Below are 243,793 nucleotides of genomic sequence, written 5' to 3'. Positions count from 1 at the left end.
ACATAATCTGTGAAATTTTCAACTGTCTAGCTATAACGGTTCATACAGCCTGGTAACAGACATACGGACCGACAGACAGACGGAAAGTAGAGTCTTATCTTAGTAATAGGGTCCCGTTTTTACCTTTCGGGTACGGAACCCTAAAAAATTGGTTTTGTACTAAGTTAGACCATATTTTATGTTTTATTGTGGTTTTATTAAAATGTAAAATGGTTTTAAGAAATTATAACTTAATCCGAACCTCAGTCGGTTAGACCAGAAGGCCTACCGCGAACCACGTTCGACGTGTTGTCTCCCTGTCACCCTTATGTACGAATTTACAAGAGTGACAGAGAGGCAACAAGTCGAACGTGGTTCGCGGTAGGCCCTCAGTTAAGGAATGCAAATCGGTTATTTTTTGTATGGAAATAACCGCGGTTTCGGTTAAAAACCGATTATTTCCATACAAAAAATAACCGATTTGCATTCCCCACCCTCAGTATCCAGTATAATATCAATACAAGTTTGGGTTTGCAATTTTATGGAACTTGGATAGTTTCATACTTAGGCACTCTGGTACGAAGCCAATGTCTGATTCAGGTCAAATAGACACTAAACCAATATAAAATTTAGGTGCAAACTAAAGTTATGTATGACTTTATTTCGTATAACATGGATGTACTCACCTAACATCTTTTAAGCTTGGCGCCACTTAAAAACATATCCGTTTCGATTCAACACAAGTAAAAAAGTCCCGAGTGTATGATGTTAGAAAAACTATTGTGTTATAGTGCCGTTATTTCTACTGGTGCCTATAATGATGTCATTGGTGTCAATATGCATTGTTTACCTGTCAAATCTTAAAGCAACTGTAGAATGGAGTTAGTTTTCTTTTAATATTTAAGATATACGATATAAACACAGAATGATAATAAAACAGTACGAAATCTGTTAAAAATAATTTGAGCAAAAATAAAACGCTGTGTGACAATTGGCCATAGCAATGTTGCCAGTGTGCAAAAATAAAAGGACTATTGCCAACACTAACATCAAGCGTTATTTAATTAATATTTTTATCCAACCTATACTTAGCTTTACTGCCATTGAAAGCTTATTTATTGCAATTAAAAGCTTACTTACCGCGATAATACATACTAAAAATACTAATTAAATATTATTTACACTACTTACACCAATAACATACTATTAAAATTTCCAAAAACATTATTGCTTATTTTAGTAAATTAACAATACTTTTGTCGCTTGTCATATGCACCCGAAAAAATAAACATCACATTAATTTACTCAATATAAAAACTAAAAATATTATTATTATAAAGTAAAATATTGGCCACTAATTTTAATCTTTAGCCATAAATCTCGTGAAAATTAAATCTCTCTGATTGATAGAAATCAACTTCAGACAAAAAAATAAGGACAAAATTTAAAAATCCTCTTATTTTATTTATAATTTTTTACAACTAAAATATTTCTTATGGATGATTTTTATTAAACCACTTTTATATAGTTTGTATGGCCGGAGTGAAGTCGTGAATGTTGACATTCAATATGGCGGTATGTCGTCAGTGCTATGCTGTGTCGTGGTGAGATTTAATAATTTCGTCGTCTTGTATATATCTCCATCTTAGATTAACGTTTCCAAAAAACGCACCTAGTGTGTATTTGTAATCGACCTGCCTTAAATAAAGTTTATAGATAACCGTTTAGCATCGGCCGACGGCGATATAATTTGTGCAGATCTCGGTTTGATCGTGCGGCCGATACCTACCTAGATAGCAATAATAAAATGTAAAACTGAATTTCGACGCTCCGCTTTGTTGCCATTATGCACTAATGAGCCATTTTTGATATTGATTCAACTTATGGAGATACGTAGTAATATTTTTTACTAATACGAATGTCTATTGCAGCTTCTGAGTGTCGGTTTCGGGCAAACGGTATAGCCTATAGATAGAAACAGAATATACGATTACCTTCAACAAGCCGATGTACCACAGAGCTCCGATTCAGCAAGCATTGAAGACATCTGAGGATCTAGTATATCATAATCATAAGTAGATTTATTTTTCAATATTAGTGGTTTTGGTGAAGAAATTGTGACACTTGTGAAAGAGACATGTTGGTGTTCCAATGAACACAAAGACTAATGAAAATGTGATTTGTTTTCAATAAATTGTAACCACTTTTTAAATTACATTATTCTGTGATATATTCGTAAATACAGCGTTTTTCGAGACATATACACAGAAGATACAGCACTAAACAAGGAATAATGTCAAGTAATCCTCAGTGGAAGATGTTCCAGCCGCCAGATTCACACTCATCACCCCTGCAGGATATTCTAGATCTCCAGCATTCTAACATGCAGGCCAAACAGGCCTATCGAAATGGTAAGTTTTGTATTTTATTATCATTATCATTATCACTGTCAGATAATATATATTCTTAATTTTGGCAATTGGCACTATGAGAAAAAAAGTTTGTAAAAATAATCCTTAAATTTTACTTCTGCTGATACTGACAGTTGCTCTCTGAAGTCTGTGGCATATGGACTATATTCCTTTTTCTTTTTAACCTATTATTTTATAGATAATAATGAGGAAGTCCTTAAATATTGATGAGGATTTGATTGTTATTGAGGGTAGATTTTATTGGTACCTAGTATGCCTCTATTTGTGGGTATGTAACTTACTGGTTTTTCGTTTCAATTTATCTGTGATATGAGACAAACTTATAATTCATTAGGCTATATTTTTGGTCTAATATTTTGGAGGTTAGCCCTATGATTGTATGTATACTTCTTCCATATTCCATATCGCAGACAAGACATTCAGCAACTGTTTAAATGTTGCTAAGGGCATTAAAGTTGCGTCATTACTTTTTATGATTAAATGATTATATTTTTCCGCGACCTTTTATACTTACAATGCAAGTCTCTTTATTGCACACCTCACAAAGTTTACGATAAATGTACAGTAACACTTTTATTTTGTGTGTTAATATTTTTTCTGATTATTTGGCAAAAATGCATGTACCTATTTTTTAAGTATGTTAGAATGAGTCAATACATTAGTTATCTAGTCTGCAACCTTGAACTTTCATATGAGTTAACTTTGATGATCAAATAATTCTCAAAATATCAGTTAATCATCTGTTCCTATAAAATCTCATTTGCATTCCATACTAAACCCCTTATTCATAAATGTTTACTAAAGTTGACAAGCCGATAATAATTGTTTGTCCCTTTCCATCATACCAATATTGGAAAGGGACAAACAATTATTATCGGCTTGTCAACTTTAGTAAATGTTTATGAAAGGGGGTTAATGTTTTATAAATTTAACTTAAATTAGAAAGAGTAAACATCCCACAGACTCCATACAGATACATAATTATGTTCTATTAGCCACCATATCTCTGGTCCTTAAAAAATAATATTCAAATAACACTATAAAACTTGAGGTCCTTGGTTTGAAGCAAGAAGATATATCTGTTACATCCCTACTAATGTTATAAATGCGATAGTGACTGTCTGTGTGTCTGTTACCTCTTCACACCTAAACCATTAAACCAATTTTGATGAAATTTGGTATTTGCAGCCCAGCCCATTTATGGTAGGTTCCGAGGGCTTACCCCAATCACCAAAGTTCGCACACTCTAATGTCGCCTTAATTGGAGTAAAAGACGGTGGTAGTTTAGTAGAAAATGTATGTCTCTCTTCAGTCATTCCCTCATTCCTGAGGATTGTGATCACTAGGTTTCACATCCTTGATCAGCTGTCTCCATTGGTCTCGATCCATTGTTGCCCTCCCTGCTTGATGGAATTTGCTCGAGGAAGTGGCTTCTCTAACTTGGTCAGTCCACCTGGTTGGCAATCGACTGCGACCTCTCTTGCCTTCCACTCCACCAATCACAACCAGTTTCTCGAGACTCTCAGCTCCTCTTCGCATTACATGGCCAAAGTATGCCAGCAACCGATGTCGGCAGATGGTGGACAAACGTGTTTTGATGCCCAGTTGGGAAAGAATGAGAAAATGTATAAACTCGTACTAAACACTAATCAATATGTAAACAGGTCCTAAGGCAAGTGTTTAGGCTCGTAGGGGCCTAACACCAAATACCGGTGTCTTTGAGAAAGTTACTAAATTTAAGTTCACAAATGCACCCTTGAAATTACCGGAAATAAAACACGGTGTATAAAATGATATATAATACATAACTTCCGAAAATCTGTTGGTATAAGCCGGGGCTTAGACCTGAGAACTCCGGGTTGTACCTAAGTCTCACACTCTTACCGCTAGGCTACCAGAGTGCGTAGCCAACGTGCAATCGTTTAACGCTCTGTAGCAAACGAAACGTAACAGTCACTGTCACACTAGTGTAGAAGAGTGATAATGAGAGATGACTATGATACGCTACGGAGCGTTAACGATCTTTCATTTCCAAAACTGACAGAGTGACATCCAATAACACTGTTTCTCTTGAATTGATCAACAGGTACGTTTAGCAGCGATTATCCAAGTTCTCCAAGAGATAATTATAACAACGTGGGAAAGACTGGCGGGGGTGGCGGCAATCGCTTCACTCTCGCCAACTATAACATAGACGGGTGCCCGATGGGCGACTCGGTGGGGGTCTACTCCACCAGCTCCAACAACACATCGTCCCAGCAATACGACTCTGCCAACCACCCGCCTATCAGAGAAACTGGGATTATTGAAAAGCTACTGGTAAGTTTCTTATACTTCAAAAACTTAAAGGGCATTCCACCATTGACACTTTTTTGCTGAGATCTTTTAAGGCCTGTGCATATCGGATGTTAGTGCGTAGACGAGCACGTGCGCGTGCGCTAACTGTTGGAGACATGCACGCACACGTCACTCAAGCGGTGTGCACGTGCACGTTTATGCACGCATCGGGAATGCACACTGCACAGGCTTTTAAAGTTCTGATGTTTTTCGTGTGCTAATGAACTCTTAGAATACATTTTTCCATACATCATTCCGAATCCAATGAGGTATCACGTATTCGAACGAGCGAGCGAAGCGAACGAAGTTCTTACATTCGACTTGGGACACGCGGCTGGCTAGGGGCACGTCCCGGAATTTCGATGTTTTTAAGCTGAACTATCAGAGGATAGTTTGATACTCAAGAACTTAAGTAAATTTGTTCTAATTTAAATGAAATTGGGTAAACGTGTAGTTCAGAGCATTATATTTTAGTCATTAAATTATGAGCAGGCTCGATCAAGGGGTTATTGAGCTAGAAGAGCTTAGAAGGCTCAAAAGCTATTTGTGAGGGGTCTTGCTATTCTGGTCATCTTTTTGCAAGAAAGTATGGTCGAGTTTGGTATCAAATGAAAGTGCTCGGTTTGCACTTTTATAATATCGTTTTTAAATTTACCATTTTGAAATAATTAGCAAGATAAAAATAAACATAATATAATGATAATATAGGTATTTGACATTTGACAGGAAATATTTCGGCCTACCACAGATACAGTATCAGTTAAGGGCTCCACAGACCTTGTAATTTTTGCACGCGATTTTTGATCCATTGCCGCCTCGGAGTAATTAACAATGGAGCCGCCATTAACAGGCGTTCCCCTCTGTCGAAAATAGGCGGCCAATGGTCAACCACATGTCAACCATATGTATGGACTGACGTTTATCTGACATGACGTACATACATTTGATGTGCCCCTCCCCCGCAAAAAACGGCAGACTATTTTGTACCGAAAATTTTAGACATGGCGTCTCCGTTGGTTATATCCTCTAAGATTGCCGCCTATAGTGGGACATAAAATAGTAGAAATTAAATAAAACGGAACTCTAAAATTTCCATACTATAGTCGGTCAAACAAGTTTGTCAGTAGAAAAAGGTGCGATATTCAAATTTTCTATGGGACGATAACCCTTCGCGCATTTTTTAGCCGCTTTTTTCTACTGACGGAAATGGCTTGACAGACTATAAATTGTAAGCATTTTAAGTCAAAAAATGTGACAGCTACGTAGAAAGTGGCGCCCTCATTTATTAACCGACTTCCAAATCTCAAAAGGAGGAGATTCGATGTGATTTTTTTAAATCTTAGTTACGCCATATCTCCGTCATTGCTGGACCGATTTTGATTTTTTTTGAATGTATGTATAGGTATGCATACAGATTGGTCCCGTTTTTGTCAAAACCCAGTTCTGATGATGGGATCTATGAGGAATCGAGAGAACTCCTCAAATCTTAAAGGCATACATATAGTGATATATGTCTTTTATCAACAAATCAAGCATATACATTAAAAAAAGTGACATTTGATGAAGTGGAACTGCTGATGATGATCAGAACGGAACTCTTCAACGAAGCATAGTTCACCTTTGGCGATTTGTCCTCTTCGTTATGTTGGTTAAGCAAGTTAAGTTTTTAAGCCACATTTTTGTCAAACTCGAGTTCTGATGATGGGATCCACGAAGAATCGAGGGAACTCCTCAAATCTTAAAGGCATGCGTATAGAGATTTTTGTATTTTCTTCAGAAAATCAAGAATTTACATTAATAACTGTCGCATTTGATGAAGTGGAACTGCTGATGATGATCAGAACAGAACTCTTCAATGACTACACGTTTGGCGATTTCGAATTTCGATTTTGACGGAGCTGGCCCTGGGGCCACTCGGACCTTGACCCGGAAAACCACTGGTACCTAAGCTAAATAAACCACTATGATTACCTACCATAAAATGTAGGTATAAAGTATAATGATGCCAAACTTACTAGCCCCTCCCGCTCAAACCTCCGTACACCACACCGCACGCGCCGTTAAGTGGGTTAGGTTAGGTTTGAATTGCGATCCTCACAGAACCGAAAAGAAGTGGTTTTGGTTAGGTTCGAACTGCAATCCTCACAGAACCGAACTGCTATCAGAGAAGTGGGTTCGTGAGCCTAAAACTGCGACCCTTAGAGAAACGAAATGCTACCTACTAGAAAAATGGGTGGTTTTACCTCCTTTTGTACATAGTGCACCATCTATGTACAATAATCTTTCACCGGCCCCCATACACCGGCTCTAGGTACATAATTTTTGGCAAACCGCGAGTTCTCAGTTCGGGGCGAGCTTCTAGTTTTAGGAGTAGTATCTCTATTTTTCACCGTTTTCAGTTCGTCGAGTAGACTAATTTTCCGAGATAATAACATATGCGGTGTGTACAAATTTCCGCAAAGTATCCCAAAAATTTAGTTTCATATCGGTGATTCAGTTAAATTTTAGTTTGGATTAGATTAAGGTAATCATACAAACAGGTGCGTGTGCAGCAAAACAACGCCTGAAGAGCTACGTCGTAACCCGTAGCGTAGCAGGTTAAGGTCGCTGCGTTCGAAACGTTATAGATTTTTACACTCGCCATCAGATGTATCGGAGCGGTCAAGGTGTTCACAAATATAGGTACAAAGCCTCTATTCACATCAGCATCACATCATATCAGCATAAGGTGTGCACGGTGCGCGAAAAAAAAAGCGATGTTTATTATTAAATCTTATTATATTAAATAGGCTTGATATTAGACATGATATAGAAATAAGAATAGAATAGAAATAATTTTATTCGTATATCGAATCTCTTTAAAGTAGCAGGAGATCTAAGGTCCCGTTTTCTAAGGGGACCTTGCATTTTGGAGACAAAGCAAACCGCTTGGAACAGGTGTTCCTGGGGGTGACCTGAGCTGATTAAGCCCGGTTGCCAAGAGGTTCCCCCCAGTAGGTGGGCAGGGGAGGGGGGGTAAAAGTGCCTCCGGCGCGCCTCACTCTAAGCTTTATATCTGCATACATCTCGTAACTATATCAAGTTTGGTGTCATTTTCGTATAATTCGAGGATGAAGAATTCATTTCTGTGACTAAATTTTCACTCACCCATACAAAAAATTCGAAAAATTCAAAATTCAAAAAAAATCTTTAGATTTTTTTTTTCGAAAATCCTCTACAAAATGTATACTATGAGGATTTGCTCTAGAAAAAAAATACCTGTGAATAGCCCAGTTCTCCTACTATACAGAATAGTAAACTTGACAAACATTTTTTTTCATAACTCTGTTAAAAAAATGTTTTGTGTCGCGCGGCGTACTTGCATTGTAAGAGTGGTATGCAACGTTTAGGATTTTTAATTATGTTTAGATGATTTCTGATAAGTTGTTATTCTTCTGGTGGTAGATTACATTAATAAATTACTTCTGGACGTGATATACAGTGTGTTTTTTTTAAGTGGGACAGTATGGGGAAATCCTAAAGTATAAGAGATACAGGGAAACTGTCTTAGGAAACATTAGGTTATAGTCAAAATTTAGTCAAAATTTAGGTCAAGTGTGAGTTGTCCCTAAAAATGATTAATTTTGATGAAATTTTTTTTTGACGCACATCTACTCAGTTTCATGAGGGGATCATTTTATTGTATGGGAAGAAAAAAATCGGGACAGCAGAAGTTAGGTAAATTTAATAAAATAATTTTACATTAAAGTAAATGTTCAAAGTGGCCTCCCTCTTGTCGAATGCAGGCACGAGCGCGTTTCAGAACACCTCTGGTAGCTTTAGACAAGGCGTTGTGATGTATGTTGTTCAAATGATAATGCACTGCGTCTTTTAACTCTTGTACCGAGTTGTAAGTATCTGCATAAATTCGACCTTTAAGGTACCCCCAAATGAAAAAATCCAACGGTGTTAAATCGGGTGAACGTGGTGGCCATTTAATAGGGCCATTTGTGCCCATCCAGCGATCAAGAAAATGTTCATTTAAAAACTGTTTCGTAGCGATACTATTGTGGGCAGGGGCGCCGTCTTGTTGGTAGATGATATTATTCAAATTATTTAATGGAATTGCCATATCTACTAAATCCACAGCCATGTTTAATATTTCCTGATATTTTTGACTATTCAATGTTCCATGGTAAATTTTAATGGCAAAGATTTTATTATCTAATATTGCACACCAACAATTAAAGGAAAAGCGGACCTGGTTATGGGTTGCCGTAGTTCGGAAGGGGTTTGTACGTGCCCAAAAATGATTATTTTTTCTATTGTACATGCCATTGTTTGAAAAATTGCATTCATCTGTCCAAATAATCCGGCTTGGAAAAGACGGGTTTCTAATCGAGCATGCTACAAACCACTGGCAAAATGCTAATCTCCGGTCAGTGTCTCCTGGAAGCAATGCTTGTACAAGATGACCTTCTATGTAACACTTGTACTTGTAAGCCTTCAATACCTTTCGTACTGTAGATTTATGCACACCGATAGTGTTAGCAGCTTCCCTCAATGAGGCTTTTGGGTAGGCTTCAAAATATCCTAAGATTGCGATAGTTGTAAATTCATTTATTACTGTGGCTCGTCTCTTCCGTTTTAATTTAAAACAGCCTCCCTTTCTTAAATTTTTCACCAGTTTGTCAAAAATTTTGCGGTCCGGTTGATCGCGGTCCGGATAACGTTCCCGATACCACTGTAACGCATTCACAGAGCTACGATAATTTACAAAATACGCTTCAATTAAATCTACTTTATGCGAGTTTGGTAATTCCATGACGAAAACTTAACATAATGTTAACTTTAAACAATGAAATATCAAGTAAAATACTGTTTGTTTCAAGAAGTTCCAAATTTAAAATTTGTTTTTTTTTTAAATTAGATTTGTAAGGTAAGGCTCGCGTAAGAATATCTTAAAGTATTTTAATCCTTTTTAAACCAAATAAAGTGTTCCAAATTCAAATGTAAAACTGGAATAGGCAATATTTTTTAAATAAAGACCTTGCAGTGGGCAGTGGTTTTCAATTTACACGGGTTGTAAAAATGAAAACGATTTTCTTAAATTTGACTAACTTCTGCTGTCCCGATTTTTTTCTTCCCATACAATAAAATGATCCCTTCATGAAACTGAGTAGATGTGCGTCAAAAAAAAATTTCATCAAAATTAATCATTTTTAGGGACAACTCACACTTGACCAAAATTTTGACTATACCATTTTTTTTTCACAAAAAAGTACCTAATGTTTCCTAAGACAGTTTCCCTGTATCTCTTATACTTTGGGATTTCCCCATACTGTCCCACTTAAAAAAACACACTGTATATACAAATATAAATGAAATATATAAATAAAGATGTTGGGAAAACTTTCGCTAATAGAGTTAAGTATTATAAATGTGATAAAATTAACATAGGAGATGTTTGACAAAAAATGCGGGTTAAAATAAGATATTATATTGTTCGTAATTGCCATTACATGCCCATGGGACTGTGCATTTTAGGTTTTTTTTAACGCAGTTGCACCTCCCTGCGCATTTTGTTTTGCAGCGGCAACGAATAAGCTCTAAACAAGCAGCAGCCGCCGCAGGTAGGCTTGTCCATATGGGCTCCCAATAACCTTGTTGTTTGGACCAGCCCCAGTCAGCAGGGCATGGTGGCTGTTGCTGAGGGGCTATAATCTGTCCCCAAACATAGACCAAATCGCGCCGTGCGCCAAAAACCGCCGTGTCGCCGAAATAATTTTCAACCAGGTTGACAAGGTGCAGAAAACCCTAGAGGCAAAGCAAACCGCTCTATGTGCGTTCCTTGATGTTGAAGGTGCTTTCGACAATACGCCCACAGAGACCATACTCAATGGTATGAAATCAAAGGGAGTAGACGAAACCACCAGATGGGTACATAGCATGCTCTCAAACAGAGTAGCCACTCTGACCATCAATACTATATATAGAGCATGAATATTATACCACTAAAGGGTGCCTACAAGGAGGCGTTTTATCCCCACTATTATGGACCCTAGCAGTGGACCAACTTCTTGCAATCATGTCAGGCCAAGACTTTGATACAGAAGGATATGCCGACGCCCTTGTAGTCATCGTCAAAGGCCCTTGCCTCAACACAATATCCAATAGGGTGCTTCAAAAAACATTTTTTTTTATTTTCCTACGGGGCACCCCCTTATTTTGTTACACTTATTATGCTGATAAAATACACCAAGTTTCGTAATTTTATCTCAACTACAAGGGGGTGCTACAACACTTTGAAATTTTTCAAAGTTGTATGAAATCCAAAAAAAAAAAGTATTTATTATTCAGAATTTTATTTAAGTATCTGGTTTCACACTATTTGCACATGTGATTTATAAGTTTTTAAGTAGAAAAACATTTTTATTTCTATTTTTTATAATTTTTCACCTGAGAAACATTATACAAAAAGTGAAAATGGCCATGTGGTCATGCTGTCGAATGGCAGGAGCAAGATGGGGGGCTTAAGATCCAAATTGCTATGTGGTTATACACAGCGGCCTCCGCAACTGGTGTAACAAAACCAGCCAAAAGACAGCAATAGACACTCTAAACAGCCTGCAACGCACGGCTTGTTTAACAGTAACAGGCGCCTACTCTTCGACACCGGGAGCGGCCCTAGATGCACTGCTGGACATCATACCACTCCACTTGCAGGTGCAAAAGGAGGCCAAGCAGTGCGTCTACAGAATATGCACGCTAAACAGGCCAAAATGGCACTCTCAGGCATTAACCAATCTAAAGGCCTGGGTTTTTGCGAATAGAGCCCTTAGCATGCCCACTGATGACGCTCACACCGAATGTCATCTCACCAAACTGTACACAGTAGAAATACCTCCTAGAGACAAATGGATCAACAACCAAATGTACGTCGAAGAGGGAAGCCACATCTGGTATACAGATGCTTCCAAGAAAGGCAATGATGTAGGATGTGGGATCTATGGTGAGAGATCTAAGCTCAGAGCTAGCGTCAGCATGGGCACATTGGCCTCAATCTTCCAAGCAGAAGTCTTCGCCGTCAACAAATGTGCGGAGATCAACCTGGATAGAAACCTAAGACACCAGCTTATCTACATCAACTCAGACAGCCAGGCTGCTCCGCTGGCACTAGAATCCCTTGAGTCAAACTCAAAACTAGTCCAGAACTGTAAAACAAACCTAAATGCACTGGTTTACTCCAACAAAGTTACACTTAGATGGGTACCAGGGCACTCCGACATTAACGGAAACGAAGAAGCGGACGAACTTGCTAGAAAGGGCGCAGACACACCCCTGGTCGGCCCAGAACCCTTCTGTAGAAGCACAAAACGAGATGCATATTCTCTGCTCAGCAACTTAGAAAAAACGAGAGCAATCGATTGGTGGAAGTTCGTTAAAGGACAAGAACACTCGAAAGCTCTGATCAAAGGGTTCAACAGCAAAACTGCTAAGGAGCTTTTAAGACTCAAAAGGCACAAAACCTGCGCGGTGACCAGAATACTGACTGGACACTGCAAGTTGAACAAACATATATGTTTCAAATTGGCAAGAAACAAGATGCGACATGCAGGCTCTGTCAGGAATCAGAGGAGACTGCAATGCACATTCTCTGTTCTTGTGGACTACTAATGTCAAAAAGAAGTACCTACCTAGGGCGACACGTAGTGCAACCCTATGAGGTACAAAACATTACGGCCCAAAGAATCTGGAACTTTCTGGATGCAACGGGCATTAGTAATGAACTTAAAGGGCCGTCACAATAGATCAATGCTGGTCAATGCGACACTCAAAGGCCCACAACACCACAATAATAATAATAATGTCCCGCGGGGCAGCTTGTGGCGAGCTGACAGTGAGTGACGACACCGCGGACCTTTATTCCAGATGGCCCTGTCATCTGGCCCTCGCCTCTGTGCTTGCCTTGATTGGCCGGCCAGAATGGAGTCGCAAGAGCGGGACCTATGCTCCAGGTTCGAAGTGTAAAATGTCATAACGCCGGCGGCCTGCTGAACGGATTACCGGGATCTGGCTACCGCAGACTCACCTCTCGACAACCTCACAGCCACTCCAAAGTGTTGCCCTGTTGTCGCACTGTGCGTGCGGCCATTGCGGGGCCCACTCAATGAGTTGGCGAGTCACCACCTGTCATTTACAATTTTGAGACTGATTGTCACGGCAGGTGTCCGCTAGTCTCTCCCATAGCCCATTATCCAGTCCATCCAACTTTCAAATCTATAGCCCATGACCTTAGTTCCCATCGCAGCACAAAAGTGCTGCACTGTAATAGTCTTTGCACCTGGCGGGGACCATCTCTGGATGTATCACATTGTGCGTTCGGGGATAGTATCCACCACATGTATCCCTTGCTTTTAGATTAACGTGCCTTAAAGGGCCTCTGCGCTGTTGGCTTCGTCCCCACGTATGCCTCCCAAAGGTCCGGGACCCCATGGTCCCGAGATATGGAAAAGACATGCAAATAATAATGTTAATTTTATCACATTTATAATACTTAACTCTGTTGGCGAAAGTTTTCCCAACATCTTTATTTGTATATTTAATTTATATTTGTATATATATCACTTCCAGAAGTAATTTATTAATGTAATCTACAACCAGAAGAATAACAACTTATCAGAAATCATCTAAACATACTTAAAAATCCTAAACGCTGCATACCGCTCTTACAATGCAGGTACGCCGCGCGACACAAAACATTTTTTTTTAACAGAGTTATGAAAAAAAATGTTTGACAAGTTTACTATTCTGTATAGTAGGATAACTGGGCTATTCACAGGTATTTTTTTTCTAGAGCAAATCCTCATAGTTAAAATTTTTTAGAAAATTTACGAAAAAAAAATTAAAAGTTTTTTTTTTAATTTTGAATCTCTCGATTTTTTTGTATGGGTGAGTGAAAATTTAGTCACAGAACTGAATTCTTCATCCTCGAATTACACGAAAAAGACACCAAACTTGATATAGTTGCGAGATGTATGCAGATATAAAGCTTAGAGTGAGGCGCGCCGGAGGCCACTTTTACCCCCCCTCCCCTGCCCACCTGCTGGGGGGAACCTCTTAGCAACCGGGCTTAATCAGCTCAGATCACCCCCAGGAACACCTGTTCCAAGCGGTTTGCTTTGTCTCCAAAATGCAAGGTGGTGGACCTTAGATCTCCTGCTAAAGTAGTAGAATATGTATCGTAATAGACAATATCCATATATCCGACTTAGCACTGCACAGGTTTGATTATCAGTCTTTAAAGTGCATTTAGATATTTTTGACCACATTCGCCACGCCGATACATCTGATTGCCAGTGGCGGATTTGCAGTCTGCCGCCCTAGGCCCCAGGCCCTATAGCCGCCCCTTTCTCAGCACCCATCATAATGAGTGATAATGACTACATTTGGAGTTATTTCTTGTTATCATAACGAATTTTTTGTCACAATTTGCCACCCCTAAATATCTTGCCGCCCTAGGCTCGGGCCTACTGGGCCTTAGGGCAAATCCGCCACTACTGATTGAGTCTGAACCATCCGGGACACAAGGAATGTGTGCTTTTTATAGTACTCACAGTACTTTTGTGGTGGAGCGGGGTACAATATTCCTGGCCCTGACTGACCAGACCACACTGCACACGCCAACAATAAAAACTCATTTGGACGGCGAGAACTCGCATGCGAGTTTCGTTACATAGTGTTGTTGTACCTCAGTAGTGTGCAATATAACGAAACACACAACCGACTTCTCGCACCATCCATCCATCCCAGCTTTGATTTGATGTCTTCAACGTGCCAAGCCCTCGTTAACATCGTCAATGTCTCCAATTACCTAGATGTTATCCATTTATTTCGACAAAAGCTTCATTACACGGAAACGTCATATGTCCGATTGTACGTCGCTCCCGTGCATGTTGCATTTGGTGTAATTCCAGTAACCGTGTATACATCTATTATTCGGAGAATTCGGAGAAATTGGTGTGAGTTCACTCCGTCATAGAGAAATATTAAGCTCTTTTATCTGTGATGCGCCGTCGAATTGTTATTCGAAATTTCATTTGATAAGGTTTCCATTAGGGCGTAAAAACTTAATTGGATAGCGCGTGGAGGTAAAAAAAAGGCGTATCTTCATCAAGATACGCCTACAGTCGAGTACAGTCAGCAGCAGAAGTTGCTAAGCGGGCGAGGTGTTCAAATTTACCTTGACACGGTCTTTCTCTTAACAATAAAGTCGCGTCAAGTTTATTTTGAACATCTTGCCCGTTTAGCAACTTCTGCTGCTGACTGTACTGTTGTTCGCCTTTTTATTAAAGAAGATTTTGTGGCCATTCCCGGTTACTAGACGATAGAGATTAACCATACTGTACAGCAGCCATCAGATACGAGTATATCGGAGTGGCCAAGGTGATCACAATATCTGAACACGCTCTATCGCCTTGACAATAAAGGCGTCTTTAGATAATTATTTGTGAACACCTTTGCCACTTGATATATCTGTTGGCGACTGTACCTACGCTCACATCTAATTTACGTAATATTTTTGAAGCATCTGTAGGACTAGCTTAGATTATTTTAGATGTGTTTGTAAGCGGTCTAGAGAGGGGCGCGCATTTATTAAATTGAAAGCCTTAAAACATTACTTATTTTTGCTTCATTTATTTATTTTCACATGTTAGAAGTTGACAGTTTTGCTCATTTAAATATTAATTATTTGTTAGCAACCTAGTTAGTAGTTACCAAACAATGTTTCATTCAGTCCTTTATTAATCGATAATTATAATTAGCTACTACATTATATAATATATTACGACAATCCTGATCCAATGTACAGTCAACTGTAAAAATATGGGTGTAGACAACTTACTCAAAAATACGTCCCATGTAGTTCTTAATTCACTGACATAAGAGTTATGGGACATATTTTTGAGATGATTTGTACACCCATATTTTTACAGTTGGTCAGTTACGCCCTGATTATAAACTACTCAATATAATGAATATTGGTTTGCACAAGGGTTTACCTGCAGCTAGGGTATTAACTTAAAAGGGGCCCACTGATTACCAGTCCGCTGGACCGGACGATATCAGTCTGTCAGTTAAACGCAAAACGTGACAGTTCCAAACAACTGACAGGCTGATATCGTCCGGTCCAGCGGACTGCAAACTGGTAATCAGTGGGCCCCTTAATGTCTTGCATAATGTGTAAACTGGTCATTTTGTGGAAATTCTATACAATACTACAGCCTTTTCATTGTTCTTTATAGCGATTAGGATTGATTACTCAAATAAATTTCCATAATTTACAGAATTAAAGCATAAAAATATCAAAACTAGTCTGATTTTTAGGGGTTACTGGTCGGTTTGCATTTCAGGTCCATCAAAAAAGAAGCCATTTATTTGTCGTTGTGTATTAATGTTATCAGTCGCATTTATACATAACTGAATACGTTTCTTTTAACAATACTTGTTATTTCTTTAAGGCCTTCGCTGAGGCAATTACAGTAACTCGGAATCAAGCATACATTGCATGGGGTCTTTCGATCTCATACCCCAGTGAACACGGCTCAGAGCTCAGAGCTTTACTGTCACAGTCTACATATACTGTCGTTCGACGAGGGGTGATGGGGTCGCGCACCCGAGTTGCATACATCGCAGTCATCGCCATTGTTAGTAGCTCGGTATACTGTTACTTTTTACACTGTGTCATTGTGGTTAGTTAAAAGATTCACTGCGGGATGGGGTCGAAAGACCCCATCCAAAGTATGATAAATACATATACGAGTTGCTCCAATTTCCGCAGCAAAGGTGTTAAGCTACGGCTAACTAGATGGAACAAAAATGAGTTTTAAGTAAATAACAAATAAGATTCCTTACTTGTTCAAGTGCATGTCCATATACCTATTTACTTCGCGACCGGGGTTACCTACTAAACGCGCTATCTCTTATCTCAAACGTAGCATCGTGACCTCGCTTATCAAGTTATCACCGCACATTTAGCGATTTGTTTTCAAACATTAAACAGTAGCTCTGTATCGAACAATGCTTGTGTTTCTAAAGGGGCCCACAGATTACCAGTTCGCCGGACGATATCAGCCTGTCAGTTAACCGTAGGGTTTCTGGTTTCTCGACCTTTTTTATTTCTCGAGGCACGAGAATTCTTGACCAGAGGGGCTACCGCGAAAACCGATATTCGCAAATTGCGGGGATCTTTCTCTTTTACTCCAATGAAGGCGTAATAAGAGTGACAGAGAAAAATGCCCGCAATTTGCGAACTTCGATTTTCGCGGTTACAGCCCTGGATTTCTTGAGTTTCTCGAGTATCTCGAGAAATTTTAAAACTTTAGAAAAACACCATGTTAATTTAATTTTTTTGCTTTATCACAAATCAGACTCATAGGAGTCGTAGGTGAAATCAATAATTCAAACAAATAATAAATTTTTAGTTACCATAAATTGCACTTAATAATAAAACGTTCAACAAAAAAACTAGGTGCAGCATTCGCACGCGCCAACGGTACATTCTATAGTGTATTTCTTTAGGTATTTCACAAAATGTAAAAAGAACCACAATATGTTATTTTATTAGGCAAGAATATTAATATTGTATTATTATGATTATTCTTGTTTAACCGAATCTTGTTTAAGAATATTAAAGTCAATTAATTTAAATCGATGTGACAAACTTACAGTTTTACTACGTAATATTAATACTTACTCAATGTAACAATGAAGCTGCTAAAATTGTGCAATTTTGCATATAGGAATATATTATTATCAGGATGATTTGATTTATCAATAGTAATTTAGATATATAATATTTTTTTAATTTCAACACATGAAAATCGGTTGAAGCTAGAACGATAGGGGAGGGATCAAGGCAGTTTCTTATTTGGTTGGTTCACTAATAAATGTACCTGAAAATGTAAAATAAAACCTTCTTTACGTTATTTTGGCTACCTAAAGAAATACACTATAGATATAAACTCAAAGAAATACACTATAGATATAAACACAAAGAAATACACAGTTTTTTTCCCGTTTCGACGAAGGACAAATTTCTCGAGATTTCTCGCCTCGAGAATTCTCGAGCAGCAGAAACCCTAGTTAATCGCAAAAGGTGACAGTACCGTCCGAGTAACTGACAGGCTGATATCGTCCGGCGAACTGGTAATCTGTGGGTCGCTTAACTAAACCTTACCCTACTTACCCTTAACCAGTACCTTAGACTAAACCGCACATTTTAAAAACGGAGATATTTAAAAGCATTTTTAGGGTTTCATAGCCAAAATGGCACAAATGAAACTCTTGTAGTTTTTTTACAGATGTAACCAATCACTCGTCGTAAAGTTTACGGAACAGTCATCATTCATTTGATATCAAACTAAAACCATACCTTCTTGCAATACCAAGTACCAATCACACAGAGAAAACAAATATAGTCATCCCTTTTTGAAATGTATTGAATACACTGAAATTGGAATGTTACGGCTTTCTACGTATTTAGGAAGCGTTATAAAAACCTTGTGAATTGCAAACATCTGTTTATGTTTGTGTGAATTCGTATTGATTCTTATTTTCCTGTTTTAGCATTCCTACGGATTCATACAGTGTTGTGAGAGGCAGGCACGCCTGTTCTTTCATTTTAGCCAGTTTAGTGGAAACATTGAGCATCTCAAGATCGGGGATCCCGTGGAGTTTGAGATGACTTACGATCGACGAACGGGCAAGCCTATTGCTTCCACAGTCACCAAAATAGCACCTGAAGTGGTAAGTTCATACAAGTCTTGTTTACTATCATACTCACTGCTTTTTCTGATCAATTGATCATGTAGGAATTTCGAGTTATTTTTCAAGATTTGTTTTATTTTTGGACTCCCTTTTATTAACAAGTGCAATGTTAAGGCTTATCTAATACCTTTAAACGAGCAATTCTTGTTTATATACATATTTCGGGGATCTCGGAAACGGCTCTAACGATTTCGATGAAATTTGCCACTTAGGGGTTTTCGGGGGCGATAAATCGATCTAGCTAGGTCTTATCTCGGGAAAAACGCGCATTTTTGAGTTCTTATATGTTTTCCGAGCAAAGCTCGGTCTCCCAGATATTACTAGAGTTATGATGAATCGTTATTTACTGAACAATACCACAGTTAATAAAAATAAAAACAACAAAGCGCATCGCGTTATTGTTTTCATTTAACTTAATCGGCTTAACACATACATGCGCAAGTTAACATTTTCATTCTCGTTCATTTGATATTTTCCGTAAAATTAGTAGGTATTTAAAAACTTATATGTATATGATTTAATCTGCCCTAATTTTTCGAATTAAGCTTTTCGAATCGTACTGTAGGCCTTTTTCCTCTATCGATAAAAGTAAAACATGAAAATCCGACGTATATGTTGCCGTTGTTCGTACCGAAGCGCTAAAAAATCAACAAAACCAAACTAAAGTCAATACCGTTGTATTTGTTTGCGAAGGTATTGAGCGAAGCGCGAGTAACGGGTACCGTGACCACCGAAGTGAAGGGCGAGGGCTCCGGCGACAATACGGGCAGGATATCGTACGAGAACCGCGGCGAGTGCTTCTTCCTGCCCTATACGAAGGATGACGTCGAAGGCAACGTCACGCTGCACACCGGCGACGCTGTCAGTTTTCAAATCGCTACCAATCAGAGGCGAGTATCGATGATATCTTTTACAGCGTTTTTGAATACTCTCCCTTTTATGTAAGGTGTTTTTGTTAATCACAAAATTTACTTTATAACGGGTGAACCAAAATATGTTATTCCAGCGCTTTTTAGTTATTAGTAGATTTTATCTTCTTCTAACAGGGTTTACAATTGAACAGTTTTTTTAGGTGGAGCTACATGTCCTGCGCGTCTTGTAGCAGTAATTTCCGTCATCCCCTAAAGATCGAAGTCGTAGACGCATACGCATAACATAGTATTTCGTGCCATCACATCATGATCACTGATATAGATTTTACTGTCATGTCGAGGTGATTAAAGGCATATTTATATACTAAATAATGGCTATTCGATTTTGCAACGAGTGTTTAATTCAATTTGTCACCACGCATCTATATAAAATTTAAAATTTTACTATTTCAAATCCATTTTCCCACAATATGGCGTTTCATATTAGAGTCGGGTTACATGCAGCTCCCACTAGGCTTCGTTTGAAGAATATCGGGTGATAACCTGACTCGGAACTTGTGGTGAGGCGTTTTATACAGTTAGATTTCCTTTAGTTTACCTTTTTGAAGTCATTTGGATTTTCACTACATATTTTAATAGTCATGTGATGCCAGTTTTTAGAGTAAGCAATTCCCTTTAAGTGGAAAATAGGAAATAGGTACAAAATATTTTGTAAAGCGGTATTGTTATGTAATAAAGCAAAAAAAAAGTTAATTCCTAAAATATTATTTCTATCGTGCAAAGCAGGAAGTTAACGCGTAAAAATTACCACTTTCTGCCCTTATCCTTATAAAAGAAATACTTTTACAGTAAATATGTGTATCGTAAAACCCATATATGCAGTCTTATGGGCTACGGCGTAGCACTCATAGCACACATGTGTACATAGAGTTAAAATTCCTTATAGTCAGCAAAAGTAAATCGGGTGAAAATGATCTGCTTACGCTCTTATTTCTTTAGTAATAAAGTTCAGAGTCGAACACCGGGCTTGAGTATTCCTTGTGACTTTATTGTTTGCTGAATATACCCTCCGCCTACAGGGGCACCCTAGGCGCATGCCATGTGCGCTTCGAGAACCCCGTGCACCCGGTGAAGTACCACGGCGTGGTGTGCTCCATGAAGGACAACTTCGGGTTCATCGAGCGCGCCGACGTGGTCAAGGAGATCTTCTTCCACTACTCGGAGACTAAGACCAAAGAGGAGCTCGCGCTGGGCGACGACGTTGAGTTCATCATTCAGACTAGAAATGTAAGTGCTATTTTGTTTTTAATGTTGTTCAATTTCAGGTTTCCTACTGGAATGTTTAATAGGTATTGATCCATGGAACCAATTCACAACATGTCGTATACAAGTACCGGTCAAAAGTTTAACTTCACGCTGTGTTTTCGGTACAAATGTGTACTTTAGTGCGATATTTTTTTGCAGTTCGCGAGTTGAAATTTGTTTCCAACTGAACCGTTATTGTTTCCAGAGATGTGTTTGATTAATCAGACACAATTTACGTAAATTTCTAAACAACAATAACCCTCTCTATTATTTTACAATATTTTTACAATTGTTCCATACATTTACACCTACACATACGGAATTTGTAATAGAATGGGAAAAAGCTTCAAGATCAGCTGCCCCTCCTGGCCACCCGCTGGCGACGCCCTTGGCTGCTGCGTTGCTGGTGCAGCATTGCAGTAGCGGGTTATTGTCGATGTCCCTATTAATTTCAGCGATACGATTTGCTGTCGATGCCGCATTGCTGTCATGGTTAGAACGTGAACGACGTGTGTGACACTCGTTTTACCAAGAAGGTTGACAGAGACAGGAACCCCTTTCTCGCTGTTACAACGATGTATCAGTATCAGCAATTCTGTTTTCCGACGATTTTGACCTACGATTTAACCTTAAAAAGCGAAGGTTATTTAGAAATATAAACTTTTCTTCAATGTTCTCGGGAATGTTCTCCTCGTTGTACACAGGAAGTAGGTACAGGAAACCCTAGACAGGCAAAGGAAAGTATAAAAATAAACGTCAAACTTATCACAGCGGCAGCGGGTAAAATGTATTATTTATTTTTTTGCCTATAAAATCGTTTAGACTAAGAAATTAATTGCATGTGCTATAAATGTTTCAACGTGTACTTACACGGTTTCGGTGGTATTAAATTACAAAACTTATATTGAGATGCTGTACTAATGCTAGCTCCATTGATATAGAATAAGAACTGGATACCCAATCAGCCGCAAAAAATGGCCCCGCAAAAGTAACGTTAAAACAGATCACGCGTTACTTTTTCGTTTAGTCTTGTATGGACCGCTCAAATGTGAAGTTGTCAACAATGTCGTTAAAATATGCAAAAATAACAATGATAAAACAAGGAAAAAGCATGGAATGTATTTCTTTCGGTTAGTGCTTTGGATAGCATTACATAATTTATGTAATCTGGTGGTAATTTCATGGTTTTGAATAAATTATTTTGTTAGTACCAAAGAAGGGATGTGAAGGAACAAAAATCTAATGAGTCGATGTGAGGTTAATACTTTTTTTATTTTTATATGGAATTCGTAACATATAATATTATGTTTAAATTCAAGATTTCCAAGAAAACCTATGCGACGTGCAGAGTGGACTGCTATTATAGCAAGAGATAGGGGTGATGCAGTTTTAAACAAAGGCAAAACGGCACTTGTGTGTTCAGCCCATTTCCTTGTTTCCGACATATACACGACCAATAAGGTCATCGACTAACTGTAAATGCTAAACCTGTCTGAACACAGTGACAACCACAGGATTTTTTGATAAAGACCATAACCAATCAGTACCAGTAGCGACCTAAATGTCCCCGTGCACTATATTGCAAAGAACTAAAGACTAAAGCGCGAAGAGTATTATGTAGATCTAAAATACACAGTTATTTAATAAGTTGAATTTATTTCAAGGAAAATAGTATTTAAAGACGAATGCTTACTTATTAAAAATAAATTTGTTTTATGATAACTTACAAGGGTTGTTACCATGAATTAATTTTATTTGAACTCACGATCAAATTAAATTAGTTTCATTTATTACTTTGATTTTTCTGTACAGTAATACCTATTAAAATGTACCAAAGGGACTCTATTCGTTCATTATTCTCGTTTGACGTTGTTTGACGTAAATACAATGGTGACGTTACGTTTAGTGCCATCGGACTTAAAAGTTTTAACAGTGTTGGTACTAATGTTTACAAATTTGACACTTAATGCTTACGACAGTAAGTTCTTTTCCGTACAAAATATTTATCTTGACTCAAAATTTACGTAAGCGTTTTTATCATCAATGCAAATTTTCCGCTAATGTCATTCTGACCCACATTTTGTTGACGTTTTTGTTCCGCTCTGTGTGTCTATTTCTAATATTAGGTCAGTGGCTAGCTCTGTTAAATTTTGTGTCTATACACAAAACTCAGATTGACATTTAACGTTACAAATAATAAAAGTTTTATACCGAAGCTAAGTAACAAAACAAAAATATTCTCATTGTAGTTTCTAATAATAAACCAATTATCGCCAAGTCGGGGGAAATCATTCTTGGAATCTAGATTTACTCGTACTATACCTATAACTTATTTGCCCCGAGATTTAATAAAATTAAAAAAAGGCTTCGATACGCGATTCGATTTCTTTTACTTAGAACTAGAGCTAATATGGCTGCAAAATCTATTGACGAATAAACAAGACGACCGCAAAGTGTAATGAATGACAAGATGTTCAATAAGAACAAATGTATGATACAAACTTTTAATCTTATTATTAGAATGTTATCAGCTCGTGAGGAGTTTACAGCATGTTTTTTCTGCAGTCGAAATAGTCCCGCTGCACCTTATTATACTTTTTATAGTGTGTAGCTTTCAAATAGAGCTCGACGGCTAATCCTATTGTCTATTGTTAAGTAAAACCGCACGTGCTACTTACCTGCAAAAAAGGGTCTTCATTATTCTATTTGGCACCTGAGAGAGATCTAACTCGACCGCAAGAGACAGCAACATTCTCAACGAACCATGTCGAACAACAGGAGAGTACGTATCCATATAGTCGATTCCGAACTTTTGGGTAAACCCTTTTGCAACCAATCGTGCTCTATAACACGCTATTTTCCCATTAGCGTCGCGTTTTATCTTGAATAGCCACCGGTTCTTCACAATGTTTTTGCCCGCCGGTCTATCAACAAGCTCCCAAGCCTCATGCTTATTAAATGAATCGATCTCATCCTGCATAGCTTGACGCCGCAGCTTGCTATCACTCGACTGCAAAGCCTCTTTAACAGTTGTCGGCTCATATGCCTCTACTTCCAGTGCCGACGCAACATTGCATCTCGGTAATCTGGGCCGTAAATTATAGGCTGGTCAGTCACCATGCGGCTCCCTTGAAGCACCGCCTGCATCAGTAGATGAACTCGGTATCTGCGCGTCCGCCTCAAACCAAACTTCAGGTGCTGCGGGCCTCTCCGCCTCAACCTGAACCTCTACATTTGGTAGCAATGGCATCTCCGCCTCAAGCTCAACCACAGGCTGATCTTCCGTACTACTCTCGTCAATGGTAGCTCCGCCGTCAGGTATAGGGAAGAATATCTCCCGGGACCATTTGCTGGTGGCACCTCGCTTTTATGCTTCAGGAAATACACGAATGTACCTCTTGCCTCCAAACGATTTCACCGGCAACGGGCCGCACAAATCCGTGTGAATTAAATCCAACCGATTTGCAGCCACAGACTTCTCAGGATTGCTGACAAAAGGAAAACGCGCTTGCTGTCCTTTCAAACAAACCTCACATGCAACATCTTTACAAAGGTCGTCCTGAAAATTAATATCATTAGCAAGTCCCTGCCTCAAAAGCTTCATAATTGTTGCCACTCAAGTGGCCAAGACGCTTATGCCAAGTTGCAGAGCATTAATAGTCACGTTCGCCCTTAGACTACAGGTTTGAAGTTTGTACACACCTCCTACGTCATTTGCCTTAATTTAACTTAGAAATTGTAAAACCAGTAGTATCAAAATGTACAATACAACCATTTTTAATCATTTGAGAAACAGATATGAGATTAACAGACAGTTTAGGTACAAACAGCACGTTAGTCAACATCGTATTATCCGACAACTTAACATTACCTATACCTGTGCACTCTAGTTTATCTCCACTAGCAACAGTGATGTATCCACTCTGCGATCTAAAGTCTGTCATCAAATCGCGCCTGCTAGTCATGTTATTCGTTGCTCCCGAGTCCACATACCACGAAGATTCATAGCGCGCTTCAGTGCTATATGCCGACAAGTCACAGTATCCTAAACAAGCCGTTACGACAGTTTTTCTTGAGATGACCTTTTTGTTTGCATTTCCAGCACCATGGCTCTCTCTTACGACCAGTAACGTCCTTCGTTTTAGACTCGGTCTTGTGCTGTTGCGCTTTTTTCGTCCAGGAGTCACTCGTAGTAGCGCCTTTTCTCATCGAAGACAAGCACTCACTCGAATCTCCACGAGCAGTCCACCGTTGATCCTGTAGCAGCTTGGATTTGACAAGATCGGCCGTAATGACAACTCCCGAATGCTCAAGTGCCATGATCATGGGCTTGTAGTCCGTCGGTAAACCTTTGAGCATCAGCGCACCAAGAAACTCGTCATCGACTGGTTTGTTCATAGTCGCTAATTGCTGCGCTAGCGATAATATCTCTTTGACGTAAGCTTCCATGCTATTGAAGTTCTCAAGTTTGACAGCGCACAAATTCTGGAGAGTTCTCACTCTAGAACCGAGACCTTTATCATCATACGCACGTTCCAGTGCATCCCAGGCGTCTTTCGCCGTGTTTGCCGACATCAAATGTACGAAACAAGACTTCTCGACGCTCAAGCAAATCTTTGATTTTGCTCTTTCGTCGCGTCTATTTCTTACCTCGAGCGTTGTTGTGTCGCCCTCAGCGTAGCCGCTTACACAGGTCCATAAATTGTCGTGTATCAAAGCATTTTTTTATAACAAATTTCCATTCGACGAAATTTTCACGTCCACGTAATTTTTCGTGCGAGAAATTATTATTGTTACTTTCCGACATATTCACAACAACGGTAAACTATTTTCGCTGACCATAACCTATTGTGAATGTTAATTTAAACACATATTTTATCGAATATATATAAGCAGAGTTTATTCAGCACAAGGGAAAAAAACAAGAAGCCGAAATCAATAATCACGTCAATCATATATTTGAATGCATGTCATGTCGGCCAGGATTACAGCAAGGAGTACATACTATTTTACAAATGAATGAAACCTCCAAGAATATCCGTGCTGGGTAGGGAACTACAGGTGATATTGTATATCTACGGGTACTATATTAAATTTAATTACTCAATTGATTTAAGAGAATTTCGACAATAATTGTAAATTTTGAAGAAATTTCAAAATTATAATTTATAATTGATTTCATTATTGATAAAATTTAGTCCGATCAAAATATACCTTTGTAATAGTGTTTTTGACTGCATTTAATAATGAACATAAAAATCATAATTCCATCAACTTAAACATATATAATGTATGCTCTCAAATTTCCTATTACTGCTCTAATGCTCTGTTCATAAAGTAACAGAGTAACTTGTTTGTTAATTTGAAGCATCTATTTACGATGTGGGACTCAGAATGTGTTGAATGCAAAGGAATGCATCGTTGCCTGTATGTGAGCATCTCACTAATTGCGAAGTGGTTATTTGTCATCGGAAAATTGGGAAGCGAATCGTCCTGTTTGGTAACGTACAGATTTAACCTCTGTTCATCACAATTGTTACATGTGCATGTGCATTTTAAGTCGCATGACAATGCATTGGAAATATAAATAATAAAATGATGTGCACTCGCAGCACGAATCTAAGATTACCTATTTACGTTATATTAGATCCGAAAGTTCTCCTTTTTTTTTTTTTTTTTTTAATTTATTTAGAAAACAAACAGCCTTTTACAAATAAGTCTTACAAAAATTATTAAAAATAGGCCTAAAGTTTCATATATTACTAGGTTGACTATTACAATAAAGATAGTAGGTTACTTAATTATAAATTACCCGAAGGTATAGTTGTGAATACTACACGCAAATAAAATAAGAAAACAATGCAAAATATAACTAAAAATATTATGTAAACCTGTGTTGTGTACAATAAAGTGATTACTACTACTACTACTATAACTAAAAACAAATTTTTCAATTACTAGAAAACAAAATATGCCGAACTTTGTTCTTGAAAACGGACAAATCATTAAGCGATTCATAATACATATTACAAGTGCGCCTAAAGAAAGAATTTTTAGCATACTGTGTGCCACAGGAAGAAATAGAAAAGGTAGGTTTAGAACGTGAGTGGTACCGAGAAATTTTGAAGGAAATGTTTTCTAATAGTGGGTTGGAATCTATATTCAATTTTACGAGTGTAATAATTTACGAGTGTTAAGCAATTTCCAGGTATGCAAAAGAATAGAATAGGTTGCGAAACATCATGTTATAAATAGGTGCTTTTGAAATCTAAAGGCCTAGTCCCCGACAGCTATGAGAGATCTATAGGCCTAGCAGCGGCGCTTCTGTGCTAAGTCTACTATCGTACCTGGAAATGTTACATTATTTTGGTAATATCGGTGGTTTTTTAGGTAATATTGTCGCACATATGTTTGACAAAAGTAATGTACCTCGGAGTGAATATGGGATTGCCAGCCTCGTATCATTTACTTCGTTGGATTGGATACTATCTCTATCTAAAATAAATGAACAAAATAAATAATATCGTTGTTGTCCATCCAGGGAAAGGAAGTAGCCTGCAACATAACGAAGCTGCCAAGCGGCTCGGTCGTGTTCGAGGACGTGAGCCCCGAGATGATGAAGGGGCAGGTGCTGAAGCCGCTGGAGAAGGGCGCCGCGCGCGCGCCGCAGAACGACCCGCTCCCCGGCCGCATCCGGTACCGCGCCGCGGACCACTCAGAGGTTGAGGTCAGTAGTGTCTAACCCCCTTATTCATAATCGTTTACTAAAGTTGACAAGCTGATAATAATCGTTTGTCCCTTTCCGACGTATTGGTATGATGGAAAGGGACAAACGATTATTATCGGCTTGTCAACTTTAGTAAACGTTTATGAATAAGGGGGTAACTGTCTACTGGTGGGACTAGAGGAGCAAACTGTGTTTGGAGACGGGACTCCAGGTATTACTGCAGCTTTTATTGAAAAACACGCCAATGGCATGGCGGGCATGAAATATTATCAGTCTCATCCCACGCCATTTTAAACAGGAATAGATTACAATACTTGTTACTTACTATTACTTTACGCACGTAGGTAACGGCACGACTTGTGCAGTTCTGACAAAACTTTACCTTCTGTTACAAAACTTTGGACGTTGTTGAGTGGCTAATTAGAGGTGTTATCATACATATTATGCTTCGTATTGAAGTGTTGTTGGTAGTACTTATCATAAGCGGATTTGAATTTAGCTATTCCCGCAACTAGCGAAACTAGCGCAACGACGAAAAGCCACACTTAATAATTACGATGGCTGGCCCGAAAATTGTTATCTGCTTCGGCTCTACTCGTGCGATTTGAACAATATTAACAGCATTGTGAGGGATCATGTTAATCAGTTATTTTTTCCGGATTTATCGACATCGACCTTTGTGTAGAATAATTGCAACATAAGGCCCTCACACACTAGCTCTAGCCCAAAGCGAGCGAAGCACATATTTTTCGCTCCGTTTTCAAGCTTAAATCGGTGATCTTCCACCAATTGATCCGGCTGGAGTGATTATGTTATGATTAAATAAGATTGGTATTGCCAGGTGCCGTTCGGCGATAAGGATCAGTGCGGCGAGTTCACGCTGAAGCATGGCGACTGGGTGCAGTTCCAAGTGGCCACGGACCGCAGGGATCAACTCAAGCGCGCCACCAATATCTCCTTGCTGGATGAGTCCTTCAACGTTTCTGGAGAGAGGTAAGCTGGGGCTTTGTAGCGCCAGGAAACTCGGATTTTACGTTTAGCAGTTATAAAACCAGTAGATGCCAGATTATATACGTTTAAAGCTAAAATAGAAAAATAGTAAAAAGTCACACGAGGAATGCGGTATCGTATGGAGGTTGTTCGTCTTGAATATTGAGAAGTCCCTGCAACAAGTGTTTATTTAACATCCTGCCACAGCTCGCTGCATATCGTACTTGCCATCTGACGATATTATTCAGTTTACAACTTAAAGCCTGACGTTAAAACCACCTTGTATGTTATGACAACAATTCAAAACTTAAAATGTGTACCATCGCCCACACTATTAACTGTACATCGGTGGACCTTATGCCTTTTGTGTCTCTGTTTGTACAGGCGGGAGCAAGGCGTGGTGTGCTCTCTCCGGGAAGGCTTCGGTTTCCTGCGCTGCGTGGAGCGCGAGCAGACCATGTTCTTCCACTTCGCGGAGGTGCTGCGCTTCGGCCTCATGGCCGAGAACCCCAAGGACCCCAAGGACCCTAACAACGCCAACAAGTATATACTCAGCGTCGGTGACGAGGTACGTCTTGCTTTTGCGGAATGTAATTAAACGTTTTCATTAAGGTACAGTGGGTTCAGCCAGCAGTTTATGAAAAATCGTAGCGCTTTTTTTCAGATCGTAAGCAATATTAGCAATCTTGAGGCCTCACCATTAAAAAAACAATATGTAATGGTGAGTTACACATCTTTCTTTGCACAAAAGCTATAAACGTGAAAATTGCTTCTAAATTGGGTATTTTTGTGGTTCCGTACCTCAAAAGGAATCTCTTCTTCTATCTTATCTAGGAATCTTATAGGATCACTCGTGCGTTTGTCTGTCTGTTCAGTTGTAAGAAAGGGCTAAAACATTATTTAACTAAATTAGGCCCGTAAAGTTTTATGAATAAAGGGGGAAGTAGAGAAACATGGCTAACATATCTGCCCGGCTAAGCCAAATATCGGTGTCTCAAAAGAAAATTCATTGCTAACTTATACTTTAGGTTCTATCATTGAGAATTCCATTTTCAAAATCATTTGTTTTTGAGATAGCGCTATTCGGTTTAGGACGGCAGATATGGCCAATAGATGAAATAGTACTGTAAATCATCACACTGCAGTGTCAAACCAAATACTCGGCACGGTCACGCCTTCCATCCTATTTAGTCTGCATCGAAGCTAATTTAGCAATTTAGCTCCCTTGTCGCGGGTTATTTAAAGCTGATGCATACAATCGCCGGCGAAATTTGCGGAGGGTGCGTCGGGTCACGGAGCTCACGGCGCTTTATACACTCGTTTTCATAAATATATATACAGTAGGGTAATTCGTCAATCACTGGCCACTGTTTAATAACTGGCCGCCTTATAGTAAAATTGAATTCTATTCACCTATAAACATAATCCATTTTAGTATAAGATGGCTAATTAACTATTGAAGGGCGGCCAGTTATTGAAACCTTATACTAAAATGAAATCTGTTTATATAGGTGAATAGAATTAATTTTTAATATAAGGTGGCCAGTTATTAACCGGGGGCCAGTAATTGTCGATTTACCCTATATTGAACTATAGGTTTTTGTTTACTACGAGTAGGTACTCCACGATTTAATTGACCACAAAAAGTTTAAATCCAGCATAGGTTCGGTTATACACCTATTTTTTTAATTCGCTTAAATGTGGTTCACGCAAGATTATAAAATCATTTAACCTTTTCAAAGACAAAAGCTGTCACTCGGACGCCACGTCACCGAAGTGTCAAAACTGAAATTGAACTTTATGCATATGCACGTAGGTCTATGTTGCTCTGTGGTCTGTGACCGATTAATCCGTCTTTGGCGGGGTGACCTGCGGTGCGGATATATCGGTCATTGGCGTCCAAAAGGTTAATTAGAAAGTTACACAAGAGTGCAGACTCTTGTGTAACTTTCTTTGTGTCTTTCTTGATTTTTGTGTAACTGCGTTTTAATGTTATGTATTTTAGGGTGGTTCACGTTTGTATGGGAAAAATTCAAACTCTAGTTAGAAGAAGCGGCACCCCCTCATTTTGTTACACTTGTTATGTTGACAAAATACGCCAAGTTTTGTAATCTTATCTCAACTACAAGGGGGTGCTACAACACTTTGAAATTTTTCAAAGTTGTATGATATCCAAAAAAAAAAGTATTTATTATTCAGAATTTTATTTAAGTATCTGGTTTCACACTATTTGCACATGTGATTTATAAGTTTTTAAGTAGAAAAACATTTTTATTTCAATTTTTCAAAAGTAAGATTTTTATTTTTTTTTAGATTTTTATGTAAGTAGTGGTTTTCACATTATTTGAAAGTGTGATTTAAAAGTTATTAAGTAAAAAAAAAAAAATATTTCTATTTTTTATGACTTTTTTAGGCGAAATTCAAAAAATCTTACTTTTGAAAAATTATAAAAAATAGAAATAAAAATGTTTTTCTACTTAAAAACTTATAAATCACATGTGCAAATAGTGTGAAACCAGATACTTAAATAAAATTCTGAATAATAAAAACTTTTTTTTTTGGATTTCATACAACTTTGAAAAATTTCAAAGTGTTGTAGCACCCCCTTGTAGTTGAGATAAAATAACGAAACTTGGTGTATTTTATCAGCATAATAAGTGTAACAAAATAAGGGGGTGCCCCGTAGGAATATAAAAAAAAATGTTTTTTGAACCACCCTAATGTATTTACGAGTGCAGACTCGTAAATACATAACATTAAAACGCAGTTATTTAGTTGCGACTGATTCAATTATCGCATAGCTATTCATAACCACAATTATGCATCGCCGAGCATCCGGTCGGTCGATTATTCAGCTGCTTCAGTTGCAAAGGGCGTTTAAACGTATAATATTAATACGGACATACGTCTGTCACACCAGAGGGGACCGTAATCGATATTCGATCTTTTTTATCAAGTTACAGAGTATTGCATACCACGGCCCGAGCTTAGGGCATCGTCACATAAATTTTATATGAGATGTTACTAATTGAACTATAAATTGAATTTCTTTATTGCTGCACTACTACTGCGTGAACAATCATATATATAAAATTGAAAAACCAGAACGAGATAAAAAACGAGGGAAGAAGCGAGATGGCGCCTTACAAATTTCTAAAAAAGTTTTTGACACGTTTCTCGAATACGACGCACGTATGATAAGAAAAACCTGTTCAAATCAATTATCTACATATGGGAATAGAACTAGAGCATTAAAACTATCGCTTCCGATGCGTATTTAATTTACAATAAGGAAAAGAAATTTTCATAACAATCTTCATTTTACGACATCGGCCATTTCTCGACAACTCTCGGTTGCTTTCGTTTGGCGGTGCTACAGATTTATTAGACCAAATAATCCGTAAGTTAAAGTAAACTAAATTATGTTTGTCATGTTGGTATACAGGTATTTCTGAGTTTTTTTACACGAAGTAAAATAAAAAGTGCTGTCAACCTCAACCTTAGTCTATAGAGCCCATACGAGTGATTTATGTCATATATGACTTATCATTCTTATCAATCAAAGTAATTACTATATTATTATTATCAATTTGTATTTTGTTGTTTTAAATTTATTTTTGAGTTATATTATTCGGATTGACTTTCACGGCTTCGGCAAACATTGCCATTCGTCCGGGGAACGGGCTAAGAATGCTGAGATGGGCCAAAAATACAAAGTTGATAGTAAGTTATGTAGGTAGATTAAAGTGCATGTTCAGATATTATTGAGCGACCTGATAAAAATAAGCAAATGTACAGTCAGCAGTCAGCCAAATATCGTAATATAATTTTGTTGCCATAGAAATAAGGATGTGGTCCGATATAGTGGCGAAATATTGAGAGACAAAAGCGGCTAAATTCAGTGGTGGCTCGGACACTTAGAGAGAATGGGAGAGGATCGTGCCGTGAAGAGAGCGCAGGTACTTGGGACAACAAAATGGGAGACGCCCGAGTGGACGTCCTAGGTACCGCTGAAACGACGTAGTTGCTCAAGACCTGCTCAACCTCGGCCATGGCGACTGGCGAGAGCTATCGCAAGACCGAGAGGACTAGACTACCTATGTTTGTATGAAAAGGCGATTTAAGGGCGGTGGTCGTCCATATTCGTCTTAAGGCGAAGATTAATCTAATGACCGTTTTTGCAACTAGGCTTATAAGAACAAATAATAATTTTATCTTGAAACAAGACTTAACACATTCAATACCACTAAGTGCTACGGGTTACGCTCGTAGCGCGTAGCCACGGTTTCGTCGTATGTAGCGCGTAGTCGCTACGAACAGTGTACCCGACAGTCGGGTTCTTGGTGTTGAATGTGTTAAATAAATACGTGTAGATGAAAAAATACAATCTTGCCTTTTATCAAATCACATCATTTTTTGACAAATTTGCGAATTGAGTTATCCAAATAACGGCTACAAATAAGAAATCCCTATCACAGTTTTAAACCATGGCAGGGTTGAATACATAATAATGTCGGTATTTAACTAAACATAAGACGAACTCTTTATTTCATTTACGCGAGCGGAGCTGCGGGCCCGTCTAGTTTTATATAAATGTATTGGTATCGTAGAATTGGCAAGAACACGAATTTTACGAGTCTAAATTAAAAAAAAAACGAGAGTAAATTGTACAAACCTGTCCTAACCAGGTAATCGTGTGTTAGATAAATGAATAGTTTTTAATATTAAAAACTCTAAAATAATAGTCAATATTACTTTCAAGGCATAACTTGTCATTAAGTTATTTATTTACCTTGATTCATAATTATGTAAAACTGCTAAATCAATAACTGGATACTATTTAAGTTTTAAGTAAAGATAAATAAAATAATAAACAGATGTAATTGAAAATAAAACTGTTTTATTAAATTAAATAATCCAATTTATTCACCTTATCATCAACAACTAATAAATACAATCACTATTAGTTTATAATTCAGTAAGAAATGATTTAATTAATTAAAACTAAACACATACACATGTACATTTTTATGGACCATTTTGAGAACCAGCATATTGTGGGCAACAATAATATATTATACTATTTTAGATACGTGGATGATTTGATTATTTGTTGGACGGGTAGTATGGGCCTGCTGGATGCATTTATTGCTGAAATTAATAGTAAGCATCCAAAAATTAAGTTTAAAAAGGAACTAGAGCAAGACAACTCATTGAATTTTCTAGATATAACAATCACTAAAGTAAACAACAGGCATTTCAAAATTTACCGTAAGCCTACACATACCGATACAGTTATCCCGGCTTCTTCCACGCATCCGTGGCAGCATAAGTTGGCTGCTTTTCATTGTTATGTGCATAGAATGTTGACTGTGCCTCTTTCTGGTGAACACTATCAGATTGAATTAAATAATATGTATCACTTAGCAGTTTCAAATGGTTACGATAGGTCTGTTGTAGATGGTATCATCAGAAAAAAGCGGAATAGTATAGTCAACACTATGTTGTATGCGGCGCGATCCTCTGAACCGATTGAGAAATATAGAGCGAGCATAACTTATGTTGGCAAGTTGTCTGATGCAATTTACAAAATTTTAAAGTCTAACGACATTCCTGTGGCCTTTAAGACAGATAACACTTTGCACTCAAAGCTTTGCAATGGCAAAGATAGATCGAGAATGGGAAAGTCTGGAGTTTATAAGCTTACCTGTGACGATTGCAATAAAGTGTATGTGGGGCAACCGGGCCGTAGTTTCGCTACTAGGTATAAAGAGCATGTTGCGTCATACAGACATAACCATCCAGAGAAGTCCAATTTTGCAAAGCACTTATTAGATACAGGCCACACTTTATCTGAGAATAATTCTTTTGATATTTTACATGTTTGCGAAAAGGGATTGCGTTTGGGTGTTCTGGAACAAGTGGTTAATAATTAGGTACAACAATAGGGGCATGATTCTTAACGAACAATTGAATGTTGCGTCATCGCCGTTATTACGAATTTTTCCATCTCACTCACACTTGCACGGTATAAAGGGGAGTGGTCAAGGTATAAATATGGCCGACCATTCTAGATAGGTCATTCCGTTGCCGGGCGTCAGACCGTCAACAACTCCTGAGGATGGCTCGTAGAGAGGCGAAACACGTGTCGAGTATTATTCTTTTGGTGGTGGTTTGTTATATTTATTTGCGTATTTATTTTTGCGGTGGGAGGGTGGGAATATTAATTGCATGTAAAAATACGCAAGTAAGTATAACGGGTTAGCACTGATTGACTAGCACGTTATCTTTTCGCGGATTAGCAAAGTAATATTTTAGTTTTAATTAATATGGATTTCCGCAAAGTAACGCCTGATTCTATTCACTAATGATTTAATTAATTAATCCATCTAATTAATCAAGTAAGTACATAATTATTACACTAATTACCAAGATAGTGTTTACTTAACTTTCAATATTCCTTTGGCGATGATTAACTCAGTGCTGCAGCGCAAAGCAGAATGCAGAATAACCAATAATGGATCGGTCGGTCCCTTTTATACCCATTTCTACCTGGCAACTGGTTGATCATGCCACATGTACCTCGTCCAATTATCGAATTATGCAGAATAAAACTATTAGAACATATTTTCAATAAACTCCGTCATACATAATTATTAATCAGTAATATTAATACGAAATATAATCACCTCAAAGTAGTTTACAAATCTTAGTACTTAGCAGGTTAACTTACTGTGTCTCTTGTCAACCGTGGTTTCGTATCGTACCCACATAAATAACAAATTCAGTAAAATTCACGTGATGTTGTGTTAAGTGTTTAAATAGTGTAACATATTATCAACATTGGACGTCAAAGAGAAACAGGCCAGTTTCATACGTAATACAATTTGTACATAGAACAACATTATTCTAACACGTGCAACACTGAATCAGTTTTTATTCCTAGTTTTATACGCTACTTCAGTTTACTTCCTAATTGTAATTGATTTTTAGGGTTCCGTACCCAAAGGGTAACAACCGTGGTAAAAAAGGGTGAAGACCCTTTTACTAAGACTCCGCTGTCCGTCTGTCTGTCTGCCTCTCTGTCTATCCGTCTGTCTGTCACCAGGCTGTGCCTATCTCATGAGCCGTGATAGCTAGGCAGTTGAAATTTTCACAGATTATGTATTTCTGTTGCCGCTATAACAACAAATAAAATAAACACAATAAAATAAATATTTAAGTGCGGCTGCCATACAACAAACGTGATTGTTTTGCCGTTTTTTGCCTAATGGTACGGGAACACTTCCAGCGCGAGTCTGATTCGCACTTGGCCAGTTTTTAATATGTATAATTTCATTCGAATCGATTGTCCGACACACGCATTTATTTTAGTATATGATTTAAGGGGCCGGTATATGACGTTTTCGATTTAGACCTCACTTTGTAACCATAATTTGTTCAATAAATGTTTAATAATTGCATTAAATTACACGTAAATTTGTTCACGAAGAAACCGCGTACCGACTCTTCATGCCATTATATTTTTAATTTGCTGTTATTCTCTACAAATCGACTCTAAATGTATCAAAAAATCAAAATATGGAGTTCCGTTTGAGACTGAAGCAAAACAATTTTGTCTTTGACAGTAATTGAATTACTGTATGATTTTGAAAGCTAGATAATTCAGCTACCAATTTATTATCGATTTATATTTTTACTCACAAAGACAACACAGAAATTCAATCTCAAATGTAAACTTTCGAACAATTTCCATACATTGAAGACATCACTCAAAATTCTTCTTCAAGTCAGATGCCCGTTGGGGCTACACCGGAGCACACGTGTACTTCTTCAAATGAAGATGACAGCTTGATTTTCTTGCTTTTGACAATTATATTGACATTAAGTCATATACGCACACGAGAAAGCATACCAGTAGATAAATTGTATTTAAACAAATAGGGTACATAAATATCAGCTCGCGTCTCATTTAAATTTGATTTGCTCTTATTTACGGGTCATAATGGTTGAAAACCTCAGTAAACTATCTTAAAACAATACGATTCCAGTCGAATTTAAGTATTATGTTCCTTCAAAACTCGCTTAAAATGAAAAAAGTTTAAAGACTCATCTTTACTGATTGGGATCAATTTTTATTATGCTGGTATCATTTTGCGTCATTTTAAAAACGTATTTGACTTCTGTACGTCAATGAATTTTGATGACAATTGTAATCTTGTATTATTTATATTATAGAACTTTTATCTTAAGATATTGCCTATTAACAGGAAGAGTTATGTAATTCGTATAAGTAATACCTGAAAGTCTTGTACCTAGATCTGTAATACCATGGATTGCGACGAATAAATTATTATGATTATGCCGTTCGTTCCGTCTATATGTATAATGCGTGTACGTGCTGTTCTCTGAAAATCTTCAAGAAAAAATAACGGCTAAACCAGCACTAAGTACTAGCGAGTTTTTGCGGCTTTGGAGACCGAGATGAAGCTTACAGGCAAATAGCGCTGTGGCCTGGTTATTGTTATGTATACCTATGTATCGAATGTTTTATAAATTTACTATAAAAAGCAATGTTTTATTTCGATTAGGTCTACATTTTGTGCATATTGCATATCTGAAGTATTTTCGTACTAAACTTGAAACTTTCGTTGAAACTAAATAAAATAATTATTCCAAATGTACAGTCACCTGCAATTTATGTTACACAACGAAGGCCGCAAAAATATCTGACACGATCTTATTTGTAGAACCATAAGAGCATGTCACATATTTTTGCGGCGTTCGAAGACTAGGTACCGTATCACCAACTTTGCCCCCTTTTTTTTAAAACACGAATTTCTCAAAAAAAATCACATCATATGACTTTTTTTGCTCAGCACGTCCACTGTGATCAAACGCATCAGTTTATTTGAAGAAAAATTTTTTTATAGTGTTTTTACCCATTTTTTTGCGTTTTAGAGGGCGGGCAAAGATATCCGGGGTTTTCGCCAACATTGCCCACGTCAATTTGGTATTCAAATACAGCTCGTATGATGATGATGTCTAAGGATCACTTAAAGGTTTTGGGCAATCCTACCATTCCCATTTAATAACTTAGCGATAAGTGTAAAAACTTTTAAATAAATTTGCTGGGCAATGTTGCCTACCCGTTTTTGCCCATTTCCAAATAAGGCTCGCCTAAGCATTTTACAAAGGCTAGGGTTGTCACTTTTGAGAAAATCTGTTACAATAGTTTAATGGCCAAAAATATGATTTTTGTTGTGTTTTTCATTCGTTAACGGGATAAAATATCTAAATAAAGGATAATAAGTTAAATTAAATACAGTATATATTTGTAAACTTATTTTAGTGTACAAACATAACCTTCTTTTACTTGCGAAGTTGGGTAAATTAGATGAAAGTGACAACCCTAATCCGTTTTTGGTGGTGGGCAATGTTGGTATAGATGCCAAATTACCGGATTACTTTGCCCACCGCTAAAACTTTTGTGTATTTAGGCCTTTTTAGTTTAAATCTCAATAGACATAATCTATGCTTCATGTGTTATAACTCAAACCCGGAAATATTTGTCAAAGGGTTCTCAATTTTTTCTACTTGCATTCATTATTTATAAATTTTTTGCCCGCCGAAATATACCCTATATTAGACAAATCGCTCCAAAATTCCCAAGTCAAGTTATGCACAAGTTTGGTATATACTTTGTCAGAAATATAACCTATTTTCTACTAAAAACAGGGTGGCCATAACTATTATCAATTTTTCTACATTAACGAATTTGTTTAAAATTGTCGTTTTGGGCAAAGTTTCCCTGGAGGCAAAGTTGGCGCTAATGACGTAACATATTATTGCAGGTGACTGTACATAAATGTTTCGGTGATTTTGAGATTATTTTCCAGGTTAGTTTACTAACAATCAAGTTATGCAGATACCGATTTCGTGAACGTATAAGTATTAGTACCGCTATTGTTTAGCGATACCGATTATTTTTGAAGGTAAAACTATACCGGTTGAAATATAAAGATATTAAAATTACAGCAGGGACAACCATTTTTTATAGGTGTACCTAAACCATCATTGGCCGAGCGTTAGCAAAGGTCTCCGTTTCAGCTTGGGCAAAAATGCTTTTGTATGTTCTCCTTTGCAGATCACATTTCTCAACTGATTCTCGTGAAAATTTGTAAGCAGGTTCGATAGAACTATTCTGTTTCGCTTTATCCGCCAAAATGGAATTGCCACCCTGCTGAAACTTTATTTATTTAAATTCCTATTGAATGGATTTTGCACCTTATGAAAAACGTATAGAGTAGTAAATAACATTTTACATCTGACTTAATGACATCTTGTTTTATTCGCTTTAATTGTACAAAACGCGTATCTCGACAAAGCAATATTAGGTAGTAAAACAGTCAACAATCAAATGAATTAAATAGGTACGTCACGTGTGACATGAATAGACAAGGAAAGCAAGATTAAATGCATTGTTTCTCTTTCATCTTTAAATACCCTCAAAGGAGGCTAGTGGTCAATACTAAACTAAAAGTCCAATCTTAAAAAAACATGATGGGTCACTGACCTGTCCCAGTAAAGTGAGGTAGTGTGCGTGAAGTGCGCTTGTGTGTGAAATGGGGTAAATTGACAGAATCTGAAATTTTACCCACCGCTACCGTCGCCTTAATTACAGGCACCGGTGCTCAGCTGAGCAACTGAATTTAGTTTAGCCTTTTCAAGTCTATTGGTGTGAAACGTCTTTCGATTCGATCGGGGGTCACTAGCAAAAACCAAATGTAATGATAAATGTTAAGGGTCGATCACTTAAATACGAGAACTAATATTTACAATTAAACCAATCCTGCTCAATGTATTGTGATTTTACGTAATGAGGTGGTTTTTATTTCAATAAATTTTAACAAACGCTATTGGCCTTGTGGTAGTTGTGGTAAAATGGAAACTTAGAAATGACTTTTCGGGATTACAAGATAAAATTTTATATAAGATAAAATAAAAATGACCATAACATGGTATTTGTTTATTATATCTTAAATTGTAGACCCAATGTTTCTTTCTCTCTTTCAGCTGTTGTCTTACCCCCGATATGCCTTCCCCAGGTGGAATTCACCGTGGACCCTGTGACGTCGTTCTCAAACATGAACACGCGCCAGAGCGCCATCCGCATCAAGCACCTGCCGCCCGGCTCCGTGCACTTCGAGACCCTGGTCGAGCGGGGAGTGCGCGGCGTCGTCACTAAAGAGGCACAGCTCTACAGCTCCAACTCGAGCCCTACTAGGAACCCGCCTCCAGTGAGTTGGATTGCTAATCTGATATCCTCAAAATACAACAAGTTGCTGAGGTGTATAGCGATTGCAGTACGCGAGCGATTCCCAAATGGTGTGAGCATAGCGTTCACGTCATGCGCCCACATGCTTAGGACAGAAGCGCCGTGACAGTCTCTCGCCCGCGAGATAAAGTACCCAAACCTATTTAATTAATACATTAATACAATTTGAGCAACATCGTGACCTCTATTTATGTTTTGTGGACCTCGAAAAGGCCTTTGACCGTGTGCCCAGAGCGGCTTTGTGGACAGTATTAGAAAAGTGTGGTTGTTCTGTGAAGTTTATCAACTTGGTGCGCCAATTTCACGAGGGTATGACTGCTCGCGTACGTCACGAAAGCGCCTTCACAGAAGAATTTCCAGTCACAAGCGGCGTTAAACAGGGTTGTGTCATGGCTCCGTCCCTATTTGCCATCTATTTCTCGGCGGTAATGAATGATGCACTTCAAAGGTGCAACAACCAGATCTCGGTGAATTTTCGCACGGATAAAAGTATTTTTGACCTTTCACGTCTCAGGGCTAAGAGCAAATTACAGTGTGTCTCGGTCACAGAGATCCTATACGCTGACGATGTCTGTCTTATGGCTGATAGCATGGAAGACCTACAGAGTTATCTGGACAATTTAGACGAATCATGTCGCAAGTTTGGCCTAGTAATCAGTGCATCGAAAACTCAGATTGTCAAACAACCTGCAAGAGGGAAATCTGCGAACGATGCTACTGCTTATTTAAGGGGCAAAGCACTGGACGAAGTGGGTACATTTAGGTATCTAGGTAGTCTATTGCGGAGTGACAATCGTCTCGAGTCTGATATTTCATCTAGGATTGCCAAAGCTGCTGCAGCCTTTGGCGGTCTGAATCAACGAGTTTGGAAATCGCACGATCTTAGCCTCCACACAAAGCTTGCCGTCTATAGAGCAATTATTCTACCTCTGTTGCTCTATGCTTCGGAGACATGGTGTCTATACAAGGGGGACATAAAACGTCTAGACACATTCCATTTACGATGTCTCCGAGCAATACTGCGGTTGAAGTGGCAGGATCGTGTTCCGAACTCGGAGGTTCTTCGCCGGACGGGCATGCCGGGGATGGAATGTCTGCTCATAAAAGGCCAATTGCGTTGGTGTGGACACCTTGTACGTATGGCACCATCGAGACTGCCCAAAGTAGTATTTTACTCTGAGCTAGCCTCAGGTAAACGCAAGGCTGGTGAACAGTACCTGCGCTACAGGGATGTCTTAAAACGCCACCTTTTGGCCACCGGCATATCATGCGAGTCGTGGGAGGAGCTTGCATCTCGGAGATCGGACTGGCGAACTGCTGTCAATACGGGACTTGATAACTTCGAACACACCCGACTTGAAGATCTTGACGCCAAACGCCAGCTCCGAAAAACTCGGCCCAAGCCCTCCTACAATTACACATACAACGCGTCTGGGCAGCTTTACTGTGTTTTGTGTTGCCGCACTTTCAAGACCAAATTTGGATTTGCGAGTCACGCTCGCGCCCACGCACGTAATAGTTAAGAGTGTTAAGACCCTTTTTGATTTGTCAGGATGTCGCCGTCGACGGATACGTCTGGGAGGACATCATCATCAATTAATACAGTTAGAAAAAGTTGGGGAGTCTGTCTCGCGCGCGAGATACTGTCGCGGAGCTCCTGTGCTGAGTCTGCTGAGTACCTAGTACGAACCGTCAACAAATACGTCTTCGCGTTGCGCTGTTAACTGCTACTCAAGCGTTTGGGCCCGAAGCGGCGTTCCTGATATTACGAAGTTGGGAAAGCTGTCTGCAATTTATTAGTCATGCTCCGTGACATACGTTTTAAGAAACTACAAATACATACTGTATTATTTTTAGACTCTTCTAACTTAATTAGAAATAAGATACCTATTTAGAAATGACTTTTCGGGATTACAAGATAAAATAAAAATGACCATAACATGGTATTTGTTTATTATATCTTAAGTGACAAGCGGTGGTGGCCGAGTAGATATGACGTCCGACTTTCGATCCCGAGGTCGCGGGTTCAAATCCTGGCTCGTACCAATGAGTTTTTCGGAATTTATGTACTAAATATAATTTGATATTTATCACTAGCATTTCGGTGAAGGAAAACATCGTGAGGAAACCTGCATACATCTGCGAAGAAATTCAAAGGTGTATGTGAAGTCCCCAATCCGCATTAGGCTAGCGAGGGGGCTATAGCCCTCTCGCGCATGAGAGGCCTGTGCCCAGCAGTGGGACGTATATAGGCTGGAATTATTATAATTGTTATAGCCTTTAGATGTGTATGAAAATAACGGTATTCCAGTAGGTGTCTGACTTTGTGCGGTATTCCCAGCAGTCAGTTGCCTTTCATATTATATTTCGTTATTTTATTTGAAATTGCACTTGTATTTTCAAATAACTTTCATACGATGCAATGTACAAAGGAATACGTTTCTAGGAACTTACGCATGGAACGACAAAAGCAGTATGAGTCAATTTATAATCTGATAAAGAAATTAACTTTATTTAACCAAAGGAATACTGCATTAACGTAAACTGAATGAACACTAGACGTTTATATCGGTTATAATGGCGTGTGTATTTGTCCAGGAATATAATGGCGTTATCAGTTGTCAAATCAACGGAGCTAAGAAGAATCTTACCTACATGGCCAAGAAGTGCGACTCCAAGATGCTGCCTCGAGTTGGCGATAAGGTCATCTTCGATATTTATCAGGTACCTACACATTATTCTTCTCATTACCTAAATTAGGTCCTGTATTTTTCGTGAATATTGAGACTGTCCTCAGATTTCCACACGCTTTGCTATTGTTTATAGGTATCATTAGAAAGTGGTGGGTAGTTCTACTCGTACTTGACTCTACGCGTGCTTAACGTGATGTACATACAGTCGCCATCAGCTAATGTGCTTTCATAAACAATGTACACTTGTGCAACATGCCTGTATTGTCAAGGTTAAATATTTCCGAGCACGATGCCCACTCTCATACAACTTTGTGATTGTGTGAATTGACTTTGTCAATCCCGGTTAGCTTACATTCACTCTGTTGGTATGTCTACTGATGATTGTGTACTCATATGTACTTATTGCCCCAGGTGAAGAGAACCAAGGAGCTGGTAGCGATGTCAGTGACGATCCAACACAGCCTGACGAACGGCGGCGCCAGCAACGGCAGCGCCTCGTCGCGGGGCGTACTGCACGGGTTCATCGCCGCGCTCAAGGACGGCTTCGGCTTCATCGAGACCTCCGACCACAGCAAGGAGGTGTTCTTCCACTTCAGGTACCGTTTTCTTCATTATTAGCTAAACCAATAAGCATACGTGTGCTATCTCGGGGCACGAACACTAACTTGATGTTTATTATTAAAGTTTATTGACGTATATTTATGCATGAGCAATTATTGTAAATCCTGTATTAATGTAAAGAGATTCGATATCATGTCTGATATCGAGCCTCTTAAGGGAAAAATCTTTAATAATTACCATCACTTTAGTGTTCGTGCCCCGAGTTAGCACAGGTATGCCAATAAGTTAGGTCAGGGGTCGGCAAACTTGAAGTGAGTCAACCTCTATAGAAATAAGAAAGTCAAAAAAACACGAAAGTTGAGTGGTCTAATACGTTTAAGTGTTAATTGTTTGGGTGACTTGGAGAGCCGCAATATATACTCTCCCGGCCGGTTTCGACCACGGCGGCAGTTTCAACTCCGTTGTTACATACGTTCGTGACTCGCGTGGCCAATTTTATTTGCGAGCCGCAATATCAAGTCCGAAGAGTCGCATATGGCTCGCGAATCACAATTTACCGACCTCTGAGTTAGACCTACATAACGAGAAAATAAAAAAAAATTACTATTTCTGAGTCACATTGCGATGCAAGCGATTAGTATGTCTGTTCTTATCTATCGTACGCAATAATGTCGTCAGTTCGTCGACGAAGGTTCTGAACCTGTCAGTGCAGAGGATATCAACATTTGGGCCGCTATTTGTGAACGAGTTCATTGCTATTTGATAGTTGATCTATAAATAATCATGTTTTGATTCCCTTGAAACTTATATTGGCCTTACTTTAGCTTAGCTTGAGCACAGAATATTCTTGCCAATGCAACGAAAAAGCACCGACGACTCATTGGAAATGTCCTTTGAGAAACATAGTAAACTTTATTCAGTTAAAAGGTTGAAAGAAAAATGTTTTATGCAATGCGGTTTCTTTTCTTTTTATAGCTTGTGTTTATTTTTAATTGCTTTGCGCACTGAACGTTTGCTTAGCGAAATGCGAGCTTCTAAAAGAGGAAAGCCATAAAAACAAACAGTTCTCTTATTTCGTTTTTCTCGTTTGTTTGTGTATAATGTTGGCATGGTCCATGGAGCTAGGTTAATGTTAGAACTTAAATTTGAATTATTGAATACCTTGCGTTCAATTATGCTAAAAAGCTTATAATGGGAAAGTTCTGTAAGCATGGTCACAGTGATGTTTAATAGGAGCATCAAAAGATGGTGGAAATAAAAGGGTAGACAAAGATACAATTGTCTATGATGTCTGTCTGTCTGTCTGTCCCTTAATTATAAAGAAAACTTTACGTTCTTAAAATTGTTTTAAGGACGAAATGTGCAATTGTGCAAGCTTGACGACCGCCATTCATTGTACTGTATTGTACATGAACCTGAAGACACGCGTAGTATGTCCCCATATTGATCACAAGCGTCAAATCAGACGGGCCAGAGGATAATGGCGCTGCTAGTCTTTGAGACGTAAACTATTTTTACGTTTAATGCATGTAGCGAACTCTAAATGATCTCTCAGAAGTTCCATATTGATCACAAGCGTCAAATCAGACGGGCAAGAGGATAATGGCGCTGCTTGTCTTTGAGACGAAAACTATTTTTACGTTTAATGCATGTAGCGAACTCTAAATGATCTCTCAGAAGTTCCAAATCGAGACACGACAGTATGCACGGCCAAGTTTGAATTATAAACATCGATATTCTTAAAACACGAAAACGAGTGACCCAATTATATCTTTATTTCTCAAATATATATTTTTATTAAAAGCTACAAGATTAGACGATCCGTTTATTCTATTGTACTATAGTAGTGCGTTGCTTTTGTTGTCCTCCCTTTATTTTATGTGATTGATTGAGTAATTTAAGATCTAGTTTTGCACAATATTCGCATTCTGCTTGCAAGTCTTACGTGCTTTTGGCGAATATATGAATATATTTTTTCATCTCTCCTGTTCGGAAAGTTCACCTTTCATAGGCTGATAACTGGGTGGAAAATTTCATTTCCCACCATAGGGTTGAAGGTAATTTTTTTTTAAATTTTTACTTCGAGCAACGGCTAACAGCCATATATGCCATGTTATTCAGTTAAAAGCTCTCGTATTAGCTTCCGCATGACTGAAATTGGCGCCGTTTACATTGTGATCGGAAAAAAATCTAAAACCATAGACAATCCGATCTTAAATTGGGATGTGTCTGAAACGGCCTTAATGTATACGCGCCTTAAAAAAAGTGAAACTGAATGAATGAATGTAATGTAATGTAATGATCATTAATATTTTAATAAACATTCATTGTCATTTACTTATATTAATTTATTAACAAATATATATGTTTATTTTATACATTTAAATATTAAATACACGTAGTATACATTTTTATACACAATAATAAATATTTTGGCAATAGCAACATTTTTATTTTTATGAAAATAATAAAATAGAAAAAAAAACTAATTAGGAAAAGGCGGGAATAGGTATTGGTAGTACCAATTGGTACATTTGGTACTAAATAAACTGTTGAGACATTACTTGCTCTGGTTCAAAATTGATTTTTCAATTGATTCGAGTGACTTATAGTTATGTATGTGGTTTACCTATGTATCTGTTAATAATTTGTTCTAAAGAAATATACTTACCAATAATGAACCTACATTTCTCGTGTTTGACTTTCCTCATAGTCGAAATGAAAAGTAGAGTGTTTAACTCGGGTAAAAGTAACCATCTTACCTTCGAACTATTGGCGCTCGAACGAAGAGAGTTAGCAAATATCTCGGGTGAAATGGTTCACTTTCCACCCTTGGTTAACAATCTACTATTATTTTATCATTCTCGGTGCGCATCCGCTGTTTTAGTTTTGCGAAGTGAACCATTTTCTCATATCATATATTACTACTAGAATCAGCTGGTAAAGCGGTCTTCACATTAAATGCGGAACTGCACGCCGCTCTGGTGTGTGACCGGGACATCGCCTATATACGTGCATAGCGCTGTCTCGAGCACACACTAGAGTGGCGTGCGGATTTGCATTAGTGTGATTGTGATATTTGCACAAGATATATTTTCGTATATGAACATATACAATATAATATATCAACAGCAATCTGGAGGGCAACCCGGACAACCTGGAACTAGGCACGGAGGTGGAGTACGGGCTGGGTCGCGCGGGCGGCTCGGGCGGCGGGTGCGCCAGCGCCGAGTTCGTGCGCGTGCTGCCGCGCGGCACCGTGCCGCTCGCCAAGCCGCTCGAGCCCGCGCTCAACGGCACCGTCACCCGCACGCTGCGGGCGCTTAACCCGGATCAACCTAAATATTGCGGTATGTAATGTACCGATCTATGACGTTATTCAAACACATCTCTCAAAGCTAACAAGCTATTGATCATCATTTTGACATCTCATCAACTGTACAGTGTACAACCAGCTGCGTGTTTTCGCCCTAGGTAATAGATTACTCATAAACTTTTGTCTTTATCTTTAAGTAATAATTAATAAAATTAGATTAAATTGAACACATAGCGTAAATCGTCAATTACTGGGCACCGGTTAATAACTAGCCACCTTATACTAAAATGAATTCTGTTTATAGGCGAATATAATTAATTTTTAGTATGAGGTGGCCAGTTATTAAACAGTGGCCAGTAATTGACGAATTATCCTAAGTATTTTAAGTTTTTTGTGTCAGGTGATTGATACAGATTTTCCTTCAAACATTACAAAATCCAACATTAACCAATTTCAGGTCTGATTCAAATGGAGGGTGGCACGTCTTACGAGTTCGGAATCATGGGGCTGGCGTGCAAGCGCGAGATCCTGCAAGTCGGCGACCCGGTCACCTTCCAGGCGGACGCGGAGGGCCGCGCCACCAACATCGTGCCCATACGCAAGAAGCGACGCGCCACCGTTGACGCCATCAAAGGTCATTCATATTCACTTGTAGCAAAAAAGTGTACAACATCTTTTCTGTTGTTAACATTTTATGCTATGGACCACCGTGGTGGTCTAGGAGTCATTTACCAAAGACTAAAAAAGGGACCTTTGAGTAATTCTCAAAATAGTGGCATATTTACCTGTCATTGGGTTTTTTAATTGAATGTATGTTTATTTGCTCTTTTTCATATGAAACAAAAATGTATCTAGATAAACTAAAACAATGTTTATCGAGGCCAAGTCATTATTTTTATTTAAATTTAATACTTATATTTATAAAAAATAAAGAGTAGCACTTTTCTCTGTAACCTGTCTTGTCCAAAAGCATCGCTCTTCCAGTTTTAATTCTTTACATTTTATAAGCACCAATTTATGTAAATAAAATATCATGCTATATAATAATATAAACAATACATTTTAAAATGTACTTTGCACAGGCCTTACATATATTTTTTTTACAACACAAAAGTGGCAAAAAAGGTCACGAGGAAACGTGTATGATACAGGAGGTTTCGGTTTCCTGTCGCTGTCGATGGAGGCGGAGGAGCAGCGGCGGCTGTTCTTCCACATGTCGGAGGTGCGCGGCAACCCCGCGGAGCTGCAGCCCGGCGACACGGTGGAGTTCGTCATGCTCACCAACCCGCGCAACGGCAAGAGCAGCGCCTGCAACGTCGTCAAAGTCTCGTGAGTTCTCTCACTAAAGGGGCCCACTGATTAACAGTCCGCCGGACGGCATCGGCCTGTCAGTTAGAACAAAATTTTGACAGTTCCGAACAACTGACAGGCCGATACCGTCCGGCGGACTGTTAATCAGTCGGCCCCCTTAGGCCCAGTTGCACCATTCACTAACCCGGGGTAAAGCGGTTAAACCTGGAGCTACCATGGTTACCAGTACAATTTGACACTGGGTTAACGGTTAAACCCGGGTTAGTGGGATGGTGCAAGTGGCGCTTAGTCAAATACATATAAGTTTTCGGCAAAAATTTCATTTTTGGTACTAAGGTTTCATTTTAACAACTCCAAACACAATTAGTTTGTGTTGTTTTATCACAGGGTTCCCCCATCATTAGATCAGCTCCGTGTCATTATAATATAGAATTGTCATCCGATTTACAAATGTATGCAAAATTTCATCTTAATTGGACTCCATGGCATGTTAAATAAAAGCTTGTAAAAAATGTAAGAATAATACCTACCAGAACGGGGTAGTTTTATGAAATTGTCAATAGGTGTAGAAGAGAAAGCGTTCTAAATCCTTGTCACTTTTCTTAAAAAATTTAATTGAATATATTAATAACGGGTCACTCACGTATTTTAAGTCGAAAAACGCTCGACATGTTTCACTCCGTACCGAGGAGTGTCATCAGGAGCGTGCGTTTACGGTGACGGACCGGGGGGTTTAATATGTCTGTGTCTCACGGAAGTTTTGTTATTAAAATTGTAATTGACATCAAGACGATGTGTTTTGTTGTTATTCGTCAAAGAGAAGAACTACGATAATATGATTAAATTTGGTACATTGTTTATGGTATGACGTCAGCCATTTTCCGTGTTATTCGGCCGGGAAACGCTAGGTTGAAGAAGAAGATTGTCACGTCTTTGTCTTCATCTTTTCCTCTTTATTTGGGACTGGTTCTGACAGCCAAAGACGGCCACAGATGCAGTATAATAATAACATTCATGCATTTCAACAACGTTTACGATAGCGCATCATAGATAATAGGAGTGGCGTTGAAAGGGTAAAATAATGATAGTGAACGATGTTGTTTATATTGTTGTGTTTAGCAGCGGCAAGACTGGCGTGAAGCCCCGCCCGGAGCGGCCCGAGCGGCTGCTGGCGCGGCTGCGCACTGCCTCGCTGGAGGAGTCCGGCGCGCCGCGCGTCATCGTGGTGCGCGGCCCGCGCGGGCCCGACGGCTCGCGAGGCTTCCGTCCGCGCCGACCCATCGCAGGTACTCACCATTAACATAAACCAGATTTTAGAATTAGGTCTAGAATTTTTCCTGGCAATAACGAATAGGTACTTGATAACACGATACATCAAAAAAGATAAATATATGTCAGGAAATTATAATGTGCCATAAGTGCCATAACTCACCGAAATATATCTGTTAAGAAACGACACGATAAGTACGACTATTGATTAAAATCAGAGCCAATCATCTCTTTCTAAGACCAATATTTGTCGCCGGGTACTGTACTAATATGAAATCAATCCGGTCAGTCAGTTTGCTGCGTCTGAATTAACTGTCGTGTCGTGCTGTAAGCCGACCGGTATCAGTTTTATATATTTAGTACGGCTTTATTTACATTAACATGTCGCACCCTGATGTGACAACGTTTGTTGTGACATCATCTATTGAAACGGCGGCGTCTGATTTAACGCCTCAGGTACAGTTTCAAGTCCCGCCTTAAACGGCGTAGAGATTGGAGATGCGTCCGCGGCACAACGGATCCGACAAGTGACAACTGTACACACGCCACCGCTGTATTCTGACACGTCTATTTAGTAAAATACCTGCTTCATTTGAAAACTTTAAACTCAATCCCAAGGCATAACTAAAAGCTCATTTAGACGATACGAAAAGTCGCATGCGACTTTCATTACATTGCGGTTTTTGATCGGTCAATTGAATTGAACGTAACCGACAGTCCGCAATGTAACTAAAACGCATGCGAGTTCGCGCGCCGTCTAAGTCAGCCCTAATGCGAAAAACCTCAATTGAATATGTACAATAAACGTTAACAACATGGTTGACTGCATTCTCAACATCATTGTCAACCACGCTGAATGATGTGAACCTTTCTTTAGTACTAGTTAATTTTTAAATTATATTACTACCAATATTAATGGTTGTTTTCAGAATTATTAGCCGAGTGAACATGAGCGGGCGACGCACCGCGGCCTCTGGACACCGGCAGCTACGTTTGTAGGTAAACCTCCTAATGGTTTGATTTTCAATTCAAATTGTTTCATTGTATTCACGAGAGACTGACTGATTCTCTTTTCTTTAGCAGCATTTAGAGAAATTGTTTTGTGATTTTTACTAATTGTAGGAGAAAAAAACACTGTTAATAAATTGGCAGCAGCCATGATACCGATCAAGTTACATCCACGTTGCGGCTTGTGATCAATGAGCGATGAACATATCAACTTTAACCGGACCTTTATTATTTGCTTGATTACCAATATCCTTATTACGTAGGTAAGAGGTTCTTTTTAGCATGGCTACTTTGTTCAAAATTCCGTTTGACATATTGTACTTTAGCTGTTATTATGGTTTGCCAAGTTCAGCTCTCGAATACTATTGTAAATATCCACCGCAGCAGTCAGCCGCCTGATCTGTAACCGACTGACTGCTGCGTTGGACATCCATTTGAATATAATATGTGCTTATTTGTAAGGAGAAAAATCATCTCTGACTCGTGAGTGTTCTGTACCCAGGACGCGTTCTGTCTGTATGTAGGTGACACATAACAAATGAGGGTTTCTAGATCTCACGTTATTGTAACTTATTGCAAGTAGATCTCTGTCGGTTTAGTCTCTTCTGTGATTATGTAAATTTTTTTTGTGCAATACATTTGAAAAACAAAAGTGGCCCGTTTAGGGCGGTATGACGCGTCGCTTGATGCTTTGTAAATTGTTTTCGCCGATCTTACGAGCCCCGAGCGACGGCGACCTATTTTCGAAATCTTAAAGGGCGTGATTCCACCTTGTGAATTAACCTTTAAATATATCTACGAGCAATGTAATTTAATACAATTTACCCGATTTTACTGCTCATGGTTATATTTTAATCAATTGTTCTCGACTCATTTGTGAGACTTGGCGCCGAATCACGAATGACAACAATATTAATTCACGAAATGGATGAACCCCGACTATGAAAACAGGTTCCTTGCCGATATAAGTCTTATAAGACGCAGTTTGCCTTTTTGGATGCATGTATTTACGAGTAAGTAGTGTATTGTTTGCATTGCCTAACCCTCTTAAAGAAATTGGCAAATATTTTGTTTGTAAATTATGGTGATGAGGATAGGTTCTTGTTATATACCAAATCAATGTTTACCAAAGGACTAGAGTATCATGGAATACTCTAACTTGGTGTGACTACGTGTCTGGTGCAGTCGATCAATAAAATCAAACTGTTCAATCTATGAAATACGATTTCCTGAATCCGTCAGTTAATATTTTTCTATAAAATTTAACACTGGAATTTGAATCATGTTGTGTAAGTATATAAAATTTATATTATTGAACATTTTGTTTTAAAATCAAATTAAAAATAAAAACAAAGATGTTATTTTTATCAAAACTCTAGATCACTTTTGTAGGTGGGCCATTTTATTTAAAGTTGTCCCCTACCCTTTTTTTTCAAATTTGGGATCTTTTATGTTATTTCTACTCAGAATCACGAGCTCTTTATATAATAGGAGAAAATAATTGTCCCAAGGTTTTTTCCCATTCCGTTACCATTTTTTCATAGACTTTGTATGGCGGTTTCGTAATGGAAAGATCGAAAAATGTATGGAAATCTTGGGACACTTTTTTTCTCCTATTAGGATCAAAAGAGCTCATGATTCTGAGTAGAAATAACATAAAAAATCCCAATTTAAAAAAAAAGTGTAGGGGATAACTTTAAATAAATGGCCCAGGTATATCGTTGTTTATTCGATCTGAATCAAATTAAATACATAAATTGTCTGTATTTTAAACATTAAGATCCTGTTCAATAATGGCGAGTTAAAATTCGCATACTAAAAGAAAAAGGCGGTAGGTTCATTATTAGTTATGGATTAGATTAGGTGCGCGCGCCACTGACTGTTGTGCACGGAGCGACGACACTGGCGGACTTCCGCTTTTATTATACCTATCTAATTATTGCATTACACCTTGCCTATTTAGTATGTACTAATTCATTTCATTATATAGGGTGGCCCTCACAGACTAACTTTATTCTGTCATCATAAATTCCGTACACGGCGGGAAGAAGTTGATAACTCGAGATATTTTATTGAAGAAATTTGAACTTTTAATAAAATTACATAAAGTTCAAATTTCTTCAATTTTTTCTCGCCACTTATCAACTTCTTCCCGCCGTGTACGGCATTATAATAAAAAAAAAGTGGTATTGTGAAAAAATCTAAAATGTTTACTAAAGAAACAATTTATACTTTGGAAATACTTACACCAAAACTTCTGAGTATAAGGTGTTTGTTTTAAACTGTCAAAATCCCAATGTACACTACTGTAAATTTACAATATCTATAATAACTGTTGTCTATATTTTGTTGTTGTTTATGTGACGAATATTACGTTGAGTTCGTTTTGAATGTATAGTGAGAAAGGTAAAATTTGTCTGGTGGTGTGTGTCGGCGCCCCCGCAGCGCCGGTTCCCGGTCCCGGTCCGTCTTCATCTGGTATGTGTCGCCCGATCCACAAGTGCCGATGGCTAATCCCACTCTACCTGATATATATATATATATATACTTTACTTAAAAACTAAATGAACAAAAATCAAACTAATCGGATAAAAAAAGCATTTATAGAAGTATGCAATGTACTGGAATGGAACCAAAGACTGAAAAAAAAAATATTTATTACAATAATAATATTGGTGTTAGATTATTTTAATTAACGGTATGTTGTGAACATTCACTTTGTGGTCGTAGTAATGATGTAGTTTGTCATCGTTCGATATTGTTTTATGGCAAATGAAGTATCTATGACTGGCGGATGTGTGGCGCGTTGTTACGTTCTTTAAGCCCCTTTAGACGGTTCAAGAACTTGCATGCGACTTTCGTTACATTGCGGTATTTGGTCGATCGTTTGAATTCATTGTAATGTATCGAATATTGCATGCAAGTTGTTGAACCATCTAAATGTGGCATTAAACGTAGCTTTTTTGGAATCAATTCATGTAGAAGATATTGATTTCTAGCGGCGCCTAACTATCAGTTGTGTAGACTGAAAGTATTCAAGCAATACGATAATGTGTTCAAGATCGTATTCAGACGAAGGGATAGTATAAGCTGGCGACGGTAGGACGCTTCCCTCCCCGCCTTCCTCTACCTACGCCGCGGCCGTCTTTTCCTCCCTCTTTCTTATCGTTACTATCAATTACTTTGCTAGTGCTTAATAAACTGCACTGCGCTTATTATTGATTAGGTACATCAATTGTGCGAGTATTGTTTGAAAATATGTAAAATAAATTTAACCTATAAGTCAAAATAAACATGTATAGAATTAAAGAATTAAAAATATATAAAAAGGAATTTTGAACAAAACGTTAAAAAATTGCGCTTTATAATACAAGATTTTAATTGCTGTATCATATATAATGCTTATGTAACCATAACTTAGTAATAGTCTTAATAGTATAATAATCAGGATATTTGGTGTTGTAGCGTACGAAGGTAATCCCCGGGTCTGTTCGGGTATAGGTATTATTATTATACTAGTCTTAAACGATCACGCCGATTGTCATACTACGCAGACGATAGATGTAGTGCTACCGACGGCAGTCGCCGTCGCCGTCGCCGCCGCGCCGGGAGCTGCCGCGGCCGTGTGACCGCGAGCTCACGACCCACAGTTCTGTGACACGCCACGACACGTAGCTGTAATTTCGTGAACCACTCGGAAATGCCATTGCCTAAAAGAACCTCTGAAACAGAATATGTATGTCTAACAAAAAAAAAATGTTATAAAAAATATATAAGCCTTTCAGAATTACAAACTTTTAAAGTAATCATAAGAGTTTATTTTAATTTAGTTGGAATGTATTCGTTAGTCAAGTTATCTATGCCAAATGTTTATACAACCCCATACGGTTTTGGGAGCGTGAATGAAATGGATGTAGGTCACGTTCGCGGGCACCCACCGCGCACCCTGGAGCCGCCGAGGAGTGCCGTGGGGCCACCGCCACCCAAGCTTCTCACCCCATACCGACTGTCCATTTAGTTTCACGATCAGATGTATTTTACTACGTGAGTTTCTTGTAGAGGAGCCATTAACACGGTACAACTTTCGAATTTTAATGTTAACGTGATAATTTTTATATATGTGATGCCTTTATAGGAGTTGTTGAGGAACTGGCTACTTTACACGATCCGTTAACGTGCTGTTGTGAAATTCCGGTCGCGGTGTCGCTCGGGCCTAAATTTATCGTAATCGGGGACAAGAAATAGTCTCACTAGTTATCCTATTGCTTTCTCAGATTCGTGTACCTATCTTTTTAAGTTATTTTGTAATCCGGACTTTCTTTTGTAGTTAGGTTTCTCATTCCACTGAGAAAGTAAATAGAATAGAAGTGAGACGGCTCGACGGCGTCGCGTCACGAGATTTTCACTGATCATAATCGTCAGCGATGCCTAACCCGTGCCCTCGAGCGCGGGCCTTCTCGCTTACCCCGCCCGGTTGCCTGCCGTCGACGCGACGCAGCAGGGGAAGGGTTAACGTAGCCACGTTGGTTAGCTCGTTGGACGTTTATGACGCTCTATACGTTGGAACGATTGCATATTCTAAAGTTCTTGTGATTGTTTGCCGTCGGCCGGCCCCGGTCCCGCGGGCCGGCACACCATGTTTATAGCTTGTACGACTCGTGCGAATAGGTACATACATATACCAATAAACGATGTGATTACGCCATTACAGTTTTATTATTTAAACCAGAACAACTCCAGACGTTACAACATTAGTAAACAGATGTAAAAAAAAAATGATGCCTGTAATTAATTTATATAGCTCCATATTAAATATATTAAGAACTGGTCACTCACGTATTTCGACTTAAACTACGTGAGTGACCCGTTCTTAATATATTTAAGAGGCCGATATCGATTTCAGAGCAGAAATGTGAAATTGATGGATTTGGTCGTTGAAATTGTACACCTTTTGTTACGTAATATCTAAATAGCAAGTATTGATTTTTATTAGCACGTCTTTTCATCTGGGCTTTTAATAATGAGGTCGCGAGCGTGCGTCACCGGTAATACATGACGAGAAGGGGCAGTTTTTAAAAATTCATCAAAAAAATATGGTAGTAAATTATACTAAATGATGTATAAGAACAGTTTCAGGAAATGTTGTCGATAGCTCTTAACCCTTCTTTGCATGGTGATGGAAATTTCCATCATAACATTGTCCTATGAAATAAAGGTGCTTTCGGAGGTGATTGATATTTATTTTTAAGACTGTCAACTTTCAACATTAATCCATTTTCTGATTTTTTACATATATTTACGGAGTATTTTAATTTATAAAAATTACATTTGCTTTAAGACGAAATGACGGAAAACTTGGAAAACCCAGAAGTTGATGATTTTTAGTATGTGATTTTGGGCAGAATTTTCGGGGTTTGTAATTATTTTATATTTACAAACTTTATCATAGGAATATCACAAATAGTGTACCTTTCTGATGGCAATAAAATTTTTCCTATACCACTTACTAATAGTTATATATTTACAAAAATATGATTTAGCTTATGCAACTTCTAACACTGACTTCGCAGTGAAAATCTATGATATATTTTTTTTACTCTTTTTCCTAGAATCGGCAAACAATTATGTGATACATAATTATATTAATTTCCGGCAAAAAGAAAAAATCATGCAAAGAAGGGTGGCACACCATTCGTTATTATGATAAATGATGTGGAGTCGACATGCATACCAACCTTGCCATTTAAATTTAGGTAGTTATCTTCGTAACAACTACCTAGTTCGTAAGTCAAGTTCAGTAAAAAGGTAACGTAAAAATAAGTACGTGTATTATTACTATGGGTGGTAGTCCACTTATCCAATTTCTTTGTCCAATGTGTATTGCGTCTCACATTTTGCTCTAATTCGAGAGTGAGATGCACTGACATTGGGCAAAGAAATTGGACAGGTGGAATACCACCCTATGGTATAACTATTGGTGACTAAACCTTTACTTACTTTCTATTCCTGTAATTCTGGACATAGGATACGAAGGTCAGTTCCCGATTCGCCGGATTCTTGTTTCGTCGGATTCTCATACACTCGGATTGTGACGTCCTGAAGTAAATCCGGCGAAACAATAAAATAATATTATTACAAAATAATTAGTACAAAAGTCATATATTAACAAACTAATTCACAAATGATAAGGTAAACCTAATTTATCGTATATCGCTTCACAGCTCATGTCCCTAAAGCTATGGGTTCTCTCGTAGTGATCTAATTTCTGTAAAGCGCGGTAGAGGTTGCTCCCGGGGCTCGCGCTTTCCTGGACGTCCTTAGCAGGGAGGATGGAGTAATCCGGGCGAAGGAAGCCCAGAGTCACGCCGTCTTCCAGGAGCATGTTGAACCGCTGCAGCTGAAGGTCGGTCACGCGGCTGTGGACGGACAGCTCTTCCCTGTAGTCTCCTGTAACGATTCGATTCGATTGTCACAGGGACATTGCACGGCAAGAACAGCAGAGGCAACAGAGGGGTAGAAATTGGTCTGTGAAGACGTGCTGTGGACGCAAACACCCGCGCGGCCATAATGTCTTCACAGAACAAAATGTTTCCTTTTAAATGCTTGCCAAGGCAAGCATTCAAAACAACAACAACAACAAGTCGAAGTAATTAAGTATATCTACTTAAATAATTTATCGCTTGTAAAATTTAAATACAACCTCAACGCGTACCTATAAAAGCGACGCCGAGGGAGCACCGATTGAAGCCAAGTGTGTGCGCGCCCTCGCGGTTCCAACCGCGGCCTTGGTACACGCGTCCGTCGTTGCCGATCAAGAAGTTGTACCTGATAAATACATTTATAAGGTAAATAAGTTGAAATAAATGCCCTAATACCTACAAAATTAGACATTTTGATTGAAAATACCTACGATACCTACGATTTTGTGACTTGTCGAAAGCTTTCGATGTGATCAACCACGATCTTTTAATGAAAAAGTTGGCATGCTATGGACTGCAGGGAAGGGGATATGAGCTTTTAAAATCTTTCCTAGAAGACCGAACCCAGACGGTAGAGGTAATGACCGGTGGAAGAAGAATGCGGTCGGGGAGAGGCAGCGTGACAGTAGGGATTCCGCAGGGATCAGCATTAGGAAACACCCTTTTCCTTGCATTTATAAACGACCTACCATCCACCATAAACGAAGGAGAAATCACTTTGTTTGCTGACGATACGACAGTAGTAGTTAAAGCACGCACGTATGATGAATTAAACCAAAAAATAAATATAATATGCGGTCAGCTGCAAACGTGGTTTTCGACAAACGGTTTGATACTCAATATTAACAAATCAAACGTAATGCTGTTCTCTGGCAGGTGCGTCTCGGGCGTGAACATTCAGTGTCCAGTACATCGGTACTGGACTGAGTGACAAGTGTAGGTTCCTAGGTTTCACGCTAGACCCTACTTTAAATTGGAAACACCATGTGGACTCGTTGTGCGACAGGCTTGGTAGTGCAGTGTTCGCAGTACGTAAACTAAAGCCGTTGATTTCACGTGATGCGCTGAGGCAAGCATATATACTTCTCCCATTTCCACTCGCTTATGACTTATGGTGTTATTTTGTGGGGCAACTCAACTGATGCTGAGAGAGTGTTACGTATGCAAAAACGGACGTTGCGGACAATGCTCGGTCTTAATCAGAGACAGTCCTGCAAAACCTTGTTTTCTGAACACCAAATAATGACACACTACTCTCAGTATCTTTTCGAGGTAATTATGTACACACGAAGAAACCTAGGACAGTATAAACGAGTGGAAGTGATAGGTAAGTGCCTACGTAGTACGGGTAAACTCCGGACAGTGCCGCGTCGCACAGTACTGCAAGCAAAAAACGAATGAATCATAGGGCCGACATACTATGAACACCTACCTGTCGACTTGAAAAAGGAGACTAATGAGGAAACATTTAGACGCAGACTGAAGAGCCTTTTGTTGGAAAAGGAACTTTACTCCGTAAAAGAATATATACAAATAATTAAATAAATATTGAACATAGTTAGTTATATGTATATTAGATACTTGACATTGATGCGTACTATACAATACTAGATCTATTTAATAATTGTTTTTATTATGTTATTTTTTTAGACTTAGTATTTATTTTTAACTTTTTATTAACATCATTTTCTATGATTTGTACTATGTCTAGTACCTACTGAAACTGATTTAATTTTTCTATTGACAATGTTTTAAGTTTATATTTTTTACTATTGTGACATTTTGACGTTTTTAATTTATTTCGATTTGAATTGTTTTTATTTGTTATGTACTAATTTTATTTTATTTTATATTTTGATGTTCGGTTCTAATTCTTATTATTATTCTAAAAAACGATCATCATGCGACAAGTAGTACAAGCTGAAGTGTATGTATATTTTACCTGTATGCAAATTGTATATCGAGATAAATAAACTAAACTAAACGAATGATTTATCGTACAATGTTGTTTCCAATAATAAATATGCATGCATTTGCTACTGCTAAGTATATTTAAAAGAAAAATGCAGTATTTTTTTATTTCACTGATAGGTATAGGTACCTGTAAAACTTCTACTTGCATTGCGCGTTAAAAGTTAAATGGCGAAGGCAAAATATAATCTTGCCATGCTTTTTTAATATTGTAACGGAACCAATGCGCATGCACTCGATTTGGAATACGTACCTACTATACGTCCTCTGGCGTTATTCTAAGAAACTACAAATGCGACAACGCGATAGCAAAGATAACTGATAGGTACTGAAAGGAATAATAATTTCGCATTGTACCTCAACTTCTGTAAATTTTATGTAAACCTGTTTTTTAACAGACTTCAAGATTTCAAATCAAAAGGAGGATGTTCTCAATTCGGTTGTATGTTTACTTCCGTCAATTCTTGACCGATATTGAAATATCTTTTTTAGGGTTCCGTACCCAAAGGGTAAAACGGGACCCTATTACTAAGACGCCGCTGTCCGTCCGTCCGTCCGTCCGTCTGTCACCAGGCTGTATCTCACGAACCGTGATAGCTGAAACAGTTATGACAAACATGACAGTTGAAATTTTCACAGATGATGTATTTCTGTTGCCGCTATAACAACAAATACTAAAAAGTACGGAACCCTCGGTGGGCGAGTCCGACTCGCACTTAATTGTCCGGTTTTATTTTGAATGTATGTATGTACATATATATACATCCAGACAGATTGGTCCCATTTTATTCAAAATCCAGTTCTGATGATGGGATCCACGAGTAATCCCCTCCGGCCGCGAGGGAACTCCTTGAAATCATACGTATACTGATTTTTGTATTTTCTTGAGAAAATCAAGCATTTAAGTACTTTAAAACATTGCTATTGGCCTATTGCCATACTAGTAGAATATAGAGTACCTATGTTGTCGGTTTAGATGTTAATAGGTACCTACCTACTTCAGCTTCGCGAAAACGATATTTTCATGATAAATAACTAGCAGAGGTAAATGGGAGTTCAATAGAAATTACAAATATTGTAAACAAAAAGCAAGTTCCGTAGCTCCGCGGCGCAGTTGGTGAACCGGTGGCACTCGGGGCTGACGGTGTGTTGTCCCACCACCAGCTAGAGTACACTCACGGTATATCGTATCCAAGATGCTTCGATTCCAAGAAGTAATTCTGCAGGTTCCGCAGCTCCGCGGCGCAGTTGGTGAACCGGTGGCACTCGGGGCTGACGGTGTGTTGTCCCACCACCAGCTAGAGTACACTCACGGTATATCGTATCCAAGATGCTTCGATTCCAAGAAGTAATTCTGCAGGTTCCGCAGCTCCGCGGCGCAGTTGGTGAACCGGTGACACTCGGGGCTGACGGTGTGTTGTCCCACCACCAGCTAGAGTACACTCACGGTATATCGTATCCAAGATGCTTCGATTCCAAGAAGTAATTCTGCAGGTTCCGCAGCTCCGCGGCGCAGTTGGTGAACCGGTGACACTCGGGGCTGACGGTGTGTTGTCCCACCACCAGCTAGAGTACACTCACGGTATATCGTATCCAAGATGCTTCGATTCCAAGAAGTAATTCTGCAGGTTCCGCAGCTCCGCGGCGCAGTTGGTGAACCGGTGGCACTCGGGGCTGACGGTGTGTTGTCCCACCACCAGCTAGAGTACACTCACGGTATATCGTATCCAAGATGCTTCGATTCCAAGAAGTAATTCTGCAGGTTCCGCAGCTCCGCGGCGCAGTTGGTGAACCGGTGACACTCGGGGCTGACGGTGTGTTGTCCCACCACCAGCTAGTGTACACTCACGGTATATCGTATCCAAGATGCTTCGACTCCAAGAAGTAATTCTGCAAGTTCCGCAGCTCCGCGGCGCAGTTGGTGAACCGGTGACACTCGGGGCTGACGGTGTGTTGTCCCACCACCAGCTAGTGTACACTCACGGTATATCGTATCCAAGATGCTTCGACTCCAAGAAGTAATTCTGCAAGTTCCGCAGCTCCGCGGCGCAGTTGGTGAACCGGTGACACTCGGGGCTGACGGTGTGTTGTCCCACCACCAGCTAGTGTACACTCACGGTATATCGTATCCAAGATGCTTCGACTCCAAGAAGTAATTCTGCAAGTTCCGCAGCTCCGCGGCGCAGTTGGTGAACCGGTGACACTCGGGGCTGACGGTGTGTTGTCCCACCACCAGCTAGTGTACACTCACGGTATATCGTATCCAAGATGCTTCGACTCCAAGAAGTAATTCTGCAAGTTCCGCAGCTCCGCGGCGCAGTTGGTGAACCGGTGACACTCGGGGCTGACGGTGTGTTGTCCCACCACCAGCTAGTGTACACTCACGGTATATCGTATCCAAGATGCTTCGACTCCAAGAAGTAATTCTGCAGGTTCCGCAGCTCCGCGGCGCAGTTGGTGAACCGGTGGCACTCGGGGCTGACGGTGTGTTGCACCACCACCAGCTTGAGCGGCGCGAATCGTGCCACCGTGTTGTTGCCCGTCATGTCGCGCGCCAGCCAGTCTTCGCGGGTGATGTTCCACTCGTGAGGGGCTGAGAAATGAGAGTTTCTTTTCATTTGTTGTTAAAAAGTGTTAATATTATAAATACTGACGTAAAATTGTTAAACCGGAAGTTCTAAACTGAATCTAAAATTACTTATACCGAAGTAAATCTAAAATAAATTAAATAAGAGCCCCGTGAACAAGTTCCAAAGTTTTGTACGGAGCTCTAAAAATGGCGCCTGTGGCATTGTACCAAAGATGCTGGTAGTATTTCCTCGTCCGTTGTACTATGTACCTACTGCCGGTTCTATATACCCATAAATCTTCGCTACCATGGCTTACTGCCCACCTACTGTGAATCCCGAATTATATTTGTTATAATGTAGAAGTTTTGTCATTATTTACCTTAACCTTAATATAATTAATATCGAATACCTACCATTGATACGACTCCATGCAATTACTCGTCTTCCAAGAATTAAGTAAACAAACCAAACAAACTGATAAGAATTTGTTATGTACTTAAATAAACATACCTACTTCGATATAGTCGTACTGATAAGCCGGATATATTTTTACTTGATACTAGTACAGCACTAGATAGCATAAGATAATCTTTAAGACTTAATTATACAGTTGCCATCAGATATATGGGAGCGGTCATGGTGCTCAAAAATATCGGAACACGCACTCTAACGCCTTGACAATAGAGGCGTGTTCAGATATTTGTGAGCGCCTCGGTCGCGATGGCGACTGACACAGCATCACTCTTAACTTAACACATTCACTGCCAGCGACCCGCCAGGCGGGTTGTCTGTTCGTAGGCCGTTTTCGCTGCATACGGTTTTCCAGTGTTATCGGCTACGCTAGTAGCGGTAGTTTGCGCTGGCACAAAATGTGTTAACTGAATCTCGGAGGACCTTATGTTTGTACAAGTAGTCGGTTAACAGTGTTGATCAAGTTAATAGCGAGCTATGTATATTGTATTCTGCAGCCTTACCTCTATCGACGACGTTGAGCTCGCCCCTCTTGACGACGAGCGTGAAGTAGAGTATGAGCGCCGTGCACAGCATCAGCGCGAGCGCGGCGCACGCGCAAGAGAGCCGCTCCGCGCGCGACGTGTTGCGCACCACCGTCCACACGTACTGCGGGCATGAGTACGCTGCCAATACATACAATAGGTACGTCAATCGGGAAAAAAAACACAATCAAGAGGAGATAATTCAAGAAATAAATAAAGTCGCTATGCTATAAGTGTAAGGTTGTAACTGACAGCTTATTGCCTAAGTAGTTGGTTACTTATACTGGGTCAAGCAGATCTTGTCAGTAGAAAAAGGCGGCAAATTTGAAAAATGTAGGCGCGAAAGGATATCGTCTCATAGAACATTTTAATTTCGCGCCTTTTTACGAGTAGACACTCCCTTAAGGTCAGGCCACACCGCTTGCGTGTGCGTAGACAAGCACGTGCGCGTGCGCTAAAATGTTGGAGCCGCGCACGCACACGTCACGCAAGCGGTGTGTCGTCTCTCATAAGGAACTGTATATTACAACGCGCACGTGCACGTCTACGCACACGCATCCGGTGTGCACAGGCCTTTACTGTGTTCTATTCATATCGGTGCAAAGGTAGCTTAAACGGACTTTAAATAATCTTTACCTACCTACATGAAATTGCAAAATTAATCTTTAATTGTAAAAAGGAAAAATTGTTGTCATATAAAGAATTACACACGACTCGCTCGCCACCCTAATAATCTCGCTGACACTTGCACATGCACTGTATTGGTGCGAGAGATTCGCCTTGTAAAGTGAATGATATCATATCTTTAAAGTTTGAAGTAAATTTCTACAACCTTTTTTTGATAAAGTGAAAAGTTTCAGAAATAATCGCTCCGAAATAAAATACCTTTGTTGCCCCCCTCTTTAACTTTTGTACCATGGGTCCAAAAAAGAATCGTGAAAGTAGGTAGAGCTTAAAGGGGCCCACTGATTAACAGTCCGCCGGACGGTATCGGCCTGTCAGTTGTTCGGAGCTGTCAAAATTTTGTTCTAACTGACAGGCCGATACCGTCCGGCGGACTGTTAATCAATGGGCCCCTTAATAAATACATTCAATGAAAACTATAGCGTACATAATCACTTGATCTGTTAAGTCGTTTTTATGATATCGCAAAAAGTAAAAAAAAAGACACACAGCGCTGCTAAGGTACACCATTTTGCTTGTGATGTAAGTAGGTATATATGTACTTACATAATAGAGGCTGTACGGTAAGAGAAGAGTTGTGGAACATATGGGAACACAATACATGATATTACGACTCTTCTGTTTCCGCACAGACTCTACAAAATACTTACTAATAGCCCCCGTTCAAGGCAGCCTATTGTGACGGACGGGTCACTATGGAACCCTACACTGAGCATGGCCCGACATGCTCTTGGCCGGTTTTTAGAGTAGGGTTGCCATAAAATATGAATAAATCTTCAGCCCTTTCTCTATTAACAACCTTCGCTCGATGGAAAATAATCACGAAGATAGGTCTATTAAATCGCATCATTAAAAAAACGCACACCTTCTGGGATTGCGCAAACTCGGATTACACGGATTTAGGACCAAATAAAGGTACTTATTAAACGATTTCCAGCTTGCTGGGAACTTATTCCTATAAATCAAATTAGACCCCCTTGGGCCTTGGGTCTAATTGCCTATGAGGGTTGACATAAAATTTTATTTTAGCCATACGAAACATGTATTTACCAATCACAAATTTAATTTAGTAGCGGGAAATTCTGTATTGTGTTATGGCTGCGGGCGCGGCGTGTCAGTCATTGGAATTAAATGAAAAAAAAAAAGTAATTAAGTACTGAAAAACTGTATTTACGTTACTTTGATTCGATGTCAAACAATTGCTGTACTTAGGCATTGAAAATAAGGAGCATTTTATGGTTTTAATTGAAGGCTTTACGATAGATAGCCCTAAAATAAAACTGGCCACCTACTTGTTGATCTAGGGTTACGTATGTGTTCTTGATACTCGCGCCAACTATCGAACTCTGTTTCGCTGTCCTCGGCTTCCAGAAGATGTTCCAACGACGTACCTATCACAAAGCATTTTTACTTTATTAAATTACTTAAATTCAATAGGCATAAATTAAATTTGGATATCTTAGGTTACCTCTTTAATATTTTAGCGCCAATTAGTTTAGATACGCATCAAATATTGGCTGTCATACTATTTAAAAAATCGGCCAAACGCGAGTCGGACTAGCGCACGAAGGGTTCCGTACCATTATTATTTTATTATCTTTTTAGTACCTATTCGTAGTTATAGCGGCAGTAAAAATACATCATGATGTATGAATCTCATTTGTGAAAATTTCAACTGTCTAGCTATCACGGTTCATGAGATACAGCCTGGTGACAGACAGACGGACAGTGGAGTCTTAGTAATAGGGTCGCGTTTTTACCCTTTGGATACGGAACCCTAAACACGACAGGAAAATCAATATATGTGAAATTGATTTTCATCATAGTACATTTTGTGCAATATGCAACAATTGCAGCACACCGGCAGTGACGCAACGTCGCGAAATATGTGCATCAAGCCACCAGGAGTGCATAACTGCAAGCGGTTCATTTCAAACTGCATACTGTGTAGTTGAGAAATGCATGTAGACTTTAGAGTCTTATTTTCTACCTCATTGATTTCAATTTCCAAAGGTTTAAACACTGAAGTTGCAGCAATGTTAGGGTAGAGCTTGCAATAACTTAACCATTGAAGTATAAATTAACGGCTCTATTCGAACTTTAAGATACGTCAATTCATAGATCTAGAAACGATATGAATTAGAGGTCATTGTCAAAGGTGACGTTTCTTCAAGCAAATGCGTCACTTTTTACATTGACGCATCTAATCCATATCGTTTCTAGATCTATTAATTGAGGTATCTTAAAGTTCGAATCGGGCCGTGAGGCATTATTGTCATGAAATATTTGTGTTCATGTTAACACATTGCATGATTTCCAGACTGAAAGAGACCACATTGTCAAGTGTCGATAAGGAGGACGGCTTCTATTCTACTATACAATGAAATCTTCATGGCTGTTGCTCCTCGTAGACATTTCTTTGACTACGACAATAGTACCTTTTACTTGGAAAGTGCAGATAGTAACTCCTTAAGTCTTAGTTGGTACTATATGGTAAAAAGATTCAAGGAAGGTTTAAATTGTATAATTAATTCGAAATGTATTATTCGGGATAAGGCACAAGCAACCTTGATCTAGGGCTTGCAGTGCGCATGTCTAGACAGTCTAGTGCATTCACGACTACATAGGAAGTTTATTTGTATATGCTAACGGGGTGCAACGGGTGGTCACCACCCTCTGGCCTAGTAACGCTGTCCTTAAATCCATTTCGACATAACTCTATAGGGCTCGTAAAGAAATAACAACTTTATCGTCGAGTAATAAATTCTATAATCAAATAACGCTGACACCACTTGTGTCCTAATGCTTCCGTGCTTAGTTACGTCGACCTCTTAGGCGGAAATGGTATCCTGGTGTATAAAATTCGTGAAACGGTAAGAGGTTAGGGAGTTCCGGCGGTTCGACCGCGCGTTTCAAACGACGTTACGTTCCGAAACTTGACTATAATAAAAGGATATGACTAATTTCAGAATTGTAATAAAAGGCAGGAGGTAGTGCATTTAGTTACTGATAAGAAGTTAGCAGCACTCGGCACTTTCTCTTTCTCTTTAGGTTTTCGAACGTACGCTTCATTATCGATCGACGTGCATAATTGCATATGTGTGCAGTTGGGAAATGGAATGGGGCAAGGTGGCAGCCAGGGCTCGGAACCGGTTTATTTTGAAATCCCAACATAGCCTTATATTTTTAATTATTTTATGCTCTTTCCGTAGGGCTGATTCATGTATTTAGGTAACGACTTCGTATTATTAGATTGACCCATCTAAAATGAAATAATAAACCAAAGAACGAAAAAGAACGTAATAATACCGGTATTTTTTGTATGAAGAAGAAACCGGTTCCGAGCCTTGGTGGCAGCGGCCATCATCAAATAGTAGTTTTCATGAATCGCCAACATATTGGTTTCCCACATAAAAATATTTTCAAGTCGATACTCAGGGAAAATTAGATAATAAGTCACTTCAAGCTTAAAAGTTAAAAGGCTTTCTCCCGATATAATTTCCAAAACAAGAATTACTGTAATTATTATTGCGTTTTAAATTATCCAAAGGTTTACTACTCCTGAAGTGGAAGTGAAATATCATGTTATCTTGATATCAATTGAGGGACTGAGATGCAATATGCAACAGGTGGAACATGGACATCATATAGGAGTTCATTTGTTTGCTAACTTAAGAGCCCATCAACGTGCACACTAGCGCCAATGCTAAATAATCGAGATTATTCAAATTTAACGACATGTATTTAAAAAACGGGACGGCTACGTACTGTATTTTGTATTTAAGTACCTTCTGAATACTTACATCAAACTAGTTTTTATGTTGCTGGATTCGTCAATCTATGCGTCTAAAGTTAAAACGGCCGTTTTTGTTTTGAGTTCATAGATCGACGAATCCAGAAACATAAAAACTAGTTTAATGTATTCAAAAGATACTTAAATACAAAATACAGTACGTAGCGGCCCCCTTTTTTTTAAATATCTTTCGTTAAATTTAAATAATCACGATTATTTAGCAGTGGCGCTAGTGTGCACTTTGATGGGCTCTTAACGTATGATGGTTAAGTTAAGACGATAGTGGAAGAAGTGACGTGACCGCTTCTCCGTATTATTCCTTAAATGTAGTCACCATTTTTCTCGCTGGATACTAATATTATAGAAAATATTATACGCAATTCTACAAATACAAAATGCGTTTATTTCATTAACTTTTACAGTAAAGTTGTTCTTAGGTATAAAATAATAAGGGTTAGATTGTGGGAGGGGTAGAAGAAGCTGATTTCATTTCGTTGATTGAGTTAAAGGTATACACAGGTACACATTAGATACCTATTCCAGGCGGCTTAGCACGGTCGCGTTTTTATCCCTTGTCACCATGCCTGTCACGTTCTAACAAGTATGTAAGTGCGAAAGGGACGCGCATAGTGACAGTCAATAAAAATGGAACCGTGCTGAGCCCGCTGAACTTCTGACGCCATTATTGACGTTTGTGTTCATGTAGGTATTACTTTTCTCGTCGTCAAGTTGCTACTACTTACCTACATTTGAAATAAAACGAGTTACAATGTAAACATTAAATTACAATTGATTTTCTGTTGAGCGAAGTTCTTCCAATTATGTAACAAGTACCCGGGTCAAAATTATTTTAGTTGGCTATAGGTACCTAAATAAGACACTGTCACCTAAAATGTGACGGAGTGGAGCTATTTGTATGCGACGAAATTAAGTTTTTGATTTTATCAAGAGAATTATAATCTATAGCTAGAAAGAAATCGACATAGCAGTCAACTTTTTATTTATTTATTAAAAACAAATAGGTATAGAAGCGTGACAGAGTGGTCAGAAACAAGACAACGTAAAGAATTTTGACCCACCCCTCAAATTGTTTAAATGTACCTACATTTTCTACATTTATTTCTACGTATAGTATCTCAAAAAAATACCAGATCACAATAAGGAAAAACCCTTTTAATGACTTGTAGCAGCATAAAGTCGTAGTCATGTCCAAAGAAAACCCAGTTCTATCCCATGACAGATAAATATATGACAAGATAAGGTTTTCTTGACGCGCTATAAAGTTGCTCTCGCGTTATGCTTGCCTGGTGTGAACACGTTTCCTGCCGTGCCTAGTCTGCTGTGCGGCAGCGACGTCACAACCGTATCAAGGATGTCTTTAAAAATAATATCATATGAACATGTAGCATTCTGACTATATTACTTTACTTTAAAATAAAATAATACTCCGTTCTAACCAATATTAGATGCTACTTTCATGGGAATTTTAGAAATAGAAACCGAAAGAGAAAATGTGAAATAAAATTAATTCAGTCTGCCAGAAGAAGACTATTGATCTTGCGTTTGGATTAGGGATTGCAGAACCGGTATTGTTTATAAGAACCGGGATTTTTAGTACCAGGCAAAAATGGAACCGGGATTTCCCGGTATTTTCGGTACTTTCGGGACTGCCTTCAAATATCAGTTTTTACCTCAACTTTCAGTAGAAAAAAACGTAAAACGACCACGAATCGTTCTCTAAACATTGGTACAATATAAAAAGTACCATAGTGAAGGTACACACATATCTTTTTTACCATAATATGTGTTTATGAGCCACATAATCATTGCTTACATTAACTGTGATATGGACTGCCTCTGTAATATGTAATATGGTTTAATCCTAAACTACATGTGATATTTTTACTATCTTTGTTGAAAAACATCGGCAAAAATGAATTATTTAAAATGTGTAGGTAATCATTCGTATAAGATTATTTATCGTAGAAACACGAATGCCCTTAAAGTTTCAAATTTATAATGTCGGCATTGTCAAACAAATCCATTGACTATTTTTGTTTGGATTTTAATATGTAAAAGAAAAGTATTAGCATCAGCGTTAGATTGATAAAATATGTTTCTTTAAAAAAAATGATTTTACATGCTAAGTAACAGAAAACAGTCAAAATAGTCAAATGTTGTACCGGAAATGTTAGTCCCGAAAATCCCGAAAGTACCGGGATTTTAATTTTGAAATCCCGGTTCTTTGCTTGGCTCGAAATCCCGGGAATTCCTGGTACTTTCAATTCCGGTATTTCCTGGGAGCAAACCCTAGTTTGGATACTACAAGCCTTCTTGGCGCGCTAAGAACTTGCTCTCGAGTTATGGTTGCCTGGTGTGTACACGTTTCCGACCGGGCTCTGTCTGCTGTGCGGCAGCGACGTCACAACCGTATCAAGGACAGCGAAATGCTATACATGGAAGTATTCTGTCCGCTCAATTATGACCCAACGCAAACTACCCCGCGATAGGCGGTACTTACAAACTGCTCGATTGGCAATCTCAGTACCACCGAGATGACAGTCAGTGACAAATGGCTAAATTGATTTATAAAAACAACGTTTTTTTGTAATTAAAAATATATTCATGTGTCGTGAAGTGGTGCAGAAGTTATTTTAGTTCATACCAAGGACAGTGGAATCACTTTTCACTTGTAGTAAACAGATAACTACAGTAGAATTTGGAAAAAACATGACGATTTGTTTTCAATACTACCGTGCTAAGCTAAAACGTAACAACTGCATACGACTTTCATAACAACATACGACTTTTTAAATTGCGAGGATAATAGGGATGGTGTTTTGCTAAATGAAGTAGACTATTTTATTAACTTGTGTTTGGTTTAGGTATTTTCTATATACTTAATTATAAATGTAGTAATAAATTCCTTCTTACAGATTTGTATTTTCCTTTTTTATTTCATGAGATGGAGCTATAAAAAAACTACCTAGTTATTTCAAATTAATAATCAAATTTGGTATTGTCATATTTTACATTACTTTCCATTCAGATTCCCCCAAGATGCTATTCGCAGAGAACTATGGAAAAAAGCTGTCCCATTAGAGAGACATGAAATTGAGTGGATGCCTGGCAAGATATCTAGAATATGTTCTATTCATGAGATATAACCCGTGAGATAATCATACCCGATCTCCTATATGTAGATACATTTTTCCTATCATGCTTTCACTGAATTAATTTAACAAATACACACATTATCTGAAAATGTTGATCATTTGAATCCACCCTCTACTGTCACATATATGTAGGTTCTCTCTCAAGCCATTTCCGTCAGTAGAAGAGCGGCAAACATATTAACTCACATTATACAGTGTGTGTCTTTCATAACGACATTGGTTTTAAGTAACGATAGTTTAAAGTGCTGTTAACAGTTTTTTGATAAAACTGTTAACTGTTAATATAACGATTACCTTTTATTATTAAGAGTAATTAATTTAAAAAAAATTCTCGAGCAGCAATGTAATGCAAACATTTATTTGACGTTTCAGAGAGGAAGAGCTAGTTTCGTTTCCATTTAAATTCGATCAAAACATTAAAGTAACTCGGAACTGTTGCCGACGTTAACTTATTTCCTGAATTATCCACTAGAAAACACTGCAATTTAAAACATACGCGATTTTGACCACACTAGCACAACAAATTTACATCAACAAATCTTTCTGTGTCTTAGCCACCACATTTATGAATCGCAATATTCACTGAACTACACTGATATCAAAAATCACTGCACATACATTTATTATCACTTCTTAGAAATCACATTACCTAGTTCAAAGATGCTTATTCAATTTATTAGGAATGTCTGTGTTGATCAACAAACTCGATGTTATCTTGACACTTCAACCCAATCAATGTGAAGTTCACACTTCAACCCAGTCAATCGGTACAAACGAAACGATTATCTGATTCCGCCTTCTTAGTTAACACAAAGTTACCTACTTACATCAATCTTTTGACTGCACTGGCTGGTATGACAGGATGCAGGTAGGTTGACGTAAAATATTTAGGTGACTTTTTCATGAAATTGTCATGTCATAATTTTCTTGCCAAAATGCCACGACCATCGCCTTATACCTCGCAAGAATTAGCGGATATGATTCTAATGTATGGCGAAGCTATGCAAGATGCTAGACTAGCGTTAACATTGTATCGGGAGCGATTTCCAAATCGTCGAATTCCGCAAAACCCCAGAGTCATAGTCGGTGCATTGCAGCGTGTCCGGGAAGTCATGCCCACTACTGGGAGAATCCAACCGTTGGCAAATGGACCCCGTCTTCGTTCGCGTGCGTAATCATTTGAACTTCAGCAGAACACTAATTTTGAAAGCGTACATCAGTCTCTCATACGCCGATGCAACACTTGCATCGAAATGCAAGGATGTCACATCGAACATCGTTATCTTCGACGAGTGAATCGCAGAGATTGATATTATTTTTTTAATAAAAAAAACTTTTCAATCTTTTTTTATGTTTAATCGAACTTTGACCAAGAAACACTTGCGAAGTTTCTCCTCAAGCAACTTTTGTGAGTGAGAAAGAGAGGAGAAACTTCGCAAAGTGTTTCGCGATAGCAGGGCGGTTAAGTCCTTTTCTTACGAACAAGGTCACTTGTCATGATTTTTGACGGTTTTGTCAATCAAAACAAAAGTGTCACCGACATGTACGATGTAGGTAATTGTAATAGGTGTCAGGAGACTAAGAGCGAAATTTCAATGAAATCACTTGTCAATTGTTAAGTGTAATTTGTTACTGATACATTGCGTGCCCAATTAATTTGAATGATTTTTTTTTATTTTTTAACTAAATATGCTAATTTCAGTTCATTAGGACTTATACTTTCAGCCCTTAAAATTAGTGTCATTATGAAAGACACACACTGTAGACGGGTCTAACGCGAATTATATTCAATTACCTTGATTTACCGACGTAAATCAGTTTCGTTTCGTATAATTATGTGAGTTAATATGTGTTCAAAATGCGAAAGTTTAAAATATTATAAGAGCGGCAAATTTAGAAAATGTAAGCGCGCGAACGGCTGTGGTCCTATACAAAATTTTAATTTTGCACCTTTTTCTACTGACAAACTTGCTTGACCGGCTATATACATATAAAATATTCTGAACTGAAAGTGGGGATTTATTGTGACTCCGCCTGTTCAAATATTTTTGACCCGATTCGTGTACCCATGTAAATTTTGGAGACTGTATAGCCAGTCCGATTTCTAAGATCAAGTTCGCCATACATTTACTATGGCGTACTTGATCTTAGAAAAACGGACAGACTATACCTGAACGAATTCGCACTGCCATGCAGATTGATAATAAAATATACAAAATACTTATTATAGCGGAATACATTTATACAACAATGATATATTTACTTATGTTGAGTTAGTCTGTCATGTCATAACAACATTTTAACTAGTTATCTTTTAATCTGCATTAAATTATTATACGTGAATTATTTGACTGGTTCTTCACTGTATGGCATAAACCTATCCCTGTCCAAGTCATATTCTAATCAAATATGAACCGCGAACTCTCAGCGGCCAGTACGTACAGCAAGAAGGTTATTAGCGGATTAATGTCGCTGATTGGTAGTTATTGACATTATATGCATTTCATCTACACTTAGCTATGTACCATTAGTGTAATAAAGATGACTCTTATTTTGTTTACCAGCTTTGATTACAGGCTCTGTAAACGCGTCATCTTATTTGAATGTAGGCGTAATTGTGTATGTGTGCTAATTTGGCCCGAGAATTTGAACGGTAATGTTCCTAAAGGCGGTATCCATGGTTATATATGATCGCAGATCAAGGATGTCTTTAAAAATAATATCCTATAACATAATATGTTGCATTCTGACTATATTACTTTACTTTAAAATAAAATAATACTCCGTTCTAACCAATATTAGAAGCTACTTTCATGGGAATTTTAGAAATAGAAACCGAAAGAGAAAATGTGAAATAAAATTAATTCAGTCTGCCAGAAGAAGACTATTGATCTTGCGTTTGGATACTACAAGCATCTACAAGCCTTCTTGGCGCGCTAAGAACTTGCTCTCGAGTTATGGTTGCCTGGTCTGTACACGTTACCGACCGTGCCCATTCTGCTGTGTGGTAGTGACGTCACAACCCTATCAAGGAGGTTTATTTATAATAAGACACTAAGCCAACAGTAGTGATAGCGGTACAGCCTGAAATTCGGGAATCAGCTGCAAATGGTGTTAAAGGTATGAAAATCGGCACGATTAATGTTTAGGCCATTTGAATCAATTTGACCCGTAGCACCAAAAAAAAAAAACAAACGGATAAGAGTTATGACGTCATATTTTTTTTGTATGAAAAAAAAAAAAATCAAATTTTAGTCCAGAAACCTATTGTGTGTGGTATTAAATGAAAGAGCATTTTGAGCCGGTTCTAAAAAATATATCACATTATTATATTTCCGTCACTTGCATTCAATTAAAATAAAAATAATTTTCAAAACATACCAAGTTTGGGCTCCTACAGATACAGAACAGTTGAATTATTTTTTGTAAAATATACCTCAAGTAATACCCAATATCCTCATATCTAACCTCAAGAAATTAATTTCGAAAATATTTAGTTAAGTATTTAAAAAAAAAATATTATTACAAATTGTGATCTATTAGCCCTTATTACCAAGGCTTGTATATATGTGTATATGGGCATTTATTTGTGTGATGATAATGATGAACACTTACCAGGCTTCGAACCTGGGACCTCCTGCTTCATAGGCAGGGTCACTTTCGACTAGGCCGTTTCATTGATAGATTGATAGATCACAATGTGTAATATCAAAAAATAAAATAAAAATACTAAAACTAAATATTTTCGAAATTAATTTCTTGGGGTTAGATATGAGGATATTGGGTATTACTTGAGGTATATTTTATAAAAATTAATTCAATGGTTTCGTATCTGGAGGAGCCCAAACTTGGTGGGTCAAACAGATCACTGTGTTATGTCTTTCCTGTAGACATACACGAGAGTTAAGGGCTATAAAGGCTAATTTTCTTATTTAACCCTTATCCACATGAAAAGGTCCTCCTTTTATTTAGAGAACTATGATAAAATCATTGCTTACATGCCCACAAGCTGTCAACTATTGCCCACAGGAGAGAAAAATGTACTGTTCGCGATAACACACTAGTTTTCTCTCCTGTGGGCAATAGTTAACAGCTTTTGGGCATGTAAGTAATGATTTTATCATAGTTCTCTAAATAAAAGGAGGACCTTTTCACGTGGATAAGGGTTAAATAAGAAAATTAGCCTTTATAGCCCTTAACTCTCGTGTATGTCTACAGGAAAGACATAACACAGTGATCTGTTTGACCCTGGTATGTTTTGAAAATTATTTTTATTTTAATTGAATGCAAGTGACGGAAATTTAATAATGTGATATATTTTTAGAATCGTTTCAAAATGCCCTTTCATTTAATACCACACACGATAGGTTTCTGAACAAAAATTTGTTTTTATCCATACAAGAAAAAAGATGACGTCATAACTCATTTCCGTTTGTTCTTTTTTTTTGAGGCTACGGGTCAAATTGATTCAAATGGCCTAAAGATTAATCGTGCCGATTTTCATACCTTTAACACCATTGGCAGCTGATTTTGGTCAACCGCTAGTACTACAGTAGGGTAGACCGAGGCCAATAAAATGTCAGAGCGACTCAGAACAAGATGAAAAAAAAGTTTATATTTGTCATATTGCATTGATATCTGCCCACTCTATTTTATTTGTGACGTTCCACGGGAAAAGGTACCTTATGAGGGTTTCTAGTTTCGGAGATATGAAATGTTTTGTAAAGAGGTGAAAAAATGCTCAATTTTTTTTTATTGTGTGATCTGAAACCTTAATGCGTAACGTTTGTTTACCTGTTTTTATTTTTGTTATAAGTTAGTTATAAGCCTAGTAATGTCGTCTCAGAGTTTAGTAGAAAAGGTACCTTATGGAATAAAGATTGAAAATTCCCAAAAAAACTAGTCAATACGGGAAAAGAAGTTTGGTAGTGAACTGTATTAGCATTCTGCAAAACTAATTTGATAATTTCAGTTCTGGTTGGGGCGCCTCGCAAATATTATAACCGTACATAGACCGACATCACAAATCCAAGTAGACTGCTATTATACCAAAGTTACTCTCGTCAACTCTTTCTTAACTAGAGTAATCTTCATTTGGTTTGGTCGCATGCAGTAAATCAGCCATTGGTTGGTGCTGAAAAATGCCAATACCCGACGCATTACCTTATGGAATATCTGAGGTCATTGAACCTCAATGCCGCTTATCTTCAATAGCAACCGAAATATATTATTGATAAGAAATAGACGATTTATACCATCTTAACCCCAAAATATTATTAGTTTATCCTAACTGTTCCATCATCATCATGCCTCATCATGTAACTTAATCACAAGGTACCTTTTCATTACATACAAATTATTGGTCTTTTTTAAGATTATTATGACGAAGAACTAATTAAATTTGGGGCAGTTTAATGTAAATTAATATTTTCTATTCATAAAAGATAAACTGTAATATGATTGATATTTTGTAGTGATGTATTATTAGATTTATTTCCATAAGGTACCTTTTCGTAAATGTATGGAGCAAATACTGTTATTGTTATGTAAGTTTAAAGTGGCATAAGGGGTTAAATATAGTATTTAGTTGGGGTTTTAGGATTTATTTCATTTGAATGACAGAATTTCTTTCATATGTGCTCAGAAAAATTGATTGTGTGTCACATTAAAAGTAAAAATATTCAATTTTGTGATTTTATATGAAAAAGTCAGAAAATACATTTTCACCTCTAAATCGGTATTGTTTTTTGCTTAAACTGTCTGTCAGTGTCGTTTTCTAATAGATAAAATTTAAATCTTGAGAGCTCATTGCAATCAATCGTGAAAATTAAATAAAACTTTAATTTCAAGAGATTGGTTAGTATACACATAAATCAGTCGATATCAAAAGTTTCTATTTGCATTACAGAACAAGTCGCAATATTTTTTTAATCTCAGATATATAAGGTATTATTATTTGTAGTCAACTATGTAACTTACTTCAGGAACATAGTTTTTTAGGCGGCTAAACTTAAAACTTCTCTATCGTAAAGTTGCTCATTTCACAACATTATTTTCAAAAAATCATATCTCTGTATACTACGCAACCTAGAAGGTTGATCTTTTGTGTTATCGATAGCTTATTTATTGTAGATTACTGGGGTATGCATAACTCCATACCCGCCATAAGGTACCTTTGACCGTGGGACGTCACATTTTATTTAGTTAATCAGTAAATACTGCTAACCCGTACAACATCAGTGTGTTAATTATCTGTTAGATATTTAAATGAATTGAATATTATATTACATTTTTATAATTTCCACGTCCAGTCTTACCATCTCATAAACTTAGTACTTAACCAAATTGTCTTTACTGAATAAACCAAATTTACAACACACATTTCCATTTTACTAGACTAGATTCTTTTAATCTTAGCAAGGCAGATTTATATTTCGACATTTAAATGGTGAATCACAAAACAACACTGTTGTAACTTGGTTGTAACATAAAAACAAAGTCGACTGCTGCCTTGCTTAATACCTATCTTCCAAAAATTTTGGAATGTGGGAATAACACTTATAAATAATACATACTATCTATTAACTGTAAAAAATCCTTAATAAGGTTGTCAAACATATGTAGGTAGAGTCTGTGCGGAAAGAGAAGAGCCGTGTAATTGTATTTGGTACCCATACATTTCAAGACTTCTCTTTCCGCACAGACTTTAACAGCTAGGCGTAGCCCATTGAGATATTATCACCATATAGAAGCCATACCAAACAATGAAATTAGTGATCCAAAGGACTCGAGTCTTTTAGCTCTTTTTTAGGGCTCGCCTCATTTCTTGACGCCTAAAAGGCTAAACGCCTATTTAGCTCTTTAGCCCCCGAGCCTAGTTCTATTTAAGATCCTAGACTCTTGGGGCTAATAACCTTATTAAGCCCGGCCAGCCGGTTGGGGGCTAAAGAGCTAAATAGGCTTTTTTTAGGGGCTTAATAAGGTTATTAGCCCCAAGATTCTAGGCTCTTAAATAGAACTAGGCTCGGGGGCTAAAGAGCTAAATAGGCTTTTAGCCTTTTAGGCATCAAGAGATGAGGCGAGCCCTAAAAAAAGAGCTCAAAAGGCTCGAGTCTTTTGGATCACTAAATGAAATTGTCGCAAACGCAACCTGTTCCACGCGACCAAAACGTCGTAAGCGCCGTGATATTCATGGCGCTTACGCGTTTGGATCGCGAGATTCACGCTCGGCTTCCATAGTTTGTTGTCGGCCAACAACAACCCATGGCGTAAAATACTGGTTCTGTACGTCGTACCTAATAATACATAGTTCAATGGCGTAGCCCTCCTAGATGCCCTATTCCCTCTACATACTCGTAGCTTTAAACTTTATATTTATGTTTTTAAAACAATATTTCCATGTAAATTAATTCTTATAAAGTGGGACCTTAACTGATAAACACAACATTTAATTAGGAGATCAATTGGCTGCGAAATTTGTTCGCTATCAGTCTAGATAATCTAAGTTAATCTACTAATACCATAAAGACAAAGCCGGCATTCTGAAATGCCCACATCAAACTTATGATAACAAAGAATAATAAAAATATACAATGGGATGATGCCGATGGTGTCATCTTCTATCTTCTAATATTTACAATTACCTTATGTCACATAACTTTATGGATACAGTACGGTTACCACGAATTGGCACTTGACATTTAAGTTAGCGACTGCGTAAACTCGATCGCATTCCCTTTCGATCGTAGTCGCACCATACTAGTCAGAGGCTCCAAGGACTTTTGAGTTTATAGTCTGTTAACATTTCACATCCCATAATATTTTCAGTTCACAATATGCGTTTCTTTACGAAGTCCTAAAATATTTAAGACAATGTTCCGTGTTCGCGGGGTTCCAATGCGGCACATCGTGTAAGTGGTCCAACACGTGTCGTCCCGGCTGCACCGTGTCCGGCGACAACTGGCACTGACCGTGCACCAGGTACTCTGGGTGCAGCACGCCATCCTTCACCAGCTGCTCTATCAGAATCCTCAAATGTGCAAACTGGATATCAGCTGTCATATCTGTATTGTAGTCTCCCATGAACATGATGCTTATACTCTTTAAGTTCCATCCCTTCACCATTGCCCCTACTACGTTTGCTCCTCGCCCCTCGAAGACCGTTCCTTCGCCGCCGATTAAAAAGTTAGGGACGATATCGTCAAAATCTCTCCGTAGATTGTCTTGTTGTATTGCTAGCATTGTTTCGATGCAGCGGCGAGTCTGGTTACAATAGCCTGTGCCCGTGTGGCCGATGACAACGTTGTATACTGGCAGGGACAGGTAGACTGTGTTGTACGGAGGCATCGCTTGCCAATCGTCACGTCGGAAATACCAGGTTTCATTTAGACCTAATCAAAAAAAAATACGCATTATTTTATGCTTGTTTAGTTCCAAATTACAGTTAGAAGCATGTCTACCGGTTATTTAAAATGCGATGCCTAGTCTGGTCATAATACTCATACTTAATAATAAAAGTTTTGTTAAATGAGCTTCAGAAATGCCAAAAACGTTTGGATTTTCTGTGTCAAATTATTTGAAATGATCCGATTAAGGTGTTGAAAGATCTGAAAGTTCTGTCATATGTTGACTCTATGAGTATTTTTTACATATGATGTATGTGTCGTAGTCAGATCGTATAATCCGCCGTATTACATTACGGCTAGCCGTTTTCAAAAACAGGGGCGTTTTGAAATGCGGCGGCTCGACGATTAGCCGGATTGTCATTGCGATACGTTCTTCAATAAGGCGGCCTACGTTTAGCCGCATCGTACTACTATTTTAGATTGTAGAGTGACCAGTTCTTTCGGTCGCCTACGTAACCGGAGTTTGACAATGTTTGCAATTTAATTTATTTTTACCATGGCCCCACCGCACTACATGTGTTTCTTTTCCAAAACAGTTCCTTCACAACTTAAATAGACGGAGCCCCGCAACCGGGGCTCCTATTTCTGGGCGGTTTGCCCTTCGGGCATCTGAAGCTACCTAACGAACCTAACCTACTTACCTACCTACGCTTTTTTCCCCAAAGTGTAATGTTTTCACGGACGTCTCACTAATCAATAGGTAGGTAGGTTAGGTTCGTTAGGTAGCTTCAGATGCCCGAAGGGCAAACCGCTCAGAAATAGGAGCCCCGCGAAGCGGGGCTCCGTCTAGTTAAGTTGCTATGGAACTGTTTTTTGAAAAGAAACAGTCCGACGAACTCCAGATTTGATGGACACCCCAGCGTTTGTCAGGCAGCGCCACGGGTGTTAAAAATGGGAACTATAAACTGTCAAAGCGGCGACTAATGACTCGCTGTATTACATTACGGCTAGCCGTGTTGAAGAACGTATGGCGCTGAATATATTCCGGCGGATTCTCATTCAGCCGCATTCAATCCGGCTAATCGTTAAACCGCCGCATTTCAAAACGCCCCTGTTTTTGAAAACGGCTAGCCGTAATGTAATACGGCGGATTATACGATCCGACTGCGACATATGCACCAGCAACGATGTAGCTTTGGTAGTTCTTTGGTAAGAAAATTTAACAGAAAGAAATTGTTAGTAGGTAGGTATGTAACAAACCAAAAGAGAATAAAGGTAGTTCGTACGTAACAGACAAGTGTGTCAAGGCATCGGATAAAATTAGAGTGGATTAATTGGGAAAATATAAGAGATCAAAGTTTTTTATTGTATGTTAAGAGAATAGGGAATCATGTCCCGAATATTACCTAGGTCTAGTCTGGTGGGCTTGGTGGCGAGTTGGAAGAGGTAGAGGCCGAGGCCGACGGCCACCACGAGGGCCCAGCAAACAAACACGGCGACGCTACAGCGGAGGCCGTTAGATTTCATCGGCGCCACCAACTCTAGGCCCAGTATTCGGCCTGAAACATTACCAAACAACATACTTTTTAGCGCTTTCCAAGAATTAATTTAATATTGAAATGGAAATATTAATATATTTTTATTTATTTATTTATATACTTTATTGCACAAAATAAAAACTTAGTGTAGGTACAAAAGGGAACTTAATGCCATGAGGCATTCTCTACCAGTCAACCTTAGGGCAAAGCAGAGAAGATTGTTGGCGGTGCATTAGAGAGAACGTACAATGCATATCAATAATATCGTTGTACTTTTCAACGTTTAGCCATACTGTCGACCGGTCTGGCCTAGTGAGTAGTGACACTGCCTGTGAAGCCGATGGTCCTGTGTTCGAATCCCGGTAAGGGCATTTATTTGTGTGATGAACACAAATATTTATTCCTGAGTTATGGGTGTTTTCTATGCATATAAGCTGATATAAGTATGTATTTATCTATACTAGTAGTTCGACCCGAACTGAGAACTCGCGGTTTGCCAAAAAGATCAATTGAATGCAGTGCTACTTAGTCCGAGAGGCATTTCGTAATTGATTCCTGATTCCACGATTACTTGAAATTACTTTGTAATCTGATTACCGATTCCTAGATTACTTTGTAATCTAACAATACCGAGTTACTAAGTACAATTCCATTTGAGGAATCAGGAATCAATTCTTCGAATATTACAATTACTAGTAATTGGAATCAATGTCGATTCCTCATTACAGGAATGCATTACTTGATTCCTTTCAGATTACATTTCGTACTACTACTATCAAAAGTACATTTCGATAGTAGATATAGATGTTGTTGACTTACTAGGATGCATTTATACCTTATTTGAAACAGATGTGCAGAATTCGAAAATGATGACCATGACCTACAAAACGACATCCATGACGACTTTTATGACATACTGCATGGCCGCCATTTTGGATTCCAAAATGGTCATCGTTTTCGAAATCTTGGCCCCCTAACACCTATAAAACGACATCCATGACGACTTTTATGACATAGTGCATGGCCGCCATCTTTGATTCCAAAATAGTCATCATTTTCGAAATCTGCGCCCCCTATAACCTATAAAACGACATCCATGACGACTTTTATGACATAGTGCATGGCCGCCATTTTGGAATCCAAAATGGTTATCATTTTCGAAATCTGCGCCCCCCAAAACCTATAAAACGACATCGATTACGACTTTTATGACATACTGCATGGCCGCCATTTTGGTTTCCAAAATGGTCATTTTCGAAATCGGGGCCCCTAAAACCTATAAAACGACATCCATGACGACTTTTCGTCGGCTTAAGTCGCAAACCTCGTACCTCCTCCGGGGGAGTTACGAGGTTTACGACTTTAAGTATTGTTGTCGAAGGTAGCAATTACTAATTTCCTTGAAATGGAGTTACGAGGTTTGCGACTTAAGCCGACGTTTTATGACATAGTGCATGGCCGCCATCTTGGATTGCACAATAGGCATTATAATCCGTACACGGCGGGAAGAAGTTGATAACTCGCGGGAAAAAATTGAAGAAATTTGAACCTTATGTAATTTTATTTTAAGTACAAATTTCTTCGGTAGAATATCTCGAGTTATCAACTTCTTCCCGCCGTGTACGGTATTTTACAGTGGTCAGTGATTATACAGTTTCACACAAAAAGTGTATTTATGTCTGGGATAAGAACGATCAAAAGTATTTTGACATTGAGTAATTTTATATCTTTTTAACTTGCTAATTATTTTAAAATCTTAAATTAATAAAACAATATTATAAATGTGTAAACCGAGCACTTTCATTTGATACCAAACTCGACCATACTTTCTTGCAATTAAAATGGCCAGAATAGCAAGACCCCTCATAGTCCCTGGTGTTCACTTAATTATACGGCAAATGATGATGATGGAATTTCCTTTTGCAGGGTTGCTCCTTTTGACTGACCGATTGATTTGGGAAGGGGAGCCAATCGAATTTTTGATGCAAAATTTTGACTTAAGGGGAGGTGCACCCCAAACTTTGTAAAAAATAAAGTGTTGCTATGTGGTTAACTTTAGTATCATTTTCGTGTAGCTCAAGGATGCGAAATTCGTTTCTGATATTTAATTTATACGATTTCATATAAATAATTAAAAAAAATGAAAAATAAGAATTTGCTATTTAATTTTTTTTCGAATAAAAGCTGATATTTTTCTTATTTAAATATGCACACAAAAAATAAAAATTTCATGAAAAAGCCCTACTATTCCTCGTTATAAAAAGTATACATATGGCATATTTATTTTACATTAATGTGAACAAAAAAATTAAATGTAGACCTACTTTCGACCGCACATTGAACAAGATACAACGATGTGAGCTACAGCTAAGCAATTTACGGCGTTTGATGATAATGAGATCCCTTTTTATTATACATAGTGAGTCCTTAGAACCCTTAGATAATTTTAGGAAGGAGAGCCACCTTGATTTTTGGTACGGTTGGGATGAAAGGTGGGGTGATTTGTCCCATACAATCATTAATTTATGCAAGCACCTGTTTAGGTTTCTGCAATAAGTTTCGTGACATTTTCGAGTAAACCAAAAGAAAGAAATCATTTAGGTAATTAAATCTTCAAAATACAAATTAATAATGTAAATATTGACTAGTATTTAAATTATTTTCCTCCGTATAGCTACGTCCCTTAAATCGGATTACGTTGTGCACCGAGCATAAGCAATGTTAAAGAGTGTTTACAAATATATAGGTAGTAAAATCTTTAAAATACGAAATAATGTAATTATTAGTCCATTTTCCTTTTTTTTCTTTTAGTTTACTCGACAATGACACCAAACTTAATGCAGAAACCTAAACAGATGCTTTCATAAATTTATGATTGTATGGGACAAATCATCCCCACCCTTTCATCCACACCCTACCTAAAATCAAGGTTCCCGTACCCGTTAAAGGACTCACTATGCTAAAGGGTATCTCATCATCATCAAACGCCGTAATTCTCATAGCTGTAACTCATATCTTTGTATACTATTCAGTGAGCTGGTGGACGAAAGTAGGTCTGCATTTCATTTTTTTGTCTCTACATTTTTAGAAATAAATATGCCATGTGTCTACTTTTTATAATGAGAAATAGTAGAGCTTTTTCATGAAATTTTTATTTTTGTGTATATATAAAAATAAGAAAAAAATTGGCATTTATTCGGAAAAAAATTAATGGCAAATTTTTATTTTTCATTTTTTTTTAAATTATTTATATGAAACCGTATAAAGTAAATATCAGAAATGAATTTGGCATCCTTGATTTACCCGAAAATAATACCAAACTTGAGCACATAGCAAAACTTATTTTTTTACAAATTTCAGGGGGCACCCCCCCTTAAGTCAAAATTTTGCATCAAAAATTCGGTTGGCTCTCCTTCCTAAATCAATCTGTGAGTCAAAAGGAGCAACTCTGCAAAAGGAAATTCCATCATCATCAATTGCCGTATATCGCATTTTTGTGTCGTGAGCGCCACGGACTATCACAAATAGCTTTTTAGCATTTTAAGCTCTTCTAGCTCAATAACCTCTTGTTCGAGCCTGTTCAAAATTTAATGACTAAAATATAATGCCCTCAACTTTACGTTCACCCAATTTCATTTAAATTAGAACAAATTTACTTAAGTTATTGAGTATCAAACTATCCTCTGATAGTTCAGCTTAAAAACATCGAAATGCCGGGACGTGCCCCTAGCCAGCCGTGTGTTCCAAATTGAATGTAAGAACTCACTCACTCACTTCGCTTCGCTCGCTCGTTCGATAAGTTATGTATATCGTCGCCTAGCAACCATAGTAAAAGCTTTGCTTAGTTTGGGTCTAGGTTGATCTGTGTAAGAAGAGATGTCCCCTGATATTTATATTTATTAATACTTTAGGTGTTGAACGTGTAAGTCATACTGCTGAAATTTTATTATTAACCAAGTAAGCTAACTCATTATTTGCTCATTTTTCAATTTTGGTAGTATATGTAGTTGTCGATAAAGGATGACTCACGCTAGCCCGGGCCGGGCCCGACCCGAGGCGTCCTAGATGTCATATTCTATGACGGCTGATCGGTGATCACGTGGTGCTTTCCATAGAAAAGGGCCGGAAGCTCCGGCCCGGCCCCGGCTCGTCTAGCGTGAGTTATCCTTTAACCATGTTCTATTGCGGTCACACATACCTCGTTTAACAGCCGTTCGCATGTGTTTGTGCAAATATTAACTTCGAGTATTTTTTGAATCCGTGCCGTGTGTGAACAGTGTTCGTGATTATTATTAATGAATGTCAAATATTTCGTCAAATAACTAACAGCAAACATGCAACGAGTATTCCGGTTTGGAGTAGTAAATATTTGAATGTCGTAGCTATAGTAGGTACTTAATAGACACTCCTTGGTCATCACTGTCATCAGTGGTCATCAGTCGCGGAACAAGAGGCACTTTACCTACTTAGATTAATGATTGATTTATATTTCTAGGCTTAGGTTGAAGTGGAAGGGTGTGGGCGCTAGGTACACCGAGTTCGTCTGGTGGGAAAGCTCGGCCCCAACGTGTTTATAGTTAAAAATAGCTAGAAGGACAATCACAATCGTTCAGTGACAATATTAGTTTGTTTTAATGCAATATAATATTTAATCATAGGTAGAGTCCGTTTAACAAGGCAAGGACCCAACTATCCGGCTCCGATTTGATTTATTTTTATATATAACTAGTAGTTTGCCCCGAACTGAGAACTCGCGGTTTGGCAAAAATTATATAGAGCGATTTTGTTGCACCTACTTACTCGTATAGTGCGACATAAAAGAGTAGAAAATAATTTTTAAGAAAAATAAACCGGTTTCTAAGGAGGTAAAACCACCCACTTTTCTAGTAGGTACCATTTCGTTTCTGTAAGGGTCGCAGTTTTAGCCTAACGAACCCACTTCTGTGATAGCAGTCGGTTCTGTGAGGATTGCAGTTCGAACTTAACCAAACCCACTTTTCTAGTAGCGTTTCGTTTCTGTAAGGCTCGCAGTTCTAACCTAACCTAACCCACTTTTGTTCGGTTCTGTGAGGATCGCAGTTCAAACCTAACCTAACCCACTTAACGGCGCGTGCGGTGCGGTGTACGGGGGTTTGAGCGGGAGGGGCTAGTAAGTTTGGCATCATTATACTTTACATACATAATGGTTTAGTTAGTTTAGGTATCAGTGGTTTTCCGGGTCAAGGTCCGGGTCCGAGTCCGAGTCCGGGTCTAGTTCCAGGTCCAGGTCGAGGTCCAGGTCTAGGTCTTGGTCCAGGTCCAAGTCCAGGTCCAGGTCCAAATCCAGGTCCAGGTCCGGGTTCAGGTCCAGATAAGAGCCCGGATCCAGGTCTAGGCTGGGTCCAGGGCCAGCTCCGTCAAAATCGAAATTCGAAATCGCCAAACGTGTACTATGTGTCGTTAAAGAGTTCCATTCTGATCATCATCAGCAGTTCCACTTCATCAAATGCGACAGTTTTTCATGAAAATGCTTGATTTTCTGATGAAAATACAAAAATATCTATCCGCATGCCTTTAAAATTCCCTCGATTCCTCATGGATCCCATCATCAGAACTCGAGCTTGACAAAAATGTGGCTTAGAAACTTAACTTGCTTAACAAACATAACGAAGAGGACAAATCGCCAAACGTGAACTATGCGTCGTTGAAGAGTTCCGTTCTGATCATCATCAGCAGTTCTACTTCATCAAATGTCACTTTTTTTAATGTATGTGCTTGATTTGTTGATAAAAACAAATAAATCACTATATGAATGCCTTTAAGATTTGAGGAGTTCCCTCGATTCCTTATGGATCCCATCATCAGAACTGGGTTTTGACAAAAACAGGACCAATCTGTATGTATATTATACATACAATCAAAAAAAGAATTTTTAAAATCGGTCCAGTAATGACAAGGATATGGAGTAACAAACATTTAAAAAAAACCGGTCAAGTGCGAGTCGGACTCGCGTTGCAAGGGTTCCGTACATTACCCAATTTGTAACAATGTATTTTTTATATGTGAAACGCGAGTGAATTGCCTTTAAAAACCCGTAGGGGTCAGATCAAAAACTAAGTAATTAGTCCGACGCTTGACTGCACATTTCTAATAGGTTTTCCTGTCATCTATAGGTAAAGAAGTTTCAAAGATAAAGGGGGGGGGGGGGGAATGGTAATTTTTTGGCTATTTTCGTAAATAACTTCTAAACTATTTATTTAAAATTCTTTTTTTAGTTACCCCCCAAAACTGGCCTCCATGACTAAAATTCATTTGTTTACGTACGATAGGTATTCGTCTTTGGGTCACGAATTTACATATGTGTAAAGCCTGACAACAGTTTATTTGACCCTTGCCATTTTGCGGATTTTCAATGGTACTAATTTCTTTTACTGGCAACAAGTACTCTTTGACAACGAACGTTGGATGTCATCGAATGTCATGTGTGTAAACAAACGGAAAATATCTACGAATATATTCAAATATAAACGGTTTTATTACAAAAATGCTAAAAAAAATTACCAAAGATGCGAAAAAAATTGTAGTGAATGCAATCAAATACTTACAGCTTAAAAAGACGAAGGATTACATAGTATTCCAATAAACAATGTTTTAAAGTTGGTTGTTGACATGACCGGTATTGACATTATATAGTGCGGTTTAATTGAACTGGTTAATTGTTTGGTTTAAACTTTAATATTTCATTTAAGGTTTATGTAGATCGACGATAAAAATCCTATAATCGAATTGGAGACTGAACGGTTTATAATCGAGGTTGGTGGTCCTGAAAGCGACACAACATCTGATGAAAATCAGACTTCGTCAGAGTCAGAAAACGAAGAATATATAAATATTGAATATTTAGAATCAGATTTTGACGAATAGATAAATTGAAAGAACCGAATTCTCTGTAAGCAATGTTTTGACATTATACGAGTATCAACATGAAGCCAATGCCCACTACCCCGACTATACATGACGTACGCACATTATTGCCATACGTAAGCTGTTTCCAGCGACACTATCTCAGGGTTAAATAAACTGTTGTCAGGCTTTACCAAATATTAATTTAATTGGTTCAGTACTTTTGGAGAAAATGGGCTGTGACAGACGGACAGACAGACAGACAGACAAACGCACGAGTGATCCTATCGTTTGTTTTTCTTTTGAGGTACGGAACCCTCAAAACACACAATCGAATTGATAACCTCCTCCTTTTGAGATTTGGAAGTCGGTTAATAAATGATGGCGCCACTTTCTACGTGACTGTCACATTTTTGACGTAAATAGCTTACACATGGCAACAATTTTGTATGGACATTTTTGAATTCCATTTTATTTAATTTCTACTATTTTATGTCGCACTATAGGCGGCATTGGATCAAAAATCGCGTGGATTTCTTGCAAGGTCTGTGGAGCCCTTAACTGATAGATTTAAGTCACCATATAGATTAAAATAAACTGTATCTGTGGTAAGCCGAAATATTTCTTGTCAAATGTCATATGCCTATATTATGTTTATTTTTATCTTGCTAATTATTTCAAAATGGTAAATTTAAAAACGATATTATAAAAGTGTAAGCCGACCACTTTCATTTGATACCAATCTCGACCATACTTTCTTGCAAATAAAATGACCAGAATAGCAAACCCCCTCACAAACAGCTTTTTGGCCTTCTAAGCTTTTCTTCGAGCGTGCTCATAATGACTAAAATATAATGCCCTCGACTACATGTTTACCCAATTTCATTTAAATTAGAACAAATTTACTTTAGTTATTGAGTATCAAACTATCTTCTGACAGTTCAGCTTAAAAACATCGAAATGCCGGGACGTGCCGCTAGCCAGCCGCGTGTTCAAAGTTGAATGTAAGAACTTCGTTCGCTTCGCTCGCTCGTTCGATAATTATATTAATGTCTGGTAGCTTAGCTCGGAAAACATATAAAAGCTAAAAAATGCGCGTTTTCCCAGAGCAACCTAAAGACGACCTAGCCTAGACCTAGCTAGATCAATTTATCGCCCCCGAAAACTCCCATATAGCAAATTTAATCGAAATCGTTAGAGTCGTTTCCGAAATCCCCAATATAAATATAGGTATATAAATAAATAAATGGCTGAACTTCAAAAAGATTTTGCAAGTCGCTTTGATTCTTTAACCGAAAAACTCCATGCCTATGACGCGCGCATTAGCCACCTAGAAGAAAAGGAAAAGGAGAACGTTCTACTTAAAGCCCAAGTTGCAGACCTCCAGAACCAACTGAATCAGCAAGTTCAACACACACTCGGAAATTATAGGCCTCCCTGAGACCCAAAGTAAGAACCCGTACCACATGGTATTGACTACAGCCTCAAAGCTGGGAATGGCCCTCGAAATGGAGGATGTGAACTACGCGTCACGAGCGGGACCGCCGCGCCGCAGCGGCGATAAGAGCAACACTCAACCACGATCGTTAGTAGTTTCCTTTGTGCGGAGGGCGAAGAGAGAAGAGTTTCTGAAAAATGCTAGAATCCGGCGCTCATCGCTTAATAGCAAGGATGTTGTTCCGGCAGAGCCCGAGAGGAAAATGTACATGTAAATGAGCGGCTGACTAGTGACAGTAGGCATTTATTTCGAGACGCACGAGCTTGGGTCAAAGAGCATGGATACAAATACTGTTGGACACGCGGAGGGAAAATATATGTTGGAAAGCACGAAGGCAGTGATGGAAGCCCAGCCATACAGATCAGATCGGATGCAGATCTTCAGAAATTGTCAGGGAAACGAGACGAATAACTTAAGTAAGATACCTTATATTTGTTGGTTTGTTGTAGCTGGTTTTCTCCCATTAATAAGATTGATATTACATTATTTATATCCAATATCAAAAATACTCTACTTGGAATCAATACAAATACACATATTTCAAAAACACATAACTTAAAACACACATCTAGACCTACAACACACATTATTCAGGGTAAATATTTATTACTTCTAAGGGACGACGCTCATCATCATGGCATTTTCTGCTCAGAGCACTACTATTCCTAATTTTCATTTTTTCTCTATGGCTGCGCTAGATTTCATCACTGAAATAGACAATTCTTTTAATATTGAATGCCATGAAATTCCAACTCCCGAAGAATGTAGTCCCTTTATCACGAAATATACATTTAAACTTCTTCATGTAAACATTAGGAGTATGCTACGGAACTTTGATAACTTCTTGTTGATATTTTTCAGATTAAACATTACTTTTGATGTAATTATCTTTAGTGAGTGCTGGATTAACGATAATTCTACGATTAAACAAATCGAAAGATATACATCATTCTGTACGAAAAAATACATAAATAAATCCGGCGGGGTAATAGCTTATGTTAATAACAAATGGTCACCAAACGTCTCGGAACCAGATATAATTGAAGCAAACTGTTTAAAGATAGAAGTTCCTAATATTTTTACTGTTCTAGGCTTATACCGGTCTCCGTCATTTCTTAATACTGATAATTTTATTTTGTCCCTAGATCAGCTCCTTAAATCTGTTAGTCGAAATCCCTGCCTTATATTGTCCGGTGATATAAACATTAACATTTTAGATGCCGCATCAGACGAAGAACATGTATCCAATTACTTGGAACTGCTTACTTGTTATGGGCTACTGCCGTACATAAACAAACCGACACATGGTAAAACCTGCATAGATCACATATTCGTAGAAAGCACATCTGAAGCTGAATCGGTCGTTTGTTCTACTGACCTCACTGATCACAGTTTGATTATGATAGGCATTAAAACACAACATCAGAAAAACGCAGCTCTGAAAAGATCAAAACTGAAAGTTGACTATGCAGGGCTTTATAAAAGTCTTGAATCTGTAGAATGGTCTCCCCTTGGAGACACTAAATCGGTCGACGACGCCGTGTCTGAATTTTCCACTATAATCTTAGATGCTATCTCCAAAAACTCTAAACTCGTCAAAATAAGCCGTTCCAAGTTTTGCATACATCCGTGGATGACTCCTGGACTCATTAGGTGCTCAAAACAGAGAGACAAACTCCATCTCATTTCCAAACAATTCCCGGAGGATGATAATAAAAAACTTATTTACGTAAGATACCGCAACTTTTTCAATAACCTTCTCAGAAAGATAAATGCTGAATACCATAAAAAAGAACTGACAGCTCACCAAAAGTCTCCCAAAAAGTTGTGGCAAACCATTAATAAAATTACCCATCGCAATCCATCAGCACCCGCGGCTCAAGATCTGACCAAAATTGAAAACAATGAAAGGGATTCATTAAACATTTGCAATGAGTATTTTTCCTCAGTCGGGCAAAACCTTGCAAACAAAATACTCGTACAGGAGAATGAAACCGAAGAGTCTCTTGCAAATAAGCTCAAAATTAATTGGTCCCCATCGAACTCTTTATTCATGTCCCCAACAGATAAACAAGAAATCCTTTGCCTCATTCAAAAATTAAACCCTGACAGCTCCCCGGGGCTAGACAACATAAACAATAAAATTTTGAAAGCCATTGCCCCAGTGATTGCGGAACCGCTTGCTGCGATATTTAACTTGAGTATTGAGACTGGTGTTTTCCCTTCTGCTTGGAAAGTAACAGCAGTGGTACCGATTCATAAAGGAAGCACAAAAGACATACCCAGTAACTATCGGCCAATATCTCTATTAGGATCTGTTTCAAAGCTCTTAGAGCGAATTGTTAGCAAAAGATTAGTGGCTTATCTAGAAACTAATTCTCTGCTAACAAATCGACAGTTCGGCTTCCGTAAAGGATTATCAACAGAAGATGCAGTGTCGACGCTAACAAAAACAATCTCAAAGCACTTGGACGAGGGGCGGGCCTGTGTCGGAATCTTTCTGGATTTAGCAAAGGCATTCGACACAGTTTCCGTTCCCATCCTGCTGAAAAAACTGGAAGCATATGGAATCCGCGGCAAAACATTACATTGGTTCTTCAGTTACCTGACTAATAGAAGCCAGTGCGTTAAAATCGGAGAGCACTTAAGTGATGTAAAACCAATATCGTTCGGTGTACCACAGGGCAGCATTTTAGGTCCCACCCTCTTTCTCTTATACATAAATGACATATCGAGTATCCCAGTAAAAAATGCCGACGTATTGTGTTACGCCGACGACACAGCTATAATTTTCCACGGCCCTTCTTGGGATACTGTCATTGACACTGCCGAAAACGGAATTTCTCTAGTATCCAAGTGGCTGAAGCAGAATCTTCTCACCCTGAACACATCAAAATCCAAGTTTCTTTGTTTCCATAAAACTTCTGCATCATCTCCAAGACTTCAGCGTAATCTTAAAATCCATAGTCCTAATTGTCTTTCCCTTGTAACTTCAGCTCAACACTGCAATTGTGACTTCATGTCAAGAGCTAGTTCAATTAAATACCTCGGAATTTTAATAGATGATAAACTTAACTTCAGAGGGCATATGATTGCTGTCTCAGGAAGAGTAAGGAAACTGATATATACAATGAAAATACTCCGTGAGTCTGCTAACCTTTGCCTATTTAAAACAGTTTATTTGGCCCTTGGACAATCAGTAATAAACTACTGTATTCTGGCCTGGGGAGGCACCACAACGACAAACCTTTTAAAACTTGAAAGAGCACAAAGAGCAGTTCTAAAAGTAGCCCTGAGAAAGCCGATTAGATATCCCACTGTTAATTTATACCGTGAAGCGCAGGTACTCAGTGTCCGAAAGCTATATTTATTAAGAGTCGCGTTACATGTACACAAATCAGTCTTAAACTTGCCCCAATATAATACATTACTTAAATATCGAATATTCAAAATACCTATCACCCCAGTCAAGACTTCATTTTCTCACCGCTTTGCAATCTTCCTGTATCCCCGTATTTACAATCGCTTAATTAGGCTCTATAAATTTCAGGAAAACTCAGTAATTCAAACAAAAAAACTATTATTAAACTGTTTGATGCACCTATCCTACTCAGAGACTGAAAACCTCATAAGGATACCATATTGATACAAACCTTCATACTCATATGGACATAAACATACGCACTCAATCACACACATACACACACAACACATTCACAAGCACCCACACATACACACACACAATCATAAATTAGACTAGTACTTAACTTAAATTTCTTTTTATTATGTTAAAAGTCATTCTTTTTCCTTCTCAGTTTGTTTTACGTTCCTTTCACAGTGTTCAGTATTACCTGCTGACTAGCTTTGTATACATTCTAAATGATAAAACTAGTGTAATTCAGTTTTGTAATAGTCTCACTGAAATACTTTATAATTATTACCTTTACTGTTATATATTTTTTAGATAGTATTCTAAAGTGTCAAGCTCCTCCACAGGACAGGCGTTGCCTAGTGTGGAGCTCAGTAAAAACTGTACCTTTGTGAATATTCATTAGAAAATAAACATTTTATTATTTTTTATTTATTATTATTAAATAAGAATTGCTCGTTTAAAGGTATTAGATAAATAGATAGATTAGATATATAGATAGAGTAGGTAGTCTTAAATAACAGACACGTATTTTTAAGCTGCCCAAACTCAACCTAATGGGAGAAATTGTCCGCCAAAGTACTGATAAGTGACCAAACCCTCTAACTTCTGTAGGGCATTATGTATGTTGGTAGCCCCGATTTACCGAGTCTGATAAGTCGGAAGTTCATAAATGATAAAAGTTAATATTAGTCATGTGACACGATATCGCACACGCGATTTCATACAAAATGTACGAATAGTCAGAAACCTCTCTAGGGGTTTCGACAATGTCCATGGCTGGGATTCGAGGGGTTAAATAGAGAGGTTTAACCGTCGAAAGGTCAGTGCGATTCAATGTTGTTTAATCCATAGGTATACGTAGTTTCTAAGATAAAGTCCGGTCTCCGTCACCAAACTCATAATACCTGTAGCTACTAGAGTCTGTGCGGAAAGAGAAGAGTCGTCGAATGTATGGGGCCCAATACTTTACACGACTCTTCTTTTGCCGAACAGACTCTAATCCAGTGGTGGGCAAACTTTCTTCATGAGGGGCCAAAACTTGAAGGAATTTCAGAGAAGGGCCAGATTTACACCAAAAATGTATTTTTATTATACACTTTTTAAAATGACCGGCGGCGGGCCAGATAAATCCTTTCGCGGGCCGCACTTGGCCCGCGGGCCGTACTTTGCCCACCACTGCTCTAATCGTTTTTTTATCATCGATGAACGGAAGTACCTAGTAAGTAGATCGTCATTTGGAAGTGGAGAACTGTATAAACCTTGCTTGCAAGATTTGACTCAAACCTGTGAGTTAAAATTCTTATAAAATAATAGGTACAGTCAGTATCGATAGTAGCGGATGAAACAGCGCTCCATAAGTAGACCGTATCTGCGACTATGGAATTATTTTCTGAATAGCGGTATCCAGTGTGCTTTTAAGCGCCTAAGTAAGTACATAGTATAATTTTGATAACTTGGGGCTATTCCTATAGCTGACACCATTGGGAACAACTGAGAAAAAATCCCCGTACCTACCTAATTGCCACCAAAAGCTTTGTAATTAATGTTCAATACTAAATAATAAAATACCTAGATAAACAAGGAGTGATAATAGGTAATATCAAATATTAATACCTATAACAGACTTCAGACCTAACTTAGGTACCTAACTAATAAGTAAGTACCTACTTATATCATCTCTGTAAGTTAAATGTGTTCTTGTTTGTTTTGTTTTTCCTTAGTACAGCGACAGCAGGACAAAGGATCGAAGGATGCGGCGTGCGACACATAAAATGAATATCGTGGTCATTGTAGGTATACATATAGTGTTCAGAGAGAAGCCGATTGCATCAATCTATAGTCGCAAAGTATATCTTAATTCTAGAATCGCAAAGCTCTAAATTAAACAGCCATCAATACCCGTATAGTTGTTATGCGTGGTGGGGCTGCCGTAACAGCTATAGGGGATATTACGCAAAACTCTGCGTAGAGGGCGTCAGTAGCACAATCACAGGGCGCGAAACACGAAAATCAAAAGTTCGGTTTCGTTTTCTGCCTCTCTATCACTCTTGCCTATTCGATCGATAGAGACAATATTTCGATTTTCGCGGTAGGCCACCTGTAAATAAAACCGCCTTGATGCATCAATGTCATGTCGGTATGTTAAATCAAGTTAAATCAAAATAGACTGTAAACATTACCTTAATTTATTTATCTATAAATTCAATTTTCACTTATTTGTTTTTGCTAATCAATTCACCTACGTATTTCTTTATTATTTGTGTACATATTTGATTTTGATGTGTGCAAATGTTTATTAAGCCTCAAATTAAAACTTGCTTACACGGACAGGTTTCTTAATTTATCATTGGGAATGAAGCGCTGGAGCAGTATAATGAAAAAAGGTGTTTTGGAGTGTGTTCGCAACAATTTTGCCAATTTTGCCAATAGTTACACAAGGGAGTTAGTTTTAATAAGAATAATAATAAGACATATTGACACATGATATCAAATGAAATGGGTATGTTAGTACCTACTGAAATTATAAAATATAAGTACCTAAAGGCAACACTACAATTTCTTCAAGCCCACGGTATCTAACTATATATAATTGTCTCACTTGGACTAATGTATTGGTACAACGTACAACAAGGACGAACTATTGATAATTCGTATTGATATAATGTTGTTATTGAATTAAGTAGTTTAATTGGATTAAGTGGCAAAAATATTAAGTACTTATCACAAATATAAATATTGGGCCGGGCGTATTGATAAACAAACAAGTGAGAGTCGCAGGCGCATCACCTATTAGTTCTATTACTCACCCTTTACCAGCTCAGCGGTCTCCACGTTCTGCGTGACCGAGACGAACTTCGGGCCGATGTGTACCCGCGAGGACTTGGTGATGTTCATGGTGGACACCACGGGCGTCGTCCGGGCCACCAGCTCCGTGGGCGGCATGCTCGACACCACCGCCATCTCCGAGCTAGACGTGCCCTGCTCACTGGGCGACCACATCACTTTAACGATTCACAATGACTCACACACAATGTCTCTGCGCCGGTCTCAGAACGCGACTGACTTCACTCCGGCGATAAACATAATCTGCGCGAAACCCTGTTTACATGTGATAATGTATATAACTAATTAGTTACTTATTGTTATTAATGTCTCCCTCATACTCCGCGCGTGAGTATCTTGCGTCTCTTTTTGAGGATACTTTTGTAAAATAATAAAATAAATTACAGTGCGAATAAATGAGAGATCGCACGGATCGTGAGTTACGGCCGGTGCCATGAAGTGTGTTCTCTAGACCACTGGCCGCGCTGTAGGCCGGGTTTCCCGAGTTATCTGACGTCAGACTCGTGGTAGCTCGACCTCGCAGTCGGCGCGTTCGTAGAATTGGCCATTTACTTTTTATCAACCGGTCAACCAATGGGTACAATACATCTATACACTCCTTCTCGAATTGTGCCTGTATGGAACAGAACTACAGAGGAACCTCCGAGACAGATAATGTCTGAAAGAACTTGATTGCAGCAAGACACCTGTCCAGTTCAACGTAGTATCTTCTTAGTAGTTTGTGCACCTGTCTTAACGAATCGATTGCTTTAAACATCCTGTAAGGCTAAGATGGTCGGCTCTTTATCATTTGTCACCATGCCTGTCACGTTCTAACAAATGCGTAAGTGCGAAAGTGACGCATGGCATGACAGGTGATAAAAATGCGATACCGCTTCTTGTTGACATCATTATTGCAGAAGATAAAAAATTGCTTTATATTTATTTCATTGTATTATCGATACTTAGCTAACTACCTAAGTACTTAGTTTAGATAAAGTGGCTTGATGTGTGATAAGATTCAGTATTAAATTAGCGTTGCCGTGTTTCGTGCTAGTGTCATACATAATTTGATAAGGAAGTAGGTTCTCCGCGAAATTTTTGGCGAGCCTTGAATTATTTCGGCGGCGCTATTTGGTAGGTAATTCCCCGGCGCGAGACATACTTAAGCCCGTCACAGACGGTGCGATAATATATACCAAAAGATATGCAAGGCATCTTAAGATACCTTGCTATATGTAGCTCGGTACATTACGATATATTAAGGCATATTTCGTCTCTCTCACAATGTAGGTGCTGGAGAGACAGCGACAAAAACTATATATTTTGATATCGTTTTCGTGTGTGGTGCTTTGCTATACTAGGTATAAGATATATTTCAGTATCTTACGGTATATTCAAATATATTATCGCTCCGTCTGTGACGGGCTTAACGATATTTCTTACTGTCGCTATTTTAAGCTATAAGTCGTATGTCTTTACAATACTCATAACATGGCGATACGACCTTTATGCATAGAGTATATTCGTAATCCATCCATACTAATATACTAATATTATAAATGCGAAAGTGTGTCTGTCTGTCTGTCTGTCTGTTACCTCTTCACGCTTAAACCGCTGAACCGATTTTGATGAAATTTGGTATAGAGATAGTTTGAGTCCCGGGAAAGGACATAGGGTAGTTTTTATCCCAGACATCCCTCTTTAAGGGGGTGAAAAAAGGGGTGGAAGTTTGTATGGGGAATCAATAACCGCTGAACCGTTTCGGTTGAAATTTGGTATACAGATAGCTTGAGTCCCGGGGAGAATATAGAATATTCTAGAACATTGGAAAGTATTCTGGAATGTTCCACAATGATCTAGAATGTTCTCGAATATTCGACAACATTCCAGAATGTTCTGAAATGCTGTGGAATACTCTCGAACCCAACCCCCGACGACCCGACCGACAATATTGGACAACATTCCAAAATATTCCGGAATGTTCTCGAACATTCGAACCTCACAACTATCTTGCTTTAAATATTTAACCCTACCAATAGGTAGCTTCAACCCTAGGCTTCGAATGGTCCAGAATACACCACATTTGAAAGTGTTCCGGAATGTTCCACAATGATCTAGAATGTTCTCGAATATTCGCCAACATTCTAGAATGTTCTGTAGCTCCACCCACACAAAAAAGGCTTCGAATGGGCCACAATGTATCAGAATATTCCACAACATTTGAGAGTGTTCTGGAATATTCCACAATGATCTGTGATGTTCTCAAACATTCGATAACATTCCAGAAAGTTCTGAAATGTTGTAGCATGATCTCGAATGCTCTGGACTGTTCTAGAAATGTCTAGAGAGTAAAATTATCTTCAAAAGCACGCCCTTCAAGTAAAAACGGGAATCTTCTTCATGGAAAGACAAAAAAGGCTTCAAATAGTCCACAATGTTCTAGAACATTCCACAACATTTGCGGATTCTAGTCTATTTCCGAATATTCGTCATCATTACAGAATATTCCGGGATGTTCTTGAACATTCGAAACTCACGACGTTACCACAATAGGTAGCTATATCCTACAAAAAACCTTCGAATGGTCCAAAATATTCCACAATGATCTGGAATGTTCTAGAAATGTCTAGCCTCCGATACCCGAGACGGCTTCGAATGTTCCAGAATATTCCACAACTTTCGAAAGTGTTCTGGAATGTTCCACAATGATCTAGAATGTTCTCGAATATTCGACAACATTCCAGAATGTTCTAAAATACTGTGGAATGCTCTCGAATATTCTCGAATGGTCATGACTGTTCGAGAAATGTCTAGCCTCCGATACTCGAGACGGCTTCGAATGTTCCAGAATATTCCACAATATTCGAAAGTGTTCTGGAATGTTCACATTGATCTAGAATGTTCTCGAATATTCGCCAACATTCCAGAATGTTCTGATATGCTCTGGAATGCTCTCGAATACTCTCAAATGGTCTGGACTAACCAGAAATGTCTAGCCTCCGAGACGGCATCGAATGTTTCAGAATATTCCACAACATTCGAAAGTATTCGGGAATGTTCACAATGATCTAGAATGTTCTCGAATATTCGCCAGGTACAAATTTTTGTAGGTATATATTTCACGATCTATTCTGAACTTTACTTTATTAAGTTAAGGTTCAAAATTCAAAAACAAAACAACTGCTTCTGGGTCTCAGAGGGCGAAACTCTCAGCCCTTATATCTTCAAAAGCACACCCTTCAGGTAAAAACGGAAAACTTCTTCATGGACGGGAGATAGAGGGCTACCACCCCATAGAGCTTCCTTGATAGTATCGGGACTCATTTCTGAGTTTTAGCGGCACGCACATTGTACACTTTCTTTTATTATATATATTGATTATTACACTAAATACAAATAAAATGTACAAATGGCGGACTTAATGCCTAAAGGCATTCTCTACCAGTCAACCAAAGCCAACCATAACTTCAACTACTCCTACTTCTTTAACTTCAACTTCTCCTACTTCTTCAACTTCATCTTCTCCAACCTTTTTTACTTCTTCAATTTTAACTTCTCCAACTTCAACTTCTTCAACAACTCCAACTTCTTTATCTTCCTAACCTTCTTCGACTTCTGCAACTTCTTCATCTTAGTCAACTTACTTAACTACTTCAACTGCGCCAGCGTATTCAACTTCTTCAACTTCATTAACTTCTTTAAGTTCTCCATCTTACAAATTCTTCAAATCTCCGACTTCTTTATCTTCCTAAACTTCTTCAATTTATCCAATTTCTTCAACTACAAATTCTCCAGCTATCAACTTCTTCAACCTTTTCAACTTCTTCAACTTCAACTTTACCAACTTCAAATTCAACTTCTCCAACTCTAACTTTTTCAACTTTTTTATCTTCTTCAATTTCTGCACCTTCTTCAACTTCTCCAACTTTTTTTTAACTTCTCCAACTTTTTCAACTTCTCCAACTTCTTCAATTTCTCCAACTTATTTATCTTCCTACTTCTTCAACTTCTGAGTGAACTTTTTCATATTTCTTGGAATCTGTCTTTAATATCGAAAAGTGTTGTATGTACAAACTAAAGTATTTAGACAGAATTTCCTACATTGGACTGATATGTTAAAATCGAACTTCACCTCATAGCAACCTTTTCGTAATTAGTTTAACATACATTTTTTGTAACATTATAAAAAATGACTTAAATTAATCTTATTTATACTCACATACCATTAAACACATCAAATTTAGAAGAAAAACGAAAATACCCGCGTATTTACCCGTGGGTAGGTAAATATCAGGTATATACCGGGTAAATACCCGCTCTCGGGTAGGGTCGGGCAGTTACCCATCTCTAGCTACCGGTGCCGGTGTTCATAAGGTGTTCATCGATTTATAAGACGTTTATCACGTCAAAATTAATAAATAAATAAAAGAAAATAATATCTTAACATAAAAAGGGCTCAAAAGACCTTTCGTTACAAATAAAGAAAGTTCGCTTTTGTGACTAATTAGTCATCCAATTTGGGGGTGAAAAGAAAGATGTACTAAAAAGCAGATCTGTTAAAAATTATGGTACCCAAATTACTAATTCCACGCAGACGAAGTCGCGGGCAAAAGCTAGTATTATTATAAATGCGAAAGTGTGTCTGTCTGTCTGTCTGACTGTCTGTTACCTCTTCACGCTTAAACCGCTGAACCGGTTTAGTTGAAATTTGGTATGGAGATAGTTTGAGTCCCGAGGAAGGACATAGGGTAGTTTTTATCACAGAAATCACCCTTTAAGGGAGTGAAAAGGGGGGTGAAAGTTTGTATGGAGAATCGATAAAAAGCAGATTGGATAAAAAATAAGGGTTATGTAGCATAATTTCTAAAATCAAATTTCCTAAGTACGAAATTCCTAAAGACAGAACATCGAAAATCAAAATGTCTAATGTACGAAATTCCTAAAGATGCATGTCCTAATACACTTTTAATCGAAGGATCTTATTTTCGAAAATCAATATTCCTTCGTACGAAATGCCTAATGACAATACTTCTAATGTCAATATGTCTAGTGCTCAAAATAGCTACGTTCAAAAAGCCTAATGACAATACTTTGAAACTCAATATTTCCTAGAACATTTCCTTCTTATTCCGATTCGACGGAGCCTCGCTACGCGGGGCTCCTATTTCTGGGCGATTTGCCCTTCGGGCATCTGAAGCTACCTAACGAACCTAACCTACCTATTGATTTATTTTAGTGTGACGTCCGTGAAAATATTACACTTTGGGTAAAAAAGCGTAGGTAGGTTAGGTTCGTTAGGTAGCTTCAGATGCCCGGCTCCGTCTCCGTCTAGTTAAGTTGTAAAGGAAATGTTTTTTGAAAAGAAGGTTTCGTACGTTAGACTCTTTAAACTATGAGTAAGGTCAGCTAAACATAGGACAAATGTTGTTAGAAATTTCACAATTTATACATTTTAAACTTAGGTCAACTGGACGTAGGAAAAAAGGTCGTTAGTATTTTCGTGCACTAGCATTATTGTACTTTAGACATTTAAAAAATAGGTTTATTAACCGTAGGACATGCATCTTTAGGATATTCGTACATTAGACATTTTGATTTTAGATGTTCTGTCTTTAGGAATTTCGCACTTAGGATATTTGATTTTAGATCGCACGTTTTTTTATTTGGAAATCATTCACACACTGGCACAGAAGGCCAGAAGGTGACATTACATTAGTTTAGTAACATTACATGGCGTTTGTCGTGGAAAGACGAAAGACCACACATGTGGGAAAATACCTAATACTCATCAGCATCAGCCAGCATAACACAAGCTTTCATACGGTAGCTATATCAGTATCTGTCACTGCCTAAAATTGCACTGTGGCCCTAGGGCTGTATAATTATTAGGGCTGTGTTATTAAAGCTATATAATAATAAAATTAGGCTACAAATATAATGACCACCAAAAAATACTTTGGTACCCTAAATAAAAAAATCATGCTTACCAAAAAAAAATACTGAACACTAAAAAAATAAGGCCTGAAATTACAAAAGAACCACCGTTTTAATTACGACTGCACTTCAAATTGTATTCGAATACCAAATATATTGAATGATCACCATAAATCATTCATGATCACCAAATCTTGAAGACCAAATTAATGCGATATTTTCACCTAAATAAACCCCTATGATTACCAAAAAATGTATACATATTACCAAATAAAGTAAAATGTTGCCAAAATTACTAGCCCCTCCCGCTCAACCCCCCGTTCCCGCACCGCATACCTACCTAACCTAACCTACTCTTCTAGTAGCATAATGAAATGCTACTAGAATAGTGGGTTAGGTTAGGTTTGAACTGCGACCCTTACAGAAACGAAATGCTACTAGAAAAGTGGGTTAGGTTAGGTTTGAACTGCAACCCATACAGAAACGAAATGCTACTAGAAAAGTGGGTTAGGTTAGAAAAAGATGACGAAGTGGATTAATTAATTTAATAGGATAATGATATATTAAATATTTGCACATTTTTAATTAAAATGTGGTTACAATTTTGGTGGTCATTTACTATTTTTGGGTTTACAATGATTATTTTGGAGTCATTTGCTTTAATAGGATAGCAAGATTTAAAAATTTGGTTAGAATTTTACATTAAAATGGAGTTCTAATTTTGGTGGTCATTTACTATTTTTGGGTTTACAATGATTATTTTGGTGTCATTTTATTTAATAGGATAGCAAGATGTAAAAACTTGGTTATCATTTCACATTAAAATGGGGTTTGAAATTTGGTAATCATTTACAATTTTTGGGTGAATAATGATTAGTTTGCTGTCATTTCCTTTAATAGGATAGTAAAATGTAATAAAATTGGTAATCATTTCACATTAAAATGGTGTTATAATTTTGGTGATCGTTTATTATTTTAGGGTGGTAAAGTAGATTTTTTTGGTATTAAATTTTATTAAATCTGGTGATCAGTTAAATAGCAGCCATAAAATTATATGATAAATGGAACTTGTATCCTTTTTCATCTGCGCTGCGCGAGAATTGTACCCCTTTTTTAGGGTTTGTACCCCAAAGGGTAAAAACGGGACCCTATTACTAAGACTCCGCTGTCCTTCTGTCTGTCCGTCACCAGGCTGTTTCTCATGAACCGTGATAGCTAGGCAGTTGAAGTTTTCACAGATGACGTATTTTTGTTGCCACTATAACAACAAATACTAAAAAAAGAATATAAAAAATATTTAAGTGGGGCTCCCATACAACAAACGTGATTTTTTGCCGTATTTTGCGTAATGGTACGGAAGCCTTCGTGCGCGAGTCCGACTCGCACTTGGCCGGTTTTTTACTAGTTAGATATCAAGCAATCTAACTAGATATATTCTATCACCCAATTGGGGGATAAAGGTGTAATATTTTTGTTGTGGGGGCTTAAGGCACCGCCACAGCCAGTTAACCATGGCCAATGGAATTTTAGTCTAAAATGTCCCATTGAGAAACATGTGTTGACAAAAGTATGTATTGAGAACTCGTCAACGAGTAGGTACACAAATTAAGTATTAATTAATTGATTAAGCCTTTTTATTTCCTTAATAAAAATTGATATACAAGGTATTGTGATTTGAGTGCATGCAATTTTATACATTTTAGTTTAAATAATAATAAAAACAATTACAACACAAATAATATATAAAAACATTTTTTTATCAAGGACCTCTTTATAGAGGCCTCCTCCATTTATCTCCACATAGATCTGTCATTCGCTTTATCAGTCCAGTTTTTCCTACTGCTTTTAAAAACAGCACACAAATTACATAAGTATGTATAACTATACTTAATTAGCGTTATGAATGCAGTAAAATCATAAAATTGTCGGCCTAGCGAAGCTCGTACTCGTACCAATAAAATCGTCCCTAAAATTCTTTTTCACCATACCAGCTCGGAAAGGGTTCCTTTGCACTTCAAAAACTGATAGCAATGTTGCATTTTATTCATATCAAACGCAAATTTTGAGTTGTTTTCTTATGTTTGCTAGTAGAACTGACTTTTAAATGATGATTTTGGATGATAAATATTTAATAACATTCACTTGGATTTGATTTAGTTTGATATTTTAACTTTGTTGATATTTCAATTTTGGAATCTTTCGCTTGCTCGGGTATCAATATTAGCACGAGCGGTTAAACAACAACTTTGCCCCCTTGTAAAACAAATAACTATTTTTCAGTTTCTATTTTACCATTCTGTCGCCATGCTAAATTGCAGCTTTCGATCACGGAGCAAAGCCGCGGACGGACAGACAGACGGACATCGCGAAACCATGTCTAGTTGCCGCTTCCTAGTTGACCACGGAACCCTAAAAAGGCTTTAAAAGTTGATTCCTATAAAGATTTCATGCTTAATTGACGTCATATACTGACGTCGTATACCTACTGACAGCGATTAAGGGTCGGTTGCACCAAACTGTTCGTATCGTTAAAGAGTTCGCTAAATTTTTATGTATGGAAAGTTTCATAGTAATGCGCCGGGGGGCGCCGGCTGACGTTGATCAGTCTGTCATATGTAGTTGGTGCAACTGGCCCTAACACTATTTTTTGAACGCCTTGCGGTTTTAGCTCGGCAAATGTTTTAAAATAAAAATTTCAATTAATAAAATGTCAAGTATTTGTTAGGTAGGGATTGTCTAATATCAGTGGGGAGACACTCCTCACTTCGGTCGAACTCGGCTCCGTTCGACTTAGCATTGCTCCGAGCAATTATTAGGGTTGGCACCACTTGACTTCCTTTTGCGTGCACGACCACAGATAAGATAATCACTTGAATTTTGACAACCCTAAGGGCCAGTTGCACCAACTACATATGACAGACTGATCAACGTCAGCCGGCGCCCCCCGGCGCATTACTATGAAACTTTCCATACATAAAAATTTAGCGAACTCTTTAACGATACGAACAGTTTGGTGCAACCGACCTTAAATAGCCGAAAAGGTTCCATCACACAGCCCACACAGGCGCGTTTTCCGGGTGGGGCGTGGCGCGGCGTGAGCGTTTTATATGTAAAAGCGGCGCACCCCGCTCATGCGCCGCCCGCAAAACGCGCCTGTGTGATGGAGCCTAAAGGGATAGTGCCATATATTAGAAAGGGATAGCATGATTCGACCCATCGCTCGCTGTCGCTGAATCGCTGTCAAACTTCGAGTTTGTAGGAAGTGTCCTTTCTGTACGGTAGTACTATTATTTATTCTGTGCTAAATTACCTACAGCTAGAAAAATATTCAGACGGTTTATGTGAAATGTAATTTTTTCTGGGTCTTTTGGGTTATTTTCTGTTCTTCCCACCAAGTACTTACCTATCTTATTTTCTGTTGTTACCATTGGTAAAAGGTTGTTACGGTACAAGTTTCACGAAAAGCAAGCTTAGTTAGCTTAATTCCTCGCCAACGTGACAATTTTGAGGTAATAGAAACACGCAAAGACCAAACAATTTCTATGTTTATTTTCATCACAAACTCTTTCACATCGTTAATAATATAACATAAGTAATATTTAATCAAACAAATAATAATGTTTATCTCAAAAATAGAGCAATTTTATTTATATTATAGACTACCACTAATTTAAATTTACATTAAAATAATAATATGCTTATATTTATACATTTTACTGTAATTATCACGTGGTTTTGTTACCCTAGCAATCGGTACACACCTCGTCTTACTATATAATTTTATTATAAATTAAATTATATAAAGCTGTGTAGGCCAAGAAGAGATTTTATATAAATCTTACAAACTCGGATCAATTTCGCCAGTGGACGTTTAAATTGTAAGTGGTCACAATACATTTCAGCACCTATATCATGCCCAAATAAGTAATACTCATTGCATTGCTTAGTTAGTTCATTCATAATATTTATTAACAATTCAATTTTCATTTTCATTTCAAATTGTGACCATTCTTGTTTTGATATATTTTCTTTATTGGCCTCTCTGGCACTTGGGAAGTATATTAAAGTTCAGCAACAAAGTGAAACCTACGGTTCCACTCCACAGGCTCTTTGCTTCGGTCAAAAAACATACAGGTTCTACACCGCTGTGAGTTGCTCACAAAACATACCTACTAACAAACTTAAATATCTACCTACCTAAGTATTTATAAGCTTGTAAGGATTACACAATTAATTTATTTGATCTAAGTAGGTACCTACAATAGGACCTGGGCCGCTCTTACACCGCCGCCCCAGTCGTTTACGATTGACATATTTCTGTAGGTACACGAAAACCTGTCTCACGATATTACCAAAAATAATTAAAAATAATATCAACAATCTTACCTACATAACTTAACATTATATGAATGGAGCTATGGATTGTATAATATTGGAATCAATGCGTTCGCTTCTAAGTCTTTAGCTGGAAATAGGTACATACAGTGTGGAAAGATATCTCGGGCCCTGGAGGGAAACTACCTTAAATCCTTAAGTTGGCTCATTTTACTTAAATGAGACATTCCTTTATTTTTAAAAAGAAACAAAACTGCATTCAAAGATTTTTTAAAATTCGCTCGTCTCGACCGGGAATCAAACCGAGTAAAACTTCCAAAAAATTAAAACTCGCTATTTTTTTCTACTAGTCAGTACAGTTAATGTTAATGATAACATTTCTCCAAGAAACATTAGGTCTTACACTCGTCTGTCGTACAAAATATCCATAACATCGAATATTTAGTACTCAAGAATATTTTTAGACAAGCAAAATTGAAGAAAAAGAGAACAATCTTTGAATGCAGTTTTATTTCTTTTTAATAATAAAGGAATGTCTCCTTTAAGTAAAATGATCCAACTTAAGGATTTAAGGTAGTTTCCCTCCAGGGCCAGACTTATTTTTCCACCCTGTATATTACAGTAATTGTTAAAACAATAATGTAATATAAAATCACTCTTTAAACGAATTGAGCAGTCTATATCATATTGCTTCATTCGTATTTAGGAATAACAACAATATTTAGAATAATCAATTATTTAAATTAAATAATATAATATAATATAAAGTCGAATCAATTCATATTTAAAATAATACGAGTGAAGCCACTTCATCTTTCTAAGCATGATCCAAGTAAAATACAAATATTACCAACTCAACAATAAACGAGAGCGAGGGCCGTCACTTCCTGCAGGAGGAAGTGTTTCGAACTCGCACCCACTTGTTATTGTTTAATTACTCACAAAACACGCAAAAGAGTCGATTAAACACCACAGTCATTGGAACAGAATAATAAAGTGCACAATTACGCACGAACTGTCAACACAGTTGGTTATGCTTGCTCGCAATCAACAATGCATTGTGCCGAACCACTGAACAGCTGCTCCCAATTATAATCTGCACTGCATAGTCGATAATGAATTTTTATATTTTTCTAATAAATAAATGGTTCGAGTCATTCTTTAATAATTTCTGAGTAATTTGAATAACATCTTAAAAGACCAGTTATCCGGAAAGGCACACTGGTCTAATAGAAGTCGTGAAAAAAAAGCCACAATAAGTAGAGATGACCCCTGTGGTAGTGTTAAATGCTTGCGCTGGCACTTGTTATTTTTCCGATTCGGTCGAACCCGAAATGGATAAACTTTGTACTTTTTAATACTCATCAACATTCATCTATTGGAAATATAAATAATTCTAAATAAATTCGAGTTTTAATACAGCTCGTCCTTAATTGACGGACCAAATAATTGGACTGGGTAAATAAAATTCCCAATTTTCGTTTAAAGTATTAAAAATCACTTTCCATTTCGACACTTACTTGCTTAAAGAAATGACAAATATTTACGGGCAAGCGTCTTGCCGGGCATGGCACTCGCAGTTTTATCATTAGGGCTACTTTCCGGGAGTTCTATAAAACTAATTTTAGTACCTAATGAATTTCACTGTTCTATAGAACAATTAGAAAGTAGGTGTCGAAAAATAGCTGTCACGCAATTATATAAAATGTGGACGCGCGATGAGTATCCTTGTCTCAGATAGTCAATTGTACCTTCCTATGGTTAAACCTAATACTTGTAAAGATTTGTGTGTCCTCTTGGTCCGTGTCGATTAGCACCGCGAAACTATCCATTTTTGCCCCGGGAAGTAAAGTCCATTGAAAAAACATGTATTTATTTATAAATAACTGTCACAAGTGTTGGACGGTTTCACGTTCACGTTCTGCCGATTTAAAAACCAAGTCCTCCGTTTTAGCTTTTCGTATTTGATGTGGACACATAAGTTCCCCAGGGCTAAGATGGATGTTTAGGGGCGCTCACAGGTGCGTGATGACGATCTCGTCGTCGATCTCGTCCTTCTCGTCGTCCTCCTCGGGAGGCTGCTTGGCGGCCTCGGCGGCCACGGCCGGGTCCTCGGCGATCGCCTTCAGGCGGCGGGCCTGTGAACGAACATGCTGTTAATCTACTGAAACATTGCACAGTCGTTTATAATAGAGCTAATGATAAAATATCAACGCTAATCACGCGCCACGAAGGTCTATGTTCCATTTAAATGCTTAACTGTAACACACAATATTTGACAATTAACCTGTTATCATCTGCCTAGAGGACTATGTTGTGAGCATTTGGCTGTAATACTTACTTAATACCTAAGAATATGAATGATTTGAAATTGGTGCACAGGTAGGTAATCAATCTAGCTTAACGAACGCATAGTGGCTGAAAGATAGATGTAGGTAATTAATAGTTATTCTTGGTAATAATACCTATTCATAATTTAAAAAGTATTATCGCTGAGCGCGAAGACTTTCGTACATTGACCTTTATACATATTTATCTACTGCTCGTCCACGATTACACTCGTATATTCGCCACACACGCATATCTTTAAGGGGCGCATCTCAAATGCGCGCGAGTGACAAAACGCATTACAAATATGAGTTTTCTCCGAAATTAAAATAGATATAGATACAACTCTTAAAAGATCAAAGGCTTGTTTAGATAATTTACCTTTCTCTTGTGCAGGATCTCAACAACGATGTACCCACAGAAGCCGATAAGAAGCACCACCATCATGACGTAGAGCTTCATGCGCGCGCAGAGGTGCGTGGAGTAGGCGTACGCCACCACGAACCCGGCGCTCTCCCACAGCCGGAAGTTGGAGAAGGCGGCCTCCTTGTTGCGCCGGAACAGCACGCCGTACAGTCCTGGAAAGGCGGAGATACTAGGTAAGACTCCTCACCATCAACATTTCATAGGCCTCTATTCGACTACGACAATTGCGCAGGCTACTTGTACTGGTAGGTGAGAGTATATAATAAGAGTAAGTAGGTTGGTGTCAACCAAGGAAGAATTGTGCAAGTTTGTATCTCAAATTACAAGGAAGATGCATTTACCTACAGGGTGAACCAAAAGGGTGTTGGCAGTTTGAAAAAAGGATTTAAAAAAAACTTCAAATCGTACAACATTTTTAATACTACTTTTAAAAACACAAGTTATGGAAATTTTATGACTCAAAATAATGTGTAGATTAGTGGCCCACTTGAGTTTCTAGGCGCTCTTGAAGGCAAAATCTCAAATTCTGGGTTTTTTTATTTCGAAATATTCCCCTCGGGGATATTGGCGATTTTCCGATTTTTTTTCCTTTTGAGGTGCTCAAAAGCTTTCGAATTTTTCTCAAAGACTACAGATTTGAGGTAATCCCACAGAAAAAAAATCAAAAGGACCGAGATTGGGGCTGGGTGGTGGCCATTTGTTATCATTCCTTTCGGAAATGAGATTAGAGCATCTGATTGGCAAAATGAAGTCGGTTACTCGCATCATTTGGTTTTAATTCATAAACAAATTGAATCTTTTAAACCTTAAGATGCAAATTATGCTTCAAAACTTGTCGCAATGTTGAATTTTTTATTGTCCGTAGCCCAAACTCTCTTACGCGTTGATTGTTGCGGATTTTGCCGAACTGAACGTCGAACTTGCTCCACAATGTCGGCCGTTCTCTCAGAGGCTGGACGTCCGCCAAGCATTATTGCTATGCTCGAGCTGGTTGTTTCAACCATTATGATCAATTTGCGTATAACATTAACAATTGGAACCTCACGTTAATCTCGTAAATGGTATTCCTGTCGATACACCCATGGTGCAGTAATCAACGATTTAGGGTTTTGGTAAAAAGCTCATACACAAAATGTAGGCTCCGTTCCTGTGTACTGCTCTATGCCAATAAAATTTCTACGAAACGACGCGTATAGCAACATACCCCCCGCCGCACCCCGCCAAGCGGTTTTGAAAAATTCAAGATTAAAACTACCAACACCCTTTTGGCCCACCCTGTACTTTCATTAGACGAAGTCTAGGTTGTTTGACTACTATAACTAGCTAAGAGCTTTCCGTGATTACAGAGACGCATGTCCTAATATTTAACATAGAAATTACCATAAAAAATTAAAAACGGTCTTGATAGTTTTAGTAACCAAAATGTGAAAGGTATAGGTACCTATCGGATAAGCCAAGGGAAACAAATTAAAAAAAACATCCATTTAATATAACTCGTTTTTTTCTTGACTTTATACATATCTTACGGTATTTATTTTGTTTTAAATATATTATTAAGTTTTAAAAATTGAAAGACTGAAATTAAGATGACAAGACCTACGATATACATATGAAACAGAAAAATGACTGTTGCGAGTAACTGTTGGCGCACGCGCACCCCTGCCGTCTCAACACACGTCATCAATAAGAAACAAGAAACGTCAATTTTGACACTTGTTTGACACTGACATATCCGATCCATATCGTTTCAATATCTAGTATTTGACGTATCTCATTGTTCGAATACGGCTGACAGTCATTACTCAGCCCAATGAATCCTTTGACGCACTGTACTCAATTATTGTTACTTATTTCTCGTGAAATTACTTCGTGTATATGTACCTATACTTAAAGTATGTAGGTACCGTTGTGCTGACTTAACGTAAATTGAAGTGTTTAAGCAATTATAGGTCTTGGTAGGTATTAATTCGACAGATAGAGTTGTGCATGTCTGAGGGCCTACCGCGAACCACGTTCGACGTGTTGCCTCTCTGTCGCACTTGTAAATTCGTACGTAAGTGTGACAGGGAGGCAACACGTCGAACGTAGTTCGCGGTAGGCCCTCTGGTTCGGTAATATCTAAAGGGGGCGCCTGTAGTGTAGTAAAATTGTAGGCTGACTAGAATTTGGATAACAATTTAGGCGAAAAGGAAGAGAATGCACCGGCGATCCAGCCAACATCCTTGAGAACCCTTAGCAGTAAAGATCCTTCAAGCATGCCCATGAAAGTATTTAATTATTTTAAACTAGCGGTTACCTACATAATGAAATGTACAGCGTCGTAGTTGCACTACTTTATTGCTCTCTATGAGTGCAGTAACAATGCGAATCAATTGATCGAATTGATATCTTTATAGACCCTACTCATTATTGATCCATACGGGACCCTACTTTATTTGAATAGCAGGGTTCTTAGAGTATCTTTATTCTACTTATTTACTATTGAATATGGTCGTACTGAAAGTTAAGATTGAAAAAGACGTACCTACCTAACATTTTCTACCGCATTACCGCTGAATAAAATGCAGTTTAGTAATTGTATATGATAATTAAACTTAATTATTTACTCTTGTCTCCTGATACAGGTACTTTATACCTAATAGGGGACTCGACCACTATGTATTTACCACCTAAGATTGAAATGAAATAAATTATTATCTTATCTTACTCTTCTCAGGGTCACAAAAGCGCTAAAAAATCTACCAAATAAATTCATTCGTCTGGACATCCGTCAGTCACCCGGCGTCGGTCGGTACAGATGTGGTGCATAATTATTTTCCATCGTATTTTCACGAACGTAGAAAACCTGTTAACTTAACTTTGAAGGAGATAAGAGGTTTGCGATTTTAGTCGACGAAATGAAATGCAAGTGACAGCCCTATTGTACTATTACTTGCAGATTGGTATCTGCGGACTGATGGCGTACCTAGATATTGTACGTGTATACGTGCAACAGGAAGATGCCTCAAGGATGTGCTGACCACATTACAAAATAACACTTAATTGTCTCATGACACTACTTTGTCAGGTCTATTTCTATACAGGAAACTGTTATTTAATATCATATATGCCGGTAGTAATTTGTTATTCATATACCTACGCCGTTTTGATTTTACATGTTTATGTAAAAATACAAATTACTTAAACAGTTTACTTCAAGTCGTGCAAAAAGTACCTAGAATTGAAGAAAAACAATCTGCGGCTAGGCTTCACAAGCTATTTTTATACAAGAGAGCATAATTATAGGGAAAAGTAGGTACCCTATGTATATCATATAGGTACATGAAGTCACACAAAACAGTCTGTCTCAGTGTGTGCCAGTAAACAATGAGCTTACAGAACAGCAGATAAAATTAGAGCTGAATGTGACGTTTGATTGGTAACTGCAACTGCATTACTGTTGCGACATTACTGCCGCGACGCGAGTGCTGTATCTGCCAATTTGCTTGATAAAATGAGTAACGTCCGGATTACAGCCGGGATTATGACGTCCACTCTGTCACTAAATCAAGGAAATAGATACAGCGACAGCAGCATACAGTAATGCAGCTGCAGTTGACATTGGAATGTCATCTTTAGTTTTCATGCCAAGTGCTACGTCAAGTACTTATGGCGCTTTCAATGGGATATGCAAGCAAACTGAGCTTGGTCGGAGTTCAGCAGGTAGGCTTTTATTAACAGGAGCACCATAATAAGTGTTTGATTGGCTATATTAGACAGTTACACGTGGAATGGTACACATTTATAGAATTTTATAGCTTGTACCTACGTTTTTCCACGCTAGGTAAAGCACAAGTTGCCGTGCCAACCGTAAAGACGCAATCAATTTACAATCTATGATTTCTATTCTATACTGCAATGAATGGTAAAAATGCGTGGCGAAATAATTGATATGTATCTTACAATGCACTTATTATTGCGCGGCCTTCCGTTATTCGGTTGCACCTAGGTTCATTATCTGTTAGTTACACTTACGATAACCTTAGAAATACAACAAATATTACTAAATGTTTTAGGTCCCTTTCAAACGTTTTAATAAACACTATTTAAGAAATAATGTGTAAACGATTTTGATTACATAGTTAATCGTTAACACCAATCGAACATTAGATAGATCAACAATTGGTAACTTTAGAAACAAACACAGTAACGTACATTTAAAATGTATCTGTACCTACTGCAATTACATACATTGTATAAAATTTGACCTAATACCACTATAGGTAATCATTTTCACATAAACATGAAAATGCTTAGAATTCTTTAGCACTGACACGGGCAAGCCATTGGTACTTGTACGCAGTTAGCACTTAAACTCATTAAAACGTGGCATCATTACATATTTATGTTTTTAAACACTGTGTTTTTCACCACTTATCAAATGAGCGCTCTAGTGGCGTAAATCACGAGTGTCACGTCTGAACGCACGTGATGTCGCACGTGTGAAGGCGCCCTTAAGCACAGTTATTTACAACATTTTATTGTATTCTATACCATTATAAAGGTACGCTTGTAAATATGTATATTTGTAAAGCAGTTCTTGACAACGGCTCTAACGATTTAGATTGAATTTGTAATGCATGGAATTATGAAGACAAGGAATCGATCTAATTAGCATTTTCTCACAGTCATCTTAGCCATCCAGTATTCTCAGGATCGGAGTACATGCGCTGTTCTCGTCACAAACGTTTCCGAATTATTTTTACTGCCGAACTTAATGTTTTTAGGGTTCCGTAACTCAAAAGGAAAAAACGGAACCCTTATAGGATCACTCGTGCGTCTGTCTGTCCGTCTGTCCGTCTGTCACAGCCTATTTGCTCTAAAACTACTGGACCAATTAAGTTGAAATTTGTTACAAATATGGAAGTCTGTGACCCAAAGACGGACATGTAATAAAAACAAATGAATTTTAAGCATAGGGGGCTCTTTTAGGGAGAATATGAGAAAATTAAAAAACAAAGTTTTGCAAACTATATCGTGTTACATATTAAATGTAATGGCTTATTTTGAGGATCTCAAATATATATTTTTTATAATTTTATATGAAATAGTTTAGAAGTTATTTAAGAAAATAGGTAAAAAATTACCATTCCCCCCCTTAACTCCGATACTACTGGGTCTAAAATTTTGAAAAAGTTACACATAATAGTTCTTAACCTCTAGATGACAGAAAAACCTATTAGAAATCTAGAGTCAAGCGTGAGTCGGACTTAAGAAAAAAAAACGCGGATGTGCTGTTTTAGGGACACAGCCGTAATGGTTTACGTGAAACTCGGTGTGGACTGCTTTTGTGAAGGCCGAAGGCCGAGCTACGCGTAGGGCCGAAGGCTCGAAGCATCCCCCAGTAGCTTTTTGAAACGCACGGCCGAATGCCGAGTTGCGGGAGGTTAGTGTTCAAACACAGAACAATTATAGTACAAGTGTCTGAATGCGAAGGTCGAAGGCCCGGAGCCTCAGACATGTGCATGCTTCCTGCAAAGGAGATCGTCGATTTTGTTCTATCTTTTGTTAAGCGATTGGGCCCGATAGGTACCTATAGATTACTGGAAAAACGTATAAGACTTCTGCAATTAAGCGTGAGCCGGACTTAAGAATAAGAATTGCGGATAAGCTCTATCAGGGCCACAACCGCAATTGATTTACGTGAAACGTGGTGTGGACACCTAGTGCGAAGGTCGAAGGCCGAGCTCTGCGTTGGGCCGAAGGCCTGAAGCATCCAAGAGAGGTGCGCCTCCACGCAAGGTCGAAGGATGATCTTTAGGAGGTCAGTGCTCAAACAGAACAAATAATTGGTTTAAGTACGAGTAGCTAATCAGAGGGTCTACCGCGAACACCGAAGTTCGCAAATTGCGGGGATTTGTCTTTTACTCCAATGAAACCGTAATTAGAGTGACAGAGTGAGATGCCAGCAATTTGCGAACTTCGAACAAAATTAAAGATAGCCAGCCGTGTGTAGAAAAATTGAATGAACAGTTGAATGTATTTATGAACTTCGCTTTGCTCGCTCGTTCGTAAATGTGTGCAGTACGGAACCCTTGGGACGCGAGTTCGACTCGCACTTGACCGGTTTTTTAGAGTGACGTATCTGCTATAAGAATTGGTTATTCTGTGGCCCTAAGTCCGAGTTTAGTTAGAGAACAGGTTCTAGGATGGAAATAGACGAAGCGAAAAGCGCGGGTGATACCTATGCCTAGGCACGCGTGAGAGCCTGCAGGGACTCGCACTCAACGTTATACAGTCAAACCTCGATAACACGATTCTCAAGTATAACTCTAAAATTGGTGTGAACTTGGAGGCTCTTTTTATATCAAGCCATTTCCGTCAGTAGAAAAACCTGGCAAATTGTAGGCGCGAAGGGTTATTGTCCCATAGAAAATTTTAATTTCGCGCCTTTTTTTGACAAATTTGTTTGACAAACTTTAAGTATGTATATTTAAGTATTTATATCATCGCCTAGTTGTACTAGGTAAGGTCAATGTGGCTAATTGCGTCATAGGGACTATTCTGTCCACTAGCGTTTTTCTCGAACAACGAACAACATTGATAATTTCCTCAACAAAGCAGCGATTGCTTTTAGTTTCAGCAATCAAAAGCAAATGGTTTTTTTTTCTACGATTGAATATCAAAGAAATATACGCTCGTAGACGGAATAGCCCCTATGACGGAATTAGCCACATTAGGTACAAACTTTGCTTATTTTTTGACGAGGTCGATCTGTGTAAGATTCCCCAATTTATTTTTTATTTTATTATAATTGTCGTAGCCGTGTTCTCTTTTTTCGGGTTACGCAGGTTCAACTCAGGTTACGAACCTTGTGATATGAAGATGACAGTGCTTCAATTTAAATACCTACGAGGTGCTGAGTTCAAAAACTACTTATGAAGGAAAAAATGTATTAATTAACCGTGGACGTGTCCTTAGGCATATCGAGGTCTAATGTTACGAGTGATATGAATCTACTAATCTAGTGGCTAGAACGGAAGGCCGATTAAATTTTATAACTTTCAGCTTTAGAGGGTTCGACTTATGGAGGTTCCACTGTATTTAAAACGGGTTTAGAAACAGCCAGCGGCGCCCTCCAATATTTATAATACCCACATTTCAAGTTTGAATCGTGTACATGAATTTAATGGATTCAATGAAATGCAATACTTACTGTGGCTTCATATCGCAAACATATTTTTATGAGTCTCAAATAATGTCGCAAAGTAAGTATCATCTTGAGTCGGGAATGACATTCGAACTACATAGTACTGTTTTTATTTGGCCATTTATGTAGCAAAACAGAACAAGTTTCAGTTTAAGTTATTGAGAATCAAGAACTCTTGCATGTGATATCATCCCCCTATGCTTAAAATTCATTTTGTTTTTATTACATGTCCGTCTTTGGGTCACAGACTTCCATATGTGTACCAAATTTCAACTTAATTGGTCCAGTAGTTTTGGAGCAAATAGGCTGTGACAGACGGACAGACAGACGCAAGAGTGATCCTATAAGGGTTCCGTTTTTTCACATGTCACACAAAGTTAACTTAGAACTATACTCGAAAGCAAGGCTACTTATGAAGTGTACGCCGTAATAACACTTATAAGCGTTCATGGCGCTAAGGATAACTCAGTGGCAAATCACGACGCTCCTAATAGGTACTTAATCATTAATTCATTTATTATTTGATTTTGATTATTAAGTTTATTTAATTGTTAGAGGTAATTTGATGTTAATTAGATTATACTAAACTAATTGTTAAAAGACACTATATGTAAAATACCGCAGTTTCTAAATCTTATGTATCTCGGCACGCGACTCACGAACGCCTCTTGAATTGCAACGCGCTGAATTGGCTAAGTCGTTGAACTCACCGTTAACCTGCGTCTGCCACACGGCGTCGCCCACGCCCCACAGGCCCGAGATCACGAAGAAGGTGCTGGGGGTCTCGGGGTTGGGCCGCCAGATGAGCAGCCACACGATGAGCCCCAGGTGCAGCGCGGCCCCCATCACGAGGATCGGGAACCTGCCGATGTACTTCATGGCCGAGCCGAACACGAGCGAGCAGATGGCGTTCACGACCCCGAAGCAGATCATCACGTACCCGATGGAACGGATGCCGAGTGCGCAGGACACGTAGGCCTGTCAACAAATACAAACATCTAATAGGTGACTATTTCTTGAAAACATAACCTTCATCTTCATGGCGTTGCCCCGGCAGTATGCCGAATTATTATAAAATCAAGTTTTTTCTTTTTTAATTTCTTGTGTTTAGGTTTGTATAGTTAGTCGATACTTAACTATAGGCAACTATAGGCAAGTTTCCGTGTATACTATTCTTTAAAGATAAGACCGCCCATTGTGTTTTTCTACTTTTAAGATTGTGATTTGTACTGTTTTCTTTTATTGAGGTGTGCAATAAAGAGTTTTGTTATCTTACATTAACGTTTATGTGCACAATGCAAAAAATGTACTTAGATAACACGTATTAGTAATGTAATAACTATCAACGGTTTCGTAGAGCGATATTATTTTATTCACTTCATGTTTGGCTAAACAAAGATTTTAAAGTAGTTATAGGAAATGCAATGTCTTAACTCGCAATCAAAATCAACGATAAATATTGGGAGCACGCATTCCTTAACAAATCGTTTCTGTTTCAACTGACACGGTAACATGTAGCATCTTTGTCTGTTGAAATTTCAGCTTTAACATGTTGTCGTAAGGTTTTTTTTGTGAGAAGAGACATCGTGAGTTACAAAAATGCGTTAGTCACTTGTGGTGTTGTTATCAGTAGGTAAGCGAAAGTAACGCGCGGCCAGTAATTAGATTCAAATAGGTATTGCATATTATTTGAGTAAAATTATCGCGTAACTTTCAGTGTACCTAGTACCTATTGCAGACAGACTCATCGTCTTAGGCTTTGTGCAAATTGAACAGAACATATGCACCGTTTCTCTCATGTCAATGTCCGCTGATATCGGAAAAGAATAACGTATTAACTCCATATGAGACCAATATGTAGTTAATGCTTTTAGCCATATGGGCATTATGCGCGAAACCCAATCACGTACTGGCAATCAATCGAAACATCTCTACTGGCTTGATGGTCGTCCAAAACGTGACGACGAGGTCCGGACTGAATACTGACCGCTTCCGCTTGGTAAAAAAGCGGATAATATAAGTAGGTTTTTGCCTGAAAGATATACGTGTCTTTTTAAATTTGATTATAGTGGTTTTGAGTCGCGCGAACTATAAAAATAAACTGCTGTTAGGTACTAAGTAAGTATACTCACATCTTTACTAATTGTAAAGATGTGAGTAAATAATTTATGTAAGAATTATTGCAAGATAAGGGACTCGCTTTTGTAGTTTGCATATAGGTACCGCTATTTTACGGTAATTTAACGTTGATCCATAATTATCTTTATAAAGCGGTGAATATCAACCAAAGAGCAGATTTTAACAGATATTTTAACAATCTAGGAAAAATATAGTCTAATTATTTTGTTTAACCTTTTCGACGCCGTGTCAAAACTGAAATTGAACTTTATGCATATGCACGTAGGTCTATGTTGCTCTGTGGTCTGTGACAGATTAATCAGTCTTTGGCGTTGAACCTGCGGTGCGGATATATCGGTCATTGGCGTCCAAAAGGTTAAATGCTACATAATTTCCTACTTATTTACATATACATATAACGATTGTTGTGCCTGGCTAGCCGTTAGTTTGCATTGGTAACTGTCCAGTTTAGCTTGGCTTTTATTTTTTAGGGTTGGTATCCTTTAGATAAGCTAGCAATTTACGAGTTAGTATGATATGAAACTGTAATGTTTTAAAATATAAGTAGTAATATTTTATGGCCTTGTATTGGCAGCTGCCCTACTACTAGAATTGGTCGGGTCGGCCTTTATCTGCGCTTATTTTTATTAATTATTCAGCGGTACCATCTTAAACTAAACTGAACTAACCCTTAAAACTGCATGGCACTAATTTCGATTTATATCAGCGCCCTTCCATATGCCATCGCACCGCTCAGTCTTAAGGCGTATCCAGATTATTCAATTATTCGCCAATCTGATTAAATTGCCCGATCGAATCAGGAGTTGCGGACGCAAACGGCAATTTGGCTCGCTAATTCGATTGCCCGATCAAATCAGGAGGTGCAGACACAAAAATGACAATTTTCGAAGCTAGTATCTATGGAATGCTAGGATCTGTACGTAAGTTTGTTTATGGTTCTAAAATTGGTGATTAAATTGTGTACGTGTGGGCGCTAGATGAGATTTGCGCCAATTATTTTCCTGATCAAATCGACCGATTTGATCAGGCCCGTCTGGATATCACTTTACGCTTACTCTTTTTATTTCTTATTTGAGGTCCGTACCTGCGTATAGTCTGCTCCGATAAACGCCTGCTCCATGCCGATCCACAAAGTGATGGGGATGAGCAGCTGCTGGTTAGGCTTCTTGAGCTGGTAGGCGGTGGCCGACAGCAGCTGGATGCCGGACAGCTCCTTGGCCGGGTCAGTCTGCCTCTGCTTTTCACCGTATCTGGAGAACGAAGGCACTTTAGAAAAAACAAGAACAATATGCCATTACATAGAGATAGTCACATCATGCAATCCAAAATGTTTTATTCTAAGCATAGCTTGAACAATCAAAGAGTTTTTAATTATAATTCCTAAGAGCGTTATGTTAAGAGAACGTTTGTACATATTAATGTTATTTTTTTGTAAATATTTATCTTGCGTCATTCAAAATCATTATCATTCAAAAAGTCAAGTTTTATGAAGAATAATCATTAATTACTGAAACCAGAAATGAAAACAGATTGATAGTACAGGTTAAGCTTACCAAATCCTATTTGTTTACCAAGTATCATAATTTGCATTTTTGCATACCTTTTTGCATTTAGACGTAAGTACAGTCACCTGCAATAATATGTTACTCTTCGAAGGCCGCAAAAATATGTGACACGCTCTTATGGCTCTACGAATAAGATGGTGTCAGATATTTTTGCGGACTTCATTGTGTAACATTTTATTGCAGGTGACTGTACATAATTTTTGCTGAACGACTCTGTATTCACAGAAATAAGCATAGTGAGGGAAGTAGTGTCACCCAATGTATGGGACGTGCAAATTTTGGTATCGGATGAATTCACTTGCCACAGATATAGTATACGTAAAGCTAAGCCAATCCAGCCCATTAGCCATCTGCCACCCCCTGGTGGGTAGGCAGGGGGGCATCCAAAGTTACACGCCGCATATCGGCTTCTATTTACCTACCACCTCGAGTTTGGTATCATTTCCAGATAAATCGGGCACGAGGAATTCATTTTTAAGACATTTAATGTACAGTTTAATAGAAAAAAATAAAAATATTGACGAACAAATCAAAATCGGTTTGCTGTTTTATTTATTCAACTATTACTATTATCAGCCGAAACTACAAATGCTAGAAAGTTGAAATTTGCACACCAAGCTACATTTATAATGTGTACAAGAGAAAAGAAGCGATATTGAAAAATTTTAAACCCCTAAGGGGGTTAAAAAGGGGATGAAAGTTTGTATGGAGTTAATGTTTTATTTTAAGCTAGGAATTTCAAACTTCGTTAAAATATATATTATTGAAATACAAAAAAAATAATTTCAGCGTTTTTGAAAATTCATCCCCTAAGGTGGCGGAATAGGGGTTGAAAATTTGTATGGATATCAAATTTTTTTTCGAGCGTGGGGCTTGAAACTTTTTATATGCGCATATTACAGTGAAACCTCGTTAAGTGGGACCTGGATAAGTGAGAAACTTCTATACTTAGCTGGGACTCATGGTGCGGTCCCGACACTTTAGCACTGAATTACCTCTGTTAGTGAGATAAAACGAACCTCTATAACTGGGATTAGTTGTTGTGATTTTATAGTCACATTTACCTCTATAATTGAGACAGAGAGTGTATTTTACCTCTTTTACTGAGACTATATTTATAAGATTACATTTTCCTAATTGTCTTTTAGAATTTTATAGGAATTGACCTCTGTATCTGAGATAACGTCAATCTATGACCTCTCTAACTTGGACTTTATTGATCAATTTCCGTATTCTTACTAACTCTTAGACTATCCACAAATTGCGCATTTGCTTAATTGTGTCTAAACGACTTCAAGTTTGATTTAGTTACTTTATGTAATTAAAACTATCGAAAAGAAAACTGAAATCTTGATGATGATGATGATCCATGATGACAAATTTTCATTTAATAAATGTTCATTCTAAGACGCAATGAAGTCCATATCAAATTAAATTTTATTTTAAAATATCTATCCTTTTGAGAATCATTCAAAATAAATTCAAAGAAATATTTAAACAGACTTAATAAATATTTAGGGACAAGGATTATTTTACTTTATTTATTTTTAAAGATATGTAATTAGGGGTCATCCATTAATTACGTCACACAAATTTCTAGGTTTTTTGACCCCTCCCCCCCCCTTGTCACATTTGGTCACATTTGGCAAACCCCTCCCCCCTAGTGTGACGTCACATTTTTTCTACGAAATCGCCAAATCGAATTAAGTAAGTACCTAAGTATTATTAATCTTTTATCAAAATATTTTTGACGATATAAATATTAGTAATTTTATAACCCAAAACTGCTTAGGAAAGAAAATTAAAAGAATAAAAACGATTATCGTTTTAAAAACTTGTTATTTAAATGTACAGCGAATAAAATATAAAAAAAAAATATTTTGGTTACTGATGAAGTTAAAGTGACGTCACAAAGTTTGTGTCTCCCCCCTCCCCCATGTCACAATATGTCACATTTTCTTGACCCCCTCCCTCCCCCTAAACGTGTGACGTAATTAATGGATGACCCCTTACAAAATACCTTATTAACCACCTCTATAACTGAAATATACTCTATTCTCACCTCTATCAATGGAACCCTCTGTAATTGAGACAAAAATTTATTTGTACCTGGCTAACTGAGAGCCTGGGTAAGTGGAATACCTCTTTAAGTGAGACATATCTGCTCGTCCCTTGAAGTTTCACTTATCCAGGTTTCACTGTATTAGAATACAAGAACAGTAATTTCTGCGTTTTTAAATATTCATCCTCTAACGGTTAAAAAGGAGTTGAAAGCTTGAATCCATTACAAATTACTTTGACTGCCCCCCCTGCCTACCTGCCAGGGGGTGGCGGATGTCTACCGGGCTCAATTAGCTTAGCTTTACGTATATTACATCTGTGCTAAGTGAATTTATCCGATACCAAAATTTGCACCTTATAACACTACTTCCCGGGCTAGCAGAAACACATCAAGGCAATGACATGCCGTTCTAAGGAATTCACGAGCCGGCAAAAAGCGTGCCGGCCTCCGCCCGGCGAGTATCAATCAAACTAAGAAATGGCTAATACAGAAAAACAGCTAGACAGCTCGCGTTAGACGGAGGTTAAGGCGATTTACTAACTGCGAGTTTATTATTTTCCATTAATTATGAACCACATGAGTTTAGGTAGATATTTCGTGACCAGTGGGCTACACATATATATGTGCTAGTAAAAAAAATCGACAAAGTTCTCGGAACATTTAAGAAAATTTCACAGGAAATGAACGTAACTTTCATATTGGCAATGGGAAATTTTGATCCCCATAAAAAATATGGGAAGTTACGAAGATTTTCCATATGGAAATTTAACGGAAATTTTACTATTTAAACGATCTCACTTAGCAAGGCCCCCATAAATGGCTCTAAGATAAGTTATAATTTTAAATTCAAAGTTAATGCTTTAATTTTTTTTTAATTGTGACGTGTCCTTGTGAATTAGGTACATGGACTATGATATGACATGCATATCACATAATATAATCTAAAACTAATTACGAGTTCAGTGGGAAACTGCGTTACTTAATACTTTTTGCTTTACTGTAATGTACACTAGCGACCCGCCCCAGCTTCGCACGGGTTAACAAATTATACACCTAAACCTTCCTCAAGAATCACTCTATTGATAGGTGAAAACCGCATGAAAATCCGTTCAGTATTTTTTGAGTTTACCGCGAACATACAAACACTCAAAGAGACAGACGCGGCGGGGGACTTTGTTTTATAAGGTGTAAAGTGATGTGTGACATGCTTAGCCTTAACACGTCTCATGTAAGTCAGTCACAAAATAAATTAAAATGATCACAGAATATGGTCATATTTATATTTACCCATTTTTTGTACTCTTAGGTTACTAAATCAGGTTTTAAGAAGAAGCGTCGTATATTGTTTTCGTATTTAAAGTTAAATCTATTTATAATTCTTCTAAAATAAAAATTAACTCTTTCTAGATGGAGTTTTGTTATTTTTTCATAAGGCGTACATACGAGCATTTACAATGCGGGTGCTGCGCTGTGAGAACTTCTCCGAGTATTTAGGAAGTACTTTAGTTTTTTTTTATAAATAATGAGTTTTGTATTGTATAGTAGGTAGGTACCTGGAGAGTGGGTCCACCAGCAGCGCGACCATGAGCACGGCGACAAAGACGCACGCCAGGTAGATGGCGCTGATCTCGTAAATCTCGCTGTCTGGCGGTCGGTGCAGGTTCTGGTTCTCGTGCTGGCCGCCACCGATCATACAGAAGTTCGCTCCGCAAGTCAGCAGGGTCTTGCTGTTGTTTTCGGTGGTTCCGTTGGAGCTGTGTACGCCCGATGAGAACACTGCAATGAGGGAATTGTTGTAAAGTCCGCGGCTCTATTTTACTCTTGAACAATGATATTATATTGTCTTTAAATATTATCAGTTCGACTGTGACATGGTCACTTATTACAAGTACCAATTAAGTGCAAGAGAAGCAATATGGGAGACTTATTATGTGGATAGTGACGTCGATTTTTGTAAAGTTTTTCGAGTCAAATAAGATGATCATTAGGTATGTTTGGTAAAAGAGGACGCCAGTCAAGGATTTGAAATTGTTCTACACTACTTAAGTCAGTACTTAGTTGACGGTTTATGCATCACATAAGTTTTCTTTATGGTATGGTATGGGTTGGTATTTTCAACTGGGTCTTCGTTCTAAAGGTCAGATGAAGAAGGGTAGACTACCTTTAATACCTAGTTAGTATTAGGAAAGATGGTCTACCCAAACACATCATGTAAGTGAAAAACAATGAAACTTACCCAAACTTGAGATCAAATTTCCCCAAAGCTCGGCCGTCTGCCAAGCGAGGAAGAAGAAGCCGAAGAATCGCACGATGATGCCATCGACAGCTTGATCCGTCAGCTTTGCGTAGACGCTACCGGCCTGCGTCAGATACGTGGCCTTCGACGTCCACATGGGCGCCGCTCCCATCCCCACCACTACCCCGGCCGGCACCAGCGTGTAGAAAGCCGGGTAGAACTGCGCCGCTATGTACGGCGCGTAGCACATCATGGACAAACACAGAGTCCATTTCACAGTTAGCCTCTTGATTAGAAAGGTGGGAACAAATATACAGGATACTACGAGCGCCGCGTAAATGGAACTTAGCGATACCGTGCCCAGCCCGTCCTTGGCGTTGATGGACGACTGTAGATTGGCCGTCCCTTGGAAAGCGGTGAATTGCACCATGAAGGCGGCGCTCACCGCCGCCACGTTCTTCAGTATTCTCCATTTCTCGTTTCTTGATAGTTTAACTTTTCCCGATGGGTAGTTTTCATCTTCTATGGGTAGAGGCGGGGGTTTGACGATGTCGTCGTTGTCCTTGTCGTGCTGGTAGCCGTCGTTCTTGAAACCGGTCTTGAGCGTGTACACCGAGTCCTTGTCGGGGCGGTCATCTTCACGTCCCCCTCCGTGTGTAGCCGTCATACCGGGTTATCGCTTGCAGCCCTGCAAACAAAACGACACATCTTTATTTTTGTGTTCCTTAATCACGTATTAATGTTTGCAATATTAAGAGATGCCACGAGCAAGACAGTGCTGGAATAACTGAACTATAATTTAACTCGAGACTGGCAGATATGGTGTTTACTATTTATTTCAGCAGTGTATAATGTATGAAATTATTTATAATATTATATTGTTTTACATTAACTTAATTTCACTATGTCAACTGTCGAACTGTCGTTTTCGAGACTCTATATCACTCGGTATATACTGATAGTTCCTACATTACATACAAAAGTATTTGTAGGTCCTAGAAAACTTTATTAAATGTTACAGGAGGTTTAAAAATAAGAGTATTATAATGTTTTATATTACGTCAATCCTATGTTTTTGGTTGAGCGGTGGCGCGGTGTGCTCAAATGACCGAGCAGCTGAACACACACTCATAGTGTGTTATGAATTAGGTATAGGTACTGGTTTCATCATGACATAATCAACACGTTCGAAATAATATATATGATATCTGCATCGGCACCCGAAATTTGTTGTTTATTTTCAAACTTAGTAGCTAAATGTGTTTGTATGTGATGTATGACAAAATTATTTATTGAATCGATACAATAGGAGAATACAATAAAATGAAACAATTTATTGAATATTTGTAATTGCAAATTCGAGCAATTGTTTTACAGCTTGCATTTGAAAAACGCGTAGAAATAAAATAATATTGCAAGAACAAACATAGGTAGAGTCGACTTTACCAGCGCGCACAATGGTAAGGTCCACCGTCCAGTGCTGCAAAAACCTTGTGCCGAGAATAAAATTCTTTATTTTTTAATCCGTGCTCAGTTGCAAAGCTGTCTAGTGACAGCTGGAACTAAATACTATAAATTATTAATTAATCAAGTCAGTAACCGCGTACTGTCTCTTGAATAGTTTTTTTTACGCTGTAAGTATACGGAATCAGCCCGTGGACGGATTTGGCTGCACTGACTTTATGTGTTAATTGTAAGCATACAGAATTACTTAATTTTGTTTTCTATTTAAAGCTGCTGGTTATGTTTTCAACGCAGAAAATAAAATAAAAACAAGGTAACAAGTTAGACAGGTGTTCGATGTCTACACTTAAACATACATATCACTGGTTAGAGTTTACAAACAGAAACCGATACCCTGGTCAGAACGACTGTACAAGCATCGATCGATAATCAATCGATGGTAGAATGGAACGGATGGTAATCTAGGTAAAAAAACCGGTCAAGTGCGAGTCGAACTCGCGTCCCAAGGGTTCCGTACTGCACTGCAAGTTCATAAGTACATTCAACTGTTCATTCAAGTTTTCCACACACGGCTGGCTATCTTTAATTTTGTTCGAAGTTCGCAAATTGCTGGTATCTCACTCTGTCACTCTAATTACGGTTTCATTGGAGTAAAAGAGAAATCCCCGCAATTTGCGAACTTCGGTGTTCGCGGTAGACCCTCTGATATACGGCAGTTCAGCCTTCTCATTTAGCTACTAGTACTTAAACCAATTATTTGTTCTGTTTGAGCACTAACCTCCTAAAGCTCATCCTTCGACCTTGCGTGGAGGCGCACCTCTTTTGGATGCTTCAGGCCTTCGGCCCAACGCAGAGCTCGGCCTTCGACCTTCGCACTAGCTGTCCACACCACGTTTCACGTAAATCAATTGCGGTTGTGGCCCTGATAGAGCTTATCCGAAATTCTTATTCTTAAGTCCGGCTCACGCTTAATTGCAGACTTCTTATACGTTTTTCCAGTAATCTATAGGTATCGGGCCCAATCGCTTAACAAAAGATAGAACAAAATCGACGATCTCCTTTGCAGGAAGCATGTACATGTCGGAGGCTCCGGGGAATGGTCATTTTTTGCCTTTTTTCTTAAATAACTTCTAAACTATTTCATATAAAATTATAAAAAAAATATATTTGAGATCCTCAAAATAAGCCCTTTCATTTAATATTAATATGTAACACGATATGGTTTCCAAACTTTGTTTTTTAATTTTCTCATATTCCCCCTAAAAGAGCCCCCTATGCTTAAAATTCATTTGTTTTTATTACATGTCCGTCTTTGGGTCACAGACTTCCATATGTGTACCAAATTTCAACTTAATTGGTCCAGTAGTTTTGGAGCAAATAGGCTGTGACAGACGGACAGACGGACAGACAGACGCACGAGTGATCCTATAAGGATTCCGTTTTTTTCTTTTGAGTTACGGAACCCTAAAAACAACGGGTTGCGCTCCGGGAGTGCCGGCAGAAGTGAAAACTCAATGACATTGTAACTCAATATATTAATAACAGCGCCATCTAGTGCAAAATGTCTGCAGCACTATGTATAATAAAGGTTAACGCCATCTAACGTTATTTCGTCGCATTACTTGAAACCCCTAAGCACATCACTGTGAGTACTAGAGTTATATTAGTACCAGTTTGAGGGAAGCTCACTAGATGGCATTTAAATAAAAAAAGAAAACTCAATGACATTGTAGCAGTGTCCGTCACACGTGACGTTACGTCTTACGCTCTCGCGAGTTTAACATGTTTTCCCCATCACAAAAAGTGCTCAGCGCCGCTAAAGAAGTTTTCACTTCAAAACTATCGATCTACGTCGACTGTTAGACATAATATAATTATTAATATAGACACTTATTAGAAAAATTCAAAAAGAGCCAAACAATGGGGGCATAGCTTTGGTTATTAATTATTATACATCAAATTGAGTTAAACATATTTTTCACATCACCTATTTGGAAAATGGCTTTTTCTTCCCTGCTAGGAGCCATCAAAGTGGCACATTTTTCCCTGCTAGGAGGGATCCAAGTGCCATTTTTCTGCTCTAGGATATTTTATTGCCAATATAAAGTATTAACACAATATGAAATAAGTAAATATGTAAATAGTATGCACATTATCGATTACAATTTCTTTATAATCGATTACGTGCATACAAATTTTTAGCTTAAAATAATATTTTGAAACAATAATTTCCTCATTGGTGATATAAAATGCAGTATGTGTCACATAACATGGTAGCAAAATTATTTCCTTGGGTGTCACTACGCTCAGGATTCAATGTAAGCCCATGTCGTAAATAACTATGTTATGTTGGTCCCTTGTGACAATAATCTAATATTCCATAATGTCAATATCCAATGAGGAAAATAGAGAATACGTTTATATGGAGAAGCGGTCGTCGCCTTTCCTAAATATTCAGTAATAAAAAAAATAGAAAATAAATGAATAAACCGTAATTGACACGTGTCAATAAAATGAGTCTTCAAGAAGACCTTCGCACCACTGACGACAATTCACGCTATAATATTAACAGTGTTCAAATAAGACCGGCATATTTCTGTCAACCATATCACAACATATCATGCATTGTTTGTCATATACTCGTACATTTCCATATTTTATGAAGCATGCACGCTACGCGTTTGTCAGGTGACTCACAATAGGTGGAAAAATTATTTTTATTTATATTTCACCATTATTTTTTATCATCCGCTACAAAATAAATGTGCTACCCGCTATTGGTGCCTTCAACAGTCATCATCTTCAACCTAATACATTTGCGTACTAAATTATAAGTCGGATAGTTTTATTTATTTATTAATAGTATTGCCATTTAATAATAGAATCGTCCATGTTCAATAATGTACCTATTAAACAATATTTAATAAAATATTTGTGGGGACCTCTAATGTAGGTACGTACATAATAATACAATCGCATTTGCATTATTTAGTCGCTATGCAAATTAATTTAGCTGCAATAGCTGCATACATATTTTTCCCTTGAAATATACAATATTTCCAGTAATAATACAAGGTGATGTTGTTTTATAATTTATAAATTATAATTCATAAATATAGCAAATTTAGCAAAAAGACTAACCCTTGACACTCGCGTCAACATAAGACAAAGCGTTCGACACATTCGTGCGATAAAAATGTATCTAGCTTGTGTCTAGCAGACTAATTACAAGGGCTATGTTTTACGATCCGTCTGCTATTCTTATGAATATTCAAGATAATTCGAGGAATATATTAAGTAGAATATTTTTATTCATATTATTCATAAAGTGTGATATTTCTCTTGCCTTTTGTTCGATATCGCGATGTGTTATGGCGAGAGGCGAGACAAAGTTAATTCTCTTGACTCAAGTTTCACTTCGTCATTGTCAAATGTGAAATGTGAATATTTTTCTCTTTTTCCTAATTGTATCTGAGTTGAAAACTTTGTGTGAATACAAGTGAATAAGGTGATAGTGACAAAATAAAAGCAATCGAAGCAATAGCATGAGGTAATACAGGTTTATTCCGAAATAGTAGGTACGTGACGACTGTTGTGACGTGCTCGAAACCTTCAATAATATTATTAAGCACTTCTTTGTATTTAAAAACCTGAAAATGTTAGAATATAACGAGAGGCCGACAAATTATTATATTAAATATTAGGAGCGCATAACAGGAATATGAAAAGTATTTTATGTAATTTGCGCCTTAGGTTCCGTCCGAGAACAATCCTTGAGTTTAAGTCCTTTAAGAGTACTTACTATGATACTTATGATTTAAGGTTGACTCACGCTAGACCGGACCGGGGCCGGGCCGGAGCTTCCGGCGCGTCGTATTCTATGGAAAGCCCCACCTGATCACCGGTCAGCCGTCATAGAAAATGACATGTCATACGCCTCGGCCCGGGCACGGCCCGGTCTAGCGTGAGTCATCCTTTAACTCGCAGTTTGGTTCACTTAAAGTAGAAACTGTTGCACTGAGACGATACGAAATAATTTATTTAAATTGCATAGAAAATATATGTATATTAGTTACTAATGGCCAACACAAGTGATAAATTACTATCATTACATTATTGTTTCCTGTTAAAAAAATACTGGTCAAGTGCGAGTCGTACTCGCGTTTCAAGGGTTCCGTACATCACACAATTTATACCATTTTTTTTTGTACGTGTAACGTGAGTGAAACTTTGAAATACCTGAATGGGTCAGTTCAAAAACCAGATGTAACACGAAGTGTTATGGCGCGATGGCTTATATCTCTGCAATTATGCAAAGTAGCTTGGATAGGAATATTAAATGCCGAACAAGTGTTTTAAAAGCGAAGGTCGAAAAGAGACAAACATATCTTATATTTTTAAACGAGCAATTCTGTGCATGGTCCTGGGTTCGAATCCCGGTAAGGGTATTTATTTGTGTGATGAACACAGATATTTGTTCCTGAGTCATGGGTGTTTTCTATGTATAAGTATGTATTTATCTATATAAGTATCTTTATATCGTCGCCTAGTACCCATAGTACAAGCTATGCTTAGTTTGGGGTTAGGTCGATCTGTGTAAGATGTCCCCAATATTTATTTATTTTATATATTTATTTATATTTCGGAATCTCGGAAACGGCTCTAACGATTTCGATTATATTTGCTATATGGGAGTTTTCGGGGGCGAAAAATCGATCTAGCTAGGTCTTATCTCCGGGAAAACGTGCATCTTTGAGTTTTTATGTTTTCCGAGCAAAGCTCAGTCTCCCAGATGTTAGTGCTAATACAACAGTACAAGTACCTAATCAATCAATAGTACAAGTACCATTGCGGCTGTGTGCCAGATACAGCCTAGTCGACATTTTTTGTCTTCAATCGGACTCACGCTTGAACCTAAAGGCACACTTCTTCGGGACGCTTCGGACCTTCGGCCTTATGCAGATATCGGCCTAGGGCCTTCGCAATAGCTGTCTACTCTACACCACTTTTCACTTAAACCATTGCTTCTGTGTCCCTAAAATTACCTAAACGCATTTTTGTTCCTAAATCCGTCTCACACTTGACTGTAGATTTCTAATAGGTTTTCTTGTCATCTTTCGGTGAAGAACTATTTTGTGTATTTTTTTCAAAAGTTTTAGACCCAGTAGTTTCGGAGATAGAGGGGGGGGAATGGTCATTTTTTGTCTACTTTATTGAATAACTTCTAAACTATTTATCCTAAAATTATAAAAAATATATGATTGAGATTCTCACAATGAGCCCTTTCGTTTGATATATAACACAATATAGTTTGCTAAACTTTGTTTTTTAATTTTCTTATTTACCCCCCAAAAGTAACCCCTATGTTAAAAATTCATTTGTTGACGTTACATGTCCGTGTTTGGGTCACAGACTTACATATGTGTACCAAATTTCAACTTAATTGGTCCAGTAGTTTCGGAGCAAATAGGCTGTGACAGACGGACAGACAGACGCACGAGTGATCCTATAAGGGTTCCGTTTTTTCCTTTTGAGGTACGGAACCCTAAAAATATCTGCCTCTAAAACAAAGTTAAATATGTAATGTATTTACTACATTTAACATGTCAACAGGCCGCACAAAAACTGAATACATTAATTCACTTCCTTCTAACAAATTAATTTTGGGTTGGAAACTTAATCTTAAGGCAAGGGACAAGAGTTCAGAATAGTTTGTGTTTAGAGTCCAGTTCACCCATGGTGGTGACGAAAAGCGCGCTTGTATGCTGATCGGGTAACTAGCACCCAAATAGGCGGTGATGGCGGCACAGCTGTACCATTGTGAAATTAATGTAGCTACCAAACTATTGTTTTGGTACACCTTAGTCTTGTACCAGTTGTATGGCCTGTATTATTGCTACTTAATTTTATGGGCTAAATAAATATTTGTTTGGATGCTAAATTAGTACCTATCTATAGGGAAACCTAAGCGACGCAGGTTCTTCAATCAGTAAAGCTAACAAATGGAAATGGATTTAATGTTTTACACCTTAATTCAATAAAATTCATTATCTTGGTTAAAGGATGACATTAAATTTTGATATTCTTGAATTAACTAAGTAGGTACTTAGAGATCAAGAATTCGCTTAGCTAAGAACAATGCTGGACTAAGTAGTCAAGTTGTTTCTTTGTTGACGTGTAATAATAGAGGCTGATGGTAATATCTCACTGAAAAGTCTTCCATTTATACATAGTCACAAGATCATTAGCAATCGCTTGAACAATATCTCTTAACAGCGAACTAGAATTATCTTAACCCTAATTTTATGCAATTACCCGGTACCTTTATAACCGGGTTTTAGGCGCAAATAACATAAATAATGCGAACCCATTGTCCTGTCAGAGGGCAAATCTGCTCGGTCATGGACGTAACGATTCCATGGAATCATCTGTCACAATAAACACGTGCGAGGTACCTTATGTGCCTCGGCTCTTACACCAAACAGGTCGAGATCCTCTCGAAATAATCATTCAAAAAGTCATAACTGCCTAGTTCTGTACAGCCAATGTTGTATCATAAAAAATAAAAATCATCCACTTAAATGAAAATACATAATGCACAATGATATGCGAACAAAAGGCCCATCGGATAACGGATGTGCCAAATCTACATGTGGTTTGTGCAAATCCGGCTCATCAATTAATTATTTTTGCGTATGGTAATCTTCGTTAAACCGGCGTATAAACGCTCGTGTAACCTTAGCATTAAAAAAAGCTTGAAAGTCTTTTATGTTTCCAATTCACTTTATACAAAATGCTATTGCTGCTGCCAAATGGGAAAAATATATGGAGCTCTTTAATTACTTATGTATGATAACTGATAAGAGGGAGAGTGTTCACTTGAACAGTGCCGGATTTACTGACAAGTAATTTACGCTGTTGCTTATTTAGGGCCAATACGCTTTCATCAAAATTTCAGGAATGCATAAAATCTGATGGATAAACCCGGAGAGAGGAGGATGCTCATGGTCTAAAAATACTTAGGGCATCAAAAAGTCTTCGGCACTGAAAGTGATATGTGATTCCTAATAAATATGTAGCGAAACTACGTAGGTATACACAGTCAGAAAGCAGTTATGTTACCCAAAGCTTTAATCAACTTCTTCTTAATTTGCCATTTTCCAGATCGATCAATGAGTAATTTTCGAAAAATATAATCTTTTCTCCATAACTATTAGCATTTATTAGGAGGGAATGGCATTTCAAGTCTCCTTCCCAATTGCATTAGGTATGTATTTAATTTAAAACTAAATAATTTTCGTTATCTCGACGTTATAAAATCGGCAATGTCATGGGCTGCCATTAAAACTAGTCGATTCAAAACCCCTGAAGCCTTCCCACGGTATCTGTGGTCGTCACTTCCTGTCATCCCCGTCATTGCCGGTGTAACGAACATTTCAAGGCTCGCCAAAATTGGCACCGTTCCGAACCAAATCGGATATATTACAATTGGCTCTCGCAAATTTTGTAACCTTCAATGATGACAAACTAGAATGAATGAGTTTTGTTATTTCATTTTAAACTTTCTCTTGTACAGTCGACGGCAAAAATATGTTTACACTTTTGCACCCTACTCCTTTGTAATAAGTCGAAAAATGTAAACATATATTTGACGTCGACTGTACGTCCTAAGGATTCCTCACTGTGTTTGTCTTATGTGTCAAGTGCAATAAGAACCTTTTTATCTGAAATTACAACAAATTTATTTAGACAATAATAAGTATGTACAACCAGCGGATTAAACAAAGTTGGGGATTTTATTAAAGACTAGATGGGACGCAGTTGAAAATACACCCTAAACACTTTAAACTTATAATTTGAGTGTGATTTTTACATCCAATTGATCCAATATTGATAGGTAGGTACATAAATAAATACTTAGGTCATGAGTAAGTACCGTAAAATGGGGTGAGTAGGGTTCGCGGTGAGAGTTGGGTTATGAATGGGGAGAGAAGGCATGAAGGGGTCACCCCATGGGATTTCAAGGCTACTGCTGCAAAAATAATGTATTCCAATTTAAAATGGAGCTATAGTAATACTCATAATAAAAAAAAAACGATCCAGCAATCTCCCAAAATCACCTTTCATGAAAACCCAACTCACCCCAAATACGAGGGACTACGGGGTGAGGTGGGATTTCCTGTTTATCGTCAAAGTTATGAAATGGAACTACCCAAAATAAAATAAGAACTAAAATAATAAATAAATAAATAATAAATATATATACACCATTCAGTTTGCATATGTAAAAATAAAATGTTATCGAGGTTTGAATGTCAGTTTTGCACCTACTCACCCCATTTTACGGTACTTAGGAAACATAATTATCAAAGTCGGTAAATTAAGCTTAGGCTCTTTCAAATTTCATCATCTTCAAGTCTGCTCAGACTGCAAATATCAAACTCTAACAATATCACAATATAGGTACCTACATGTACAATTCTGTGAAAATATGATGTTTATAGCGGCACTTTCACACTTCGTCGAAATCGGTGCAGAGTTAGCTTAGACGGGTAACTTAGTACTACACTTAGGTCAGTTAGCTCGAGGAAGACGGGGAAGGGCATTAGAAAAAATGTATAGGATCAAAAGTTCAAAACCCAGTAGGTATTGCTCGCCTCTAAATACTAAATGTTGTTTAAGTATTTACTCAACTTTAGGTACTCGACGCTATACCTACTATAGAATACAATTGTATGGAAATAACTATTATTTGAGCACATTATTATTATTTAGAACACCTGAATCACGTCACAATAGCAGCATCCGGCGTTAATGATCCCTTGCGAGGTTATGATGCTTTCAACTTGGCCATTCGTGAAAAAAGGTCAAACACGCCTCTGCTTTTGACAGCGTAATATTATTGTTTTTTTGCTAAAACAAGGTGTCAATATTGGTCGAAACTCGCAACATCACGAAAATTCATCATCATCATATCAGCCGAAAGATGTCCACTGCTGGACATATACCTCCTCCGGGGATCTCCACAACGACCGGTCTTGCGCCGCTCTCATCAGCTTCCCGCAATCTTAACCAGTTCTTCGGACCATCTTGTCGTCACTAAAGAACCTTTTTGTCCCATCGGACATCGGTCCTACGAGCAATGTGGGACGCCGACTGCCATTTTAGTCTGGCCATTCTCTGAGCTATGTCAACAACGTTGGTCACGAAAATTACCTACCTATATTATAACTTTTTGTAAAAATATATGGTGACTTTCGGATGGCAACGGTAAAGTGTCATTCTGTGGAACTTGCTAACTATGTAAACAAACCGCCATATTGAAATTGTCTCTGAATGATGAATTTACCAGGGACTTTTGTTTACATAGTCAGCAAGTTCCATAGAATGACACTTTAGCTGTAGGTATTACCTACGGCGTTAAAACGGGCACGTGTTTGCGTTTTGTGTCAAAAACTTCACTTTTTGGTACAAAATGTATTGCACATCATCAGTGTCGAAATCCCCGAGCCAATAATTTGCCGGGGTCACTTCACATGTCCGATGAGTTATTTGGCTGCACTGACATTTGTGGATCTGCATTTACAAACCGGTATTATATGCTAATCGTATATGCGCCGTATCAGTATCCCACAATTAATTTAGTTATCAACCTTATTTTAATACATTAAGGTACAGAATTAAATAAGTTTTCGAACACGGATACGGCAGATACGATTAGCGCTGTTCCCCATGTCCGTTGCACATACGACTGTGTGGCAGCTCACAGGTACTAAAAGCAACATTCTCTGACCATTGGTAGAGCTCATGTCTTTACTATAAGGTTTGAAATGGTCAGTTAATAGTGTGGACGATGGTACGGCGACGTGGGATGTTGCCACGGGTCGTGGGGTCACGGAGAGCACCCATGTGCATATAATCGCACGGAGCCTGTTTGGAAGCTGAAGCCAGGTTTGCACGATAGTTTGAGACGTAACTGAATATCGAAAAGCTTCGTGCGAATAATATACTAATTTTTGAAATTTTATCTTACATACGTAGGTACATAACTAGATGTAGGTAAGTATAAATATGTACAGGTAATAGACATCAACCTGCACATATTTATACTTACTTGGTTGCTGGAACAACTAAGGAAACTAATTTTCAGGTAAACAAAACTTGGCTATCGATCTGTCTCTCTCTCATCATATTTCCATGCTCGACAATTAATTTACTTATAAGGTACAAATATTCTAATATGAGTTTAAGTTGTTTTATACGAATATACCAACTAATAAAAATGGGTGCATGCCTTTAGTGTACCTACCTAGTAATAAATAGAACATCCTCCCTTCTACGCAGTCATTTAATAGGTAGTTGTTCTACTTAATAACTTTACAAACCAAAGCATCTACCTATAAAGAAGATCGTAAAATGCGCACTTACGTTCATAGTAGGTAATGCAAGAACTTAGTGCAAGAAAGTTTACAAGCTGCCACATAAATTCAAATACATGTAGTTACGGTTGCGGTTTTAACGTGACATGCGTGCGCTACTAAGTCGCAACTTTATGTTTTTAGTTTTTTAGGTACAATACATTTTTTTAGGTACTCGTACATTAGTTTTTTAAATACCATTTTATTTTTATCATATTGTAAAAAAAAATGCTAATGCTGTACCAAATAGCGAAGTGAAAGCGAAACAAAGTAAGCGTCTGGGCCTTTTCTGGCTGAAATACAAAAGATCCCCCTAAACGAAGAAAATCTGCGGCCAACAAGAAATTTTCCTCTTAGTGAATTTTCCCACAGTGACCATCCGCGGCGATTGTTGTGCCACCATTGTCCCCTGACCTTGTGCGCCAATTAGAACCACGCACTAATGTACTGTAATCAGCCTTTATTTCCGGACACAGCACATGTGTCATTTATAAAAGCGATGCTTCTTTATCTAGACTCAATGGAACTGTGACGTTTTTTATTGCCGATGCCTGTTTCATAAAAGTTTCCGCCACTTTTGAATTAGTTGTCAAGGCTTATTGTCTTTTAACTCGTTCAAGAACTTATATAAGTAAGTAAGTACTAGGTTTTATACCCTGGTAACAATTCCTATAAATAATAATACATAAACATTATGGATTTTTATGTAATACCTATTATTGATAGGAATTGTAAGCGGTCAGAGTTTGTACGACAGTAGATAAATGGTTCACCGGTTATAATTAATTTGCGCAACCATAAATAAATAAATAAAATATTATTTTATACAGTTCGACCTAGCCCCACACTAAGCTCAATATAGCTAGTGTTGTGGGTATTAGAAGACGAGATATTATATAAAAATTAGACTTATATACATACATATAAATTGTCCAATAGTCAGGAAAAAATATTTCTGATGAACACACGTACAGATAAATTCCCACATCACTCAAATATCTTAATATCAGGATTCGAGCACGGGACCGACTAGACTAGGAGGCAGAGCCATGTTTTTGTAAATACTTAGGTCGGGTCTTGTTTAGCCTTTTGTTACTTATGTATTGTGGAAAACGCTTTTACTTTAAATTTCAAATGTACCATCAGCCGCAAAAGTGCATGGCGACTTTAGCAATTAATTAATTCATAATTTGTCCATGCAATGTCGTAGTGTCAACACTGACATATACGCTAACGTCTACGTAATTTACTTTCTATATATGTATCTCGCTTGCACTAATATGCCAGTACGAGCGAGATGCATAGAAAGTAAGTTACGTTCACGCTAGCCGCGCTAGCGTTTATCTCAGTGGCAAACTGATGGTAGCTGTATTGTAATGTTGATCCGCGTCGTATGAAAGTTAACTCTTTAGAGGCACTTCTTAAGGACTGAAACTAGAAATACTTGCCCGTGTATACAAGAGTGTATAAAGACTGTGCATTTCAGTGTTATGATATAGTCGTAGGTACCTATAGCGAGCTAGGTAGATTTTAATTGCGCGAGATAAGAGGTTCCGACGCTCCTCAAGGCAGGCGGCTTCGGCTCGCCTCTGGAAATTGTTTTTATCGTCATCAGCCACAATAAAGTTTCATTTGCAGAAGCTATTTTAAGGCGCCTGAGAAATCCATGTGGACTAAGCTTTTTGCTGCCGATTAACGCTGAAACGTTAGCGCTAGAGATAAACTTTACTATAGAATGGGGTGAGACTTGAAATGTCTCGATCTGCAGCGCCCGCCACTAAAGTAAAACAATTGAATCGTTTCACTTACAATCACATATCACTTACAGTTAAAGTACTACTTACAAAACCAGTCCTGAAAAAAAAACACATTTAGTAACTTTCTTTTTCAATTTAGTCTATCTAAATCTGGATAACATTGTAGGTACTGTTAGGAGGAATATGGGGACTACAGCAACTGAGACCGCTATCGTCATAAACCTGTATTAATTTTGTTATTGTTATTTTTTTGCGAATAAGTATAATTTTTAATACTTAAACAATTTAGTATAAATGACATTTAATATTATAAATATTGTAAATAATACGTTCAGCCGAAAAGCATTCAGTCTGAATCGTCGCGTGTCAATATCAATTGGTTAGGAATGCAAGATTTAGCTTAAGCTATAGATCTCGTGTCCGCGCCCGCGCACCTACAGATACGATCTCGACCAATCCTTGGGTGGGATACTTTGTCGTTTTCTCATTAATTTTCGTTGCGGCCAATTAAGAGAAAATTTTCATTTAACCTCAGCTTGTGACTTCCGAGTTTTTAAACTGACAAATCGAAAAAATCTAGGACACAGACGATTCTCTAAGGCGTGAAGAATTAATATATTATATTTCCCTCAGTCGTTATGTGTTTCAATTTTTAAGAGCAAAAGAATTTTGTATGTAAATCATGTAACGGCCTCAACTAGCGTGTTTGATAGCCATAAAATACAAGTTTTACGCAATCGATTACGTTTGATCTGCGAGAAATTATAATTTCTTTTATAATTACTTATTGTGAATAATTTCAATAATACAGAAACAAAAGATTATATTACCTATTGCATTCCGTTTCTGTCTAGAATACCTCACTTACCTACTGTTGGGGTAAAAAATACTAGTGCGATGAATGACAGAAAGAGATATTTAAGTTATTGAGGTTGGTATACGTAGTGGTCGGTATAGAAATATATTAACTGCTTATTTAAATGAAACGTCAGAGCCTTGGGGCGGCCAATTATGGCGTAAGCTCTAAGTACCTAGAGATATAGTCGGAGATAAAGTGCGTATTTATGCTAATGTTACACACTCTGCTTATTAATATGATTTCGAGGAATATACAGAAATGTTATATATTTTATATGCTAGTTAATCGTATTTAAATTCGTCGTAGGAGCGTAGGCCAGAACGCTTATATATATGCGTGGGTGGAGCACACCAGCACGGCACGCATAGAGCGCCGCCCGCCCGGGCCACGCCAGCGCCACGGGTTGTGACTCAAGTTTAAAGCAAACAAATACTTCCCAGGTGCTATTTCTTAAAAAGCCACTTTATGCAGCCTACACACAGCATTAAGAAGACAAACTTTAAAAGCAGAAAAGGTGTTTTTATTATTATTACATATTTCACCCACTGTGCATGTAAGTTTAAGATGCTCAAGCGGAATTGTCGTAACTATTTAATATTTAATGTTCTATCAAGCGATCTTTTGTAACCTTATTTATTTATCGTGCAACTAAATAATTATGTCGTTTGTTAAAACTTGGTATAGGTACTACAAAATGACTTCACGAAAAATTAGATACTTGAATCCAAAATATCACACATCTATTTACTCTATTACTTAATAGAATTTTGCCTTTAGTAATTTGATATTTAAGTACCTAGGACTAGGTAGGTATAATATATCAACAATTTAAGTGTTAAATTACCACGATTTTAGAATGATCTCCGGAAATTTGAGATTGACGAACGTCCATTTCGCAAAATGGTTGCCTGCATACTTAAGTCGGATGTCGCAAAAAAGGTAATTTTGTTTTTGCTCAGTTGTTACCTTGTTTGGTGGTGTTAAAGTGTTAATGATACGTGTAATTTTACTAAATAGCTTCTATTATTCCATACAATCTTATTTCTTACAAAAACTATTTCTAAAATGTACGTTTATTTTAAGGCATGTTTACATTTAGATTAATTTAAGGCCTATTTACATTTAGACGAATCTATATTCAACTTCTATATTTAGCCACGGCACGGTAACAACTGTACAATGTACATACGATCCATACTTTGAAAATAGCTCACCCAGTCGGAGGCTGGCTAATCAGTGTGAGACTGAAGTAAGTTTTTCGCATCGGTACTAATCACAATTAATCCTGGCTGGGTCCGGCCCGGTCTGGATGGATCCGGTCTGATCGGACTCGGGACGGCTGGTCTGGTTGGCTCCGGACCAATCGGACTCGAGACGGTTAAACGGGTACGAATCGGTTATGATAAAGCTGGTCATAGTCTGTTTTATCTTGTTGTGCCAACTACGTGGTAGGTACTTAAATTATTAAACGGCCTGAGGGCTTTGGATGCCAGCTGTTCGCGCTAAGTTTACATGTTCACCTGATTTACTAGTAACTACCTTTAGCAAAAACGAGTAGTTTTTGCGCTAAGTCTTTCACAATGGTTAGCGGTATGTTAGTACGTACGTAAAAACGTAAATTCGAAATAAATAGCTATTAAGTACCTACTCGTATGTTACATTTAGCTTAGTAAGATGTTTTTGCAAGATCAAAATATGCAGAGATAAATCGATGATTAACAAACAAGCCGGTTATTTACACTGGCCTGTTTTACAATACAATACCCTTTATTACACACCTCAATAAAAGAAACGATAAAAATCTGAATCTTAGAGATATACTTCCAAGTATTAATTGGGAGATTAATGAATATCGAAATAAATTGACAATACACAACAAGCGACAACATTGCAAATAACTAATACGAGCATTAAATAGGTACGAGTAAAATAACACAATTTTTAAATTTAAATATTATATCAGATTGTACATTTTATTATTAAATACAGTTCAACCCAAGAATAAATATTTTGAAAAGAATTTCAAAATAACTTAGTATCCATTTTCATACACAGTAAGACAACAAAACAGTTAAAACTAAATAACTATTTACAGCGAAAAAACCAGCAGTAAGTATGTACTTGATAATGTATCATTTATTTAAGCACCAGCAGTTAATATTTTTTGCGAATCATCAGGCAAGCGCGCCGTTTCCTCATTCCTTCCAACGGTAACGAAAGCTCGTATAAAAACCCGATATATTCGTTTACGCCAACTCATAAAGTCGTGTGCCGCTATGAGCATTGTTAGGAGATACGACTTTTCAGTTAGCACGTGGACGTTGGAAGTCAGTTGGAATGACCCTCAAGGTCGGTTTCCAGCGTTCGTTCGGAAATAGGTACGACGTACGAATCAGGTTCTCAAGTCTGGTCCCCAACTACATATAAGAAAAAAACGCATGTAGATGCCCGTTTTTTTTGTGACTTGTATTTAGGAGACCTCTTTTTTACCAGTTCAATAGACGTAGAATAATTTATCGGCTGCTAAAAGACTAGCAGCGTGTTTGGTGCCATTATTATAAGGGATTTAGTATGAATGCTTCTTAAAAAAATTTAAAACATAATTATTATAACACGGGAAATTAATAATATAAAAAATAAGGTACAAATTTGAGAAAATCGACGTAGCTTTAAATAGCACAGTCAATGCTAACTAAATGATCATTTACAAAAAAAGTGAATACGCAAAACAGTTTATAATGCCATTAAAATCGTTTAAGGCTATGCTATAGTGCATCTGCATCTCGTGACTATTACAATTAGCCCAAACACGGCAGAATACCGTGTTTCATTACGGAGTTCCGTTGATAATTTTATGGTCTTCGTGATCAGTCGTAACTTTAAATCTAGCACTTTCAGGAGCCTAAATTGCTTACAGTATGATGTCGCTTTTCATGTTTGTATGAGTGAGTTTTTGTAAATAATTGAAAGGTCGGGATTATTTGACGATACCATTAAATAATAACAATAAATACCCCTAATAGATATTTGAGAGCGAGGCCCCGTTAATACTCAAATTAAGTTAGAATGCCTATTCTAATTCAGGCACAGACCTGGGCCAATTATCTATTTGTATGCTTTTACTTTTTAGGTAGTTTTAGTTTAGTGTAATTTATTTTTGTTAGTTCTAATTTGTTTTTAAGTGTAATTTTATGTCAATAAATACTCAATTAATGAAAAAACGTTAGACGTAAAGTTTTAGAATTTATTATATGTATCTGAATGCAGGCCCCGCAACTAAGTTAGAGGACAATAAACCTATTTGTTTCAAGACCAAAAGAACCGGAGGACGCATATAAAACTTGAACATAAAGTGAGGTCATATTGGCTTCATTAACTGCGTGATTATGCTAATAAGTCATTGATTGCGTATAAAATATACAATTTCATAATTGAAGAGTTATATCTGATATTTGTCTATCAGTTCCCGTTGTCGCTTGCTTACAATACAAAGGGTCAACTATGACAATATCATAAAACATTACTGTTAAATATTATTCCAATCTTTTCGATGCTGTCAACTCAATAGAAAACATATAAAAAGTCGCGGAAGTTAAATATAGTATCATAAAATATATGTACATACCAATAAATTACGCATTCGATATACTAATAATAATAATTTTATATATTTAGTACACTAAGGTGTAAACACGGTCGGAAAACCACGTGCAAAAAAACCTGTCGTTAAAGGCCGCCGTTCTAGATCCAGTGTCAGAATGTCAGAAAGTCTGTCAACCAAAAAGATGACTCTGTCCATTTCATCATTATTGTATGACATACGTACGTAAAGAGGAACTTGATTGTCTAATGACTGCTTTAGAAATGGGACTACATAGATAAACCTAACCTCTTGCCGTGCGATTAGCAGGGCTCATTTAGACGATGCGAGAACTCGTATGCGAGTTTCATTACATTGCGGTTTTTGATCGGTCGGTTGAATCGGACGTAACCAACAGTCCGCAATGTAACTAAAATCGCATGCGAGTTCGCGCGCCGTCTAAATCAGCCCTAACTCGTAGCGAAAAGCACCAGATTTTTAGGGATAAATGCCACTTGTTTACCCACATCCTTTGTCACGCGAGCAATACCACGATAAGACACGTTTTTACCACTGACAAAAGGGCAACAGACATATAAGGATATGTGATATTTTTTAACTAATGTTTCATAACTCATTTCATGTTTTTCTGAGAAGGCACTAGGACATAAGTTTAAATAAAATAAAACCCATTATCGTTAATTAGTCATTCCGGTAAAACACAATAGGTGTTAGTCCACGAACATAATTTTCATTTCTCATGCTCTGAAAGTGGTTCATTAATAATTTATATATGAAGCGGGTTGAAAATGAGACATTTCGACCCTAAGGCGTTTTGGGGGAGATTTATGACTACTACGCTCTTATATATTTATTCTAATTTCTCTTTCCCATCACGGAACATTGGTGTTTCAGACTTTTAGGACGCATGCGCGGAACCGAAGCCAACACGTAGAGGTCGTAGAGGTCCTTTGGCCACTTTAATGAAATGAAAAGGGTGCACCTAATTTATTATTAAAAATATTGAATTACGCATATAAAATACGGAAGGTTGCAGGTAGTTAAATGTGTATAATTTTCTCCGTATAATTTAAGTATAGGACCCACGTAGACACCACGACCAATAATTGAATCAAGCAGTCGAACGAATCTTTAATTAAAAGGGTCTTAAGTATCATTTATTTATCCATTGTAAATAGACTGAGCAACCAAATCCGTGACATCGAAACTAGACCAACCGGTCGGTTAAATGTTTCGCTTGCAAAAAGCTTTAGTTCTCTTAATGTATGCGAAAACGCACATCCGCGACTCCGCGTGCGTCGGTTCGTCGCACCGCGTAATCGCCGCACCCAGCTCTGTACAAACTTGGCCCATACATATACATGTACATATAAGCCGGACAAATTAGATATTTCCAGGAATTAATTCCCAGCAAGCTGGAAATCGTCTTAATACCTTCATTTGGTTCTAAATTAGTGTAATCTGAGTTTGCTCCATTCCAGGAGTTGTGGAAACAAGATCTCTTTTTCAGTTTTTTGCTTGTAGTTCAAAAACGGTTCGTCCGACGGAAAATTTGCTTTAATCATGATAAAAATTGACATCTATCTGAGGATCCGAAAAGTAGGTACCTTAATATGAATTCGTAGTCAAACACTGTAAGAAATGGCCGCCACATTGAATTTCTTTTTTTTTGGTAAAATCGTGTTAAAACACGTTTTGTTTTCAGTGTCTGATTTACAACCACCTTGGTGGTAGTGACATTAATTTTTACGGTGGGTTCCTTCTACATCGAGTGGTTTTGTCTATTCCCGTTATCTCCCAAGGCTCCCAAAATTTATCCACACCTCCTGGGATGGAGTAAACTCAGATTTAGGACCAAAAGAAGGTATTAAAATGGTTTCCAGCTTGCTGGGAATAAATTCCTCAAAACGCTTTTTTTTGGATCTAATTTGACTGGCCTAATATGGCTGCGAACAGTTCTAATTGTTAAACCTTCGGTTACTTCGGTTAGCATCCGTCATTGAACGAACATCATCGTCGATATAAGACATACGTCACTTTCTAGTGAGTAAATAAGTATGTATGCAGGCTCAAAACTGGACAAGGGAACAGACAATGTAAACTACATTTACAAGAGCGAAGTGAAACACATTAATTACTTTTCATTACTTAATTAGCACTCAATGGTGTTTCTACATCGTGTAGGCTCAGACGGTTTACATTCTCCTCGAGTGCCTCGCTTCCTGCTTGCCACTAGTTTATTTATAGAAATGTCTATAATTACGACTGATGCGCCACGACATTGAAAGAGATGACACGTGGGGAAAGACTAGAGTAAATTCCTAGAGTTTTAACAAATAGTTTAATCTAATATCTAATTATATTTAATTACTTACGAAACTTTAAAGTATTCAGCGAAGAAGAAAGACGAAACGAATTCGAAGCACTCCCAGCGAATTCGTTCGATATATTTCTTCTTCGCTGGGAGCCTGGGACTCTACTCTAGCAAATAATTAGGTATATGATGTACCTACTTACAAATATTTCCATAGTCATGTTATCTTACATCGACAATCTGAAGATCACAGTAAAAGGTACTTTAGAAGGCAAGGGCAAGACATCGATTTATTTTTTATTATTTACCTAAATACCGAAATAATCCGGGAGTCAAGATTTAAGATTTAAGAAGACTTTAATATATTCTTTTTATTTCTTTTCCAATAGTATATCTTGAGTTTTACTAGCTCGACAACAAATGTTAAATAAAATTGGTTACCTATAGTCGACAAACGACTATTTGAAGTTCTTTTAATGAACATTTACTTAATCAAGCCATAAGGAAAAGCAGGAACTACTACGATCCTATTAAAGAATGCAAATATTACTTTATGTGTTATTGTTGTTAAACAACTTATCTACAGGGTGTCTTTCCTCTAACTTTTTGTTAATAAATTCAAGGGTCGGGTTTACTTTAGTCACGTGGACCGTATTTTCAAGTCAAAAATGTACTAAGAGCTTCGTCTATGTATGTGTTTAATATTATGTTGTAATTTTTATAATGTTACTTGCAGACATAGTGCTCTGAGTATCACCAGGCTGTGACAAAATTATATCAACCACCCTGTATACTAATGTTATGGAAAATCGTGTATGCTTGAGATGCAACAAAATGTTTACATAAGTTTACATTTGAATTTACACAATCATTTCTTTTGTCGTTTTCCTTATTGCTGTCTTTGCTTACATAAATAAGGTTCTTTGTATAATCATTAAATTAAGTTTAAATGGTTTCTAGGGTTCTTATCTTACAAAGGTTGTTTGTAAAATGAAACATTGCTTGTTTACATTTTACGAACTTGTTTACAGAAAATCACAGATAATTTTTTGCTCTCTGTGTAAGAAATAGCGATAAGTATCTGTTTGATATTATTGGATTTCCTTAAAACGAGTCGGCACGCTATTATTTTCCACATAATTTTACTCAAAGCGTTTTTTAAATAAAAATATTAAAGTGACATTAAGATAATAAACACCTATAGGAATAGCAGGCGACGGAATTCACGCCGTATAGAAGTTGTTCTCTGGATAGTGCACTTATTTAAAATTTTAAAATACGATGCCATTATAATATGTATAAGGCTACAATAGTTATTTGTTCTACAAGGGGGCAAAGTTTTTGTTTAACCGCTCGTGCTTATATTGATACCCGAGCAAGCGAAAGATCCCAAAATTGAACCACGAGCGTAGCGAGTGGTTCGAAAAATTCACCACACCAACTCGAAGCAAATATTAAATGTAAAATATCAAACAAAATCAAACCAAATCAAATTTAACTGAATGTTATTAAATATTTATCATCCAAAATCATCATTTAAAAGTCAATTCTACCAGCAAACATAAGAAAACCAACTCAAAATTTGCATTTGATTACTTTGCCTCACATGTGAATTACTGATAGCAAAGTGCAACTTTGCTATCCGTTTTTGGAGAGCAAAGTAAACCTTTCCGAGCTGGTGTGGTGAAAAATTATATTTTTGGGTAACTTTTACGTTATGCATACGTAAAATATGTATATGTGTGTACATATGTGTATGTGAGTATGTAGGTATGTGTGTGTAGGAAATGTATATTTTGACATGAGCGTCGCAGCAACAACTAACGAATATGTTGACAGATGACAAGTCGTGTTGAGAGCACGTAGGCGTGACATATGAATAAAGTTTATATGCCGTTAGTTCGCGACGTCACGCCGGAATATATCGTCCACGCGGACCACGCGAGTCTATGAAGCGGATTGAAAGTGATACGCTTTGGCTCTAGGGAGTTTTACTTTCGAAGTGTTTTTATTTTATTTATTTATTTTTTTACGACTAGGAATGAAAATTTGGTTCTAAATGGATTTGTTATATAATTTCCATTCTGATATTTAACTCCCGATTCAATAAACAATGATCCTTTTACCTAGATGTTGTTAATTGAAAGTACCCTCAAAGTACTATACAAGTATTTATACTTACCTATTCGAAATGTCAAGTAGAGTGATTAACTTCGGTTGAAAGGTACCCATTCAGACTCGAACATCTCGTCAGAAATGGGTGACTTTCATCCCTTGGTTAACAATCTTCTATACTATAGTTTATAGTTACTATAGTTATATTTTTATACTTACAGTATCGATTGGTAGGAAAACTATTAAATAACATTATCAAGTAGGTACAAATTAAAGCTTCTTTTATATTTTCGTATAAGGTCTATGTGTGTTTAGGCTTTACACATATATGTATTACTTGTATATTATATGTTACTTATATATTATACGCATTTGCCAGAATGACATCCAACCGCGGAAAATGGCGAGAAATCGTACGGCAAGCAACATCTGTGCCTGATGTCAGCAGTTGACCACGACACTCTGCAAAGAGTATAACGACTAAGAAGAAGATGTATTATACTAGTTACTGTCGACTGGACGTTATTGGGATAGCTATTAACTTACAGTATCTACACGTGATTACTATGTATGTACTTCATTGTGTTTGCACAGTAGGTAGGTACGTTGCCAGTATTCCGCAATTATGTAAATAACAGGATTTGTTTATTACTTATATAATGATAGTTGATGACATGTTTATTATATTTAAATACGCCTGTTTGCTATAAAACTAATTGTTTGCGATAAATATCTAGTCACGTGCGGGAAATATATTAAATAGCCCGTGACTTCGGACTTTTATTAATCTACAACTCATCTTGACTTTTAAAAGGAGTACGAGTACTACGTCACAAACAGCAGGCAGCAGCGGGCGAGGTGTTCAATTTAATATTATCTAGATACGACTTCGATGTTGCGAGAGTATTAAGAGAGATCATTTTGGACGCCTGGTGACTGGTCTGTTTTTTCTATGAGCTTACTACCTACTGTTAAAATAAAGATAAAAAAATACTAATAATCTACAAGATCGTTTACCTCTCGTACTAACCACTAGTTTAGTTTAATAAAGTTTTTATTTTACCGTGGAGGCAATAAATTTGCAGATACTTACCTATTTTACACCATGTATATCAATTATGTAGATTAAGATCAAGTGAATAGTATTGTATTCTTGATCTTTTAACAAGATTTCCTTCTACTTTAGAAAAACCCTGTAGAGGATATTTTCCACGCACTCTTTTTCCTTGTACCTATATCAATGAGTTGACACATGTTATGAAATATTAATTTACGTACTTAATTAACAACAAGAATTGAGATAAATTGTATCTTCTCTAGAATCATATTTTTAGTGTTTCGTACAAAACTTTGATCACGGAACACTTATTTATTTTACTTCGGATGAAAAATCTTCAGAAACAACACCAAAGGTGGTGTAGTCGTATTTTTAAACATGGTGAAAATGCTTTTTTCTTTTGCTGATTTATTTGTCTTGATTTTCGCTGTAGTTAATTTCACCAAACATTTCCCCTTAAACGTGTTTTTTATCAGATAAAAAAAAGAAAAATAAATTTTTATTTTTCTAACCTAACCTAACTAGTAATCCGAGTTTTTTGCAATTTTATTAGGATTCAAGCGTAGAAAATTTATTTAATAGGAAAAAATTCGGCAAGAATGTATGAAATTCGCTCAGCAGATCCACCTTAAACTGGTAGCCGACCACGATTTGCGCTCATGTGCACTTAGCACTTGAGAAATGTTTGCCGACACAGAACTCGCGCTGTTGTGTCCGACTGTCGCCAACACCGGCCCAACACAATTACGGGTCGAGGACGCATTGCGAATTCCCCGTCTTATTAGGTATCGGAAACATAATTGTTCGCGAATACTAAGTCACGAAATCGGTACGCTTTTGGAATTGGAAAGCAGTAAGTCGAAAATTTAATTCGTGAACGATAATCGACCGTACTGCGTGGTGCTAGAGTTGCAAATGTAACTAGTGAGTTTTAAGCTGACCATTGTTTATTAGTATATATTAGTGCAAGATTTGAATATTGCTGCTTATCTAAACACAATTAGAATTATAATAGATTGTTGTAAAAAGACACGTAGTTGTTAACTTACGTACTTAAATGATCTCTGCAGTTTTTATTGATTGATACAAATAATATTACTGTTATATTATATATGAAGTACTTCGAAACTTTTACACTTTAATGCAATTAAAAAGTTTAACGCTTATTTGACATTGCCACGTTGAGAAAACAACATGAATAATTACAAAACTTACAAAACATGAATTGTACTATAAGCGGTAAAAAAAGTTTACGTAAATAGTTTAAGTCAACTTTATTGAATACAGTAAAAGTTAAATCTATTAATAGAAAAGGGTATTTTATGGGCATAATCACTTGAACCAAACGAGCGAGCTCGCCTAACGAGTCGCTATTTATACTGCACTTGGTGTAATCGGTTCGCGTATCGGGCCGCGTATTAGCCAACATGCCAATCGCTTACGCTCCGTAGCGATCGAAACGCAACTGTCACTGTCACACTAATATGGAAGAGTGATAAAGAGACACAAAGCGTTTCTTGTCGAAGCTATAGCGATTGTAACCTTGGCTAGGCCGGCGGACCAGATTAAGCTAAGGACGTCCTGCTACTACAGAATGAATAGTATCTTTCAACTCACAGCCAATACAGAAACTTCGATAGTTCTAATATTTATAGGGAAAGAAATATAATATGTTAATATGTAATTAAGATTGATTACGACTGTGAGATATGTGACAGGTAGGTACCTATATGTGTTAAATCAATAGATAAACACAATGAACTAGAAAGCACTCGTCAAATAGCACGGTATACAGCGTACATACCAAACATAGAACATACTCGTAGTTAAATACATGTAGACTAACGAACAAACACTACCGATCAGACAACTGAAACATCATTTGGACAATGACGTCATTGTCAATGTAGGTTAGATATTAAAGACCGGTTCTAAGTAGCGCAAGCAAAGTTAATATTAATCAACAACAACACAATCAGCTCCATTGGAGAGAGTACGTGCATTGTCAAAACTTTCCGAGATATATCACGCCGTTGGAATGCAAAGACACTTTCTTCCTTACAATTTGTATTTAAAAACCGGAATGGATTTGCTTGCGCATGAGTGATAATGGCGATCCGGTGCAAACCGGTGTTAACCGGTGAGGGCCCTTAAGTTAAAGAACGCACGCGCACGCAGTGCTACTCTTTCCATTACCACAAGGCATGCGCGAGAGGCCAGCCACTCGACCCCGCGACCACAATACCTACTCGTAACATTTAAGAATACACGTTTATCTATTTTAGATATTTACGCTTCTAGTGACAATTAATGCAAAATATATATTAATATTAATTTTTTTTTAATATTAAAATCAATGAAAGGTTCGTAACCAAACATGTTTGCTTTGCAGATTGACACCCTTTTGGCATTTATTTTTGTTTCTCAATCGTTCATGTTTTGTAAGAAATAATGAAATTTTGTTTAATAGCTAGCCCGTTTTTACTAACGATAGGTAATTTATTAATTATTACCTATATTGTTACTAGAAGTATACTTTGTTGGTAAATTAAAACAAAACAAACAAATTTATTGCCTATTGAAAGGTTTCAAAAATTATAGGTTTTATGATATGAAACACGTTTACACGAGTTACTGGCAAAATTCCATAGCTATAGGTAACTGTCACTGCTATCAAATAGCACAGTTCCATAAATACATAATGTAGCTAATTATAATATATGTTTCTTTGAAAATAAGTAAATTTAACTCACATTATAAGTAAAATCTGCATCCGGCAAAGCAGGTAAATCAACACTTTTTACTAGTAGGTACAACTATCGATGTGAAAGGTGTATATGTCCACGAGTAACTTGCCCTAGACGTCTGACAATGACAAGATCTGCTTGACCATCTATATTTAAGAACTATAAAGAGTAGGAAAACTTGACCGTGGCGTTATTGTTCTGTTTTTCATAGAGATTACATATAGTATTGCAGAGTAGCTAATCGTTTTGACAGTTCGAAAAGAGAAACTAATTTGACTAGTAAGTCAACTACCTTATTGTTTTATATATCTTGGTCTATAATTTTTTATAGGTTTTTAGCATAGGCAAAGCGAAGTTCACGTGATATGACGTTCACTTTTCAGTCCTCCAGTCCAAACCGATAAAAATCTAAGGATTTTTTTTATTGATTGTATTCGCCATTAGTAGCTCCTCGTTGCTTCTTAAATACAGTTCACCTTCTACATTTAATAGTTAAAAATTTTAATAAGGAAATATCCGCCATCGAACCAAGTTTTTTCATGTGTTTTTTTTATTTTCATGATAAATAAATGAAACGGAGTCCATTACGCTCATTACATTTCACAGGATACGAAAGTAAATAATAACACATGAATAATTTTGTACTGCATTTGTATTTTACTTTTATATCTATATTGTAAACCCCTAACCTAAGAAGAAAAATAAATAAGGAATATTTAATATAGGGCCTAATTTAGTTATTAATTTATTTTAGTAATACCACTGTATATACCTTGTTTGTAAATAAATAATAATAAACTCTCGATTTTTGATAAACAAAGAAACAGCACTGATAAGCCCATTTTGCCTTCCTGCGATTGTCTGTTGAACCTTGTTCGCCTTAGCAGATTAAAAACATAACAATGTTAATATGAATGAGTCAATCTATAACACGCGGCGGTGTCGGTATTTCATTGATGATGTCGCACGGCACTGCTTGATTAATTCTTGCTCTGGGGGGAGTTTCCTGGTCAAGAATACTGGTTCTAATCGGTTTAAGCCGAGTCAAATATGATTGTTCTTATATTACCTATTCATAAAAATAACACAAACATGTTTGAGTGACGTCATGTAGATATCCAATAATGTTTAAGAAAAAATGTTTTTTTTTAGATGTTATGAGAATATATTTATCTCGAATCAACTGACCTCTACACTTCAAATCACCACGCTTAGTATTCAATTAAGCATAATAAAGTGTACCTACCTACCTAAAATTTCAAGGTAATTTTTTATTACATATTAAAAAAATATAATAAAGAATACATTTAAAATGTATTAAATTAAAATAATACTATGACCTGTGACAAGGGGTACCTACCTAGTTAAGTGTGACTAAAATTTATAAAAATATTCTCGGTTTAATAGTATATATGTATATGTCAAGGAGTTTGGAGTTCATTTATTTTATTATTTTATGTATATTACTTATGTATACATTTTTGATTTACCGACAATAAATTTAGCTTCATCGTTGGATATCTTTGTATATACTCTCTCTCTTTCTGGCTTTTCATAAATATAATTCACTGTCTCTGCCCGTAGGAAATGTACATACAGAAGAACCTTTAAGTTTTCTTTGACTTGCCTGCCACCCGGTTATTGGTGAGAATCGTATACTATAGGCAAGTACGTTTTACTAATTTACCTAGCTATACATATAGACTACTTATTACGTAAAAATCTGTTGCACATTTATACGACAGATTTCGCACTGACAGTTGTTTTGTTCAAACATCATGCAACAGTGTTGAATGTTCGTGACAATGGCTCCTATTGAAGCCAACAAAGGGGTCATGACGTGTCTATTTAGATAGCTGTTACCTTCGCCACAATTTTACGCGTCTCATTCAAAATGTGTACATAAGTACCTATAACATATTTTTATACCACAACGGTGCATACAAAGTCTCGGCTCACCTGAGCGTAAAGGAGCCCACTGATTACCAGTTCGCCGGACGATATCGGCCTGTCAGTTTAAACGCAAGTTTGACAGCTCCGAGCAACTCACAGGCTGATATCGTCCGGCGAACTGGTACTCTGTGGACCCCTTAAGCGTGTATCGGGAACTATGGACTCTTGTCAATCTAATAATGTCTCTTGCGCCTTGCCGACCTTTCTAATGGCGGCAGTATGCGGCTACTAACGTCATATCACTCATTTTATCAAGAACATTGACAGTGATAGCGCCCTCAATATTTCAATATAAGAAAAAATTTAACATTTTTATGAACTGACAGACACAATCTAAATCATCTACACAATCTATTGTCATCTAAAGGGGCCCAGTATTACCAGTCCGCCGGACGATATCGGCCTGTCAGTTGAATGCAAAATTTGACAGGTCCGAACAACTGACAGGCTGATATCGTCCGGCGAACTGGTAATCTGTGGGCCCCTTAAAACAGTGTTAGTACCTACGTATGCATAATCATAAGACCGAAGTGTGACTTTTGTTCCTTGTAGTGGTGTTGTTGGACTACAAGAAACCCGATGCTGCCAGGCTGAAAAGTGGTGCTGTTACCCCCAAAAGCCTTACGATTCTCATACATTGGCCGTCGACATAATCACACCTTGTTCATAAGTGCGGACTTAATCTCCTAAGTCCCAGAAGCTTTAGGAACTTTGGTTTAAAAAATTAAAACCTTGCTTATTTAGCTAAAGTTAAAATTAAATTTTGCAATAAGGTCTTTATTTATATTAATGGCCTGCACTTGCACGGCACCACTTTTTTGCTCTGCAACGTCGTATTTCTTGTAGCCTAGGAGCACCAGTACAGGGATCAGGAGTCAAACTGCATACGACACTGTTCTAGAGATCCTAGTGTAATAAGTATTCTGCTTGGAAATCACGTCGAGTTGATGGAAAGCCAAAGTAACAAAACAAGTACATATGTGCTTACAATTGATTAAATGAACGAGGAAAACCGCTTCTTGGAAGACAAACTGTAACCAAATGAATATCAACGACCCTTTTAGTACCAATCCTAATTTACGATACGAAGCTTTTATTGGTGATATATTTTATTTTTTCGCAGCCAAGCGCAAAGAGGGTAGGTAGTGTCACTTGAATCCACTAAGGAGCCTGAATGCGTGGATATCTATACGACAGCGGTGCGTTACTATACACTACTTTTTAAAGAACGAGACTTTTTCTGAAATGAGTTCTTCGTGGTTGCGCGAGTCTAGCCCCTTCCGGGCTTCCGTTGGCCCATAACTAGACAAAGGACTACGAGCTAATCGACTAGACAAAAGTACCTGCCGGCCTAGCCAAGGTTACAATCGCTATCGCTTCGACAACGAAACGCTTTGTGTCTCTCTATCACTCTTCCATATTAGTGCGACAGTGACAGTTGCGTTTCGATCGCTACGGAGCGTAAGCGATTGGCATTTTGGCTACGCGGCCTGAAATAGTTGATGCTGTATTTGCCCTACGTCGTCAAGCGCTAACGTTTTGACAATCTATTGCACTTACCAAAAAACGTGCAACCTACTTCAACTCGCCTGACCAGCCGGCGCAGCACGGTTCCATTTTTATCGTCTATCACTATGCGCGTCCCTTTCGCACTTACATACTTGTTAGAACGTGACAGGCATGGTGACAAGGGATAAAAACGCGACCGTGCTACGCCACCAGGAATATATGATCATGCGCCATGTTGCGGAATTTCATTGGAACTAATTGCTTACACTGGCAATAATTTTAATGATAGGTTATCACTGTTGTCAGTGTCATTGTGGCGGTTTACTTGAATAATACTTAAGTGTTGAATATTAAATAATATATGACAAAAAATGGCCAAAACTATAAATAATCAAGAGCGAAACATTGTAAATAATGTAAATAATAATCTGCTGGAAAAGGACCATTCGGGAAATTAATCTATTTCGCTACGAAACATTTCCAAATTAACATCAGAGCTGACAGGTAAACAAATCAAAATGTCATTATAGTCTGGTTATTACGACTTGGTTATTGTAGTGTTATGTTATACAAGCGAGGAAAGACTTAAGTACAGTAACAAGGGTGGAAGTGGAGTAACGGGGGGTGGGCACCAGCGCCCCCTGCAGAACAATTACTAAACTGCGATCCCCAACCCGCATGCCCAGCGTGGGGATTATGGGCATTACCCCCAAATGAATAGACACGCCCAACGAAAATGGCCTCCAGTTCCCGGTCGCCTCGCTATTCCTGGCCATGGCAGCGGCCACGGTAACTGCGGGGCAAGGGGTGCTAAGAATCCCCGGGCTATATTAGGCTGCCATTCACTACATAATTTGACCCTGGCTACGTTTAACGGACGCACTCTGAGGCTTGACCACCATCTAGCGCAGTTGGAAGTGGAGTTAGAGAACATTAAATGGTCTGGCATGGCCATCTTCTCTACTTTCGCGAGGGTGATAAAACATCCCAGGGTGGCGTAGGCTTCCTCGTCAATAAGGCCCTCTCTAACAACGTTGAAGAAATCTCCAGTGTGTCGACCAGGGTAGCGTACCTGATCCTTCGGCTGTCCAAGCGCTACAACATGAAGGTAATTCAGGTTTACGCACCGACCTCGGCACACTCGGATGATGAAGTGGAGGATGTGTACGAAGACATATCCAAAGCCTTGCACAACACCAATAAGGCCCACTTCAATGTTGTTATGGGGGACTTTAACGGCAAGGTGGGAACCCAGACTGGCAACGAATCCCGGATAGGCCCGCATGGTTACGGAGTTAGGAATCACAGGGGGCAAATGCTTGTTAACTTCCTTGAGAAAGAGGGATTGTTCTTAATGAACTCCTTCTTTAAGAAACAGCCTCAAAGGAAGTGGACATGGCATGGCCGGGATATCCCTATTATTATGCCTGCCGAGTATGATATTAAACACACAGCAAAGAAATTATATTTTATGAACGTAAGGCCGGTAAATTTTATCACGATTGAAATAATATGTATGTATACTTACTTTTCTCAAAAAATGCGTGGAAATACTTATAAAAGTTCAAATAAGGACGGGACGTAATAGCATTATTTCCACGCATGTTTGAGAAAACTTAATTTACTCAATAAACTAACATCATTTTAATAGGTAACAATCCTAAAAATGTAATGGTTTCTGAATCAAACTATATAGTATATACCTACAACATAAGTTCATGCCAATGCTGATCAATTACATAATTATTATTTTTTAGGAATCGAACTTTATTAAAAGCGTTAAATTTTAATGGCAATATGTCGGCGTATATTCGAAAACATTTTTTTATAAATTTCAAATGAAGCTTTCTCAAACATAAGTGGAAATATTGTCATTAGGTTTGTAATAATAGGCTGCGAAACACCGTGTTGCGCGCGCTAAAGCGTGTCACAACGAAATCAACTTTCTGCGGTTATTTAATCTTTGGCCACAATAACTCCAATTTTATTGCACTTGGGCTCAGCACAAGCATGCAGAATACAAGGAAGGCACGGAGCGACGAGCGACACAGCCTCCTCGTCTCAAAGCTAGCACACGACTGCCGGCCACGCCTTTTTCGAGCTACATACGCACGAAATGTTGAAAAATATTCGATTTCTTAAAAAAAAATTGATTAATTAACATTATTATACGTTGCATTTGTAGTGTCGGTTAAAACATTTATTTTAGTTTAAAAATAACTTTAATCGAATAAACCGTTTAGTAGAAATAGGCAAAGTTAGTCGCAAAACGGCCTCTCGTAATGTTCCTTTTTTCGAAAAATTATAAGTCACAGGAAATAAGTCAAACGTTACAAATGTTGTACATAAAACGTAGATTCATATATATTTTTTTCATAATTTTTTGTTGAACCGTTAAGAAGATATATACTCTAGAAAGTAAGAGTTTACGGCCAAAAACAGCGCGTAGCGCCTTAACGTGCCGTGTTGATGTCCTGTTGATGTGGGAATAATCATAAGTTCTCGAATACGTACAAGGTCAAAATTTGACATTAGCAATCCACAGTTTTAATTTCAATTTGAATTTCAATTTCTTTATTGTGAGTTATATTATGTAGGTAATACAGATGTTCTAAAATAATTATATCCATTATAACCTGCCTTTAAGGCGTACAAAATTCTTAAACTACATGTATTATTAAAAAATTAAACTAACATAACATCATCAAAACATAACAAAAACATACAATAATTATTAATTTACATCAACAATTACAACAACATACAATAATAATTAATTTGTTAATACTAATTACATGTCACATAGCTGGTTTGTTAGTGCACACTGTTATATGGGGACCTTGCACTTTGAGACTATGCGCTGAAACTTGGCACAGTTGGTTCTTAGCTAGTCTTGAGCAGATACAGACCGGGAGACATCTCTCATTTAGTAGGGGGAAAGGGGAAGTTCGACGCTGCCGCGCTTCACTTGGAGCAACATTTCTTTAAAACTATACCTATTAAGGCATGTGATATATCATTTTCGGATAAATTAAGGATGAGGAATCTATTTTTAGAACAAAAACAATGCACTTTCTAACAAAAAAAAACACATAAAGTGGAAAAGACTAAAAAACGTATTTATGTTTTTTTTTTATAATTACCAATTTTTTTAAAAGCGTTGCAGGAATCTGAAATTAAAAAATATAGTCGTAAAGCTACACTTATTACGTTTGAATGACCTTTTTTGTAGGAAATTTTGTGTAAATTATTCATGTAATAAAATATTTTTTGCTATTGGCCATCGCTTACTAGTTATTTACGAATGACTAAAAAAGGGGACCTTTGAATTTATTTTCTCCCTTCAATATTTTTTTAATATTGATCCTAGCGAAAAAAAGTAGCACTTATTTTATGACAAATCTGAAATAGATTATTTACGTAAAAGATATTTTTTTGCTATGGGCTACCGTTTACGAGTTATTTACGAAAAACTAAAAAAATAAACGATTGTAGAACAAATTATAAGTAACCTTCCCACCTTCATATGAGATCACTCTTACCCACGCTTAATATTATTTTTTATCTCCCATTTATCAACAGATTTTTATAATAAAGTATATATTTTTTCAAACGTCATAAGTGTAGCTTTACGACTATATTATTTGTTTTCAGATTCCTGCAACACTTTGAAAAAAAATTTATTAATTATAAAAAAATCAAAAATACGTTTTTTAGTCTTTTCTACTTTATTATTTTTTTTGTTAGAAAGTGCATTGTTTTTGTTCTAAAAACAGATTGCTCATCCTTAATTTATCGAAAAATGATATATCACATGCCCTAATAACTAGGTAAAGTTTTAGAGAAATGTTGCTCCAAGTGAAGCGCGGCAGCGTCGAATTTCCCCCCGTCCCCCCACTAAATGAGAGGTGGCTCTCGACGGCTCCCGGTCTGTATCTGCTCAAGACCAGCTAAGAATCAACTGTGCCAAGTTTCAGCGCATAGTCTTAAAATGCAAGGTGTCGTGCACTAACAAACCAGCTAACAAACGAGATCCCAATATCTTAATCCCAATATTTAAATGTCAAAATTAACATCAAACAATTCTTTTATGTCATAATAATTTTTTCTTACAAGTAATTCCTTTAGGTGTCGTTTAAATGAAGGTGTTGGTAAGCCTTTTATTTCATTCGATAGGTGATTGAACATTCGAGGTCCCATAACAAAAAAGAATTATCATAAAAGCTAGTTTTAGGAATGTGATTGTGTAGAATATTAAAAACATTTTTGGCTTTCCTAGGAAATTGGCATGTGTGACTTTTAAATAGTTCCATATGTTCCTGAATAAATATGCCGGACTCTAAGATGTGACTCTCTCAGTTAGTGACAACCAAACCAAACCGAACCACCTCGAGTTCAGAGTTGAGTTTTGATTGTACCAAATGATATTATGCACAGTTGATCGAATCAACACTCGATAGAGTTAATATGCAATAAAATCAACCGTTTATTTGATGTGTATGCGAAATCTGACACTTGTACATGTCGAATTTGGCCTCGAAGTAGGTAACTACTTTAAGCGGCTCAGTTTTCCTTTGTCTGAAATGAAATGCCTAAGTATACTTGCCTTCTGTAACATTGTTGTTGAACAAATGTACAGTTGCAGGAGCGAATTGAAAAGGAAAACTTGTGCGTGCCCACGCTTCTGCAATTCACGCGTCCGCTGTGGTTCTTTGTTTGGACAGTTGCCATCATCTTGGCAAATTAAACAGACATCCTGTGGCTTTCGAATTATCGCCTGCCAGCAGTTCTGCATTACCTACACCTACCTACTGTACGAAAAGTTAAATACCTTTACAGGCTTGGCTTTTGTCTTCGTTTTATACAGTCATTTAAACCCATTTACAAGTTATAGCATTTCGAAAATTTGCATATTTAAGTTGTAGTGGTTGTAGTCGTCCATGTTAAGCCAATTTGAAATATAGGTAAGTAAAACAACCAATATATTAATAATAACAATCTAATATTATTTAGTACATTGGGAGATGACATTGTTAAATTATTGTGTAACATTTAAGATTGTGTTAGTCTCGGATCGATAAATGACAAGAAATGTACCAATAAAAACGGTAATAGAAACAACCTCACACAGGATACATACTTAGCTCATACTTACACCGCTCTGCAACGCCATTTGCATTAATACGTAATTGAAATGCTAATAATCTTTTATCCAGCTTTTTATTATTAAACGCTGACGAATTAATACCACAATCGAGGAAGAAAGACATTAAAACACTCATCATCGATCAACGAGACAATTACACGTCAGCCCTATAGCCAATTACGGGTATGACCTGTAGCCCCGCGGTAAGTACTATTGTTTTTTTAATCACCGCAATTTCCGAGGCACACGCGATGGCTAAATATAAGCGTTTTTTGCTCTTGACTCTCACGATTCGAAGAACGCGCGCTGGATGCTGTGGCTAACTAAACGCGCGCCAATCACAACATTCACAACCACTACAATACACAAATTATGGAGGTTTTTTGAGAAATATGTATTGTGATTTATATTTCTATTATTCAGATCTATGTATTTTGTTCTGTGTTGTGTGTCGCCTTACTCTGTAGTTGATATATTATAATGATATGTTCCTAATGGCAAGTACATAGGTAAGGTTGCCTGAAATCTCGAGAATGCATAATATGGGGATGCGATACTGCATTGTGAATTCGTACCATAACCTGCCGGCGAAGTGATTCCTTCTATACCTACCTCTAAAGATGCTCGTCCATTAGGCTACCGTGTTTGCTTACTGTCAGACGCTTGAATGTTTGCTATTATTTTATTTTTATGAATGAGATCAAAACGTTTATTAAAAGAGGCTTACTAAGGGCCAGTTGCACTGGCATGTCAATGTGCGGTTCCAGTTTGTGCAGGTATTAGGTAGGTGTAATATTTCTACATTAAATACACCGTTAATGCATCTACTATTATCCATTGGAAGTCAGTAAGACCGTGACAACGACTTGTAGAACCAGGTAATCGCCAGGCGATTATAACTATTATTCCATCACCGTAAGTTGTATTGTTGTAAATGTAAGAGGAATCTCGCGCTCAGTTTTTTGCCACGTTTTTCGCCGAGGATAACTAGTCCATACTTGACGTGGATGACTTTTCCTGCAGCCCTAGTGAGACTGATGTAACTGTGTCATCTGATGCACGCACAGACCGATTAATAATACACACACGTTTATGTATATTTATAGAAAGGTCGTTTGTGTAAGTATTAATTGCGTGGTACGGGGATTATTGTTTTAACTGCCAAATAATGAATATGTCCTATCCAGCTGTTATATTACCACATTTACCACTAACTAAGCGAACGCCACTGTCGCGCACACAGCTAATTGGTTATCTCAGATAAAATGATGAAAATGATCACAGCGCACGCAGTGGCATCAAAGTCCGTAGTTATTTTTACGGGCCGAATGATATGTTGAGAATATGAATTCTAATGTCTTCAATAGGTAACTGTAGGTATTTATAGGTAGCGGAGGCCTAAAGTCAAAACATGTATCGTAATTCTAAGTCGCATTGTTGGTTTTATCCATTTAAGTAGACATAAGTATGTCGTCTGTCGGCATGGTTAAAACATCCGCTACGCTCGTACAGATAATCCCGATAACTTCATGTTCACCTATAAATAACTATCTCTGATATGAGATTTCTGTAAAGTTTATGAAATATTTATTTAGGTGCTCAAAGTGTTTTCGTTGGCGGTATAATGTCCAGATGTTGAAAGAGTAAGAAATGACTAAACATCAATTATCACCGTTTTGAACGACAGTTTAGTGGATGTATCGGGAAACCTACCAGCAACACAATGACACGTAACAATGGCCCATTGTGGCGAGCTGGGGGTACCACTCTTAGTTGAAAATCTCTTTTAAAAAAAGCTTATTTGCATAACGCGTTTGCTTCTATCTTAGACTTTACTACGCTGAATATAAAACCAACATTGGAAAAACATGAAAACTGTTATAGTCTATATTATAAAAGTTCATATGCCGGTGTTCGTAATTGATACAAGGCTGTGAATGCTGTGACACTGCATCAACAAAAATAACACAATAAAATATTTATATCTATAAAATGCCATAAGATTATGTCGAGGTTTAATAAAAATGTTATATGTAATACCTATGGTTGTTCTATTATCTATCTCTATATCATTTCTTTTTAATTGTCCTTATGATTTTGCACAAAAAGCCAGATGTTTTTGTTTCGTTGCACTCAAAGCTATCCATTTCCGAATATAAGGAAGTATGACGGAAATGTGTTTCACATTTTATAGAATAGGTATCTTTTAACAGTATTTATTACACTATTACTAAACGTAATTGGTATCTCTTAGCATTACTCGATTTCAGGCAAATCAGTTCGTCCTAGACCCATCCCGGTGTAAAACTACTTACCTTTCAGTTTAAACAAGGTCGGCCCGGAAAGAATATATTGTTGCAAAGAAAAGTTGCCGTGATGGTTAAACGCGCCTTTCGTCAAACGGCGCAATCAAAAATTATTATATTTTACGGTTATCAATACATATTATAAAACAAATTCCCCTGCCGCGCCGCGTCTTTCTGTATATCTGTATGTATGTTCGCGATAAACTCAAAAACTACTGAACGGATTTTCATGCCGTTTTCACCTATGAATAGAGTGAGTCTTGAGGAAGGTTTAGGTGTATAATTTATTAAGGTTTTGTATAAATTGGTTGAATTACCCGTGCGAAGCCAGCGCGGGTCGCTAGTTAGATGTAAGTCGTAGTATGAGTATACTGAAGTATTCCTTCAGATACTAGGTACATAATAGTAGTCGTAAATAAATGTAACAATATGATACGGGTGCTGGCGATAATACTACCAACGTCGAATGATCATAAATCCTACGATGAGGTTCTATCGTGTCTTATGATGTCAACATTGTTATCGTAGGCACGAAATCGTAAATCAGGTTTGAAGATACCTAATAAAGCATGTATTGAGGATTATAGGTTTTATGTCGAGGGTATATTTATGTACATTGTACAATATATTTAGTCAGTGCGGAAAGAGAAGAGTCACGGAATGTATGGAGCCCAGTACATTCATCGACTCTTCTCTTTCCGAACAGGCTCTACGGGGTTAAACTCCATAGATTATAAATTAATTGTCCTGGCAGGACATCAGGAAGCCAAGAAAGTCTACCTTCTCTATGGTTTATGTGGTTTCTTTGGATATGGTATATCTCATGACGTCTTTTTTTTATTGCAGCGACGCTTTTTTTTATCCCATGACGATACGATTAAATTAAAAAGAATAAAATAAAGTATTATTTTAAAATATCCATATTTTTTTTATAAAATTGGAATAAAATAATATATAAAATAATAGGAAAGTCTACATTTTACATGTTTATAATCGATCAAGCTTAATAATCATAGGTACGTACCTGCATAGTAGTATTTTCCTTGAAATCATTAATCTAATTAAATACTCTATCGATTACTTGAAGATGAAATGAACAGAAATAAGGAAAAATGACTTTGTTAAGCGCTAGGGTACATCAACTTCATTGTAGATTTCATACAAATTAAAAGTTTTACTCATGTAATCAAGAATGCGAGTAATTGTAGTGTTTCTTCGCGGTCATCTAATCTAATTAAGTAAGGCAATACAGTGTGGAAATCTAAAACAATTGAATATTTAAGGTTAGGAGCTTAAAATGTAACAAAAATAATTTTAGTAAAAATTAGGTAGTTACGTCAAAACATCGACAAAAAAAATGTGGTTGTCTGTAAAGTCGGTTTACGGACGATAATTTTAAGTGATAACGTCATAAGAAAACATTACCATTACATTACGTAACGTTACCATGGAGATCTGTCCACAACGTTACCATGGAGATCTGTCCACAACGTGACACTTTTTCGTGCATGCTACCGGTGTTCATTTAAATAGTCATGTAAAGCCAAATAATCAGACGCGTGTTGAAATTCTCAATATTGAATTAAGAATAAAGATATTATATAAATTTTACTTAGGTAAAACCTGTAGCCAAGATGACAATCCTTTATCAACAAACGCCAATCGAAAATAAAAATCTAGTATTTACTCCGAGGTAAAAATGTATCGGGATGACACATGATGACAGATGCGAACAAAAAGTCACATTATCATTATAAACGATTGTGACTTGGCTTGGTTGAAGTATTCTATTGAATTAGATTTCCACCCATCAGAAAGTAACGTAAGTGTGAGTCAAGCAGTAGTTTGTTAATATATGAACTTACTACGTGGTCGCTTGGTGGCGTGTGGTGTACCGGATCGAAGCGCCTCTCCCGGCTGCTGACGGGCGGCTACAACCAGACGGAAACGGTCAGCGCAGCCCAGAACCGACACAGCTCTCGCGTGGCAATTAGTATTAAGTGTTCAGTATGCTTATAAGTACTTAGCGGGAGCCGAGGCTCTTTGTTTAGGGTACTCAGCCTTTGCTAAAATATGTATTACCTAAGTACCTTAGGGCCGGTTGCACCGATCGTCGGTATACGGCGAGTTTTCAACTTTTATTGATAGGATAAGGTGACGGTCACCACGCATAACAACCGTAACAGCGATTGAAAATACGGCATACAACAATTAAAAGAGTTTTTGAATGGCTGTTACGGAGGAAAAGCATGGTAGGGCATAACAATAGTGATGATTGTAAGTATATCCAGTCCAGGGCCATAACTACTGTCTATTTATTTATGAAACAAATAAACAGAATACTTAATACCTAGATGTGTCTAGATTTATACATACCTACTACCCCCTTATTCATAAAACTTTACAGGCCAGCCGGCGTATTATGGATGGCTTTATCCATCTTTATCCACGTGATAAAATAACTGTCACTTTTAACACCGTGGAATAGAAAGTGACGAACACCGTTATATCACGCTGTCACGTAGACAAGAACGACCATCATATCCGTACTGATTTAGTTAAATTAAGTTTTATCCCTTTCTTACAAATACATAAGTCAAAATGACAGATAAGGGCAAACGATTATTAGCTAATTGAGGTTTGTAGCGCGTTTACGAATAAGGGGGTTAATGTTTAAATAAATTTATGAATATAGTGTAGCTATGATTCTAAACCAGACATTTTTAGAAAACATAACTTTAATTCGCACTGCAGGTAGATATTTTATTAATTAATATGTACATTAACCACTGAAATAATGATTGTACTTAATTACTCATCCCGTGTGAAAACATAGTAGCTAATATGCTCAAAATATTTACATCAACGATATTATTGATTACCCGTGTAAAGATTATTATACCTAATAAAAGAGTTTAGCTACCTAGTTTTAATTATGACCACTAAATTAATTGTATATTTACCCCAAAGATATATCAATTACGTAAACAGGCCCTTGTACAGTCAGCATCAAATAGATAGCGACCGCCAAAATGGCCAATGTATACCGTGACACATTGTTACCATATGTAAATGATTATAATGTATGTACTAAATATCATTTAAAATATAATATTACCGATATTTTTATTTTTATCAATTTTTCAAAGGGCAGGCTAAGCGAACAAGAAGTGCCCCCAACGACGATTTGGTCATTCTTTCAGGTGGTGTACTGGCAGGTCCTAAGAACACTCTATGCTTAATATCAGTCCTCGATCTTCTTTTGTTTTCGAGTTATTCAGGATAATGTAAAATAATCAGCGTATCATTGAGAGTGTCATATTTTGTAAACTGTTCAAGTTAGATTAACCAAACAAAATTATATTTGACAACAATAAAATAGACTACAAATATGTTTAACCTGCATCATGTCCTTATACTTCATTATAAAAAAAAAAAACATTTTATTTTTCTTCACATTTTTTTATACTATTCGCGGAGGTACACCTACAAAAGAAATATGCATGAGTAGCCACTAATACCCACTACATACACATATAAAAATATTTGCATAAATCTTCGTGCGTCATGTCAAAAAAAAAACATTGACAAACAAGGTCTCGGAAACGGCTCTAAACATAAAAAAAACTCAAAAATCGCATTTTTCCAGAGATAAAACCTAGCTAAATCAATTTATCGCCCCCGAAAACACCCATTTAGCAAATTTCGTCGAAATCGTTTGAGCCGTTTCCGAGATCCTTGTTCGATAATGTTTTTTTTTGACATGACGCACGAAGATTTATGCAAATATTTTTATATGTGTACCTCCGCGAATAGTATAAAAAAATGTGAAGAAAAATATTTTTTTTATTTTTTATAATGAAGTATAAGGACATGATGCAGGTTAAACATATTCATTTTGTAGTCTATTTTATTGTTGTCATCTCTCTCTCTCTAACTTGAACAGTTTACAAAATATGACACTTTCAATGATACGCTGATTATTTTACATTATCCTGAATAACTCGAAAACAAAAGAAGATCGAGGACTGATATTAAGCATAGAGTGTTTTTAGGACCTGCCAGTACACCACCTGAAAGAATGGCCAAATCCGTCATTGGGGGCACTTCTTGTTCGCTTAGCCTGCTAGACCCTTTCATTTATATTTTATTTATTCGCAGAAGCATAAATATTCCCTACTTAGTAATAACAGCTAAAAACATATTTCACTGTGTAATGTATACGGAATAAAAGCTACAGATACTATGTACCTAAGTAATCTTTTTAACTTTAAAGCGACTAAAAATATTTCCATTTTCTACCTACGTGCCAATAGATCAATAGATTGGTTATCAAACAATACTTATCATTGGTTAACTTATCACTTTTTAACGGTGATAATCTATTAGTTTTACTTCGTAATCTGCAGGCTATTATTTACTCATCGAAACATGTCCAAACTGTTGACTAAGCCTAACAATATTAACAATCACACCGAAACGAAATGCAGAAAAGCCGCCAAAAAGTATTTAACTGTTTAGTCATTGAAACAATATGGTCTGACAAATATTCCACTGGTATCATATTGATATTCCAAATACATGTCTATCAATTCAGGTGTAGACAGTTGAAGACGTTACGGTTAAAGATTTTATGTCACGATGAATCATTATGAAAAACCCATTGACAATACAGTAGGCACAGTATGCAATTCATAATCAGAGATTATACGGGCTTGTACAAATACATACCCATGTATTTTGCCAGGTGCGTTAAAACTCGTCATTATTTTTCCATCACTCAGACCGCTCACTAGATGACCTTACGATGTTTAGCAAAGATCAATACGCCAAATTAAATATGTGGGTCAGAGATCTCACTAGACGGCACCATCATAGTAATAGTGAGGATGATTGACACTTATAGCTTTATTATTAAATTTTCAATGGTAAAATAATCAATATTTACACGGTAAGACCTGCTGGTTTGCTCAAATGTAAATAAACGAATAAGTACCTACCTAGGTACTCGTATAGGATATCACGACGCAGAAACCATAAAACAACCATAAATTTCTCGAAGTAGTTAAATTATTACGAAATGTGATGAAATGAGTAGGGTTTATTGTAAAGCGTTGGAAATTGTTTCAAGAAAAACTAGATTAGTTTATTTTTCTGGAAAATCTAAAAGTAATTGTTTTTATGTTTCTATGAATGTGTGTATATATACAAGATGCTATAGAACGAAGATAGAAATAACACAATGACGGTCCAATAGGTTCTTCATAAACTTTACCTATATTGCACGTTTTTACCCACTAAAAGAGCGTGAAAAGCTTTAAATAAACTTGATAGTACCTACCTACTTCCAAAACCTATGATTAAACTGCTGGGCTAGGCGGAATCCAAGTCAGATAGTCGTGTAAACTTTTAAAGCAGAATGGGATAATAAATAAATAATTAATTAATATTATGGAGCCTTTTTGAGCTTACTGTGGGGCTAGGTCAAATATAATAAATATAAATATTATCTTTGACCTAGACCCACAGTAAGCTCCAAAAGGCTTATGTTGTATATAGTAATATGTATAATAGATAGATATATTAGATAAATATTTAAATACTTATATAGAAAACATAAACAACTATCTCTTATGAGACACAAATATATGCCCTTACCAGGATTTGGACCCGGGACCTCCTGCTTCGTAGGCAATTGACATAGAGAAATAAATAAGCATAGAGTGCGCACTCTATACATCAATTTTCTTACCAAAACGCTTATTATCTTCGTAGTCGACATCTAGCGCCAAGTAGCGGATTTATCAGTAGGTGTAGCTACTGCTACTTCAAGCCTTGAATATTAGTCTAACTTTACTCCACTTTTCTATTGACCTGTAACTATTTTGACGATTAGGTGTTAAGTATGAGTTATCTCTATGTAACCAAATTGACGTTTTCCTTTGTAATGATTTGGCATTGTAAATTCGTATAGATTAGTGTATAATAATGTACATTGTAATTGAATTTGAAATAAATAAATCTATACTAATGAAGTTAAAATCATAAACGGAACAAGTACGGCACTAAGTTTGTCCTTGGTTCTCGACCTTAAACAATCAATCGTACAACCATAAAATATTTATGCGATTGTTATCACAATGGCCGGTGACCACCGTGTTAATTCGCCGCACAAACATAATCGCTGATAAGTCATAAAATGCTCTAAGAATCCTGTTTTATTTCTCACGACAATTTAGTATATTTTTTATCTCCTAAGGTCCGTAGAGGCGCAAGTACATTTTGTTTCACACACTATTATAGGACTAATAACATCGGCAGTATATTTCAATTTGACTTTATGTTTGCTTTACTGACGGACATGCAAGAATTGCAGCCAGTCTCGCATCTCTTGTGTATTTGTTTGTATTGGAACAGTGACTTCGAGATCAGGAACACGATACGCGACTACGCGTAACTCAAAACGATACTTTTAGGTAAGTATTTGTACTGTTTTTTATTGTGTATTAACACGCATGACCTTTGTCATGTCCTGAGGTTTTCGATAACTCACAACAAACCATACAGACTTATCAATAGACTACTGGTCTATGAACTGGCTACGTAAAAAGTTTAGAATGTACAGCCAAACACCTCTAGTCAGTATCCCTTACAACATATATTCATTAAGGGGGAAGCGATATAATAAATTAGGGGTTCAATTTTGTAAAACCCCATCAGTTGGTAAAGTGATGTAAACAAACTAATTATTACTTAATTGAATAATAAAGTCCGTAAGCGACATTTGTTACAGTAAATGAAATTGACTTCGGTACTTATTCACGCACTTTGGAGTTTGGTCGTCACACGAAAATACCTTTCTTCTAACTGAACCGCCTACAGTAACTGAAATAAATATGCGATTGCGCTTTCACACTAAGTCTGAGTATATTAGTGTGATGTAGCCAATAAGTGGTGGCCGTATTTACATAGTGGGCGAGTGATCTGAGGGCCTAGCGCAAGTGTCGGCAACCAAGGCGAAACGCACAATGTCGAGTGGAGAACGTCACGTGTGATATTCGTCATGCTTCAGTTCATTCAGGTGATTTATATTTACTACATTGCGGGCGAGATTTGTAGCAGAGAGCAACGATTGTAATGGCAATGTTTACATTTGTTATATGCATTTTATAGATAACGCATTTAGTTTTTCGGCTAAGACTGTATTTTAAAGGGAAAACTAGTCAAGTCAGGAATTACCCCTTTTCTTGTGATCTGATAATGTTTCTGAGTGTGAAGCAGGCGGTACTGGATTGCTCTCTATATTCTTTTCAAATTACCCAAAACATTTTTTGTTACTTTTTTATTTTGTCACGTTTAATCATGATGTACCTACCTAATAATTTATCAATCAGATTTATTCATTCGCGCTAATGCAAATATAAATATATGCATTTTTGTTTCACGAAAGTCCACTAAGTCCAGGTCAGGTAGGTATCAATTAAATACACCGGCCTATAGACATAAATGTGGATGGGAAGAATGTTGGGAAACTGAGCGATAGGATGCTACTTCCAGTATTTACAGTTGCATCGTTTGGACCCCTCCATCGTATGGCATGTGTTCGAGTATGCAGTCAACGAGTCCGGAAAACCATACGTCATCGTCATAGCGATCACCTCAGTTCCGCTTCTGATCTCCTACATAATATGTTTTATTTATACGTACTGCTCTTCTTCCGGTCATCTTTAAACTATTTATGCACTTGACATGTTTACGCAATTCTAGAAAACAGGCGTTAAGAAATAAGCAACAATCCGTACCTCAATATAAGAACAAAATAAACAGGTGCCACTCAGAGTTTCAGCAAAGGTTTAGGTAGGTATGCACAAGAGACACCTACGTCTGTAGGTGAGGTTGTTTTAATTTATTACCGCATTGTACGGTTTGTACGCTACATAGGTACCTACAACATAACCTAAGCTAAACTAAACTAACTTATCCTAAGCCTTCAAACAATTGTTCCGCATGAAAAGTCACTCATTCACCATAATATTTACATTTATACCTACCCCGTAATAATTAGCACAATTTTTTATCATTTAATATAAAATATTTAGTTTTCAATTTACAATAAAAAACATTTTTTAATTACATGCTATATTTTGCATTAGTACCTATAATAAAAAGAGTAAAAACCGTCTTTGGTATATATTTAGATTAATATATGTTTTGTCGTGTCACATTTTACGCGAGATTAAGTATGTACTTCACGTACTTCACGATCCATTTGTTCTAAGCGATGGTGATTATAGCATCATTTAAATACTAATTACACAACAGGGACGCAAAGTAAAGTTTTAAGTCATTTGCTGTTTTTAATTTCGCGCATTTCACAATTTACAACGAACGACGACATATGTCCACATTAACTATTTACGGTTCAAAAACATGACATTGTCATTTAGTTATAAAGTGCCTGAGTAATCTAAGTATGAATATGATTCGCTCAAATTGTGTTTTTTTTTAAACTAATTATAGCCAGCCTTTTATGAATGTAGTATGATACCTTTTGTTTTGGATATGGTGCTTTACGCACGCTAGCGTGCTCTTCACTCCCCAGGGGGAGCAGGAGCAGCAGGACATATTTCATGCAAAAAGGGGGGGTTGCGGCGTGGGGAGGGAAGGGGACGCTAGCGTGGGTAAAGCACCATATCCAAAGGTATCATACTACATTCATAAAAGGCTGGCTATAATTTGTTTATCTTCCCCATACATTAGAACACAACTTAACCGAATCAATAGGTTGGTTGTAGTTTAGCGAGTAATCATCAAAACAATTTTAATCAGCCTCCTCCAGCCTTCTCGAGAATAATACGGCATACGGCTATATAATGGAATGTTGTTTATATGTCAACATCGAATAGTGTCATTACATCCAAATAGTACGGCCAAAAATGTTTGTATAATGAACAAATATTTGACGACTTGTAGGCCAAGGAGAAGACTGTTTGGCTTGTTAGGGACGGTAGCGGGTTCAAGCACCTATAATAAAATAAAAACAAACTTTGCAGCACGTGGACACCTCTCGCCCGTTATTCCTGTCAGGGAGTGTACCTAATTATCAAGCGCACCCAGAATAAAGCTGCATTTTCCGTCAGAGCTACATACGTGTTTACTCAAGTGACACTTTCATAGCTTCATAGCTCAGCCTGGATAATTTGTATGGAAACAAAGCTTAACTCTGATATATTATAAAAGCAGTCTAAGGGTGTCACAATCTATCTAATACCTTTAAACGAGCAATTCTTGTATATTTATTTATATATATTATATACCTATATTTCGGGGATCTCGGAAACTGATCTAACGATTTCGATGAAATGGGTGTTTTCGGGGCCGAAAAATCGATATAACTAGGTCTTATCTCTGGGAAAACGCGCATTTTTGGTTTTTTATATGTTTTCCGAGCAAAGCTCGGTCTCCCAGATATTATTAGTTTATGCCGCCAATAGTTATTGCCGGTCAGAAAAAGCTCCATGTCCACGTCACAACAGCGATACGAACGTTATTCGTTTCGCACGCCCGCCAGCAGCCGGTAAAGTAAGGTATGATTATGAAGTTTGAAATATAAAACGTCATCTGCTCAATCCGATTTGTCGTGGCTAAGTGAAGTAATACGCGATGATTACACTTTAATCAATCACCAATCATTAATCGAAATATGTTCCTAGGTACTTTGTATTGTAAGTTTTCTTTTTTAACTGTAATTAGTTTTTGAAGTGACAACTTCTTTAGCGGCGCTGTGCACTTTTTGTGATGGGAAAAAATTGTTAAACTCGCAACAGGTCACGTGACCGTAAGATTCGTAAGACGTAAGACGGACACGTGACCTGGTCGAAAAACTGTTACAATGTCATTGAGTCTTCACTTCTGCCGGCACTCCCGGAGTGCAACCCGTTGTTTTTTCCTGTCTTTGTTTTTCAGTTCGGAAGTTCTATGTATAATTATTTTTATTTTAAATTTTATATTACACAGTTCTCAGTATTTTAATAAAATCAGTAATAATAATTGTGTCTTGTATACATAAACTATAACTAGAAGTACCGTAAAACGGGGTGAAAAGACACGATTTTCAACTTCAAGGACGATTTTCGCCAATAATCCAAATGAGAAAAGTAATAATTTTGATATCATTTTTTGAGTCTTGGTTAGTTCTTCAATTTTGCATTTGTGAAATAAATTTTTACCAACCTAATTCAGAGAAAATCTGGTATATATTAGGTATATGTATAGATATGGAGGGTAGAACCAGTCTTGCAATAAACGATATACGGAACGCACGCCTATTATTTGTCACTGGCGAACGAGGCATGGTTTTTATCGTTATTTTAGTAAAAACTACCTGTTTTCTCCATATCCTTAAAACGGGGTCGATAGACACAAGAAAGGGGTGAATAGAAATATTAAGTTTTAGTTGTCATAGGCATCGAATTTGGTCATTATTATGTGGATACTCTATTGGCAAATGGTATATATATCTGTTAAACAGCTATTTGACAAAAAATTATTTTTTCGTGTCTTTTAACCCCCAAGGCGTGTCTTTACACCCCTTTGTTGTATCTAATCACCCCCTATGGCGTAACTGTTCACCCCATATGCGTGTCCACTGACCCCTTTATCACGTAAATTTGCTTGTTATTGGTTTTTTGTAAAAAAATGCTTTATTATAGAGAAAATTAGTGATATTATTTATTATTTAGGTACTACAGATACTAAATTACCAGGTTAGCTAACTTTTACTTAGTTAATGTCAAAACATTTACCGCTAGAACAAAGTTCAGACAGGCTTCATTTCTTACCTCGGCGAGACCTTACTTTAGAGTCAAAAAAATCTAACTTTTAGGCAGTTTGATTAAGTTCTTTTGGTATCAATGTAGAGAATAAATAGTCTACTATATACGCATTCCAAAAAATCTAATTTTAGAGATGTATGTTTTTAAATATAACAACTTGAAAGAAAAAGTTCAAAATGTCTCTATTCACCCCGCGATTTCTGTTGACCCCGTTTTACGGTATTTAGATATACCTACAAAAGTATTACTGAAAATCATTTAGGTACAGGTCTATATTTTTCCCTTATTCTAAAAGGTAGAATCCAATACGTAGTGGTAGGGTACGTTTTTTTCAAGTTTTCCGTTCTGACAAAAAGTTCGCACGCATAACAAGCCTCTGTGTATTTCTTGGCGGGTTAATACTGTATTTAATTTTACGCTTCGCCGACCTCGCCAAACAGCTCTCAACAACATTTTAAGTTTGAATCCGAAGCTCTACTAGCTAATACTATGTTGTATATCTATTTGGCCTTTATGTACCTACCTTATAAGCTGTAGGTAACTATAATTATCTAAAATCTTAATCTATAGTACTTAGGTAGTAAGGGGCCTATTTGCTCATAAGAGATAGGTATGTATTTATTAGCTTGATAAGCGTTTTATGATCGGCTGATCGCGCTTACCATGTCGATAACTCATCCATCAAGGGTCCTACTAGTACAACATAAAGCCTCCATGTCATGGACGTGACAAGCGTCACAAATTCGACCATCATAGGCCCGCAGCAAAGAAACCAGTCGCTTATCTTTTGATTTTGCCTAAAGTTTGACATCGTTAAGTTTTTCCATTTTTTTATTAATTTGAAATGAATATTTTAATAATTTAACAAATTAAAGGACCATTTTGCACTGGGCCAATGTACAGCCACGCTCCGTTATTGATGAGCCATTTAGGGTTCTAGCTAAATTGGACAATTGGACATTCCATAGCGTAAATATTGAAGAACTAATTTGCCAGGACCTTAAATGGTTCAAGAATCACGGAGCATGACTGTACCTATGCACAAACCCGTTTACAGCAAATAAATAGTTATGTCAGTCAGGCTAGTTTAGTTTAGTTTGGTTGTGTTGTGTATAATAACGAAAATGCGGCCGTAAAAAGCCTGAGGTAATAAAAACCCGAGATTATTTTACGGCGTGGGGTCATCCCTAATTACCAAGAACAATAAGCTTCGTTAACGCCATTATTTTGCGCAAACGGCTTACAACCCATGGACGTAATTAATTTTCGAGGAGAAAAAATAGAAACAAAGCGTGGACTATTTGTTTCATCTTGTGTTCACGACTTATTTCTGATATGGCCAGAGAGACGACGATTGCCTTTATTTAAGGTATCTTGAGCATTTATTTAGACTTATGATTTATGTATTTCTAATGCTTTATCCTTAAGCATGACCTGTATAAGGACCGAGCATTTGCATAGCATTAATTCACACGATTTATGGCTTCTCGCAAAACTACATTTCTAAACACGCCGTAAAAAAGGTTTTCATGTTATTAACCGTTTTAAGCCATTGGGCAAGTGGCGACCTTTTACTATTAGGGGATGTGAAAATGTTTTGTTTAAAGTTTTCATATTGACTTTAACATTCTCTCATTGTCGCTAAAAATTGAATGTCGGTCGAGTGTTTAAACTTGACCCGAATGGCAGTGAAAGTGCGAACAAAAGGATAACCGAAATATGTACTAAAACAATATGAATATGTTAAAGACGAGTGTACGGTTAGCGTTTGACACCTGTTTAGCTCTCACTCGCAATACTTTTGAGTTTTACATAAAGTTACTACTAATTTGCTAGGTAGATTACTTATTACCAAATATAAATCACCCATAGGCACTTTTAGATGCGCGTTTACGAGTATTTGCCACAATCGTGTTATAAAAAATCTTCCTTTAGAGACGCAATATATGATTATTTTCCGCTTTTGAACCATTATCACCAATTGTCTTCTATGGACAATTGTCGATTCACCATTTTTACAACTTCAACAATAAAAAAATAATACAACAAAACACGGTGTCATAATCTTTCACCTTCCGATAGTAAATTTACACGGAATTGAACTTAAAGGTTTTTCGAACAATAAAATTATTACAGAGAAACGCCAAGGAAAACTGCGTCCTTGCGTGTTTGTCTTTACATAAAATGTGAATAAAATAGCAAATATATGCAGTAAATATCTAAGATTTCTTTTGGACCTATTTATGAATAAAAAATAATAATATATACGAGTTATATCGGTAGCTTTCGTGGACCTAATGGCTACAATAATTACAAGATTTAATAGTAATTAATATAAAACCATTTTCATCCATGTATTTATTGTTATCTATAATTTTGCGAATATCCAAAGATGAGATAGATTAGTTTGATAAGATTGTACATTGTAACAAAAAAGTTATTAATGAGTTCCCTCTAAAATAAGATTAACCAGATTTACGTGCAATTTGTGCATAAATTGTTACAATTTTTTAAAGTGACGTTTAGACTTTGTTCGTGATTTCTTTCAATCGAGCGATAGTCAAAAAATCTGTATTCTAATCGATGAAGTCACTAGAGAAAATCCTCTAGATTGCTAATTATTTTTTGCCAACCGTATTGTGATCTAAAAAAGCGTTACGTATTTTCAAAAACTCTGAACCTATGGCACCTTTAAGACTTCTAGCGGTAAACTCATTTCATATGTTTATGTACATCTACAAACGTCAATTTATCTAATTTTAGATACTTACTACATTAGACGCTTAAATTAACCGGACGTATAATATACATAATGCGTTTGGAGACTCCACCAAATTGACTTTACACTGTCAGATTAAACAATCACATTATTTTCAGCCCGTGGGAAAACGGCGTTGTCTACAAAAACTCGGGTGAACTGACGTCCATTCTGTTGGAACATTCAAGATTCGAGGTGTTACAAAAAACGGAAAACAATTGCGTCCGGCGATTTTTCATTGCGTATGGTACCTTATTAATTTATTAAGTTGTCGACCTAATTATTTGCAAAAAATAGACATTGATTTAGCCAATGCATTTTGGTCTCTAAATCATAATTAAATTATCATCATCTAATAAAATTCAAATTAGATGGGAATTTATTCCGATCACAATCTTAAAGTACCTTTTAAAGATTAAAGAGAAACACGCCTTTAATTTTATTCAGAAAAAATAATGATACCCACTGCAATGTGAAGTTCATCATAGTTGACACAATACGGTGATCGTTAATTTGTCAACCGAATGTTATCATTAAAATTGTGTCAACAGATAATAAGTGTTTCTATATTACTATTACTTAATTGAAATGTTACGCATGTTGAAGTGACGTTAATCCGGTTGTGTGACGTGCGATATGCGATGTCGCTGACGTCAACTTTCGCTCAAAAAAAATACTTTGGGGGTGAGATACCGTTACATGTAAGCTGTATAATCTCATTGTAATTGTTTTAGTAGAATTTCCATTTAAGATAAGACTAACATAGTTTATATTATAACTATATAGTGGATTTCATATTTAGTTATAGTCTTACCTCACTCTACCTTACTTGATTTCCAAAAAATATCCCCTACTTTAGTATTTATGAGCGCTCGTAGCCACACATTGGGAAACATAATAATATAACAACACTTATTGTGTTGAAGGAGAAACATTTTAGGTACATAATATTGCCTTTTTCTATCTCACTCATCCCGTTTAGATAATGTCAAACGTCAGCACAGCTTTGCACATGACATGAGCTAATGAATTTCTAGCAAAAAAACATTGCTAATGTGTCTCAGAGATTATACAGTTTTAACGATGAATGACGTCACCTAAATAAATTGCTCGGTCCACTAATTGATACGATCATTTGAAGAATCCGTTAAGAGACAAAAAATACTGACACAAGTTTTATTACTGTATTTCAGTCATGGTAGACATCACAAGTGCCGACAGGCCTTAAAGGCAGTTGAGACTTAGTGAATGTAAATAACTGGGTGCCTCCAGCGTGCAGCGATATGAATTCAAGATTGGATATTACTCCTTAAAATTAAATACTTTTTACTGACCACTTTTGATGTAAGTTGATAGAGTTAGACCAAGAAACGTCTGCAACGATTTTGATAGCACTTGTCACAGTGCAAGTGTTATTTTAAACGTCAAACTAAACACTAACACTTGCACTACGTATGCTATCAACATCGTTGCAGACTTTTCTTGGTCTAACTCTATTTATTTTAGTTCAAAAACTATATAAACAAGTAATATAAATAATTTGAACGTATGTAGTGTCGTTCGATTAGTCTCAATTGCAAGCATTGAAGGAGTAAAATAACAATTGTATTAAAAGCCTTTAAAAACTTCCGAAGTCGGTTATGTAAATAATCTGTAAAATTTCGAAATATAATCATATTTAAACTTCTACTTGTCAAGTTACTACATAAATTGTGTCTGGTATACTTACACACAACTGAATGCATACCGTGAGTTAGTCACCACGCTAATCATAACTTATAAGTAATTACAAGTAAACACGCCGTCAAATAACGTGATAATTACACGTAGGAGCGACAGACCGTGGCCAAATACGAATATCAAACAACTCTACCTATATCTTGTTTGTTATAGTTTCATATAACCTTTAGTTAAACGTGCAGTTAAAATAAACAAATATAAATTTAACTGTCACAGTATGAGTTAACTAACAAAAAAAAAGACAAGAGATTAATTAAATAGAGCATTTTGTTAATATGGTCATAGGCATTTGATTTTAATGATATATATGCTCTAGTTTATATGTTTATAAAATCCATAAACCAATATTGTCTATTGTCTTTCTTTCCCATCACGGAAAAATGGTGCTCCGGATCTTTGGGGTGCGTGCGCGTAGCCGAAGTCAACACTTTTGACACTTTAATGAAATGTAAGAGGTAGACCGAGCGGATTCTGCCCTTGCCCGTGTCATGGGACGCACGCAGGGGCAGCACCCGCCGGGGTGTAAGGACTATTGAGAGTTGATGGAATCTAAAATGAACTAGGTTATTGGGTGATAGGGATGGACTAAGTACTGAGCTATGGGATAAAAAAATCCTATTGTCTTTTTTATCTTTACTATAATCCAACCCGTTATTGCCCCATAATTAAAATCGGTGGCTATGACCTGCATAACTGTACCTACATTTATGAAGATTTTATCTAATTTTAATTTTATCTGCAATAAAAATGTTGCCTCTATATGAATTGTTACCGTAAATGAGGAGAGTCATTTCAAAAGGGCTTATTTTTGTATGGTTTTAATAGAGTAATAAGCCCTTTTGTAAAGACACCCCTCAAATATAGTTACAACTAGTATTACTTTTAATTTTATAAAAATATATTCGTTAAACATTTTTGTTTACTTGGATACCGATCGTTACCCACGGTCGCAATCGAACTCGATTAAATTGTGTCAATGTTACAGCACTTGCAATTTTGATAAGCTACAATCGAATTTTACAAGTAAGGATCGCTTCTGTATCTAAGTTTAATAGTCTTGTTCACAAGGTAAATGTTTTTTACGCGCGCGAACGCTGCGCGGGGAAGTGAAAGTCGTACAGGATCGGAGCCAACTCCACTTTACTTATAAAAGGTCCTACGTCACAGTGTGAGCCGTCTGCTTATACTGCGTTTGGAGCACGTACCAAGGTACCACCACCGGCTCCTTAAAGCCGACAGCAAAGGCAGTGCGGCCGCAACACGCATTAACATTTGCTAAACTATAAATTACTCTTGTTTTAATGTACCAGCTTAAAACCTTTGGGGCAAAATTAATAACAGACATTTATGGCGTATGGTCCGATTCGAACATTAAGACACGTCAAATATTACGTCTCGATACGATATAGATGGATTAATCCATATCTAGACGTAGTATTTGAGGTATGTTAAAGTTCGAATCGGGCAGTAACATACCTACTTTGTTTAAATATAACCATAATCTTCCATACTTTTTAGGCGCTATTATATATGTACTTAGGTACCTAAAATGCAAGCAACTCCTGTTTCGCCATTTTAAATATCCTTAAGACACACATTATTATTCACATGAACAATTTTGTCTCTAATCTTAAATATGCAACTACATTTGTAGGTATAGAGCCTTTAAGGGTCAAACACATTTTATAAAAAGGTCATTTCTCTGGACAATACAATTAAAGTTAACGACTCAAGTACATATATATTCCGTTCTTCTTATTCGAGGCTAATGTACTGAAAAAATGTATCCCTCCTATAAAAGTGCAGTGTAGAAAAATAGCTTTAGATTCTCTTAACTTCGCGATGACTATTGCGTTGCGATAACGTGAACGAGTGAACCTATAAAATGCGTATAACCCTTAAACTAAAGCAATATTGAGTTATTTTAATGCAGTGTCATGAATCTAAATTCTGACATGGTTAATTTAAATCTAATAGGCAATTATTGAGTTGGACATCATTGTAACAACCGCAACATTTCTATTTTTATGAGTCTGTCTCAGGCTAATTTCTGTTTTAAATATGTAGTAATGTAACTCTTAGCGTTTTTCTCTATGTATTATCTATTTCATTAAGAGCAGTAAATATGTAACACATCTATTACAGGTTTTACTGATGATGAAGACAGGAGGTGGCAATAGGAACTGTGATAAAACAACGCAACCTATTTAATTGTGTTTGGAGTTTTTAGAACTGTAGGTACGAATTTATTTGATACCATTTTGAACATAATTTTTGTATCTGAATAGTTTATGCAATTTGTCAAGTAATAAGAAAATTAATTGCACAAAAAATACGACTGGGCTGGGGAAAAACCAGATATGTTCTCAGTGAACAAACATACAAGCAAAGAAAAAAAGGATTTCGCAATCTCATTGACTATTTAAAATGTGCTGTGACATCAAACTGCGTCAGCGACGAATTAAATGTCTTCCGGAGCAGTTAACATGCAGAGCTAATCGCTGGTGCATTGTGGCTTTTTTTAAAAGAAGCGCCGGCGGAATTCTGTAGTCGAGGCGGGAGGTAGGGAAGGAAGGAGGGGATGGAAGATGTTATTGCCGTTAGTAAAATTATATTGTGTTTATCTTATGTGACGTTCCTCGTGGAATATAGCCTTAGTGTTGTTTTCAGCAATCTCACTTATTAATACATACCCACGCGTATAAGCACCTAATGCTACAGGCATGTAGGAAAAGATATATGGGACATGCTATGATTGATTCTATATATATTATCTCTAGGATCAGCGAGCGAGCTACTGAGAAGCTCTGTAATTTCAAGAATCCGTAGGATATGGTAACTGGTTTCCAGTAGGCGAGCAATACGCATGTTTTACTACCGTCCTGGTTTTAAATATTTTGAGATGATTTTTCACTTTAAATTAATCATAATTATCACTGTTATCGAACAGAAGGAAAATTCGTAGAATATTTTCAAGTTTTATACCAGTCGTGAGTAGCATCTTGGGATTATCGTATTATTAGCCGAGGAGGATATATTGAAGATATCATCTCGCTGCATATAATTGCTGCATAGATTGCTGTCTGATAATGACGATGTTCGTATGCATGGATATTTTCTGCTTTACATTTTGTATCGTTAAGGATGAACGGTATATATCGCTATATGTGTATTAAGAGCGGTAAACAAGAATTTACGATCGAGTAAGAATTGAAGCCCGAAGTTGAAGGCAAGGGCTTAATTAACACGAGTTCGAGATTCCTGTACCGACCGCGGCATACAGAATGTTTTTATTTATTCACACTTGTAAGGAAAAAATCTAGAAAATAAACTTCTGCCTAATTTCGTACGTATAGCATTGGAGCCCTGGGTCGAAATTTGTGATTTACGGACCGCATCGCATACCAAGTGTGATGAAAATAATATTTTAAAACCAACTTTGGTCTCACCTAAATTACAAATCTTATCGTAGGCCAAACAAGGAGTCTACAAGATTTATATACTATATTTGTTCGCAATGTGGTCACACGATATAGTAGTGTGCATGATAAGCTGCATCTTGTCATGTCACGTGCATTGAGCGGAGCTATAAATGTTACTTGCTGATGTTAAATGACAATTTTTTTTAGCAATTAAGGTAAACAACTCGAGGGTGCTGGCCGTGCATCACAACGAGGGCCCTAAACGTCCTCTGCATGCTTGTCATATTAATTATATTGACTAAGTACATTCTTATTCCGCGAAGAGGTAAATGGCGTTTAAACAGGGCTATTATACGTTATCTGACTGTAGCCATCTACGCCGGGGGTACTAATTCATTAGCCCGCAGCATCCGGCACTAGATGTGACAAGAATGAGCGAGATAAGCGTCTTCCTCTATTCTTCCGTCGAAGGCCCCGTGACACAATATAATGTAGATACAATGTGCTTGGACAGCAGGACAGCTATAGTGGAGCCGTTAGCCACGTACAGATGTAGTGCATAATTGTTATTCATCGTATTTTCTCGGTAATGTTCGTATTTGTTTTGCAACTTCAGTCGAGGCTGACTGAAATAGCAAGACACGTTCGTACGTTTCCGTGATAAAACGACGGAGAATAATTATGCACTACATCTGTATATTACTATGAATTTTATTTATTTATTTATTTATTTACACAATCACCCCTGATTAAAGTTTTATGACGCTAAACACGGGCGCACTTAGTAGATTAATTAACCATTAGGTATCTGCCCAATTATCGGTCGCTTCACTCGCTTCGCACTGCGCACGTGTGTAAAATAAAAAAAGTGTCATTAGGTAGCTTGTTATAGTTATAACTTGGGAATAAATATCAATCAATAAAAGAAATTAAATTACACAAACGTTTCTAAAGCTACTCAACAATTATAAAGCAACAAAATCCCTAAAATTGTTTTTTCTCCAAATATTGATTCTACAGTTCGTTTTTTTTAGCATTAGAAAAAAGCTACACAATTTTGACGTGTCTTTTTAATGAAAACCATTTCATTTTGAAAAATAAGTCATGGCAAATATGTAAGAATTACAAATTATATACGATTATTTACATTCATTTGGATTCACAAGTAATAGTTACTGATTTTTAAAAAGCGTTTTTCAATTAAATAAAAGACACGTCAAGATCGCGTAGTCTAAGAATTATAAATTATATACGATTATTTACATTCATTTGGATTCACAAGTAATAGTTACTGATTTTTAAAAAGCGTTTTTCAATTAAATAAAAGACACGTCAAGATCGCGTAGTCTAAGAATTATAAATTATATACGATTATTTACATTCTTTTGGTTTCACAAGTAATAGTTACTGATTTTTAAAAAGCGTTTTTCAATTAAATAAAAGACACGTCAAGATCGCGTAGTCTTTTTCTAATGCTAAAAAAACGAACTATTCATTAACTTCACATTTTTATTTTCTACATATTTTCAAACAGTAAAGAATATTCCCTAAAAAGCTGTAACTGATTAAATCATGCGGGTTTTACTTATAAGGCATGTTATTCTGAGTTACCACAACCCACAAATCGGATGAAAAACAAAACATGCGGTTGAGTACCTAAGTCTAATCTGAAATAGCTGGTCTGTGTTAAAACAAAGATCTACCTAAGTGGGTTTTTACAGGAACAAATGGAATTACAGTCATCATCTTACTATTGTTGTTATTGTTTTTTCACGGCTCTAGCACTAGAAAAGAGACCCGCGCGCGCGGCAACCTAAAAGTTTTCACTAAAGTAACTGCCATCTCTCCTTCTAATCCAGGGAAAACTAGACTTTATTGGATTTTTTCCGGATATACCTATTTGATGAGGTATTTAAATAAAAGTAACGCGTTAATAGAGCATAAATTAAGTTTAAACCTATAAATTAGAGATGCCCCGAATAGTGAATTTGGCCGAATACCGAATATTCGGCCCCTCTCTCAGCCGAATACCGAATATTCGGCATGACATGCGAGCATTTTGAATCACACTTATTATGAAAACTGTTCGCCAACAAAGCACAACGTTTGCTAAGATATATGTATATGTTTATGTTGAACAGAATTAATGAATGTAGTTAGCCCCATGATAAAAATAAAATATTTTGTAATCAACAAATGCTCGATAACGTGCCTTCGTAATTAACTACTTTCCAAGAATACATTTTAAATATTAAATATACCTAGTTTTTGATTATTTTTTTGTGTAATTTTTCTTTTTAGGTAGGTGCAACAGATATTCGGTATTCGGTCGAATAGTAAGCAACATTCGGCCGAATATCCAATATTCGGCAGAGTGGCCGAATAGGCCGAATACCGAATAGTTGCCGAATATTCGTGGCATCTCTACTATAAATCTTTATTTTTCTGAAAGTATATTCTACATCGCGTATACCTTAACAAAACATATTTAAAATTGAATAAAAGTGCTTAAAGATGCAAAGTCCATCAAACAGCGGTGCCCGAATAGTGTCAGGCTAGGAATTGTAACAATATTATGTTTTCTACAGTATGCGCTATTATATGACGTAAACAACTTGCAAAACGTCCAGCAAACCCAGACGAGGCAAACTACGTATTATTTAAATCGAATTAATAACAAGTTTTGAAGCATTGCATAATAAGAAAGCATTATTAAGTCTACATCCGCGCGAATCTTCACGGCCAAACCTGTTGGTACCACAAACATTATTTCCTCACCTTATACGGAGTGGTTGTTATAAAATTCGACCTTTGTGCTATCGTAACAGAGTTCATATTGCAAAGAACATGAGCAGCCTTCGATCGCCTTTGAAATTCAGTATCAGGGCTGTAACCGCGAAAATCGAAGTTCGCAAATTGCGGGCATTTTTCTCTGTCACTCTTATTACGCCTTCATTGGAGTAAAAGAGAAAGATCCCCGCAATTTGCGAATATCGGTTTTCGCGGTAGCCCCTCTGACCTTTTAATGACCACGAAATCAGTTCCTAGAATTGATGTTGTTTATAGTTTTAAGCAAATATTATACCATCTTCTTGGTCAAGGACCTGCATATACGTAATCAAGATTTACGATCACAGACCGCGAAAGGGCAATGCAATGAAGTCCAATTATCGATTCGTCGTTAAAATAAAAACAAGACTATTGTGACTAGGGTTACCAGATGTCAGGAATGTTGGCCGTTTGTCAGGAATGCGGCCGCAATACGAAAGTGTCAGTAATTTTAGTGAATTAACAGACTTTTCTATTAAGTACTTTTTAGAATAATCGTAGCAAAATTGTATTAGGTAGGTACGGAGCATAAAACGCGCGCGCTAATAATGCAGCTTCTTAGTTTTCCACAGCTGAAACGGTTTGTGTTTTCAGAGTGTTTTCACACTTTATACAAGTTGTTATACTAGACCTCTTGCCCTAGGCAAAATATAAACCATGACATAAATATAGATATAATAAATAAAATAAAATAAAACTTACAGTTACAGCCTCTATAAACTTTGGCAAATTATTGTGCGGTGACATGAATGGTCATTGCGGTCTTTTAGTTTGTGAGGGATGGTTCCTCTTACCCTACTTCACCATACTTTATAAATAATACCTACCAGCGCAATACCTAAACAATCAGAAAACTCATAAGCTATTTACGGTAATCTACATAGATAACCTTATTACCTACCAAGTACAATGGGAAATAACATAACAAAACAAATACACTGACAAAGGTTACGTGGTACTGCACAAGTTACGGCCGTGTCGAATTGTATATAGGTGGCCATTAACAGAGGCACGTAAAACGGAAAACAAATATGTTTTCAGTAAGGCATGGGTAGTGTAGCCGCGGGCGCATGGCTATTATATTGCTATAGTCTGTATCTTTAGGTATTTAAATAAAAGTAAACAAAAAATTCCGGGTAGTTATAGCATTTATTGGTTAATCAACCAAATACAAAACCGCCGAGATCTGTCACTAAACGACCTGTACGGCTACCATCAGTTTGGCATTGACATAAACGCTATCGTGAACGTAATTTACTTTCTATATATCTCTTTCGCACTAATATGTCAGTACGAGCGAGATGCATAGAAAGTAAATTACGTTCACGATAGCGTTTATGTCAATGCCAAACTGATGGTAGCCGTACTGGGGGCCGATTTTTGAATTTCGACCGCTCGATTTCGTGTATTTCGTTCAATAATAGTTATCTCCAGTACCCGGCATTTAAATTATACTAATAGAATTGATAACGAGTGGTCAATACCACTCGATTCCCAATTTCTATCGGTCTTATTTCAATAATTAGCATTTCACTGTTTTCCGCCGATTTTCGAGTGACGAAATCGAGCGCACGAATTTCAAAAATCGGTTCCCTGACTTTAACCTACATTATTTGATCATGTGATGTTTTCATCTACCCTCAACTGGCTTAAGGAGCTATTTGAGGGTAGATTTTGTTTACTTTTATTTGAATACCTAAAGACCTACAACTACATAAAGTATTAAAATGAAATAATATTTTTATTCTCTGCTGTTACGACTACGTGCAAAATTTTGCCAGACTCAATCCCGACCCAGTATGGATATGATGGTCGTATTTGTCTCTGTGACAACGTGATAATGATACGTGGTGTGAAAAAGTGGCACTTATTTTGTCACGTGGTTAAAGCCATTCATAATACGCCTGTTGGCAGTGCCTAACTGGCAGGTTTGTAGATGCTTTTAAAAATCACGACCATTAGCTGAGAACGAGAAATACATACCTATTTATATCATATTTTAAATTTCATTTAATAAAATAAATATTTTATTTTTGCTACTTATCAATTTATAAAATTAATTAATATCTGTTTTCATGAATGAACAATTCATATTCGTTACCTACCCCCTATTGAGAGAATAGTAAAAATATGCAAGACGTATTGTCCTGTGAGGATATTAGATAACAATGCAATAATTCTCAGTGGCTAAAATAAACGTTTATGAACCACTGCAAGGATTAAGGATGACTCACGCTAGACCGGGCCGAGGCGTCCGACATGTCACTCTATGACGGCTGATCAGTGATCACGTGGTGATTTTCATAAACCCGGCCCGCTCTTATAGCGTGAGACATCCTTTAACGTTTTCTTTTTTACACTAAAACCGCTCAGCTTATTTTGGGCCAAAATCGGTCTTGAAAGCTTAGCTTCGCTCACGCCTAGCTTCAATATGCGACACATGTTGTCGTTATGTGTATTTATTACTTAACCAATTTACACATTATTTGTTGTCGCTTTCCTTTTTAGACGTTTTGGGACGTCGTTGGCCCCAGTTGACCTATTTACTTAGTCTAACGGTTACCTTATTTACCGAGTTACCATTTTGTATGGCAGTAAGTGATTCATACTTATTAGATATACCTAACACAAGGTTTATACACTGTTGTTTCTAACTTATTTTTTAGTAAGAAATTCTGGATGAATTTCTAGTAGGTATTAGAAGTGCAGTCAGTGCCTTCGATAAATGCATATTAGCGTTTACAACATTTGCGCACTCGAGGGTTCATGGGTATATTCCAGTAATTCAGGTAAATTATTCATGCAAAATGAAATCCTCGTAGTTAAAAATTAGAGTAATTGTTTTATAGAAACGGAAGTACATACATCCAAGTGTATATAAGTACATAAATCTTATCATTTTATTCCAATCTAACACATCTTTGACACTAAAACTATTCACCTTTGTGGTATTAATAAATAATTTATGATTGATTAAGCAACGCCGAATAGCGCCACACGATTATACCTACAAGTCATAATGTTTACCATTCAAGCAACACTTACTCAGGAATGCCTGCGGTCACCGCGATCCAACCAAACGAGGAAAAATATGGAAAATATCGCTTTTCAACTGGTGCGGTAAAAGGGAAATTAAATAAATAGTTACAGATGTAGTGCATAATTATTTAGTTATATGTAAACATTTTTATCACTAAAAAAAAAGAAAAAAATTCTTCTTATTTTCACGGAAAAGTACGAACGTGTCTTCCTAATACAATTCAATTCAATATTTCAGTCAGTCTTGGTACAAAAAGTACTAAGGTTGATTGAAGTAGCATGACAAATACGAACGTTTCCGAGAAAATACGATGGAAAACGATTATGCACTACATCTGTACTATTACGGTTATCGTTAATGATCATATTAGTTATTATTGCCATTGTAGATATGTTTAATGAATTCCGAAATAAAATTTAAAAAATCACATCTTTTAATCACAGATAGTTAACTACTTATCTATGTAAGGATGAATATAGCAGTTAATAGTACATAGTTTAGAATTATTCAACGTATGTCCTTACTTCAATACTACGAAAACTGTGAAGTTATACGTGTGAGAATAGTTGTATTATAATCCAATTAATACTTCTGTTATGGATAAAGCCATTCATTTTTATTAATATTTTGGAAATGTACTTACGATATTACGAATTTTATGATTTATAAGCTATTGCTGTATTTTTTCTAATCTGTTTATTTTTTTTTACACATACGATTTTGCATGTACTTATGTTATGTAGCAAAATAAAATTCTGATTCTGATATATATTTGATTTTATTAAATCTAATTATTTGTAGGTTCCAACACGCGCTATTGCCTACTCAGTGTGTACATATTATATAACACCAATGTAGGCAACTTGCCTAAAGGGACATTTCAACCGGCACTTTCGAATACTTCTGAAAGTAGGTACTGCTATTAGTTTCAGAATAAAAATATTTTTTCTACATTTTTCAGAAGTAAGGAAAGCGTCACACTGTTGGAATGCATCTTATTCTTCATCTACCGTCACTTATTCTAGCTTGAATCTTTCCGTGAGTGATCTGCTTAACATAACGTGTAAGTAATAACACGTACTAGAATCGGGCCAAGTTAAATCTGCATAAACTTTGCAGTAATAGAGTGTAAAAGATTCACCAATAAACGTAATATATCTCTGAAAATGTGATGTTTATAATGGCACTTCATCGCACTTTTTCACGTCCAAGTCAGTACATAGTTACGTTAGACGGACTCAATAAAATGTATCACAATGACCTACTAATATCTCGGTAATCAATCTTCCTTTCTTTTTTGTTGCAGTGTAGTAGTAGGTAGGTACTATTTCATTTCTTAATTTACCTCCTGACAAGTTGATAACTAACTAATAGACTTAAAAACGATTAAATATGAAATATTGGAACAATCTTACACCATTCGACCTAGCCCCACATTAAGCTTATTAAGGCTTGTGTTATGCGTTGTGTTGTGATTAAAGCATTTAAGAGAGAAACCGACAAACGTGAATAAAATATCTTTCAGTATGTTATCAACCACGGCTGATCAGTGATCATAGGGCTCTGTTTAGTTACCCACCATTTCTCGATTATCATCAACCCATGAGGCTGATGGGGGACCCACGCTTTTACCGAAAAGCGGCCACCAATTTAACCAAACGCCAACCTACCCCGAGGAAAACGGGCACTGATTTTGCCCACCTAGCCACAGGTCCAATTCGTGACGGTCCCCGCAATGGCCGCTGCGAGGACGTTCATATAGCACGTTTATAATTTGTTACAACCTATTGTTCGCCCAGTCCCATCGATTGTCTATCTCCATAATAGTGTTGTGATTGTAACGGCTGCGCGATATTGGATGACTGGTCAATGATCGACTGTGGCCGTAATCGCAATGCCACCTAGGAGATGCCTGAATTTGCTTGCTTGTCCCTCGTTCACTGCGGAATTACTGGGCAAACAACTGCTCCTGATTAGCCCTTTATAAAAATCTGTTCTTTAAAGCAACAATTCAATGCACCTACCTATAGACTAAACTAGTTTTTGGTTCACGATATTGTTGGTGTGGGTCCTATAGTTAAAGTCTATAAATATGATAAATATTCATTCCCGCAATATGGTCAGACATTATAAAAACACTTCATAAATATAAGATAAAATGTATAATTTTGCTGGAAATAAAATGGTCCAGTCGCCGAAGCTTATGTTTCGGTCATCATTAGCTAAAGTCGTAATCCTAAAGGCAGAACAAAATACCAAGGCCCTGGGGAGTCTTTCTACCGGGCGAATCGAAAGCTTAGCTATACTCGTAAAACTAAGATCCGTATAAGATCGCCCTCTGAACGTTCCAGATCTCGATGTCGCTGTACACTGATTCCCTCAAAAACTGGACTCCAGCGCACTCGCACAACCAACGAGAACACGCGAACTGAATGCAACCGTAGCCAATGCTGAGATATAAATACACTGGAAAGTGTGCAGGCATTGCTGAGTTCATCCTCTTGCAAACTTGTTTAAGAAATATTATATACCGTTCTATGGCGTCCTTATTCTGATTCGCGGTAACTGCGGTTTCAATAAATGTACCACAGGCGTTTTATTAGTGACCTGTACCTACAGCTATTAAATTTAATTGGCCTGTTTAGTCAGAATAACAGTCCATACTATGAAAGTCAATTGTTTTTGTAAACTTATTTGAAAACGGTAATTTCAATGGTTACCTACCTACATATTATTTCGTAAAAAGTCAATCCATCTCCTTTTTTCGGCATCTTGGTGTCCTCAGTCACGCGATGTAACACTACGCGGTTTCTGACTAGATACAAACACAGACAGTATAGTTTAAGTGCAAGACGGTTTGTCAGCTATTCAACATTGCTATGAAAATACAACCCGGAAAAGTTCTACGCGCTGCGAAGACTGCCTTTTGACTACTCCACGAGTAACTTTACATATAGCCCAATATCCTACTTAACACCTGCTCTGTGCAATTATTTGTCTACTTTATGCCACAAAAAAATCCATAAGTTAACGAACGGTTACTATGACACCTTCATTTTCCGTACATTCCCGTGTGTGTACATAAATAGTTACAAGTGTGCGCGAGACCGGTAATCATCTTTGTTATGGTTTACTGTTGTGTTGTAATAGCGGCGATAACGGCCTTCGATACTTTGATTAGTTATGGACAATTCGGAATTCTTTGTTTACTTGCTGTTTATTGATTTCAATCCAAAGGTTTATTAGATTTTGTTACTTGTAAATTTTTGTATAAACATAACTCATATCATGAAAATCCATTCTTCTCCTATTAGATTTTGCCGCGGTCGCGTACCTCGGAAACACGCTGTTCATAGTTCATATAAACGTAGTTCACAAAACCAATAACCAAAATAGACTGTCAGAATAATACAATTGAAAATAAATATTCGGCTGATGGTCGACGAGGACGCTAGTAACAACAACCCGTCTCGCTGTCCAAATCACATTGGCCACGCGCACCGCACGCGCATGAGCAACATACATAAACACTTGACGGTACTCTTTCAAAAACGACACAACTCACTGTCGTTCACGTAATCCCTTAAGACATTTCTTAACCAATCAAATTTCATCGACTCCTTCAATAACAGCAAAAGACTATATCGATTTCACAGTGACTTAAGTTGTTTTAAAAGTGACGGATTCAAGTGATCTCCTTTAGTTTGTAGTAGACAAAATAATTTCTAAAATGGCACTTTCGATTGCGAGATGCGTGTATCGAATATTATTGCAGTTGAATTTAAATATATTTGTTTAATTTGTTTTAATTTAAGATTTGATGAAACATTGTTATGAACAGGGTACATATCTTATATGGATTTTTAGTATGAAGTACTGAGTTGTCCAAGTTAGTCCGCGACTTTCAACGTCTACAGCCGCATTCCGCAGCCTATTCTATAAGAAAATGACGTATTCATATTTGCTACATTAGGGCCACTTGCACCATTCAGTAACCCGGGGTTAACTGGTTAAACCTGGAGTTGCCATAGTTACCAGTCCAATTTGACACTGGGTTATTAGGTAGGTGCAAGTGTAGCTAAACTGCTGGCTTGCGTGTTGGTCGTTGCAATAGTTAGTTATTAGCAAGAAATTACCGAGTTCAACCCCTAGTCAGGGCAAAAATGAATATAAAATATATTTAGGTATCTTCTAAACGTAATCATATCGTCAAATATAATTCAATTTATATAATAAATGCAGGTGATTTCGTCTATTTATTACCTGTTCATGGCTATATTCGTTTTATTGTCTAGTATACTGCGGATTCCTCGAATACCTTTCGATCAGTGAAAAATGTCTTACTAACCATCAACACTTAAAGGTGTATTTTAAATTGTCTTTAAAGCTACTCTCGATTAAACCACTTTGTAAACAATACGATAGAAATATATACGGAAAATTGAGCGAGTTGACCAACCTACTGGTTGGGAAATTTTCAATCGGTTATAAAGTGTAAACTACTTTAAAGTAAAGAAATAAAATTTAAATTGAAGAAAGATATACGAAAACATATTCGCAAATCGTAATGGCAATCTTAATAATTTAGTGCCGATTTCCAACCCAACTTGTTTTAGTAACATCTCGTGACATTTCGACTAGTCTATGAACGGTAAACGCAATTCTTTTGAATTAATATGGTATTATTAATGTAAATTATATATTTTGTTTGCATTTTTATTTATACATAATTTTTGATCAAGTTTTTGCATAATTTACGAGAAATATATGTCGCCTAGGGTGGGGTCAGCATTAACCCTTAAATGCATACTGTTGCCAAATGTCTACAAAGCATTTGACAGCTCACAGATAAAAAAAAAGAAGGCTTACGTCCTTGAACGCACCTTTATACCAAACGTCAAGTAGTAGGGTGATGATTTAAGGGTTAAATTAACGCAATATTTTTAATTTATAAAAATTACATTCGTATTAAGACGAAAAGTCGGAAAGCTTGGAAAAATCCAGAAGTTGATATGTTTTAGTATGTGATTTTGAACGGTGTTTTCGGGGTTTGTAATTATTTTATATTTAAATACTTTATCATAGGTATATCACAAATAGTGTACCTTTGTAATGGTAGTAAAAAATTTCATATATCTATTACTGAAAATTACATATTTACATAAATATGATTTAGCCAATTCAACTTCTAACACAGATTTCGCAGTGAAAATCGAAGTTATATATTTTTTTACTATTTTTCCTAGAAACGGCAAACAATAATGTGATACATATATTAATTTCGGGCAAAAAGAAAAAAAATCATGCATTTAAGGGTTAACTGTAACCTCTTACTTCCAAAATAATAATCAATCATATGTTATCATTATTTTTAGGGTCAATTTTTGAAGAGGGTGTTTTTTCGACATTTGTATGGCAATTTTTTATTTTAAGAAAATCAGATTTATAATCATCGTTTTAGAAAGGGTTTTTAACAACAAACAATATACTGTACGAGGCACCACTCTAGATATGGACGTTTAAATATCGACATTTGTATGGCACTATTTAGCCATTTATAAGGCGCTTTTGACATGTATATGGCATTTTTTCGACATTATATTGCAGTATCAACATTTTTATGGCACTATTTATTGTTTTTGTGGCATTTGTAAGACCCTGACAACATTTGTATGGCACCTTCTCGACATTTGTATGGCAGTATATCGACATTTGTATACCATAATCGACATTTATATGGCCAAAATAGCCGTACAAATGTCGCCATACAAATGTTGCCAATAATATTTTATGCGATATTTCCTACACAATATAACCGATTCACTTATTTATTTTACGATATATTATAACACTATTTGTAACTGTTATTGTAAAATACACATTTTTATTTCGACTGTATACCAACATATTAAGCGTCCATACAAATGTCGTTGTAGTTGTACCAAAATATATCGAAGGAGATTTTTACCTGTTTTTATATAAATAAAACTGCTTCCACGTCCACATTCGATGTTGATCGACGCCCTACTAACCGCACTATTGCGTCGTAAATTTAATTTAACCGTTATTCAATAGACAATGAAAATTTTTGGGGGTATCTTTAAGTCATAACAAAACAAGTGCCGCGTGGGACAACGAGAAAAAGGCTTCCCTTGTTTTATTAAATAACGCATTAAATTATCGAAATTATTAAATCCATTTTCTAGAAAATGCTCTTTATAAAAATATAAAGTTATTCATAATACGTTGCCTACATCCAAAGTTATTATTTTTTTATTGTGTGTGTGCCGCCACTGGGACATGCAAAAAACGGCAAATTTCGCCGTTTTTGGAACTTCAAATGCTATTTTGTCAGAAACAAATAATATTTAAGGTACAGTTGTACATTATATTTAAAGTTCACAATACATTGGATGGAAATATATACATACCCAGTCTTTTAGTCCTATGGACTTCGAGTTATAGCCGTGGGACAGCAAAACATGCCTATTTGAAAATTGACCCTTTAACGCTGCAGGCAACAGTCTGTAACACTAACTAAATGGCTTACAGATATGGAAGTAAAAGTACCTACAGACATTTCTTTTTATTTAATTCGTATCTCTGTCTCGAAAAAGCATATCCGCATGATATTGAGAGCCACTTATTGGAAGATCCATGAGAAATATTAATTACTGTTGTGATGTATTCGCAAGGCTGTTTACTAATTCCGCGCACGCTGCCGGCAACCTCGCTGCAAGGCTCTTTCGGAAGATTACCGCATGCCGAATAAAAAAATCAACTGCCATAGATTAGATAATACTTGTCCTTTAGCGTAGTAACATCGTCACTAATCTATATTAGACAGCTATGTATTTGGAAGCGCCACGTTGGGTCAACGGTCAGCATTCAATTCACTGTCTTAAATTTTTTATTTTAAGCATTTTGACATGACACAAATTGACACGGAAAGAATATCTATAGTCAGTTTTTTCGAACTCTAAGATATTAAGCCAAAAGTAGTTACTGCCTTATTACTTATAAGAGTTAGGAGCTTTTAAAATGTTGTACGGGCTTTTACCATTTGGATGTTTCCCGCGCCTATAAAAATAATTTTGCATTTTATTTATATGTCAGTAGTCCTAGAAAAAGTATTGTATGCAACGTTGTATAAGTAGGTCAAGAAATGCTCGTGGGGTATTCCCACGCCACTCGCCTTTTTCCACCCTTCTTATATGTAGTACAATGGTTGCATAAAATACTAACAGTCTGAATATTAACCGTAATTATAAAACAGTCGTGAGTCCACTTCCATGCGAGGTGGCGCAAGTGACGATTTCTGAGCAAAATAAGTCATTGGCGATGGTTTATAAACATTTAACTAATGTAACTCTATATGGACGGACCTAGACATTAACTGCAACTTAACGAATTTGAAACAAAGCCCGACAATGTTATACAAGTACCTACCTACTGCACATTTGATTGTAATTTGTTTAAAAAAATATATATTAATACTGACTAATTAATCACATTTGTAGCTATAGATGGTCAAGCAAATCTTGTCAGTAGAAAAAGGCGCGAAATTCAAACTTTCTATGGGACGATATCCTTTCGCGCCTACATTTTTCAAATTTGCCGCCTTTTTCTACTGACAAGATCTGCTTGACCGAGTATATATTATATGCGGAATAATAAGTAATTACTAGTTTTTTGGTCAATATGAATTAGTTAAATATTTTTCACACCAGCTCGTAATGGCTTTCTTTATACTTCAAATTGATGACAAAGTTGCATTTTATCCACTTACCTCCTTATTCATAAACGCGCTATAAACCTCAATTAGCTAATAATCGTTTTGTCTTTGTCTGTCATTTTGACTTATGTATTTGTAAGAAAGGGATAAAACATAATTTAACTAAATCAGGCCCGTCAAGTTTTATGAATAGTAAGGGGGTAGTATTTTTCCTCATGTTGGCTGGTAGAATTCTATAGGACAGTAAATATATTTCTGCAATTTTGGACTTCGTCTCTTAGTAATTAAAGTCCTTCGTTATAACCTGCTATTCACCCCGATGGTGACGAATGATAATAATGATCTAATTGAATATAATGGAGTATCATTTAATAACGGCAATTATCGAGACTATATTTTATTATTTATGTCCATTATTTAACTGAATCGCAATTAACGTTGTAATTAATTATTTAATTAGAAACCAGTAGGTATCTTTATAGTTAACAGCGGTCGAAAATAAATAATGTATATTATATGATTTATACGACAGTCGGTAATAATGACGACCTCACAAAATTAATTACGCTCTATGTTTTTAGGTTATAAAGGTTAGGTAAGGTTTTAAGGTATTTTACTTTATAACACAACTGTGTTATAAGGTAAAATACCTTACCAGTCACTTCGGACACATAACCCTAACTAGAGTTCTGTGTCCGAATGGTGCATAACAGAATCCCTATTAGGTACAGGTACTACTAAGGAACCTTATCGGTTCACCTATCTTTCAGCGTTATGGCTTTCTTGAAAGGTTGATAAGCAGCAGATAAGCATTATAAATACTTTCCACGAAAATTATTTGAAAACCATTGGTTGAACCATTAATGAGTTTATCCAATAACTTTTCTCTTTATTAAAAATACATAAGTGTCGCGAATATACGCCCTTTTGCTTCTAAGGCTTTTTTATATCGAATGAAAGTACGGAACCCTCCATTATGCTTGACCCGAGACGTACATGGCCGGTTTTTAGTATTCCATAGATATTTATACTAAAATTATAGTTATATGAACAAATTATAATTAACAAATTATAATTAGTGTAAATGTATTGTGTATAAGTGTATATAGCTAATTAATGTACTTTGTAAATACCTATATATATGAATGCTGTAGAATATAGTTCTAAGAATAATTTGCATGCTGTCATGAGACAGCGGATTAAGGTGGATCATTACTAACCTAAAGTTAAGACCTGTAACTAACCCTTTTTCTGCAAATAAATATGAATATGAATATGAATTAATGAACTAAGAACCGCACGATGGGTTACCCATAACATAAGACTGGATAATTAATTTTAAAAGAAAACCCACTTTAACTCCAGTACCAACCCATTCATATGAGGGTATAAATAATATGTCACCTATTTTTTATTTATGTTATTTTAGTATATGATATGCGTCATCAATATATAAATATTAATTTACTTAAATGAAAAATCCAGCAGGCAAATACCGATCCGATTCTTTAAAAATTCCTGGTCAATAGGGTCCGTACTTGTAGCATACGTACAAATTACTCTTATAAACGTTTGTCACATTAAGCGGCACCGGTAACTGTAATATTGATATGTGTATTTTATTTTAGTCAAGAAAGAACCCACAAATAGGTTAACGTTGAGTAGAATGCATGTTAAAGAATATTAGATATAGGATAGGACAGCAAACCCTCTCCGACTGACTACCGAGTACATAGTAACACTGAAAGATAATTTAAACACATTTATAAAATGGGTGTAAATTACTTAATAAAATTAAGCACTTAATTTTAGAAAATAGAAAAAAAATCTTTGTATATTTTTTGAGGTAAGTACAAACTATCATCTACTTTTATTATTTAATTGTCTTTTGGGGCATCTAAAGCGGTCAATAGAAATTGCATACTTATACGAATATTTAAACGGTTTTAACATAGGATATTGACATCAATTTTGCTTAGAAATACATGTAAATATTAACCATACACAATATTTCGGCCCGCAATGTAAAGCAAAACACAAGTTACGAGATACGAGCTACTGTTACTTGCAAAATTGTACACATATAGGTATGCACGCAACAGTGTAATAAAATTTTTAGGAAACCTTAAAACCTGGTCGTATTAAATAGAGATCCGAAGTAGGTAAACAGACTTCAGCTCTGGTTAAACATCGGTTTAAGCAAAAGTACAGACGGCACGCGAACTGTAGTGCTTCTCTTTAATGAAGATGAAATCGTTTAGCCATTTTAGACCGTATTTTCACGACTATATAACACTTATTTTATTGCCCTAAGATTGGAAGGACTATACCAACGTGGGAACAAACAAGCCTTGAGTTGTATAAACAATTTCCACATAATTGGAAGTACCAAAGCGAGTTTTTTGCTCTACCATTAACTAGTAACAATGGATCGATCTCAAGCAAAGTGTCGTCGGATTGTAGTGCCGTGCTCGTCCCATTATTACGAATGTAACAATCTTTTTTAAAAATAAATTTTAATGTTAACATATAAACCACGGTTAAGGGTAAATTTTCAACAAATACCTATAAGCTTGTCGTGACAGTGTGGTAGATTTTGAATGGTAACTAATACATTAAGTATGGGGATAACAAAATGACAGTTAGATCATCATTATAAGACAAGTCTCTATTTCCTTACAGATGCCATCCCTCATCTGTCGATGAAACCGAACATAAATGTATGTATCTATTTTATTTCGGCGTAATTCTGTATTATTATTATATAAATACGTACACTCGCTCGCGTCTGTCATCAAACGAACATTTATTTGCATAATGACAGGTAACTACACAAAACGACCTAATCGGAAAACTTAATTCGCGGGTCGCTACACCTGAAACGGGGCCGGACGTGGAATATTAGTCGGATTACTGAGCAAAGCATAAACAATATTACCGGCCAGTATTGTTCGTTATGTGAGTGCTCCGGCTTAGGTAACCTCGTGTAATAATGCGTACGGTTGGGTTTTGTTAGTAAATAAATCACTTTGTGTCCTACTCGATACAGTACGCGTGATAATAATCACTTTCCCTTGTATCCAAGGAAGATTTATGTACAAGCGCATCGTTTGGTGGTAAGCGATGAAAATTCAAACACACATTTCATGAGTCCAAGTTGCCCAAACTTGACGCGAGGCGTCAGGTCTGGAGGCCGATTCATATGTGACATCTTGTTATGGGTTTGAACTGGTTTGGATACGACCTTGACCGCCGGGTTTAAAGTATACTTAGGTATATGGGGACTTTATACTTAGTGTGAGATAGAATTTGTAATCTGCGACATGTTTTACATAGACTCATTTGTGGCTGAATATGAAAACTCTGGTAAGTATCCCTAGTAGTGTCAACTTTTCACAAGGTAGGTGAGAAATAGCCCAATAAAACCTTCAATTAACTCTTTATGTTGTCAAATTGACACCGTGGTGCGAATACGGCACGCGCCGTCTGTTTACAATCGTACATATTATTCCATACATATACCGCAGTTTCCTTTGCGACATGCATGTACCTATTTGTTTTGTCGTGACGTTCCTTTTATCGCGAAAACCATTCAAGTTAAAACTAATATTTAGAAACCATAAATCGTGCCCATTGATAAGTAATGGCTGACGTATCGAGAATATCAAATATTACCCACTTTTATTGATTTATTTGAGTCTGTTCTTGTTGAAGGTGGAAGTGTGCCGAAAAATTAAGCAATACGATGTAGATTTAATATAGTTAGTTCGAGATCTTGGCTTTCCGTTTGACTGTGTCCGTTCCGTAACTCGACATTTAAAAGAAACCATTGACTTAGCATCATCTAGCGAGTTAAAGCTATGTAAGAACCATCGCGCTGGTGTATCACGTAACCTGTAACGAAAACCACAACTAAATCGACCAAACTGCTTTGGAGATAAATAGAATCATTAATTCGTGTGCTGAAACGAATTCAAAATTCGTTTCGTCGATCTTAGCAAGTTGTGGTGACAGGTCTTCGAGTGATTTTATGAGCTGAGTTGCCGTTACTGCCATGTGCCTTATAGTGCAATCCTGGTGTGGTACGAATAAGTAAAGAATACTACCTCCAATAGTCCACCGGCTTGACACAATTATACAGCTGTAACATATTTGTCACATTTGTAAACTAAAAAAAACTATCTCAATTTTTACCACATACCTACTTACCTACCTACTATAACTGTAACATACCATCGTCAATGTAGGTAGACTCCTACTACTTAGTAAATTTACACACATAATTCGAGCCATATAAATTGTGTCACGAAAGCATACAAAATTGAACGAATTATATGTTTAAGTTTACATATAAATATTATTCGTTTTCTTATGAAGAGTTCGTGTTTCGTTCCCAATAGTTAAGTGCACTGGCTTGGACAACTTTTCAGACATGTATTACGATTACTTTAGAAAACACTTTAGGAAAATATGGGTCTCATCTTTACTGTTTTCTCACTCAATAAGTCAACACTATAGCTTTGCCCTTCCAGTGTGATTTTAATGATTTTAACATTGCTTTGCTCGCTAGCGAAGCCCAATAACTCACAAAAATTCTTCTATATCCGTCTTGTACGTCATCGCGGTAATCGAACATTTTCGTTTTTTTAAATAAAATTACCACAAGAAAAACCAAACGGAAATTACAATGATTGGTTATTTTACATCTTTTTATGAATAGCGACTTACAGTCAAGGTCGACACGCTTTTTGGTGGTTGGTGAATGAAAGTTGTACTTACCTGACCATTGATCGTATTTTATGTGTTCGAAACCATTACAACGTCTGAAATAACAATGAATTATTTATTAATTCTCCCGCTAATTATACGGCTGAATTTAAATAGTTCATTAATAATTATTCTTTAGTGGAAACCTTTTTATATATAACTATCGCTTAGATAACTCATGTTGATAAGAGGTTTTAATAGTTATTATTTATATACTTATTGCAAGTTACTTTGTGTGCTGGCGATGGCGGCGGCGAGGTAGAATTGCGTAACGGACAGGTTCATGCATCGTACCCAGCTTGCACGCGATACTTTGATCCATCAGAAATCCTGACTAAAGCCTGGGCCTTTAATACACGCCCAAACAAATTTACTTCACGTTTTCGCACGACCGTGCAATGATCGTGTGAAAAGATCGTATGATTTACCTATAGCGCCATACTAAGATTATGCTGTGTTCTGCAACTCTGCCTGTTCGTTTTGCCATCCATAAAGGTGTGCATTCGACATACCAAAACCTGTTTGATCTGAACCGGGAGTGGTAGATTTTATTTTTATCACAATAACGTTTTTGTCTGACATAAATATTGATATCCAAAACCAGTCCAAACGAATTAAAACCGGAATTATAGAATTTTTTGTATACAGAAGAACCTACTGAAGGTAAGAATAGGACAGCAGTTAACAGCTGAATCAGCTAAGCGGGTGAGGCTTTTATTCCCTTAAAGTTAATCACAGATCACAACCGCGATTCGGGAAATGAATTAGAGATTCACTAGATATGAAATAGTAAAGATATATCATTTCCCGAATCGCGCCGTGTGTTGTATTCTACACTACATAACAACCCAGCCATACCCTAAAGCCTAAAGCTTAATTTTTCTAAACATTTTTCTTACACTAGTACCTACTGGTCGTAATTTTGGGTGTAACTGAAATAAGTGGTCGCGCTCTCATACTAAATTTCTACGGGAGCGCTTAAATGTGGTGACCTCTATTGTCATACACACTTGCTCCGTCTAGTTGGTGAGGTGGTATGTGACTTAACTATAACGATGGACAGACACGACATGAAGAATTAATTGTTATTAAAATCATTAGAACTAAGTTGCTAGTACTTGCCCCAAAATATGTAAGTACTCGGTCAGGGGGCCGATTTTTGAATTTCGATCTCTCGATTTCGTCACTCGAAAATCGGTGGAAAACGGCGAAATGCTAATTTTTTAAATACGAGCGATCGAAATTTGGTATCTAGTGGTATTGACCACTTGATTTCAATTCTCTTAGTAGAAATTAAATGCCTAGTAGTGGAGATATAATAGATATAATAGTAATGAACGAAATACACGAAACCGAGCGGTCGAAATTCAAAAATCGGCCCCCTGGTAATGTTTATTGACCACGTCAAATTCTACATGCCTACAATACTTTCTTCAATTAACTGCAATTTCGAGATTAAAGTCAGTGTGACTAATCAGGTATTCAAACATTGACGCAAAGGGAGATTAATAAACCAGGCATCCAAAACAAGTAGGCTAATCAAAATCAAGCTCATTAGAAGAACTGTTAGGACATAGCCATTCTCAATCTGCGAGAGTGGACCACCGTTCATCTAAACGATGTCATGTTATCTATGCCAACTTAACGGTAGGCAGGAGCTGGCTTCGCTTTGTTAATCCTGATAAAATCAGCCAGCATATCACAGGGTGGCACACAATGACAGGAAAGAGATTGTAAGAAATTAGTTACTTTTTTTCGAATATAGTTAGGTGGCTGACAATGATGGACGACATTTTTTACTACCTCCTTACAAGCGGCCCATATGCCTATGGCCACTGCAAAAGGAGAACATTGTTATAAGTACCGTCATTATGATTTAATACTTATAGACATCAATCGCCGATAAGATTTATAAAAAAGCCCTTCCCAACTAGCAAAATCACGCTAACAACATCAACAGTCTCTAGACTACAATTTTGTCGCTCTTATATTCATTTTATATCATCGTATAAGCCCGGATTTGGGCATAAATTATAAGCGTATTTATTTTAGTATCGTTCTAATATCAGTCTAATTGAATGCTGTTTGCATTCACAGTAATCTTTTTCAAAACTAATTTAAGCTGCCTTAGGCTAATATCACTTTTACGTAAGTATCTTGTAAGCGTACATTAGGCTTATATTGGTCGGACGTTAGAATCTTGTAAGCCTAAATAAGCTTATTTTGATTTGTATGTAAGGTCACACAGAGATTTGAAACATTCTATTTGTGAAGTATAAATATACGGGTGGAATTAACTGCAACGTGACAAAAATACATATATTAGTGTAAGTGTTTATGAAACTGTTTATGAATTATGTTTAAATATAATAACGTGCTCTTTATCATCGTGTGTTTATGTTTCACGGTAAGTATTCACATGGGAAAATATTATTTACTTTAAAGTAGTCCCTGTTTTACACTTCAAACTTCATGCGCCTAATCAGATATGGCATTTGAATATTTTTATAATTATTTTATTTCTTTATTTTGTATTGATAGTCAGCCATTGCTGTAGGTGTATTTTTCAAGCGCACTATTAGAGTATTTTAAGCATTCAGAATACAAATGATATGGCCATGTTGAATCAATTAGGGTTCCTTGCTTTACTTATACTTGCAATAGTGTTCCCAAAAACGATTTAAGATCAAACCATCTTATATTGATCTTCTCTTTTGTGATATAAGTGTCTTGATTCTATATCACTCCAATATCTTACTAAAGTGTTGCTGTTGATCTTATTATAGCTTTAAATAAGATCAGAAAAGTACGTACTTACAGTGTTATTATGCTATGTCGATATTAGTCTTACATTCTTACAATATATATGTAGTAATATATATGTAAGTTTATTTAATTATAGTATGTATATGTAAGTTTATTTTCGTTAGTATGTATTATATATCGCTATTTTTTTTGTCTTAAGTTACCTATTCTGCGTTTTTTTTTGTTTAATGCCTGCACCTACTACTGTTTCTGTTTAGCCTGGTGGTTGACTGGTAGAGAATGCCTTTAGGCATTAAGTCCGCCATTTGTACTTTATTTGTTATATTGTGCAATAAAGTTTAAAATAAATAATAATAGCATTTAGAAATTTAATATAAAATCAAATGAACTTAGAGAATGGGGATATAAGACCAGGTACTCTCAAGTTCAATGAGACTTCGTAAATGCTGTTGTAAGAGCAAGAGGCTTATAATAGTATTATGCTATGTTGATATTAGTGTTACATTCTTACAATAGCATTTAGAAAGTCTAATATAAGATCAAATGAACTTAGAGAATGGGCATATAAGACCAGGTACTCTCAAGTTCAATGAGACTTCGTAAATGTTATTGTAAGAGCAAGAGGCTCAGAATAGTATTATGCCATGTTGATATTAGTCTTACATTCTTATAATAGCATTTATAAAGTCAAATATAAGATCAAATGAACTTAGACAATGTGGATATAAGACCAGGTACTCTCAAGTTCAATTAGACTTACTAAATGTTATTGTAAGAGCGAGAGGCTTAAACGCTCTTATATACATATATAAGACTAGGTAATAAGACTAAACTTACTAAAGTGCGTATTAGCTTGTCTAAGACTAATATAAGAGCGATGATATGTTCAAAACAAAAATAAGAGCGCTATAAGCTCACTACTCTTATAAAGTGCGCAATCTGTGACTTTTTTGATAGTTGGGTTGTTAACGGATAATGATAATGACCTTTCGGCTTTACTTAGACCAATAATGATTTTATCCAACAGGTACTAGTTTATTTTGCAGATATATAGTTAATAAAGTAATAACTTTAATAAGTACCTACTGTAGAAGTTTAGATGAATTAACACACGAAATTTTTTTTAATGCGTATCATCTTCCACATTTGAATAAATGAATATACATTTATTTTATAATATAGGAGGCAAACTTCACAAATTACAACACAGTATACAAACATATAGAAAACACAAGGACGTACATCTTCAACAATACACTCTTTTTTTGGGCACTCGTGTAAAAATACAGCAGGTTTGACAGTTATTCTTAAATAGATTCTATACACAAAATAAAGTTTTATCCTTTACGTTTCAGAAGCTAAGTGGTATTCTTTACCCGTAAATCTAGTGCCAGGAATTTTCGGGATCACCATAGGCGAGGCGTTAAGAAAGTCGCGAAATGCCTAACAGAAATATATTTTTTGCATCAGAGCTCAATGCAAAACGAGATTGTGTTCTGCTGGTCTAGTAGCTTCACCGATATCTAGGATAGGTTGCACCTTGGGCTGCCTAGCCATGGTGGTAAGGGAATAAGGCAGTGGTGGGCAAACTTTATTCATGGGGGGCCAGGGCCAGATTGTAGCCAATTTTTTTTTGATTTGTGATAATCGTGGGCCAATGCCATATAGCCCATATACTAATTATTTCATAGGACCGGCGGCGGGCCGGATAAAATCCATTCGCGGGCCGCAGATGGCCCGCGGGCCGTACTTTGCTCACCACTGGAATAAGGCAAAAAGATTGAGACCGATAACGGTTAATGACTTTTAATTTCATCCCGTCGCGTTTACGAGTGGTACATAAATAGATACATTCTATATTCACATACATTCCTAATCTCGTTCAACTTTTATAAACTGTTTTTTTGTTGTGCCAGTATAATGTCACTGTTTTTTATATCACCATTAACTCAATTACTCTTGTAATTTACGCGAAAATTCTAGTCTCCTCTTTTGAAAGGAGGCTACCGCGAGTCCTAGCCATTACGGCTAGGACTCGCGGTAGCGTCCGGGTTTCGTGTACCCGTCTCCGGGGCCTTTCTCGTGTTACACAATACCGGATCTGTGGCCCGTTCGGAACGGGTAATTAGGGTCCGTGTAATAAAGGTCCATGTACCCGTGTTACCCGTGTGTCCGGATCCACAGATACAAGGGTCCGGCCCGCTCTCGACGTATAGTGACGATCGGACGCGTTCTTTATAAGAGCGAAGAATGAAAAGTTTATAACGAACAATAACACATTACCAATAACAAGCAAATCGAAAAAAAAACAGAACAACAACAACTAGATCCGGAGCCGAACGCAAATCCGGAGCCGAACGCACTACACGGACCGGAATTTTGTCGGCTTCGTGTAGTTCGGACGCTTAGCACCGCCGGGGCTAAGAACACGGACGTACGGGTTGGCGTGTAGCACGGATATCGGGAGCCCTAGTAATGGCGTGTCCCAGTGTCGGAAAAGTATTATTTCGTGAGAATTCAGCTCTCAACATCTAGTTTCGTTCTTATTTTCCCCGTTTATTATTCTTAGTAAAAATATATAAAGGACATTTCGTTGTGAAACTAAAACGGAATGAGTTTACCACGCCCTTTTACCGAGACGATCTTGTGAAATGAAGGGTTTAATATAGCTATAAACCCACTTAAGATTCTTGTGACAGAATGCAAGTCTGTCCTAGGTAGGAAATAGCATCGTCCCGTAACAAACCTACAAATCGGATTAGAATATTAATGGATAGCGGTTGACCTCTAGAAGATTTGCGGGAGCGAAGCCAAGAAATCTTAACAAAGAAAATCGTAAAATCGTAATATTGTTTTTTATTTCCTTGATATTTTACTGGTTTTCCTGATCAGCAAAAGTCACATGTCATTCGTTTGCACGGTAGGGTAGTTTAGCCGGTTTACCGGCCACCTCCGGTTCTCGGCCACTACGTAGTAAAACTGTAATAACATGACAACTTTACCGTATTTATTGAAAAAATGAGGGTAGTTGGATAAATTAAGTTGACATTGACATATCCTAAATTTGTTAGCTTGATAACGTTTTGATTGGCTCGTCAGTGCACCAAAGCAATTTAGCAAGTGTGGCTGTTGGACAAATTTGTAAAAAAAATTGTGATTCAATATTTTTTCAAGGTAAGTAAAAATATTGTTTTCGTGGGTTTGAGGCCATGTTGATGTTAATGTGCATTGTGGATAAGTTGAATTTATGTTATTATGATTTTAATGTACGATTTTTTTTATATAAGTCAATTAAATTTGATGGTCGGGTAACTAAATGCAATTTCGCAAAGATATTTAGCTCTCGGCCGCCCGGCCGAGAACAGGATTGAGGCACGTAATTTTTAATTGATTATCTTCCCTATTAAAAGACAGCCAACAAAATAAATATTACAAATAATACTTATTTGTATCCAAGTAATTCATGTAGTTAGTTCTCGGCCGCATGCTTATTAACAAATAATTGGTTAAAATCTGCTTTAAAATCTTTTGTATTTGGCGGCCAAGAACAGGATTATAAAAAGTTAGTTTTCGGCCTAGCTAACTTATGATGGCCGAGAAACAAGTAAAATTTATTTTGTTTTCGGCCCTTGAAAAATAAATAATTTTTACACTATTTTTATATTAACAAGATGCTTCAAAAAGAAGATGAGGTTTTGACTATCAGCGTCGAAGAATTTTCGTTATTTTAATGTATTGTCTTCATGATCTTCCTAGCGTTGTCACGACTCATAGGAGGCTAGTTATTACGAAAATGACTGCCATCTGACCTTCCACCTATGTGTCTATTGGAATTAATTCGATTTCTTCACGAAATTTTCCTTCACCGAAAAGAGAATGGTAAATATTACTGGTGATAAGTAGTTACCGTAGCCTATGGATGCCTGTAACTTCAAGGGTGTTACCGACCCATAAAAACCTCCGGACTTACGCACGCTGCTATTAGTTAGGCTACAAAATGTCTTATTTTAATATTTTGAGTATGTTTTGGAAAACTCTTTACGAGATGTAGGTACCATAAAAGTTCCCATTACAGTTCCTTAATGTAATACATTGTACCATTGAATATTTGTTGTTTTATTCAAAAATAATTCCTATTGATAGTGAAATAAGAGTCATTTAAAAACATAAATAACAGCGGCCGACAACTAGTTAACAAGCGGCCGAGAACCAAAAAAAGTGTCCGAAAACCAGCTAAATTGCTACTTTTTCATATTTTTAATTATATAAACAAAACGTTGTAATTAATAACGGATTTTGATACTAACATGGTAAGTGTATTATATTTCTAGTCTAAAAATCACAAAATGACAAAGATTGGTCGAATATATTGTTCATAAAATACATGTGAATTCAAAATTTTGCTTAACTGGCCGACAACCGGCTAAACTACCCTATATTTTACAACGTAATTCTTCCCTTCTAATAACGCTAAGATCTACTTTTGTTTTTGTCTAGAAATAGGTACCTACTTATAATACTTACCTATATGGTTTGTTATTCAATATAGGGCCGTTATTGTTTAGATACGAAAAAAAAAGGTAACCTAAAAATAATTTTCATTCTTCATAGCTAGGTTAGCAGAAATTTTAATGAAAATTACTTTTTAGACTTACGATGTGATAAGATTTTTAAGTTCAAAGTGTGTTTATTCTATTGACGTCGACCGGTTTGTCCTTTCAGTATGTATTTTAGGTCGGAATGTTATTACAAATAGCTGCATAATATCGTAGAATTACCTATTTAATTATTCTAACATTGGGATGTAGCTCGGATACAATGTGTTACATACATTTGCCAGTACCTTAACCACCAACCACAGACAATTATGCCACCCTTTTTTAGTGACAGAAGCGTTAGCGAAGGTCTCCGTTTTAACTCGGGCATTTTGCTTTCGTATATCCGCATGTTCTCCTCAACAGGTCGCAATTCTTAGCCGATTCTAGTGAAATTATGTGACCAGATTCTATGACAAAATATTTTTTTTATCGATTCGGTTTGATTTTTTTTTCAAATCTATGGCGTCTATGGCGCTTAAGACCATTGCGAGTTCACTGTGACTCAACGAACTGAAGTATTTTTCACTTTTACATTTTCAAAGCTTAACGCGAGGTCTACACCTCACAGAACCACGAGTAATAATAGAAGTCATATTACCTACAATTGACACAAAATTATTTATGCTCCAGTAGGATATTAATTATTTACTCCATCTGTTCGTTGTCTTCGTTAATTAATTGTTACGACTGTAAATGTCTTTTCTATAACCCTTTGCGCGATTTTATCGTAATTATAAGTTTCATTATAATTAAATATCTTAGCAAGGCGGATTGTTATACTGGTACCCGTTTGTTATTTTAACTGTGACTCCGCTATTGAACATGACCTTATACAGCCTATAAAACACTTATTATGTGAATATAATTACTGCTATCCTTCTCGTGGTATATTGACAACGAAATCGATAGAGCGCGTAAAGTAAATATAAAAAAAAATGTGTTTTTTAATCGTCAACAAAAGTTTGATGTTGTTTATCTATTGTCTCGAGGTCATTGGCTTTTGCAAAATTATGACGGTATTAAGTTTAAGGCGTGTCCATAAACTTTTTGCTTGGGTGATAGCATGGTGATAGATATTTTTTTGATGCAAAAGTACTGTAAGTAATAATTTTGGTACCTAGATTTTCAAATCACGATTTTTATCAAATGACAAAAAATTGTTTCGTTAACAAGTGTTTACAAATGTTACTTATGAGATAATGTAATTTCTTTTTTTTTTAACCCGATTATTTATTTTGAAATCATCAAGTAATACTGTTATTAGCTGTGTATTGAGGAAATATCGTTATCATACAGAAACACAAAATAATGAGAAACATCATTAAGACGATACATAGGTAGTTATTTAAGCACTGTTATTATTGATTCTATATATAGAAAATTGGTATAATTCCGTTATAATATATTGTTTTCTGCTTAAAATCCATTTAGCGATTGATAACATAAAAAAACCAACGAGATTATTTTGAACTGTTCTAGATTTTTTCCATAATAGCCATGGCATTGTCTTTATTACCTACAATAATTTAGTTTAGTTCAATAGAAGCCATTTGGTGCATTTTGAAAATATCTAGGTAAAGTTCATCAGTGACATTGCCTATTTATCAAAAACAATATATATATGTACTATATGTACCTAATAAGTATATGTAGCAACTAACTCACGACCTTTACTAGTTTTATTAGCCTCTAATATTGCAGTAAAATCATAAAATGTTTTAGTAAATAGGTAGTATAGGTACGTTACACCATGCTACAAGCCTAATCTCGTAGCAGCCGCGCACATGTCTCTGGGCTACGGTGAAAACAAGTTTTTTTATGACTTACCCAGAGTTTAAAAGAGAATGCCAATATTATTATCAACAAACCAAATGTCAGGTGCAAATTAGAATTATTAAAATGTGCAATTCTGCAAGGTTACTCTAAGTCAATAACGTGAGGTCATGATCTTTAGGCAAACAAAGACGAGAGCGTGCACTCGATCGATACACGCGAAATATAAGAGAAGTAAACAATCTAAAATGTTAATAGTGGCACGAATCTGTCGAAAAACAGTTGATATTTTTTGGATGGTTACGTGTCATTCTAATTTAACATTAACACCGTTGGCAACGTTAGCGACTTGTCTGATTTTGAGTACCGAGGGCGAGTTAAAAAAAAATCACAAAAATCATAAATGTTTATCTCTGTCAGATTAACTCCACATCAATGCAAAACTATAATGAGTAATGATATAGACCCGTCGTCCCACATAAAATATTAATTGTCAAGTCTACATAGAATCGAGTCTTGGAAGTCAGACCTGTTAAGTAGGACAGTGTTGTAAAAAAATCCACACTCGGTATTTAAGATAACAAAGCAATTAGGAGTCGGCTCGAAGCGGTTCCCTGGCCGGAACGCGAGCGCTATTCTGTGATCATTGAGATAATTAAATCATTTTAAATAATAGTCGTGGAAGAGTCGCTCGATTTGCGTGCCTGTTTGCATTATGCCGAGCACGCTCTTCGCGGCGATTAGTCGTTTCAACGATCCTAATGATCATCACTACCTTAACCTTAATCAAAAACAATCAGAACGCTCGTTCCTGGCACTTGTTTTGTGTCGCAGTACAATACGTCCATAAAACGCGATCAGCTACGATGAACTCCACTATAGCTAGCCTCCTGACGATTTTGTGTGGCGCTTTCACGATGAAATGTTATGACAGTACAAAGTCGCACCGATAACGTGTTTCCGTTTTTGATTGAACGCGCATAGCAAGGAGAGTACGAGAAATTTCACCTGACCCAGAAACAAATTGTGCCGAATTTGTTTAATTAATTACCTGGTATCGCTTCCTGCGTCCTTAGCGCTGTGCTTAAGGAATTTATACTTTCTCTGCTTGGCATAGGAGCAATATTTGTTTTGACAGTGTTGCCAAATACAGAGATTGGTTGACACAGAAACGGGCAGAGAAGCCGTGAAAATTTGACGGCAACACACAATACTTAACTAAGCATAACCGACGTTTTGAATGCCTTCTGTTCTGGAGACCCCGGCCGCAACGTCCATGCTTACATAAATTATCGTTCACTCTTTACATAACTAATGTTCGGTTTCAGCGATAACTTCTGAAACATTAACACGTGTTTGAGTTTTAACTAACTGCAGTAATTTCGAATATCATGCACAATCATGCATCATGCTCGAAGTTGTCATGTTGCTTGTCAACTTTGACGTATGTACTCGTACCTGGGTCAAACGTCCAACACTAAACTGTGTCCACATCTTTCCTGTAGACATACCTAAAAGTTAAGTGTACAGTTTTGATGGACACACAAGTTTTCTTTCCTGTGAACAATAGTTAACAGCTTGTGGCCATGTAGGTAATGATTTTATCTTACTTAACCAAATAAAAGGAGTACCTTTTCATGTGGATACGGGTTAAATAAGAAAATTAATCTTTGTAGCCCTTAACTTTTGGATATGTCTACAGGAAAGAAGTGAACACACTTTTGTGTTTGACCCACCTATATATCGAATTGTAGGTACTTATCCAAAATAACATGACATGTATAATCAGTCTAAAAATAAAATGCTTTATGATTATTCCATACGTTTCTATATGACATAAACATATATTTAGTCAAAACTCAAAGCATCCGAATATCTACTTGGTCATTTTTCTTTTCGATTGGGATAACAGCTCCTACTTAATAAAAGCTTGTTAAAATTAATTGAGGCACAAAAACAGCAATCTTGGATGCCAACGTGGTACTTAAGGTTTACCATTTAGTGGATATGCGCGTAATTTGAGGTGCAGGGAGCCTCAGGGCAGTCGCACATTTCGGGCCTGTTTCGGATGCTGACTTCTAAAAATAGCCGTGAACTCATCCAACAGATATTCAGGTAAATCTTACTAGTAAATCCACAAATTGCATCACATAATTGGTAATAAAAAAGTTAAAACACCTTAAGCTGTCATTCAAAAATATGAGACGATCAAATTAACAAAACACGCAAATTAACTTTAATACCGCTTACATATTTGGTATTATTGTATATTAAGGTAAAATATAGATACCCATACCGTATAAATAAACCTTAATCTTAAATATGACACTTAGACTTTACTTACGCAATGCGCTACTACCTGCTGGTATATCACTTAGATACTCGTAAAATATATGTACGTTATATTAAGTTAGTACATTCTACCAAGTTCTAATTCTATTTTTTTAATAGTAGATCAATTAAAAAATCTAGAAGACCTGTTTATGTGACTGTGCTTAAGTCAGTCATTTTACATCATTTATTAACTACTGCATAACTAATAAATTAGTAATTGTGTAGTTAGTAATTTTATCAGCTAATTAATTTTATTAATTGCAATTAGAAACGAAATCAAATGTGAAACGACTTAAGGACATAACATAACATTCTACGAGAACCTTTTCAAGGAGATTTCATTTTATCTGAGGGCCTACCGCGAACACCGAAGTTTGACCGAATCCGAACCGAACACCGAATTGGAGAAAAAGAAAAAGATGCCTGCCTTTTGCGATCTTTGGTGTTCGCGGTAGGCCAGGAGTTTCGCGTTGTTTCCCGAGGCTCCGTGTTCGACACTCGTACATATGTACTACTGCTTATTTATTCTAAGTAGACCTATAGTTTGATTGCACCTTGTGTTATGAATTGTCTTGCCGTTATTAATAAACATTTAATTATGTCCGATTATGGTTTATTTATAAATACTCGTAGCTCTGACGTTAATAAAAAATCAACTTAATTGGTACCAAAAAGTGTTAACTTTATTAATATTATTTTGTTTGTAACGCAAAAACACCAATAAAGTTATTAATAGGTAACTGTAAAACCCATTGATAAAAAAATGTACCTAATTTTGCCTTCAGCACTTTATACATTTATTTTTAAACTAGCTGTGCCCGCGGCTCCGCCCGCGTGGAATTCGGTCTGTGTCAGTAAGCGGCTAATTTCTAATCCTAATTTCTCTCCCTCTCCCCTGGAGGCGGAACTTGAAGTAAAGTTGACAGATGGATATGCTAGAGGACTGTATCCACTGTGTCCCGATAAAATATTTTACAATTACCTTATTAAGCCCCAAGAGCCTAGGCTCTTAAATAGAATTAGGCTCGGGGGCTAAAGAGCTAAATAGCCTTTTAGCCTTTTAGGCGTCAAGAGATGAGGCGAGCCCTAAAAAAAGAGCTAAAAGGCTCGAGTCCTTTGGATCACTACCTTTATCATATGTTAGAAAGTCATTGAAAAGGCGAGCGAAGCGAGCGCGACAATTTTTCGATGTAAAAAAACGCAATTCGATAGACAGTTGTACATGTTTACTTTTAGTATGGAAATCAGTCACATCATTATATCACGAAAATTGAATGTCACCTTTATGATATCTTAGAAAGTTATTGAAACCGCGAGCGAAGCGAGCGCGAAAATTTTTCAATATAAAAAAACGCAATTTGATAGACAGTTGTACATTTTTACTTTTAGTACGGAAATTAGTCACATCATTTTATCACGAAAATTTACAGTGCCGCAACAGTTACGTTGCAACAGAGTACCTAATGCTGCTGCAGTCGCCACCCGAATGTCACCTTTATCATATCTTAGAAAGTTATTGAAAACGCGAGCGAAGCGAGCGCGACAAATTTTCGATTTAAGAAAACGCAATTGGATAGACAGTTGTACATGTTTACTTTTAGTATGGAAATCAGTCACATCATTATATCACGAAAATTGAATGTCACCTTTATCATATGTCAGAAAGTTATTGAAAACGCGAGCGAAGCGAGCGCGAAAATTTTTCGATATAATAAACGCATTTTGATAGACAGTTGTACATTTTTACTTTTAGTATGGAAATCAGTCACATCATTTTATCACGAAAATTGACAGTGCCGCAGCAGTAACGTTGCAACAGAGTAATGCTGCTGCAGTCCCTGACCGAATATCACCTTTATCATATCTTAGAAAGTGATTGAAAACGCGAGCGAAGCGAGCGCCAAAATTTTTCGATATAAAAAAACGCAATTTGATGGACAGTTGTACATTTTTACTTTTAGTACGGAAATCAGTCACATCATTTTATCACGAAAATTGACAGTGCCGCAACAGTAACGTTGCAACAGAGTACCTAATGCTGCTGCAGTCGCTACCCGAATGTCACCTTTATCATATGTCAGAAAGTTATTGAAAACGCGAGCGAAGCGAGCGCGAAAATTTTTCGATATAAAAAACGCATTTTGATAGACAGTTGTACATTTTTACTTTTAGTATGGAAATCAGTCACATCATTTTATCACGAAAATTTACAGTGCCGCAGCAGTAACGTTGCAACAGAGTTCCTAATGCTGTTGCAGTCGCCACCCGGATGTCACCTTTATCATATCTTAGAAAGTTATTGAAAACGCGAGCGAAGCGAGCGCGAAAATTTTTCGATATAAAAAAACGCAATTTGATAGACAGTTGTACATTTTTTCTTTTAGTACGGAAATCAGTCACATCATTTTATCACGAAAATTGACAGTGCCGCAACAGTAACGTTGCAACAGAGTACCTAATGCTGCTGCAGTCGCTACCCGAATGTCACCTTTATCATATGTCAGCAAGTTATTGAAAACGCGAGCGAAGCGAGCGCGAAAATTTTTCGATATAAAAAACGTATTTTGATAGACAGTTGTACATTTTTACTTTTAGTATGGAAATCAGTCACATCATTTTATCACGAAAATTTACAGTGCCGCAGCAGTAACGTTGCAACAGAGTTCCTAATGCTGCTGCAGTCGCTACCCGAATGTCACCTTTATCATATGTTAGGAAGTCATTGAAAACGCGAGCGAAGCGAGCGCGAAAATTTTTTGATGTAAAAAACTTATTTTGATAGACAGTTGTACATTTTTACTTTTAGTACGGAAATTAGTCACATCATTTTATCACGAAAATTGACAGTGCCGCAGCAATAACGTTGCAACAGAGTACCTAATGCTGCTGCAGTCACTACCCGAATGTCACCTTTATCATATCTTAGAAAGTTATTGAAAACGCGAGCGAAGCGAGCGTGACAATTTTTCGATATAAAAAAAACGCAATTCGATAGACAGTTGTACATCTTTACTTTTAGTATGGAAATCAGTCACATCATTATATCACGAAAATTGACAGTGCCGCACCACTAACGTTGCAACAGATTACCTAAACGTGCTGCAGTCGCCACCCGAATGTCACCTTTATCATATGTTAGGAAGTCATTGAAAACGCGAGCGAAGCGAGCACGAAAATGTTTTGATATAAAAAACGCATTTTGATAGACAGTTGTACATTTTTACTTTTAGTATGGAAATCAGTCACATCATTTTATCACGAAAATTGTCAGTGCCGCACCAGTAACGTTGCAACAGATTACCTAATGGTGCTGCAGTCGCCACCCGAATGTCACCTTTATCATATGTTAGGAAGTCATTGAAAACGCGAGCGAAGCGAGCGCGAAAATTATTTGATGTAAAAAACGCATTTTGATAGACAGTTGTACATTTTTACTTTTAGTATGGAAATCAGTCACATCATTAGATCACGAAAATTGAATGTCACCTTTATGATATGTTAGAAAGTTATTGAAAACGCGAGCGAAGCGACAATTTTTCGATATAAAAAAAACGCAATTTGATAGACAGGTGTACATTTTTACTTTTAGTGTGGACACATTATTTTATCACGAAAATTGACAGTCCTGCAGCAGTAACGTTGCAGCAGAGTAATGCTGCTGCAGTTGCCAACCGAATGTCACATTTATCATATCTTAGAAAGTTATTGAAAACGCGAGCGAAGCGAACGCGTAAATTTTTCGATAATTTTTGGTGCCCCTAGACAATGGTGCCCTAAGCAAGTGCTTATTTTGCTTAAAAGAAAATCCGGCACTGCAAATGACAGAGGTCAATGTTTTTTTTTTCAAAGTACCCAACTTCGTGGCCATTATTAAGTGCTTAAGGAGGCGATACGTATGAATATGGATTTGATATGGATGCGATATAATTACAATTAGGTATAATTCATGACGGAGAAAATAAATAATTTTATGCAATTATACGCGTGTTGATATGTGTGTTTATTTTACCACTACGTAACTATATAAACTCATTTTTAGTTTTCTTGGTTACTTAATGTTTACTCAGCTCCCCAAAAGATGGCACTGTGCAATGAGGGGCAATTAATTTACTGTCGTTTAATTTTGTTGTATTATTAAATCAACACAATTATTCAATTAAATTTGTTGATATCCGTACGATTGATTGAAATTTTAGAAAAGGGGTCTTCTAAACTTAGAGTTAATTTGGCAAAATCCTTCCTCGGTGACTTATTTATGTCACATCGTATTAAATTCAGCGCCATCTGTTAGTTTACCAGGGTACTCTATAGTGTTAGCACATATTTGAAAAAAGTTTGCCCCTCCTTCCTAAGTAGCGCCATACGATTTAGGGGCAAACTTAAGTCAATCGAGTGTTGTGGCTACCCCCCCTTTTAGGGGTTGAATTTTTATAGCCTATAACCTGGCCGGGGATTTTCTCGACAGATTAGTAAAGTTTTCATCAAAATCCGTTCAGCCGTTTTCACGTGATGCGCGTTCAAATAAACAGACAAACAGATAAACAGATAAACAGACAAACAGACAAAAATTCTAAAAACTGTTGGAACGTGTTCTGTTATCAATTCTAAGTCTCCCCAGCCAACTTTTTTTCAAATATCTTCCATGTACAGACTTTCGACCCTCTTCAGCTTTATTATATGTATAGATAACATGAATCAATCGCTTGAATGAAGTATACAATTTTACTTGGCAGTACAAGTATATTAACAATTACTTGCTTCGATTTTAAGATTAAGTAAGGGCTTGTGCACTACAAATCACGCGAGGTTCGATAGGGCGGGTGGGATCACGAAAAAATCACGACAGATGACGTTGGGGGAGGGATAAGGACACCTCACGTGTATTTTCTACAGTGAACGAAAAAAAGAAAAAATACCTACCACATGAGTAGATACTTTTTCTCGGTTTCGTTAAACATAAATCTTCACTCCGCACTTCAAAATAGCGAGTCTATTTTACGAAATTTTGGAGCGCGTGAGTTTGACCGGTCGGATAGAAAAATCTTAAAAAAATATACGTGATGCTATGTGGGGGAGGGGGGTAGCCAAAAACCTCACGAAATATCACCAATAAGGAGGGGGGGAGGGCTAAAATTAGCCGAAAACAGCTCGCGTGATTTGTGCACAGCCCGTAATAGGTATTTATATTTCACTGAAGCATAAAACTTCACTCAGGAATAAATCAATTGGGTAGTTTTTAGGGTTCCGTACCCAAAGGGTAAAACGGGACCCTATTACTAAGACTTCGCTGTCCGTCCGTCCGTCCGTCCGTCCGTCCGTCCGTCTGTCACCAGGCTGTATCTCACGAACCGTGATAGCTAGACAGTTGAAATTTTCACAGATGATGTATTTCTGTTGCCGCTATAACAACAAATACTAAAAACAGAATAAAATAAAGATTTAAATGGGGCTCCCATACAACAAACGTGATTTTTGACCAAAGTTAAGCAACGTCGGGAGTGGTCAGTATTTGGATGGGTGACCGTTTTTTTTTTTGCTTTTTTTTTGTTTTTTTTTTTTTTTTGCATTATGGTACGGAACCCTTCGTGCGCGAGTCCGACTCGCACTTGCCCGGTTTTTTCTTAACCTAACTACTAACCAGCTCATTGCGTCACACTATGCGAGTATACTAACTACTTATACAGATTTGACCGATATGGAGTTCCTACGATAGTTTTCTGGATACCCAGAATACTCAGACTAAGATAATTGTTGTGGACATAATGTTAATGGCCTGTTTAAATCACAATCATAACACGTGCATTCTCACGTTCGGCTGAGAGATAGTGTAATCTGTTTCAAACGCTGGACTCCAGAAATGGCCACATGACACGTTCGGACAATCATCGACACCTGTCATTTGTCGAAACTTATCCACTATACGGGGCGAGCATGAACTATAGGGGGCAGCATAGGAGCCGTCAGATTTTTGCCTCGAGGCGTAAATGTGACATTTATGCTTCCGATATAGCCCACAAGATGGCAGAACCTACTATGCACAAGGAAACGTACCGACGAGAACGGTAGATGGTAGCACTTACTTTGGCAATTTACATGTGCACATATATTTCCGATTTGGCCACAAGATGGCAGACCCTCCAATACGCACGGTCCCTATACATATATGTACTATGAATAAGTGAACTTAACTACTTTTTTTAGGCGTACCTAATGTAACAAGTTGTAAATTTGTTCCGATTCTATTTTAAAAATAGCGTTTAGAAATCTGATATCTGTAGCAACAGTAAGATACCTTGATAAGCGTTGCAGTAGCGAGGGCTGATTTAGACGGCTCGCGAATTCGCATGCGATTTTAGTTACATTGCGGACTGTTGGTTACGTCCAATTCAACCGACCGATCAAAACCCGCAATGTAATGAAACTCGCATGCGAGTTCTCGCATCGTCTAAATCAGCCCTAGTGTTGTCAAAGTATGAAGTGCCTCTAATTTTGGTACATACATATTACCGATTTTCGAAAATAACACGTTGTCGAAGTTACCGCAATACTTTATTAATTCCATAATCAACTTGACTATTACTTGTATTTTAACTGAAACGGATACTTCATTTATTTCATACCTAGGACGAAAGAATGTATCCATTTCAGATACTAGAGGCTGTTGATCTGCATACTTAATGGTTATAGGCTCATACTAAGTAACTGGTTGTTCCAAGCGTGGATAACATAAGGCGGTCTTCACATTGGATGCGGATTCGGTGGATCCCGTGTGCGAACTGCACTTCGCTATAGTGGCGTATAGCGTGGTCACAAATTATAAATATGTAGTCAGTAGCGGTAAGGCGTCCGACTTTCAAACCGAAGGCCCTTGGGTCGAACCCCGGCTCGAACCAATAATTCTTGCAACTTAAGTACGAAATATCTATTACCAATTTTCAGTAAAGGAAAACGTGAGGAACGCGAACTCCCTGTAATCTAACTTCCAATCCAGAGAAGTAACTTGGGCTTAGGTGGCAGTTATTTTAGTAAAAACGAGTGAATTTCTTGGGATTAGGTTACCCAGTCTCTCCATGTGAGCCGTGGCAAAATGCCGGGACAATAGAGTACGTATACTCAGGTTACCTACGAGTATGTTTACCTACACAGTAGGTGACTATCTGACTTCGTATGAAAAAAACCATACGAATATAAATACTTCAAAAATTGAGGTTAAAATAAAATATATCTAAAATATAATTTATCTGGTTAACAATACCTGCACTATAAGGGCACTTTTACACTGGGCCTACCGCCGCAAACCACCCAAATTATGGTAGGCAATAGGCAACTATTATTCAAATTATAAAAATATTGTGTCATAAAAGTACTACCTACATACTTACATTCAAATAATAGCCCCAATATAAACGAAGATTGGGTCTGTTGTATGGGGTGTTCATTTTATAAGGGGGTTTTAATAGGTGAGTTTAGTTTTAGTGTTAATTTTAAATTTGTAGTTTTAGTTTTAGTTTGTTTTATTACTACACTGATTATTTATTAGGTACTAATACCTACCATTATCAATTAATTATTTACTTAATTTTTTGCCCCAGTGTAAACGTTGCCTAGTTTGGAACCACATCTAACCTGTTTGGGGCATTAAGAATCTAAGAACTTTGACCCAATCTTACATTGATTAGTCACTGGACACTAATTAAGTACCCAATAACTTTTAACAGTTACTTATATTTTTACTTGGTTTTTAATGCTTTAGTGTTGCGATAAGGAAAAAGGTTAGAAGCTTTGCTGGTACGTTTTAAATATACATATACGTAAATACACGAATTATATTTCAGTCACAAATGAAGCCCGATAGATTCCTGTTTAATTTTGTCGATAAACTTATGATTAGATTATGCGATTTTGGTATTAAGAAGAGGTAATATTAGGGTAGATATTTGCTAAGATGGCCGAATGGATTTACCCGAAATGAAGTTAAGCGACAATTACTGAGGTTAGATTAAAATTTCTCTTAATTTCTCACAAACACGTATTCTCACTCAACAGCTTACATTAGCTTGCATTAGCTTATTTAGAAATAATAGTACCTACATACATAGTTTGTTGTGAACACAATACAAAAAATTATGTAGTATATATAAAATAATTATGTATTTCAAACATGTGTTTTATTAAATAGATCTATTTTAGACAGGTGACTGATGACCATTAAATATTGAGCTACTTTAAATTTGGTAGGCTGGTGACAACAAAGTTACGTAAAGCTAGCCACGGAACCATACTCCTAATATCTTTGTTTTTTAATGTTTACTCTTCAACGGTCAAATTGACACAGGCGGGATAGGAAATAACCACGAAGCAGGCATTGTAAGTACCTACGTATGACATAGCCCTAGCGCTCATAGCCCAATGGTCTGTGGGGTAATGAAATAGAATTTTATACAATCGTGATATAATAGAGAGTTTTTCAGTCGAGTACCGTGTTTAGGCAACGAAGCTTGCTGAGTTGCCTAAGTAAGGTACAAGATTGAAAAACTTGATTATATCACTATTGTATACAATACTTTTTCTACGAGTTAACTAAAATAAATAATGAATAATACCATACTTTCTACTTCTACTACCTGACTTATTTTACTCAAGTTAACAGAAATAGTAAAACAGTTAATATGAAACACTACTACGTACATTTTTTAAGGTGCATTGGGGTAATTACGGGACCACAATCAAAAATATAGTGTTACCAAAATTAACCCAATGCAATACTTAGTTCTACTACTGAATAATGAATAATGCAACTCTCAATCTAATCAGAATCACGTTTCCTGAGTAGTGGGCAACATATTTTCATCGCTGTCACTCATTTTCATTTAGTATTTTTCACAGTTTCACTCACAAAACAAAAACTTTAACACTTTTGCAAGTTTTCAAATTTCAATGCAGAGAAAATCTCGTGGGCGTCCATTGTGAAAAAAAGTTTGAGTTGGCCAACCAATCACAGAGCAGACGCGACGCAGCAGCGTGTTTAAGTAGACGGAAGTATGACAGATGCCGCGACGGTATTAGTTCCAAAACGCCATCGTTGGCTAATTTGTATTGAGTCGAGTCTCCTTAAACAAGCAATATTTTATCGAAATGTATGAAGTTCTAATTTCAATTTATCAATTTCAATTTGACTAAACCTTATCGATACAATCTATATACAATAGGGTATTTTCCTACTAGTCAAATTCGTTACTTTTTTAGAACTGTCAAAATGATTTGCTAATATGGAATTTATATGAAACATTACATCGTGACGTCACGGTCAACTCACCTACTTTTTATATTTCTATCCGATTTATTAAATAGAACTTGTGTTTAAAAATAGCTCCTATCTGTGTTTTGCTGATAATTATCTGGTGCTTTATTTCATGCATGGTGTAAAATAATTTATTTTAAATACAGTATAATACCCTATTATATTAGTTGAGTCGGAAGTGCCATAGACTATCCAACGTTAAAAAGAGTGAGGTTATAGAGTTGTATATGAAGTTGTAATTCACAGATTATAGTCGATGAGTAGAAAAAGATAATTAAATAAACTAAATGAGGCGGCACATAACAAATGATTTGTGCGAATATGCTGAGTTGCACGCGTCTAGCGCGCCGCTCGTTAGGAAACCCGTTCGTGGTATCGTGAAATCCGTTTTCGAGACCGGTTCCTTGCTCTATCCAACACTATTGATATCCTGAAACGTCTTTTTTATACCTAGGTACTTACCAACAAATATAATAAAATTGACTCTGCAGGTATCTATAGTAATATTTTACATAGGTATGAATCGTTAAGGGGCCCACTGATTACCAGTCCGCCGAACGATATTAGCCTGTCAGTTAAAGGAAAAAATTGACAGGTCCGAACAACTGACAGGCTAATATCGTCCGGCCAACTGGTAACCATTAGGCCCCTTTGAAAATATATGCAATTTTATAAACAAAAACAACCGTTTTATGCAAATTTCCCCAAAATATAAACCTACTTATTAATATATGTACAAAGAACTGATATAGATAAACATTTACACGATCATTTTGTTACTAATACCTAACCTAAATCATAAAAGATACGAAATTGATGCGTTTACCTTAACATAATTACCAGTTTTTTTATATGATATTTTTATGTACAGCGGGTATTTTTTAAATAACTTGTTGTTTATCGAAATAATATAAGGATAAACTCAATGCAGGTAATAAAATGTGTTGTTGAAAATATACATCACATTTTTATTGGCGGTTCAGCTTTTTCATTTTAATATGCTAGTATTTATGTAGTAAATAAGTAGTGGCTACGTTTATGTGACTATCGGTGCTATTATATTCTCGCGGACTTAAAAAGAAAAATTATGTTAAGTATTTAAAACAGTTCACATTTTACGTTTCCCAGCGAGTTGCGCAATGCAGTGCCACCTTCTGCGGTAACTATAACCGCCTTACACTGGACCATACTAGTTTAGTTACGAACATTTGAAAAACCGGCCAAGTGCGAGTCGTACTCGCGCACGAAGGGTTCCGTACCATTACACAAAAAACGGCAATAAAATCACGTTGCTGTATGGGAGCCCCACTGAAATATTTATTTTATTTTGGTTTTAGTATTTGTTGTTATAGCGGCAACAGAAATACATCATCTGTGAAAATTTCAACTGTCTAGCTATCACGGTTCATGAGTTACAGCCTGGTGACAGACAGACGGACAGCGAAGTCTTAGTAATAGGGTCCCGTTTTTACCCTTTGAGTACGGAACCCTAAAAACTAACAACGTCTTTGGCCGTGTTTTAAATTCCATGCAATAACAAATTCAAATCATCATTTTTAAAATGGAATTATTGGACATATTAACGAGTCATTCGTTTTGTTTAATCGATTGTTGGTATGTGGAATGGAATGACATGGGGAAAAACGTTTATAAGTTAAAGTCAGACCGAAAAAAGTCTGCAGCGAGTTTGATAGCCCACGCAGTGCAAGTGTCATTTTAATAATCAAACTTCTATGAAATTATGACGTATAAATAACACTTGCACTGCGTGGGCTACCAAAACCGCTGCAGACTTTTCTTGGTTTAACTCTTAGTAAATGCGTATAAAGCCTTAGAGCCCAACAAGCCCCAGGTTTCGAAATCGAGCAAACAGTTCTCCCGCGTCACTCGGCTTGCAACACCAGCGCTGCGCTGCGACGATCGCCAAAGGGGCACGATAAGAAAAATCTTCTAATCTCTCATAGGGTGAAAAATTTAATTTGAAATGCTTATTATTAGCGAAAAAACTACATTATGACCTATTATTTGTTATTATTGCATAGTGAGTTAAATCAATTCTGATTTATAAATACATAGGTATGATTCATTGAAAGGCCAGTTTCAGGCTGAAAGCAGTCCTAAATAAATACTTTTTATTCTACTTATTTTAAGCACCTAATACCTTTATCAGTTCTTTAAATAAAAGTGCGTGTACACTCAGCAGCAGATGCAGAGAAAAAGTACCCCCCCTGCATAGAAGTGTGTATACAAAGGTGCTATGCGCTATGCTGACTGTACACTAAATAAATCAACTCCGGCTTATCTACAGATTAACGCTACGCCACTGCTAAAATAACTCACCATGTTTTTTGTTTATTTATACTTAGACATATACCAGCGTCAAAATTCATATAATTACAACGAGTTTTTTTATTTAATGTCGTCTATAATACAACTATGTATATCAAAATCTCAATTTTACCTAAAGGTTTATTAGTTTTGTATACAGTAAGCAAAACTATTAGCATAATAGCACCCTTGCATACATTTATATATGCAGGCCAACCAATAGTAGTAAAACTCGATATCATTAACGATCAGTTAAATACATCGGTATTGAGTTTATCATAGAAATTTCGCTGTTTAAGTATTACAGTTTAATGTTGTATTTACTATGGCAGTAATGTTAACGTAACAGTAACCTATGCTTATCATTGCTTAAGAAATAGTACTTACATATAACCCATCAAAAACATTACATGTTATAAGATGCAAGTCTCGCAATGCAATTCTTCTACTTCAAAAAAGTTTTGAGAAGTTATATGAAAGCAAGTCGGTTATTTTAGTCAGTGCCAGGGGGTGTTAAACCGTATCAATAAGATATATTCAATTTTTAATACGTATAATGACTTGGCCATCGCACGGCTGCATAATGACACAAGGATCATCGTCAACTAATAAAAATAATTAAACGTAACGCTAGCGCGCTAATCGCATGCAGTTTGAGCATTATACATATTTACGATTACGGTACGAGTAAAGCATTATGTGCGATTGCCAAGTCATTATATGTATTAAAAATTAAAGATATCTTATTGATGCGGTTTAACAAAGGGGTTGTTTGGCACTGACTAAAATAACCGACTTGGTTTCACATAACATCTCAAAACTTTTTTGTAGTAGAAGAATTGCTGGGATCTCATCTCTTTTTGTAGGTAGTCCTTCTTTTCGGGTACCACTTCTTGTACGTCAGCTACCACTTTTATCAAAGCTCATACCCATCCCGCACTATACTCGTACCTATACAATACTCATGGCCATACCAAACTATACTTGTACTCATACAATACTCAATACCCAAGTACCCATCCTACAACTCCCACACCATACCCGCACTCATACCTATGCCATATTCATATCCTTACCATATTCATAGCCATACCATACCTACTCGTACTATACACATATAATGACTACATATACACATCTTCATACTCACATCGTACATCACAGACCTTTACTTTACCTACTATTTGTTGGAACTGCAACAGTAACTTTGTAATACCATATATTTATATGGGACTACAAACTTACTTATGCAGTTCTTAAATCATTAAAACGTGACTGATATTACAATATTTTTAGGTTTTCTATGGCTTAATAAGCTGAAAACTACTTATGTTTAAAATTTGAAGCTTGTGGGTATGCTAGAAGTACCTTAGAATTATGATGATCGTGAGTGAGTGTGTCAGTGTCGAAACTAAGGAACTTTGAGGTACAATAATTCTTAAACTACAAGATCAAATTGAATGTTTTTGAGAATATATCTAAAGCATGTTAAGCCCTATATGTCACTCAAAATTCAGGGTTCTAGCTTTAGCCAGCACAAAATTACAGGACGTCGAAAATCGCCTGAATCGCTTTGGGAAAAGGATGGTACGGCCGTGCGTCTTTGTTTTGCTCGACTTGGCGGGGGCACTACCGTGCCCCCAGATTGACAATTAATAATTTAATATAATTTTGTCTGGTTTTGTCATCATATTTTAAGTTACGTGTCGTGCGTAAATAAGAAACACAAATAGATTTAGATAGATATATAATTAGTAGGTACACATTTCCTTTCTACTGATGAAAATCTGAGGTCATAAAAGAACATAATTTATTTATTCGTGGCAAGAGAATTCCCGTCTTACCTTATAATTATATATAGTGATATGTATATAAGTAACAATACACTCCGGGGAAAGGACGAAAGTTCAGTATTTAAGATAAATTCATATGAAAAGCTTGTTATTTTATATGTAGGTAATTGGTCACTTGATCAGGTGATTTGTTTAAAATTAATCAATTCTTAAATATGTGGACGTTAAATTGATATTGGTATACGATATTACTTGTATACGACTGCGAGAAAACAAATCATTATTATTTCATTATATGTTGCGAGAAAATTGCTTTTTATCGACTTCGAGCAGTCACGTTTTAGATACTGGTCGGCATTATTTATATACATGCACTATATCTATAATTTCAACAGTAGTTATTTCGACTACATTTTTTAACTTTATTTATGAGACATTTGTTTGAAATTTAAAGTCAGTTGTTTTGGTCTAAAAATATACCGTCAAACTGTAATAAAATTGTATTTGTTTTAGTGGGTCATATTTTCTCAATGTACCGTTTTTTTATAATGATATACCATTCGTTGTTTGTTATATTATTATTTAGGTTTTTAAAAAAGAACTTAATTTCTGAAACTATGCCAATAAATAAAAAAAGTATTATTAATTCGGTATGTGTCAACACAGTATAATAACATTTTTCGTGACACACAAAATATTATAATAGATAATATAATAAACTGTAATTGTCTATAAATAAGTAAATATTCTTTGTTGTGCACCATAAAGTTAAAAATACTCAGAAAATTAAATACAAGTTCAAAATAGGCGATTTTATTTATCGCCCAAAATATACCTGGGTAAAGAAATAAGAGTTAAAATTATTTTAATTTATTCAATATTGTAGGTATGTATTAATAAACTATGACATATTGTTTACCGTAAGGACACGTCCATCTATCTTCAGACAGGGAAAATTGTACAAACCTATTGTTAATTTATTAATCAGTGTCAAATTTAAAGTCACAGGTAAGTACCTACTTTTACAATCAGAATGATCTCGGTTAACGCAACCTGGCGTTTTCCCTGCTATTACGATTGTTATTAATGATTTAAGTATATTACGAATAAAATATATTATATGTATACATAGTACCTATACGTAAGTTAGCACCAACATAATAATGCAATGAGGGAATGTAAACAAGTTTAAAGGAGTGCCACTTCGTTGGAGGTAGGGGGTGGGAAATCTGGAGGTCACGCGCGCGCAAAAACATCGCTGGAAGAAAAGCAAAGAAACTCCTAATCCTTAAGTTCACAAATTAAAACAAATCAGAAAGTACTCCTTTTTCGATTGTTTTATTCTGCGATGGCTAGTAAATATTTTTACGGCTGAAATAATTAACTTAGCCTTTGTTACAGGCCACTATAATTTTCCGAGCGCTTTTAAGAAAACTACGCCGTTTCATAGGTGTTATTAAATAGGTTTTTGTGTTTCATGCCAGTCACGGGTGAATAATACGTGAACAAAAGAAACGAGCATACGCGTCGAATTCAGAGCCGCTTTTCACTTGCTGTGCTCGATAAGATATTTAAATTCTAAATATATAAGCAGAAAAATCCTTAGCGCCGTACGCGGACGACAGCCGCGAATATTTACAAAATACCGTCCGGATTAACCTTAACGCTGAACGGTGGTGGTCCTCGCAACCCCAAGATTCGCCTTGCAGAAAATGACAGTCGCAGCGGCTAGAAAATGAGATCTTACCTTGTCAAAAATTCCGAGTGATTTTTGTGTTTTCAAAGTCCGGTTTAGCATTCACGTCGAACACGATAGCACTGCGTGAGAGAAAGGCAGCTTGTCACTGGACACTCGCGAGTGCGTCTGCGCGGGTACGTGTGCGCGGGCGTCGGACGGTGCTGAGACTGGAGGCCGCGACGCGAGGGGGCCGCTTAAAAGAGCGCCAGCGCACCCCGCGCCAGCTACCACCAGCACCCAACAACGACCAGCACCAACAACCACTTGGACTCTAATTCGACGGAAAAAACAACGGGTTGCACTCCGGGAGTGCCGGCAGAAGTGAAAACTCAATGACATTGTAACAGTTTTTCGATCAGGTCACGTGTCCGTCTTACGTTGTCGCGAGTTTAACATTTTTTCCCCATCATAAAAAGTGCACAGCGCCGCTAAAGAAGTTTTCACTTCAAAAAAATAGGTTAAAAAAATATATGACAATTAATGAATGAACTGTTATAATTGCTCAAAATAATTATCACAAAATAACCACTGTCATTTTTTGAGCGAAAGCAGCGATTTTGAGCCTATTTTTAATTTCTAACGTTGAACACCAGAATAGATATAAATGAATTATGCAAATAATTCCTGTTGGAAAAAAATCCTTATAAGTACCTAGTTATATTTATTTTAAGCAAAGAATTAAAACCTCGATACATTAGGGTGTACATAACGTACGCGAGCTCCTTAACCCGCACTCTGACCGCATGCGGAAAACAGAAAGCCAATGAGCAAATCCAAACCAGGGTCTATTAGAAGAACTTGATAATTATAAAAAAAAATAAACAACTAGAAAAAACATTATCTGCCAATATATTACAAAAAAAGGCCGATATTGAGAACTAAATAGGTTTGCGTAGCTAGTAATTGAAGGTATAATTAGAAGTAATACAGTATAATGAGTAACATAAAAAGATTAAAAACTAAATTTAAAAACTAAAATTAAAAACTACCTAAAATTAAAAACTAACTAAAATTAAAAACTACCTAAAATTAAAAACTAAACTAATCTAAACTAAAGTAAATCTAAAAAAGGCCCCCGCGGCATAGCTAGTTGATAAAAAACCGGCCAAGTGCGAGTCGGACTCACGCACGAAGTGTTCCGTACCATTACGCAAAAAACGGCAAAAAATAAAAAAATTTAATGGAAACCCCACTTAAATACATATTATATTCTGTTTTTATCATTTGTATAGCGACATCAGAAATATATCATCTGTGAAAATTTCAACTGCCCAGCTATCACGCTTCATGAGATACAGCCTGGTGACAGACAGACAGACAGACGGACGGACGGACAGCCGAGTCTTAGTAATAACTAGGGTCCCGTTGTTACCTTTTGGATACGGAACCCTAAAAACAACTATTAAACTTCGCACGCACGCCTAGTTAAGAAGACTGCATGTAAACTTGTAAAGTAAATGCGATCTTACAATCAAGGACTATATGTATTAACACGCACTTTACTACTGCAATTCAGCGCTGTGGTGCTTTATGGATTTACCAGTATTCATAAAATTTTACGTGGCTATTTGTATTGACCTGTTATAATATTACGTACTTGGATTTTTTTGTATATGTTCAGCTCCTTTTTCTGCCTGTGAAAATATAAAATTATACTAGGTACTAAGTCCTGCTAAACAAACGGATGTCACTTGTGTGTGTTTATTACGTACCTACTTAAAACTACAGGATGTGCAAGTTGCGGACAGTTTCAAAAAATATGGAAAAGATTTCATAAATTTTAGGAAAATTTCATAGGAAATTAAGGAACGTTTCATTTAGAAAATGGAAAATTACGGTACCATAGGTACGAAAATAGGAGATTTATTTCAATGTAGACGCAATGTGGATGACTTTCGTGACTTTGAAACGTGAGTGCTTGTCTGCACCACTCCACTAACCCGGGGTTAATCGGTTGAACCTCGAGTCACCCTGGTTACCAGTACAATTTGACACTCGGTTAACGGTTTAACCGCTTAACCCCGGCATAGCGCAATGCCCTTAGGCCCTTAGGGCCACTTGCACCGTTCACTAACTCGGGGTTAACCGGTTAAACCTGGAGTTACCATGGTTACCAGTACAATTTGACACTGGGTTAACGGTTTAACCGTTAGTATCAATTCAAAAAAACACAAATTAAGCATAGGTACACTTACACCCCCGGACGCCGTCGATGATTATTACACTCGTCATAATGATCTGACCCTTATTTATTTAACGATTACAGCCTTCGCCGATCTTCCTACTAAACACAATAAACCAGAGGGGCTACCGCGAAAACCGAAATTCGCAAATTGCGGGGATCTTACTCTTTTACTCCAATGACGGCGTAATTAGAGTGACAGAGAAAAATGCCCGCAATTGACGATTTTCGGTATTGGCGGTAGCCCTACAGGTAACATTGTACCCGCCCGTGCCACCATCCACCATCACGTTCCAATTACCCTTTTCTTGACAAAATCCTAGTCACTTATTTATATTTCTTAGAGACTTTGTTGCAATCGTAAAACTGCACGCTTTTACGAAGCAAACTGCCCGGTGAGTGCTATTAAGATAAAAGCCGGGAAATACTGTTAAAAATAACACTATCTATAGACCAGGTTTTCTTGACAAGTGGAAGGCAATTTTTACAACCTAGTTTATTAAGTACAATCTATCTATAATCTTTATTTCATTTTAGTAGGGGAGAGTGGGGTGCAGTGGATCAAAGGTAACAGTGGATCATTTGCAATAATTTTTCTAATACATATTACTTACATACGCAGACAAAAATGCTCACGACACTAAATAACTAGTTACCTACCGTTTTTAGCTTTACAACTAAAATTCGCAGTGGTGAACATCGGCCACCAAGTAGCTAGGTATAAAAAAAGTATAACACGATTTTACAAAGATGTAGTAGTTTTGTTTATGGCTAGTGATAAGAAAATCTTTCATTATTGTAAATATTTTTTTATGTATGACAAAACGATTGATTACCTCATTTTAACCACCGAATAATACAGTGTTGAGTGTTTTTTTACAACTACAATTAATGGGGAAGAGTGGATCACATTAAATTGGGGCACAGTTAGTGGATCAAACAAAAATTCGGCACGGAAATTAAAAGTTTTCCTTCAGGATAAAAAGTGGTGGAAATGGAAGCACAATATAAATTTCTCCACGCAAAGAGCAAAATTCCTGGTATTCAAATTGTAGCCAGTATGCTAAAAATGAGATAAAAAATATAGCACACTCTGAATAAAAACCGGGCAAGTGCGAGTCGGACTCGCGCACGAAGGGTTCCGTACCATAATGCAAAAAACGGCAAAAAAAAAAAGGTTACCCATCCAAGTACTGACCCCGCCCGACGTTGCTTAACTTCGGTCAAAAATCACGTTTGTTGTATGGGAGCCCCACTTAAATCTTTATTTTATTCTGTTTTTAGTATTTGTTGTTATAGCGGCAACAGAAATACATCATCTGTGAAAATTTCAACTGTCTAGCTATCACGGTTCGTGAGATATAGCCTGGTGACAGACAGACGGACGGACGGACGGACGGACGGACAGCGGAGTCTTAGTAATAGGGTCCCGTTTTACCCTTTGGGTACGGAACCCTAAAAATCATAATCAACGGATAAATATTTTCAAAATTTTGCATCTGTATCATTAAAATGAACATATCTATATATTAAATTAATTGTGTATCAAGCAGAAATGTCTGCGAACGATGCTATTAAGCTTAGAATAAATTTATAAGTGGTAGGTATAATTTACTGTCTTGAGTGATACTTAAAATCCGTTTTTAATCTAGTAGTAATCTACTTTTGTATGCACAGGTCCTGTTTGCCTGAAATAAAAGCTTTTTCACTTGTCATGCTCGTAAATAGTACATTGTGTATTAAGGGCGGGAAATAAGAAATTACGAACGAGTGTCAATTTTAAGCCCGACGCGAAGCGAGGGCTTAAAATGTTCACGAGTTCGGAATTTCTTTACCGCCCGTGGCACACACAATGTTTTTCATCACACTTGTAAGGAAAAAAAGGAGAATTAATAAAAACAAACTTCTGTATAAAACACTTTTCCGCCCTAGGGCGAAAATTTCAATTTCCCGCCCGCAAGCCCTACGTGTAAATAAGTGTTTTTCATCACACTTGCTCGGAAAAGATTTTTTCCGCCCTAGGGCGAAAAATTCAATTTCCCGCCCGCAAGCCCTACGTGTAAATACATCTTTTCCGAGCAAGTGTGATGAAAATTAACATTTAAGTCAATTGTCAAGCGCTTCGAGCAACACCGGCTTCCGACACATCGGAAGGGAGGGGCCCAAGCGATATCTTGCCGTACAAATCTTTCTGCCATTTTTTGCGGGGGAAAGGTGCACACAGTCGCACTTCTCACACAATTACATACAAAATCCAATCTGTAATGACGACACAAATACATAGAAAATGACGTCAAAGACAAATCTTGCAAACCTCGATCTCTTTTTGTGTACGGACGAGTCACAAGTGTCACAACACACACACTAACACATTTTCGTCGAAGTATTTTATTGTATTCTGACAGATGAGAAGTCGGATTTGTCGCTCGACTGATCCGGAATTTGTACTGGGCGAGCAAAATCGATAAATCCAACAATTACATGAGACTAAAATATAATAATTGTGTTTAAATGTAATTAAAAGTATGATATGAAAAAAAACCGGGCAAGTGCGAGTCGGACTCGCGCACGTAGGGTTCCGTACCATAATGAAAAAAAAAAGCGGAAAAAAAATGCAAAAAAAAACGGTCACCCTTCCAAGTACTGACCACGCCCGACGTTGCTTAACTTTGGTCAAAAATCACGTTTGTTGTATGGGAGCCCCATTTAAATCTTTATTTTATTGTGTTTTTAGTATTTGTCGTTATAGCGGCAACAGAAATACACCATCTGTGAAAATTTCAACGGTTCGTGAGATACAGCCTGGTGACAGACAGACGGACGGACGGACAGCGAAGTCTTAGTAATAGGGTCCCGTTTTACCTTTTGGGTACGGAACCCTAAAAATTACATGTGAAAATGTAACACGTTCTTTTTGTAAATTTGATGTCTCCGACCTCTTTTTACGACATAAAACCAAGCGATTAGGCATTTTCTCTGCTGCTGTGTTCACGCGCGCGTCTGGACTCGGTCTAGTGAAAAATCCGAGCGCAACTACACTCGCGTGCAAAAGTATTGCATCACTTTGCATTTTTTCGTCCGCACCCAATATATTTGTAAACTGGTTAATTTCTCTAAATTATTTTAATGTAATCATGTTCCTTGAAGTTTTAGCTTTACGAAAAGTAAAAAAACATGGAAATCGGCCTAGTATTTTTCAAATTATCGGCATTTTCCCGATTTGTGAGCGGTTTCACGTTATCACGCCCACGAGTTGCGTTACCCTTGACCCTTATAAAACGGGGGTAGAGAAGGGGTTGTTATCAGTCACTTATCAGAAGTCGATCGTTACATATCTCCGCGTATTTTCCCGTGAAAAAGACCTGGAAAAATGGAAACCACTGAAGCTGAAGTCCGCCAAATCATCCAGCCCCTGCAAGCGGGGCGTAGCCAACGTTCAGTAGCTGCCGAGCTGAATTTAAGCCAATCTGCAGTTTGCAGAGTTTACCAGAGGTTCCAGGGGACTGGATCCTTTACTTCAAGACCAAGAAGCGGCCGCAGAGTGTGTACATCAGAGAGGGACGACCGCTTCTTTGTCACAACATCTCTCCGAGATCGACACCAGACCAGCATTGCCATCCAGCAGCGTCTGCGTGAGGTACGAGGAGTGGCTGCCAGTGAGTAGACAATAAGAAGAAGACTTAAGAAAGCGAACTTGACACCCAGGAGGCCCGCAGCGGTGCCCAGATTGCTGGCGCGACACCGTACAGCCTAAAGAGAGTTTGCTGAAAATCACAAGGACTGGACCATTGAGCAATGAACCCCAGTTCTCTTCTTGACAGAGTGCAGAATGTGTTTGAATGGATGTGACCGAAAAGGAAGAGTCTACAGAAGGCCAGAAGAACAGTTCCCTCAATGTTTCTTCTCCGAAAGGGTCGCCTATGGCGGTGGATCCGTAATGTTCTGGGGCGGCATTTCCTACGACGGGCGGACAGAACTGGTTTTCGTGCCTGGCGGGGGCCGTGACAGTGGATTGACCGCTGCCAAGTACATCCCTGATATCCTGGAGGAACATGTTGTTCCTTATGCCGGTATTTTTGATGAGGGGTTCATCCTAATGCAGGATAATGTCCCGTGTCATACCGCTAGGGCCACCGCAGCCTACCTTCTCGAAGTGGGCATCGACACAATGGACTGGCCAGCGATGAGCCCGGACCTTAACCCCATTGAACACGTGTGGGACTACCTAAAAAGGAGGGTTCGAAAGCGGAATCCTGCCCTTGTCAATGTTGAGGAGCTGAAGGGAGCCTTGCTGGAGGAGTGGGACGCTATTCCTCATCATCACATTAGAAAATTAATTACGTCAATGAAAAACCACTTGGTTTGTGAAAGGATGCCTGTGGGTGGCAATACCAAGTATTAATTTAATAATAATAAACGATATTGTATTAAAAAAATGACTTTTATTCTCAAGTTTCCGGATTTATTTCTGGAGCATTATGCGACTACTTTCAGTTTTATGATTTTTTTTTAGTCTTCAGATTCGAAATTTCATTGAATTTACCATTTTTCTAATGCGTTACATTATAAGCTTTCAGTTGATACCAAAATTTTCAGAATCGGGTATAGAATTACAAAGATATTGGGTGCGGACGAAAAAATGCAAAGTGATGCAATACTTTTGCACGCGAGTGTAGTTTTATTACCTGCGCTAGATCAGTTGATCTCGTACCTAGGCAGAGGAGAAATAGTGCGAATGCCGCCTCCCTTCCGTGTTGCTCGAAGGTAATGACGATTTGTGTCGTCATAGAAAATGACACTCGTCAAAGACAAATCTTGCAAACCTCGATCTCTTTTTGTGTACGGACGAGTCACAAGTGTCACAACACGCACACTAACACATTTTCGTCGAAGTATTTAATTGTATTCTGACAGATGAGAAGTCGGATTTGTCGCTCGACTGATCCGGAATTTGTACTGGGCGAGCAAAATCGATAAATCCAACAATTACATGAGACTAAAATATAATAATTGTGTTTAAATGTAATTAAACGTATGATATGTAAAAAAAATATTACATGTGAAATGTAACACCTTCTTTTTGTAAATTTGATGTCTCCGACCTCTTTTTACGACAAAAAACCTAGCAATTAGGCATTTTTTCTGCTGCTGTGTCCACGCGCGTGTCTGGACTCGGTCTAGTGAAAAATCCGAGCGCAACTAGTTTTATTACCCGCGCTAGATCAGTTGATCTTTTACCTAGGCAGAGGGGAAATAGTGCGAATGCCGCCTCCCTTCCGTGTTGCTCGAAGGTCAAGCGGCATAAAGTTGCCTATTAAGTTATTATGGCAGTTTGTATGGCAGAATTTGGACTTTATTGCTAAGTTAATATGGGTCGTAATAGATGATTTTACTGTATCTAGAGCATACAGTAAAATCTTCTATTACGACCCATATTAACTTAGCAATAAAGTCCAAATTCTGCCATACAAACTGCCAGCCCTGCCGGCGCGCCCCCGACCGGCGCTCTCCCGATCGGCGTGCCCCGCGCCTCCGACCGGCCCAAGAACAATTTTCTTTATTCTTGAATAAATACGTTAAAATAACCTACAATATTTGTTTTTTTGTATATTTTCTTCACAATCGAATAGAAGTGAAAAGCAGAGTGTACTCAGGCATAAATGGCCATTTTTATCCAAGTCAATTTATTGGTCCTCGCTGCGCTCGGACCAATATACCTACCTAGTCGAGGTTAAAAATGGATCGCTTTATGCCCTTGTTGTACCTGCAATCTACTATTTATTTATTTACTGCTACCCCATTGCTCTGCCATCTGAGCTACCAAGACCTCACAAGGAAAGCAAATATATCTTAGAGTAGGTAAATATTTCTAAATATATGTAGGTACATTACTTATTTTTCTATTGGCGTTTTCTATCAACGATTTTCATCTTGGGTAGGCCCCATGAGCTGATCTACGCGGTTGTCCACAGGAATAATTAAAATGGGCTAATTTCTACCTCTATAGTACAATGTGACCATATTCCGTTGCTCTTCAGTGTGCAATTAACGACAAAAGCTTAAAACAGGAAAGGCTTAACTCTGGCATTAGCTATGATACTGAGAAGGAAATATTAATAAGTTTTTTATTGTTATTCCTTAGTTAAAAGATATACTGGCCCCGTAGACAACATGCCAATCGCTAACGCTACGTAGCGAACGAAACGAAACTGGCACTATCACACTAATATATTATGGAAGAGTGATAGAGAGACACAAAGCGATTCGATGGCGAAGCGCAAGCGATTGTCACCTTAGCCGCCTGTTACGATATCTAACATAGTAATTATAATTCTTACTCGTGTAAGTATGTATATAGGTAGGTACATTTTCATAAAACAATTATAGAGAGGTGACCGACTCCTGCAAACAAATTTCTATAGTGTGAACCTGAACCCCCCACCTCTCTCTGCAGCTGTACCTACAAAAAATTGTACGAGGGATCTTAGGAAAAGTCTTCTGTCGCATCTCTTTTCTTTGATCAGGACGGGAGGGAGACATACCAAGACATTAAGAATGCAATGCGACAAGCGAAGTTGCAAATGCCGTAAATAAATTGCGTTATTTCTTAAAGTCCGTATTATATGGACGATGTGAATTCCGAAGTGCGATTGAAAAAAGGAGTAAGTATTAGGTACCTTTGTTGGAGCAACAAACCGAATGTCTTTACCAGGATACCTGACTTGCACTGTATCGAACGCTCGTTTTATGGGTGGGCACTGAACTCGAAACGGTACTTAGAATACTCCGGCAATGGTTTAAGTAGTTTTGAAAATTACTTTGATATTTGAGAATGCGTGTACAAATGTCACTAACTCTGATACTATCGTCGTTCAAGAGTACTAAGTAAGTACCTACCAACGAAATGGGTGTTATATACAGGAACGGAATATGTATAACTAGATGAAGCTTCCAATACATTTTTGACTTCGGTCTATATGACTGTCATTTATCTGTCACATATCACTGAAAGTGAATATCCCGTCTTCGTAAATATATTAACTAGTAGTTCGCCCCGAACTGAGAACTCGCGGTTTGCCAAAAATTATATAGAGCGATTGACTTTGTTGCACCTACTTACTCGTATAGTTCGACATAAAATAGTAGAAAATAATTTTCATGAAAAAAAAACCGATTTCTATGGGGGCCGGTGAAAGATTATTGTACATAGATGGTTCACTATGTAGAAAAGGAAGTAAAACCATCCACTTTTCTAGTAGGTAGCATTTCGCTTCTGTAAGAGGGTCGCAGTTTTAGCCTCACGAACCCACTTCTCTAATAGCAGTTCTGTTCTGTGAGGATTGCAGTTCGAACCTAACCAAAACCACTTTTCTAGTAGCATTTCGTTTCTGTAAGGCTCGCAGTTCTAACCTAACCTAACCCACTTTTTTTCGGTTCTGTGAGGATCGCAGTTCAAATTTAACCTAACCGAACCCACTTAACGGCGCGTGCGGTGCGGTGTACGGGGGTTTGAGCGGGAGGGGCTAGTAAGTTTGGCATCATTATACTTTATATCTACATTTTATGGTAGGTAATCATAGTGGTTTATTTAGTTTAGGTTATCAGTGGTTTTCCGGGTCAAGGTCCGAGTCCGGATCCGGGTCCAGTTCCGGGTCCAGGTCCAGGTCCAGAAAGAGCCCGGATCCAGGTCCAGGTCTGGGTCCAGGGCCAGCTCCGTCAAAATCGAAATTCGAAATCGCCAAACGTGTACTATGCGTCTTTGAAGAGTTCCGTTCTGATCATCATCAGCAGTTCCACTTCATCAAATGCGACAGTTTTTAATGTAAATGCTTGATTTTCTGATGAAAATACAAAAATCTCTAAACGCATGCCTTTGAGATTTGAGGAGTTCCCTCGATTCCTCATGGATCCCATCATCAGAACTCGAGCTTGACAAATATGTGGCTTAAAAACGAAGAGGACAAATCGCCAATCGTGTACTATGCGTCGTTGAAGAGTTCCGTTCTGATCATCATCAGCAGTTCCACTTCATCAAATGTCACTTTTTTTAATGTATATGCTTGATTTGTTGATAAAACACATAAATCACTATATGTATGCCTTTAAGATTTGAGGAGTTCCCTCGATTCCTCATGGATCCCATCATCATCAGAACTGGATTTTGACAAAAACGGGACCAATCTGTATGCATATACATACAATCAAAAAAATAATTTTCAAAATCGGTCCAGTAATGACGGAGATATGGAGTAATAAACATTAAATGCATTAAAAATTTGGAAGTCGGTTATTGAATGAGGGCGCCACTTTCTACGTAGCTGTCACATTTTTGACGTAAAATGCTTACACATGGCAACAATTTATAGTCTGTCAAGCCATTTCCGTCAGTAGAAAAAAGCGGCTAAAAAATGTAGGCGCGAAGGGTTATCGTCCCATAGAAAATTTAAATATTGCGCCTTTTTCTACTGACAAACTTGTTTGGTCGACTATAGTACGGCAATTTCAGAGTTACATTTTATTTAATTTCTACTATTTTATGTCCCACTATAGGCGGCAATGGATCAAAAATCGCGTGGATATATTACAAGGTCTGTGGAGCCCTTAACTGATACTGTATCTGTGGTAAGCCGAAATATTTCCTGTCAAATGTCAAATACCTATATTATGTTTATTTTTATCTTGCTAAATATTTCAAAACGGTAAATTTAATAACGATATTATAAAAGTGCAAGCCGAGCACTTTCATTTGATACCAAACTCGACCATACTTTCTTGCAAAAAGATGACCAGAATAGCAAGACCCCTCATAAATAGCTTTTTAGCCTTCTAAGCTCTTCTAGCTAAATAACCCCTTAATGGAGCCTGCTCATAATTTAATGACTAAAATAATGCCCTCAACTACTTACACGTTTACCCAATTTCATTTAAATTAGAACAAATTTACTTAAGTTCTTGAGTATCAAACTATCCTCTGATAGCAGCTCAGCTTAAAAACATCGAAATGCCGGGACGTGCCCCTAGCCAGCCGCGTGTCCCAAAGTCGAATGTAAGAACTTCGTTCGCTTCGCTCGCTCGTTCGAATATACCCCGCCCTTGGGCGGAATTCAGGACAATACGTGCCTATGTCAAAAATTTAAACGGCCATATGTAGGTAGAGTCGGGCTACTGAAATATTACCCAAAGTTTTGGCGGGAAATTCAAAAAATCTTGGGCTGGTCACACTTTGTGTAGTAGGAATTATAGTTTTGATACTAGAAAATATTTTTGATTTTCTGTGCACACGTAAGGTACCTAAGGGTATAAGTTAAATATACGTTGACGTGCACTCAAAGTCAGCTCACTTAATGTCTACCACTATGTAACGTACAGTCAACGGTAAACACCTTCGAGCAACACGGAAGGGAGGCGGCATTCGCACTATTTCCCCTCTGCCGAGGTACAAGATTAGCGCGTCAATCTAATCTAGCGCGGGTAATAAAACTAGTTGCACTTGGATTTTTCACTAGACCGAGTCCAGACGCGCGCGTGAACACTGCTGCACAAAAATGCCTGCTTGCTCGGTTTTTTGTTATAAAAAGAGGTCGGGGACATCAAATTTACAAAAAGAAAGTGTTACATTTCACATGTAATATTTTTTTTTACATATCATACGTTTAATTACATTCAAACACAATTATGATATTTTAGCCTCATGTAATTGTTGGATTTATCGATTTTGCTCGCTCAGTACAAATTGCGGATCGGTCGAGTGACAAATCCGACTTCTCATCTCTCAGAATACAACTGCGATCATATATAACCATGGATACCGCCTTTAGGAACATTACCGTTCAAATTCTTGAGCCAAATTAGCACACATACACAATTACGCCTACATTCAAATAAGACGACGCGTTTACAGAGCCTGTAATCAAAGCTCGTAAACAAAATAAGAGTCATCTTTATTACACTAATGGTACATAGCTAAGTGTAGATGAAATGCATATAATGTCAATAACTACCAATCAGCGACATTAATCCGCTAATAACCTTCTTGCTGTACGTACTGGCCGCTGAGAGTTCGCGGTTCATATTTGATTAGAATATGACTTGGACAGGGATAGGTTTATGCCATACAGTGAAGAACCAGTCAAATAATTCACGTATAATAATTTAATGCAGATTAAAAGATAACTAGTTAAAATGTTGTTATGACATGACAGACTAACTCAACATAAGTAAATATATCATTGTTGTATAAATGTATTCCGCTATAATAAGTATTTTGTATATTTTATTATCAATCTGCATGGCAGTGCGAAGTCACGTTCAGGTATAGTCTGTCCGTTTTTCTAAGATCAAGTACGCCATAGTAAATGTATGGCGAACTTGATCTTAGAAATCGGACTGGCTATACAGTCTGCAAAATTTACATGGGTACACGAATCGGGTCAAAAATATTTGAACAGGCGGTCACAATAAATCCCCACTTTCAGTTCAGAATAAATATGTATATAGCCGGTCAAGCAAGTTTGTCAGTAGAAAAAGGTGCAAAATTAAATTTTTTTATAGGACCACAGCCGTTCGCGCGCTTACATTTTCTAAATTTGCCGCTCTTATAATATTTTAAACTTTCGCGTTTTGAATACATATTAACTCACATTATACGAAACGAAACTGATTTACGTCGGTAAATCAAGGTAATTGAATATAATTCGCGTTAGACCCGTCGTCTATAATGTGAGTTAATATGTTTGCCGCTCTTTTCTACTGACGGAAATGGCTTGAGAGAGAACCTACATATATGTGACAGTAGAGGGTGGATTCAAATGATCAATATGTTCAGATAATGTGTGTATTTGTTAAATTAATTCAGTGAAAGCATGATAGGAAAAATGTATCTACATATAGGAGACCGGGTATGATTATCTCACGGGTTATATCTCATGAATAGAACATATTCTAGATATCTTGCCAGGCATCCACTCAATTTCATGTCTCTCTAATGGGACAGCTTTTTTCCATAGTTCTCTGCGAATAGCATCTTGTGGGAATCTGAATGGAAAGTAATGTAAAATGACAATACCAAATTTGATTATTAATTTGAAATAACTAGGTAGTTTTTTTATAGCTCCATCTCATGAAACAAAAAAGGAAAATACAAATCTGTAAGAAGGAATTTATTACTACATTTATAATTATATAGAAAATACCTAAACCAAACACAAGTTAATAAAATAGTCTACTTCATTTAACATAACACCATCCCTATTATCCTCGCAATTTAAAAAGTCGTATGTTGTTATGAAAGTCGTATGCAGTTGTTACGTTTTAGCTTAGCACGGTAGTATTGAAAACAAATCGTCATGTTTTTTCCAAATTCTACTGAAGTTATCTGTTTACTACAAGTGAAAAGTGATTCCACGGTCCTTGGTATGAACTAAAATAACTTCTGCACCACTTCACGACACATGAATATATTTTTAATTACAAAAAAAAACGTTGTTTTTATAAATCAATTTAGCCATTTGTCACTGACTGTCATCTCGGTGGTACTGAGATTGCCAATCGAGCAGTTTGTAAGTACCGCCTATCGCGGGGTAGTTTGCGTTGGGTCATAATTGAGCGGACAGAATACTTCCATGTATAGCATTTCGCTGGAATACAATAACATACTTCAACGAAAATGTGTTAGTGTGCGTGTTGTGACACTTATCACTCGTCCGTACATAAAAAGAGATCGAGGTTTGCAAGATTTGTCTTTGACGTGTGTCATTTTCTATGTATTTGTGTCGTCATTACAGATTGGATTTTGTATGTAAGTGTGTGAGAAGTGCGACTGTGTGCACCTTTCCCCCCGCGAAAAATGGCAGAAAGATTTGTAAGGTGAGATATCGCTTGGGCCCCTCCCTTCCGATGTGTCGGAAGCCGGTGTTGCTCGAAGGTAAACACATATGTTAACACTTTCTCACCATATACCATTGTAACAAGGCGAAAAATGAAAAGTAGTGTAAATAAGACCTAGCTCGATAATACCGTAATTTAATATTAATCTATCACCAATAAAAATCATAAGTACTATGCCAAATATGCTAAATACTAAGTATCAAAATATTTATAGAGCACCAACCTCCTTAATTTGTTTACATTTGTTTAGGAGTTGTAAACATTGCAGTTTTTCATTATACAACGCTACACGTCGACTTTGCACATTGTCGTAATTATTTACGAGCTTAAATAATAGTTTGCGAACCTCACTCAGTATAGAAATTATTAATATTATTTAAAATAAACCCCTTATAAACCGCAAACAATTTGAATGAATGACGTAAATTGACAACTGACTTTTAGCTTTTTTTTAAATCATAGACAATTGGTGATACAGCAACGAAATATCTGTCAACAATTTTTGGCTAGCCAGACTTCTAGTTATTGATTTTTAAAAAGCGTCTTTCAATTAAAAGACATGTCAAGATCGTTTACCTTCTTTCAAGTTCTTTCTAATGCTAAAAAAACGAACTATAGCAAAAACTTATTTACTCGTACTGATGTGCCATCGGAAAGTTATTAAAATTGCTAGATTTCGACATGGAAATTTTTCGGAAACTTCCTAATTAAGTTGGGATTAAAATATTCCCGTTCCAAAATGTCAAAGGTTTTGACAGAAAGTTTTTTTCACTTTCTGTCAAAACTTCCTGAAATATCCGAGAACTTTTCCAACGTTTTGGAAACTTTCCGCAACTTGCATATCTTTATTCACACCACCTCCTGAAGATTGGTATTGTCAAGATGTCACTCTCGAGAGTCTCGAGCATACATGCCTGACAACAAGGATGTTTTATGACTGGGCACAAACGCGACAGACATAATCGTGCAGGGTATTGTAACCCTAAAAGCGCAGAAATATACTTTAATAGACTCATTAATACATTCAAGCAACTAATTCGCGTGGCGAAACTTCCGTTTCCTGAAATACTTAATTAACTTCTGAACCCGGGCGGGTCCTAAAATATGAAAAAAAAAAAGCTTTAATTGATAACTATTATGAACATAAATTTTTGGCTCGTTTTGGTCAATAGAGTGCCACACTTACCCGCGTGCGCCACACTTCGTATTAACCTCTAAAATATGAGAAAAAGTTTAATAAATGAATAAAGACGCGGAAAATCGTCCGTGTTATTTTTATTTTTTACATATATATGCGATATCTATGTCTTCATGTATCTGGAACTAAAGCTATTCAGGACATACATACGGAGAGGAAATAAGTAGTTGTAAAACTATAAAGGCTACTTGTTTCCGCTCTCCGCTGCCAGCGTCAGAGATGGCGTGCCCGACATTCATGATCCTAAACGTGACTAACACGTGCCTTCATTCACACAAATAATACCCGTATACCTACAAACGAGCACATCAAAACGGTGATGTACATACGTGGGAACATATCGCATCATTATTGTATAATCGTCCTAAATTAATACCGAACACAATGGCGGATAACTAGCAGTCGTCCATTAAGTACGGCGGAAGTCATGTCAGGGTGTGCGAATGTTGGTAAGATTATAAATGACGGTTAATCCGTGTAAACTCAGTTGAGTTGATCATGAAAAATGGCGGAGGCTGAAATTGGCAGTTACTGTGATGGTGACGCGCTGCAATCAGGTGCAGGAAGGCGCCAAGGTTTCTGGCGTTTGGTGCAAGCCATAGAAATATTTGGAGATAATGAAACACGGCTTGGTTTTTTCTGTCAACGATTAAAATCTTGGCTAGGGCCCCGGGAGCAAACCAATAATTGTTCCTATCTATTTTAATTTATTGTTTGACATTCGAACATTTTGACTGTTTAACTTTTCGTTTGCTTTGATTTTGGTTTTCCTAGTATAAGGTAAACGTACTCTAGCGCTCGACATGCTAATGCCCAATAGATGACACCTTGCTGTGATCTCTATTGACAATGACTTAAGCAGGCCACTGACGAGCCTTCCAAATGGATGCCGTTACAATGGATTCATCCAAATGGACGGCATCCTAATATTAAACATTGTACGTTTTTGACATTCACGGGCGGATTGCAGCCACACGCTATTTGGACTGTCGGGAGGCTCGTCAGTGGCCACCTTTAAGTTTCAAGATGACATGTACTGGGACCGCGTCGAGCACCAGTATGTTTACCTTACTAACTTTGTTGGTCTCCAAGAACATTTGATCCTTGATAGAAATTTAATCAAGACCCATTGAAAAATTACGTGGATGATGATTTTATTTTCATGGAGAAATAAAATATTTTCCCTCTGTGAATACAAATATTTTTCGTTTAATAGTAGTTACAGAAAGATAAGTAATACCGAGGCACCTGTTAAATCGACAGAGTCGTGAGGCCACACACGTACAAACAAGGGCGCGACCAAACATAGATTCGCCAAATGTCCCATGCAGCTGTATACGGAGTCTCCTAATAGTTTCATTATAGATGCAAGTTACCCCGCGATAAAATTAGCTTAACGATAATTTGACAGAGTGCCCATAAACATCTTTATATTTTATTATTATTAACTTTTATTTATTTTTCTTGTATTCGGAGACGATCTCCTCAAAACAATCATCTCTCATGTTGTTCATTGTCTCTAAAAGGCGGGTGAAATGATACATTTCGATTGTAGGAACCAAAGGGTCTAAACTCATCTATAGCACAGAATAAATAATAGTACTAGGTACAGAAGACTCACTCTCTAACAAAACGCGTCTGTTACGATCAGGACAGATATGGCCGCCAGGTGGCGACAGCGCCACGCGCGGCTTATGGCTAGCCACCAAAATTGGTGTGGAACGGATGTACTTTTAGCTACCTGTAGCAAAGCGACGAAATCGCGGAGTGAGCCACGCCTGTCTATAGGCACGTACTAGTACTAGTCCATTAATTATGAGTATGAAACGCGAGCAATACTTAATTCTCAATTTTCCCCGCTGGAATAGGTAAGATGAGACAGTTTAAGAGGAAAAGGGACGGCCGTTTCTCCATACTAACGTAGTCCCCATTTTCCTCTCTGGATATTGACATTATGGAAAATATTTTTACATAATTTGATGTCTTCTTCTTCTTCTTGCTCGCGTTGTCCCGGCATTTTTGCCACGGCTCATGGGAGCCAGGGGTCCGCTTGGCAACTATATTTGATGTATATGAACCATTATCTATGCCGGGTCATTCTTCGATTTGGTGTAAATCGCTGTCGCTCGCGTTTTTCGGTACTAAACGAAGTTGGATCTTTACCGTGTCTTATACTTATAAGTAGTACCTAAATAAAAAAATATCAATACAGGCCGTTTTCCATTTCACTATATCTTAAGAAGATCTATGTTTTTTAAGGCTCCAAAGGGTCAAAATGTCACTACCAACACGTGTCGCCTGACCAGATTTCATCAAAACATGAGCTAAAAGTAAATTTAAATGTAACTTTATGGCTAGTATAGTATTTACTAAGTGCCTAAAACTATATTGGATAGTACATTCATTATTGATTGCACAAATTAAATTGTGTCGTACAGAACTAAATGGCAACATGGAACTTTTCCGGCCTCGCGGTACTTACCGTCATTTCCGTGGATGCTACTTACACATCATATAGCTGTCCAATAGAAGGCCGTGCTGAGATCCTGCCGCTGCCCCCGCGCGCCCTTCGTCGCCTAGTAATCGACAGTGGGAACACACTTCAAAATTTGTGCCAGCATGTATTTTATTTTTAAATAATAAGTCGATTACCATGGTTTCGTCCAAAAAAAATTGTCAGTTCCGTGTGTCTTATTTCTCGGTAAGTGGAAATAATTTTAATACGAATCCTATTTGATATGATTACTTATACGAATTGTTATGATGTAAAGCCTGACAACAGTTTATTTAACCCTGAGATAGTGTCGCTGCAAACAGCTTACGTATGGCAATAATGTGCGTACGTCATGTATAGTCGGGGTAGTGGGCATTGGCTTCATGTTGATACGTGGTTGATACTCGCATAATGTCAAAACATTGCTTACAGATAATTCGGTTCTTTCAATTTACCTATTCGTCAAAATCTGATTCTAAATATTCAATATTATTATATTCTTCGTTTCATCAGATGTTGTGTCGCTTTCAGGACCACCAACCTCGATTATAAAACGTTCAGTCTCCAATTCGATTATAGGATTTTTATCGTCGATCTACATAAACCTTAAATGAAATATTAAAGTTTAAACCTAACAACTAACCAGGTCAATAAAACCGCACTATAAAATGTCAATACCGGTCATGTCAACAACTAACATTAAAACATTGTTTATTGGAATGCTATGTAATCCTTCGTCTTTTTTAAGCTGTAAGTATTTGATTGCATTCACTACAATTTTTTTCGCACTTTTGGTAATTTTTTTTGGCATTTTTGTATAAAAACCGTTTAGGTATATTTGACCGAAGCGAAGCGAAGGTCTACGTTTTGACCCGGGCATTTTGCTTTCGTATGTCCGGATGTTCTCCTCTACAGGTCGCAATTCTTAACCGATTCTCGTGAAATTTTGTGACCGAATTTTATGACAAAATAATTTTTTTTTGTCAATCCGGTATTTGGAAATTTTTAAAAATGGCGGAGTCGTGATACCTGGCGCCTAAACAAATAGTCGTATCGATATCATAAGAGTTTTTTTCTTTTTGAGACATGTTTACAGAGTTAATAGCAAAAAATGCAGAAAAAAATTATCGCTGGTTTAGGCGGTATTTAGATATTTAGTTTTGTATTTCCGGATGTTCTCCTCTACAGGTCGCAATTCTTAACCGATTCTCATGAAATTTTGTGACCAGATTCTATGACTAAATAAAAAAATTTTGTCAATCCGGTTTTTGGAAATTTTAAAAAATGGCGGAGTCGTGGTACCTGTCGCCTAAACAAATAGTCGTATCGATATCATGAGAGTTTTTTCTTTTTGATATATGTTTATAGATTAAATGGACAAAAATTCAGAAAATTTGTATCGCTGGTTTTGGCGGTATTTAGATATTTAGTTTTTACTTGAGAATAAGTAGCTAAATTTCGTCAGCTTTAGAAAGAACTATCATGGCGCATTTTGCAAACGTTCGCTTTTTTGTTTGCATAGGGAGGTCCCTGGTTCCATCCCCAGTAATTGTATGCTGCTACATAACTTTTTGTATTTTTTTATACTTAAATTTCGTATCAATTGTTGTTTTTTATTTTATTTTTTTTTATTTTGAAAACATGAGAAAAATCGTATTTTTTATTTATCAAGCGCGGGCTAAGCGCATTCGTTTATTTTTTGCAAGAGATGATGGCTTTTTGCGCTTTAAAGAAAATTTGATTCTTGAATATACGGCGCCATACCTTTGGCCTATGCTCGTCTAGATGGCGACACCATTTTATATTTAACAATTTTTACTCATATCAGTAAAAGAACATGGGTCAAAATCATATGGCGTTCTAAAAATAAAAAAAATCATTTATCCATACATATATACATTTATTGATTTTTTTTTTCATTTTCATTTTAATCCTGTATCGAAAGATGGCAGTAAATTTACTGTGACTACAAAATTTTGTATGACAATAACCCTCTACTACATATAGGGACCGTGCGCGTTGGAGGGTCTGCCATCTTGTGGCCTGAATCGGAAACATGTACATTGCCAAAACAAGTTCTACCATCTACCGTTCTTGTAGGTACGTTTCCTTATGCATAGTAGGTTCTGTCATCTTGTGGACTACATCGGAAGCATAAACGTCACATTTACGCCTCACGCCAAAAATCTGACGGCTCCTATGCTACCCCCTATAGTTCACGCGCGCCCACTATAGGGACCGTGCGCGTTGGAGGGCCTGCCATCTTGTGGCCTGAATCGGAAACATATGTGCACATGTACATTGCCAAAGCAAGTGCTACCATCTACCGTTCTCGTAAGTACGTTTCCTTGTGCATAGTAAGTTCTGCCATCTCGTGGGCTACATCGGAATCATAAACTACATATCTACGCTTCGCGCCAAAGATCTGACGGCTCCTGTGCTGCCCCCTATACATTTATT

At 37.1% G+C, this 243,793-nt stretch overlaps 4 protein-coding genes across 6 annotated transcripts; 2 read left to right on the top strand and 2 right to left on the bottom strand.

Annotated features, from left to right (window-relative positions):
• The first annotated feature begins 1,416 nt into the window (after positions 1-1,416).
• On the top strand, positions 1,417-54,652 carry LOC134804045 (cold shock domain-containing protein E1). The gene is made up of 17 exons (XM_063776924.1): positions 1,417-1,583; positions 1,911-2,390; positions 4,498-4,730; positions 18,357-18,536; positions 19,251-19,447; positions 20,509-20,716; positions 27,276-27,461; positions 28,303-28,454; positions 28,836-29,019; positions 39,560-39,751; positions 42,388-42,513; positions 42,894-43,078; positions 46,176-46,393; positions 46,817-46,993; positions 47,511-47,688; positions 48,790-48,956; positions 49,869-54,652. Exons 2-17 carry the CDS (start codon positions 2,273-2,275, stop codon positions 49,883-49,885), a joined length of 2,718 nt encoding a protein of 905 aa, XP_063632994.1. The 5' UTR covers positions 1,417-1,583; positions 1,911-2,272; the 3' UTR covers positions 49,886-54,652.
• Positions 54,653-56,090: 1,438 nt separating this feature from the next.
• LOC134804117 (peptidoglycan-recognition protein SB2-like) lies at positions 56,091-94,827 on the bottom strand. Of its 2 annotated transcripts, XM_063777060.1 has the most exons (6): positions 94,338-94,827; positions 79,367-79,519; positions 61,942-62,103; positions 60,783-60,990; positions 56,660-56,772; positions 56,091-56,394 (listed from the first exon to the last, which is right to left on the bottom strand). In XM_063777060.1, the coding sequence occupies exons 1-6, from the start codon at positions 94,528-94,530 to the stop codon at positions 56,123-56,125; spliced, it is 1,101 nt and encodes a 366-aa protein (XP_063633130.1). In that variant the 5' UTR covers positions 94,531-94,827; the 3' UTR covers positions 56,091-56,122. The 2 variants fall into 2 exon arrangements, with proteins under 2 accessions (XP_063633130.1, XP_063633129.1); XM_063777059.1 differs by lacking the exons at positions 56,091-56,394; positions 56,660-56,772; positions 60,783-60,990; positions 61,942-62,103 and adding an exon at positions 77,021-78,005.
• A 2,938-nt stretch (positions 94,828-97,765) lies between these two features.
• LOC134804007 (uncharacterized) lies at positions 97,766-98,227 on the top strand. The gene has a single exon (XM_063776861.1). The coding sequence runs from the start codon at positions 97,766-97,768 to the stop codon at positions 98,225-98,227; it is 462 nt and encodes a 153-aa protein (XP_063632931.1).
• An 8,407-nt stretch (positions 98,228-106,634) lies between these two features.
• Positions 106,635-223,762, bottom strand: LOC134804064 (UNC93-like protein). 2 transcript variants are annotated; one of them, XM_063776960.1, is made up of 8 exons: positions 223,583-223,762; positions 161,682-161,747; positions 122,571-123,258; positions 121,888-122,110; positions 117,792-117,957; positions 115,279-115,546; positions 107,335-107,531; positions 106,635-106,763 (listed from the first exon to the last, which is right to left on the bottom strand). In XM_063776960.1, the coding sequence occupies exons 3-8, from the start codon at positions 123,235-123,237 to the stop codon at positions 106,641-106,643; spliced, it is 1,644 nt and encodes a 547-aa protein (XP_063633030.1). In that variant the 5' UTR covers positions 123,238-123,258; positions 161,682-161,747; positions 223,583-223,762; the 3' UTR covers positions 106,635-106,640. The 2 variants fall into 2 exon arrangements, with proteins under 2 accessions (XP_063633030.1, XP_063633031.1); XM_063776961.1 differs by lacking the exon at positions 161,682-161,747.
• Positions 223,763-243,793: the final 20,031 nt, after the last annotated feature.

The sequence above is a fragment of the Cydia splendana genome, chromosome Z (assembly GCF_910591565.1).
Source record: "Cydia splendana chromosome Z, ilCydSple1.2, whole genome shotgun sequence".
In the NCBI taxonomy this organism is placed as follows: Eukaryota; Metazoa; Arthropoda; class Insecta; order Lepidoptera; family Tortricidae; genus Cydia; species Cydia splendana.
Note: the sequence above shows the minus strand (reverse complement) of the source record. Positions and strands in the feature narration are given on the sequence as shown.

What these genes read in the sequence shown, in the direction of transcription:
- LOC134804045 (XM_063776924.1), top strand. Translation starts at nt 2,273, where the DNA reads ATGTCAAGTAATCCTCAGTGGAAGATGTTCCAGCCGCCAGATTCACAC. An exon ending in TACTCAGCGTCGGTGACGAG is followed by an intron (nt 29,020 to 39,559) that starts GTACGTCTTGCT and finishes TGCCTTCCCCAG; the next exon opens with GTGGAATTCACCGTGGACCC. An exon ending in TGCAACGTCGTCAAAGTCTC is followed by an intron (nt 47,689 to 48,789) that starts GTGAGTTCTCTC and finishes TGTTGTGTTTAG; the next exon opens with CAGCGGCAAGACTGGCGTGA.
- LOC134804117 (XM_063777060.1), bottom strand. Translation starts at nt 94,530, where the DNA reads ATGTGGTCGCCCAGTGAGCAGGGCACGTCTAGCTCGGAGATGGCGGTG. An exon ending in GACCGCTGAGCTGGTAAAGG is followed by an intron (nt 79,520 to 94,337) that starts GTGAGTAATAGA and finishes GTAATGTTTCAG; the next exon opens with GCCGAATACTGGGCCTAGAG. An exon ending in GCTCAACGTCGTCGATAGAG is followed by an intron (nt 60,991 to 61,941) that starts GTAAGGCTGCAG and finishes CTCATTTCTCAG; the next exon opens with CCCCTCACGAGTGGAACATC.
- LOC134804007 (XM_063776861.1), top strand. Translation starts at nt 97,766, where the DNA reads ATGGCGGACTTAATGCCTAAAGGCATTCTCTACCAGTCAACCAAAGCC.
- LOC134804064 (XM_063776960.1), bottom strand. Translation starts at nt 123,237, where the DNA reads ATGACGGCTACACACGGAGGGGGACGTGAAGATGACCGCCCCGACAAG. An exon ending in CTGGTGGACCCACTCTCCAG is followed by an intron (nt 117,958 to 121,887) that starts GTACCTACCTAC and finishes TTCGTTCTCCAG; the next exon opens with ATACGGTGAAAAGCAGAGGC. An exon ending in TCGGAGCAGACTATACGCAG is followed by an intron (nt 115,547 to 117,791) that starts GTACGGACCTCA and finishes ATTTGTTGACAG; the next exon opens with GCCTACGTGTCCTGCGCACT.